At 39.3% G+C, this 288,358-nt stretch overlaps 4 protein-coding genes across 17 annotated transcripts; 1 reads left to right on the forward strand and 3 right to left on the reverse strand.

Annotated features, from left to right (window-relative positions):
* Positions 1 to 8,071: 8,071 nt before the first annotated feature.
* GJD4 (gap junction protein delta 4) lies at positions 8,072 to 14,975 on the reverse strand. Of its 2 annotated transcripts, XM_030971809.1 has the most exons (3): positions 14,959 to 14,975; positions 14,600 to 14,735; positions 8,072 to 11,889 (listed from the first exon to the last, which is right to left on the reverse strand). In XM_030971809.1, the coding sequence occupies exons 2-3, from the start codon at positions 14,661 to 14,663 to the stop codon at positions 10,709 to 10,711; spliced, it is 1,245 nt and encodes a 414-aa protein (XP_030827669.1). In that variant the 5' UTR covers positions 14,664 to 14,735; positions 14,959 to 14,975; the 3' UTR covers positions 8,072 to 10,708. The 2 variants fall into 2 exon arrangements, with proteins under 2 accessions (XP_030827669.1, XP_030827668.1); XM_030971808.1 differs by lacking the exon at positions 14,959 to 14,975 and having other exon boundaries at positions 14,600 to 14,905.
* Positions 14,976 to 29,101: 14,126 nt separating this feature from the next.
* CCNY (cyclin Y) lies at positions 29,102 to 149,482 on the reverse strand. 3 transcript variants are annotated; one of them, XM_030943738.1, is made up of 10 exons: positions 149,069 to 149,482; positions 75,555 to 75,629; positions 69,881 to 69,915; positions 59,300 to 59,400; positions 56,223 to 56,258; positions 52,371 to 52,428; positions 52,150 to 52,269; positions 41,056 to 41,222; positions 37,615 to 37,777; positions 29,102 to 31,855 (listed from the first exon to the last, which is right to left on the reverse strand). In XM_030943738.1, exons 1-10 carry the CDS (start codon positions 149,220 to 149,222, stop codon positions 31,739 to 31,741), a joined length of 1,026 nt encoding a protein of 341 aa, XP_030799598.1. In that variant the 5' UTR covers positions 149,223 to 149,482; the 3' UTR covers positions 29,102 to 31,738. The 3 variants fall into 3 exon arrangements, with proteins under 3 accessions (XP_030799598.1, XP_030799600.1, XP_030799599.1); XM_030943740.1 differs by lacking the exon at positions 69,881 to 69,915 and having other exon boundaries at positions 149,069 to 149,098; XM_030943739.1 differs by lacking the exons at positions 75,555 to 75,629; positions 149,069 to 149,482 and adding an exon at positions 71,074 to 75,539.
* Positions 149,483 to 174,335: 24,853 nt separating this feature from the next.
* Positions 174,336 to 210,175, reverse strand: CREM (cAMP responsive element modulator). 8 transcript variants are annotated; one of them, XM_030971468.1, is made up of 8 exons: positions 210,031 to 210,175; positions 204,419 to 204,536; positions 196,670 to 196,816; positions 191,746 to 191,837; positions 191,458 to 191,603; positions 185,166 to 185,309; positions 177,137 to 177,293; positions 174,336 to 175,046 (listed from the first exon to the last, which is right to left on the reverse strand). In XM_030971468.1, the coding sequence occupies exons 2-8, from the start codon at positions 204,530 to 204,532 to the stop codon at positions 174,902 to 174,904; spliced, it is 945 nt and encodes a 314-aa protein (XP_030827328.1). In that variant the 5' UTR covers positions 204,533 to 204,536; positions 210,031 to 210,175; the 3' UTR covers positions 174,336 to 174,901. The 8 variants fall into 8 exon arrangements, with proteins under 8 accessions (XP_030827328.1, XP_030827332.1, XP_030827334.1 ...); XM_030971469.1 differs by having other exon boundaries at positions 174,652 to 175,446; positions 191,515 to 191,603; XM_030971467.1 differs by having other exon boundaries at positions 174,652 to 175,446.
* Positions 210,176 to 220,910: 10,735 nt separating this feature from the next.
* On the forward strand, positions 220,911 to 262,212 carry CUL2 (cullin 2). Of its 4 annotated transcripts, none has more exons than XM_030971003.1 (21): positions 220,911 to 221,159; positions 224,322 to 224,460; positions 230,383 to 230,485; positions 232,334 to 232,428; positions 235,025 to 235,130; positions 237,792 to 237,874; positions 243,421 to 243,517; positions 243,604 to 243,714; positions 244,937 to 245,099; positions 246,348 to 246,472; positions 248,040 to 248,147; positions 250,177 to 250,236; positions 250,602 to 250,730; positions 250,835 to 250,921; positions 251,422 to 251,574; positions 251,956 to 252,033; positions 253,788 to 253,854; positions 254,940 to 255,142; positions 257,596 to 257,697; positions 258,399 to 258,515; positions 261,612 to 262,212. In XM_030971003.1, the coding sequence occupies exons 2-21, from the start codon at positions 224,342 to 224,344 to the stop codon at positions 261,741 to 261,743; spliced, it is 2,238 nt and encodes a 745-aa protein (XP_030826863.1). In that variant the 5' UTR covers positions 220,911 to 221,159; positions 224,322 to 224,341; the 3' UTR covers positions 261,744 to 262,212. The 4 variants fall into 4 exon arrangements, with proteins under 4 accessions (XP_030826863.1, XP_030826862.1, XP_030826864.1 ...); XM_030971002.1 differs by lacking the exon at positions 220,911 to 221,159 and adding an exon at positions 221,350 to 221,495; XM_030971004.1 differs by lacking the exon at positions 220,911 to 221,159 and adding an exon at positions 221,580 to 221,601.
* The last annotated feature ends 26,146 nt before the right edge of the window (positions 262,213 to 288,358 follow it).

A 288,358-nucleotide genomic window follows, 5' to 3' on the forward strand; every position in this document is an offset into this window, starting at 1 on the left:
TTGGTCTTTGAGAAAAGTAAGAGCATTGCTTTTAAGAAACACCTGCCATTTTTTGTTTCCAGTCAGCGGTCACTAACATTGGGCAGAACAAAGTTTTTATGTAATGTCTCCTAAAATAAAATGTGTCTACCTCTAAATGTCTTGTCTTTTGAAATAATGGCTGAAGTGGCAGATTCTGATGCAGCTGTGTTTTCCTGATACTAAGAGATCATCTGTCTCTGTGAACACTGGACAATTTTTTTTTTTCTATAGAAGCATTTCTCCAGCTGTGTATTTTCATTTCCTACCATATTCCTCTGGAAATACAACACTTCTTTTATGCACTTCTCTCAACTAAGTCTTTAGCAACAGAACACATGAGAATTGAAAGAGCTCAGTGTAGGTCCATGTGGTCATATTGACTGTAATTGTGGAAGTCAGATTCGAGTGTCAATTTTTCTTTTTGCATTTTAGAAGATTTTGGAGTGTTGTGGTGGTGGCCTGCAAGATGTCTTTTTGAAATATATGAATGGTATGACCAGTGTGATTTTTGCCTTTTGTGCTCTCTTTCTAAATAATTCTACTGTGAAAATGTTTGGCATCATATGCTATTGCAGGTCAGCAGCAATGCTGTTCTCCCAAATTAGCTTTCTGTGTCTCTTTTGTTGACTAGAAAACAGTATACTCTATCCTCTCTAGAAGTGCTTCTCTAGCTGTTTTCACTGCCTAACTATTTCTCAACATTTTCCTATGCTTTTTCCCCCTCCTCCCTCCACCCCCCTCCGTCCCAGTGCCATGGTTATGCGAAGGGTGAGGTTCAGCTCAAGACTAGGATGTGTAAATGCAAGTAGGTGTCTCAGTATAGGGGCTTTTTTAGGTAAGGCATTGTATGAACTCTTACTGTAGTCAACAGGTGATAGAAATGCTGTCAGTAGGTCATGGAAGCAGAATCTGGACTCTAAGTTACTTGTGGGCCTCAGCTCAGCTGCTCAGACAGGTGATCCTGGAGATCCCTATCCAGTCTCTCCCTGCCTGTCCAAACAGGAGACATGGGTCTCCTGTAATTTTCTGTCATGTCTGAAAGACACAGGTGAATATCTCAGTTACCCTCTGGCAACTCTAATAGCATGGGATACTTTTTGTGGGCAACTTATTGCAGCCCAGATCTGGATTTGACCAGATCTCCTCAAAGTGTGGTGGGACTATTGACCCCGACCTCACAGCTCTGTGACAAATGTAGGTGTCTTAACCTTGAGCTGAACCCTCCCAAGAGAGGCTGCTGATTATTTCTATCATCTCTGTTGCAAGATTTCAGTATTTTCTTGCTGATGGCTTCTTTAATTGCTGTTTGCTCGAGTTTTACATTATTTGCTGGGCTCTCTCATATCTTTGTACAAGCTGGCACAATGTATAGTTTCGATTGTTGTGTAGAGAGGTTTCTTCTTAGCCACTGCTCTGACCTCTTTGACCCCTTAAAAGCACTCTGCACCTTGTCTGCTAAGGATTTGGAGAGGGAGTGTTATTCTTGACAAGGCCTTTGATTGGTATAATAATAATTTGTTCAGTATAATCATAATTTATTGAAAAGGTGTTATTTTGGTAAACCTCTTTTGGCAGTCCCCTCACATGCTTTCTTCTACCTCTTTGTCATATATTAACTTCTCTGTTCTTTAAGTTCTATTTTGCTGTTGCTTCATTTCCTGACAAAATTTTACAGAGCCTATTTTTTACTTCGGTTTTCCTCCTTTTTGAAATTTTCTTCATTTATCCAAATTTTAGGACCACTTAAAGTACATAACCACATATCCTTAAATCATGCAAGTTCCATGAGCTCCTCTAGAGAGCAGCAAATATGTTCAAATAAAACAGTAGCATGCTTCAACCTAATGTTTCCTGAAACAAAATCTTTTGTAACTCAGCTTGCTAAGTACTGCTAAAGAACAAAAACCTATGGGGAAAGAAGGTCTCACACCTGAGCCTGGCATTTTCAGGCATTGTCTGAGAACTGTCCTAGCCCTGGTATTTAGTGTGGAAGCCTCCTACGCTCTCCAAAAGCCAACGCTGCTCTCCAATATCTTATGGCAGAGGGGAGAAGGAAGGCAGCAGGGGTTCAGCCTGGGCCAGGGACCAGACTTGGATGTGCACCAGATCTGTGGGCTGTAAATCTTCCATCTTTACACAGCACTGGCAGCCAAGAGGAAGCACTCACTCTCAGAAAAACACCCACAAGCTCTCCATGCTCATGTCCATCAGTGGGCGTTTGACAGATGGGACTCTGGCTCCTGGTGTGCACTGACTGGGGCTTTGGGGAACTGACAGGGAGCCACAATTCTTTTGTTAAGAAAAACAGCCAAGGTAATGTGAAGCCTTCCCAGCTATAGACCTCTTCAGACTAATGCCACCAGGAGTTTGGACCTAAATGCTACATAAATCTTCAAGAGAAGGACAAAGGTCCCTCTGTTTTGTGAGAGCAGTCTCCAAGCACAATTGACAGCTGCCTGCCCCAGAGCTTGCACAGCTGGCACAGTCCTAACAATGCAAACCCATTCTAATGGGAAAACCAATATAACAGAGCTTCCAAAAACATGCTCATGTTCACAGACCTCTCTCTGGTAAGGTTTTCTGCCAGTAAAGCTACTTGGTCTGTGCGACTGTGTTCACAGGGGTCTTAGGATGAGGGAAGAGACGAGGACCTGACTCCATGTTTCAGAAGGCTTGATTTATTATTTTATTATATATATTATATTAAAACTATACTAAAAGAATAGAAGAAAGGATTTCATCAGAAGGCTAGCTAAGAATAGAAAAGGAATGAATAACAAAGGCTTGTGTCTTGGACAGAGAGTCCAAGCCAGCTGACTGTGATTGGCCATTAATTAGAAACAACCACATGAGACCAATCACAGATCCACCTGTTGCATTCCATAGCAGCAGATAACCATTGTTTACATTTTGTTCCTGAGGTCTCTCAGCTTCTCAGGAGAAAAAATCCTGAGGAAAGGATTTTCCAGAAAATATCATGGCTACAGGTCTGTACTGACTGTCTAAAGCAGCTTTTGCAAAGGTTTTTCTCTCAGTTAAAAACCTGGTCAATTAAGCCAATCCCAGAGCTGCAAAAGGCCCATGGCTGCAAGCAGAGCAGCTTTTCCTCAGTTCCTGTGACCTGCATTGCATGTCACCACCACTACCACCTGTGCTGGTGGCATTCCCTTCAAACTGCCAGGCACCCAGGTACAAATGGAAACCATCTTCCCCAAAGTCACCATCTGACCTCTGTTAGACACAAAGAATGCTGAGACACAATTCTGGACAGACAGAAACCATCACCAGTGTAGGACTGACTGCCAAGGCCATGATGAAGCAAGAGAATCCCTTCTGGAAAGTGGATTTGCCATCAGTTGGCATCTTCCATTGCATCAAGGATGTTCAGCTCATCCCAGCATACCAGCATAACATGGAGGAGGAGATGGATCCTGTCAGGCAAAGAGGGGAAAAACAGCAAGGAATGCTTTGTATGCAGCTGAAGATGATGTTTATCCCATTTTCCCCTTTCCTGTGTCACCCTTCATACCAGGATCCTGCCTCTTCAGTAGCTGCACGGCTGCTGCTGGTGGGCTGGATCAGTCAGACACAGCAATGCAGACAAGCTGCCAACCAAGTCCCGCCTCATTTTTTGGAAACACACTGCCAAAGATCCTGGAAACTATGGAAGAGGTGCTCCTAGGTGGATGGTGGAGACTGCACCTTGCTGCTTTTTGAGGTGTGTGCTGGCAGCTGGGGCAGCCTCACACAGGGCGCAGCTGTGCCCTGGACAAACACAGCCTTCTGCACCACGAGAGCCCATCTGGCATCAAGGCAGAGAGAATATAAAGGCTCTGGCAAAATGGGAGCTAGCTGGCACTTACCAGCACCTCCTCTTTACAAACTGATTCCTGCCAACACTAACATGGACACTAACATGGAAACTCCAGGGAACACTCCACCAGGAGAGCTCAGTGCTCCCCGAGATGGTGGGTGAGCTCTTGTTAGGTGCTGACTGAGGCACCCACACCCTCATGATATGCTTTGTGTAGTCCATTTTTGAGGAAGATCCTGATGATTCTCCAATCCAAATAAATTTATCTGTAGTTAACATTGCAGCCACAGACTTGTGCTCACAATTGTAATAAACAGCTGCCCTGTCTGGCCTTAGCTTTGCACAGTTTCTCAGTGCAGCCCTATAGCACGAGGTCAGCTTCGAGTGATCTACTAAATTCTCATTCATCAGCAGAAGTCCTCAGAGTTCAGAGTGTATTGGCAGGGCCTGCAGGCTGCCTGAGGGATGCAGAGAGCAGCTCTGTAGGGACTGGAGAGACGTGAAAGTTGTATTTTGGTGCCCCAGCTGGACTATCCTTATGATATCTGCACACACTCCAAAATCAGGGCAGAATTTGTACAAAATTTGGTGTCAGAAGCAGTGTGGGACTATGTTTCAGCTGACCTGGTGTCCAGGGTCTAGTGGGCTGAATCCCAGGTTCTACACAACAAGAATATTACTGATGGATACCAGTGAGCGTGTCAACAGAAATAAACAACCTAAATGTTTTGCTAAAGCCTTTGCTTTCAATTTGTAGCAAAACTTCTCAGGAGATAAAGTGTGCTGAGCCAAGTTGTTTCTGGAAATGAGCCTTGTAGGAATATTTCAGGAACTTCAAGTATAAATAAAGCAACTGTTTGGATGTTTTAATCAACCCCTGACTCCTTCCCTCCTGCCCCCTCACCATGGTGTTTTTAGGATTTTTGCTGAAGTACAAAGGGCTGAGTAAATAGGGAATGTAAGACTGTTGTTCTAAGGGGTTGTCGATATTTCTGTGTAAAAATCATGGAATATATTTCTCAGATACAGGTAATTTGAAAAAAAAAAATTCCTATTTATCTGCACATTCTAAAATCTATTGCTATAAGCTCTGAGAATTATGATTGATTTATTCTAAATTGAAGTATCTCTGTGTTCCATGTAACTCCAACCCATGAGGCAGATTTGTTATCACATCTGTCTATCTATATTACAAAAACAAAAGGTCTATGTTTGTAAGATTCCTTAAAATCAGGTCACCTTGTGAATTTCATAGAGGTTCTTAGTCCATGGGATCAGTTCTGAGTGGCTGCTGGGAGACCCAAGTGGGGCTGCAATGCAAATCCTGTGCTTTTCTCCAGTCACTCCAAGATCAGGTCCCATCAAGTCACCAAGTTGTACATGAAAGCCTCTGGTGAACCTGGACAAACAGGTGTCTGTCAATGCATCACAACTGGTAAACTGTGTTACAGATATTCCCAATTTATGTTTCAGAGAAATGCTTCAGAAAGAGGCTTGCTGAAGAAGAAAAAAGCTTGGATTTGTTAGCCAGCACACACAAGTTGTTCATCTGCCTACCTTTGAATATCTCCACTAGACCTCCAAAGATAGCACAGAGCTTTAAAGTTTGTGCCAGAAAGAAGGAGCTCATTGCACTGTATATTGTCTGTCAGAAGCAAGAATCACTCACACTGACTCAGAGAAATGAGCAGAAGGAGTGGGTGTCTAAGTGGGTGTTTAATTTGTCAGGACAAGTGGGGCTCTGAAAGCATCTTATCCTGGCTTCTCTTAATAAAAAAAATTGCCTATCTTCAGTGTAAGGAAAAGGCAAGTCATCACAGGGTAAAATGCAAAATTTTATTCTGCTAGGTCAAAATCTCCTGTTTATTTCCATTATTGTTATTTCTTTTCTAAAAGTAACATTTTCAGTGCCAGAAAATGCTGTGGTGCCTAAAGTCTCACTGGCAAAATAGATGTTACTCACATAGGAAAGCCAGAAATGAAGGAAATTACTTCTGATTGCTGAGCTCAAATCCCCCATCGTTCTTGAGAGCACCATATATAAACCTCAGTTTCTAACAACAAGCTCAAAATGTCCCATCATCCTCACTCAGTAAATTGTCCATCAGTGAAAGCTTTTCAGAGCTAATCCAGTGCTCAGCATAAAGTGTTACCTGCAGACACTGAACTGGAGACAGCCCTCCACCTCCTGGCGTTCCCACAGCAGTGGGAACAGCTCAGGATTATAAAGCCGCTCTCAGAATTAGCACTGGGTGGGCACTCCCATGAATAAATTCCAGCTGTGGAGATGCCTGGGACCTCCTGCCTGCCAAACCAAATGGAAGGAAACAGACAGTAAAGTGGGAGAAATCAGAAGCTAGTGAAGCAGATTGTGATTGCAATCTATCTGCAGGGACACGGGATAATTTTAACCTAGAGATGCAGTTGATCCATTCTGATCAGATTTCTGCCTTGGTGAACTCATCTTTTAGAGCTGCCATTGCTGGGTATCACAGGCCAAGAGCTCATGCTAGGAGTGAGCAGAGACCATCTAATCTGCAGAACATTTCAGCAACTCAATTAAAATGTAAGACATTATGCTGTAAAATTACTTCTCTGTCAGTGGAGTACATCAGGCTATTAAAAGCAGATCAAAAGACAGAAATTAAAGAACAGCCTTTTGAACTACTCCACTGTCCTATTTTTTGAGATGTATTTCTTTATTGTCCTAAAATACTACAAGCAGTAACAATTTATCTGTTCTCCATTGTAATCAGGACATTACAATAATATAATGCCCAATTAATATGCTCTTTAAGGATTTATTTCAGAAAGCTAATTGAAATAATGATGTATCAAGTAAGGGCAGATAATAACTTGAAAGAATACATTGAGGATGTCTCTACACTGCTAACTTCAGATTTAATACTTATTCTGGGCTGAACTGAGATATTCATGGAGAACAACTGCTGCTGACACGAAATTATACATTCCCTAGACACCTGTCTACAACGTCTTTCACAAGAAAAGAGAGACAGTCACAGCTTTCTGTTATGCTGCTGAGAGTAAATCAAAGTGACCCAACATAAAAAGTGCAAGAAGAGGATAAAGTGATTATAACTGACTGAAACTTGGCTTCTAAACTAGTTTGGCTTTGACTTTGGTATTTCAAAATATATTACAAAACAAAACAAAAAAAATTGAAAAAATATTTGCTTAGAGAAAAATGTAAATATATTTTAGTTAGAGGCAACAAAATTGATGTTTTTTTCTTTCAATCATGTTCATACTGCAGAAACTTCCAGTGATACTTGATTTTGCTGCGTAGAAAACATGAAAATTCTGTGCCTCTAGCAGCCTACTAGATACTTGTTTAGCAAGAGAATCGCTCTTGAACTGCAATTGAAGATACTAAGAACAAAAACATTTGTAAGACATTTTATAATTTTCCAATAAAAATTTTAGTTCTCACATGAAAACTATTTAATCCTAGATTTTCTGATCAGTTCCAACTCTTATATCCAGGGAGCTCAATTCTTTCTGTATAATCTCATGGTCAGCACCACATGAGGCTGGATGAGAAGAAATATATATATCTTCTGTATTGTTCCATAAAGCCACCTCAGAGTGCAAGTGACACCTGCACTTTGAGCACAAGACAAAGCTCCCTGAGGACAGTTTGAGGAGAACTGTGCTTTCAACCCATATTTGAAATTATTTTCTGAAGTAGATAGGTTAAGAAATTATTTAAACATTGCTAAACATAATAAGAACATTTTGTAACGTTTTTCTGAGTATGCAATAATTTCTGGAAGGACTTACAAAACCAATACGTGAATTTAAAAGATTAATTTTTTGTTTTAAGAGCAGAAAGACTTACTGTTTCTTTGCTTCACATGTCTCAGTTCTTCTCCCACTCTAAGACATCTAGACATGTCTACAGCATCTCCACATTGAGTGATACTGAATACAAGGAGAAAGTAGAGCTGATCTTTGTTTTTTCAAGCAGATCTTTTCTGGCTATTTTCTCCTCCCCACAGTGGATGTCCCTCCCAACCATCACTTTTAATTTCATTGAGCTCTGCAAGTTCATAACAGTTCAAACTTCCTTTACACTTCTTCCCTTGCTGACAAATCAGCTGACCTTGCTGCATCTCTGTAATTAATAAATATGACTTGGAGAAATAGTAGTAAAAATCCTGAGTCACTGCCCTAGGAGCAGGTTGTTGATGCCAGAGGTTTCTATTCACTGCCCAGGGAAAATTCCATACCAAATTTTTCTTTTAATATGCAATTTTTATAAACACATTAAGAGCTTGTTACACTGACTCTGAATTATGTTTCAATGGAGCCACAAGTCCCAAAATCAGCCGGGTTTGCAGAGATGCAGCACAACCCAAAGGCCACAGTCTCTGCAGACAAATGAAGACATCCACTAATTTCACTTTCCATTTCAAACACAAAGAGGATCTTTCCAATTTCAAACGAGACTCTTCAGTCATTAAAAAATGTCTAACCAGAGAGAAAAAACCCAAACTGTGTCCAGCCACGAGGCATTTATTATTTATCCTACCCTATTTATATCTCATGCTGCGGGGTGTATGCAATAGGCTGAATCCACGTTTGCTCCTTGCATTCCTTCTCACATCTGAGAGGATGCAATGAATCATAAAAGGTTTCATTGTTGCAATGTTTTGTCATGGCATGTGTAATCAGCACAGACCCCATTAAAGAGGCTTTGAAGGACGAGAAGTTTAAATATTTAATGTTTTTCTGCCTATGATAAGTTTAATAATTAATGCTGCTTCTACCCTGGAAATGACAAATCACACAACAAGCATGCACAATAACAGGAACAAACAGAGGTAATGGAGAGGAAAACCTTACTTAGAAGATAGTAATTAAAAATGCCCATAGCCTACCTCAGGATCCCAAAGTACTCTGTTCCTGACCCAAAGAGGAGTTCTGTCTACCTATTAAGCCACCTAATTCTGGGGGAATGCAGAAGAGAAGGGATAATTGCTAGTCTTTACCTTATACATGTGAGAAATAATACACAGGTGAGACAAGCCTGTCTTGAAGACTTCTGCACCCATAAGAGAGAGAAGGTAGACTGTGAAAGGTGTTGTCTCTTCATGCCCTGCACATGGGAGCCAGCCCTTGAGTTATTACAGAAACTTGTTATTTGGCAGCCCAGGAGCAAGGCTGGATCTGTGCCTGCTCTAAACTGCACCAAAGCACCAAGCAGGATCTACAAACACCAGTTTTTGACACTTGACACCCTCAGAATAATTTGTTTTATAAGACACTACCACCAGCACATTTCTCTGGGTACATGCTCCTCCACATCCACTCCCACTGGTGATCTGCAGGTATATGCAACCTTCAAACCCCACTGACTTGTAGCTAAAAGAAAATTCATCTCACGCACTGCTGTGCTCTGGTGCTGGACCACGCTTATGCAAATGTGACAGAATTAACACTGAAGGAAGGCACAAAGTGTAATTGCAATAAAATCTTCTGTGATTCACTCAATTTAGACATGTTTTCAAATTATTAGCATTATGAGTCTGTCAGACAAAGAGGGTGAGCACTTTGATATAGACATTGCCACTATATCCTTCTTTCAGGGCAGAAACCATTTTCCCTAAACCCAGGTCTGAGATAATCATATTGTGGGAGAAATAGGTGTGTCTAGAAAGTGACTCATCTTACCAGAGACCCCTAAAGCAGGGCAGGTGACTCATTCCCACCTCCTGAAACTGAGAGCCCTGTGTGCCTATTTAAGGCTGAGAAGTAACACCCTGTAGAGGTGTCAGTGCAGCACGAGCATCGCTGCTCAGTCCCTGTCAAGCTGCTGGAGCACTCCCTGACACCCTTCTGGCTCACACCTCCTTGCTGTCTCCTGAGAAATTCCCAAGCACAGGACCATGCCCAGCAGCTGATGTGGATGCAGCCACTCTGTTTTGGAGGTTGTTGTAGTTCATAGAATGGTTTGGGTTGGAAGGGACATTAAAGATCATATGGTTCCACCACCCCTGCCATAGGCAATGACACTTTCCATGAAACCAGAGTGCTCAAAGCTGCATCCAGCCTGACCTTGAACACCTCCAGGTGTGGGACATCCGGGACATCCACAGCTTCTCTGGGCAAACTCTTCCACTGCTTTGCCACCACCAAGTAAAAAAATTTTTCTTTGTCTCTAATCTAAACCTACCCTACTTCAGTTTGAAGCAATTTCTCCTTGTCCTATCACTACATGCCCTTGTAGAAAGTCCCTCTCTGGCTTTCATTCAGGCCCCTCTAGGTACTGGAAGGTGCTATAGTTGAATATCTCAGGTGTGGTCAGGCTGCAGCTGGCATCAGTGTCAGAGAAAGGAACTGCCCTGGCACTGCTAGCTGGGAGAGGGTATTGCCTCGAAGCAATAGGATCCAGGGGTTTTAAACTAACACTTTGCTACAAAACAAGTGTTTTTATTTTATTCACTGTCTAGTCTTCTTCTTGAATATCCTGTCTTAGAGTGGTCTTTGAGAATTTAGTATGAGGAGATAAATTAGACTTCTGAGAGTAGACAGCCTATCTTTGCAATAAAACTAGGTTTCACACATGCTCCTGGAAAACCAGGTCAGTCACATCAGCAACAGTCCACAGCCTCTTTAAACCATCTACATGCAAAAAACCCATAAAGATGTCACACACATTTTCTAAAGAACATGTCCCTTAATTTAATACTCTTCAAACTCTTATCCAAAGTTTTCTCTTCTTCTCTATTGGAGTAGAATGTCTCTGCAGCATGACCACAGCCAAGGGATTCAGCTGAAACTCCCTGAAGCCTCTTCAGTGATGCAATGATTTGCCCTGCCAAGGTCACAGCACAGTGTTCCCTCTGGCTTCTATACCCATTCAGACTTTTTTGACCTCAGGCAGCTAGAGCTGCTATAATTTGATTGTTCATCAGGGCTTTTTAGCTCAGCTGAAGGGTAGAACCCTAAAAGCTTGCTCTGAACAAGAGAGGAAGAAACTCCAAGGGGAGACTCCATCTGAGGCCTCAAAGCCAGGGCAGTATCTTTAATGAAGTCTTGCTGAAGTCTGGGTCTCACTTGGCTGCAGGGAGTTCCTTGGGGGTCACTGGCACACAAGGGCTCTTCAGTGCTCTGCTGCTTAGCACCAAGGTCTCCTGGCACACAGAAATTATTGCTGCTGAGGTTAGTGCTGGCACTTTGCTGGGGGACACCTCCAGGATGAAGAACAGCCTCTTCTTCCTCCTCAGGGAGAGGTGAGCAGCAGCCATCACTGATCTGACAGCTGTTTGCTGCTGGGCCATCCTCATTTTGAGGTGGAGAGGAGCTACTGTGCTGGGCTGGGGGAAGATGTATCCTGCACTCCTTGTCTGTGCAGAGGTTTGCCAGCTGCTTGTTCTTTTGGTTCCTTGCTGTTGTTCTCCGGAGAGCGCAGACGAGATCAGCAAGGCTGAGCAGGAAGGACAGACTGCTCACCCCCCAGATGAAAATCATCATGATGGATTTCTCAGTGGGCCTGGAGATGTAGCAGTCAACAGCGCTCGTGCAAGGTGAGTGGTGGCACGAAAAGCGGTCAGGAACAAAAAATCCAAAAAGAAAATATTGCACAGCTGCAAAGGCAACCTCAAGTAGGGTCCTAACAAAAAGATGAATGGTATATGCCCCTGAAAAATTAAGGACACTTAGGTTGTCTGCACCACAATCTACTCTATTGACAACTGCACTTCTACAGAGCTCCTTCACATTTTTGGGGCTTGATAAACCCTTGTTCCTCTTGCACTCATGCACCAGACAGTGCATTCTGACAATGTGCACAGCCACCTTGTGCAAAACATAAATGCTGAACGCAGCATAGGGCAGCAGGATAGACACAGTCTGAATGAGCCAGAACCTAAAGTGAGACACGGGAGAGAACAAGTCATAGCAAACGTTGGAGCATCCTGGCTGCAGGGTGTTGCACACAAAGCGCTCCTGCTCATCCTGGTACAGGGGGTAGCCTCCTAACACCACCACTGCCATGCGCAGCAGGATCATCAACATCAGCCAGAGCTTCCCTGAAGAGAAGGAAAGGTAAGAAAGAGTCAGATCCTGAGAAGGAAGGCAGGTCTTGCAATGATGCTCTTTCTATACATGAGGCATTTGAAGAAATAATTTTCCCTTTTACTAGCTCCTTTTTTTTTTCTTGACTGGGACTGAAAATCCAGTGAAAATGTGTGTTTTCTGACATATTACATAATCTTCATCTAGACTCAACAATGTAGGAGTCAAACATATAATAAGCCATGCCAACAGAAACCTAATGAAAACACTCTGATAAAAAGAGATCAAAACTGACTAAATAATCCATTTCACTCACAGTTTTTCCTTGTTGTTGAGGTCCTGCACCTGAATTTTGTCCTATTTCAACAATACAGTTCAGGTAACACAGTATGAGACTCATCTAGACAGAAAAGTTTGCTCCATGACATAGTATTTGTTCTTGGTCTTGGCCACGACCTTGTATGTAAAGTTTACTTTGGCCAACAAAATCTCAGCTGTGTTTAGAATGGTATTTACTAGCAAGCTATTAACTAGTTATTATTTTTATTATTAGCAAATTTATGCAAAGTGTTCTACAAACATAGATTTGTGCAAATGTACACCCCAGACATTTCTCTCTGTTGCTTCTTTGGTTGTCCCATCTTGGCCATGATTTCCAACATTTGTTCACCTCTGTAAGCAGCTTTTCTCCACTCAGACATAAAGTTCCCTTCTATCAGACCATTCTGTGATTCTGTGAAAATCTAAAACCTTTTCCCGGGCAGGATAGGAAGGCTTGAAGATATACCATTCTGTTGTCAAAAGTTAAAAATGCATTCTGTACAAACACATATTCAACATCTGAAGTTCAGTTTAGCATTTGAATTTCTCATGTTTCCTTTAGAATCCCATCACCAATTCCCTATATAGTTTTGAAAAAGTAATTTAATAATCCTCTACAAAAAAAAAGAGGAAAAAATGTTTGAAAACAAAAAGAGGGGAAAAAAACAACATTAAAGATTAATTCTGTTTTAAAGTATTGCTAAGACATTAATTGTAAACACAGGCAGAGAAAGAGCAAGACTCAGTGACTAAGGAAGTATATTATACAGAATTAATGGCTGAGAAATGTACTGAAAAGCTCAAGTTATTAATAGTGAATGCACATCTCACATGCACACAAGGTTTTGTGTGCAATCCGTGAAATAGCACCAACACACACTATAAAGGCTTTAAAAAATGTCACAAAGGATTTTTCTGTAAACTATAAAACTATTTATGGGTGTTGCCTTGGAGCATTTTCTTCTACATTTCCCATAAAGCTATTTCCCAGTAGTTGGTGTGAATTTAAAATATTCAAATATTTCCACAACATCGTGTGATACCTATTATTGTACTGAACATACAGTTCAAGTGCCCTCTAAAAAACCATTTGTGGCCAGTAGACTGATTATGAGCTAGAACAGTAAAACTGCACTCTGAAGGGAAAAAAGTGAAGAATATCTAAGGCTGATGAGAGATCATCAGAGAAACTGCTGCTCCTGGCAAAATAATAGATTATCCAACCCTAAATAAATTGAAGCTTTTCCATTTTATCTTTAATCACCTGGGTGGTAGTGGTGGTTTTGCTGTGTTTCCAGCTGCCTGTGTTTGCTGGCAGGCTGTGCTGTTACTCACTTTTTGACAGTGGGTCAATAGGAAACACCAGCTCTACAGAATCTGTCATATTTAGCAAACCATGTTTCATCCTTTGGTAGCATTTTTTTTCCCTGTGAAGACCTCAAAGTGTTTGAAGCTCATTAGTTAATTAGGCTCAAAATACTACATGCTATTTCACTATCAATTTTTAATTTGAACATGTACAATGGGGAGTACTGCTTAAGAAAAATCAATGGCTCCTTAGGAAGTAGTTTAGTGTGACATACATTTGAGAGATAACCCCTCCATGCATCCCTGTCCCTAAAGACCCAATCTTGATTTAACACACAAGAACAAACCTCTCCAGCAGCCCTGCTGGGGCTCAGCTGGATGCTCCCTGCAGTGCACAGCATAAACTACAGCAACTGCTGCAGGCAAAGGGTCTTTAAAGGGCCCTTGAAAGTTTTCCTCTGGCTCACACTTTGTTCAAAGTAGCACATGAAAGAGGAACAGAATCTTATTTAAATTACACAGGTGAAAAATAAAGAGCAAACAGCTAGCTAAGGAAAAGAAAATGGCATTTTGTTTGGGTTTGCTTTTTTTTTTAAATGATAAGCATATGATCCTTATTTGTTTACAAAAATAAAGAATGAAAAGCAATAATTAGCCACAATGGTAGTAACCACAAACTTCCTCCTGTAAAAGACAGTGGGTCTTCTGCCCTCTTCTTTAAGTTTTTTAATTTGTTACTAAAGCTATCACATGCATTCTACTTTAGGTGGTAGAAGTTCAGCATTACTTCTGTGTGTTTTAACCATGATCCCTTCTTCGAGCTGACAAGGAGCCCAGTCATCAAGACCCAAATGTGAAAACCTTGCCAGAACATTTTATGTAATGTTCAGGAAAAAACTATCAAGGAAAGAGAAGTAATCTGTTTAACAAGAAAATAAATACATTAACCTCTTCTATCAGGTATCAAGGAAACAACTTACTGTACAGATCACAGAACCACAGCCTGAAATTAAAGTTGACTGTCAGTAGGGTACTTGGGTGGCTTCAGGATTTGAAGCAGCAAAAGAAAGAAGTGAGCTCTTTTAAAGTACTTACCTACAATAGTCACATTATAGTTGAGTGTGACTATCAAAAATCCCAGTGAGTCCCAGTGCTCCATGTTTGAACAGGCTCAAAACACTTCCAGCTCCTGATGTCCTAACAGTTTTGTCATTTCCAAAGGAGATTAGACCTAGACAGGAAAGAGGCAAGAAAAAAGGCAAGAAAAAATAAAAAAGGAAGGAATTTTTGCTGAGGGTCAAGGACAGAAATCAGGAACTCAGCCAAAACAATGGGTTGATAAAGGATTATTTTGATTATTTGAACAGGACTGTTGGTTTTGAATGTTGATCATCTTCAGGCTTTAACACATTGCCTTACAAAAGCTCTAGCTTGTCAGATCCAATTGCTCCTACCTCTGTGTGGATCCTCTGTCCAGGCAACTGCAAGTGGACAAGCAACAACAGGAGTGATCTCTGCCATTGTAGACTATTCTTACCCTCCCGGGGCATACCAGCCTCCTGGCATTGCTGAGATACTTCAGTGCTGAAAGACAGGGAGAGAGGAAAAAATAGCATAGACCAGGAAATAACAGAGACCTCTCTGTCTCCCCACAAGAATTGCAGATGGATTAGAGAAGGAAAGGGGGTAGAAAAGGATGAGCATCCCTGTGCTTGAAAGGCAGCTTCAGTTCAGGTCACTGGAAGCTATTCCATTGAAATTTCCCAAAACCACTTGGTTTTTAAATCAAAACCTCCTTGACAGAACACCATGGCCCTGTCAATCACAGCCACACCAAACTCTCCTCTGTGTGCTGAGCCAGCCAGCAGGACGAGCCTCCCTGCAGGCAAAAGGAAAAACAGGGGAAGCTTTAAAATATAAAAATCCTAAGGCTGGGGCTGCTTTTCAAGGTGCCACAAGTCACTAATTTTTAATTTATATCAGTCCTTTCAGCTGAAACTGCTTGGTACTTCACTCAAACTACTTGGAGACCACTCAAAAGATCTTAAGGGTGGTTGACCATCATTCTCACACCCAGCAGCCCCTCAGCAGTGGCGAAGGGAGTTCCCTCTTGGAGCAGAATGCCCATGGGCTCAGCAAGATGCAACTGCACAGCATGTCCTGGACATTGTGCTGCACCCCAGGAAAAAGCAGGGTGGAAATAAGACTCTCAGCTTTTTGTTCCTTGCCTCACTTTTCACCCAGGTTACCTTGGGGAAAATAATCTACCCCCATCTTCCAGACACTGTTCCACCAGATTTGGGATGTTGCTCTGTCCTTTTTAACCTGGGCTGTGGCAAGGATGAACATACTGTGAAAACTTAGTCAGGAAACAGTAACAAACCCTACAAAGGCAGCTGAAAGAGGAGTCTGTGTGTGACCTAGCAAGGGAGAAAAGTGATTTCCTGACACCTGTGAGGTGCCAACTGCCCAGGCACAGGCTGGGCACTGCAGCCCTGCTTGTGTGCTTCAACCCATGACTGCTCTGGGGAGCTCAGAGGGAGCTGTATGGAGATACTCCATGACCTGGGGGCACTGCAGCTGGGCTGAGCTTTGTGACTGAGCACATCTTACCTGGGTAAAAGGTAAAACTAATAGTTTCATCAAGTAAAATATACCTGCCCAAAGACTTTGTCCCCAGCTCTCTGCTCACAGGCTTTGCAATGCCTTGGCAGAACACACTGATCATCCTCTCTGTAGTAAGCACCATCCTAACGAAACCCTATAAGTGGGATTAGAAAAGATGGCCCTTCAAAACCCTTTGTCTGTTATCTGTGTAAAAAGATTTTTAATCCAGAACTTTTATTGGTTCCAGAATTTATTTAGGTAAAATATTTTCCAAACTGCCATTTCTTCCAATTTTTGTTCATGGTTTGTGATGATGGTTTTAGCTTCATTTACTTACATGCATATTTTCTTTCTAACCAGAGATATGTGTGTGTGTGAGAAGTAAGGGAAGGAAGGAAAGCTGGAGAAAGCCAATAGAGAAAAGATGCAGACAGCCAAGATATGGATTATGCTGAGGTCTGAAGGTATTCCTGGTTAAACACCCTTTGTCAAAAATAAAGTCAGGAATGCCAAGACGGTGGCAGGATATGAATGCTCAGCAGCTGCATCCACACAATAGGCTATAAATTGTCTCTGTCAATATTGTTGGTTAAAATATCCTTGCTTGTGGTTGCTGTGAGACCTCTACCATTTGTGGAAGAGGGATAACAGCTAGGAATTTAAGCCCCCAGATTGTTGCCTGAGGAACTATACCAGGCAACAACATCTGATCCCACAGCATGGATGCACTGAGATAGGATGGCCTTTTTTTTCTAAAAGAAAGCAGGCACCCTCCTGTCACAGTGCAGCTTAGCTTAGGTCAGAAAGCTTGAATTACATTTTAGCTTTTTTCAGACAACTTTAGCTTTTTTTTTTTTAGCTTTTCTAGGCAGCTCATATCTCACTTGAATCCAGCGCTTCTCCTTTCTGTGGTGTGTCCTCTTCCCAAGCCTCTGCCATCAGTGTTCCCAATTGTGCTCCAGTCTGTGGTGGTTGATATAAAATGTTTGGTGTCCACAGACGCACAGTGCTGAGCAAAGGGATGAGGAAACAAAAAACCCATCTTTCAGGGCAGGGTTCCCACCTGAAGATTTTCCACATCTTAGCTGAAGATTTTCCACATCTTAGCTGAAGATATTCACCACAAAACCCCCCTCATTTATTCTTTATCTTTAGCTGTTCCCTGTATTCCCTGTTGGCCTGTAAGGACTATAAAGAAGTAGGGAGAGCAGATGACAGACATGGGTGCAGCAGCACAGGGCCCCAGCTCTGCAGGGCCACCCGTGGGTTTGGCACCATTTCCCACACCAGAGGATGGGCACACTCCAGCACACTCCAGCTCTAGAATCCCACAAACAACTCTTCCCAACCTAAAAAACTCTCAAATCTGTGGACTTGCACTCTATTCTAGTCAAAAAGAAAGGCAGGTAGAAAAAACTGACATGGTATTGGGTAAAGTTAAACTTGGAAACCCAGCAGTACCTCATCACATCTCATTTTAGGAAGGGCCCTAAAAACCACTGGAAAGCTTTCAGAGACAAACAGTGAAACACAAGAAGACGCAATTTAATCTATTTTAAAATTTACAACTGCTGTCCACATTTATAACCCCTTATCATAGGTCTAGGCCTTGATCCTGCAAAAATACACAGATTCCATCACTGTGAGAGACCCCCTGAAACATTTTGAACAACTGGAACTGCATCTCCCTGCAGTTCCATATCTCCAGGCTTAGACCTGGGTTACTGCACAGAGCAAAGACATCTCAGCTAGTCCTTGGCTCAGAATGACATCCAGAGGTAAGACAGAGTTAGCTTGAAGCCACTTGAGGATCAAATCTGTCATGTGAACGGTGCCACAATCTACATCACACATCAAAAAAGCTCCCAGAAAATAAAGAAATTCCTCTGGCCTAGCAAATCCCAAACCCATCTGTCTTACCCAGTCAAGACCTACACTAATGACACTGAAGTGAGAGTTACTAATGGAGACTGCATCCTACACCACACTGGGCAATGAAGGAACATCCCTCTACCAATTTAATTAATGTTAAGGCAAAATAGGTCAGCATAGCAGCTTCCCTAACAGACAAAGTGATCTGGCATTTTAGTCTAAGGCCTTTGGCATATCATAATTTAAGAGAGAAAAAACACAGATAGATATTTTAAAGTCTAAGTTAAAAATTTAATTAGAATTTTTCTAGTTAGCAAAATTATATGTTAGTGAGGAATGTTGCAGTAAATCCAGCTCTTCTGAAGTGATTTGTGAATGGAGGGAGGGGGAATCTATTTGGAAGGGACAGTAAACATTAAAAGGCAATTCATCTTGATGGCCTCGTTTTAAAAATTGTGAAATGCAGCAGAAGGGGGAGAGAAAGAAACAAGCTAGCCATGAAGGACAATAGCAAATTAGTAGGAAAAGCTGTCCAGAACAAATGCTCTTTTTAAGACATATGTACACACACACACACACACATGTACATAAACCTTCAGAGCACTCACACAGGCAGGAGCCAGCACAGCAGGGACAGCCCTTTGCTTTACACAGGCACATCCAGCACTGCACACTTTGCATTCCCTGGGTGTTGCTGCTGCTCTTTGAAAGGAGCCTGTGCCCAGAACAGCCACCAGAGCTACTCAGACATAGAGAAGACAAGGCAACCACAGCTTCAGCTTTTGGGCTACAGAGCCTATACACACTGAGGTAGGGAGCAGTGAGTGTTTTCCATCACAAAATATTCCATGGGGAGCCTAAACAACGTGCTCCTGTTCCCCACTGCTCAGCCTCTAACTCATCAGTCCCCAGAAGCAGCAGAGTTGAGTGCAAGGAAAGGAAACTTCCAACAAATGCTTCTCCCTCTTCCCCATCTCTTCCATTCCCAGGGAGGAGCTGCATGCACACATGCTCAAATGTACATAAATGCCAATGCATGTGTGTCTAAAGTAGCCCAGAAGGACACCCAGAACTGTGAAATTCACCTTATATTGATTGGATTCGACTTTGCTGACTTCCACACCAGCTCTGTCCTCTTGAACACCTAAGCCTGGTGCCCCAGCTCCTTGCATGTGTTGTGCTGCCTCACTGTTCCTCTACTAATTTTGTAAACCTAAAAAAAGAGTGTGTTCTACTGCATGCTCTTAAGGATTTATTCCATTCTCCCACATTATCTCAAACAGAGTCCCTTATTCTAAATGTTTGAATATTCAGAACTCCTATTTCTAAAGGGAACCTGCTTCTAAGAGGACAACAAATGGAAAAAGCAGCTCTTCTTCAGACTTTGGTTCAGAAACTTCACAGCTACTCAGCCAAGAATTTTGAACACTTCAAGACAGAGATGAAGGAAAATTAAGTAATGGAAAAAATATTCCCACTCAGGAGCTCAGGGTCAATTTCTGCAAAAATATTTAACTTACTAAGTAGTAAAAGTACAAAATGAGTCCACTGGATTTTCAAAAGCACATTATTAGTACCTGCTTGACTCCCACTGAAATTGGTGGCTACATGAGCACATGACAGTATTCCTGAAATTTGCTCTGCTGTAACACACAAAAAAATCTTGTATAAGAGAGATTCTAGCTCCTGTTTAAGTTTTGCACTTGACATTTAACACTGAGTTTTACAGTTACCTTTCTTTACAGTGCCAAAGACAGAACGGAAGGTTTGGAATGTTTACGGATCCTGTATTTTATGATGAAGCAGGTGATTTCATGTTTTATTAGTGCCCAACATCCAGCACTAAGGAGTCCTTCCCTCAAGCAGGTCCACACCTAGCAATGGTCAGGCAGGCAAAAGCATGGTGAGCTGATACCATGGAAATTGTTTAAATAAGGAAAAGGCCTTAGGTAATTGGAAAACAGATTTCATAATAAACAGGAGACTGCAAGAAATCTTTGGGTCACTATGTTTTAAATTTAATACTTGGTTTCTAAGTGTGAATATTGCTAGAGCTATGGAGGGCAAATATCCCTGTTTGCACCATGCACAACAAAAGAGGTTACTGTGCTGGTTCTGGATTTCAATAAATAAATCTGTCATCTTAGATTTAACATACAGGCAGCCACTGTGCATTTAAAGTAAGAGTTCTTTACACCTTCTTGTATTTCATGGCTGATCATTTTAAGGAACAAACCCTTTACTGTTGTCTCTGTTATTGAACACTGACATTGCATTTTTTTCAGCATGGACAGATGCACTGTAACTCCGTGGTCATTAAACCAAGCACAGGGGAAAGGGCTAAATGAAAGAAGGAAGCTGAAAAGAGAAAAGGGATTTTCCTCCCTCTAATTCACACACAAACTTCAGGAACCACTGCAGGCAGTACCAACTGTGGATTTCTTCTAACAGATGAAGAAATGTCATTTTCAAGTCAAATTCATTCCTATGCAGAAGTCAAAAAGTACATTGTATTAAATCTCATCCTTGTCTTATAAATAAAAGCTATATCCTGTGCATAATAAAATCCTTATCCAGAAGAGTACTTCTGTCTAAAAAGAATGTGTACGCCTATCATACTGCTTCAGAATGAGAAATTTTGATATTCAGCTATGTTTAATGAACAATATAGGGAAAAATCTAATACTCTTCATAGTTGCTACTCACAGCTTACTAGACAAAAGAATTATTAGATTTCTTGCATCGATATCAGGATGTACAATTTATGTATGTACCTCTGGCCATTTTAAGGACAACATGAAAATCAGTTTTTGTGCCTCACCTTTATGAGATGCACATCACCTTATGGTTTTATGAGGTTTGTTTTGACCTTAAACTGTGACCTGTTAATAGTCTGTATGTTTAAGACTAGTGTGGCCTTGTAAAAAGTCATTTAAACAAAACTCAGATAGGTCAACCTCCACAACATTAGGAAAAATTACCCCAAATTTTTATTTCAGGATTTGAATTTGCTCTCTGCCCCAAACCTTTGCTTTACAATACAGTCCTATCATGCCTGCTGCCTTCAGTTTCCATGGTTTTTGCTTTGTTTTCTTCCAAAAGCCATTTTTAATAATCATTGCTAGTGTACTCAACACATACTGGGCAGTACACAAGGAATTCCCTTGTTAAACCACAACAGTATTTATATTCTATGTATTCTATCAACCAGGATTTTTTCTTTTGAAGAGAAAAGCATCATAAAATTCAGCTTGATGCCTCAGTCCTTAGTAAAATTGATAGAAGTTCAATACTCAACTGCCATTCATTCCTTTGAAAATTTTTACCACAACATCAAAAGGGTAACAAGGACCCTGAAGGATTTATTCCAACGTCTTAGAGAGCAAAGGAAAACAGACAGGAATGATCAAGAGTGGATTTCCCCACAGGACCCATGCCCAAGGCAGGCTGGGAACACACAGCATTGCTCCCTACCTTGGAGCAGCTCCCAGTGTTGTCCAGAAGGAAATCTCACACAATGGATAAATGGACTGGCAAACATCCCGCTGGGGCCAAAGCAGAGAGCAGCAAGATTTTGCTAGGAAGGTAAAACACAGCAGAAATGGGGAAGTGTCACAGCATAAACCACAGCACATGACCCAGTTGAGACTGCCACGATACACAGAGTGTCACCATACAACTTCAGAAAGCTCCAACCCATACACAGTAACACCCTTACCACTTCAGAGTGCTTCAGGCAACATCCTGTCCCTTCAGAAGGCTGCAAGCATCTGCTCTTGTTCTTTGGCCCAAACTTTTACACTCCCCGTGTTGATGCATTGCACCCGTGTGCCCTCTGTTCCTTTGGTGGTTGGTCAGTGCCCCTGGGCACTCCCTGGCTCATTGCTGTCAGTGCTGCTCACCTGCTGCTTCTCACAGCTGTGCCCATTGGGCACGAGGCTGAGCCAATCACCACAAACTGTGTGCCTAGAGGGAAGAACACCAATTTATGTCCTGTTTTTAAATGATAGTCTGACAGTCTATTTTCCATGAAGGATCAGGGATTACTGATTATGCCCCATTTACTTACCCATCCCTTGCACAGTAACTCAGGCTCTCAGTTTACTGTGCCCTGCACAAACACAGAATAAACCACCTCCCGTTTCTACATTTGCTCTCCCTAAGCTTTTTTCCAAAGGTGGTTCCCCTCCAGAACTGAGAAATATTGCCAGCCAACCCCCTCTGCCTCAGCAAAACCTTTCAGAGCACCTGGGCAAAGTGATTTTGTCACTCCAAGATATCTAATAGCTTCGACTGAAAATTCTTTCAGTACCAGTAACAGAAACGAAATTTTATTACTACAGCAAGGCACAAACACAACACAAAAAGACAAAACAGGGCCATTAGCTCAATCTTTCTGCCTCCTCTGCATTATGACTGATACTTCGCCATTTAAATCTAATCTACAAAATTGCTACCAATTACTGTGTTCCTGACACTATTAAAAATTGCATTAGTTCTTTGAACTGGTGTAGTGGGCTGAGCACTGGCAAACCCAGGACAACTGGCCACAGGTATTTATGGATATATTCCCTTGTGACCTGTATTGTGCCTTCTAACTGTGGTTACTATTTCAGTTTCTCCTCTTTTTTCCCCCACATTTTTTACATTTTGCTGCTTTCTCTTTTGACTGCCTTCACTTCCCTTCCTGGGTAAAAAAATATTTTGGCCATCAAAAAACTCTTACGAAACACCTCAAAGAGCAGTTTTTTAAGTACATTAACCCACACAATTTGCCAATGATGTTTTCATTTCTGGAGAATAAATCCAATAAATCACCGAACAGAATCATGGTATGTGATATATCTGCATTCCTGAATAACTTGTATTATTTTACGTACATGACAAAGGAAGTTATGTTGTATTTATGTCTATATAAGGTTATTGACCTTTCTCTCAATGGCCACATTCATTTATATGCAAAACTATAGACTTTACACTTTTCCTTTGAAATTTAGCATGAGTGCTTCAGGACATGCTTAAAATGCATTCCCCCACAGCAATAATGTGGTTTCTCACATAGAAAGAATCAGAAGGACAAAGTTTTTCACCTTAATGTTACAGCTACTCGTGTATGGACTAATTCTCCCTTTAGAGGTTTGTGTCAGAATCCCCCAAACCCCTGTTTCTAATCTGCAGGGATTCCTATCCCAGGTTGTGATGCTCAGATAGGCAAAAGCAATTTTCAGTTCAAGTAAAGTGGTCCCCTAGCATTCCTTCCTGCCTTCAGCAATTATATGATTCATCCCCTCAGGTTTAGAGGTTTCACTCTTCTAATGTTGATTAAGTAACCCAAAGTCCCTCAGGTGAGCTTGGTGTTTCAGCTGAGCTCTGCCTCGGCTCTCAGGGCAGGTGTTGTTACACAAGTGTAAATGATGAGGTTTCCATCTTGCCTGGCCACTGATTTAATGCACAAACCTCACTAAGGACACAGCTGAAGAATGTGCAGATAAACCAGGTCAGGCTGGAAGGGACCCTGAGCAACCCAGGCTGGTGGGAGGTGTCCCTGCCCATGGCATGGACATGGTGATCTTTGAGGTTCCCTTTGACCCAACCCATTCTAGGATGGCCACCAATCATCTGTGTAACCGAACACTAAGAGAGGCATTGCTGCTCACGCAAATATCGCATATTGGAGCAGGGAGGAGGCCCAGCCAGGTGAGTTTAGAACTGCCAGGAGCTCTGCCAGCAGGCAGGTCCCAGGCACTGGCACAGCCCACAGTGACAGGGACAGCACAGGGGGAGGCCAGGAAGATGCAGAGGCTGATGCATGAGATCCATGCAGGGAAAAACAGCTGCAAGTCTGTGTTAGGTGAGATGCACTGGGGCTGCCCAGTCATACAGACCCAATTTCTCTTACCTGTGTCCCAAACACATACAGCTGATAACACAAACCAGTGCAGACCCACAGATTTTGATCATTTCAATCCCCAAAGTGGCAGCTCAGGCTTGTGGCTGCAAGGATGAGGATAAGGAACTTGTGGGATGGGAAACCTGAGCTCCTCACCTACTTCCTCAGACTGGTGCTGACTCAGCTCAAGGGCACTTTTCCACTGCCCCAAGAGATCCTCTTCCCCCACGCTCCTGTGTCTCTCACCATTTTATATTGCATTTCGGTCTGATTTCCCCAGAAATGCACTTCAGGTTTAAAAGGGTTGATGAGGTTGTGACTTTCTGTTCAAATCCTGAGAAATTCAGGAGAACACAGGACATTTGGCAACAGATGCTGAAGCTGTTTCTGGGGACACTTTATTAAGAAATAAAGCTGAGGGAGAGAGATACTAGAGTTTGCTCTAATTTTTTTTCTCTAATTGTTAGAAATCAAAGCTACAGATTGCTTTTGTTCTCTGTACTCCTGATCCTCTGAAGCGCTCAGTTTATACTGAAAGTATTAAAATATGTAAAATTTCTTACAAATACTGAAAAATTGTTAAAAGTTCATTGTTCATGTAATAGGATGAAGCAGACAAGGCAAAAATCTGCAATCTTGTATCACTGGATTTACCTATTCTAAGTAAGTCAAAGATAAATGCATTCCTCAGGGGGCAAACAACAGGTTCAAATGACATTTTAAATAATTGCCTTTTCTATTAGCAACTGCCATAGAAATTCCTTATCTAATGCAATTAGAACCAAAAATAAATGTTCACATACATACATGTACTGAGTTGTCAAGGAAAAGCTCAAGTCTGAAATTATAAAGAAAAATCTGAAATAGAAAAATTAAGATGCTGATTTGCCATATATTTTGGAGAAAACTTATTGCTTGCCCTGGTTCCTTTTTCTAAGCGAAAATTATTTTAGAAAAGGTTGAGGGAAAATGTCACAGCTGGGAATCAGATGTCTGAGCACACAATTTCAGCTAACACATGGCCCACCTATGTGCACACTTTAAGGGGCACAACAACTTTGTTCTGCCACATGCCAGGAAAACGGAGCAGAACAAAAAAGCCTTTCTGATGTACTACAATGACAGGCCACCAAAGAAAAGCAACAATTTCATAGTCTAGATTTCTCCCAGGTCAGAAACACCAACAATGTCCTCCCTGAGATTCATGATTAAATGGGGAAGCAGAAGAATCAGGCCAGTCCTTCTATCACTGAAGATCAGTGTCAGGGTGACATGACCACAATTTCTCTAGATGAAGTCAGTACTGTCACTTTATGCTTTGAAACATTTATTTCTGTTCAGCTGAAGGAACCATTGATCCAAATCCTTGAATCAGGCAGATCTGGGAGATCACCTTATCTGACAGCATTAAAAATTATCAAGATACACCCAACTATTTTCCTGGGTTACAAAAACCATTCCTCCAGTTTCGCAGAGGACAAACTTACAATAGGTGCCCTACAAAGCACTGGCAGAGAACACATTCAGATTGTGGACTCATTCCCATGGCAGAGCGTAAGGTACATACCTGCTGGCAGTAATAAGTTAAATATTTAATATTACACATTTAAACCATTCTTACTTTTGTACAAAGCAATGGTGCAAGTTGGAAGATAATTTTCCATCTTTGTTCAAAACTTTGTTGCGCAAAACTGCTGTAACTACAAAGGACTTGGGGTTGGGTTGTTATTACCAGGGGACGGGGGTGGGAGGTTGTTCTCCACAATTCTTCTCACCTTCCCAACCTGTGACTTCAGAAGTGGGACTGTCGTGAACTGAGAGTTGTCACAAGCAGGAGACTCTCATTACTTAATGCTCATACTGATGAAGCCCCACAGCAGCACCAGGTTACCCCCAGCAGCTTTTGTTTTTAAGATGAACGCTCACTACGTTTTTAAACTTTTTTTTGTAATGTCTACCTTCAAATATTACTGATTATATTCTAAGAATGAACAATGTATACTAAGCTTTTGCTTACACAGGACCACCTTGTAGTGGAAGGCCACAAAAGGAAAAGGATGTTATTATGGAAATAAGGGGACCACCAATACTTTCCAAACACTGACATCATGTACCAACATCAAGCTGGTTCTGCCACTCCAATGCCTGATGTTCAAGATTATTTGGTGTATGTATTTTACATGCTCTTCTGTATCATTTTGCTCAGTACAGCCCGGTCTTCCCTCCTCCCCAGATCAATGAAAAACACTCTGTATATCCTGTCCCATTGAATAATCCCTTAAACTCTCTGCCCAAGAGCTTCAACATCATCACACTTCTCAAAGTATCACCAATGCCTTTTGCCATTGACAGCATAGAAAACACAAATGCCTTTCTCCATCTTTATTTCCTGGATTATTTTTAAAATATACACACTGAATTGTGCCTCATAGCCCTTTTAGCATACCAATCCCCATCTTGTTGGCCTCCCCTTTTTCTACAGCAGAATGCTTCACTTGCCTGAAATACATGAAAGAGAAAGATGTGGCCACAGGATGATCTGTATTGTTTAAATATAAGACAGCAAGGGTATCACAGTTGCCAGTTCCCAAGACACCGTTTCCATGGAGAATAATTTATATTAACATCTAAATTACAGGGGCATGAAAACCCAGAGCAGTGAAGCAAGGAAACCTACAGCTAAGAGAAGAATTAGCTCTATACTTAAGTGTGCTGTGGAATCTCTTACATGAAGGTGATGTCTTACTGTAATGCCTGTTTATAGAAGCCCTCATGTCACATGAGTAAATCTTCATCTGCTTTTTGGGGATTCACTTCACTGCCAGTGAATTCAAAGGGGTGGCAGTGCTAGTTCCAGAGATTTTCCAGCTTCAAAGTTTTACTGCATTAGTTGTCACAGCATCTCAGTCTATGTATCAGAGATGCAAGGAAAAAAGGTCTGAAACTAAATCAGGTACATTAGGTAAATGATCTAAGTACATTGGGAAATTGTATTTTACAAAATACAATTTCTGACATTTTATTATTTGCTGTTCTCCACCTGTAGTGACCACTGACATCTTGAGCTTTACAAACTCTTACTAGAGGTTCTGGACAACTCATAGGTACCCAGCCCCATTTCACCACACCAAGAAGCTTGCTTAGCATATGTTCACCAAACAATATCTCCAGGTGTAACAGCTGAAAGCCTCTGCTGATAATACTGAAACACATGACACATGGCGTAAAGGGAGAGAAACAACAACTCTTTTTTTCACACCAAATTGCATCAGGCCAACTATTCTAGAAGGAACACAAGAAGTACAGTCTATTTGTCCTGCTCTGTCACCTGCCTTTCTTCAATTTGCCATCCTGTTGCTTCTTTCTTCATTGGGAAGAGCACAGTGATCCAGGCCAGGCAAGAAATAAACTTAAGCCTGGCTTTCCTGGCTGTAATTACAGAAAAGCTTGATTAGGAAGGGACCTTAAAGATAATTTAGTTCAAATTCTCCTGCCTAGATTTAAACTAACTTCCAGGGATGGGGCTTCTCCAGTTTGTCTCAGCAACTGGTTCCAGTGCCTCAATGGCCTCAATGCATTCAGTCCTTTTCAAGTTGTGGTTCTGCAACTCAGCAGTTACTTTTTGTTGATTGTCATAAGATCCAGAAAAGCAGGTTCAGACACACTATGAAACAATCCTTTTCAACATCATAATCTACGTCTGCTATCACTATTGTTTTCCTTCCAAGCAGCAGCTTTTCTTCTGAAACTTGTTTCCCTTTTTAAAGCATTTTTACAGAGCAGTGGTCACTACACACCTGCCATCATTACCTTCAGTTCATGCAGCTCAGTCTCACCAGTTCTGTGGTTTCCTCAAGATGGAATTCAGTTGATGAGAAGAAAGACAAAAACTGCAGGAAGACACATACTGCACTTTGGGTATAGTACATTTCCACATACATCTAGGTGAACTCACACAGGTATGTTTGTGTTTATAGTTAAGCTGATTTCTCAGAACCCATTAGAGACACTAAATGGGAGCTTCACTGCAGAGTAGGCAAATGTTATCAACAACTGCCAATTCAAGTAAAAAAAAAGTTCCGATTACAGAAAAATGTGTTTTACACAGAAGTGAGGAAAGTGCTAAAAGCTAGGCTGAGTGAATTCCACACGAAGACCAAGAACAAGGAGAGAGCAACACGAGCCTGCAGTGGATGTGCAGCACTTCAGTTAGGAGTTTAAACACATCACTGGGAAATGAAATGCTCATTACCAACTAAGGACGACTGTAAATAATTTGTTGCTTCAGGTGTTGAGTTTTTGGGGTTTTTTTCCTGCTCTTTCAGTTCCTCTATCCCCTCCCACATACTGCTATTTTTATATATAGCCAACACTACCACATGTCATTTTGTCATCTGCCACCATTACACCACTGCCTTTTTCTGATAAGGTTTTTGTTACTTGTAATCTTCACATTATAGCTAAGGTTTCTGGCATTAGGGGAGCTGGAGAGAAAGGTGTTAAAACACCAAGTCTTAGTTCAGACTCCGTAAATGTAAACGGCAATTATGCAATATATGCTAATTCCTCTCTCTCTAAGAAAAATCCCAAAACCCCTAACAAAACAAATCCATTACCCTGCTATAGGATAGGATTTTGTATATTTTCAGCAATAGAAAACATGCATCATTTGAAGAGCTGAAGGTGGAAAAAGGTGATTTGACCATTTTGGTTTTGCACTTCATCCCATGACTCCAGTGCTCTCAGTCCCACATGACACTGTCAGAATGATATCTTTCACTGGCAAACACTGAAATACAAACAGCAAATCAAATATAAAGAGGTCTGCAGGTGGAAAGAGGAATTATGGCAACAACTCTGGGCTGCATACGGATGAATGATTAAAACCCTTAAAAGATGCCTTTTTCAACTATTGTTGACAATTATCAACACATAAATGACCAAACAAGTGGCCCACTGGCTCAACAAATAAAAATAATTCATTAAGACAATGATACTTGAAGGGACAGGTTTATTATATCTCCTACACCTTTTCAGTTCTGAGCCGGTGACCAAAGCAATAATGAAAACCTTAATCCAGAAAACATTTACAGCAAAACACAATGTCTTTGTGCTGTTAATGAAAATGTTATATGGTTCTCCTCCCTTCTTACATCTCCGGTGATTCTATAACTTTGCAATGGTATTTTCCATACAGTAATGCTGAAAAAACTACACTAAACACAACATAAGCCTAAATAATAATTAATTTTTAATTACCTGGTATAGAATACCTTGCAAACAAAAGACAATTTTCAGATTTACTGACAGGTACTGTATTTTTTGGCAACCCTGGAACAAACCAGAAGAAAAAGCAAAGAATTATTCTATAACCATGAGGGAAAGAAACTCCATCTAAACGTAGAGGATTCATATGGTAAAACTAAAGAAAAAATCCACACTTACAGCAGATTTTTTTTTAATTCTTAGTGCAAGAAACATAACCAAGTTAATCACAGAATCAGTACTAATTAAGAATATGGAAAATTCTCCTATACAGAGGTAGAGTCCAGTGCACAAGGCTAAAACGATATTCAATAGTCTAAACAAGACTGAGCCAGGTTTTACGGAATCCACTTTTTAAAGTATCAGACTGTATGTACATACATACAATAAATAGACTATACAATCTTTAAAGTAGTTTAATAAACTTCACAAAAATTATAGTAGATGCATTGATATCTTTACATAATCCAAAGTTCATATCTCTATCACCCAGAAATGGATAAAACCAATATTCCTGATATCAAGTTAAATGGAAAATAGTTTAGCAAAGTGTTGATAAATCAAAATATTTTACATATTTTAAAGCCTAAATTTATGCTTATAAAGGATGAATTTCAAATTCTCTGAAAATGTTCCTTTTGATACTATCTGTAAAGAGGTTTCAAATGCTGTAATTTGTTATAAACACTTGCCTTACATTCCATGTTCAAGGGAAAAATGGACTTGGATACTCACAGCTCTGATGCATTGGCACAACAAGAAGTGATGAGAATTAGATTATTTTAAAGGCCCAAAGAACATCAGGAGAATTTATGGACAAAGCCTTCATGTCTCAAACTAAACAAATCCCATTGGAAAGCTGGCAGGAAACTGTTTGGTTTCTCTGCTGTGATTCTGTGGGTGCCTCCTGGCCCAGAGGCCCCGGATCAGCATCGCTCTGGGAGCCAGGTGTGCATCTCTGGGCCCCCAGGTAGCTACAAGCCCATAGGGCTTAACAAAACAAACATGGAATCTTTGTGGTTACAACAGTAGCGCACAAATCAGGGACATCTGCTGCCATTCCCTTCAGTGACAGTCACAAGGACAGATTTCAGGGAACTGAGAGCTTTCAGCTGTATCTTTCTAAACTGTGCAAAAAAAACCAAAACAAGACCAAAAAAAAAAACAACTGGGGGAAAAAAAAAAATCACCCTGCGGTGTTATGAAGCAAATATGCTTAAACTGACAAGTGATTTTGTATAAAAGGTTCTTACAATTTCCAAGGGGGGAACAGCCACAGTAAGAGCAAAATAATAATAACAACAGAGGAGTTCAATAATCCGAGTTGGAAATAATATTCACAGTTCAGTTACTTTTAATTTCTGTAAGCACCTACACTGAAAAACATGAGGGTTTGTATTTAGTTTCCAAATCAAATCTCCTTGTGACAGATACCTTATTAAGATTTCCATTCTGCTCTTCTAGAGGCCTTCTCATTGGAACAATTTTTTTTATTATTTTATATTTTATACAAACAGACTCACTTTGATTTAAAGTAAACATATAAAAATTGAGAATATTGCTTGCAACAATGGACCTGGAGGTGAAGGAATGAACTTGTCAGGCCACAAAAAAAAAATCTCCTTCAAAATGGATGAACTCTGCTAAACTTCTAATGATATGAAAATCTGCAAAAAGGATCACAAGATCTGTTGCAAATTTCAGAGATTTGGCCCAAGTCTTATCATCATCATCTCAAGACTTTAACAACTGTATCTTTATATTAAGGAAAAATAAATGATTCCAAGAACTCAGGAAGGCACACGCACCCAAGTATACTATAAATAAAACACATCATGAAATTACGAAGATCTTCTGATCCCTGTACACACTTTTGGTTCAGCACTATGGTCAAGTTCTCTCTTTTGAAATACAATAAAAGGCATACAAGAAATGTAACATATGCATAATAATTAAGAAGAATAATGCTAATAAGACAGGTTACAGAGAAAAGTGCAGTGAAAAAACCCAACACTATTTATTCAGGGGCTTGTGCTACTGTAAATACAAACTTTGTATTTCCTGCTGTGCAAGGGGAAGAATTTATCCTGGGAAGCAGCAATGAGGAATGCAAAAAAACAACAACAACAAAAAGATATTAAGAGAAACATTTAAGATGGAACTCTCCCAATGTCATTCCTCTAGTGCACAGTCATTTGACTACATTTTTTTTTTCATGCTGCCATTTCCCTTCATGAGTACAATATAATAGAAAATGGCAGAGTTCTTAAATATTTTTCTGCCTCTACTTCATTTTTTTTTTGTTTCTTCTTCCAAGCACCTGATTTGCTGTTTCCTCATAAAAGTGTAAAGCTGTTAGTGGAAGTGAGAAAATAATTGTTGCCGATCTTCTCTCCCGAACACCGATTTCTGCATTTCTCCTTCCGTTAGGCATTTCACTCGTGTGCTACACAATGGGGAGGCACTGTAAAGGCAGCTTGACAGATTTAAAAATAAAAAAATCAAAAGTCTTTTTTTCTTTATCCCCCCACCCCCAGCCCACTCTGAAAAAAATGGATGGATGAAACAGTAGGTCCATAGGAATATTCCAGTCTCCTCTGTTAGGAGATAATTGCAGGGGACCATCTAACCACAGTCAGATTGTCAGCACTGACCGACCGCTTCTTTGCAGCTTTCCTGAAGTCCTTGTATTTATCTTCACACAGGCGAGAAATGGCCTGCAAGAGACAAGATGAAAAACCCTCAGTGGCATTGCCCACAGCTGTCCAGGCAAAGCAAGACTAAATGCAGATTTCTACAGGTGAAATTACAGAAGTCCCTTCATTAAGCAAAACACATGAAGACATTCTCCTCAAATCCTAGTTTTCCTTTCATTCATCTTGGAAGGAAGGCTTGCACTGCCCCACATGACAGCTTCAGAAGGACCCAGCATACCCCAAGCCTTGTCTTTGCAGGTGAACCATCACAAACCTCAGCGAGGCAGCTGACAATGCTTGTCCATTTCTACAAACTGATGTATCACCCTTCATAGGTGAAAAATCGTGGAAAACTTAATAAAACAACTATAGAAACTGTAAGTGTATTTGGAGAATGTAAAAACCGGGTGGCTCTTAAATTTTTTATTTCCTAAAAATCTTGTATTATATTTTTCTCTTTTGAGAAATGGTCTTGCAGAACACTCACCCTGGTTTGCCTCCCGAGCTGATGTTAACTCACCTTTCAGAAGCAGATGATCATTTTTATGTGACCAGGCTATCTTATATAATTCCATATATATAGGGAAATGAAATTCATATTCAGAATAACTTAATTCATGTTATAAATACATAGTCATTTTTAAACCTTTTGAAGAGAGAGACAAACATTATTCAAGTGTCAACTCCTTTTTATGCCATACTGGAGTTAATGTTTGATGTTTCTTCTACTGTTTTCAGCCAAGTTTAAAAATAGTATTTATTATGGACCTCACATGCATGAATTTACTGTTCCCTAAAATAGCCTGTCTATTAGAGTTCATATGGCTGGGACAGGCTGTGGTTGGCATCAGTAGAGATGTTAACTCTGGCAATCAAACTGCAGAGCTGCAGAGAAAGCTCACTGCAAGGAGTACTCAAGGTCAAATTCAAAAATACGACAAACTAAGGCAGCATTTTTTATTTACTCAGGAATGCTTTCAAGTTACGCCTTAAGATGTTTAATAAAGAGTACTGTACAAACAAACCCAGTAGAAGTGTTTGATTATAACACAAGGCATTACAAATAATTAAACATCCTGACTCCATGGATCATCATTTTCTCTCTTGACCTTTACTTCTATAGCACAGCAAGTTGTAGCAGTGAAGAGTCGTTTAATTTGAATAGTCCTGCAAAGGCCAGGGGCAGGTATGGCAGTAGTACACAACTCATACATCTGAGAGCATGTTCACCTAATGCTCTGGTCAAGCCAGCCACAAAACATTAAATTAGAAAACAAAACAAAACAAACCCAAACCCCAGAACAACATAAAACCTACCACCACCAAGAGAACAGTTGCTACTTTTCAGTTGAAAACTGTACATTTTTGTTAAGACTACGCTTGAATGCAGTTTTCCTTCATGGTGCACACAAAGAGAACAACAGAATAAAATAACAAAGGTATTCATATTGCTTCTCAGACCATAACTTCATTCACTTAAAACTGTTTAATAAAATCTTATTTAATTTAACCAGGAACTTGATGGACTAATAGAGTTTATGCAATTCAATCAGATTTAAAATTCAATGGGTTAAAAATGCTTATCCATGAAATAATGTGCCAAGGCATGGCATGACAAAGGGGTGTACTTAGGTGAGCTCAGCTTCTTTCAGCTGCCAAATCAGACTATTACCTTAGGCATCAAACAGTCAGAGAAGGTAATCACTTCAAAATTGCCTGTGTGACACAGGAAAATTTCTGTTCTGGCACTTGGTCAGACAAAATGAAATGTTACTTGGAAGTGGCACTTAATATTTGGCATCTCTAGGCTATGCTGATGAATCATATAGATAAGAAACACACTGCCATTTAAAGCAGCTCAGTAGCTAAAGATGCCTCTTCATCTGCAAGTAAGTTATAAAATCAACATTTGGAGCATACTTGGCAAGGTAGTTAGTCAACTTTAGTATAACATAAGGGGAAACAAGCAGAAAATGGTAAATATTTATTATTGTCCTTCAGTTAAAATAAATCAAAATAGCTATAATCACCTTTCTATCATCTGATAATTTTGTTGCTTTTATTACTAGAAAAAGAAACCAATTTTTGACAGTTGCAAGGAACCACTTTTCATCTCAAATCAGAACATTCTTAAAAACCAGCAACACTAATTCATCATGTGAAATTTTTTGGACTTGGCTGAAATGTATGTGTTCAGCTAGAATGCATACACATATCTATTCTTCCGCTATAGCCATGCATACAGAACTAAAGTCAGTTCCTCTGCTGAGTTATATGACTCTCCTAGAGATTCCATCATTGGAAGGGTCGACAAGTAAGGAGAAAGAAGGCTGGAGAATGGCTGTAGTAGCAGCAGTAGTAGTAGTAATAGTAGAAACAGCAGTACAAATTTTGGCTGCACGCACATTTGTGCAGGGCAGGAAAGCAGCACAGCTGGTTATGGGCTCACTCTCAGGAATGCACAAAGGCACAGACTGTGAGTGCTGCACACCCTCCAAAAACGGACAAACCAGAGGAAACTGAACAGGGACAAACAGCAGGTAGTTCTCCTTAATTTATAAAGCATGAGAAAAGCCCAACTGGTTACTCCTAAGACCCAAAAAGGTGAGATTTGCTCTTCCTTTTCTTCCTGGCTTTGAGGGTTCTGAACATACAAACACAGAACTGCCATCAAGTCACTGTGACAGTGGAAAGCTGAAGAGATATAAGGACTGTTTGTAACTTAGATATTTTTCTCCTGGTTTTGTCTGTTTGATCTATGGGACTGTATCTCTTCAGGGTCAAGAAAACAGCATATATTTCAAAGGGTTTGAACTATGTGCTCAAGTACCATCCTAACAATAAAGATCTCAGACAACATCAGTTAAACTGGGAGTGCACTAATGAATGCTCTTAGAAAATCTAACCTTGGAACAAGTACAGTGCTAAGATCACAAGCAGCAATAGGACAGACACATTTTGTCTACTTAACCCAAAGAGGAGAATCTGATTTATATTTAGCTCAGGACATGGGAGAAAAACCAGGTGCAAGAGTAGGAAATGACAAAATAGTGGATTAAGGCTGGACACCCAACAACCTTCTTGGCAGAAAAACTTCTCCCATATTAGAAAAGGGGTCTCTGGAAAAGCAAAGGAAGCCTTGACATTTGACATAATTAAAAGGAGGAACAAAACACACTATAACATATGCTGTTTGCAACAAACAGCATTGGCAGGTGGACAGAGTGGATGATCTAATGAAAGTTTATTTGCCATTTTTAACCTGCCTGATTCCATAGAACACGAGAAAAAAAAAGCAAGAGGGTTCATAAAAATGGTTTCTGGCTACTAGGTGGATTGGTATAACAAATCCAGGACATTTTAGTCCACAGATAATTAAAAGGTTAAAAAAAAAGACTTTCATTTTGTCATTTAAAAGACAAAGTTGCTTTTTAAGTGTCAATTCTGAGAACATTAAGTAAGATAAAACATCCACTGCAGATGTTCGAGAAAGTGATGTAATGTTTAGCAAGTACTGCAATCTCTTGTAACACCTCTAAGCTGATGGATCTTGTCCAGCATTACCCCTGTGATGAGGTACCTTTCTTACTAGCCTCATCCTTTTAGGTCATTTTAGGGTCTTATTTCATCATCATGGTTATGTCAACTTCAAGAGGTTTGCAGAAATCACAATGCAGATTCTGCCATGTCAGATCTAATGCTTCTGCTTTAGATATAAAAAATAGATTTAAAATGCAAAAATAGCAAAAATATTTTATAATATAGCTATTTCTCTACACAACACCTTTTGTGCTCCCAAATGCCATAAGTTGCTTTAATCTTAGGACTGAGCAAGGTCTCCTTAGTTTATCACACAAGGCAAACCCTTCCACTGCGTGAATACATTTGCTGTGAGGCTGTTGTCTTTCATCACAGACTGCAGCTCTTCTCTCAGTATCAAAAATATCACAGCCTGTGTGGTACTACATCTACTCCACTTGACAATCCAGCCAACTGTTTTAAAACAGAGAACTCTGGTCTGAACAGCACACGAGAGACTACAGAAGTGCTGCAAATGCATTTTGATGACTCTTGGCAAGCGAAATGCTTCACTGTGCTCAGGGAGCTGGGCTATAAATTATGCTGTCAAGTAGTTTCAAGGGCACACTAATGACAGCCATGTACTGCCAGGGAACAAGGCAGTTCCCTTCCTTCTGGCCACGGAATAGAGAGGCAAGGAGGTGGCAGACTAAGCTGGTTCACAGCAGATACTCCTCCTCTACCCTGAAGACATCCCGTGACTAGCAGGGTTATTTACAGCCAACTTCTGTTGGCAGCTCAAAGCATGCCCAATGGGGAAGTTTTTAATAATACAGATTTATTGAAAAAATATTCCATTAGTTCTTTTTAAATATGCCCTTTCTTTAGCTAATACAGAAGAATTACCAGTATTCTCTATTTACCATCATTTCCCATTTTTCTTTTCTTCTAAGGTTTTAGGAGCTATCACTCTTGCATTCATTTGTAACATGCTGTTATACATTGTGTGTGATATAGATGGACCATTTTAAGAAACTGTGGGCTAAATCAAAAAGCAATTTAATTTTGATATATGTAATAGCACTTACTATCAAGACTCCCATAACTCAGTAAAACACCTCTTTTCAAGTAAGATTACAATCCAAATGAATTTTTTTAGTATTCTCTTTAATAGAAACAAAATCTGATGCAAATTTAGATCACACTCCATACAGAGAATGACATTCTTATTGGAGCTACGTGTGCAATTTAGGAAGAACATTTAGAAAGAATGGGAAATAAAACTTAAGTGAAATTTTCTTTGATTCTTTCTCCACCACTTTTAGCTCCCACTAGAGTCACAAACAAGTCAATTAACCGTCCCACGCACCATTTCCCCCCACAAAAACGTGCATAGAACTGCCTGCCTGTTCCACAGGAGCATTAGGAATTTCAGAACATGCAAAGCTCAGTCTAACCCACAGGCAAACAACCTCCAGTGCAGAGATGTTATGTAATTAAAGATGTGTACTGTTAAATGCAGCCAGCATCTAATGAAAATTTTCAAAATTAGTAACAAAACACACACCCAGTGCAATAATGCCCTTATTTGAAAAACATATCCAAAAAATGAGGAAAAATATGTTGCAGTCTTGCAAAGGGCCCACAATTAGCTGATAATTTAAATTCCTCCTGTGTCTGCAGTATTCACAGCGCCCAGCATTTCACAGGTCCAGACTACCCAACAGTGCTTCTGGCATATTGTATATCCACATCTCATAAGCATTCATGACTTATTCACTGAAGGCACGTGCTCATTTCTGATCTCCCTTGACTGAGAAAAACATCATGGGAGATAAACTTGGATCCACATGAAACTGAGCACTTGCAAAAGAAGAACATGGAATAGCTATTATCAGCAATGTTTGTTAATATTCTGTCATTTAAGGTCGATAATCAGTTTTAAGAAATCAAATTAACAAATAACACTAGACTGTGAATACCATAACTATAGAACTTGTGGGTACTTTCATAAGGCCAATACAGACAACTGCAACTGAAAAGAAATGGAAAGCAATGTAAGGTATGAAGCAAACTGGGTCTAAAAGCTGTCCCCACAGCTTTGAATACTCAAAGCATAAACAAAACCATTATGAAAATCAGACTCATGATATTCTAGTATCTCATGGGAGTATCTGGGAAGAGATGGGAGAAGGGAGAAACAGGACAGAAATTCCCAATTCCCCTATACATTTAACACTGAGCAATCTAAAAAGTCTTACCTCAAGTTTATATGCCCTGTCCCTGCTGAGGGGCTCCAAGGGAAAACTCAGGTTATTCGCTTCTGCCAGGGAACGCAAATCAAAATAATACTTGGCATAAACACTGGAGGGAACATTAATATTGAACTGTAACAGCTCAAGAAACTGGCGTTCCAGCTCATTCCTGTGGAAAGAAGATAAACATGGAAACATATTTCAGACTGTGTATTCTGAATGTAATATTACTTTAAATTGCAAATGGTATAAACCAAGCTCATTTTTATTCTTGCCATATGCAATTATCCCAGCCTAAGGTTTGGCCTTCTCTACCAAGTTCTATCAGTGTACTCACACCAGTGTGGAATATGAGAGATGCTGCACCTTGCAGCTGCTACTGCAATGCCAATCAAATCCAGACACCAAGTTTTGCTAGTGAAAGGGCACCTTTATCAGTTTAGCTAACACAGTTTTGGAAAGAAAACCTAGCAGGAAAAAAAATTTCTCGTAGTTTCTGCTTTACCTCCACTAGGTGGGTCTGCACACACAGCTATGCCACAACAACACACACAAATTTGTCCTAAATTTGTCAGGCTCCTCTCATAAACGCTGCAAATTACTCTAACACAAATTACTGAAGAACATATTTACTCCCTGCAGCTCTTCATATCAATCATTTAGAATTAGTCATGGGAAACCTGAATTTTTCATCATACTCTCTTTATGAGCAGAAAAAAGCAATTTTTCCCTTAGACATGCAACCAAAAATCACAATGCTGATCACATGTTTTCCAGCATCTAAACAAAACATGTTTGTCAAAATACCTGATAGGATCAGAGCTCCTGTTTGGGCTCCCACCCTGTAAAACTTTGGTGTACAAATACATTATTACCTACACCAATACATTAAAAAGTACATGGACAAATAAGCCAACTAACAGAGACTGGATATTTTCATAAATTGTTCAGATATCCTACTTAATACTTATGCAGGGATACATTCAAAACAATGATTTCAAGATATGAGAAATAAAAAAATAAATGGGTGGTGAAAGCTACCAATGTTTGCTAAAAAGCCCAGAGACTGCACTGCTGGGCTACCAGTGGGCATTGACTGATGATTATATTGTCTTTAAGTTACATTTTGACTGCTGTGCAAATGTGCAACAAATATGAAATAGAAGTTGCACAGTTGGCAGTAGAAGAGGAAGCATCTGAAGATAAAAAGTACTGCTGCAGTAGTTTTTTAACACTGAATTATTTTTCTCCTTCTCACTCTTTACCCTTATATAATTCTTACATCATAAGCATTGTCCTTCCTTATCCCCACTCTCTGTGCCAAAATTCTATGTTTATATAATGATAAATACTAATTAATATTACAAGACTAACTGAAAGCTGGATATGGAGTCTTTGGCTTAAATTCACATTGTTGAAGATTGCAACTTAAAAACCCAAGTAAAAAATGTCTATAAATAGAAACAAACTGTTACCCTTACATGTCCTTTTATACTGCCAAGATTGTGCATTCTGCAAGCTAAGCCTAAAGTTCTATGTTAATTGATAATATAAAGCCTATTTTACTGGCAGAAGACATTGATTGCACTCCATTTGAAGAGTACCCCAAAAATCTCAAATACACAGCCTCAGTTTCTTATTATCCCCTATCTCCAGGATCTCAAAGTTGGATCAGCAGACCAGCTACAAATCAGAAAGGACAAAAACACACAAGTATTTTTTACTGAACTTATGTAATTTAACTAACCACCATACTCTTCTTTCCCCATACACCTCCCTCAGACTGCTTTAGCATGTGCTTTCCTGGGCCACCCCTCAGAAATTCAATGTAATGCCATATACAAGACTACAGGTACCCACTGCACTGCAGTACTCCCAAGTTCTCCACTCACTTTTGGGCACAGTTCACTGCACTGATGCTGACTTATAAAACATCAAGCAGACCTTTCAGGGTTTTATAAGAGCCACTTATGCTGAATGATCCACACAAATAGAAGATTTTAACCTAGATCTTCTGCCTTACTAATACAATGAAAGGCCCTGTCTTGCTTCGAGCCAGAGATTTGAAAATCATCATACTGTACTGTCCCAGCTAACTAAAAGCTAAGAAAGAAGAGAAATCCACCAAAAAAAAACCCATTGCAGATAGGAGGAAAACAAAATTCAGAAAAACTGACAGCAGGAATAAAAGCACCAGGATCTTTGCTGAGGGATTCACACAGAGCCCTAAACACAAAGCCCATGGAGATCACCAAGTACCTATAGAGAACTTGGGCTGCCCAGAGGCTTCAGGGTTTCCAGTTTGTGAGAACCCTAAAATCTTTCAAGGAAAGGGTAAGAAGCTAAAAATCCTTGAGGACAAGGACTCACCACAGTTTGGCTTAGGGAATGTGCAGTGCAGAAAAGGGCTGATGTGAGCACAGGTCTGCCATGTGAGTATTGGTGTTACACAGCTCAAGTGCAGCTTCTAACAGTAGCACCATCACATGTGTTTGTCAGAAACAATAATTTCTTTTTTTGTTTCCTTTCACACCGCCTTCAAGAAAAGCGCTGAGAATTATCCATTTCAAATCTCACATTTATAACCATTCCTGATTAATACTGTCATATGAAACAGTCAAACCTGTGACTCTGCTTCAAGCTGTTCAGCACTTCAGCTCATGTCTCAGCTTCAGGAACACTTTAAAAGCACCCAGATTTGCCTTGGAGGAGAAGTGAGTGGAAGGAGACCCCCACTGCTACTGAATACTCAAAAAGCATGAGAAAAGGATCAAGGGGAAAAGCAACTTTGTAAAGTCACTCAGATTCCACTCAATCAGTTAAGGAACCATTAGCAAATTCTTCTGCATGGAATATTGCACACAGAAATGTGAAGGGCCTGATTTTGGTTCTTGTCCATCTTATCTCCCTCTTTTATTTTGGATTTGGAAACCTTATTCTGTCTGGAGTTTTAACATCTTGAAAACTAATACAGCAGGATACTGGGGGAAAAAACATCAAAACCCAAAAGCATCCATTTAAAATAATGGCAATAAATAACTGGGTGATCATCTAAAGGTCATTAAGATAACTTCCCTTCCTGCCTTATATGTCCATTCTCCGCATGGAGAATTATCAACGACAGTAAATGATGCTGAAGTGAATACATGCAGGCTCACTGAATGTGGGGAATTTTATCAAACTATACATTTAAATATTCTGTAGATCTGTTTTCATTATTGTGCCTGAGTATCCAGTGGCAAAATACACTTCAACCAGAAAACAAAAATAATTCATGTCTTCCATGTAAGCAGCTGTCAAGCTGACCTCACACCATCTATCAGCATTCACCATGTTTCAATACAACACAAATACACAAACTTCATACAATTTATGAAAGAACTTCCCATCCCCCTCACAGACACAGATGTTGGCATTCATTGACAAAGATAAACAACCTTCACTCACATGTCTTCCACCGTGATATCCTTCAGGATCTGGCAGTAATCCACGTTCCACACTGCCTGGTCGTCCCACACTTTAGATGCCAGTAGAATTGCCCCCAGTACTATTCGCTTCCAGTTTGCTGGACAAATATCTATCTCTGCATAAGTTAAGAGTCTTTCAAGATATACCTGTGGAAACACATCAAAATCAAGACTTGATCTATTTTGCTACTAAGTAGAAATTAAAAATAAAACTATTCCCATTCCAGCAGTTCTGAAACAGCATGCTGTTAAAAATGCTTTCAAGAAGAATATTTTATAATATTTTATTATAAAAGTTGTAGTTTCAAATACATGGCATGTTAATGTCAGGCTCAAAACTGGATGTGATAAATCCACTTTAGTTGGTCTTTGCCTTCTGATCCTATTACCCATTTCAAGAGGTTAGAGACCAGATTCCTAAATACACCATTTCTTCTGTAGCTGTGATTTCCCCCTGCCTGCCATCCTAAAGCTGAAGAAAACCTTAACGTTATCTTATAATACTGTAAAACAAAAGATCACTAATTGTTAAAAAATTTCTTTTCCTCCTTAAGGAAAGCAAACTTATTTAAGAACAAAATTCCAAATTATGTGTCAAGCCCATTAGTGAAGATGGAAGTTTGACTTTTTACTTAGCAGATCATTCTGAAACGACTTCGATATACAAAATCTGTTATGGTGAGACTGCAGAAACACAAAACTTAGTAAGAAGGTGGCACATGGATCTCCCTGATGTCTGCACTAGCTGGGGGTTCTGTGCAAAACACTGTCTTTTCCAGACAGCCTGTGTAAACAAACACCTTACAGTCTTATATCGCACAAGGCAATTTGTCAACTTTGCAAGCAAAACTGCTCCTCAAATAATGAAAATACAGCATTCCCTGGAGTCACCCCTGGGAAGCAGAAAACTTCTTTAAAGCAATACACTAACACTGGGAGCTTCATAAGCAGAGAGCACATGGAAGCTGTAATATTATGTCACTCAAATGAGCAGATAACTTGCTTCACATCAATGCAGAATTTGACTCTCTACTGTTAATGCAAACCTTTTAAATCCCAACTTTTCACATCCAGTTTTAGCAGATTTAGAATGAATACTCCACATTTATAGTATATAGATAGAGCATACAAAAATCAGAAAACATATCCTTTTAATGTACAGCTCTAGCTTAGAAAGAGAGGGAAGTTTCTAGCTTAGAAAGAGAGAGAAAAACAACTAAGTAAGGATTTTGTGGGGGCTGAAATTCAAAGGCACTTACAGAAGAAAATCAACAGGTAAGAATTATATTACAAGGAAAGACATAGAATAGTTTGGCTTGGAAGGATCTTAAAAAGCCATGTAGTTTCAACCCTCCTGTCATGGGCAGGAACAGCTTTCACTAGACAGGTGGCTCAGAGTCCCATTCAGCCTGGCCTTGAACACTTCCAGGGATGGGGCATCTATTTCTCTGGGCAACCTGTTTCAGTGTCCTTCACAGTAAAGAATTTCTTCCTAATATGTAATCTAACTTCTTTCAGGTTAAAGCCATTTATAGCCCTTGTTCTATTACTAAAAACCCTCATAAAATGTTCCTCTCCAACTTTCCTGTAAGCCTTCTTCAAATACTGGAAGGCTGCTGCAAGGCATCCCCAGAGCCTTCTCCAAGCTGAACAGCCCCAACTCTTTCAGCCTGTCATGGGAGAGGTGCTCCAGCCCTCTGATCAGCTTCATCACTCTCCTCTGGACCTGCTCCAGCTGATCTATGCCCTTCTAATGTCAGAGACCCCAAAGCTGGATGCAGCACTGAGATGCAGCACAGACTGCCTCCACCTGCTGCCCACAGTGCTTTGGATGCAGCCCAGGACACGTTTGGCTCTCTGGGCTGCGAGAGCACACTGCACACATCCAGCTCCTCCCCAGCCAACACATCCAAGTTCTTCTTGGCAGGGCTGCTCTCAAGCCATCCTCTGTTTAGCCTGCATTTTGTGCTTGGGATTGACCTGACCCACATGCAGGACCTTTCAGCTGGCCTTGCTGAACTTCATGAGTATTGCACAGGCCAGCCTCTCAAGGTCCATCCGCACAGCAGATGAAATTACACCTCAGTAAAAAGTCAGCATAGACTTGCCACTATTCTCCCACCAGCACATACTTGAGAAATCAGAATTAAAATTTAAATAGGAGTTTGATGAGACTCTATTCCTACACCTACTTCATTACCATATTGATGCATCTTCCAATAGTATGTTGAGGGCTGTGAAAAATCACTCTTGCTCCCCTGGTGATAACTTGGGCTTGACTCCAGATACACTGCTTGCTGGAACAAGGCTCTCTATCACACTTAGTAAAACTGAGGATAATAAACAGCTCTCCATTAGAAAAGCACTTAGTGTAGCTTTCAACTCCTTTCTTGAACATGCTTTAAATGAGCATTTATTTTGTTCACTTGCTGTGGCCTCCTTTACTCAGTCTTGGGTTTTAAGTAAATATTCAGGTAAGAGAAGACAAAAAAAACCAAGACTACTTGCAGCAAACACTTGTTCAAGTTTATAAGGTCCTCAGTCAGTGTGAGAACTCACTGTAATCCAGGATTTGACATCATCAGTGTACCTTCAGGAGCCATTAGTGTAGGTGTTCAGCTTTTAATCAAGCTCACCCAGGCACACACACGGTCTTTGCTCTAGCTCTCCCTGTGTCTCTCTCCCAGAGAGAACCCACTGACTGCAGATTGGGAAATTCAGGCTGGTACATACTTGAGCTCTTGCCCTGCTGATGTAGAGCAGCCTCTTAACAGCAGCACACACAGAGCCAAGTGAGCAGTTTCCAATGTAAATGTGCCCAAAGTTAATGATTTCTGATAAATGGAGCTGGTTTCATTTCAGAGCATTTCAATATACAATGCCCTAGTGGGACACAGTAGCAGACCACAATGTCCCATGATGGGACATCAGAGTAGGACAGGCAGAGTCTGCCATGCTCTCACTACTGCAGGGGGTGCTTCTGGCTGCTGCAAAGATGTGCTGAATCAGGAGAGACTTCTGGAGAATGGCCAGGGGGCTCTCAGCCTGTTTGAAGAGGATGGCTGGTGGGGTGGTTAATCACTACACTACTCATCTCAAACAAACTCATTGCTGGTGGGAGAACAGCACCTGCTTCTGCTGGCAAAAGCCAGTGAGTCTTCCCACACACACAGGGAGGCATGCTCCACCTCATTAAAAAAAAAATCACTGGAAATGTTGGCCCTGTAACGGTAAACGTGAGATATGGAAATACCATTTGTATCCAATTATGTCTAAACATTAAACAGTGTCTTAAACACAAGGGTCATTTTCCTAAATATGGGTTTTGTATCAAACAGACTGGGATTTTGAGTGTACTATGTGGTTCAGTGCATTTTTCTCTTGTAATGAATTTCACTGGCCTAATTTTCAAAAGCAAAACACTTTCAACATCTACTTTAGAACTAGCTGCTATGAAGTAATATAATAAAATTGAATTTTAAAAAGTCACAATAGAAAAAAAATTACAACTTCCATCTCAGAATGCTGGAATAAATTGGTTTATATGCAAAAAATGCAAAAGAAACAATGTAAGAAATGCTATTTTTCTTTCTTTTCTTTTAAACATAAGTCTAAGAACTATCTGTCTTTTTGATTATTTTGACAGGTGTTCCTCTATGGAACTAGAACTAAAGAGCTTTTAGTGTCTAGAGGTTAAAATATTATTTGCCTCCACCAACTTTTAACAGCTGTATCCATGCTCAAGAATGGAACTAAAGCTTAAAACAAATTGAAGCTGTTGCACCATTGTTACTTTTTTCCAATTGCTTCATCCTTTGCAGTGCTTGAATGTAAGCTTTTGAGGCAGAACTTGGCACTACTTCTCTACTGAAGATTCAAAAGCTGAATTCTCAAGACTCAAGTTTAATCTGCTTTAATTTAACAACTAGTTCTGTTCAAGCATTTTCATAACATCCAAGAGCCATCTTCATCACATTTGTCATTGCCCACTTAGTTCTATGACTGTACGTATAGATATTTTTTACAGAATGATAACAAGACTACTTATACAGATTAAAGTTACTGATGTGACATGAGCAAAACTTTCAGTGGTTTCAATCAAACAACACACACTTCTGAATTCTTTCCAGCTTGCAAAGAACAAATACAACTCATTGTTAGTAACAACAACACTACAATATTCAAAACTCATTTGTACCATAATTCACATCCTAGCTGAAATGAAAATAAAATTCTGATTGGGAAATTGCCAGTGGCCATTGGTCTGTCCATACATTTTTATTTACAGACTCAATCCCTCAGAGTCTGGTACCTTCATTATTAGTCTACATTCTGCATTTGGGAATGAATCACATGATTTCACATGTGTCACGCTAACAAGCTTTGATGGACAACAGCTGCACCTCATTGGGGATGTTTTATCAACTAAGCACACATCAGAATGCACACTGCACAGAGTTAAGATTTCAAAGGAGCAATATTGCATTATTTTCCATCTCTTCCCACAGACTAACACCAGGCTTTCACAATGACTGACCTTTATACTTGGAGTATTAGCAAATTATTATTTAATCATAAGTGAAACCAATTTGGTGATTTGCCTCTCTTAAAAATTCATTTATCTGAAAGAGACTTTATTTATACTAATTAAATAAAATTACCACTCCATGTGTATAGATAATCCCAAATTGGCTGGAAGTTCAATGAACTCTGGAGAGGTTCATTAGCTTAGATGTAGCACCACAGGAATGCAGTTAAATGGCTTGCAAAGCCATTTCAGGTCTAGCAGAAGTACAGAACTGATTTGTTTCAGCACATATCTTCAGCTCTGAAATCTGCCAGACCTGAAACAACTCCATATTGACCTAGTTTGGATGCCTCTGATCTTAACTCCCAGGACCTGGACTTGCAGTGGCATGCTAAACAGCATTAGGCCATCCACTATAACCGCTGGTCCTGGGGGGCTTTTTTTATCCAAACACAGAACTGTAACATGGCACAAACTATCAGGATCAGCATCAGCATCCAAGGCCCAGCAGAGCTGCTCCAGCAGGGCCACTGCTGTGCTTGAACTAATCCCCAGGGTGGTTAACTGCAGGTGGGTGAATCCATCCTGCTCTCCCCAAGCGTTTAATAGTAACTATCCACAGTATCCTGTGTTGTCCCAGTTATCTAAGATGTCAGGCTCCCCATGATCCTGGATAGCAGAGTGTTGGTTACACAACATCCCATTCAACAGAACATCAATCATTTGAAGAAACTGAAAACTAAAGATGGCATTGAAGAGTTCATTTTTAATTAGTGTGAAACAGCATCTCATGCTTCCCATCTCAGCGGATATTTTAGCAGGCTTTGGACATTATATAATAGATTCAAGTAGAAAGAAAAGTTAAAATACCGGAGAATATGTCTTTCCCTTTTTTCTCCTCTTCAGGAGGATATATACCAAATATTAAAATGACAAATAATTTCATTTCAGTATTTCACAATCACAAAAACCACTCATTTTTTAAAATACAATGGGGCTCTTATAGAAGTTTTGCTTCTTTTTGTAACTTCATCTTGAAGCTGTTTAACATTAACTTCCAATACTCCACTGATACCTCTTATCACATTGGAGCTGCAGTCTAAACACTAAAAATACAGTCGTTCTTTTTTTAGGCTTCCCTAAAGCAATGGAGAAGGTTTTCTGTGGAAGTTATGAAATTTTCATCTTCAGAGAAACTCAGAACTCAACTGGTCAGGCCCTGATCAGCCTGGTTGTGCTTTGAGAAAAGGCCAAACCAGACATGACCCCTAGAAGTCCCTCCCAACTGAAATTATTATGCAATTATATTTGTATGCAGTACTAGAATTTCCTGTGGTGCCACACTAAGAGGTCAGGAATTGTGTGTTGCCCCCAAGGAAGTTGACTGGGAGTCTCGGCACACTCAAGCAATGGGCAATCACTGAGGAATGTCACTGTCATGACTAGAATAATTCTGAATTTTGAGGCAGCAGCAAGAGCAAAACACTGTCTTCTCCCATGTGGTTTTTATACAGCTTTATATAAAATTCTACCTCCATTTTGCCAATAAAACTCTAGCGGCTTACGTTATTTCTCACTTGATTAACATTGACAAAAATGAGACAATGCCTTTACTATTTTAATTACTATAATTGAGAATCTACATATTAACCTTTATTTGCAAACACCTCATTCCCTCCCTCATCAGGTAACCCACACTGTAAATTGCAGGAGCACAGAGTAACTAACAAAGACATTTCCATCCCAACATATTATGGAAAAATACAGACTCATCCCTCTCTAATGAGAAAACTTGAGTGTGTCACAATGCCTTGAAACTGAAATGATATCTTTATGGAAAAAATTATAATTGGTAGCAGGTCTCACACAGCCAAATCAGGCTCTAATCCAATCACTAAACTGCCATATGCTCGGTTCTAAGCCATCAGCCAGTTCCCTACCACGACTCTCCAGAAATAACCATGGTTTGCAGTTGCCCAGCTGGGCATTTAAAATATTCTACAAAGGTTTGGTGCCACCCATTTGGGGGAAAAGGACATCATATCATTGTGGTCCTTGCAAATTCATCCCATTTTTATTTCTGAGACCAAATGGTGAAAAGAAGCAACAAAAGTAGTCACAGAACTATGCAAAAAGGTGAACAGCTGCAAAGTACCATTACAGATATTTACAGAAAGCATGAATGGAACTGAGAGAAGTCACACATCCCCAGGTCTGCCCCCAAAATTACTCTTTTTAAGACAAATACCTATAATCCATGTCAAATGCACTCCAACTGTTAGGCAACATTGACTTCCCAGTCTAAAACTGGGATCAGCATTCATTCTTTGCCCACACAAAAGCCCAAGAGGCATCAGCACATAGACATCCCTCGAATGTTCTCTTCCCTTTCAATTTAAAAAGAATTCCCCCTCAATGCCCACCTCAATTGTTCTCTTTCCATTAAGTGAATATCCCAGCAACTCTAAGGCAAGAATTGACTAAGTAGATGTGTAAGTATTAAATAATCACTTGTGTGTTGTACCTCAGACCACAATGAAAAGGTAAGAATGGCCCCAAAACCAGGGCCAGAATCTCTTATCCCAGCAGTACCCAGAGCACAGGTTCCTCCTGGCCTCCTCCAGAGGTACCCTGAGCCATGTCCAGCTGCCAGGGAGCTCAGGATCGACAGCACAGGTCAAGGAACCTTCTCTCTACACCTTGGAGACCTTCTTCTGATGTGACCAAGTGCTGGGCTTTGGCACCTCCCCAGGAATGCCTGAAGATCACCAACACCAGCAGATACACACAACTCTCCTCACGGGTTCCTACCTCAAGACAGAGCCCAGGTTCACTGCCTGGCCTGGCTCACAACCAGCCACACTCAGGCTACCTCACAGCAGCACAAGCACTGCTTTGGATGGCACTCCAAGGTCTTCAGGGAAACCTGCACCTACCATTAGCTGCAGAAAGGTTGGAGGTTACACTCCAGCAGAAAAGGACCTCTGCAGATTAGGTGCCTCTATGGACTCTGGACACCCTTTTGTGTTTTCATTTCCTGTCAAAGTATCAGATTTTTTTGTACATCAATTGAAATATACTTTTTAAATAAAGTATTTTATCAGCATTCAAAAGTAAAAACATCCTAGTGAAAGGAAACCAATAAACTTTAACATTCCTCCAAATACACAGAAAACAAAACAAAATTCCCTGCAAACACAATTACTTTCACAATCCAGCTCAGCAGTATTCTCTCTTTACCTAAGTGCTGAAAATGTGACCGAAGAATACTGTAAGAACTCAGGAACATCTGGCTGGATTAATCAAATCCATATTCTTCATAAGGAGAATTTATTCCTACATACTTCAAATTTCAAATTTGCTAATATCAAATCCCCTCAGTCACTGTATGATCTCTTTAACGTATTCCAAAAGCACGCTCCTCTGAACTTCTCAGAATAATTCAGCTCATGTACTGTATATATTTACATATCACTGTATCTGATCTGTCTACAGCATGCTGACCCAACACACTTGCAAATGCAAAATGAAACCACTACGGGCACAGATGTACATTAAAAGTGCCTTAAATTTGGCCTATTTGCAAAAAACTCAGAAAGTCGTGCCAAGGCAAAGCAGAAAACTTGGATCATTCTGCTCTTCAGGTCTAGTTCATAGGATTGTTTTCACAGAACAAAAGAACAAAGCATAAATATTTAATTCTCCTGATATGCAAACATTGTATTGTTTTCCTGTTCGTATGAGCAACACTCCTGTTCACATTTTTATTTGCCATCCAATTAGTAGATTAACACAAGTACAACTTCTCAGCTCTGCACTGAGGGAGATGTTGAAGAGGAGACAGGCATTCCTCAGTTTTAGCAAAGGTGGGAATGCTCTGGGGTGAGAGACTCTTTTCAATAAGTCAGGTCATAGAACACAGTTATGCTGATTACTGTGGTTAGAACCACTGGTCACAAACTTTAAATTAGCAAACAATTCTTAAAATTAATTTTATCCTTATGGTATTATTTTATAAATAAATCATGTGAATTAGTATTTAATTGTTTCAACCTGAGGTTTTAATTTTCCACCTATCAGTATGGGAAATCTCTTGGCAGGTCTGGAGGCTATGTGAAAATTAAATTTTTAGTTTAATTATAAATTGGTTTTGCTGTAATAGTGGAGGCTTTAATTGAAATATTTTAATTAAGTGCTTGAAGCCACACAATGCTGGTTTTTTGCTGCAGAAAAGCTTATCTCAAAGTCTGGAGTTTCACATTTACTCAGCTCCTGCATGCACACAGCCTGCTGTAGAACTAATTGTCACTGCTGCTTTTACCTGGTTAATGCATGGACCAAGACAAACAGTGGGTGCATTCAACCACGCACGTCGGACCATTTTAATAATGTGGGCAGCAAAAAAGGGTCCTTAGAATTGTTTAAAAATAATTACAGTGAGTGAAAGAAAAATAAAACTGTAGCATCTTGTTCAAAATGTCCCTGATCCCCACACTTCTTGCCTTCTGGCAGCCCTCCCAGGAGGAACAAGCGGCAGGCAGGGCTATCAGATTGCTCTCTGACGGACAGCCAGACTATGGCAAAACACGAGCTCCAGCAGGGAATGCCCATCTCCCCTTCTCCAGACAGGATATCAAAACTGAAAGCACTTGCAAAGTTCATAAACAGCAGGATCAACATTATTAAGATTTCAGGAGTGTGGGAAGGGGAAAGGGCTGCTTGCTTTTTCACAGATTAGTTTCCACACATGAGTATTTCTAAAACAACACAATCTGTGTCTGGGGCCCCTCCTGATGACACAAACGAATAAAGAAATGCGATCTAGAAGTACAGAAGAAACGGAGAACAGCAGCAGTAGAATTTCACACTTGTAAAACACTATGTATAACCTCTGAAGGTTTCTGGAAAGGGGGGTCACAGAGGTGCTATTATCCTGACAACACTGGCAAGAATAGCAGAATGGTAAACACTGATCACCAACACCAAATCTATCCATAAACATCTGCATGGCTGCTCTGAGAACTAGGCTATGATACATTTTCCTGCTACCATTGCACTGGGAAAAAAAACAAACCCAAGTCACCTAAGTTTTCAAGCACTAACAACTACAGAAACTGCTTCTGCAATATAACAAATTAACTAAAAACATTTATACTTCAGAAGAGTTACTTGCAAGGAAACCACACCAAGAACCAGAAGAGGCAAGGAAGTAGTTATATAACACTTGTGGGAAAGAAGTTCCCATGCACTGCAGTAACAGAAAGGTAATGTTATTAAAAAGGGGGGGGAAACCTGTCTTTCCACTAAACAGTGCCCTCACTGATCAAATAACCTAAGACTGAATAACAGATAAATACAACAAGGTATTTGACAGTGGGTTAATTAAATTACAGAAGAACATACTGATTCACACAACATATCTTGTCTCCAGCAGAAAGCACTTACGAAGAAAAGGAAGAAGGACAAGCACTTAGTACAATTATATAAAATAGACAGGGCAAAATGTAATTTCAGAAAACAAATATTGGCAAGCAACTAGGTAGAGTAAAACTACAAAATGGAAGGGTGGAGCACTGGGGGGTGTTGTTTTGCCCTATTTCTCTCATATTCCTGCTCTTTATTGGCTAGTACAACTCATTCTGACTCTCTGAAGGAGAAAAGCCTGCCAACTAATCTTAGAAGCCAAGGAAAATAGATTAACAGAGGAAATGAGTAGGCCTGGGCTTCAAAATTCACCTTCTCCAATTTCTCCTTCCTCCATCTAAAATGCATAACTAAGCTGTCATGAAACCACATGTTGTAGTAGTAAAAACCATTTTGTTATTTTAAAATCTCTGAGAGAAGAACATGGCCAAAATTGTGACTGAAAGCTGAAGAGACTTGTCAGATTTGGCAGGATATAAATTTCAAGAAAATTAAGAAATTCCCAGCTGGTAGAGATCACTTCATCTCTTTTAATCCACACTGCTATGCTGACCCACACCAGCTGAAAATTTGAACCTTCTTTTGTGTTGTGCTATTTTTAAGCAGCTAAACTTCAGACTCGAGTACAATTGCTCAATCCCACGAGAAGCATAGTGGAAGCAGAAGAGAGCCAACATGTCCCAGTCACTCACTGAATCCTTCATGTGCCAGTCAATTCTTATTAGTGCTACCAAATCACCCACAGTTGTTCCCAAGTCTCTCCTGGGAGCTACAATGAGACACAGCAAAGCTCCCAAAAGTTGAAGACTTTCTGCTTTTAACATTCCCTCATGTTGGACCACCTATCCACCTACATTTTCTATGAGTCACCTTGGTGGCCTGCAACACTCACTCTGTGAAGGCAGGACCCCAGGTTTTGTGTCACATTACCCAATCTCTTCTTCCTCACTTACTCCACCCATGAAATGAACTGTGGCATCTCCTCCCATCAAGAAATCTCCTTGGTCTCCATAATGAGAAAAAATTCCCTGGCAGCACCTAGATCTATGAAATCACACAAACACAACTTTTGAGAAAAAACTGGGTCTGTCAGATGGCTGATGTCATCCTTCAGACACTCACCAGGGTGACAATGGCACATTCAGCAGTCAGTTGAGCAGCACTGAACAACGTCCGGACAAAGCGGTAAATCTGTTTCTGCTCCGGGTCATGTTTGTCGTAGTCTGGTGGCACTTCGGATTTCTAAGGAAGAAATACTTCCAAATAGGTGACTGAAACAAAACGAAGCAGACAGAAAAAAAAGACAGTTCACATGAAAAGGAAGGAGAGGCAGATGAACTTACCGAAAGGGGATGAAGGTTTTCATCAAAAATATCTAAGAGCATTCTTCCGTCTGTGTCCCTAAAAGTATTAAAACCAAAGCACTGTCATTATCTGAACACAGCAGCACACAACCCTCACAGACACAAGTGCACCATTCAAACTCCAACACTCCCCATGCTGTGGGGTGCTTAGAACCACTGATGAAATGTGATTTTCAAATAGAGGTTGGACCTACTCTGCCATAAGACCCTCATGTAACACGAAATTCATATTACAAAACACACTAAAACATTCAGCTTTCTGTGGCCAAGATATAAAACTGTTGTGCTCTTTACTATGAGGCTTAAGTAGTACTACTACAAACTTGATAAAGCCAGCCCAGCTTACTCTCCTTTTCTCTTTTTTTAACTTACTCATGTCCACCCCTGCAATCTCTCAACTCCTCTTCCTCCCTTATTACCAACATTGTAAATGCTTACTAATATGCAATGCTATTTTTACAGTAATCTTTTAGTTAATACATACATACTTCACTTTTAATTCATCTGAAAAATCCTATTATACTAATGAATTTTGAAAGCCAAAAGAAGCACATACAAACAAAAATTCAGACAAAATAATATTCCTATTCATTGGTTTTATAAGATGTTTCTCTGAAATCCCTGCAGCTCGATATCAGCATGCACATTGATGCAACTTCACAAGCCTAACATCCAGGAAGCAATATAAGATTTTTGCTGTATGTAACTTTGGCAAGGACACTAACAAACACAAAACCAAGTATAACTGTACCAGAACTGGCACTTTCTGGACAGATACATCCCTTGACCTACTTATTACAGTCCCATCTTTATTTTTAGCATCCCTGGTACTGTGATCATACAGTTCTTAACAAATAAACCACTGAATATATTTTCTATCTTTACTTCGCAGCACGTGTCTCTAAGAGCATGCAAACCACAAGTTTTACAGTGGACTGATGTCTGCAAAATATATTTATTAACTCAACATCTGAAGGTGACTTCTTTCCTACTAAAATGGAGGCTAACACTGGAAAGAAACACATTTTAAATCTAAAAAAGAACATTAAATTAAAACAAACAACCAACAAAGCAACAAACAAAATAAAAAATTAAATAAAACCAAAACCTGGACTGGGGTGACTGGGGTAGTTACTAGAAAATTCCTATCAGCAAGGATTCTAGGCCAGACTTTTAATCCTACCTAAAAAACCAGTATCTTAATGCAGAAGTAGTCTCTCTGAAATAATTGGTGTGCTGCAGTAAATTATGGTACTTCACAATGCAAACAATTTCCTATTTTATTTCTTCAGGTTGTAGCTGCTGTATGCTATGAAGTCACACCTGACTGCCCTCAAAAATCTATTCTAAAAAAACTTGAGGGGTTTTTGTCTTCACTACAACTCACATTGTACTCTTTCAAAAACGGACCATCTACTGATTACTCAAGCATTCTTTATGGTCAGTTTGCTGGGATTTATTTCTTTAGCAAATTGACCAATGCTTGTTCATTCCTTCAAAAACAAGATGGGTGTAGTTTTTTAATTACTTGTTGAGTAGCTAAGACAAAAAAACATGAAGAAAACTGATCAGTAAAACCATGATAGGAGACACTGGGAAAGGGAGGAATGATAACTAGAATGCTACAATCCAATTAAATGTGAGAAACGTGTGAAGAAATATATTCATGCATAGCTTCTCAAAAAAATTAGATTGGTGAGGGTTTGAAACATTAGGAAGTAATTTTGGTTTAAGTCTCCTACGCAGGAGAACAGGACCAACTAAATACTGTCTAAAATGAATTATTCTCTGGAAAAGGAGATGCTTGACTAGTTTTCTGTCAAAATGAAGCCTGAGTCAAAGAGTCACAGTGGTTTCATACTCCCCATCCCCCTTAATGAACCAAAATCTCCCACATACATCAACAACTTCCTTTTCTCCTATAACAGCAGGAAACAGAACATATGTTTTGCTCTTGCTGTTTCAGCAGCAAGCACAACTGAGTACTGTTATCACATTGTCCCTCCATTTCCAAATCAGAGAGAGCCCAAGACTGAGCAGTTGTTCAACATCCCTCATTCCAGAGTTTCTCACTGACACACGTGAGCCTGGCTCCAGCATCACTGCTGGGACTCTGTCTGTCCCAAGTGCAGGCACAGCACTTCCCCACCCCAGGCACATTCCAGGGAAAGCAGCAGCAATCAGTTTCCTGAATCAATCACCTCTCCATCCTAAAAGTGAAAGGACAGATAGCAACTTTCCCAAGAAAGTAACAGTCAGAATGCATTTGTTTGCAAGATGCTGACACAGTACTCTTTATTTTATAAAGGTCTGGTCTCTCTGTCTACCAGTTGTAGGTCACATTTGCATCAGGCTCTGCAAGCCAACAAATGGGCATAATTTACTGCAGACAGGGATCAGCTCCATGGCAATCAGCATAGATGGCCATCTCTGGCACACTGTGGCTCTGGATGCCCCCGGCTCTCGATTCTTCCTGGGAATTCTTAGTCTCTGATGTGCCTGATTCTCTCAAGCCTTTTACTCATCTGCCATGGTACTTAGGAGAACACTTAAGAATTGATTTCCACAAAACTTTGGAGTCTGATTATCTTTGAGATCTCTATTATTTAGTCAAGCATAGCAAAAACTGACTAGCTAATCAAACTAATCCAGGGACTGTGGAAAAAAGGGAGGAAAGGAACCACAGATGGATAAACAAGTAATCCAAGCATGACCACTCATGCCTTATTTCCTGGTAAATGAGATTAAAAGTTTGAGAGAAGATTTCATTCCAACTTTTCCTTAATATACTGCCATGATTCAGTCCAAGGCCCACTGATGTCTTAGAAAGTCTTCTAAGAGCTTTCAGGGGGAATCAAGCCCTAAGCCCTTCTGCCCTTGTGCACATGTAAAGGTTTCTCTTGAGATGCCAGCCTTGTTTCAAGAAGTGTGATGGGTTCCAGTGACCTGAACCATGGTCCTGAATGACGTACCAGCTGAACTTTAAACTCATGAGTAATTCCTTTTGTTCTCGTTGGACTTCTGATAGTCCAGAAGAAAAAACATCTAAGTGGCTTGATAAATCAAGATCTAAGCCAAGTTCTCTGAAAAGGCCAATTGAAAAACCATGGACACAAAAGTAACTTGAATTATTTATACAACCTCTCCTTAGAAATGTCAGGAAATATTATTTTAGGATACTGTGACGTATCATGAGGACAGGGAATTTAAGATACAAAAGCACAATTCAACATGAAGAAAACTCATGTATGTGCCAAGTCACTTTTTAGAGAACCTTTTTTCTATTCAATTTCAATCAACTTGACTGAGCAGAGATCTAAAACCTACTACACCAGGAGAGATAAGACAGGACCTGCTCTGTTTCTGAGGCATCTTGAATGACATCTATTCACAATGCCACTCTTACTGTATAATTCATGGGTTTTATTTCAAAATCCTAACTGATCACTGATATACACAGTTAACTTTACAAAGGTGCAGCTAAAAATACAAAAATGAAAGATACTATTCAGATTTTTCTACATGTAAGTGCAACATATGCAACAATGCAGAAGTGCCCAATGCATATAAAATCAAACACTGAATCATCACAACTTTTCAATGTTCAGCTGTAGCTCCATTTTTTATGGTACTTGATCATCCAATTTTAATTTTTCTATGTAAAATAATACATATAGAAAATGTGTGTGTTTCTTATTGCTAGCCTGTAAGTTAAGAACATGAGTACTCAAAAACATTTTGAAAGAAATAAAGCATGGATTTTTAGGGTTTGAGCAGTTCACTTGTTTCAATAAAAGATATTTTCAGTACAAGATTCCACTATTCACATACCTGTTTTTGATGTGGTAATATATTGCAAGAGCTACACTGTAAAGAAAAATGCAGAGTTAATATCTCAGGACTGCCATATTATATTTTTTGTCATATTGCATGCAAATTTAAAGCCTAGCACAAAGCATGACAAACAGTATATGGTCAACAGCCCACTTGCTTTTGTTTGTTCTTTGATATCAGGAAAACTATTAAAAACAGACAATTTTATAATATTTGTTTTGTACACTCCAGCTACATCCTTTTTACTAGTAATTAAGTAATTTACTTCATATTATCATCATATTAACATTATCTTATTTCATGTATCAAGTTGCACATACTTCCCATTTAATGCCCTACCCCACTAAACCCATTGATTAAACCCCTACTGACTTTCAAGGCTGAAGACAAAGCACCACAGGCATTGGACATTCTCTTTAGTTTTGCTGCCAGGTTAACACAAAATGTTTTAACCACCATTGACTTATGATTGTATATTTAAATCCATTGCTTGCGCCTGTCTTTATATAGCTGCTCAAACAGCAGACTCAAATACCACTCTCCTACAGTTTTATAGCATCAAGTTACTTATTTTAACTCAGGAAAGACAACTCCCTGAATAACTAACTGCATTATGCATTTCCCCTACTCTCAGCCACACACCAAAGCACCCCTGCTTATATTCTGCAAACAGACAAAAAGTGTCCTTAAATTCACAGTAAGTTAAGATTTTGATTACATACACAACTAACTGATCTCATTTTGTTCTCATGAGATGGAACAAAATTAAAGCATGGATCCTTATGATTATCCTACAGTTTCCAACTCCCAGCTCATGCTTTACTCACAAAATATTTTTATTGAAGAACGAAGCCAAGCCAGCACTCTCCCTACTTACTGCAGCAGCATAAAACCAATCTATGCTAAAGGGGAAAGAGTATGGAGGAGGGAATTCACTGATTCTCTTTGTAGACACTTTGTTTCATCAGTGATTCACTGTAAGATACTTATGTCTCATACTGATGCAAAATTCCCCCCTTTTACTTAAAACAACTTTTAAGGGTCAAGTGGTTGCTCTCTGATTTTATTTCAGAATTTTTATATAAAAACTGAGATACTGCATGTTAGGAAAAGAAAATGTTTGCGCTAAAACTGTAGCAGAATTTTATACTACTTCAGGTTTGATTGGAGGTTTTTTTGAACAGCCATACAGTAGAAAACATTTTTCTCCATTAAAAGAAAATATATTTTACTAAATATTTATGAGCTTTTACCTACCTGTATTAGAAGTTTTTAGATCATACATGCTTTTTAAATTTGGCTTTTTTCTACAAACACATATTTAAGGACTGAAGAGATAGGGTGTACCACAGATATTTAAAGACCACAGCTGTTACTGAACACAAGAAAAACCCACATTTATGAATGAATTTGATTTGACAGAAAGATAGTCACAAAATGAATTAATCCTAAAATTTAATTTTAAATTATGCCCCTAGGAACACACTTGCAGCTCCAGTTCACTTAATGAAAGCAGATGCAAGAGTCTATGTGCACAGCTCTGCTTGGTTCCCATATCGTTGCCTTTGTAACAAAATGTCAAATTAAGTTTAGAAAATATTTACTATTTAGAAATAGGTATCTCAATCTGAAAGTCTCTCAGGGCTGCAAAAAGAGTAACTCACCCACGTTTCATTCTACCCTTCATACACTGGTTCAGCTGGCACTAAGAGTCCTGAAATGATGATCATGGAGCTTTCCATCACCCTACCCCAACCACCCTGACTGCTGCAGATGCTGCAGTGGATACAGTAATATTTTAAACACAGCAGTGCATAAGATGACCTAGAAGAGATGAGCAAAATGCCTCTCTCTTAGATTTATCTATGTGCAATCGTTCTTTTCCTGCAGAGACTGCAAGGTGTGGGGAAAAAAATGAAGTTGTCCTACAAAAGCAATAATCCTGTTGCCTCCTCACCCTTCAACCTGCCACATGTGCAGCTGGACAGAAGATGCAGAGACTTTGTGTGCCAGAGTTCAGTTTCTCACCCTCTGTAGGTCCTTGTCAAGCCCTCTGATCCCTTGCAGCTTCCAACCCTTCCCATGCTGGCACAGCCTGCTGAGCCCTGCACGACCCCTGCCCCATCCCAGCACGGTCTCTTCCAGCCCTTCTGCTCCCCACAGCTCTGCCCCCACCATGCACCTGAATCTCGCCCAAACACACCACCCTTTTCCCCACTATCAGCTCATCCTTCTGTGTCCTGAAAGTGCTTCTTGGCTGCTGCACCTGAACCCATTTCTTCTTCCCACAAGCCATGGCAGGTCTAATGCAAAAAGACCCAAAACCCACCCAAAAGCTTGCACTTATTCTGCATACAAAGGATTTTAGAGCAGAAGAGTATGAGATTCAAGGAGGAAAAAAGCCCAACCATCTCAGAAATGGAAAACCTTTTTCAAGTGTTAATCAGAACTATTTTCAAGTTACTAGTGACAGAAACCTGAAGAAAAGCAAGACTATATTCTAGGCAGAAAAAGCTGATGAGGAATCATGCATTAGTTTAACTACAAAACCGTTCTCCTCTCCCCTCCTTTTCCTTTAACAGAAAAATTAAGGACTATCTTAGTAACCAAGCTTACAAACTCCTTTGGATGTGTTAGTCTAAATAGATTTGTCTCTCATGTAACAACAACTCTGCAGCAGAGATGCCGTCTTAATGCATTTTTGCAATTGTGTACAGTGAGGTAACCAACCTACAGCCAACTCAAGAGAGGCTACCAGCAACCACTAACAAAGAGCACAAAATGCCTGAGCATTTGGTCTCTATTTATTTTCCCCTTACTGTACAAAATGTAAAGAACAATACTCTACAAATATCAACTTTATTTCTCTCCAACAGTAAAAAGGCACCAGTGAAACTTAAAACGCTCATCTGAGACATCATCCAGTAACTCTGGAGCACGACTGATTAAATAAATTTATTACTTCAAAAACTAAAACCTTTGAAGCTTGCTTAGGAGTGGTTCAGAAATAGGTATACATAAACACACACATAAAATGTAAGTGCTGGCAAAAATAAACAAATTGTAAAACCCACCATTTGATGGTATACTTGAGGTTTGGTTGACTGACCGTGCTGTCATCCAGGAAAATAGTGGAGCAGGAACTGTACTTCCTTCTCAACTGCCCAGGAGGATGCTATGAAACACATGCAAAAGAACAATGGCAATTATGTAATATCAAAGCTTTTTTTGAGAAAATGTAAGAATTTTAAAAAGACAAATTTCTGTCTCTCACAATGATGCACACAGTAATGTGATCACGTTTGGAAGCAGTTCAGAAAGTTGAGAAACAATTAATAGTGCAAAAGTCACAAAAATCCCTGCCTGAGACTTGCTAATGCCTGCAAGTCCCAAATCCCCTGTGTCCCTCCTTCCCCAAAACCATGCAAAAATTTTTCTGCAGGCTTACTCAAATACATACATACACTTGGAAAGCAAAGATGAATAAGACCTATATTTCTGTCCTCATTGCAAAAGAAGAAATGGAAGAGTGAAAAAGAAATTGTGTTAGCAATGAAGACTAGTTTAGCAACAGATATAAAACCATGCTTGCAGAAAAAAAAAATTAAAACCCTAAAAAAAAGTTCCTAACAGAATCGAGTAAGGGAAAGAGGTATTTACAGTAGAACTACAAAATTAATAAGGAGAATTCATTAAAAATAATTTATCAATAATAGATTGTTATCAGAAAGGAAGAAAGCTGATCAAAGAACAGAAGAGTATAAGCAAATAAAAAAACTCCGTATGTTAACAGAAAAGGTTTTCAATATATTTTAATCCTTTTCCTGCACTACCATAGAAAAACACCGTAAAATTCAGCCAAAAACTTGGCATTTGAGAACTCTATTTCTAAACGTTTTTTGCTGAGGGAGCTTCTCCATCAGCTGTTTAGAGTAGCCACCAGGCTAAAGAGAACAGTTTCAATCACATCAGCTAATAGCTCTCACATTTCTTAATCCTCTTTGATTCTATCTTTGCTTATTCCATCTACACTGGCAAATAACTTGACCAAGAACCCATGTCAGGAAAGTGAAGATCAGTCAAATTACACATTTGACTCACAACAAAATAGGTTTAAAATTCAGCTGGCATATCAACATGGAAATTTTAATTCATCTTACAATTAATGTAGTTTCCAGTGTTTCAGTGGAGGGACAAATGTCAATCCCATCAGCAGAATTCAGAGGTATTTACCAGCTCAGAGCAACTGAGTATCCAGGATACAGTCCTGTGACTCCTACCTCACTACATCTTCCCCTGCCCACTTTCCAAAACAGTTATTATTCCAAGTGCCAGGATCCATCAGCTCACCAATGCTCCACTTTCCATAGGCAGCTGACTTCTTAACAGCATTCACTACATAGACAGACTCCTGGTAAAACCTACACACATCTAAGTCATATTTCACAGCTGTGAGTGAAAAACCACACAGTCTCCTGTTAATTGAAAAAAATCCCAATACTTTCTGAAGCTGCCACAATTGTAGAAACATTATGTTCAAATTATCTGAAAGCTTATCAACAAATTCTATCAAGATCCTTCACTTGACCAATAAAATTATTGGATGAACTGCTTTTCTTGGAAATGAAAAAGTTTACCAAGAAAATGAAAAACACCCCTTTTCAAAAATCCTTCAGGACTTTGGAAAGGTACTTTGTAATACTTTGAAAGCTGACAATCTATCTACCTTCCAAGCTATTGTATGTTAGGCAAGAAAGAGAAAAACTAGAAGTACTATGAATATTAATATAATAAAATTTATTATCTAGCATTGATGCACACAGAGAGAATTGCTAGGGGACTGGTGATTCATAGCTCTTGTTCTACCACAGTTGAGTTTAAATATCTGCATTAGTCTGTTGAGTACCTTGCACAGGCATGATAAAGGCAAAGCTACTTAAAAACAACAAAAATGAGACTCTAGTGGCTGGGGGAAAAAAGGGGAGATGTACACACATAGCATTTTTATTAAAAAAAAACACATGGAAAGTTTTCTTTCTGCATAATAACAGTAAACATGCTTTAAAGGCTTAGATAAAATTTAAGACAAATATACCAGATTCATTCAAGGCAAACACAATTAAAAAACAGAAAATAACTCTATAGCAACACCACTATCAGATTTAAATTTTCCTATGTAAACAGCACTCTAACATTTGACACACATCAATAATTAGAGCAATGCACCTTATTTCTGAAACTACCACATCACAGAATTCTTCTTGGATTTTCAGCCCATATCACACTTTGTTAGGCCTGGAACTTTTCACACCTCAGGAAAATATGCGGTGTCTCATGCCTCACTTTCTGTTCACAATAACTGGGCAGGAAGAAGCCCCTCTCCTAGTCAGAAGAATGGTGCCAATTATAAAACCAATTATAAATTATACACCCTTGGGTAAATATACACACACCTGTGTCCTTTGAATAACTGACCTGTCAGGGGATCAACATTCCCAGCTTCTACTCTGATGTCCAACTGCAGCCATATGATGCAGCAGGTAAGAGATTTTCTGCCTTTTTCAACTGCTGGAAAACACCCTCAGTTTCATATTTCATCTTGACTAAGCTGGGAGATATCCTAAGTCCCACAGTTCAGTCAGACTTTTCTGAGCCCCCATAATATGCTGCACAGGAACCTTCTCCATCCTTGCACAGGACAAAAGAGGTTCCTGAGCATCAGCTCAGCATTCAGCACTGTCCTACAGACAAACTCCCTTCTGTGGCCATTTCAATGGGATAGGTCCATGACCAAAAATTGTACAGAAGCTTAACACCTTTGTATTTCAAATCCATCATAGCTGACAACAAAAATGCTCCCATTTAGACAAGTCTGAGAGGCCCTAATTAAGGAAAAAAACAACAAAAGAGCTGAGAATGACTATAGAGCTTTTGGAGAAATAAGCCAAATCATCTAATGAGACCCTTCTATGGTTCTATCCCACCACAAAGCTGGCACAAGGAAAAGGACAGACTGGTACACCTCCTTTTGTAAATCTTCACATGCAAAAATGAGCATAGGACACACGTGAAGCCTTGACAACCTCAGCTATTACAAATATTTACTAATGCAAAGCACCTCACTGATACGAAGTGGGACTCACTTGACATGTGTTTTCAGTAGCTACTGTACTATTTCTGTAGCCAAGACATTCCCTAGATGTTATGCCTCTCAGCTTCAGCAGGACTACCAACTTCATCTCACATAAAATTCCCAAAGGGCAAATCAATGAAAACATGGCAGGTAAAAACTACTTGGAAAATTATATTCTGGTCAGCCAGAGATCACTTTCAAATTGGAAGGCTGAAGTAAGGGACATGCCACACAGGTACTAGTCAACTCCTCATAAAATACTGACCAAAAACTTGGATCACAGTATCAAAGTATTTTTTATCAAATTTGGAGCTGACATTAACCTGCAGAGGACATTTTTCTTTAAAAAATGCAATATATCAATAGAATTTATAGAGTTACTATGTATACAACAGAGTAGAGAACCCATCCACTCTGCTCCTGGAATTTTATGTCCAGTTTTTGACACTGTATTTCAAGAATAATAAGTTTATTTCAGAGAGTCTGGAGGACAGAGAAACAACATCAGTCAGAGATTTGAAAAACCTGATTTACAAGGGACAGCTAGCAGACTGGAAAGGTTTTCTCCAGGAACAAAGCAAAGATAATGGCCTTAAAGTCATGTTGAAGGAAGTTACAAAGAAGAGGACGTTGTTCTCCATGACCCTTGATGATGGGATAAGAAAGAGCAGGCTTATATTAAACTATGGAAAATTAAGACTGTACATGAAAGTGTGAGAAGTGTTTTTTCCATCACCTCTTAAGCCTCCACCTTTTTCTAATAGCAGGGATACCTTAAATTACTTGAGCAGTGATAGAATCTCCATCACTGAAAGATGTAAAGAAGAGAGAAAACAAACATAGGCCAGGAATAGCTTAGACCCAGGCTTCTGCTTCTGGACATCAAACTAGACTGAACAGGCTCTTGAGATGAATTCCGGACCAATCTTCTAACATTTGGTGGAGAGGATTTGTAGGTCTACTCCAGAAACAGTTGCTATTTTTCTCATTTGAACCAAAGATGTCCACTAAGAAATGCTGACTTTCATTATTCACAATGAATATGAAATAAGTATTTGTGAAATTTCTTTCTTAACGGGAAAAGATACAGAACAGAAAACTCTGCTTTATAACTTGATAAGTCTTTGAATGTGTTACAGAAAAAGCCCTAACAGATCAGGATTCAGTTTCCAATAATGCAGGTGTTCCTAGCTCTTGAGACTAGCAGTTTTTCCCCTTGCACAGCAAGTACTAAGCAAATATCACTGCTTTATTTTCTTCCAGCTTCATCCTGACACTTTCCAATTTTCCAAGTCCTGTGTGTTTTAAGATGTTTGAACTACAGGTTTTTACTTGAAGTTTACATAAAAACATTTTATCAGAAATCTGATGGCTTGGTTTGCCATCAAAATCATACAAACGCTGCAGAATTGCTTCTATGTACCTGCTTTGAAAGGGATCACAATGAATTCCTAACTCTTTCACTGTGAGAATGTACAAAAGAGTTAATATCCCTCAGGAAGCATCACTTAAAAATTAAATCTAAATTTGTGGGCAAAGAAGAAACGTTACTATTTCTTTTGTTGAAGTAGGCACCTCAGAGGGGTTTTGTGTACAAACATCTAATGGATGGTGCACATTGCCCAAAACCCACACTCAGAATTGACCTGAAGGGTCAGCTCTGGCCTCCTCAGCAGCACTAGGGTGGCTCTCTGCCCTGATGCTCAGCAGGATTCACTTGCTGGGGCACAACACTGCCCTAATGAAGCTATACAGCTTTTGTACCAGCGCTGGCCCTCAGCCAGGCAGCTTCCAGTTTGGCAAAGCAGCTTCAGCCTTTTCCAGTGTTCTTCTGCACTTGTCCATCAAAAAATAATTTGGAGCTTCTGTACTACATAATGACAGTAGCTTCTCTGCTTCCTGCAAACCAGGTGTAAGTTAGTGCATGATTTTAAAAGGTCCTATTAAAAAATACTTTCCCCCCTGGAAAAACTGAGGCTTGCTTGCACCCGTCTGTGCAGACATGCCCATTAGCTTCCAGGCAGTAGAGGCTGGCCAAGCTGCTAAAAGGCAAAACTGGCACATAAAAGTGCACATAAAGCCAAATTACAGCAGTAAGCAAAAATACCAGGACTGCTTCTGACTTGGAAAAGGGAGGTTCCTATCTTGAGGATCCTCTGTTGTTTCAGGACATGATTTCATTTTGACAACATTTTTGACAGAAGAAACATGATTTTACAGGTCTACAAATTGCTTCCCGAATCAAGCAAACCATGCAACACAATTCTCTGCATGGCTCTGCAAAGCTCTGCACTAATTTTCATCTTGCATAATGCCAATACAGCAAAATTGTCTACCTTTGGGGGATTCACCAGAACAAAAGTAATAGGAAACTGCACCATTGTATGTACATCTTCCTCTGCCAACAACTACAATTTAAAAAAAAAATCCAGTCCAACTACTCTTAAGTAATACCCCTTGTTCCTCATGATTCAACTTTGTCCTCAGCTGATGTTTTAGCCATGTTTGATAATGCCCAAAACTAGCCTAGCTTAGACTAGATCTGTACTTGCAAGTTTTTGGCTCTCAAAGCTTGTCCTTACTCGTGTCAACTATAGAAAATGATGTCAGACAACGGAGCTCCTGAGGGGCTCAGCCACCACCAGTAAACTCATCTGGAGCACATGAAGGCCCTATCTAACCACTGATAAAGACCCTGCTTTACAAACCTGAAAGATTAAATATTTCTTTGACTGTTAAAATCAGCTCAAAGGCTTATATTTACAAAGCGTGTAATTGCTACTGTTGTGCAATTTCACCAGAGGGACTTTATTACATTCCCAGCAAAGCAAGTATTACATAGCCCCTTGTAAAAGAGTTGTCCTGCATGTTCTCATTCTAACTCCAAAGTTAGCTTTTGTTTCTCCCCATTAAAAAGTTTATCACTTCATATAACCTAGTGCCTTGAGGCTGACAGGAGAGGTAAAATTCTTCACCCTAGAAGAAAGGAAAAGAAGCTAACTAGAAGACTTTAGAAAAACACATTTCAAACAGTAAATTTAGGTAAGCCATTAAAGAAAACCAGTTAATTTTAATTTACTAGATGCCTTGAAAGAATACTAAGCTGCATCTTAGGAATGGCATCAGTGTAGGGAATCTGCTAAATGGACCAGGTGGCCTATAAAGGCCCCCTCTAGACCTGCTTTTTGTGCGATTGTGCAATGGAGAGGAACAAAGGCCATGTTAAGCAATCTCCAGGAGAACTTCAAGAGCACCTGAGAAGCCTCTAATCTATCTTTCACTTTATTTTGTTCTTCTCTTCAAGTAAGGAACGTCAATTAAAATATCTTTAAGAATTTGGACAGCAATTATAAGCCTTTACAACAGCCAGCCTCAGGCAGTCCACTTGAAAACATTTCATGTTTTATGTTGTGTTTTGCTTTCACAGATTAAACTACTTTCCAGACTATGCTCCCATTTCAGCATGAATCTTATTTACTCATTAATCACTAGTTGAGAGTGTTTGATTATCAGTCACATGTCCAGTAGTTGTACAACAGGGAAGTAGAACAGCCTCTTTATTTAATCTGACAAGAGCATTTGGGAGCTACATAGGAAGCATGCAGAAAGGCTCACAGAAATTGTTCTTGCCTCAACATGTACAGCAAAAGGCCCAACTGTTCTCTGCAAGTCCCCAGTACTGCGGAGAAGCTTCCCCTGATGTGAATCACCACAGGGTCACTTAGAAAGACAAAGGTTGTGACATGAGTGTTGCCCATAACTTTTCCCCAGGATGATGAAAAAAAAACTTTTCTACATAGATGTTAACTTTTCTACTTGGAATGATAAAAATAGTATTAGTTTGCTGGAATTTAACATCCAGTTGCCAGGTAGCAGACAGTGGAAGCCATGTTCAGATCCCTAAAAAAGACAAGGATGAAAGGATGTTGCTACAAGGCTGGCAAAGTGTCTGCAGAATAAAAAATATGCAAAGGTGAGACATTATTTCCTTTTATTTTCCTTCCCTTTTCCTACCCTTTATCTTCCTTCAAAAACACAGAAATATATATGAAAAATATCCCTTATTTTTAAGGGGTATTACTGCTCATGAACATAGATTCATTTTATGAGTGTATCTCACCTAGAAGAGAAGTAATTACTTGGGCTAACAGAGCATTTTCTCCTTGTCTGAATGAAAACATTTCTAGAAAAACTTGAAAGAGAAAACAACCTTTTTTGTCCACTCGCTCCTTTCCTCTACAAAAAATACAGTAAAAAGAACTACCTACTGCAACAACAATAAAAGATTCACTCTTTCTCCACCACCTCCTCTAAAAACACAAAACATGTCTGTTTTCCTGTTTGCTTTCCTTGTACAGGCAGAGACACTGATGCAATCTCTCTTCTCTGAGAAAGGAAACACCCCTATCTCAGTCTGCATCTTTATCCCTCTCAGCAGCTTGACTAAGCAGATTAAAAGACATGTGCACACCAAGGCAGCATAAAAAACCCATAAAATAACAAAAACAGTGACTGCGAGTGCAATGGAAAGAAGCAGAGTCTGCTGCAACTGCTTAGGAATTAAAACAGGCTGGAAGGAAGCAAACAGGTCAGGTGCATGGGAGGTTGGGAACTTCCAGCATCATTCCCAGCCTGTCATGTGTCTCCTTGGCTCTGTGGGAAGACAGAGATGGCAGCTCCTCCATAGCACTCTGTCACTCCCTGCTTTCATTCTTTCTCCACCCCAAAAAAAGAAGAGCAGCTGGCTGGCTTCTTCCATCACACCTACTGACAAGGTGAATCTGAAACATGGCAACTGTCAGCTCTTGACAAAGTGTAACAAATCAAAGCAGGAGCCCACCACTTGTGTTTGGGGATCACAGGAAACTATTCAGGCAAATAAAATATTCTACAAACAAAAGCAAGCAAGAAAGGAAAAGTGGTGTGATCATGCTAAGAAAGTGCATTTTTAAATGATGGAGAGTCAATACTAATTTTTTTTCATAAGTAATATATTTCAAAACTACATTTGTATAAATTACTATTCTCATCTGTTACTACACAGAATTTGGCAAGCAGTTAAAAAAAGAAAAACACCCAGCTTTGCTTGACACTTCTTTTTCTAACCAGCCCCCCATATCACTTGGGAGAAATTCAACTCTGCCTGCAAAATAACCAGTTATGCAGATATTGCACAAAAAGATAAAAATATTTTGTTGCTCATCTTGGTTATTTATCACAAAAGCAGAATAAGCATGAAAAACAACAACAAAAAAGATCACATCATTGAAAAACCACGAAAGAAAAAAGTGCTGCACTATGGTGAGGAGTTCTTTTTAAAAAATACAAAATAATAACAGTACAGAAATTATGTCCTCTGGAACGTTTCCTCCAGAGAAGATGTGGGGACCCAGCACTTCACATCAACAGGGAAACAGATGAGTAGCAATAGCTCCTGTTAGCACACACTGAGAAACAGTGGAAAAGAACGGATCAATCTATAGAGTATATCATAAACCACTGTACCATGTAAATAAAACCCATCATTTGTCACATACAACTGTTAAATCTAACTAATTCCTTCAATTTCTTCCAATAAGGTGGTCTAGATAAACGGTGATGGTTCCCCACAGTCTGAAAATGTAAAGACAGTTTCCAGTTACAAGTCACAGCTACCCCTTCAAAAATGATCACCCAGTTTGTACATGAGGTTTAGCACACTGAAGATTTAGGAGGTGCTGAATGAATATTCACAGGTGTGCTGAAGGAACAACCTAAAATATTACAGGATATGTCTGAAAATACAGCTTTTATCTATGAGTATTGCCTAAAAAGCTTAACTGACCTGTAAAGACAGAGACATGGTAAGGACTTGAGCCTCATAAAGTTTATTTTTAGCTTTGTAATTCAGAAGTACTTTATAAGTACAAAGACTTAAGGTAGCAGTAATCCACTGAGGGAAGTTTACACTACTGCAACCTCAGCCAATATTTTGAATGGTACTTGGGGGGGAAACAAACAAAACAAATTAAAAAGAGGTACAGCGCTTAGCACATCAACTGCACATGCTGCTACACTGAGCTCCCAACAACACAACTCCTCAGTGATTTGATCAGCCTTCCCTTTTCTGCAGTATGTCCAGCCTAACCTAAAAACATTTTATACCAGAGGTTGCACTAGGGTGCTTCCAGCAGCATCTGCAACAGCCATCTTTGTTCATCTGCTGGAGGAATCAGAACTCACAATTTTTACATATTAAATGATTGGTACTGAGTACCCGTTATAAAGTTTACAGGACCCCAATACACTGGCTTTCCACGTAATTTTATAACAAGACAACTGCTCTGCAAACTACCCTCACAGGCACTATAAACAATGGGAATGTTTCATAGGGGAATAGAAGATGAGGACCAAGAACATCTAACCTAGTGAGGGCAACATTAAGGGTTTTGTAAGCCTCACAGTATCCCACAACTTCTCAGAATCTTAACTCTTGAGAAACTGAAAATCTCAGGTTGCTTTGAAAGCCATGCAGTAGTTTCAGAAATACTCAGCACCAACCAGTTCTATCAACAAGTGAAGCCCTCCCACCCTACACAGCAGTTCATCCCTGCCCTCCTGGCTCCCTCCCTTTCAGCAGGTGTGAGCCCTGGAGTGAATCACAATTAGGAGCCCCACTTTAGCATTCAGCTGAATCCACCTGCATTTGTGCCCCAACCCAGTTTATCCAGAGCTAGACCAGTGTCCACTTCAGCACAAAGAGATGAAGCAGGTATAAACCACATCTGTTTGTTTCAGCAGCTGCAGTGTCATAAAAATGAAATAGAGAAAAACTTGCGAGCTTCTCCCCATTCACCTTAAAGGCAAAGAGCATTTGGTAGAAAATTAGTTCTTTCCCTTCTCAATTTTACTGAGCCATGACTCCACATATTTCAGCACAAGGCTTCACACACTTGGAACCACACCGGTTCCAGGTGCTTCAGCAGTACAAACAATGCTAACTGAGGTGAAGAACCTGGTCCTGCACCCAAAGCAGGCTACAGGGTATCTCAGCTTCACTGAGGATTTGATTCAAACAGAAGAGAACTGAATTGAAAAATGACCAGGGTACACAAGCATATCAACCCCCTGTCTTCGTACTCAGCATGTAGCACGTCAATTCACATCTACCTTACATCAACATTTCAGAACAACTAGGTAAATATCCAATGCTGTAGTTCCCTGCCAATGCAAACTTGCATACAAATGTAATCTAAAGTTTCAAGAGCTTCTGTAGTAATTTTAAAAATCATACCAATGTGTGCAGCTCTTTTTGCCAGATACCAGTTACCTATGTACACTGGTTGTGAGCATAATACTGTCTTCAAACCAACAGATTTGTTCCACTAACTCAACAGTCAAGGCCCATACTTCAGGATCCTGATGCAGAACAAACATGTGAAGCATCAGCACCCTCTCAGCAATGTGGAAATCATGTGTGATAACTCTCATTTATAATATAGACAACAAGGAGAAAGCTGCATAGCAAGGCATTTTCACTTACGTGGTTTATATAGAGACTCTTGCGTTTTTCTCTCACTGCAAAAACACAAAATATGATAGAAATATTACATGACTATTCTTCCCGATTAGGCTTCTTATACACCATTTATAATAAAAAGAACAGGAGGCTATCTATGTGCAACATTATAATTGCTTTTGCACTAACCAAGTATATTTACATAGCAAACACAGAAGAAACACATCTGTATGCATAAAGGCATTTATGCTCACTAGTGTGGTGATGGGTTAAAATTCTCATCCATTGGGATACTTCACCAGGTGCTGGTCCACATGGGCAAGCTAATATGCAGTAAGCTGCAGTCCAAGGTAGCAGTGGCGCAGTGGCGTGGCCATTCTTCCCCAGTTCTCTGTGTGGGCACTCCTGAGCCACGAGTGCCTTCATCCAAGGTACCTTGCTGCAAAGTGGCCTACACTGCTTTGCAGGTATGAAAGCACCTAAACAGCTACACCACGGAGTTAGCAATTTCTCATCACAGCTTACTGTGCACTAACTCCCACAGAGAAGCCTTGAAACCATATGGATTACACCACTGCCCTCTATAATGATCAGGCACAAGCCTGAAACTATTACTCATGTTGGATGTAACAATGAAAATCTATTTCCTTGGTGAGTATGAACCAGTCACCACAAGCAATGGTTGCAACTCAAAGCCACGATTAGCCAAAACAGTCAAAGTAAATAGCAACAAAAAGGGAGATAGATGTATAAAGTCTTAATTGTCAGGAAAATGCTTATTACAACTGATTATACATACTCTATTTCATTTTTTTATAGCACTTCCCCAATTAACTCACCCCATAGAGAGCCTGCGGAGCTCTGTTCCAGTGAAAATACCACAGCATTTAGGATACAACTCTGGAGGCAACTACCACATAAATCAAGCTGCAGGATTAAAATAATAATGGTTTCATGCTGTAGGTGATTAAATGCACTTTGGTGCATCATGATTTGAAAGCTATGCAAACCAATGCACTTAGCAAAATAAGAGTGTTCACAATGGTGGGATAGCCTGTCCATTCCCTGTTGGATGAGAAGCCATTATCTGTGATTTATTATAAGCAAGCAATCTCACATAAACAAGGCTGTATGTGTGAATACTGTGAAATAATTGTGTTTAATGCAGACATAAAATGAAAATAAAAAAATAAGAAAAAACTTTGAAAAATCCTTACATAATTTTCCTCCCAGGGAGCAGAAAGGAGAATCACACATGACAGATGTTAGCCATGTCACTTAGAATATGCTCAAATCCACAATTACGGACATTGTACAAGAAATAGAATTAAACAGGAACAGCAGAAAAATTCTGATGATCTACTAAATTGTTAAACTGCTTGAAATCCTGCTAAAACACTGCACTACATTTAAGTTCCACACACTGCATTTATCACCAGCAAAACACAGAAGACATCTACAGGGGAACATAAAATGATGGTAGATACTTCTAAGAACAGCTAAAGTATCATATATTGCAATGTACAGGCAGTAAACAATTCTGCTAAGCTGTGTGCAAACCTAATATAGTGCTTAACTCAAAGTTAACACCTGTTAACAGTGAAATTTTGAAAACAGTTAAGTATTTAACAGTTTTAATCACAAATAATTATACTTCATTTGAAGTTCTTGAAATCTACAAAGACAGCTGGCACATATACTCCAAATTCCATTTTAATGACCTTTATTACCCTTAGATTTTTTCTTCTGTATTTGCATCCCTTATTCAATTCCCCATAAAGATACGATCCTCTACTATCCAAAGCAAGAATATTACTCTCAGCTCAATCCCATTTGCTATTTCCAGTCTCCAGAAGAATATGTTAACATATTTATACACACCCCTCCCTTTTGCCGGCTCAAGCACTTCTTGTGCACATCTTTGCAAGCACTATGCTGACCTCCTTTCCCTACCTTTCCATATAACAGAAATTCAGTTAGCCTGGCCTCTCAGGTGAGGCATTACAGGAAGGCAGCTGCTTCTTTCTGTGCTTCTGGCTCACTCTGCATAGCGTAAGGCTCAGCTCTCTCCAGAACACATGCCAGCGGGGAGTCAGGCAGACTAGAAACCCATTCTCTCACAACCATTCTTTTATAATCACAATCTCCATTTTAAACAAGGGGAAGCCAATTATTGCCCAAGGCAAAATGACTGTAAAGAGGTAACTCCATCACTTGCCTTCAGTCAGTTAAAAATGCTTAGCTGCTCACACAAATCAGTGTGGTCTGCAGCAGGCCAGACCATCATGTTAGAATTAACCAGCATTTTGCAGCATAAAATCCTAACTGCAACTCCAGGATTTTGGGTTTCAGGCATGGGGTTTGGATGACATGAAGCCAAACAGATTTGGAGTCAGTTTAAACAATTCAACTTCGACTTCTTTTTAAACAATATAAGACTTCAGTTATACTCTTCAAGTGGATCCTGAAATGGTGCCAGATTGTATCAGTTTTCCTCATTCTGCAGTTGATGACCCACTCCTGTTGCTGCAGAAGCTTTCAACTGTTATTGCTGAGCTTTTGCAACGAGAGGAAAGTATCCTGAAATTAAAAGGGAATGAGGAACTATACACAGAGGCATCTATGTGTACATGTACGTATAGATGTATTTTTCATTGTGCTGTACTAAAAAAAAAATCTCTCTGCCATTTCTATAGGCTTTTTTAAATGTTAATCATATCAGGATTGAAAACAAAATTCTTGAGGATTACAATTATAGGAACATCTTGTGTTTTGGAAGTTGGAATTCATTATTGGTAATTCATCTATTTTTGTTTAAATTGAGAAGACTGGTCCCAGCTAACATTAAAGACTAAAAGCAGCTTACTCTACTTATATCTGCCTACATAAATACAATTTGAAAATCTTCTTGTCTGAAGCCCATTGCTGCCCTGATACTGCAAAATTTAGCCAGTACATTGACTGTGTAAAGCCCAATCTAAGTTTGAAGGGTGCAGCAGGAACCCACTGACAGGAAACACCATTGCCAGCACCCTGGAGGAGCAAACATTGCCTTCTTGCATGAAGAAAAGGCAGTTCCATTGTTGAAGTGCTGTTTGGAAACCCTGGGTTAATCACACCCACACACTAAATAGTGCTAAATAATAAAACCCACTAAATAATGGGTTTCCAGTCACCCACAGCTCACCGGCCAAGCTCAGCAGATAAGGCAGAACTTGCATAAAGCACTCACAGAACTAAAAAACATAACAGACAATATTCTGTACCAGCTCCCTAAATAGGAAGAATTCCACATATGATTCAGTACCTAGAAAACCCCCAAAAGTGATGGAAACATCATCTAGCTAGGAATCAAATTAATACCTATTGTCACTAACTTTCCTACAGATTCATGGAATGCTCAGGTAATTAAGGATTCATTCAGACTGCTGACTAAGAGGGGCAGGACAACTTACACGCTTAGCGTGGCATCCAGGCTTCACAGAACAAAGACAATTAGAAACCACTTAATAAACCCAGATGCCACATCCTGTCTCATTCTACTTGTTGCTCTTTGCTCACAAGTTGATCACGAGCAGGTCAAGCACAGCTTTGCCAGGAGAATGCTATAAGACTATCAGTGAAGCTCAAAGAGCACGGGGCTACTAGAAAGCCAAACATGCAACTAAGGTAACACTGGCAAGTCACTCTAGCACCTAGTGATGGACTTGGCCATTTCCCATTGTGAAACCATGAGATGTACACTCACAGCCAGAGCCAGATCCTGGATGAAACCCTGAATCCTGATGCCACTTGATTCTCTGTATTTGTAAAATGTGCATTTTAAATGTCCACAGGTCTTATCTATAGAAATATTTTAGCTTACAGTCAACAGGAAGGTTTACTAGCCCAATACCATTCAAGTAATGGAGCAGTTATTTGCCCAAGTTAGGCGCTTTCAACATAGCTAGCTCAGCTCTCCTCTTGGGGGTCTTGGGGGTGCCCTAGATTCCACAACAACCTGTCAGATTACGACCCTACATGCCCTGAAAAATCCCTCTATTTTCTTCTTAACAAGCACTTTATTGCATTTGGTTAGGCAGCACCCTTGAACAGTGTGGTAACTCCTACAGCTCACTGGGTTGAACAAGGGGCCCAAAGCACAGCCAAGCAAAATCCTTAGTACGGGGAGCTGTCCCACCAGAACACAATGGTTCTTGGCAACACATCAACAGATAAATGTTTGCAGAATCCTTTTATTTTTATACAAACAAAACAGCCATTGTATTTTTTCCAATGTATCAAGGACAGCTGAACAGATCTCACACTCCCATTGATAACAGTTCTATAACGTTTCATTAAATTCATTGCTCTTACTCAAAAATATGTTCTTGACATTACTTAAACTAGAACAAAGCTTCATAGACCAACTCTAAAATGGATATAAAGATTTTTATAAAATGCTTAAAATTAACTCCATATTGCCATAAATTAACTGCTCCTATTACAAGTAAGAATAATCATCTGGTCAAAATTTTAGTTGTTGAACTTGGGTTTATTTTGTCCTTTCTTTCAACAAGCTGTAACAAAAAACAAGTATCATCCATACGGGATTAGACAGTTTCAAAACACAGCAAATTCACTATAAAACAGACATCAATCCTCATAATACAACTATGGAAATATTGCCATATTCATTTGCCAGACTACCAAACCAGATTAATATGGTAAATGGCATCCAAATCCAAATAATGAGGCATTGAAAGAACCAGAGCTGAATTCAGAAGAAGAGTCTCAAGGTCAAAGGAGGTACTCACATAATCAACTCTTCAATTAGGGTCTAAATGTATATCCTCTTTGTTCTAGTCATGCTCAAAAACTAGCAAAAAATATACAGTAAGTGAAAACTACGTTATTTTTCAAGTGATGTGTTTGACACTGCAATTTACTATGTAAATGAAAAGCAGCATTTATAGGCAGCAGAAAGGACGACAAAAAATTCATGCTGAACAGTCAGAATTAAAATGCAGGAACTGCTTTGAAAGTCCTGCTAGAAAATAATGTGTTTTGTATCCATTATTCATTTATTTCTAAACCAACATATCATACATGTCCAACAGGGAACAAAAGAGCCACAGTAAATGGCTTCTATTCTACTAACTCTGTCAGGAGGCTTGTTTAACCAATATTAATTTTAGAGATCATTTTGTCATGTATTAAAAAAACCAACTAAACTCCAGACAAACATGATTATATAAAATCCATAACAAGAGGAGAAGAAGACAGAATGATTGGGTAGGATGGGAGTTATTTTGTTAAGAAAATCTAGTACTGAACTTATTTACAGTATAATCTATATCAGAAAAACCCTGGAATGTCTTCTTAGCCAATATAAACTGGCATTTTCTAAAAAAATATTTCCCACACATTTTTCAGAAGCCTAATGTTCAGAGTTTAAAAAAAATTAAAAACCAGTTACACAAAAAATTTTTGTTTTAGAGAAAATATTTTAAAAATATCATTATATTGAGCTCCATCCATATTTGTACTACTGATCTGACAAGACAATTAGCTAAAGGTGTGACTACTTAAAACTCTAACATGATGCCTCTAAATGCCTCTTTTTGGGGGAGAGGGGGCCATTACATATGAAAGGACTATCACATGCATTCTAAGAGACAGTTTAGAGATAACTACTGTAATAAATTCAGTAACCTACCATCTGTTTGTGATTTACTGAGAAATATCGTACTGGCCCGTGGATGATCTGATGGGTTGAATTCCATGTTCAAATCTGGAAAAAAAGAACAGCACAGAAACCATTTATGATTATTCAATGGCAGATACAGATTCTCTCATTCTTTTTAGTAAGACCAAGTTTACATACTGAAGCAGCTACTGTAAAACAGAATCCATCTTGAGGCCCACTTTTTTATCCTTCTTTGCACAAGTGGTTCTTTTTGGCACACAAATCACTTGCATCAACACAGCTTTGGGATTAGACTTCAGTTCTAAGGGCTGCTTTTGCATTAAAACAGATAAAGCAGCTTGAGAAGCTGGTACACAAGAAGTCAGGAATTTCCCATTTACCATCCCTTTCTTCCCACCATGCCCCAGAGCCACGGCTTGGCACAGGAACACAGCTTGTTATACGCAATTATTGAAGAATTAAGAATTACAAACCAATGCACAACCCTCTACATATCGACAGGTTTCCAAGATTAGACGTGATTTAAAAAAAAAGTAGCTATTGATACTGAATGTTAACAAGTAAAACCGAGGCCAGAGTGTTTTATGTGGTCAAGATTAGAAAAACATAGCACTTCCACAGATTAACACTTTTTGCTGTAACTATTTTAAAAAAAGAAACAAAAAACCCTCACAACTACAAGAAAGAACTCAAAAACCCCCCCAAAAAACCAAACCAGTCCTAAAAGATATTTATCAGTTACAAATTCAAATCTATCATATATTATACAAATTTGTATGAATGATTTTCCTTATCAACTTTAAAATCCATTGAATTTATTTGTCCCCAAATTCCACTGTACTACCCATTTGCTAAAGCTTACAGGCCAGTATCCCCTAGAAAACATGCTACTAAAATAGTACATAATTTTTTAGCATTTCCTTGCTCTCCCATGGTGGCTTTCTCAACCTCAGCTCTCTTACATTGTCTCTATCTCCAAATGCACATTCTCTTGCATTTTAAGCAGGCATTTATGTGAGACTACACAGGAGCACTGATATTTTTATCTCCTGTGATTATCCCTGCATTTCTACAATTCTCTCATTCCCCTTTCATATTCCTTGTGAAAGCCCAGTAAAACTGGATATTAAGCCCCAGGTCTTAGGAAAAGAAAACAAAACCATTTTGCCCCAGGGTCAAGTTCTTCTGTCTACAGCTTTCCATTTCCCTGGTCTCCTTGCCCTTCTATTTAATAATTTACTAGGTCTTCCACTTCCCTGCATTTTTCTCCTCACCACACACCTCTTTACAAATGTACCTTCTATTTGTATTTTTCCATTTTATGCTCTCTTGGTTTCCTTTTCACCTCCCCACATTCTGTAGCCCATGAGATGAGCAGCCTGACATGCTGCTGGAAACCTGAGCACAACTTCTGGAAAACACTTGATCTTCTTTCTACAAGGAAGACCTGAGAAATGCAGAAGTGCAACTTCTCAGTTGCAAATGGTCTTCTCATTACTATTATCATTATCATCCATGCCACAAAAGAAAGAGAATCTAGGGATTTCAAGGGAAAGCTATTTTGCCTGTCCCAGAAATCACAAACAAGTTTGAAGAAGATCCTAAGAACATCATCTTAAGTTAGGAGTTCTGACTTCAAAAAACTATGAACTAGAATGTTTTCATGTTACTCTATGCATCTTATTTAGACATATAGAAGAAAAAAATAATCACCCATTGCCATAGACAATGCTGGTATAGACTGTTTTCAGTTTCAGGATGGTTTTTCTGTTTAGCTGAATTCAAGATGCTTTTCCTTACATCACGAGTAATCAGCACTTAAAAATGCAAAATATCAAAAATGCAATATTATCTTTTGTGAACCTCTTCATCTTTTATCAGCACAATACATCACCAGAAAAAGGAAAAAAAAAAAGAGCCCTTTCTTTTTTAAAACACTACAGATATTTTTTTCTGCAACCATTTCAAAGCACAGAAGTGCAAATTCAGTCAATAAAATAGGATCAGGAACACAAAACTGAATCCAGCTTGCGAAACACAGAAAAAGCACTTCTTTCCTTCAAGCCTAGAAAATCATCTGCTTGAGCAAAAATAACAACCTGGTACAGGCTCACAGTATGTTTGCAGGGCTGAAAAGAAAGGAAGACCAATTGCCACATCTTACAGTCAAAGTTGCATCTCCCAAAGATGCCTGTGTTACAAGGTGCTATTTTGCAGAAGCAGTAAACCAACAGAGGACTTAAAAGTCTGTCTGGAAAAAGCATGAACTACCAAAAAGCACTGTCTCTTAGATAAACTGTTATTCTTCTGACAGGAGCTGAAAGAAGGCCAGCAAAACCCCATCTCAGCAGCTGCAGAGAACAGTCCAGGGATTTTTAATTATCTTGGCAGAGCCAATGGTCCACAGCCAGGGAGCAACTGTGGCTCTTTCCCACCACTGAACCCTACAGAGCAGCACACATCCTCCTCTCTCCACATGCCTTCTCTCACATCCTCCCCAGCAACAGCAACGACCAAACACATCCATCTGTCCTTCTCAAACTGCCTGCACAAAACTCAGAGGAGAACATGGGTATGGGCAAAGGCAAAGCCTGATTTACCAGCACAATATGGCCAGAAGGGGACTGATGCTGCTGAGAGGGGCTGGCTCCCCACACCCCTCTGATGAACAGCACAGGTCTTGCAGGCAGAAGCAAGCACTGCTTGGTGTCCATCTGTAACTGGGCCAATCCCACTTCCTCCAGGAAAAAGGGTTAGGCAAATCCAAGCATCCCACTTGTGGCACCACATCACTCCAGAGCACGACTGCTGGCACCCTGGAGTATTAGAATGGATCCAAAATACGTAAGATTTGAGTCTCTGGTGGTTCTTAGACGACTTAATTCATTGTACAACTTTAAAACAAATGTCTTTTTGAATATGACAACAAATCCTGACAGATTTGTCACTACAAAACACATTACAGAAGAAAGATCAAATGGATACACAAATATCTAAAGCTAGTAACTCATCACAAAGGGCATTATCCATAAAAAGGTTAACTCCATCCTAAAGAAAATAGATTATTCATACTGCTTTTGTGTTATTACTAGTTCTTTCTTTAGTTATTTAGTTATTACTAGTTCTTTCTTCAGTATTTGAAAAGTACCATGAAAACCAGTCATAATAGGACAGGTTTACCCATTTTGTTATGAAACAGTCAAAGATAAAAAAGAGAATTAAACTCAGACAAGCAATAGTCTATTATTCAGAAGAGAGGAAAATGAGAGCCAGAATTTCAAGCCTCAAAACCTGCACAAAAATGTTCTTCATTACTATCAGTCTGCTCTGCAACTCATCGCAGCCTTCAAATGAAAGAATAACAGTGGGTACTTCTTCCAACAGTTATCCAGCATTGCAAAATAGAAAAAGCCATGGTCTCATAGATAGCCCAAATCCTTCACTGTAGCTTTCTTTTCTGTTGAACAGGATTATAATGTTTTTCTATCTTTTCCTATTTTGTTTCGGGTTTTCTTTTTTTCATTACTAAAGGACTGTTAAATTATGCAAAATACAATCCACATCCTGTAAACACCTCAACAGTCTGGTACCCCATGAAAATTTCAGGGCTTTTGTCTTCTAAAGATTAGCAACCAAATGTTTGTCTTTAAATACATGTACACATGCACATATCTATATCTATAGATTGGCTGATAGTTGCATATTTAAATGAAACCTAATTTTTGGTTAGCCAAAGCAAAGTCAGACTCACGCACACTTCAAATAAGAGATCACGTGTCTAACAGAATTCACACAATTTTGGAGGATTTGGACAAAAACAGTTACAAATGCAGGCAAATAACCTTAAGAGTGCATTCTTTTATTTGCTTAGCAGCAGCCATATTAACAGTTTTTATAATGGCCATTTTGATGCATCACATGAAAATAAAATCACGCTGAGAAAAAAAAGAATAGATTGTACATATAACTTAATTTGGTACATAACTGTGCTGAAGTTAAAGACAACCACCAGAAGACCCCAACAAGATTCACCCTGTACACTGTGAGGAACTTAAAGCTACAGCAGCTGCATTCAAATATGGCCATAAAAAGAAGAGAACTGTAAAACAGTTTAGCTTCAGACTTGGGCTAAAGCCCAAACAAGATTTTAAATCTCAAAACAAGATCTTAAAATGCATTACTGAGACAAAAAAAAAAACACAAAAAAAAACAACCACTGAACACTGCCTCAGCTTGCACTTGTAAAGAGCAAAGAGCAAGAATAAAAGTTAGATGAGTGTAGAGGTGAGCTACAAGAGTGACAGACTGCTGAAAATGCCTTCAATTGAGAGACTTGATACTGTAGCTGAAGAAAAAGGAAAACTATGAAGTGTCTGCTTTTCACATAAAACTTGATAACTACTGAAAGCTCTCTCCAATCTAGCACACAATATAACAAAAATAGTGGAAAATGAAAGCAGAAAGAAAGCTCTTTATGACTCTGGATGATAAAAAAGGAGGACAATTAGGCAGTGAAGCTCCACACCCAAGGAACATGGGCTCAATTTATCTTGATGTTTTCCTTTATGAGAAAGTTGCTTCAGCCAAACATCTTTGGGCTTTAGTCCAGCATGAGTATTGGGCTCAATTTAGGAATAACTTATGCAAGTTACTTGCTTATGATTCATATGCAGGTCAGATCAGATGATCCCAGGGGCCTAAAGCCTAAGGTCTATAAAATCTTCAGAAATAGCAATATTTAAATTATTAAGCACAAACGCTCAGCAAATCCCAGTGGCACATCTGTAAACGTTCTAAAACTGCACCAAGCTCTGCTGCAATTCTTCAGAAAGAGGTACATTTTCAAACTTGTGGTTAGAATATATCATACAAAATAAAAAAAAACAGTAAAGGATGAGACTAAATCTTTTGTGGCAAAACTTGAACAAAAAACCCAACTGCTTCTTCGCCTCATGAGTCTTACCGTGATAGGAGAGGGCATGACAAGAGAATGAAGGATGGGTGCTGTAGCAACTAACTTCTGAGCAACACACATCAAAGCTTCTGCATGACACAAACAGGAAAAACCAACACAGTCACTGCTTTTCTAACAGTGCACGTGGGCTGCAGCACAGGGAGCAGGTCTGAAAATGTGTTTATTCTGTTAGAAAAATAAGATGTTATTTCCTTCCTTTTGAACAATGAAAGTCAGGTAAGTTTGCACCACCAAAGCTCTGATGCTGATTTGATAACAGATTCAAGTCTAAGCTAAGTAAACCACTGGTTTTAGTCTTACTCAATTCTGAAATAACCTGAAATCCTCTCCTTCCTTCCCTTTGCCCCTGGGACCAGAGGCTATCACTGCCACTGCACAGCCACCATTACCATTTAGGAAAGAGATAGTGTCCCATATTAATGGCTTATCATATGCTTCATTTTTTAAAATTATTTAAAGCCACTTAAGGTAAGAACAGGTCCAGGGCATGCTGCAGGGGAAATTGAGCTGACCAGACACTACACAGATTACTTTACTTCTTTGCCATCTTTTCTCCACCCACAGCCTGACACTAGAGTGACTGCTTGTAGTGGGTGGAAAACAACAAAAACACCACAAAGGTTCTTATTGAGCAATTACAAGAATGCAAGCCATGAGTAATATCTAAGCCCTACACTCCTCCCGGAAGGAAGTGTGTCAGAACAGAAGAGAGACAATCACCACACAGAGGCAAAGGGAAAGGGAAGCACAGGTGACCTGAGCTAAGGGGACAATGTTCACATGGATGTCCAAGGCAGAGCTTTCCATGTGCCCTGATGTGGGTGGGAACCAGCACAGCTCTGACTCCCCAGCCATGCCCCACCTCTGCACCAGCAGCACCTGAGGGGTAATTTGTCCAGCTGGCAGAAAGAGGGAGGTTGGTGCTCCTGCTCTCACTGTACCAGCCCACAGGAATGAGCTGATGCCATCTCTGGGAACAGAAACTGTATTCCCCCGGCACAGACAGGGAGCTAAGCTTCCCCAACACTGAACCTAGAAAAAAATGCTGAAATAAATTTAAAAAGTCTCATTACACCTCATGCCTTTCTGCTACTTTCTTACTCTGGTGGGCTGCTGTCCTCCATCAACAGCAATTATCCCTGAGTACAATAATGAAAATACTCCCTTAAACACTATTATGTTATTAGCATTCCCTGAGGAGTTGGTAAGAGTTAAAAGGACACCTCAGCTAAGACGATCTCCCTCATCTGTCTCAAGTCAAATGAAGCTAAAAACAAGGACTGAAATAGCAGCAAAGAAACAAGATTGAAAAAGGCTCTCTCTCACCATTATTATCCATATTCTTAGATTTTATTTTAAAGCACCGTAATTTATGCAAAAGAGGTATGATACAACTTTACATTTGGAAAGCCCTATGACTAAACCTAGCAGTAAAGTTTGCATTTGAGATTTCTGTACATCAATGTCTCCAAAATGTGGGATGCACCAAACACTGTCACTAAAATAATTGACTGGGATAGATAAATAAAGCACTGGGGTGCTTTCTGTTCAGAGGTTTTCAAAACTTTCAAGCCAAAACAAGACTAAATTGTATAGGCTGATTTCACTGGCTACTAACAGTAACTGCACCTGCTTTAACACTAAAATTTCCAAGATGTGAGATCCATTACTAGAAGTTTTGGCTCATGTCATTCAAACACCACACAGTCACAGCATAAAGATTCAGCAGTATGAGAGCACAAGATCCAGCAGTAACTTTTTACAATACTTCAATTTTAATCTAAGCAGCAACTAACCTACCACAAATGAAGATGCCTCTCAGCTGCATGCAGTACTCTTGCAAGAACAAATGTTTGTGATCATGTTCCAGCACACTTTAACACGGATTATTAAAAGAAAAGAAAGTTGGAATTTGGAAGGCTTTCAAGAGCCAATTGGCTGGAAGCATAAACTCCTTCAGGTTTGGCTAGACTGCTGGAAAAACTTGGATGTGATCTTTGCTACCCTGGAGCTATGGCATTCTCTGTCAACCATTCCAAGCAAACGAGGGGCATGACATTTCTCAGCAAGTTCCAATTACATGGTGACTCTGTTCCAGGCTCTGCTCTGATCTCCGCTTTTCGAGGGAGGCAGAGAGAGTTCATCAATAAAAGAAACCCTCTGTGGCAAATAATGCTCATTTCTGTACAGTTATGCCTAACCAGTCAGCCAAGTGACAGCCCAGAGCAGTTCTTTTGGGCACAGCTATATTTATTTTCTCTTCTAGAAGCAAATCACAGATATAACTTTCCACAGGGTAAAATACAAGGTTTGTAACCAGGATTTTTAGTTGTGTATGACTTATCAGGATAAGCTTTCCCTTACACAGCAGTCTCTCCCAACTAACTAGACACATTTCTAGAGCAAATGAAATGATCTGACATTACATGATACATAAGTCTCTTGTTTAATGTCTCTTTACATTTAGAACATGAACAATAGCAATAAAGACATCTTTTCCCTCTCAAGCTCATCTCATGGAAGTTTTTCAGACATTTCAGTACTGCACTTATTAGTTTTTGTTTTAACTGTAACCAAAATTAGTTTTAAAAGTTTTATTGATATGTAGGACAGAAGAAGACAAGAAAAAAAAATTACTACTGCAAACACTTCTCCATTGCCTTCCCCAAAGGAAAAGAGAGAGGAAAAGACTATTTCTCCCCATTACATGCAGAATTCAGCATGGACTGAAGAGAGCAACAATTCTGTGCTATTATTAAATCAGGAGCATTCCCCTTATTATACAATTGTCCACTGTAAAAAGTGCTTAACACAACACATGTGACTGTGCACACATGTATTTCCATCATACTCAAATACTGTTCCTCTGGCTTTTGAGTACAACACGAAATCACTGATTCAGAATTACTTATGTTGGAAAAAACTTGAAAGATTATCAACCCAGCACTGCCAAGTCCACCACTTGGATGGCCCAGCCATGTCCCCAAGTGCCACAAGCACAGTCTTTAAGATCCCTCCAGGGACAGTATTGTCACTAACAGGCTACACAGTTCAATGAAGCCTACAAAGACAGGGCTTCAAATACAGCTGCATGACCTTCAGGCAACCCAAGTTCCATAGCAAAGACCCAAGAGAATAAAAACACATCTTGAACGGCAATGTCTTAAGATGGAGACATTAAATACTATTTCTTGTTGAAGTTAAAATCATAAAGAAAATCTACGTAAAACGTATTCTGAGACTAATACTAATGTGAACAAAAATACCAGCTGGAAGAATATATGTTCCTGCTTTGTAAGATTTCTAAGTATGCTTTTAAAGATAATTTTTTAAGTCTTTCAGCCTGTACTAATACCCTAGCAGTAAATGTGGTCGAGATAAATTTAGACTGGGTAGCTGTAGAAATCTGATGAAAAAGCAAAAGAGAAATTTAAGTGCATTACTCGGTACTTTTTTTCTTCTTATTGGACCAAAGAAGAACTGACAGTCAAAACAGACTTACTTAAAGAACACTGAAATTTATTCAATTATTTTAAAAAGTAAGATATATGAATAACGGAACACAAATATTTAAGCAGCTCTAGAGAATCAAGGACTGAAAGGGAAAATAAAGTTGAAAAATTTCAAGTTTTTCCCCTTGGACTGTTCCAAGTCTTTGGAACATGTTTCAAGGTATGCACACAGCAGAAATTCAAGACCTATCTCAGTGAGGGTAATTTCCTTCTAGGACCTACACATGAAGATAACTGAGGACATAAAGCAGGCTGGAGTCAGGCTAACAGGTTGACCTTTTCTTCAAGTCTATAGCTCAAAGGAGCACCTAACTGTGACTTGCCAGGGAGGATGGGCATGCCCCAACCCTGGCAGTGTTGAAGGTCAGGCCAGGTCAGGACTTGAGCAAACTGCTCTAGCAGAATATGTCCCTGCTCATAGCAGAGGGTTGGTTTTGGATGATCTTTAGGGTCCTTTCCAACTCTCAACATTCTGTGATTCTACAGTGACACCACCACTTCCCTGGGCAGCACATGCCGATGCCTGACAACCTTCTAAGTAAAGAATTGTTTCTTAATACCCAATTTAAACCTCCACAGATGCAACTTCAGGCCATTTCTTCTTGTCCTGTCACTGGTTGCCTTGGAGAAGAGGCCAATTCCCACCTGGCTACAGGCTCCTTTCAGGCAATTGCCGGGAGCAATAAGGGTCTTCCCCTAAGCCTCCTTTCCCCCAGGACAAACACCTCCAACTCCCTCAGCCCCTTTCTCCCAACACTTATATTCTAGTCCTTTCAGAAGTTTCACTGTCCTTTGGACACACTCCAGCACCTCAGTGTCATGAAGCATGATTCATTTTACATTACCCTAAAACATCTGAAGTGTACAAAAAATAAAATAGAATACGGGAATGTAGAACAATGTCTATTCCAAAAGCCACTTCTTTAGATCAAAATATCTTGACATACAAAAATATCACCTTCCCTTTGCTTATCTGACTGAAAATCTAAGGCCAGCAAAGTGAAACAACTTCTCAAATACGGCACCTTAAAGATTTTCAGTTTCCTGTTAAAATCAGTAAGAATGGTGACAAGCACGTGTGTGAGCATGTCCACCTTCTTTCCTGACAGCAGGCCCAAGGCGTGCTACAGGATAAAGGGCACTGATAACCCTTCAGCTGAAAACTGTCCTCACAGAAAGCCTCCCACCAGTCTTGTAAAAATAATTAAATTTTGGGTTTGGTTTTTTTTTTTTTAAAGAAGAGTTCAACAGAACCTAGCCCAAGAATCATAGTTGGGCCCAAGACTTGTTTATATGCAGGATGTGCAGGGATATCAAGCAGGCATGCCTAAAAACACACAAAATGACTCCAGAGCTGAGGAAGAACATTCCCTAGGACATTACAGGTTTTCATGGACAAAAATTCACTCTGAAACACCACTCTCATCATTCTGTGATTTTGTAACATGACTTCTGGAATGAAAAGCTTACACTGGGACAGCAAGTGGAGTCCTGCAAGTCCATCAGACACAAGAGCTCCCATTGCTTCTGACTCCTTGGCACTGAGCACAGAGCAGGTTTCAGCCCAGCAGACAGGAGTGGCCTGAGCCAGACCCAGCAGGTGCAGCAGCCTCCCTCAAAGGTCTCAGAACCGCACACAGCCACCTGCCTCAGTTCATCTGGGTGAGCACATTGCCACGGACACACAGCTGAAGCCAAGCTAAACTGCTCTAAACACTTCTCACCAAAAGGCAAGGAACGTGTGTGGCATTTCAGTTCTGCTGTTAGAATACAAACATGGGGTAAGGCTTGCTCTCATTTTTTCAGAAGCATGGTCTACCCTAAATATTACAAGTAATATAGATAAGAACACCTCCACAAAACCTTCCCCCCCCCCCAGTAATCATATATGATATCTCTGCCTTCAAGTAATGTAGGCTGGGGAGAGAAACTCCAGTGCCCATTTTAACAGCATCTTGCTTTGCTGCACAATGCCCATCACTGCTCATTTTCTCACTGATAACCTTTCCATTTTGTTACTAGACCACACTTGTGGGCACTTGAGAACACAGGACTCAAGTTCCCAGTTCCACCTTCTCTCTTACTAACCTTCCTTGATTAAATGCCAACTAGAGCACACTGGAGGTGATCCTATCACTGTGCCCACCTTCAGGAATACAGGCTGGTGTCTCACTACTCCAAATGCATTTCTACATAAAGCAGCAGAACGTCACCACCTGAACTGCTCCATCACCTGTTTCCAGCAGGATTTATCAACACCTTAACTACTGCCTGCTTTGTCAACATCATTTGTGCTCCACTTAGGCAAATGTAGCAACAAAAGGAACTAAGCCACTGTCCTATTAACCCCAAACTGAAATTTATGCATTTCTTTTATGTCCCTGTTACACTGAGCACCATAAATGTTTTCTCCCTAACACACTTTTATAGTTAACTTATACACCACTTGAAAATTAATTTATTCTGCCCTGTTATGTTCCCTTCCTAACAGAAGGGAACATAAAGCACTGTGAAAGACTATATAAAAATTAATAATTAAAAAAAGACCAAGGTTTTTTTTCCACATAAATGTATCAGAAAAAAATTACATTATGATTCAGTTACCACTCATTATGATACCTACTTTACTTGACACAGTATCATTACAGACCTAAACAAATTACACCAGCTGATGCCACACCAAATTCATTCACTTGTTTCAAACAGTATTACCATGCTCTCCCACCAAGAGACATCAAGCCATCCATGCCCCAAGAGAGGCTGGCTGCAAACCCAGCTGCTCTGGCCACAAATTTAACCCAGAGGTTAGCAGCTGGTAGAGGATTCTTGTCACTGAGCCAAGCACACAATAGCAGTCAGCAGAAGTGTTGGGTTAACCTGCAGCAAAGTGAAGCAAGTTTACTTGAAGGCACACATCAATACAAAGCTAGCAGCATAACCATCATCATTTCACAGCTGACATTGTGAGTCTGAATCTTAGACTGAAGCATTACCTGCAGCTTTGCACCAAGGTCCATGCATTTCACCATTCCTCAAAACAGACATTACTGCCATACAAATCAGTAAGAAAATGGATGACTTAAAAGATGCATTATATCCTGCAAACCAGGGCACAGGAGTCTGAGCTGCAGCTCAACTCTACATCTGGAAAGAGGCATCTTATAATAGTGATTGAAGCTCTGAGGAGCTCTCACACCAGCCCAGCAGGGTAGGATGAGTTTACCCTTCCTCATTCCCTTACAGGAAAGATTTTTAAAAGTGCCAGTGAAAACAGCATCTTTCCAGGCTCTCTTTTCTTTTGCTTCCCTACTGAGCTGTGTGACCCAAAGTTAAAGTAAGTAAGTAATCCGTGAAATACAGAGAGAAAAATATCGACCCCAGTTTCTCAGAAAATTTAGTGCAAGTCTATTATACTACACTTGCAAAGGTACGTTTCTGACTTCAAGGACAGGACCTGCTTTTTTAATATGCAAAAATATAACTTGTAACCTTTTCTGAGGAGGATATTTGGCAAACTACAATAACAGGCTTTCAATTTTTCCCCTGCAATTTGTATTCACATGGCAACCAAATCACCAAGCTACCAAGATAGAGTGTCAAAATCATACATACAAATTAACTACCTAAAACTGAAAGTCAGCTGATGTTACAAACCTCTCTTATCAGTGAATCTCTACATCTGTCAATGTATGCAAAGGCCCATAAACATAGCCAGTTAAAGCCCATGCACATGTGCATTACTCAGCTGTCGTGCTGCCCTGTGTATGCCCAGAAGGCTCAGTCCCATTGAAGGCTGATGGCAGAACAGGTACCACCCTCATTCCTGAACCTGCATCCACTTCAGATGCCATTATTACCCAGACTCCAGACACTACAGCCTCCAAAACCTGAACCCTGCAACTTCCACACTCATGCATCCTGTACACCAGGCACACAAAAAAGAACAAGAAGGAAACTGATAAATGAAGAAAAGAGATACAGATCTTTAATTGACATTTATTTTAAGCCTTTCATTTCTTTAATAAACATCTGCTCTCAAAGAGTCAGCTCAGAGCCATTAAGAACTGAACTTGAGGAAGCACCTTAAAACAATTGAATATGTTATGAATTGTCACTATAGGAGCCACCATTTCCAGTGAGATAAAAGCATATATTGATATTTGGTTATTTGCGGGAAATGTATAGCAATCTCAAATTATGCCATCTATTTTCATCATGATTTAACATATTAATCTGAATAGCTCTGAACAATGACAGAAAAGTCTTGGATTTACTTTTAAGTCAAAATCCTACAGAAATGTTCTGTCCTTGTCCCAAACATGAAATTACTTCTGAGATTACACTGGCTCAATGTCCAGGACTAGTAACACCCAGTCCCAGTGCAGCAACTAGTTTCAGATTCAATATCTTACAGCTCTCCAGCTCTTGATAAAAACCCTGGACCACTGAGAAAAGGATAAAAGCAATTTCCTATTTGTTTTTTTTTTTTCTCCCCAAGTCAGGTACCATCACATGTAGTACTCAGGTCTTGAGGCTGACCTGATCAAGTAATGCAACCATTCTAAATCCAGGCAGATAAAACCTTTCAGATCAAACCCAGAAAAAAATTGGTAAAATGGGGGAGAGGCACTGTGAAACAGAACTCCAAGGAAAAGTCCCACAGCAAGGTTAAATTATGTGCAGCATGGGCAAAAAAAGTTGAAGAGGGTACTGCTACTTCCATTACAGATGAAGAACTGAGGTAAAGGAATAAAATCAATGCCCCATTAAAATCCCAGTGCCATTCTGCACTTAGCCCATAGCTCTGTAGAACTGACTCCAAGCATCAATCTAGGCAGCCAGAAAAAGAAGAGCACATAGGGCATCACAGGACTATCTTGTCCAAACTTCATAGTTATTTTTTAGATTTGAACTCAGAGCTAGTCATCCAGTTGCCCCTCAATAAACAAAGCATGCACTTCTAAACGTGCATTTGTTTAGCAGCTATTTCACAAAATCCTACAACAAATGTTTGGGATAGAACAGACACATGATACTCTGGACATACTGACCCCATTTTCTATACATGGAACCAGGGGTGACAAGCTCAGTCTAAACCAAGATGCAGTCAGCTACGGTTGACATAAATTACTCTTCTCTTGGTTATAAACCCAGAGATTTCTGATTTGACTGAATCAACCAGGACAGGCTGCTAACTGCTCACTATGCATTATGAACAAAGTTGGACTCTTTGGCCTCACATCCCACTCTCTCTTGATGTCCTCCATATACAATCTTTATTTCACCAACAAATCCCACTGGATTCCTACAGACAAGCTCTCCTCTACACTGACTGATGTATTACTTACAGTCCATTCTCAGTAGAGGATGAGGCAGGACAGGAATCCTGTTGAAAAACAACATATGGACATATAAGAAATCTGGGAAAGACAGAATAAATTTCTTTGATTCTGCTTAATCTTGAAAGTTTCAGAATCAGTTTTTCTTCATTCATCTTTTAAGCCTTTCCTCAAAACCATGAGTAAACATTAAGTTGGCTTGAACATTTGGATCCTATTTTTTAGAAAAACCTGTTGCCCCAAGAAGCCTTCCAGATTCAGGAGAGGCTCTACTAAAATATCAAGTAATATCATCAAACTATTTGATCTCTGTTCTCCCTCAGGTGCAGAGACAGACATAGTCAGACCTCCCTTATCTTTCCTGATATATTTATTGACAAACTTACCAAGAAATTAATTTTAAAAATATATAAAATAACACACTACACTAACCCAGCCATGCTTCTAACTATTCACCTCGACACTATGTGTTGTTGCTTACTTACTAGGCAGTATCTTACTTCCAGATTACAGGAACTGTTCCAGGTACCAAGGCTACTGGAAAGATACATCCAAATGTCAGGCCACATCCAATGTACCATTTTTGAACAAACACTTCCTATTACTGTCTACCAGGGAAATGCTAATTTAATTCACCAAGTTCAATTCTGAGTCATCTTTATTTTGCTTTAAGTAGCTCAATGTGCTCAAATGTTCATTGCCAAATTCAGACCTGTGCTCAGCCCATTAGACACACCAAAAGCAGCAACAGTGAATTGCTACCACAGAACAGCTCAAACTACATGAGCCTAGAACACTGCTTGAAGAGTTGCTATGAGAAAAGAGAATCAGACAACGTATTAAATCAGAAAAGAGAATACCTAATGCAGCATGCTAATCAGACTGATTTCATCAAGTCTCCTCCAAGACAATCTACTGAGGGAATCTACTGACAGGGAAGAATAACAACATCATTAGTGATTGGTACAGCTGCCAGAAATGCATCTAGTCACACCACAGATTAAATGCTTAAGCAATTGCTAAGCAGACATGAAATTTTTCCAATTCAAACATCTACGTCTAATCTGCCAATAAGAAAATTAAATACAGTGAGCCATTTTACTCAGCACAGCAGTTCCTCATCTCAAATATTATTCGAGATATTTTATTAAAACATGTCAGTCCACATCATAGAAGAGGTTTTACTGGCATGTGTTGTATGTACAGAAGCAGGTACCAAATTCAACTCTGACTGCCCTTTAAAAGTGAAAAAAAATACAATTTCATACATTCAGGAGTCACTTGAAAAATTAACATGTGATATTTACCTGGAGGTCTTACCCAACTGAAGAACCTGTTTTTAACAATTTTGTGCTGATACTGAAAGGATCCAGATACAGAGTGGGAAAATTGAACAGGCTTTTGTAATGGAAGGTTACATCTCTCAGACTTTAAGTCCTATCCTTAACAAGATAAAAAAACATTAGCATAAGGAAGATTTGGCAGATACACAGAATCACAGAACAAATTAGGTTGGAAAAGACCTCTGAGGTCATCAAGTCCAAGCCACGACTGACCACCACCATGTCCAGACCACAGCACTGAGTGCCATGTCCATTCTTTCCTTAAATACTCCACCTATCCCTGGGGAGCCCATTACAATGTCTCATCATCCTTTCTGCAAAAAAATTCCTTCTAATGTCCAACCTAAACCTCCTCTGGCACAGTTAAAGACTACCAAAAGGTTTTAACAAGGCCACTTGCTTCTAAAACCAAGCAAACACTGAGTGCTCAGAAAGGCCAGGCACAAATTACAAAAATGATGGGAAAGGAAGCACAGGATGAAATGGTCACTTTTCAACAACTGTTCTCTGTCATTTTTTAATACATTCAAAACCATGAAGTGATTTTAATAAGATGGCAAAGTCTGCAGATGACAGGATATAACATCACCAATAGCATCAACTGTGAAAAATATCTTAGTTACTGGTTGACAAAGTGGTAGATGTAGATAAATGCAAAAATTGGGGCAGACAGGAAAAAATGTTCAAAATTCCTTTTCAATTTTATGAGCTTTGAATATTACTTCTCGGGAAACGTGCTGTAGGAATTGGGAAAAAATGCAATCAGATATGGGCATACTCAAACCACACAAAAGGAGGAGGCTCCTTAGCAACACTAATGCTGAATAACAACTTTCCACACACCACTGAAGTTCTTACAGCACCAATGGGTTCAAAAGGGATTAGAGAGGTTCCTAGAAGATAAATTCACTAATATTTGGAAAGTGCATAGTAACAACTCAGGGAGTTCCCAGGGTGGAGCCTTAAGGCAAATATTGTTACGTCCCTGTTTTATTATTCTGCCACTGGCTCATGGAGGAGACAGGCAAGAAGGCCAGGCAGGACTTCAGGCACCAGTCACATAAAATTTCTGGTACATGGCAATCTGATAAACCAGTAAAATGAACATCTTAAACTAAACCAAATAGTTCCTTGATTGTTGAGAGCTACCAGAACAGCTAAATTACCTAAACCCAAAGCTGGGAATTTACTAGGCAAGCGTGTACTTTTTAAGTAAGAAGCAAAGCCATCACTGCCTTGCAGTTGAACATTAATTAACTTGTCTCCACTGAATTGGACTGCTTGTCCAGCCAGCATCAGATTTACGGCAGCATATGGACTTCCACCCTCAGAGAGCACCTTTGTGCTCTTCCTCCTCAGAAGCATTTGTCCTTCTGGTAGTTCTGGAAAGCAGCAGAAAAGGGAAGTACTGCATGTCTTGTACATCAGCTGCAGGAATCAAAACAGTAGTCAGAAGTGAAACAAGTCCAAACCAAATGTTCAGTAAGTGCTCAATTATTGATCTGCTACAGGCTATGTTACTGCCCCAGTTAACTCTTGAGGTCAGTGCACTGCCATGCTGCAGTTTTTCTGGTTGGAACAATGCTTACATACCACTTCTCACTAAATACATGTTCATCCACTGCAAATTGCCTAACGATGTGGACAAGCCAAAGAGGAATTCATGAACCTTCTTTTTCCTACTGGTACAGATCTACCCTAAAGCCATAAATTAAACATTTGTAAAACAATGACAAGATTTTCTAAGTTCTGCAGAAAAAAATTACTTTTCTGTGGAAAGGAAGGGAGGCTTTAAGTTTTGTGTTTTGAGTTGCCTTCTTTTTTCTTCTTGAAAATGGATTAAATGCACAGCATTTTGTAGGCACTTCCATGAAAGAACACAAGATTTCAGTTTCCATCTGGGTTACTATCATGTGAAAGCTCACCCAGCAATGGGCAGGGGAGGTGCCAAACCACAGGCTAACTCCAGTTAGTATCTAGAAGTTCTTGGTGAACACTTTTACTGATATTTATTTCACATGTTATTCAATGTACAGCTTATAATGCATCTATAGAACAAAGTGAAGTTTCAACAAAGCTTTGGCTGTATGGAGGGACTGGATCCTGACTTCACCAGGTGCCTGCACCAGGCTGCCTGACACACCTAAAGAACAGCACTGCTCAGTGAGACACAGATAAACTTTTAACACTCCACTAAACGCAGATCAAAACTGCTACTGTTTTTTAAACATCCCAATAATTTCTGTCAATGTTTTTCAAAATACCACAAGTTCGTGTTACTAAAAATTAGATACAGAAAAATGTTCAACGTAAGGTCTGCATTCTGACACACATTTTAAAAGAGAGATTTCCCACACTTTGTAAATCATGATCACTGCCAGCTAGAGAGGCAAATTAGAAATGGAACATAAAACAAATTAACAAAAAATCCTCAAAGCATGATGTTTAAATGTTCCCTCACTGCTTTACAGTGCTGTATTATGATTTGAATGACACAACTGGGCTCTGAGAACTTAGATAAGAAAACTCTCTTGTCTAGAAGGCAACAGAGTTGTCTTTCTCTGCCTGTCCCTCATTCACATCTGAGTTGTGAAGAAAAATGGCTTGACTGACTAGCTTTACTTACTGCCTGTGACTAGTCTGGATCCAATCTGTACTCCATCCTTGTCATCCCCTCAAAAACACACAATTTGATTATATAATCTCCAGATATGTGGGAGGGATTTGGAGGCTTGCCTGAAAATCTGCCACTTCTTACACATTCAAAAGCTCAATAGTTTCTCCAAAGTACACATCCATGTAGGTGAAATCACAACTGAGTTCTTTCACTCTATATCATCAAAAACCAAAGGCTAAAAAGGCAGGAGGGTAAAATTAAAAAAAAAATCACAACACGCATGACATCTATACAACAGTCTGAGCTTGGTCCTGCCATAAATAAGAACAAAGCAAAAAAAAAAGTTAATGGCTTTACACCAATTTATACTATCCAATAACTTCAGTGGTCTCAGTCAAAATACCAGCAGATCAGCCACTGTAAAATACAGTCACCAGAATTGACATTGACGTCACCGCTGCTGGCAGCTTTTTCTGAAATCTGTGGACCAGCTGAACCTTGGCCTTCTGTCAATAAACACTCAGGAACATACCACACCAGTAGTCCCAGTGACAAAAGTGTTAGACAGGTCTTCTGTTCCCTTTATCTCTCACTCTTCTGTGTGCCCTGGTCTTCAGGCAAATGACAGTTTTTCATTTCTGAATAAAGTCAGACTGTTTTCATTGACAGGCTAAGATTTTGAAAAATATCACAGAAGAAGTTATAACATTCAATTTGCAGTCTAAAGAAAAGCTCCAGTTATTCTGTTTGAAGACTCCCTGAACTGAAGAAAAGCATAGAAAAGAGACAAGGTTCAACTCAACATATTTTTACAGCAGAAGCACTAGCAAGCTGAATCCAGCTGAAATGTATCAGCCTTTGAAAAATCATTAGCATCATCTTTGTTTTCTCTCTCTCAGGCTTTAAAACCTGAGGCTGTCTCCAATCTGTATGACTTCAAAAACAGAAAATTATTTGTCCTCAATATGATCATATCTCATACTGAAAAACACTTTATTAATGTTTTCATTTTGCCCCTTTTTTACTTTACATTTCTTCTTTAATGTATGCAAATGAAACTTCCACAACTGGTCACCAATTTGCTCCCATATAAATAAGTGGAAAACAGCTGATATTTCTGAAATATTTTTGAGATCTTAGTCACTTGTCAACAATGACAAGAGATGCCATAAGTTATTCTGATCAACTGAATATGATAACATATTCTGAAAGTTCACAATACTTCATTTCTTCAAAATACCAGGATGACTGAAGCAACAGGAGCAATTTTTGAGACATCCATCTCAAAAGTCTGCCACGTGCCTCATGCTTTAGGCACATAGAGTGTTCCAGGCCCACAGGCCATCAGCTACCAGCATTTCCAGTGCTGTCTTTTCTTCAGCACAGCAACAGGAAGGTTGGCACTGCAGTGGAGACAAAAGGCTGGGTGTCCTGAGTTTCAGGGAAAGCATTCAACTCTGTCATGGATTCCTAATGGTTCAACCACTGACACTTTTCAAGCCTTTCAGAAGAACAGCTGTTTCTTGCTCTAAGAATGCTATTTAGCTTCTCAAGGCTCATGTAGCAGTCAGCAAGGGACTGTCTGCACTAAAGCAACACAAGATAATTTCAAATCAATAGCCACGCGCAGTGATTCAGAGGAAGAGTTTATGACAACTTTTAGATTTTCAGAAGTTGCTACTAACCTGGCATGCTCTGCTCCATCCTTTAAAAAAGAAAGGCTCTGCTCTCTTTAAAGAGCAGACTCTTTAGCATGTACCCACCAAACTAACAGGACTGACTAAAACATCCAAACTTGAACCAAATATCTGAAGAACCAATGAGAACTGTTGAAAAACTTTACTTTGCTAAGAAAACGAGTTTGGGGACTGGAGGATACCAAGTAAGCCAAGAGGACAGAGCTGGCATGGGGAAGGGGAGAATATCATTGTACTAACAAAAAAATTGTGGATCTTCCTCCTGAGCCAAAGCAGAATTCCAGAAGTGGAAACAGACCAGAGGGTAGAGATTTTTGCTTAATCTGTGTGTAATTTATACTAGAAACTAAAAAGCAATGAAGGCTTTAAACAGTTAAACAGTTGAGGGTGACACATAACATGCTCCCATACACGCACGGGGTGTCTCAGAAAATCGATATGGATGGAGATCTGGGACACTGTCATATTTAGGTTCCAAATATCCTGGAAGTTAGCACAGACCTGAGAGCTGAAGGCAGTTAGGGTGTTCCCCTGTCTATTTTGTGACAGGGTAACAACAGGCCTAAAACCAGGAAATCTTTCAGATGTGCCAAGAAAGAAACAATACTAACACTTCCTGAGACACAGAAGGCACAGCAGATGTCCCAGCACTGCCGAAATCTGAGACTGAGGAGTGTTCAAGTTGATTAGTGTAAGTTCCACCAATCTGACCAGTCAGATATACTCTGAAGAAGACAGCACACAGCAAATCAGAATTCCTGCATTTCTGCCATTGGGTGAATCCATCATTCCTGAGTAAGTTTCCACTTACTGACACTGCAAAAAGCAAGCACAAAAGAGCTACTCTTGAGCTTTAGGACACTATACAGGCAACCTGTGTTGGCCTACTCTCATTTTTTTAAACATGAAAAACCAGAAAACAGCAGAAAACTATTATGTATTTCCCAAAAAATTGGATAGGATTACACCTTTTTCTTCTGGTAAGCCATAAGTTTGTTTTCTCATCTTTTGTTCCAAGTTGGTCACACTGGTGTCAGAAGAAACATATTTTTACAGAGGGCAATCCTTTCGAAAACAGAGCTTTGTTCACTTCTGACTCCAAGATGACTGAAACAAAGAGAAGTTGGTCTCCAAATAGCCATAAGAAATGTCTGTTAAAATGCTTTTCCCACAAGAAAATTTCTTATTATTTTTAACTGTCATAAGAAAAACCTCTCTCTGCCCTCTCTCCCACTTCTTATCACTAGAAAAATTTCATAGCCATTCTATAATGAATTAGTATGTCTGCAACTGTCATAAAGTAACACACATACAATCAAGTGGAAAATTGTTCCCTTCAATCCTTCACTGAAGCCAATAAGCAATAAAAAATAAAATAAAATTACTAGAACAGAAGCTTTAAAAATATGTTTATTTGCCTCCCTTTCTTTTACCAACATCTTTTTTTCCTTATTGGATTTCTCAAAGAAAAAAGAAAATTAACAGCACCAAGAACATTCTTAAAGCCACCTTCATATTGCCTGAAATGAAAAAAAGCACATGAATGCAAGTTCTTACCAGCTGTGTATAACCTCTGCATTATCACAGATTTCACCATTTACAGGCAAGATGGTTGATTCAGCGTTAATTTTCCTTACAACATATGCTTTTCTGCTGAACAAAACTCTCAACAGAAGTTTTAAAAACTTACAAATTAACACATGAGTAAATGCATTGCAGAGGCCATAAGGCAGTTAGTACTGTCAATTTATGTATATGACATTGCACAGCAATCCAGGCTGCCCTAGTCTCTAATGTACTCACAGAATCTAACCCCTATTTCTCATTGGCTCACTCAATTTCTAACTTTCTCATTTCTACATTGGCAACTCGCAAGCTTCATTTATCTTCTATTCATAAAGGGAAAAGCAGTAAAGGCCTAGGAAACAACAGAGCAGCACACAGAGAATGGAATTCCACTATGGTCAGTTAGCTATCTCAAGCGTTTGTTATTTGTAAGCAGATGAAGATTCACACAGTTTATTGGTAAAGATCCTTGATGAAAGCTAAATAAAAAGAGGAACCTATTGTGCCATTATTATTTGATTTCAACTCAGACCTAAAGCAGAGGTTGAAGAAATATCTTGCTATGGAATACCTTGCTTCTAGTCACTCCAATATCTCCTGCAAATATTTACACTCTCAACACTACACACATACAATAAAGTGGAAAGTTTTCCCTTCATCACCTCCCTGGGTGCAGCATGGTGTCCACCCAGCTGTTACCTTCCATCTGAGGGTCTGCTCTTTTCTCTTGAGGAGATTATTAGTCTCTTGAGACATTTGTATATACACATTATTTTGGGAACTAAAAATATTATTACACTGTTGGAAAAATTAACTCTTCTGCTCTCAGAAGCACAGAAATGAACTTTGCATCATGTTTTGGATAAATTACCCTTCAAACTGGATTTCATTATTTCTTTAATCTTCAGTAAACCAAACAAAAAATTTAAATAGAATTATCTAACCCAGGTCATCAAAAGTAACCTCTTCTACAATAGACATGACAATTTCCCCATCTCCAAGTATAACTAAGTCTGTCTAATCAGTAGCAGGTGATGATCATCCACCACTTGGCTGTTACCCCTCTTATGCATGTTCCATTTCATCCAAGCATGTGCTCTAGTACATCCTTTCACATTCATTTCCAATGCTGCCACTCTTTCAATGTTCTTCTGATCACATCTTACTGGCTAATAAAACAATTGGATAATTTCTCTCTAAATACTCTCTTGACCACAATAGGCTACAAAATCTCAGCCAGAAGTTACCATTCTCAGAAAAGTGGAATATGTGCACTTGAAAAACACCCAAGTCTCAACTTCAGGCATCAATGTCTAGGGCAAAACCTTGAGAAAAATAAACCAGTTACCAAGTTGGTATAAAACACATTTTCAAGACAGCCAGAGGGTACCGAACAACAGTAGATGGCTGTATTAGGAACAAATTCAGTGTACTTTACACTAGCAGCTACATCCTAGCAAATAGAGCCTGACACACATCACATTTAAAGTGAGCTATGTGTTAGCACACTTTCAAGTGTATACTTTTATCAAGTACAACTATCATTACTGACACCTTTGAAAGGCAGCACAAAATGCCACTAGAAGCTACCCTTGTTATATCTCACAGCTTATCATTCTGAAACAGTTTGCATATTGTTAGGGGTGACATTCATTTAGGGACCCTCATCATCATGTAAATAAAAAAGGTATCATTCAGCATCTTCTAATGAAAATATAAAGCTTGGCCTGTATACAGTTTAATCTTTAATTGAATACAGTTGCCTATCTAACCCATAGATCTTTCTTCCTTGGTTAATAAAAAACATTCCTATACAAAACAGATTCAGCCTATTCTACAACTGCTGCTGGAATGGACACCTGGCTGCCAAACTGCTCCAAAATCAAGTTTCTACTAATAGTTGAAAATATAAAGTAAGGCCTTCCATTTAGGATCATATTTCTTGCACTGCACCTTTGAATCTATCATGCACTACAGCTGATACTACACAGTTAAATTCCCTGTTGTGCATCAAATGAATGGATGTTGTACCATCATCCTGCCATACTACAGCACTGGCTGGAGAAGAGCTGTTGGTTTTAAGCTACAATGACCAATGGCACAAATGACTATGTCAGCAGACTGGCTAACAGATCTAGTTTTAAACCACAAAAACATACGCTGCTTATTTCACAAGCAAATTGATGCTTATTACTTCAAAGGGAGATGTCACCAACCATTAGTGAAAGTGAATATGAATCTCATGCTCTCTCCATTTCCAGCTTTGATACCTTGATCTGTTTTCATGTTTTCCCTTGCCAGAATGTTTCAGACACTTGAGGTGCTTATGAAAGATATTACCTTTTTTTTTAAACAGGATTGTCCTTAGACCTTGGAGTTAATTCAGGAAGATTGTTAATTAAAAACAACATAGGCCTCCTGTAGGTGTTCTCTTTTTCATCTTGCTTGAATTCCCAGGAGTCTAGCTTTCCCCAAAGACAGCTCAAGAGGAAAATTGTGACAGATGCCTGCAATGTACAGAAACAGCAGGAAGAACAAAAGCAACAGGGAGCAGAGACTGACTGAAGCACATGAAGGAAAAGGAGAAAAGGAGGTAGAATTATGAGGTAACTCAGCAATTGAGGCAGCCAGCCACTCAGGAAAGGAATAAACTTGAAAGCCCAAAATAATTCCCTTCTCATCCTTCTTTATCTTCTTCCTTGATCTTTTTTTTACATGACATGGTGATAGATAGCTGTAACAGAGCTGATTTGACCTAATTATTTTTAATGTTAAAAGAAACAAAGTGTTGAAGATGCTAGTAAATAAAGTATGACAAAAGTAAGAGGAAAAAATACTAAAAAATAACACTCCAATGGACATTGCACAAAAAACCTGAAATATGATTTCACACTCTTACAGTGGGGTTTTCTTGTTTTTAAGAAAAAGAACAAAAAACTTTCAGCCATTAGGAAAAAATGTTACACTAAAGAATTTTATCACTCAGTCATTCTACATTTGTACAGATTTGGTTGATTAGCTGGAAGATCAAAAGCCAAAAAGAACATCAAGGAAAACAGTTACAAAACAGATTTCAGAAAAAAAACAAAACAAATCAGGCATTCAAAAATATGCCGGGTCTTTTTTACCACAATCATCCCTTCTGGAGCTTGAAAGCGTATAAATAGAAACCTTTCACCAAGAGGTTTATTACATTTCATCAGGAAGCCTGACACTTCAGACAATGAAGGACTTCACATGAACATATTAGTCATGAATTATTAATAAACAGTCAGCTGGTTCAGCTCCTTTAAAAGCAGCTTGGTTCTTCTGTTTCTTTTAGCTGCTACCCTCCTACTTTCAACTGTAAGGCAGACAGCAACACTTTTTCCTTCCTGCCAAACCAGGAAAATAGTTCTTAAATACACAGGCTGAAACAACTTTCTAGATGACACAGAGATACAGTACGTCACTATTGTCTAAATAATTCTGAACTCCATAAGAGACATAAAAGTTTAACAGCTTGACTTAAGAATATTTTTAATAACAATTCACAATTTTAAAATTGTTTTGTTTTCCTTATTCCTAAAATATTGTAAGGCAATGTAAATTGTTTATTAATAATAATTTTAATACCTTGTGATGCTTAGCATGAAGCAGGCAAACTGCATGTTTTTGTATTCCATAGTAAAACAAATAAATGTTACTGGTAGAGCACACCAGACTCAATCAAACCATCTGCATTTCTCCCAGATTACACCTGTTTTATTCTGTATTATAGCTGTAATAGAAAATAAAGTTCTGTTCTGAAATAAGAGATACAGTTGATAGGTTGAAGGAAATTAGTCCATTTTTTCCTACTTTTTTATAAAGAGAACCTGTATCCTTTTTGCCTTTAGAAGCAGAAATACCTACAGTATTATCTGAGAGTTCTCCAGATATATCCTGTGATCTTTGTATCTTAAACCAATTTCAATTTCCCTTGTAAAATCCAAAAAAGCAAGCTTGTCTGTCATTTTATACAGCCTATGAGGGTAATTTTACAATCACTTTTAATATTTGTTCCTGTAACAAAATTTCTAACACCATTTATCCTCCTAACATATGATAGTCACTACATGAACATATTTTCTACTTAAACTAAATTAATGCAGCACACAACTCAGGCAGATATAACACCTTGAAGGCCAGCAGTATTTATGGTTAGGAATGTTATGCTGGAAATGTCAGCACCTCAGTACAGGACACGAATCCAGGAGAGCGCTTCTCTTGACTTGTCAGATATTCTACCATGGAGACAATTTAGTTATTCTGCTCTGAACCCCAAAGTACCAAGTGGACACTGCAAAAGAAGCATTCCCAAGCTGGCAGAAAGATGATATGATGATGTACAACAAGTTTTGCTCACAAATGTGGCAATCAGGGTGCCAGTGATACACTTAATGAAGTCACAAGACAACCCCAAGAATCAAACTAAGTGTCTGAGACCTGTCCAAACACTTCTTGAACTCTGGCTGGCTCAGTGCTGTGATCACTTCCCTGGGCAGCCTGTTCCAGTGCCCAATCATCCTCTTCAAGAGGGGGAAGAGCCTTTTCCTAATAACAGTCATAAACCCCGCCTGGCACAGCTGCATGCCATTCCCTCGGGTCCTGTCACTGGTCACCAGAGAGAGGAGATCAGTGCCTGCCCCTTGCACATGAACTACCTCTTTGAGGCTGTCCTCATGTGGTTCTTCTGCGCTTGTGTATCAGAACACATGGACCAACAGCCTCCTCTCTCTGAAAGCAGCCAAGAAAACCTAAAGCAATGTCATTAGAAATAATTTGCATGTGAAAATACAATTTTCATGGAATTTACACTGAAAGGTGTAAAGCACACATCAAAGAATCACAGAATCAAACAGGCTAGGATAGAGCTCAGACTGAGTCCAACCTTTGCCTGAATACCACTATATCATCCAGACAGTATCACCGAGTGCCACATCCAGTCTTTCCCTAAACACCTCCATGGAAAATGACTCCACCACCTCTCCAGACAGTCAATCTATAGTCACCCCTCCTGCAAATAAATTCCTCCTAATTTCCAACTTAAACCTGCCCCAGTGCAGCTTAAGACTATCGTCTCATCATGTCACTGATTGCCTGGGAGAAGGCTGACCCACACCTGCAGGCTACAACCTCCTTTCAGGGAGTTATAGAGAGTGATAAGATCATCCATGACCCTTCTCTTCTCCAGGATAAACACTCTCAGCCCCCTCAGCTGTTTCTCATATCACTTATTCTACAGACCCTTCACCAGCTCTGTCGGCTTTCTCTGGACTTGCTTCAGTATGTCAATGTCCTTTCTAAACTGAGGGGCCCAGAACTGGACAGCGGACTCAAAGTGCAGCCAGTTTCTATTATTCTGAAATAACCTGCATCATTACCCTAATTGTTCCCATAAATATCCTGAGATATCCTGCTATCTCCTGTTTTTGACAAAAAGCAAACTCTTATTACTTCTCCAAGGTACCATTCCACAACTGAAACAAATACACAAGGTAATGCTAATGTATGAGTATCTCATTGCACTGTATTCCAAAAAAAAATTGTACTTGGGAAGGCTAATAGTCTTCAGCACTCTCAGCTGATAAGCTTGTTGCCAATATGCAGATTTCGCCCTATTACTTACAACTTTGGAAAACTTTGGGAAAAGTGACCAGAAACCTTTCGGCATAGTTCTGAGACTTTGGGAAGTTCAGCCAAAGTAGTTTGGTCTGAGTGCAGCCTTTGTCAGGCTTCCTTCACTTTGACAGCCTTCACTTACCCCAGGTGCACACTTCCCCTTCCCCCAGGGTTACAGAGGCACTAGGTTGTCATCTTATTGCAGGGGTTCCACACTGTTGTGTCCTAATCACAAAAGTTTCATATCTGCTTGGTGTTTCTCGTGGGCATCTCCACCAAGCACTGACTCTTTCTTCTTCACAAAGCAGCCAAGTGACTCCAGTTCCCTTCTCACCCAACCACCCCACACTTACATAGCACTCTTCTTCTCATTGGTTACAGCTGTGGCCTGTTAAACTCAGGCCTGTTCCTAATCTTTGCTAATTGGCCCAGCTGCAACTCCTTAGGGGTAAGATTTCTTTCTACACTATCTTTATTTTCTCGTATTCTATCCCCCACAGCACTACACACACACGAGGCAGCTGTAGGAACAAACCTGCAGCACCAAATGAAGGCAGCAGTTAATAGAAGCATCTCTTCCTCTCATCACAGAAAACAAGGCGTGCAGTGGACTGTGTAAAGAGAAACCAGTCTCTACTGATGACAGAAAAAAAGGTTCCTCTGCCTCCAGACAGAGCTTGTTTGCTGCCAGTCAAAACTCAAACTTCACAGAGGCAATCTACAGCTGCAAGTTTCTCAGGTGCTGCATGTCTGGACTTGGCAACATCAGGTTATCAGTTGGACTCAATGATCTTAGAGGCCTAGTGCAACCTAAAGGATTCCTAAGTTTCATTAGGAAAGAAAGGATTAAAAGGATTCCAACTCTTCCTAAGTAAAAACTCTCAACCAACAACGGCAGCTTTGCTAAGAGCATGAACTGCAACATAATGCACAGAACCTGTAAACCAAGTTCCTGGGCACTTACAAACAACACTGAAGTAGCAGGCCTTTCCAAAATTATTCTGTCTATCAGCTCTCCATCTGCAGTATAAGGATAAATCTGACAAAACTCCTGGAAGACAAGTAAAAATGCTTGTGTCCACAAGCATTACTGTGTAACTTACCTTGCAACAAGATTTGATTAGCAGGAGAGCTGGGTCTGTGACAAACAAATGAGAAAGATGCTGAAAAGCAGTCCATTAGGTGACCAATGGTACTGAATAAGGCAAGAAAGTGTACACACTTCCGGATTGTGCATAACAAGAGGGGAATAACAAGATGAATTAAACTTGAAAGGCAACTTTAACTTTTGATATTTCCTATTTTTCAAGTGTTCAATTATTGGCTCTTAGTATTTTTGAATGCATTATTTATAATACACTTCATACATAGGATGTCGACTGCCCATCAGCTTCATAACATGTTAAAGAAATGTTATATTGAACTTCCTTTACAGAAAAAACTTAAAGGAACAGGAACTGTGCCTCACAGCTGACCACTATATAATTTTAAAATTAGGTTCTTCTCTTTTGGTTTTCCAGTTTAGCAAGCTTCTTCTGTTGAAGTAGTCATCTGAAGTATAAGACTCTTAGCCAAAATGAAAACAAACAAACAAATAAATAAATCCCCACTGCACTATGGGGAAAAACGAAGCATGTACTATTAACAAATTAAATAGCTTTTTAAATAACTACTCTGAATTTGAAATTCTTCATTACAAGTGCAACCCTATAAGTAAGAACTTCTAAAACTTTATTTCTTTCTAGATAATATATTCATTGTGTCCAGAGGTCAAAAAACTAATAAATATACATTTTTACTGTCAGGGGCAGTAAGATGTTCAAGAGAATGAGTGGGTCCTGTTTTACAATTCAAGTGTAGAACATAAGACAGCAAAAGTTACTTGGTTGACAGCTTCCCAAAAGTAAAATAAAATAACACAGTCCTTTAAAACAGTTGCAAATTATTTGTAAATGGGAAAACATACTATGCTAGTACATAACTACACAGGCTCTTATTCTGAATAAATACTACTTAAGTCAAGTCTTAGCATCAACTGAGATTGGGAAGTGTTTGACCAGTGTCATTTGGTCTGCATGAAGAACAAAACATATGATGCTGCCAGAACAGCTTTTTATGCTGCCTCTTCAAATTCATTAATGTGTGCTCTTACACCATGGTGCGTTTACCAAGTAAATAAAGTAGCTTAGCTGTTAGTCAAGTTAATCTCCAGTTTTTCATGAAATAGAAATCAGCACTCATTTCCCTGTGAGGTTTTTGCACTAAAAACCATGCTTACCCACATAGAAAAAAAAGAAGAAAAAACAAGAAAATTGGGAAAACAAATGAAGGTAATATTCAGGGCATAAAAATAACCACCCAAATCAACCGTCTCTGACACAGTATTTCATTAGTGCTTATTCCACTAAGTGCTACATTTCACACAAACTGCCCTTGAAGAGAAATTTTTTTCAATTGTTTGTTAACTAGCAGGTATTTCATAGAAGATATTGGATAAAAAGTCTAATTATATGGAAATCTAAGCATTTGTATAAGGACTGTTGCTCAAAGAGCAACTGTCTTTATCCATCTTGGGAATAGAGTAGGTAAGTCACAAAGTGGCTCTAGATTTGGGCAAAGCAAACAGGGAGATGTGTCAACTATCTGCAGACAGTTTTCATTGTTATTATTATTGTTATACATTATTGTTATTGTTGTTATTATCATTCTAAAACTGGCTTCCAAAGAGACATTTTCATCAAAACTCAGTGAAACTCAGGTCACTTGGCAAAGTATTTCTTGGCACACAGAACACACTACCTTGCCCAAAGGCTCAAGAAGTCTACCAAAAAATGAAATAATGATTACAGGGTATTTATATATGCAACAATTTGCCTATGCATTTGACTGAATGAAAACAGCTGTCATGTATTGTAAAAAAAAAAAAATGAAAGGGGGAAAAAGAAGAGAAAAAAGGGAAAAAGTAAATCAAAAACCAAAGAACAAAAAAAGGAAAATATAGGATGCAGGTTGCTAAAATAATAAGTAGGAAAGTACTGAGAATTTTGCTACCTAGGTTAGGAAATTTCAGCTCTCTCTTTTCTAAAGCGACACCTAGAGAAGTGCCACACTTCTTTATTTCTGTTGCTCACAAACAGGGCTCGCAGACAATAGATGATGTCAGTGTTTTGGCTTGTAGATAAATATCCAAGCATAACACTATTTTTAGCTAACTTCCTAAGGAAATCAGGCATATCTAACTGCGCTAGCACTCGGCCCTTGGCCCTGAAATTTTCTGAGCACAAAACCTACTTTGACAAATTTTGTAAAAGGTTCAGTACCTCAAAGGAAGAACCCGCCTGCCTTTTGGGAAAGCTGGCAGGCTGGTGTAGGGAAGGCAGTGCATCAAAGACCTTGTTAAAAGGAAGGAGGTAGGGATGGTTCATCCCAAGATGTGGTGGTGGCTGGCCAGCAACTTCCCATTTCCAGCACTTGTGTGCATTCAAAGACAGGAAAATAGGGGGAAGTGGGGCAGAGCAGCACAGCATACAAGTTACAAGCAACTATTAAGAAAAAAAAGAAATTAAATTTAACAAAGAAACTTCACTGGACTTGCTGCTCATGAAACACTACATACATCTGCATATAGCATACTATGCTCTGTCCTGGCAGGAAGATTAGCTCAATTGTTTAATGGGACTCATCCATATCTGATTAAAATGATCTTAAGTGCTCTCCACAATCTTTAAAATATGTCCCCTGGCACTAATAATTTTATGATGAAAGCTAAATTATGTTCCGATCAAATTAGAAAAATTGAGGCAAATTGCATTAGGCTACTTAATACAAATGTTCCTTCTGAACAGCAATTTCATGGTTATTCTCATATCCTGTAGGAACAAGGACATAAAGGTGATCTGTGTTTAACAAAACCTCCAGATGCAATGAGAAGCAAAGACATGGGAGATTTTAACTAATGGCATCTGGTTTTCCTCTGTGTCAGTGCCCTATTGCTGGTACACAACATAAATCACTTTTGTATCACCAAACCAGGACATCACACCACCCCATATCCATTAACCTGTTCTTGGTGCTATGAATTTGGAAAGTGAAACTTTCCAGATGTTCTTTTTCAGAAACAATTGCAATGCCACAGTAACATACAGCATTATCTATTTGTACATCTCTTTTTCTAAACCTAGGTTTTCCACTCCATGGCCCCAGAGTTCAATTTTTTCCCCCCTAGGTACATCTTTTTCAAAGTTACATAATTTATCTTCTCCCTCTTTTGGATTTACTTCTCTTGCCCTGGGGCTTTGGTTTTTATGTTTACTGCATTTTCTTTTCTCTTCCTTAGCAGAAGAGAAATGAAGACAACTTCACTTCTCTCTCTACTCCCCTGACATCAACACTGAGCACTCAGCTATTTCTTCACTAGGTTCACTTACTTCCTATATTTTCTTTACCCACTTCCATCCATTCAGAAACACATGCAGCACCAAACAAAGTCAAAGCAGCTGCACCAGTGGCTGCCCACTCTACAGCAGCCGAGCTACCTGGAGCTCCAGTATCGAAGTCAGAGTCTGAAATAAACTGGCAGGGCTCATTCAAAGGTTCCAGCACTGTGGAGAACAGAGAATCAGTTACAGGATGAAGAGGTGAGGTGGCAATGACTGCTGAGGCACCCATGTGCTCACTCAGCCCACAGCCAATGCTCCAGTGCAGGGCCCACGTGGCTTCAGGCAGCCAAAAATGTTCAGTGTGAAGGAGAGGAGATGACCAAGGACACCATGAGTTACTGAAAACCAGCAGCATTTGGAACTTTGGAGAGCCACACAGATGCTGCAGCTGGGACAAGGGAAGTGTTATCAATTTTCCTACACAGAAAGCACACACTATGTTTATGTTTTCAATACAAGAAATTGAGTTACTAAAACAAAAACTGCTATGTAGGGTAAGTGTGCTATAGAGTAAAGCAGCTTAAAGGAGGGATATGGCCTAGGATTCAAGGGGTTTGCATGAGAACAGTTAAGAACTTACATGAGACCAGAGAACAGACTATAATACTAAATTGCATTTAAATATTACTAATTTTCTCCCCCCCAAAAAAAAAACCAAAATCCTTTTGCTAGGCTCACAGTCAACCCATCTTGCTAAATAAAACTTAAATTATGGGCCAGTCATGTCAGGCTCCCGTCACAATTGACAGAGATGAATTTATTGCCTATGTGTTATTCTGGGGATATTTCAACATGAAATAGGGAAATCTACTCAATTTGGAGAAGAATTACCTCAAAAAAACCAAACTAACACACAAAAAAATTCACTAACAGGGAATTAGCAACTACATTATTTTGGTGTGTTCATAAAACAAACAGCAAAAAGATGGTGAGTAAATTTGCAAAAGCACATTGAAAACTCTGATAGCATGTGGCTGTGCCCTGGGTTTGCCTTAACTGAATTTTTGGTGAGGAGAAAAAGAATTCCAGCTACAGGCTGGAAATGGGATTTGCTCTTCAATCTCTCTGTTCTCTCTCACACGTCATCTGCAGCTTCTGACCTCCCCATGCTCACTGCCCTTCACATGGCTGAATTCCCCCTGGACAGCTGGCAGCACTTCCATTTTTCTTCCCAGCAGATCTGACCGATCCTTGCCTCCTCCAGAAATCTCTTGATTTCTCTAGCAAGCTCCTAGTCTTCCCACACTGCCTGCACTCCTACCATGGATACCTGGCAACCTAGAACACACCCACCAAATGTGTGCATCTCCTTCACATGTTCTGCACAGCACCTCAAACAGAAGCACATATAAAAAGGAGACAGAAGGGTATTTCATTAGGATGGCACACTGCATATCTGATTCAGCAGTGCATCTGTTATGCACATATTCTTGATATAATTCATATATCTCACACAAATGGAGACAGGCATCAAAATTACTATAAACTGATGATAGCAATTTTATTATCTGTCTCCTGCCTTGGCAAGCACTTCACACAGATGATTTAGGAAACATTTCAGGTGCTTGTCTCCTCCCTACATATCTGAATCTAAGGATGGTAGCTGCTATGTACCATCAGATACACTCCCACTTACACCAACACTTGGACCTTGGAGACGCCAGCACTAAAAATTTCAGAGGCAGCTGAAAAGAGGCAGACAAAAGAGAAAAATAAAGACTAGGCTAATGTAGGTTCTCACCTCCACAGGCACCACTCAAGTTAAAAATTATGTCACACAGCAAAATACTAGATCATATTCCTGTCAAAGATTCTGTCCATTTTCAACTCCCTGCAACTTGGTCATCTTATTAGAACTATCTCCCCAATTTTCTTAGCACTAAGTTGAAGCAATAGTATTTCCCAGCATCCTATATTCAAGGCATGTGTGTAAATATCAGGCTAAATTAAGGGTGTTTATACACCACTGAATGAGCAGGACTAAATGGTTTTTTGAGTGATAGGCAGTTTTTCAGAATACCTATCAACATTTCTAAGGCATTTATCACTGTAGGATGTTCTGACAAAAAAGCTTCGTTCTATTTAAGTCCCCAAAGACTTCCCTTTTCAGTGCTGGAACAAACTGAACAGAAGGTGGAAAAAAATAAACTGCCACGTAAATGTAGGCATAGAAAAATCTTTCAAGTCCCACATTATGTTACTGATGTCTTCTTTGCTCTGGGCACAAACGACTGGTACAAGCAAGACAGAATCACATGCATACAGCCTGTGAACTCATGAGGGGCACATTCAAAAGGCTGTACTCAACAACTAATTGCCTTGGGAAAGAAAACAGCACAGAGGTTTACACCTACAGGGGTTCCAAACTAACTGTAGGGCAAGCAACACTCAGCCCTGATTTACAACAGGCCTAGGTTTACTACAAAGCTCCAGAAGCTCTCCTGTTCTATACCATGGAACACACACAGAATGAAAATTTAAGCTGGGGCGGGGTATTTGAGACCAAAATCTTTAATCAGAAGAACAAATTAAGAAACCCAAGTGCTGAGGATAAGCCTTTGCTATCACTTCTGCATGCTACACATGTATTATCCAGGCTCTACATGAGGGATTAAGCACTACATGTGCCACCAATGAACTTGCAACCACTCTGTAATGTGTTTGCTAGTGGGAAAAAACAATGAAGTTTAATAAGCATACAGGAGCTTATTAAACATCACTTTAAAACCAGGAGAACAAGCACCTTAGTGAGCTTTAAAGCTCTGCTGGGGACTGACCCTACTATCCCTGAGGAAATAACTAATGTAATACATAGAAATTGTAATGTAATACATAAGAAATATGTAGTTCAAATTTTAGTTTCTCTTTAAGACTACACCGACACTCCTCCAAATGACTGAAATGGGTCACACCACCTTTATCAGAAAAGGTACATATCTTCCTAAGGCAATATTCATTATTAAACCAGTAGTTAAATTTTTAAGAGGTGTGTGTAGAAGCTACATAATTGTTTGCTATTTATAAAAACAGCAAAGGTTCTGCAGACTGAAACAGCTGCTTGCCATAATGAAGAGAGGTAAGAAAGACTCTGAATAAGACAGATGTGCATTTAAAAATAAATAATGCTGTGGGTGATGGAGGCCCTTGTGCAACCTCATCAGGGGGGATGAATTCAGGACTTATCTCTGCAAGGATATTTTCCACAATTTATTTTAAGCAGACAGTAATGAATTTTTATCTCAGTGCAATATCATAAGAGCTTTCTTACAATGTTTAACTCTGTATTAAAAATGGTATGCTTAAGACCTGCAAAAGGAATTACTGTTTTATACCATTTTTAGCCTATGACAAAAGTTGCTGACCACAGAACAGAAATTATTCATATTATGCATGGTAGATAAAGGCAAAAAAGCTGAAGATTCACCTGCCATTCATCTCAAAATAATATGTTTTAAAAATATATTTACAGGCACATAAATGTCAACTGCATTTTTGCACTAAATAGGGCAGAACTTGAGCTACAAAGAAAACAAACCAACCACCAAAAACCAAAAAAATCCAGCCTTGACAGATCTTCTAAAATAAAACCTTTTTTTTATTTGGTCTGACTCAATTATGAGGGAAACAAAGACTTTTATGGCTTTTATTCCCATTCAATCCCAATTATCAACTGTTCAGCAGCTGGTCAGCAGTCCTGATGAAACTAAAGCATCCACAGCAGCAGGACCACTTCTATGTTATGCCATACATACTGCAAAGGAGGCTGTTTACTCAGCCAGTGGGTTAAAACGAAGCAGCACAAGGAATTTCAAGAATAAAGCACCCCTACTGAAAAAATCACCAACTGAAAATCTCCAAGTGGTTTCTCTGTTAGTATTTTACTGACAGAGGTGGCAAGTGAGAGACAGTGCTGTCCCACAGGTATTCTCCTACACTGAGAAGCAGAATCCACCATGGGTCAGTGAGAATAATGCAGAGCAAGCCTGAAGTGACCCTGAGGCTGTGACAAAGAGCTGACAGATCCCAAGTCCCTCTGCTTTTTTTTTGCTAGAGATATATTTAAGCAGTTTATAACATACTTCCAGAAGCCTAAGATCAGCCTTATTCTACATTCTTCCTCCTGGGCTGCAAAAGGCTGTGTCAGAAGTCATGCCTGCTTATTTAGGGTTTTATATAACTGCCCTTGACAGGCACAAGAACAGCGTGTCAGGACACATGATGCCTTCCCAAACCAGCCCTCACCTGGACAGCAGCACTGGTGGAAAACTGCAAAAAGAAAACACTAGCTGGAAGCCTCAGACCCAAAGGACCCACGGCAGTTCAAGACACAGTAAACCTGGAGCAAGTTTATCCATAACACATATTGCTCAAGAAATCAAGAAAATGGAAGTGTCACTGTGTAACAGCTTGCTGGCAGACAAATGAAATGCATTAACACACTATCATAAGGACAATGTCCCTGTCCTCCTTCTCATGCTTAACAATGTGGTTTTAATTGTTACCCTCAAGAGCACCAGGAGACCTTTCCATGAGACACTCTTAGTCTCTGCTTCTGGAGGGAGTCATAATCCAGCAAAAAGACTCAAGGAAATTTCAAATTTCATTTTCACTTAAACAGGGGTCAGTACACGTGCAGACTTGGCCTGCAGTAAATATTCCCTACAATAGTGAGGAAGTTTAGCAGAAGACTGAAGGCACACAGGTGAGTTCAGACACAGCTCTGCCACCCAGCCATGAGGGCTGGTCCTGGTGGCAGTGATGGCACCACAAGCAACTCCTGCCAGCTACAGGATGACACCCAGGGGTCTGTGCAGTGAAATCAAATCAGACATTTCACAGAATGGTTAGGTCAGAACATGCCTGTTCAGTAAGGTCTATAAACCAGAAACTGGCACCCCTACAAACACATAAAAACAGCCCACAGACAAACCAAGGGCTCTTCACCACCCCACACACTGCCGATGGGCAAGTAGGGGTGCCTATCCATAGCTGGGAATTCGCACAAAAAAAGAAATGAAAGGGTGAAAAAAGCAAGGAAAACCTTCCACAGGGCAAATGAAGGTCATAATATAAGAGGAAATGCTAGATAAAGGCAGCAGTGTACCTTAAGAAAATGAAAATGCAGTGCTGTAAACCAGTTTCACTACTGTAATAAGCTCGGTTATTGTTGTAGTTTGCCTTGAACAGCAGCCAATGACATGTTAATAAATTGATCAATTGTTACCTGGTTGTGCAAGGATTTCCACCTGACATAGAATACTACCTTGTAGCATCAAATACATTTTTCAACAATTTCAATGCAACTTTTTACCTTTCAGAGCAGCAATTCAACCTACTAAGATTAAAGAATGTTACCTCTTTGCTGGGGGTGGCAGAAGACTTCAGTGACAGCTGTGTCCCATAAACTGAGCTAAAAACTTCATCTCACAAAACACTTCAAGAAGACAGTTAAAATAAACACAGAAAAACAGAAGCCTTGAAAGCAGGCATTTTGCAGACCACATTTTGAAAAAAAAAAGTTTCTACTAATACCTTGTTTTAACTGTTCTAATTCTTTCCATCATCTGTTACTACTTTGCATGTCACCGATCTAAGTTTTAGTTTTCCTTACAAAAGCCAGGCTGCCTGCTCTCAGGGTTGACCAAGTGGTGAAATGCATGGACAGAGGACAAATTTACTGCTTCAGAGAGTTATCTTTAGAGAATCAAGCTTTTCAGTGCACTGAAGTTCAGCCAAACCCTTTCTGAAGCATTTTTTAAAAATCACTTTTATTGCCTCATTGAACAAAAGAAAACAACCTGGTTTTTCTCTTTTAATCTACTCCTTTAACTTTGTCCTTATACTAAGCTTCACTTATCTTAGAAATGGCAAATTTGCCAGTCTGTGGAGATGAACTACTGAACCACAAAACATTATATTCTAGAGGGTAAGAACCAATGTTACTCTAAATGCCCACTCTGTACACTGGCTGCTTAAAACAAAGCAAGACAACAAAACTAACCATTTATGTGAAACCCCTGAAAAATATCCCTGATGAGCTAAAGAGTGCCTCTAAAGTTGAATAGAAACAAATTTAATTAGCTCAGTTATTTCATGATGCCCAAAAGGACTTGGAAAGTTTTTCAGATGAAAATGGAATATATTTATACAGAAATTAAATACTAAACTTAAAAGACAGGAAGGAAACGTTTGAGACCAGATACAAAAAAGTAGATGACAAATTCTAAATACCTAAAATCAACCCAGCTTGTCCCTCTGCAGTACTTCAGAAGGATGCCACAACTTTAATGAGATCTAGACTGACCAAAGAAAAGGCAAAAATCAAATCAAGACCTAAGGTGCACATTCCATGCACTTTATACAGCAGACACAAACTCCAGGGAGTAGCCCTTGTTTAAATAAAGCAGGATAATGAAAAAGGATCTATTATCCCCACAAGCAATCCCTCCTGTTCTAGTTCTATAATTTCCTTTCTAGGAGCAGAAGCATTTATTTTTCAAAATATTTAATATACTTTAATATTTTTTTAATATATTCCATCTTCAGAACCACTAGCCTCTGTGTCTCCACCACCAAACAAGCACCATGGCCCATTCCATAGACACCACACTTGGCATAAACTAAACAGATCTTGGTCACAAATACACAAGTAAGGTAATTTTTCTCTAGCTAGAAGACTGAGAAAAAGAAGCATCCTGGAATATAAATATAAGACAGAAAAAGTACACAATGTTTGTCGGATAGGTTTTTGAAGTAAAATATTGAGCCTTGCACAACTGAAATTACAAAAAAAGAGAACAACACTAAAACATAAAAGATGCCTTATTTTATTCAAGTAGAATTAACTGCCAAAAGCAAGAAATCAAACAAATCTATCCAAAGAAATCTGGTGGTTTATACAGATAACCTTCACACAAGAAGCAAGGCTCCTTCCCCAAAACAACAAATGTAGTTTAAAATATCTGGGGCTATGGGCAGGAGAGATCACTTTCCAGCTAAAATGGAGGTACATTACCAAAACAAAGGAATGAACGGTACCAAGGGAAATCTAAAGAAAATCAGAGAAAGGCAGCACAAAAAATTTTGTTAAGCAGCACAATATAAGAGACTTTAAACATTTAATTACTAAACCCTGAAGAAGGAAAGACATGAATAGCTGCTTCAAGATACACCAACTTCACCAGGAGAGGACAGAAACTATTTTCCACTACCATTCTAATAATGGAAAAATGCCTAAGGGAATCAAACCCAGAATGCAGAGGAAAGCAAACACTTCAAAAAGTGTTTGTGGCAATAAGCTGCAGAAAGCCAACACACACACTGTTCTCTCCAGCAGGCTCTGCTGAGCCCTCCCCTCCACAGAACAGGGAGCACCCATGGAAAAACAGAGAATGGGAGACAAAAAGAACTGCCCAATATATATATATATGTATCTGCCATAGAGATATAAGGAAAAGGCAGTCAGTAAAAATAAAAATAAAGACTGGAACATGGAAATGGAAGCCCCTTCTGAAGCTGCTGGGAGGCGCCTGCACAGATGGTCAACTAGAGACTGATGTTCCAGAGGCTTTTTGCTGCCCTGAAGGAACACTTCCATCTGTGGTCTTCTGCTGCTGGAAATGACCATGAATGCACTCAAAGAGTTCAAAACAATGGCAAAAACACAGTGGGTGGTTTAGGTGGTCTGGGGTTTGTTTGTAAATTTTCAAATAACCGGCCACAATAAGGAACCTGAGTGCTTTGTGCTCAGTCCTGCAGCATGGTCAGTTACCAAATTGTACATTGGTAATATATTGGTATATATTCACCTCTCCCAGAAGGTGAGAGCCTCCTGCAGCAGTGCCCAAACACAGCCCCTCTGAGGGAACAACTCCCCAGAAACACTTCTGCAAGGAATCCACGCCAAAGAAAAACATAAATACCATCTCTAGCACCCCAAATTCATAGCCCCGAGGCATAGCCTACCCAATTCTATCAACATCACTTAATTTTTCAAGATGATTCAGAAGATATGGGGACAAATAACAAACCAAAGGCAAAACAGATAAGCAGGTTTTTGCCACAGACAAAGAAAGTAGGGTAGCTATAAAAAGGGTACTGTTTGCACACAACATTTTATAAGTATTTATAGGAAACAATTACTAGAAACGTACAACAGGCACACCTCTGTCCAGGAAGGAGCTGGAGACTATAAAAAAAACCAAAACCCCACACCCAAAACCCCAAAGTGCATTACTGGAGACTGAACACTGCTCCTTCCTCACTGCTGCCAAGGCAGATGCAGAAAGCAGTTTGTGCCAGCCCACTCTGGCTCTGACACAGCCATGCTCATGGGATCACAGGGACACATTTGCTGCAGCTCACTTCTTTGCTCAAAAGTTTTGCAGAGCTTTTTTGAAAACAGTGACAGAAGTAAAGATCTGGGAAGCCTGCTGAGCCCTCACACCTCTTTCTTCTCCTATACATTCTATGCAATATAAATACTTTTATTAAAGGATAGAAAACAACAATTCACAGGAAAACTTACACAAGGTCAGGTAACTTCAGGACCCCCCTCAGGTCCACTTTTGGCAGTAGTCCCTTGGCAGTGCACTGACACTACCCAGGCAGCACTACAGCCCAATTACCACTAATGCAAAAAAGCCAATAGGACTATCTACCTATTTAATATATAAAATATTTATTTATAGATGTCAGGAAAAAACATTTATCTTGGGGAAAGCAGTACTTCACGAACTGATCTAGTAAGGGAAAACTAAACTAAACATAAAACTAGAACATAGCTAGAAATAAATGAACAGCTTTGAACTTAAATGTTCAAAAAGATATGAGAGAAAAAAATTATTTTTATTGTTTTCACTGTAATCTATTATTTCTAAATATCAAGAATTTAATATCATTATCTTGCTATTAAGTCCATTTTCTTTAGAGTAGTAGATTCCATACCCAAATATGGTATATATTTCTCCAATCCTTGTTCTTTCTTTATAACAATAATAATCATCTGATGAGAAGAGTGACTTCAAGTAAGCCTCAGGATGCACAGGCAGCCTATTACACAGTCTGTTTCACCCAGCATTAAACTCATTTTTGAACACAGAGGAGGAAAGGAGGATGAGTTACCTGAATAACCCTTATGGAAGGGGAAAAAAATTGGATTGCAAAACACAGCATTAATGTTTGTCTTACAAGAACAAATATAATGTTTATATACATACTTGCACTTCATGCTGAAGCACATGAAGCCACGAAGTATCGTTCAAGGTATTTGGATATTCAAAGAAGAATGCTGAATGTTTTGAAGAATCCCCCTGGTCTACAAGATGGGATGCTGGCACGCTGGTTGCCTCATGTTCATTTTTCTTCACAATCCAGCATTTTAAAAGAAAACCATCCTACTCAGACTGAAGACTTAGTGAAAATTTTGCATAACTCAGCTAAAATAGATCTATCTCCACATCAGGAGCACTTAGGTGACTCAATATACTTGGAGGCCTAGGAGAAATACAATGGCAATATTCAGAGACAGAGACTTTGTCAGCAGACACTAAGGTCCAACACAAAGCTGCTGTACAAGGCTACAACTCTTCCACAGAGCAGGCAGGGCAAATAATTTCTTGAGACATAAGATAGAAAAGATGACACATGAATGGTGTGTACACCAGAAGCTCAAATAACTCATGCCTGAAGATGCAGGAAACATGAAGCTTCCTGGGGAAGCAAGTACAGATTTTAGTCCCAGGGCTAAAAAACAGCAATGAGCAAGTACTAGATGTTTACTTGGTCTCACTTGGTAGTGGAGAAGCTCAATTCATTAATTTCAAAATCAATCTTCCATCTACACATGCTCCTGCATAAAATCTAGCTCTAAGATGGTGGCCAAAGAAGACTATAATATAATTTGTTACTAGATATATAATTTTGTCACTGGACATGAAAGGAAGCATAGGTTTAGTGCTGGGCTAAAAATTCCAGTCACAACACCTTAGAAGCCCATGGTACATCCACCCAAATCTTTAAACTGCTTTGTTACTGGTGCTTGTGCCATGGCTAGTGCTTTTGAGCTGGGAAAAGGCTTGTAGTAGCTGGCAGTAATTGAGGTGAAGAGATCCATACTGACATAATGCGTAATTCCACAACAAACTCAATCATGAAACTGCATTACAGAAATGGATAAATTACAATAATAAAAGCAGGTGTGACAGTAGGAGAAGAACTGTAGGAAGTATCTTCCTCATATAAGAAAGAATAGATCTAACAGTGTATTTGATTTATTTTCAGCAAGTTTAACTACGTCGGAAAATATTTTACAGTGCAAGTATTTCTATCAAATAAACAGTAAAAGATAAATAAAAAAGTTACCCTTACTGAGAAAGTTAATTATTCAAGAAGAGTCAGAGTGGCAGATTTACCAACCTTGCAAAGTAAAAATGTATTACATACCTACACTGCTATATATTTTATACACACACAAAAAAAAAAAAAAAAACAACCAAAAAATCAAGATACAGTAAGTGCACTTCTGAGGACACGGCTTTGATGTGCACCTGTGTTATGGAAGCAAAGGATTCATCCCTGAACAAAAAGAAATGATCCTAAATGTTACCCAAGAACACATCACACAGACAGCAGCCCATAACGCCCCACTCCCAATGGCCTTGTCTGCATTTCATTGCACCAATCAGTCTAAAAGCAAAAAATACAATTAGTGTGGTGTCTTGTCAGACTTTGACATCACATCTCACAGTCCTTCCAGTACAATTAAGAGCATACAGAGACGCAGTAATTCACTGAAATCCATTTCCTCCTACACTGTACGAAAAAACATCTTGAAGGCAACAATCTCCTAACACTGTTTAAATTAGAGAAGATGTATGTAGAGGAAAAGCTGGAGAAAAGATGGGGGGAATCTTTAAAGAAACATAATACTGATGATGCTTCAAAATTACAACAAACCCCCAAGGAAAAGGGAGCATACCACTGCCTGAGAGATTTAAAAACCTGAACTGGAGGAGAAGACTGGGAGGAAACACCCAACACCAAAACCCCCTTTTTTGGCAGTTCTTGTCAAATCACCAGTAATTAGGCTGTATATCATGTAATACAAAAACATGCAAGGTAGACAATTAACAGGTAATAATATTTTCTACAAATGTCATTCTGATCTCTCATCCTTTTAGATAAACTTCAGCCCTTAGAGGCAGTCAAGCATTCCCTTATGCCAACTGTTCCCAATGTAAACCATCCCACCTTTTAAGGAAAAAATCCAAATTGCAGTCTCAGACCCTAATTTTTTCCTAAAATAAATCCACTGTTGATTAGGGAGGAGAAAGAAAAATAAAATTAAAAAACCACCAAATCAACTATTGCTTAGTCAGATGAAGAGTCCTGCTTCCAACCACAAAGCTGAGAAGGAAAGCTAGTTTGAATTCCTACAGTGAATCCCCTTAAAGCTAAAACCTGAAGTCCTAAAGAAGATAAAGGTCCAGGCTTCCCTCAGCCAACTATTAATGTGAACAAGCTTCTGAAGTGAGAGGTTATGCAATCATTACAATAAACCAGTCAAGACCTCCCAGCAAGATCTAAAGCAGTGCCATATGGTAAGTAACAGGGGACTTTCTTTTGCATTATTACTTCCAAGAACACTTACAAGCATTTGTTCAGATCTTAATGGAATTTATGATAGCTTTTGTCCTCCTCGGGAATCACTGCTTATTTTTATCTATCAGAAAGGCAACTGCTGAGAGAACATTATGTACTGGAGTCTTAATATTTTCAGAGGAGCAGACAAACCTTTTTCAAAATTTCAGTACTTGCTTAGTCTCAGGCATGCTGTCAACAAAGTAGGGCAGAAATTTGCTGTGCTAGAGAAGTAGCACTCCGCACTCTTCTCACCTGCAGTGCAACAGCAGTGACACTAAGAAATCACAAGGAAAAATTCCAATTCAGGAGACATTTCCAAGGCAAGTAAGAGAAACCACAATTACCAACCACCATTTGCAGTTAATGTACATCTTAAAAACATCAACATCACAGGCCCAAATTAGCACCATATCAAAGAAATGACATAATCACATAACAGTAAAGTATCATTTGTTTATATACGATGATCTTCCAAAATCAATACACAACTAAGGAAGACATTTTAAAAATATCAAAATTAAACAGAAAAATAAAAGCATGTTCAGAACGCAGAAGCTTGCTTAAAATTTTAAGAAAAACATAGCTTTTGCTTAAATTATTTTTTAAAAAACAATATAGCTAATACAGCCGATTCAACTTGCATATTGCATTGATCTACAGCTTAGCCCTATAAAAACTATTTACAGAAAACATAGCTAGGACAGACGTCACAGATGTTCTCCTCCTACACCTCAGTTACCTTATTAAAATGAAACCTCAGTGCAAAATTCAAACCTAGTGTAATAAGCATAGCTAATTTATTTTTTGAAGAAAAGTAATTAATCCCAAAGGTCTGTCAAGGCATGGTAGAAGCCCATACAGGGTTAGGAAAAGCAAGAAGCTTTGAGTTTGCCTATGCTGCATGCTCTTCATGTACCAAAGTTGATTAGGGAAAAAAAAAATGGAATGAAAGCCCAACAAGGAAAAAGCCTCACATCCAAGAAAATAGCAGTTACATTAGCACTGCATATCTTCTATTTTTTTCTTTTTAAAAAAGCTGTGTCACTCAATATTGCTGCATTTAATTGTACAATAATTCCCACCTGATCAGTAAAGCAGATAAAAATATAATCTCCCTCCAAATTAAGGCAGAAAAACCATTAAAGTACTAAACTTCCCTGCAGGGCAACTTGCCAGAAAAGCAGATCCAAGTGTTTGGATTTCCTCCTGACTTTGTGGATGCCTAATCCCAGAAGAAGAGCCACTGCCCGTGATTCCCCCACAGCACAGCTGTAGTGATGTTTGCAGGTCCCCAGGACAAAGGAAGAGATGAGAATCTTGACTCCATGTTTCAGAAGTCTGATCTATTATTTTACGATATATTATATTATAAGAAAATTCTATACTAAAACTATACTAAAGAAAGAGAAAGGAGACATCATGAAGCTAACAAAGAAAGGAATGAATAATAAAATCTTGCGACTGCTCACAGCCTGAAAACAGCTGGACTTGTGATCGGTCATTAATTAAAAACAACCACATGACACCAATCAAGGATGCAACCTTGATGGTTGGTAAACCACTTCCAGACCACATTCCACAGCCATCAGACAGTTATTGTTTACATTTCATTTCTGAGGCCTCTCAGCTTCTCAGAAAAAATCCTAGTGAAAGGATTTTCATGAAATAGTCAGTGACAGATGGCAGCATGCACACACGGCAGGTGGAACACGCTGGGCAGCACCCCTCCCCACCCACCTGCACAGCCTGAGTGCTGCTGGAAGGGGACAAAGGGACACACCGGGGACGGCTGCAGGCTCTTGAGGGGTGTAACCAGCCTGGCTTGTCTTTGGCAGCTCGCCCTGCCAAGTCATCTCAAATGTTGGTGTTTATGGCTCAAACGGAGCTGACGGCTCCCCAAGGGCAGAGGCACAACTCCTCCCTTCCCCACTGTGCCCCAGGCAGGGCCCTGCTGCTGAGGGCTCACCAGGTGTGCAGTGCCTGCCCATGACCAGGCATCTCCTGGGAGATCAGAGCTCTGCAGGTGACAAACAGGAGCCCAAAGCACAGTGCCAGCCCTCCCAGCCAGGCTGGCCAGGAGCCATGCCCAGTGGGCAGCCCACGGGCTGCTCACCCCAGCTGCCTGCCCACATCTGTGCCACACACACAACTTCCACAATCCCTCCAAACCCATTTACAAGCCACCTTCTAGAAAACTGTCTTCAGCTCCCTTTAGTTTACAAATTGGAAAGTAACAGAGTGGTTTCTTGGTGTTACAGCTCTCCCAGGTTCTGCTGGTTTATGGCACATCTGGCAGACACCATGCACCAACATGAAGGGCAGACTGCCACGAGCTATAGTACAGAGAAGCCCCACTACGGCTAAATTATGTCCCAGAGGCTGTATGATGGACAACTTCCCATTATTATCATCAGAGCAGCAACAAACAGGACAGAAAAAGAGCAGAACACAGACAGTTCCTCTGGAAGAATGGGGAAAAACAGTCGTTGAATAAAAGGGCTAGATGGAGAAGACTACTGATTGGGTTTCAAATTGATCATTGATTATTTAGTGGAATAAAAGACTATAAGCAAAAATATAATTTACCACTCTGGCAATCGTTAAGTTTACCAGTCAGTGGAGTACGTGAGAAAGCTCAGAGCCCAAGAGCCACTAACAGCAGTATTTTGATAAGCATTAAATTCTTAAGAAAATAAATTTAGGTGAAAATTGCACAGATACATTATTACATAGTAGATACAACAGAATGTATTATGAAAGCCATAATAAAACCTAATAGTCGCAAACACTGATAAATACATTTAGATAAAACTTACATTTACCTGTGAGGATCATTAATCTTCAACATTTTGTTTACTGTGGTGATTCCTCTATGCGTCTGTATTGGGTTTGAATGGCTGGGTTTTGGCAGCAGGAGCAGCTACAGTGGGGGATTCTGCAAGAAGCTGCTAGAAGCTTCTTCCACGTCCAAGAGAACAACAACATGGATGTGCTACTGGACAAGGTCACAGGGATGCAGAGATCTACCTGCAGCCCACAGAGGAGATCCATACCAGCGCAGGTGGACGCCTGAGAGGAGGCTCCTGGCAGGCACCTGTAGAACCATGGAGAGCACAGCCACATTGGAGCAGGTTTCCTGGTGGGACTGTGACCCCATGGGGGACTCATGCTGGAGCAGCCTGTCCCTGAAGGACTGCATCCTATGGAACACGGACCTGCATTGCAGCAGTTTGTGGAGAACTGCTGCCCATGGATGGACTCATACTGGAAAAGTTCATGGGGAGCTCTCTCCTCTGGGAGGGATCCCAGGCTGGAGCAGGGCAAGGGCTCCTCTCCCTGAGCAGCCTGAGAAACATGTGATGAGCTGACCACAGCCCCCATTCCCATCTCCCTGTGCCACTGGGGGAGACAGCAGAGCTGGGAAGGAGGGAGGGGAGGGGGGAAGGTGTTCTTAAGGTCTGTTTTTACTTCTCATTATGCTGCTATGATTTTGTTAATAGTAAATTCAATTAATAGCTCTAATTCTAGCCTGTTTTGCCCATGACAGTATTAGCGAGTGACCTCTCCCTGTTCTTATCTCAACCAATGAACCCTTTGTTATATTTTCTCTCCCCAGTCCAGCTGCAGAGGGAGTGACAGAGAGGCTTTGGTGGGTGTCTGGCATCCAGCCAGGGTCAACTCACTACAGTCTTCAAATTGAAGTTGAATGCCTTCGTACTTTAAGAGTAAACACTTGCATCAGTTTAGTGTTGGGTATACGAACGAACAAAACAAAAAACAAAGAATATATGAGAATACATGCTTGGATTTGCCCAGTACTGAAATAAATCATTTTATCTGACCAATATAAAATTCTCTGGATTCACCTGAAACAGAGTTTCCACAAAATCAACCTCCATCCAGTACTGTGAATTTGGAAGTACTTTCCTGAATTATAATTGTAACTGCAGATTGGAGAAGTGTACCTGAGGACAACATAGATTTTTTTGACTTCTCAACTGATGGGGAGACTTCCTACAATCTCAAAACATCTGAACCTGCTACTTACACAGCAAGGGATGCCTGAAGGAAAAGTGCCTCAAAATATTTGAACCATTTGCACAGCATTGGTGAATCACTGAAGCATCTCCATGTCAAACCCCTTGGAGGAAAGACTAAGCAGGGGTGGCTTCAAGATTTCAGAAATACAACAGCAAGACAGGAATGGGACATTTTTAATTTTCTTCCTATGTATTTGCCACTGACCTATTTCACTGTGCCACATGGGTTCAAAACCTTATATCTTAAGGCAGGAATTTAGAAACTAATTTTAAAAAAATCAAGTAATGGGTATAAACAATCCTTTATACTGTAAATTCAAACTGATATTTTATTTTATTTGTACAAACAGGGCACATGCCTCACTGCCAATACAGGGGCACGGCCACTGACATCCCTGACACAAGTAACAACCTGTTTAATCATCCAGTATTTATCTATAGGCTGTCTGAAAACTTTAGCAAACATACTAGTAGCACGGTTCTGTTTCAGTTAAAGGCCAAAAGAGCAAGTATGGGTGGTAAATTCTTCTCAGTAATTTTCTTTTCTTCCTGGTAAATTAACGTCAATCTAATCTCCATTGAACATAACACTCCTTAAGAGCCCTTGCCTGCTCAGACTGATACAAATAGCAAAAAAATATAAGCCATATAGGCTCAGAAAATCTTGCATCTTAATTTAAAAGAATGGAAAAAATTTAAGTATGAACAAAGTAATGGAAATGAAATTGCAATGGAATTGCCTTTAGCTAGAACATAATGAAACAACTGAGCAGCTGCAGGAATGCTCGATTTAGCTACACCTTCACTGTAACAACTCACTCATTCTGATACTGTTCAGAGAAACAAGACACTGAATATTGACAGTGAGGATAAAAATACCTTTCATTAACCTAGTCCATAACTGCCCCATATGTGTAGATATTCTATGAACCAAGGCACTAAACAAATTCAGGCTACTCACAACAGAACACTCCTTATGAATACTTTCTAAGCCTGTTTTTATTTCACAATCTTTATATGGTGGTATCTTCCTCTTTCCCAAAACCTAAAAACATCAGCTTCAGAATAATATGTGAAGAATAGACTAGACTGCAGAAATTGTACGGAAAAAACATTCTCTAACAGTAAGAAAACTGGCACCATGCTTTACCTTTGCACATTTTCCAAACTGCAAACTCCCAGACTAACAAATCCCTCAAGATCCGAGCTCTACATCTTTGAGGGGAGGAATTACATGACAGCTTCTAATAAATGTCAAAAATGTAAGCTAATTAAGAACTAAGTTCTTTTTAAAGGTCTCCAAAACTTTTTTTAATTTCCAGAGCCAAGGAGAATGGAAAGCTGCAGAACTGCAGGCAGCATTTTGATTTCCTACACACTACCATGCACCTCAGCAATTTTAAGGCACAAAACTCCCTATCACACTGCAGCTACACACCCAAACCAATTCTCTCCTCCTCTTCTAACAGACAGATTTCTGAATGTACCAAAAATATTCTGAAGCCAACACTTAAACATCCACCACAAGCAAAAGGAATTGCTATATTGATGTGGCTCCTTTCATCCTGGTTTGAAACCATGCTGAGATCCAACGATAACAAGAAACACAGAGGGCAGAGTTTGTCACTGCTCTCTGCTGCAATTTTGACATCTGTTTCACAGCTCTTGGAAAGCCCATTTCCATTAATCTATGAGAAAGGACAGGAGATAAAATTCCCAGGCTGCAGAGGGTATTAGGAGACTTTCCTAGCTGACTGTACATTAAGAGAGAACTGTAACAGCCAAATTATGTTACTGTGAATAGACGGAAGATGCTGTAATTCTATTCCTCCTTTTGTCCTAATGGAGTTATTTATGTTGCAATCTTGAGGGCAGACCACTTACCAAAGACATTGCCAGCCACCTGCCTGATACACAAAAAGAGCAGACTAAGAACAGAAGGTGACATCCTGGTCCCATTCAGCAGAAGCTGGTCTGTGCTTTTCTGACTTAGCCTGCAAATACTCATTTTTAACAGTTTACACATATTGCGCCTGCTGCATGCTAACACTTAAGCAAATTCTACCAAACAACCCAGAGATTAGTTATCAAATCTACGTAAAGTGAGGGAAGTCACTGAAAACCTCATCACAGAGAGTGAAAAAGCTTAGCTTTTGTCATATTTATGCCTTTTAAAAATAAGAACAAAAATGTGTTTTCCATTCAATATTATTTAAAACATAAGCATAACAAGTTGTTTCAAGGTTGAACACTTCCCTGAGATTAGTATCCTAAATCAAAGGGGGATAGAATAGCAGTCATGTACAATTTTCACAGAAATTATATACACTCAATACACATTAAGAATTGGGCTCCTTTAATTTAAGTGATTAATTTCAAGCACCTGGCCTTGAAAGCATCAATCTCTGTTTCTATTAAAAAACACCAAACTGGCTTCCCTCATACACAAGCAAAAGCAATACTAAAAGCAAATACAAAGGATCTGAGAACAACAGAAGCTGCAGAAAAGGAATGAAACTAGGAGGAAGAGATGGAAGACTGTTGGAAAAAAACAAAATCAAACCATTCATCATATATATGCAACATGTTTTCTGCTTTCTTCTAGGATACTAACACTCTGTACTCACCATATTTGCCACTGTGGAATAAAAAGACAGATGTTACTAAGGAGCATCTACCCCCTGATATAACCTCAAGTTGTTAACCCCACATACTACGTTTACTGAAGTAAATGTTAGAAAAGTACCTTCAAGCCTGAAGGTACTTTTGTGATGTTAAAGTATGTTAGTACTCAGTTTGCAACCCTAAATACAGAAATACAGTGGCTGAGTCACTTGAAAGAGAAAAATTACTGGAAGTAGCTCCTCTGAATTAACCTAATAATCAAAAAACACAATGTTATTGATCCATATGGTGGGAGCTGTGTGGGTTGGAAGAGAAAGTTGACTTTGAAGTCTAAATAAAATGAGCATGGTCTTGGGGCAAGTCAAAATCCCAAGTCGACACACGACCAAAACTCATCTCATTTAATCTGGACCAGCTGACTTCCCAGTAGGACATGTGAGAAGAAACTGTGTTTCTCTGAACAAGACTGGCAGTAGGAAAATCAAAGCATTGACAACTTGACAGCACAGCTAAAAGCTGGAGAAGTCTCCATTTGTGCTAGTTTAAGGAACAGAGAACAACCACCCAATTGCCTGCAGGATGTTCATTATCCAGCATCATAATTAACACCACTTCAGTTAAACTGCATATGGGAAAGCAGCAGGAATTAAGAGTAAATACCAAAACTCCTGTCAAATGGAAAATCATTTTCAACTAGCTATGAAAACTTGTAATTATCTCTGTGACTGTATTCACTGGGCTGTGACTCCCTCTTAACAGTCCTTCATTCGATTTCAGACAGATGATAAACACAAAGACTTGAAATTTGTTCTGTTTTCCCACTCAAGATAGGGCAGGAGACATTGACATTTGCATGGCTTAATAGAAATCTTTACTTTTCAGACAGGATTTAAACATAACCCTACAAAATACTTCCCATTTGAGGGGAACAGGAAAGGTTTGGGGAATCACACACCTCCTAATGTGCAATCTCCTTTTTACATGTAAAATCCTCATAGTACATTTCCATAAGTATGAAGGAAACCAAGATAAATAGCTCCATTTACCACACACTTTGTGGTTTAACCACAAAAACTAAAATACAGTTGGCTCACGGGAGAATGTCTGCATGCAGTGGAGCCAGGCTTGAACCAAAACTATACCTAAGACTGGTTTAGCTATGACCAAGAAGAAACAGAAGTCTCTGCTTAATGTATTACACAGTGCATTCAGCATTCTACATCTGATACTGTCTGACAGAGGTTTGCACTAGTTGGAATCCACTGAAATATGTATGTATGTTGAATTATATTATATACAGCCCTCGAGCTACAGGCATACCTCATTGCTTATCAGTAAAATACACCCTTAGAGATGATGTAAGGTTAAGTGCTTCACTTCCACCTCCTAGTACAAATGTATTCCTCCTTTGTTTTCAACTTTACCATACTAGAAAATGGTAAATCTTAGTTCATTCATTTCTATTCCTCTGTTTTGTCAAGTTACTCTGACAAAGAAAAGAAAGAAAAAGTTCTTGATCCATCATCAACAGCAAGTTCAATCAGAGAACTAAACAACAAGAGACAAAAAAATGCAAGCAATGTTATATTTTTGTCTTTTTCTTCCAACATCATACTATTGCTGAAATTTTATACAGAAAACAGAGGAGAGAGTAAACTCAAAAAAAATTGTAATGAAAAGACAACCAGAGCCAAATCAACATTGATTTATTTCAACCGAAAAGAAAAACCAACTTCTACACATGGAAGAGCAAACACTGGGAAGGGTGACCATTTGCAAAAGTGGTCAGACATCTGGACAAATCAGCAGGAGCAAGGGAGCTCTCCAGACAAACACTTCTCCAGCAAACATCTTCTCTCTTACATGACACTTTCCCCTACAAACACACAACTAATTGACAACCTCCCACGTGTCTGTAACAGGCCACTGGCCACCCATACATCCTTACGATGTTACCAAATGTAAGCCCACAATAAAAGCCTCCAAGGTTTGCATCAGCACTGAGCACATCTCTAAAAAGGAGAATATTGGTTTGCTCGGGCCATTGGATGAGCCAGGCACAGACGGTTTTCTTTCCCATCACAAAGTGTTCAGCCAAGGGGAAGCATGACCAGTAAGTTAAAATATAACAGTACTGTCCCTTTAGCACTGAAATTAATAATATTATTAATTATTATTTGCTGATAGCAAAAATGAAGCTGAAATGCACCAAACTTGAAAGAAGGGTTATTTGAGGACAGGAGGAAAAGGAGGAAGCCTAGTCAAAGTCACCTAGTAAAATGCTAAGCTAATTTACAGAAAGAAGATAAGCATTTCTACAAAGAGAAAGTAAGTTAAAATAATTCTTCCCCAGTCATAAAAACATGCAGAAAACAAATTCAACAGAAAGTCTGAATTTGGATCCATTTCCTCCCATCCTATGGGAAACAGCTCCTATCTGCAAATTGCTCATTCCTAAAAATTACAACAACCTTGTCAAATTTAAAGAATAAGCTATACAGAGTCCTCCACCAGGTGACTCCTGAAATCCAGTTACAGAGCACTCATGTTTTCAGAAGACAGAATGAGAGAAAATACTTAATTACTATCATTAATACCTAATACTTCAGCCCTCTCAGCATGTGACATACCATAATATATGAATGGTCAATCAAACCATGGAAAATTTTATTCATGTTGAAACTAAAACACTAATGGGGATCTGTTCCTGAAATATCTCAGAACTGAACAAGTACGTATGAAACAAGCTAGCCCCACAAATCAGATGGGAAATTACAGGAACCACAAACTTAGCTGGCTGCTCATGCTTAACAATGTATTGATTGTTCTGGGTAAAAAAATTGCAGGTGTTACATGGCTTTGGGAAAGGCCTCCGAAAATATTTCTAACACACTGAAGACAAAAATATATAAAGAAATGCAAACCAAATCTCCTCTTTAGAAAAGGCATATGCTGCTGCTGATTCAGGGACCAGGTACATACTGAAGTTTTGGAATCCTTCCGTTTTCACAACTCCCACAACAGAAAAAAAACACAAATAAAAGAAGTTTAAGAGACTCAAACCCAATATAATGTTTTAAGAGTTTTTAATACATACCTTATTATATCTTCTGTATATTTTAATGGTTAATATCTACTTTTGCCTCTAGACAGAATATTGCAATTCCTTGCTATCTGAAAGCTATATGTCTGTTTCAAACAACTTATTCACCCTCTGGCTGTCAAGACTGTCGTTATACAAAATTAAATACAGCCTCTAGTAGTTACCCATTCACCCTTCTGAAGAGACCTAACTGGGTTAGGATTTGTTCTTGCTTTACAGGAACTTTAGAACCCACCCAATTCTCTTATGATAAAGACTCAGATATGGAAGCCCTAAAGTTGGAGCTTTATAGTACCTCCATTTCAAGCTCATCCCCAACTGATTCCCAGAGGGAAGAAGCAATAACTCAATTTGTAGTGGTAAAAAACCCAGCCTAATTGCCCTTTTCCTGCAATAGTGACACAGTGACTTCACAGACAAAACATAAAGGAGCTTTCAACTGCAAAGTAAGGAAAGACTATCAAATTTCTCTCTTAAAGCATGCTGGAATCCCCGTGTAATTATGCCAAGATCTCAAAGCCAGCTCTGATAATTAGTATTTCTAGGGACTGAAAGGCCCTTAAATTAAATCTCCAAGAAGCAGGACTAACACAGAGGATGCAAATTTGCTGCATTTCTGCTTTGGGACACAGAATTCTTCATGGAGCTGCAGACTTCAAGCCCACTGTCTCATTCATATCATAAAACTCTGGAAACAAATATACAATTTGCAAGCACTTCCCTAAGATAAAACCAAAGCACCCTGTACATTTTATATCCCACAGTACCACTGCTTGATAAACAGCACAGTCATTTCTCAAATTTCCAAATGTTCTAAAACTTGAAGTCCTTCATACATTTCTGAAGTCCAGTATTGACATGGCAGCTTTGTACCAACTGCTCAAGAAATGTTTTAAAATTATAGTTTTGTATTGGTTACCTGTTGGTTAACTGGGTTATAGAAATAAACCAACTGACACAGTCTTTTCAGAAAGCAAACAAAATATGATCATATGAGAAATTTTGCCTACTATAGGCACATTATGGCAGATAGAGATAAAACCCATGGGGCTCCAGCCTGCCACAGCCCCAGATGATATCAGTGTTCAACTTCAGAGCACACATGAGAGGCTTTGAAAGGAGACACTGTGATCTGAGCTGGCAGATTAGAAAGGAAAATTCAAGCCCTTAAAAAGGATTGCATGGTTGAGATAAATGAGCACAGGTGTCACAGGTTTACCTGGAATTAGCATCAGAATTTGGGACTGTCTAGAATTTAGAATGTTTTAAATCTGTAAATAAATTAATCCAGTGAAGGAAAACAATCTGTCAAAAAATAATTACCTGGCAGTTATATTTCTCCACTGAAGAAGCAAAAATTCAAACTAGACAAAGCACACACACACACTCCCTTCCAAGGGATCAATGTGCCCACAGAGACCAGGGTTAACCCTGAAGCTGTTTTGCTCTCAGCATAGTGCAATTCTGTTCTGACTTCAGTATAGCTAGAAAAGGAACAACCTCTGCCTTACAGCATCCAGCAACAGGCTAAAGCAACCTTAAACAGAGAAGCACCACTCCTTTGTGATAAAAAAGCAGTTTCCAGTAATTTTGTTAACCAATACAAAACTGGTATTTTAAACATTTAAATGCTAAGGCATACAGATGTGATTTGGTGTTTCCCTAAAAATAACAAATAAATCTCAAATTCCCTGGGGAAAAAAAGGCCATTCAATCATATGCTTGAAGCCTACTGAATCATTTGCTTTCTTCAAAGGGGACAAGAAAATATCCCAGTCTAATCTTTCACACATTTAAACACTATAACAGAGGTTTTAAAGATTGGGTTCCTGTATCTTGATTTCACAGTGCTGTCCCAGCAAGTTACTTAAACAGAATAATAAGCACAGCAGGTCCTCTGTACACAACTGTGGCTGTCATTGCTCTTGCTGTATCTGAGTTGCACTCCTTCCAGGGAGATTTTGGGAATATAATTAAGTTATCTGAAACTAAAACATCTATAAATAATTTATCACATCACATTTATGGTAAAGAAAACCAGCAGATGCATATTTGTGAAGAAAGTTAATTTGCATGATTAGGCATCAATTGAGTAAGTATCAATGCCTAAATCCAAATTACAATAAAATATCTATTTCTTAGTTTTGATCAGTTTAAGAAACATTAAAACATTAATTAAACATTGTTGGTCTCACTTCCTAGCACATTTACATTTCAAGGTGATGCATCTATTTTCTAAATATTCGTCCATGTTAACTTCCTATATCAACCATTTATCAAGCAATGGTAATACAGAAACACAGAGGGAGGGACAGAGACACTGTATCTGCTTAGAATCCCCACAAGAATAGTTTTGGCCTCTTGCTGTATTTACATGTATCCTTTAGTTCTCAATATCCTGCAGTGTATAAATGACCAAAACTCCCAAACCATTCTCCATTATTTTAAGAATACTCACATTTATACACAAGCAGGAATATGTAGGGATTGTCATTGTTACTAGAAGGATTATGCAATTTTTAAAAAAAAGGTAGGAACGAGCACAGCATCGCATAGTGAAATTATCCTATGCAAAAGGGCATTTTTCTCACAACAATAGAGAAAAGACAAACTGAAAATACATAATCAAGAGGACTGTAAAAGATGACTGTAAAAGATGACTTGACTGTAAAAGATGACTTGACATGGAAAACACTGGAAGTAAATTAACAGGATTTCAATTGCAACAAGAAGCTTCTGAAAATATATTCATTTCAAAACCAGAATATTTTAACTATTCAGAACAAGGTAGAAACCAGAACAGTTATCCAGAAAGCTGACAATTCTTTATTAGTCTATAAGGCTTTCTATACAGCAGTCAGAACAAGGTAAGGAAGTCCAGCTAAAATAGAAAACAAGCAGTGTTCATGAGTAACAGAATTTTTTCTTTTAAACGCGAACATCTATGATGAATACATCAATAATATTTCAAGGGCAATTAAAACTGGCATTACATACTAATAGTCAAAGAGATAACTTAATCTCTTCAAAATGACAGAAGAGCAGCCCCACAGAGAAAATGCTTATATAGCTTTGTTAGCAGATACAGCTGAAAGGATCAACACAAACCAGAATTAACAATACTAGCACCTGCCTGCACGTTATTTCTTTAACTAGAGCAACCTTCTCCCCCTCCCTAATGACAAACTTAAAACAGAAAGAAGAACTGAGAGTCTTGCCAAAGCAAAGACTTCGATTTTGTTAAATCTAAAAGCCTTCTGCTGCCTTTCCATCTGCCTCATTGGAATTTCAGTGCCCATCACTGAACAATTTCTAGCTAAAAAAACAATAACAGGACTACTGCCAATAGTGGACTCTGGCTGTTCATCCATCAATTAAATACAGCCACTTCCAGGCAGAAACACAACATGTGCTGCTGCACCTTGTCCCTGACACAGCTGCCACTGCTGCACACATCTAATGAAAGCAAGATAGAAAATCCACCCCAGAGAACAGCCCTGGGCAGGGACACTGCTAAAATGCCCATTTTCCAAATAATACCCCATGTCACACTGTACACCTGCACTGGAGGTACTGATCAGCTGGTTCTCTTATCTTCAGATATAAGAAATGGCAAAAAGCCAAATGGTTGGTTATTACATGTTTAAAAACATTTACATTTAGGAAACGAACAGAAGCGAGCATCTGAGACATCAGTGAAATCAAAGGCAGTGACCACAAATAGATAACAGCAAGCAATAACAGAGAGACCACAGAATAATATCACCTTCTGTCTATTTACTTTTATAGCCAGACTCTTCAAGCATCAGACAATGTAGAGACTTCCCTGGAATTTCAGTAATGACGGGAAACAGTTTTTAAATGATGACAGACCAGATTAAAAATGGACAAGACCTCAAACCTCAGAAAATGAACCGGTATGGGGCAGTTTGAAAACAACGATACCTATATTTTACAGGTTTTATCTGATTAGTTCCTCACTGGGCTTCAAATCAAGCTATGCAAACAGACATGTACAAAAATTAAATCTTTTCTATTTAACCAAACCAAAATTGCCAAGGTAAAAGTATTTTCTTAATCAGTGTTCTGGATAAGCTTTAGATAAAATCCATAAAAATTATGGCATTGAATGTCATCCGTTGACTATTGCAAAGTGAATATTCTGAACACTAATCTTCTGTGAAATACAATCTTTTGGGAGTTGTTCCTATTCATTGGAAATGAAGGGGAACTGAAACAGTAACACCACAAATGCATGAGCACTTGACTGTGGTTTCAAATTGCAATATTGCTTCCTCCTTGAATATCTGTCCTGTGAAAAAGTGCAGTATGGAATTTGGAGGAGGAGGGAATAGAACTTTTTTCCCCTTAATGTGTTGTTTAAGGCATCATCAGATTTGATATACACAACTTGGTGGCTAGTCCTCAACTTTAGTTTAACCTCTGACTTTTACTTTACCTTTCAAGTATGTAATTCTTGCAATTACTAAAGATGCCCATATAATCAAGTGCAGTACATTCTGGAAAACACCTTTTCTAGAAGAAAACACTTCCTTTTATCCACTAGCAATGTATTTCCCAAGATAAATCCAGTTTTCTTTTCAGTGCATGCTAACAGTGCTCCCCAATACACAGAGAAGCAAAACTGTAACTGTTAACAGGAGTTTCATGTTTCCAGTTTCTTTTCCCCTCCACACACTGCTTAGACAAGGAAAACCCAGACCATGAAGCACAGCTGATGACCCCACAGCATTCCCACCAAAGTGTAATTATAGGACATGCAAAACTCAAATCACTCCCAGCATTCTATGCAAAAAAAAGAGACCTAAAGAAATCATAAGACTGTGTACAGCTCCTTCAGAAATCACAAGGCCAAGGCTAAAATATACTAACTACTGAGTTTTAGAAAGCCTATCCTATTTCCATAGCTGACTGAGAAAAAGGGAGGAGCAAGGGGGCATCTAAGACCAAATCAAACATCAGCCCTTATGGGCATGCAACTGTGCAGTACAAGCACTAAAATCATATTTCACACTGAAAATTCAATTTGATTCAGATGTCCTTAGAAAACATATAATCTTTTTAAGAACAAAATTAAGTAAACAAAAAATACTTAGTACATTTTAGCATTCTAGTCAACTCTGAAAACTTGTCACTGTGTGCTCCTAGACCATCAATGTAGCCTAGGCCTTATAAAATTAAAGTAGCAAATATGTAAGGATGTCTGCAGCTCACACACCAGCACAGCTCCATAGGACTCCTGCACATGCCCTTCTGCCTGGGAAATACAGGCATTTCAAAACAATCCCACAGACAAATTTACTTTCCTGTACCAGAAGGAATCTAAATCTAATACAGAGGTTCATAAACAATTCATGTTTGGGGTTTTTTTTAAGGCTATTGCTATCTTCCCTTTAAAAAAGAGTCACATCTAAAGACAGTTCTAATTCTTGCCTCTGTCTTAAATGTTTACAGGTATTCTCCAGTTCTGTAAAGCTCTTCTAACACAGCAGTGCAGATGGTCCTGTGCACTTTCTGTGAGCAGCTGCTGCTGTCAGAGACATTGTCTGGGCCAACTGGGATTTCTCAAATTCTCTGCTATGTGCAAACACAACACTTGAAGACAAGTATGTAAGGCACTTCATGGAAGGAAATAAAATTTAGTGACAGCTTATTCTGCATTTGTTTTTTAACTTTACTGAGTAATCAAGAGGTTCGGCTTTCTAAAAGTCAGTCTCATTTAGTGAGTTTCTTAGCATAATATACACATAGCAAATACTCATCAGAAAAGGACAGAGGCAGGAATGGACCCTTAGTCTGAAGGCAGGGAGGGAGACAGGAGACCAGTTGGTCAGCTACCTTTCAAATACGCTTTCACAGAGAACAATATTTGAGACAGCAAAAAAAACCAAAATCTATCCTTTGCAAAAACCCAGGTGGTTGAAAAGGTAGAAAGGATTTTTTTCCAAGCTCAAGGTTGTAGCTATTACCAAAACAGCTATAAATTAAACTCCAAGTAGAGCCACTGCTGAACTTCACTCTAACAGAAGTCAAATGTATAATTCAATGCCAACTTCATCTTCAAAGGAAGACCAAAGTTGCTGACCTTGTCTTGGATACACCCCAGCCAAGTGAGCCCACCACATGCTGCTCACCTTGCAGGTCCCATAAGGCACCTCCCAGTGTGTGTCCTTCCCAGCTCAACAGTCAGCACAGAAGAAGGCATTTTCAGCCCGGACTGGTGAGAATAAAGAACTCCTATATGAGCCAGGAACCAAGGACCAAACCCCAAAAGGATAACCTTCTTGTTTGCAGTCAAAACCAAGGTATTTCTCATCTTTTTTTCCTTTTTTCTTTTTTGAGAACTAACAATAGAAGTCAAGAAGAGCAATTGTACAGTGTATGGAGTCATAAAGGAATTAGCAAAGTGAGGCTTTGGCTGTTATCAGTCCTATTTAATTTACATGTTCCTGGCAGGAATCCATGTCCCAAGAATTTCTACAGTCACACAGCCCTGAATTTTCTTTACCAAAATGTTGTATCTGTGAGGGGTTTTAAATTAATTTACATAAATATATATATACATGTACACAAAAAAAAAACCCAAACAACCCCATAACTAAAACAAAATCTATTCCAAATCTTACAGCATTATTTTATTTTCAAGGAAGCAATTTTACTATAAGAACTAGATTAACTTTTTCTTTGGTCTAAACTGGCAGAAAACCTCTCCATTTCTTTTCTTTCAGGCTTCTGAAAAATTACACACCCTGAAGGAACTGCCAAACCTCAGATCAAACTTCAAGATACATCACCTTGGAAAACAAAGAGACAAATTTTCCGAAATGTGATTCTACTAAATTCCCTGAGAAGGGCATTGGAACAAGCAAATTAGGGATGCTGCAACTTCTATTACAGTCTGCAGTTCCAGTGAATAAAACAATTATTTCCCCACCCACTGTAAGTCTTCTAGCATGCTCTAAGGGCTTTTCATTCTCTCACAAATATTACTCGTTGACATGGAGATTGCTTTGCTTGAAAGATGCCAACTGATATTTTTAATTCTAGCTCACAGCATCAAGACATTGTCTCTAAAAATATTTAATATCAGGAAAATAAAAGAACTTCCATTAAGGGGAAGAGGACATATTAACTTAAAAATAAATTCTGTTCCCAAGAGTCAGGCACAATATTTGCAAACTATTTAATATTCAAGTAGCTTTCAGCTTTCTTTGTTCATATCACCAATCCTTTTGGGGTTTTTTTAATTTCATATTTCTGATAAATAGAGAGCCAAGGACATTTCTTACTGTTGTCTCCGCTTGAAAACACATAAGTTACCCATTAGTAATATATTATACTAATTATAAGCACAAACACAAAGTGTTGTTCGCCACAAGAACCTTCATTGGCAAGTAATTTCTGATTCTCCATTGTTTACTAGGTCAGTGTACCACCACGGAGATGACAATGACCCCTTATAATCAAAGGAATGAAGCTAATGGAAATAATTAATGTTAACCACCAATAGATAGCTATTTATTTAAAACACAAAGGCATGTGCCTGGGCATAGCTGCTATATATTATGAGAAGGAAACTCAGACTTTTTCCTCCCATCTATTTTAAATTCCAGTAAGAAAATACACCCCAAGTTTAGTTATGGCACCAAAAAATGCTATCATGACCGAGTCCTGGATAATAACTTCAGATTGCTATGATAAGAAAGCTTACTTGTGGCAAAACAATAAACCCTGCCAAAAAGGGATAAACAGAAGACAAAAGAAAAGGACACAAGAAAAATTAAGAGCATGAAAAAAGACCACCAGACCCAAACAGCAAGACAGGCAAGTAATGTCACTTAGCAGTGGCATAAAACTGGTTTTTTGAACCAAGTCTTGGGTTTCTCTCCAAACAATAAGCAAATATTGTGAACTCTTACTTGAAATACGCCACAGAGATCTTTCCAGAGATCAATCAGGCTCCTGGGTAAAATTTGTTTTCCAGGTTGCAAGTAGACATTACCAACTCTCTAAAAGACATCGATAATAAAGTTTTCTCAGTGCATACTTGCCCTATTATTTTCTATCAGATATGAAGAAAAAAGTACCTTAGTTACTTAAGGAACGAGACCTGCAGCAAGCAATAGGAAGCTAAAAACACTATTTAGAAATCAGATGCAATATCCTCTTTCAACAAGTGCCTTGCTGAATACTAAGAGTCTTGCAAGAGCAAGTTCCATGCTCTGAATTACTTCAACAAGACTTATTCACACATGGACCCTGGTTAGAAAATTTATCATAGGAGTTAACTGTTTGATAACAACAAGCTTAGATGCTTTGGTATCATTGCAAATGTGTTTTACATCCAGCAATGCACTTGAGTATACAGTTTACATGCGCTGCTGAACTGACACTTCACATTTAATTATAAACTTCTGTACTCCTGCCAAAGCATTTTCATCATGAATTATACCACCCTCCATTTCACAGCTACCTGTAACAGCTTATTTCTGCTATACCTGCATCAAAGCTATGTTACCTCAATGAAAACCAGGATTAAAACCTCCATGTAAGAACAGACAATGGCTCAAGCAAGTCAGTACACTCTCATAAATCTACTTGCAACAAAATATAATTTTTATGGCATAAATAAAATCAGTTATACAGCTACAGCCACATTTGACAGTGTGCTGACTCAGCATGTGACATTCCTCCCAGCTTTGATTAGCACAGCATCACCAGGGTGAAAGAACTGCTGGTGCAGATGATGGCACAGCCAGGAAGGGGAGCACAGCAAGCACACATGACCATTCCAGCAGCCTTCTGCAAAACACCTTCTAGAAGTAGACAGCAGAGATGGAGAGCTCTTCTGACCTACAAACAAAAACCTTCATATGGCCAAGAGCCCAAACTAACAAAACCAAGAGAAGGAAGAGCACCAGACATGGTCCCACCACTACCTGGGAGGACAGGACTGGGCTGGACTCCAGGAAGCCACAGTGACAGCACAACTGCCCTTCCTGCCCTGCCAGCCCCTCAGGGTGGCACCTGGTCTGCTAAATAACCCTGGGCAGAAGAGGCCAGCCATCAATCCCTCTGGGCAAACCTCAGCTCGAGCACATTCCCATTCCCATTCCTTCAATAAAAAGAAAACCTCTTCCAGCAAGAGACCCTGTCTTTCACTTAGGACATGCCAAATCAGTCAGATTTGAGTCCCCTAATAGAAACCAAGAAGCTTCTTCATTTGCATGAGGAAAGAAATGCAAAAACACATGGTTAGAGAAGATTTACATACAGCTGGACACATTGAATAATGGGCAGAGTATCAATTACAAAGATGGTAATTACCAGGAAATTTCTTCCATGAAATGCAGATCTTAAGACTCCTACCGGCTAATTCTCTTTTCAGCTTTTTATTCAGAAGAAAGCAGTGTATGTGCATTCCATACTCCTTAAAAAGAAAAAACCTTCACAGCCTGTTTTAAGAATTGCAACTCATGCACCATGGTCTATTTGTTATCCCAAACTGTAATTCAGGACATATATTCATTATAAAACACACATCTCCAAAAGATATTAAGAAAACTGTAGAGATTAAAATGCACTTGGAAGTCCAAAGAGACAAGGCAGAAACACAGAAATCTTACCAATTTGTGGATAACCATCACACAGATCCAAGAGAACAAGGGCTATTTGCTTGTCTGTAAAACATGTAGGAGAGGGAGGACAGCAGGAATGTGCAGCAAATGTTGAAATGAAAATATGACGTAAGATAATACAGGGCTTTGAATTCAGTGTTCACAGTTATGCTGCCACCCTGGAATCTTCACTGACCCCGCTCTAGAACAAACTGTAATTGTTGTGCACGTCTCATCACTCAAAAAGAACTGCAAAACAGAAGGGGTCAAGTAGGAGGAGATGAGACCAGGGACAGGATGTCTGTGTGGTTCGAGTAGAAGGTTGGGCTGAGCACAGGCAGGAGGTAAGTAAAGTAGATTACGACAGAGTGACACAAACTAAAGGGGAAGAGGGAAAGGGAGATAAAAATCAGACAGTCTTGGTAAAGCAACAAGGATGAAGGGATCATCAAAAATCATTGGAAGAATGATCAAAAAGGAATATATTGATCTTTCAGCTCAAAGCTGCTTTTACCATTGTACTAGCAACACATCAAAAAACCATAAACCAACTTCTTACTTTCAAAACATTATATTCCAATACATTTGTTAAACATAAGACCTTAAGACCAAAGTCTCCATTCAAGACCACATACACACAGATAAAATAACTAGGGGCAGAATCTGCTACTTAACTGTAGCCTGCTCTTCTGGCAAGCCCAGAGCTTCCTGCAGCTCACATATACCCCAAGGACAAATGGCACGCTGGGTTTGCATCAGTTACCCAGCACCAGAGCAGGCCCTGAGCTGACCCCGGCCACCGGGGCAGGAGGACACTGGGGCACAGGGACAGGAGAACTCTGGGACCACGGCCAGGCCATGCTGCACAAACCCTTCCTTGGTGCAGGGATCCCACTGCCAGCTCCTGCTCCGCAGCACCAAGGCCTGGCAGCAGCCACAGCGCCAGCACCATTCCTCACTCAAATAACCACCCTGTACAGCCAGTATGAGTACACTTGTTTTTTCCCTACACTAACAAAGACATTGGTACATCCATGGGAACCCATTTTGAGATAATCAACACAAAATTAGAGACAAACAAACTACAGAAGTGGTTCCTTCAGTTCTCTTCTCCTTTTCTACCCACAATCATACCTAACATCACTGTTGTTGACCTGCAAATTCACATTCAAAAATTAAAACATGCAGTAAGGCGAAAAACAAAAGCAACAAAAAAACCCCCACAACTGCTACCATCTTATTGCCAAAGTCCCCATACCTTCTTGGTGATTTCTCATGGGCAGCTCCTCACAGCACTGACTCCTTCTTCACAATACAGCCAACAAGCTCCATCTCTCTCCACAGCACAACCAGCTAACTCCAACTCTCCTCACCCAGCCAACCCACTCTTCTATAGCACTGATCATCATTGGACACAGCTGTGGCCTGTTAAGGGCAGGCTTGTTCCTAATCTCTGGTAATTAGTACAACTGCTACTCCTCAGGAGTGAGATTACCTTCTGCACTATCTTTATTTTCTTACATTCTATCCCCCCACACACAACCAAATATGTGAAAGTATGAGAGCAGTTGTATAATATAAGTTCAGGTTCTCATGTAGTAATATAAAACCTTATCGTTTGGATTGCATGTACTGTGACTCAAATACTTGTTACAAAAATAATTCTTTACCATAATATTTTTTAAAGAAATGTGATTTAATGTCGAGAGCCTACTTTTCACAAAACATTCATTTCCAGTCCAATTTAACTTGGCACTGTCCCCTTCACTTAAATATCCATTTTTGCCCAGGGGAAACTACTTTCTAGATTTAGAATTTGCATCACTGCTTATATGTCGAATTTTGAATTGTTTTTTGTTTCCTTTAGCTTTCAAAGGTGGTATTGTTTTCTTTTTCTCTATGAAACAAACAGTTAAACCTCTCCTACTTCTTATTATTTTTATCACAGACTTGATCTCTAAAACCATCTCAGTTACAGGAATCCTTCCTGTCCCTAATCCCATGAAAAAGTACAGAAAATCCTCCATACAATTACAATTCAAATATCTGTTTCTGATACAGAGGGAGAAACTGAATATTATGAATGCAGCATTCTAGACACTTACCCCAAGTGAATTATCCTAGAAGAAAGGAGGACATTTAGCTGCAGAAGTGTGATTTGAAAGCTTAAAACACAATTGCACTTCCAAACTCCTCACACACTTTCAGCCTCCACTGACTGACTAAATGCATGTGGATTTCTGCCAGCCAGGAACAGTCACAACAACCAGCTCCAAGGAGGTGCCACTGAGAGCTGAGCATTCACAGGGAGCATCAGGTGGGACTGACACAGCTCACAGAACAGGCACATGCAAAGGATCTTGCTGTTCACTTGTGAAACTGGATTTTACCTTGATGTTTATTATACTATCTGAACCTTGAAATCTTCTGCATGTGATTTTAACAAGAAATATCATGATTCTAACCAGAAAAAAGCTCATGTATCGTAATTCTGAAATTAAGATACAGGAACTGTTCACTCCAAATGCAAATAAATCAATCACTGATTACTATTTAAAAATGGAAATACTAGGATTTCAAACCACATCTGTGAACAACTGTGTCAAGTGGTTAATTACAAACTTTATTTTAAAAGTGATAGTGAATACAGCAGAGAATTTCACATTAAAGGTCATCCTCAACAGATTTTACTGAGTTTGGAGATCTAATAGATTTAAGATTCTGTCTATAGCAGCAGTTGAAACTTTGCCAGCAACTAGAAATAAAATTCCTTCTAATAAAATCTGAAACTGTTTTTTCCCTAATTACTAACAAAGCAGAATAATGCTATGAATTGCTAGGCAAAATATTTTGCCACTGGACTTACTAATTTTAACTCTGTTGATTTCAGTTCTATGTTTCATAAACTTAATTAATAAAAACAAAATGAGTCTTTCAAAATTCTCCAAAATAAAGAGAAAACAAACAGGAATAAAAAGAGAATTTAAAGATCCCAATTCCTAATAGCTGTGGTTCTACCTCCCAAACACACAGGAAACTGCAGTTCTGTAATAAGCAAACCAACCATCTGGAAATCAAAATTTCTTTTAGGATTAATTGCAACATCTTCTTTTTCCAACCTGTATTTCACACTGGTTATTCTAACAGCATTCTTTGAAGAGGAGGAAGTGGGGGGAGACCCACACCAAATTAGTAGAGACTACAGTTTACTGAATTAAAACTGCATGTATAAAACTTCATGTATAGCACAGAGACTTTTTTTTTCAAGCTAGATAAACAGATGAGATCTAAAACTCCTAATATGAGCCTAGGAATGAAGAGATCCAATTAATCTAAAATGCTGAAAGACCTTCTTCAAGGTCTTTAGATCACTTGCATTACTTTACAGCACAACACAGCTCACCAAATACTTCACACATGTAATTACTGCTTGTAAAGCTCACTGACCACAGCCTGAAAGTTTCTTTTAGTCAAAGCAGGGAAGCATGGTCTGCTGTGCTCAGGATGAGCGGCAATTCCCAAACTTTGGATCTTTAATCTAATGCAACGTCCTTCCATAGGAAGGTCAGGAAGGAGGATAAAGAAACCATCATGTACTTAGCTTTAAAATGGAATGATTGATAAATAGCACAAAAGCAGAATTACTGCCAGTCATTTCACATACATAGCCTCATCTACTGACAATTCCTAAATTATCCCCTCCACAGAGAGCTTGCACAGTGGTGAAAAAGTGTAGGATAGCAATGCAAAATATCTTTGCTGACCAAGCATGGTTTCTTTCCCATACAGTACTACTTTCAATATCTGAAATGAATGTATTTTTTTCCAGGAAAAAAGATGGTAATAAGTATCTTTTTCAGTTGGAAGTGTCCCTTAAGATGTCATAAAACAAATAACAACATGGCAACAAAAAGGTACCGCTTCCCAGAATACTGATGTGCAGGAATAAAATGCAGAACAGAAACAGTTTTAAGCATGGCAGTAATTTTTCATTCTGGATCTAGAAAAGAATCTCCGTAACATTAAGTGTTGCATCTTCATTTAGTAACACTGCATCTTTATCACATCACTTTGTGTAGCCTGACTTTACAAAGCCCTGGAGTACTCTGTATCTTCTGAAAGTTTTGTCTCCTTACAATTCAACTTTCAGATGAAGGAACAATTCATCAATTCCCACTCTTAATGAAATACCAACACAGCAAAGAAAACAATCTTTTAAAATTTCAACACGTTCTCATATTGGTTTCAATACTGTTGAAAATAAATACTTTCACTTCCCATCTGATATCTTCTGGATCTCAGCCACAGCTAAGAATCATTTTGCAGACAAAAAAAGATAAGCAAGCCAAAAGTTTGAGATACAACTTTTTTAACTAAGGCTGTGTGGATTTTTATTTAAAAGAAAATTAGGAGTCAGTAGTTGAAGGCTGACTCTTCTGATTGCAGAGAGAAGGATATTACAGTGCAGATTCTCCCTCTAAGAATCACAGTAGAAAAGAGCATGGGAAATGTCACACAAGGTGGATGAAAATTCACTTTTAATCTTGGGATTAGCTCTATTCCATAACCTTGTCTGAGCATTCAAAGATTGCAGTTTTCTGTGACATTTTCATGCAAACAAAAACAGTAATAAAGTGCCACTCGCAGCACCAAAAACGTGGACTTTATTGATACACTTTGTTCAAACCACCATAAACTACAGGAGGAGGACACAGTTTTGCAGTGCAAACTGCACCTATTGATGGCATACCAAAGGTATTTCAGCAACATGGTCACAGCATTACCCTGACTTAAAAGAAACAGCATTCATTTCCAGAGAAATAAAGAGAGAAGTAAATAAGTAGGAGTCAGACTTCAACAATCCTTGTGGGTCCCTTCCAACTCAGAATGTTCCATGATTTTAACACCAGTTCGTGGAAAATGTGAATCTTGATGATCTGAGAATCTTGTCTTAGCTGAATGATCTAAAAAATCCTTTCCAATTTGCAGGCCCAAAATGTTATAAGCATGAAGAGAAAGGAAACAAACAAATTAAAACAAAAGAGAGAGAAACCAGGATTTTGTGCAAATTCTCCAACCCATTTTCATTAGTAATGTTCCATTAATTCCAACCACGGCTTTTTAGCCAGCTTCTATACTAGTTAAGGATTAGAAGCAGGAGCTTTGGTCTGAAGACTAAGTTCTTTCTCAACCCAGTTCAGGCTACTGAGCCCTCCAAATTTAAAACCAGTCCTCCCAGAAGCTGCACAAGATTTGGTGCTGCTCCTACTGGGGCCTACAAAATCAGCAACAAAAGCTAGCTTAACTTGAGCTCAGTAAAACCATCTCTGAACTTCGGTCAATTTTGCAAAAAGTTTCAGCTAAGGAAATTAACATCCCAACAGTCCATTTCAGCAGCTCTGGAATATTTGCTCTTAAAGTTGGTTTGTAAGGAGATACAAATCCTTACAAACTGCTTGTTCTTCTTACAGAAGATACAGGAAGTAGTAACTTCTCCAGTGAAGGCACCACCTATGCACACTGCTTGGAATAGTCCATCTAGTCCATCCATAGTTCTAGATTTAAAAGATTTATTAATGCTTACTGCCTCTTCACATACATTTCAGAGAAGTATGGCACATATATTAAATATTCTGCAGGATGAAGTGAAAAAGATCACTCCATATGTCAGAATGCACATAGAAAATTAATAAATTTTAAAAGTTCTATTTATCCAAGTCCAAAGGAATGGAAAAGAAGCAAAAGTAATGTTGATTCATTTCTACATGGAAAGCTCAGAGAAAGGCTATATATATGCTTTCAGTTTGCAAAGTGTATTTCATATTCCTGCAGAGATGTCAAGCAAGGAAGATATTTAGACTGTGTCTGATGTGCAGCTGGCTGGCAGGACAAGGACAAGGACAGCCATCAGGTAGTGCCAGACATTGCTCACTTATTCCCCTTCCAGCCTCAGGATATGAGAGCAGCTAGAAAAAGGCATTCATTTTGTCAGTAAGCTGCTGTATGGTGTCCCACCAGGACTGGTTTCTGTATCATCTGACCTGAGCAAGGCCTGAAGATGCAGTAAACATACTCTGGAAGTATGAAAAATCTTCAGTAAGCACATAAAATTAGGCAAACCAGCTATGACCACACAGTGAAAAGGTTTTCTTTCCTTTTAAATACATTATTCTTATTACAAAACCCAAGGAAAAAAAAAATCTAAATACAAATTTGAAAACATCCAAAACAACTCAAAATACAGTAGTCCTTCCATTTTCTGACACCTATAATTTTAAGTTTTTCCCTTCTGTTTCAAGTATCAATTCACTCAGCCAAGACTGTACAACGCACTTTCAAAGAAAATACTAATCAGATGGCAGTGCACTAATAAAATTTCTTAGAAGTAAGTTCAGATATGACTAGCCTTAGTATGTGTACCTCTGAAAGCTTCTGCAGCTAAATATGAAAATACAGGGTGTAAATTTATTGTTTTGATGAGAATAATGTAAAAATGAGGTTTTAGGAAGGCTCTGTACAACACAATGGTGTCTCTGAGGAGAAGCAGGGCATAACAGAATAACCAGATGAGGCTGGTAAAAATAAAAAAAAGAAAGCTGGGCAGGAGGCATCATTAGCAAGGTACTATTTAGGCCTAGATTCACCAATATAGGCCACAGCAGGCTGCATTTTTAATTGTTTCATGCATCAGAATACAGGGGTACCTTGATACATGACCTCTGACAAATGCTTAGGTAGATAACACCAAACACCAAACAGTAGTACTGAAAAACACACAGATCACCTCTGTGCTGGAGTTCTGGCTAAACAAGAACATTTTTTGGAAGAGAATTTTCTGTAAACCAAATAGGCTTTGTTTTTAAAGAAGGGCTATCCTTTTACAATCTGTGTTTTAGCAGGAATGTCTGTGTGCAGCACACTGGATGTTTAATTTGCTTCTGAAATGCTTATGTCTTGACTTTTGTGAAGTAGGTCAGTTCCTTCACAATGTGCAACCCATCATGCCCTAGCTCTTGAAAACGCCAGTATTCCATTTCAGCAAAATTCCATTAGGTATATGGGGCAGACATTTTAAAACTTCCTTCTATTTTGCTAAAATCTTGTAACTTTTATAAAACCCAGCAGACAAGAAATACACAAGTAGTAACTAATCCCATGTCAGAGACCCCCTTATGCCAGTTCCAAGAAGCTGGAGGAAAAAAAAAATAAATGAACAAATAAATAGCTCTTTAAAAAGCAGTCCATTTTTAGGAGCCTGTGCATTATGCAGCAAAGAAATTAACATGATTGACCCATCATGAAAAGGGCTGAAAAGGTTTATAGTGATGCACAGTTGCACAAGGCATTATGTGAACTAGCAATGCATGACCCAGTGACAGTAGCAGACATTTACCAAGAAGGGAAAAAAATAAATCTGATTTTTGTGGGATGAAGGGGGAAAAAGGGGAGAAGCTGAACATTAAGAACCGTCTTTTCTTGAAATAGTCTATGAATTCTCCATCTAGTCTCTGTTTCAAGAACAGCCTTTGGGCCAGTTTCATTGTATGGTATCAGCTTTGCTTCACACCATTATATTTGTGGTAAGACATTCCCTTTCACTCCCTCACTACAGATCCATACTTGAAAAGCTGACTGTAGAAATCATGCTCCAAACAGAGGAATCACACCTGAGCACATGCTGCCTTTTCCCAAGTGAAAGCACCACTGGCTCTGACTGTGCCTTGCGGATGCACAGAGCAAGGGGAGTCTGGGCTCTGGCCAGCCCAGGCAGCGAGGACTGACACGATGCACACACCAAGCTGCTTACACAGGCCAGAGTTTGCATCCTAAGAGATCCAGAATCTGGCACACAAAGGTCTCAACCATTTTTACTTATGGCTGCCATTAACTGCTGTAAGAAAAGGTCTTGATGGCAAACAGATGTAGGAATCTACAAGCATTGAATCCACTGTCACAATTTTTTTTAAAGTTAACTTCTGAAAGTGAAGCACTGAAAAATGTGGAAGCTTACCCTAAGCAATAAATCATCAAAAACAGAAGGTAACCTCGGTATGTTACAGTTACCTTCTTGCCCTTCCTCAAAAGAGAAAAACACTAAAATTCTGTTTAGTGTTCTTCATTATCATGGGCCTGTAGAAACAAAAAAATAAACAAAAAAGCATTCAGAAACAAACAAAACCAAAGCATTCTGGTGACTGCACAATATTCAGAGAGGCATTTGGCATGTGTGGATGTTTGTAGAAGTCCACTACCTTCTTAGAAATTTGAGGGGAAGAAAAAAGAGGAAAAGAGGTAAATTCAACTTTACTGTTCTCCAGAATAAGTCTCTTGATAAATTCCTCCTCATCAAAACTCTTTCCAAATTCCCCTTCTCCTTCAGATACCAATTTACAAACAGTTGTAAAATATTACAGAAATTGAGATTTTTCTAGCAAAGTACCACTGATGTAGAAGTATTTCGTTATAAAACCAATTCCTACTGGAAAATAATTTCTCCACCTGTTCTTGGAAAAACTACTAGTGTACTGGGTATGGAACTTGAATTAGAGAATTCAAAAGCATGATTTTTGAAGGCAGATTTGATGAGTATTTCCTTATGAAGTACATAAGACAGGCAGACATTAAACAGTTCCACTAGTACTAAAATTTCTAGTTAAATTACTCTTTAAGATTTGACATCCCTCCCTCTTTTTTTTTCTCCCTCCCATACTGCCAGAACAGGGCCTGGGACAGTGAAAACCACACATCTCTTAAAAGCTTAAAATAGCCACAGCTGACTTAAAGGTTCTAAAAGTTCTTGATTTATTCAAGTAGCTTTACCCACTTCAAAAAATAAAATGTTTCCTGAATTTCCATCAGTATGACCATGAAAACAACTTCCACACAAAACACAGTAACTAAGACACTGCATGATATGATTTTTACAGTTCCTAAAAGTACCAGTGACAAAGTAAATGCTTATTAGAGACATGAATTTGCACTTTGAGACCTGTCACTGACACATATACCCAAGCAGGATGGAAGGGCTCTCACTTGAAGAACAGTGAGAAATAAATCTGAAGTGTCAAAAAGTTTCCTTTCAGTGCATTAGTCTTTGTCATCATTCATTTAATAAAAAAAGCACAATTGGCAACACTACCAATTTGAGAACCCTTATGACTTGCAGGAACACTAAGGAATCCAGAACATCCAGCATTCTCTCTTCACAACACAGATAACCAGACTATTGTTCTTTCATTCTAAAATGGCAAAAATATCATCAGAGGTCTCTACTGTGAAGGGTTTTTCCACCCCAATGTCTCATCCATAAATGTCTATATGCCATACAACTTCAAACAATCTAACAACAAAAACATAATAGGTAGTCTAACACAAAATAAAATTTCAGAAACAAAGAATCACTCTATTACATTTAATACTCAGTCATCATCTTTAACCAAGAGACCATCAGGGAGCGTGACTCCAGTGTAACAGACCTGCAACAAAGCATGCATCAGAAAGTTGTTTTGTTCCAGTCTGTCCAGTTGTTTTGAATGTAGACACATCTATTACCCATCAGCCTCCCCAGTGAAAACTTACTTCTCAGACTCTATTCATAAAAAGGGCCAAGAGTAGAGTAAAGCATAAAAAGGAAATCCATAACTGTTTGCTCACAAATTTGAAGACAGCTTGCCCATCTGAAACTGCTGCATTGCACTGACAATGGCCCCAGATGAAAACCAACAAAATGTAAATATAAATAATGCATGAGGTGTTTTCTGTGTTCTAACAACAGGTTACAACTCTACACTTGACACATGCCACAGTTTAAAGGAGAAGAGAAAGAGAACACACATGCACCTTGATGCAACAAATGAAACCACCAACCAATAAAGATCTCCTGGGGTTTTTTGCAAATATCTGCTAAGATGCAGGAACTTATCTGCATTGTATGCACATTTTAACAAGTACACATGCACTTACTATTTCCATCAAAGCCTTTCTTCCCATCCATTAAAAAAAAAGCACACTGAGAACAAGGCACAAAACCCACACATCTCTGACCAAAAAGTTGACTGCAGCCTGTGTTGTTGTAGATGGAGAAATCCGTACCATCAGAGAGAGCTGCATCCTGCTACACTGCACACCACTGATGCTGGAAGAATTAATCATTCACAGATCAACAATTGGTTCTTTCATCTCCCTGGCTTTCTCAGATCAGACCATTATGTATTTTTTTCCACCTACTGATCCTGTTACACTCCATTTTTCAGCTGCATGTAGCAAAGACATCTGAAAAACATTCCTATTTCTAGAATGCACCTCACTGAAAGAAACCAGTGAGGATACCTATATGCTTCCATGGGATTCACAACTTTACCAGTGTCAAGAAGTGACAGAACATTGAATTCTGCACTAAAATCACAATGTAATAAGCTGTGAAAAAAATGTGGCTGGCAAACTGAAGGGCACCAAAGTCCTTCTTTCTGGCTTTCTACCAAAAGCCTCATGGGTTTGTTCACTGAACAAACCCATGAGATAGCTGACCTTTTAGCAAGTAAAGTTTTAGGACTAAATACTTCAGCTAATCAAAAACTAAATTACACGTATACATTAACTCAGCCCACATCTTTAAAATAAAGCTCTATTCTGGCCAGCACGAATGGCACCACATTGAGTCACGACTAAACCAACAGGAACATGGCTTTTTTAATATCTCTGCAGAGAAAGAGAGGGCAAGGCAGTATTCTGATGAGCACTGCGCCTCATCATGATAGCAACGGAAGAAAAAGTCACTGGAAGAGAAGGTTGTCATGGGAAACATTTCTCCCACTTTTATCTCTGGCAGGGTTTGTCCTTTAAACGCTCACCCCTGCAGAGGCCTGGCAGGTGACATCCCGGCAGGTGACGCGAGCTCGGCACAGCCAGCCCTGCCAAGGGCGAGGGACGCTCCCCTGGGCCACAGCCGAGCCCGGGTGTCCGAGCCCGCCGGGACCGCCCGTAATGTCACCTCACGATCCTCTGAAGGGCGAAGGGTCTCGGCAGCGCAGACCCGGGGCTGCAGAACTGCACCCAGCCAGAGGATGCGGCGCGGTGCGAGGATGCTCCCAGCCCCCGCTGGAAGGGTCCCGCACAGCTCTCCCCGGGGACAGGAGCAGCTCTGGAGGCGGAATGTACCGCGGCATCTCCGTGAGCCCCGAGGGCACGGGGACCAGCACCGGAGGGACACGGTGCCGGGGCAGCGGGACCGGCCGGCCCGGCCCCACCCGCGGGGGAGCGGCCGGGGCAGAGCCGGGCCCGCCGCAGGGAGCGGAGGGAAGGGGAAGGGCTGCGGGGACTCCCCGGGCGCCCGCCCGCGCTCACCGTCGATGTTCTCCCGGTCGCTGATGTGCTGCAGATTGCAGCCCGTGTCCTCCCGGCTCAGCTCGGCCTCGGGGCGGTAGGACTCCAGCCGAGAGTGGGCATTCCGGCGCAGCTTGGGGCTGGAGGAGACGCAGCAGGACGTGGTGTTCCCCATCTTCTCTACCCGGCCCCGGCCCGGCCCAGCTCGGGAGGAGGCGAGGGGCGGCCGGTCAGCGGGGGTGGCGGGAAGCCATGGGCGGCAGCGGCGACAAGAGGGAGCGGCGGCGGGGGAGGAGGCGGCGACTGCGGCGCCCTGCGGCTGCACTCGCCGGCGGTTCCCCCCGGCGGCTCATCCGCGGAGGCGGCCCCGCAGCGCGGCCCGCCGGCGTGGGCTGCGGCAGCTAAGCCGCCCTCCTCCGCGGGCGGGCAGCGCGGGGCCCGCCGGGGGCACAGCCCCATCCTCCCCCGCCCCCGCGCAGCCGCCGGGCCCGCTCCGCGCACGCACCCACGCGGCAGCGTCGCAGCCTCCGCGGCAGCGACACCGCAGCAGCAGCGGCGGCGGCAGCAGCAGCAGCCGCCCCGGGCGGCCCCCGCGAACCGGTTCCGGTTCAAGCGGCCGGTGACGCCTCCCGCCGGGCGGGCTGCGGGAGCGGTGGCGGAGCCCGGCTCGGCCGAGGGGCTGCCCCGGCAGCCACCGACGGAGCTCCCCTGAGCCGCGGCCGCGGGGCTCCCGGCGCACTGGCGCCTGGGTCCTCGGCCTCCTCACTCGAGCGTCCCGCACACGGGCACGGACCCTCTCCCACAGCCCGGGGCTCAGCGCGCTGCTGCCGGAGGGAGCGGGCACGGACCCTCTCCCACAGCCCGGGGCTCAGCCCGGGCTGCCAGGGGGAGCGGGCGCGGCAGGCGCTCCTCTCTCCTCAGGGCCTCGGCCAGGCCGGGGCCGCCCCGCTGGCCCGAGGGAACCCCCCGAGCTCGTGTCCACGGCGGGGAGCCCGCGGCCGCCCGGATCCAGGCCGGAGCCCGAGGCTGGCTGGCCCCGCGCCTGCCCCGCCGTGGGGACCCGCATCCATCCGGAGAGAGTCACTGGTGTCCCAGAGATTTGTAGGAACTGCACGAATTCTTTGAGAACTTGTTAAACTCTCCTGTGGACTGACCGTTCCAAAGATAACAGGCCACAGAGAATCAGAGGGTGTTAAGTGCGCGTTTGTACCACCTTCCCTGTGTTTAGGGCTTTCCCAGTCAAAAATCCACTTTTGCCCTATTCAAAGTAATGTAAAAGATGGGGATGGTACATGGCTTTCATTAGTCTTTTTTGTTGTGTTTTGGTTTTTTTTTTCTTTAAATCTTTGTAATCTAAGCAAATCTCTTGACTGCTGGAGGTCTGAGTCATGGTAGTTGAATGGATACACTGATAATTTGACAAGAGAAAAGCGCTTTTCTGTGTTTATAAAAGATGCTTTGACTTACAGCCCTGTGTCCGGGGAGCCATGACTTAATCTCCCAGGCATCTCATGATATCTAATGTTTTCACAAGATCTGCTCAAGTCAGATGATTACATGAAAGACTTGTAAGGTTTTATCCTACTTTTATTTTTCAGATCACACATTGCAAAGAAAATAAATTTTTTAATTTTCAACTGCCCTTTGAATGTGTATTGATGCAAATGTACTCTAGTGGAATACAAAGAATCAAGAAGAAAGAAAAAGAATGTGATTTTTTTCAAAATCAAACTGTTTTGGGGATATCTTCTGTAACTAGTTTTGGGACACTCCCCTCCCCAAACATGGATGGGCAGATTTGGAGTTACATCAGTAGATTTTGAGTTGCATTGTCCCTATGTGTTTGAGTAAGTCAAGATAAATTAAGGATAGATTTTGCATCTTTTTTGTATCAGTGTGTTCAGTAGTTTGCATCCAGACAAAAGGAAAGTCCTTGCTGAGCTCTGGTTGCTCTCAGAAATGCTGTCTGGGAGGACGTCATGCTAACTAGTGCCTGCCACCACCATGTCATTACTTGCTGAGGGCACCTCAGCCCCTCCACTGGAGCTCACCTGCTCTCCAGCTGAGCCTGAGCCTGCTCATACCAGGCCTGACCTAAACCTGGCAGCAGGGGAGGTTAGATCTGAAGCGGGCATAAGCAACAATCAGAAAATCTCAACACAATTGTTAAAGAATCCAGTCATCTCAGTGTATACACAACAGAACAGTAAGATGTTACTGGAACACCTGGATTACCACATCTTAGAAGAGGAACTCAAGCTAGAGATCTCTGAGAAGAGATCTCTGCAGAAGACTTGTCTGAGCTGCCCTGTTAAATTCCACGTTCCTACAGGAATCAGGGACATGTGCTCATTTGTGGCCTTTTCAACCTGTGTGACTGCTCCTAGGCCACCAGTGCCATTGTCTTTTAAGTATTTTTTGGATAGTGCTAACTGGGCAGCTGTTGCCTTTCACTATCAATCCCACCACATTTTTTCATAAACACTTCATAACCCCTAATTATTTAGAAACTTGTAACAATTGTAAATCTATTGTAGTAAATCTATTGTAGTAAAATCTTAGACAAAACCTGCAGTTTATACTTATTCTTCAGTTTTCACAAGCTTTGAAACAAAACAGGCCACATAATGATGGAGATAGGTTATGAAGCTTGCTTCTCTAAAAGTGTAAGTAGAGCTTAAAAAGACATGTTTTCTTTATTAGAAAGGATTGATTTAAACTTTGTGTTTTATTTAAAACTAATATTATAAAATTAAACATTGTCATTTTATGTATTTAAAATTTGTGATCACTGGCTGTGACCATGTAATCACTGGATGTAATCACTAGATGTGACTATGTGATCACTGGATGGATGCCCTTTAAGGTCTCTTCCAACCCAAACCATTCTGTATTCTCTCCATAGTTCTATTATTCTGCATGGCTACCTATTTTCTTACTCACAGTCTTTCATTCTAAATTTTTACCTTTATTCCTCCTCTTTTCACTCTAGGAGCTTGCTGAAGTACATTATAATGACAAAGGTGCTATAATACATATTTCAAATCAAAGACAAGGGATGCTGCTCTAGGGTAATGGTCTCCTGCTGGTATGTAAGAGCTGAGAAGAGGTGAAATACATACCATGAAAACATATTTGGGATTTGATTACAATTATTTTATTTCAGCTATCTGAAGTGCATGATGCAAATGTAACTGCATTATTTGATAAATATTCATACAGTAAAGCAGGAACAGCTCACTGTACCTTACTGACATGCTTAGAAATCAATGTATGTCCTTCTTTGATTAGAGATTATTCTGTTCTTGAGATTTATGATTTATGTATTTTAATGAGTTTGCCCTCTGGAGCAATTGCATCAGCTGAGGAACACGATAAAGCTCCCTAAACTAAGGCCAAGGCTTTCACAATTGGTCAGTGCTGACATACCTTTGTTTAAAAAGTGCCTATTCCTGCACAAAAAAAATATTTTAAATCTGTAGCATCTCCACTGCGCAGAAGACACTCCACTATAGAAAAGACAATGGATTTTAATAGGCTAAAATTAATGATGTGACCCATTAAATTTTGTGCTCGAAATCTTCCTGGAATGTTGTCAAAAATGTGTTTCAAACCAGCAGATATAGGTCAGTGTTTTGCTTATATAAGTTTTTATCTATTTTAAGCAGATAAAAATTAGAAGTATTATTTAATCCAGAAGTATTTCCTGCTCACAAGCCAAATAATTTGTGAAGCACAGTTAAAAAAAAAAAAAAAAACAACAAACAAACCCAAAACCTTAAGATAGATGAGTGGTGATAAGCAGATCTTTTGGTTCTGCTCATCTTTCAAATACAGCCTGAGAAATTCGTGTCACACAATGCCTTCCCCACACCGCCATCTGATGTTTAGTTGGAGCTGTACTTGCAGTTTGGGTGTACAGCCTCTCCCAAATGCCATGTGTCGGTTTTCTCACAGAGCTAATCATTGTCTGGAGTTTAGGCAAAAGCTTAAAATTAACATTCCCATGTACAAAGTGTTCAGCTGGTCAACTGAATCATACCCTAGACTTTGTTGATTGCAATAGCTAAATTTTTTTGACGATAGTAATAAATTCCAAATCAGTTAAAACCAGTCATGAGCACACCTGAGGAATGTTATTATCCCTCTGACAATTCTTATTGTTAATATTTGCATTTATTGTTACAAGTCTGAATTCAGTAGTATCAGCAGACTTCCTTCCTGAAGGCAAGTTCAGAATGCAGGATACTTGATTCTGACCCAGGCTGTGTGGCAAAGCCTTTTACTGTGCTGCTCCTCAAGGGAATGCATTCATGGATCATTTCTTAGATTCCCTCCCACAAGTATTTGCATAGACTGCTCCTATGGCAGATTTCCCTTTTGCTGAAGGTGTAGATTCTTCCAGGGCTAAGCCAGTATTCTCTTTTTTGGAGGTAGAAATCCAGTGCCTGCCAGAAGACATCCTTTCAGCCTGACACAAGTTATCTGCCAGCCCCAACCCCTGAGCCGTCACCAGAGAGAGGTGGAGGGTTCTGTACATGGCAGATAGCTGCAGCTACTGTCCACAGGAAAGACACCCAGACCTTAGAAGGAGTATGTAAGGGATGGGATCTGGATTAAAAATGCACAAATTGTATCAGTGGAGTTATTCCTCTGGTGAATGGCACATTTGTTTCTCAGGAATCAAGTGCCTTACTAGAATCAGTGAGAAATGGGGAAAGAGTAAATAAAGATTTCTTTTGAAGATCAAGGCAGAAATTGGGGCTATTTGATTCATATAATCAACTTTAGTGCATAAATTGGGATATTAGTCTCATGCTAGCCCATGAAGGGATACTGTTCTAGGCAACAATGCAAAGCCCTAAGTCATACTTCTACTCTGAAGTGTGGCAACCAGAGGACTCTGCCTATTGCCACTTACTGTACAGGAAGAAACAATTGCTTCAAGAAGGAAGGTGATACACCAGAGAGCGAGAGTTGGAGTACTGCCCGAAACATACATAGCCCAGATTAGTGCATATTATCTTATATTACAATCTTCTTTTGTCACCAGCTTGAAATCACTGCAGAAAGAGGCAGTTTCCCCACAAGTAGGGGAAGATTGTTCGTTGTTTTAGGGGAAATATTTGAAAAGCAACTGTGCTAAAATATTATATATGTAGATATATATATATATACACAGACACACACATATATATATATGTAACTGTTCTTTTTTATTTTATTGTTTCTCCAGGGATTGAACGAGATAAGATCTGCACTCAAGCAGCCAGAAACCCACACATTACGCTTATAGGGGAAGATCACCCACAGTGCACAGACGTGCAGTGAACTTTGGGAGGGAGGAGGCAGCTCAGCACAGTGTACCATGGATGCCCTTGCATTGTGGAGGAAGGCACAGGCAATTGGATTTAACCAGCTGGGTGGAATTTGATTTGATTAGCTTTGGCAGAGTTTCACATACTCTCAATTCATCAGTGAATGGAGTAACTATATTGGAAAGCTACTGGGGAAAAACAACATTGCCCCTGATGCTACTGTCACAGGCAGATAGAGCACAATCCCATACAGGCTCACTCTGTTTTCCTCTCTTCATTGTCTCCCTAGTTAGTTTTTTTGTGTCAGTGTGTGTCTTCCTGTATCAGGATTGGCTGCCTTTTCTTGGTCTGAGATCTTGGCATGTAAAGAGCAGTAATTACTCCATGACTTGACTATGAGCAAGGGTGGGAGTGCCCCCTCTTGAACAATAAAACCCCTTGTAGAGAAAAGCCTAACTAAACAAAACAAAATGTGTAAAACCAGGCAGTGCTGCCACAAATCACTTTGCTAGCAAGAGAGTCTATATGGAGTATGAATAAGAGCCTACTGTGTTTTAGTCTGTCCTGCCTGTGAAAGATCCCATTCTATAAAGGAGTATGTGTTACTCTCTTCTCATTTCATACAAGTCTAGGCAAATACAACTTTTTAGTTTCAATGAAGCTGTGCCTAATCTCCACCAAGAATGAGAACTGAACCAGGCCCAGCAATTTGGGACAGCATGTTCATACAAAGCCATCTTCTCTCAGATTCATCTTGAGAAAATAACATCCCCTACTTTTACCAACTGTCAATACCTCGTAATTTTGAGTATCAGTTGTGGCAGCTCACAGTAAAAAACATTTTTGTGTAGTATGAGCTTACAAGTCCTGTAATGTGAACTAATAAAGGGTAATATGCAAGTGATAGAAGTCTTTTGAAACATGGCTCACCAGAAGATCATGCGTCTATCACGTGTCAGGCTGAGCTCTCTGTATGAAGAATATGAGGGAAATGTATTGCTTTAACTTACAGCTCCCCAGAAGATCATCCTTTTAAAGTAGAATTAAAAAAGTGTTTTGTTTGAAGGATAGATCTGAAGAAAAGTTATAGGTTTCAGAGACAGGGAATCAAGCTAAATATGGTTAGCTGTACAGATGAATCTCAAGAATTATTCCTGTGTGTGAAACACATTCTCAAGCTAAGTTCCCCAAGTATTAACATCTGTCTTGAGTGAAAATAGACTTTCATCAGTTAATTTTCAAATCAAGAGGTGAAATTAAAAAGTGAGAAAATTCTCAGTATGAAAATTAAATTGAACCATTCAAGTTTTCAATAGAAAAGTGTCCAGCCATGAGCCTTTTTCATTTTTAGCAGGGTACTACAATTGTGAATACCTGTAGGAACTCAATTGGAACTGTAGAGAGGCCAAAACCCCCCATGTATATGTCTAGAAAATACAGAAAATGGAAATATGGATCTTAAAGGTAAAGGACCAAAAATTAATTAATGTACTGAGCAAATGATCAACGGATACGTAATTTTGAGTGTGTACTTTTTACAGATTTTGTTCCACTTCCTCAGGTCCTGTGTGGGATTAGGCAGGACATTTTCCTTTGAAAAACAATGTAAGAAAACAATACATGAAAAAAGGCCAAAAGCTTTTCTTGTGAATTCTGTCCACCATTAGTGGTCGTTGATATCAATGTTCTTTGAGTAGAAAGGCTACAAAATCAATAAAAGTAATAAAAACATTACTTCTTTGTATTCCAGAGTTCTTTCTCTCTCAATGAAAAAGTATCTAGGACATAAGCAAGCCTGCAGAAATGAAATTGAGGCTTCCATGTCAACATTTAAGAATTTCCCCTCAAATACAGCAAAACCTAGCATGATCCTTAGATTAAGTTTCTGTTGGGCAAAGGGGGAGAAGGAAGAAAGTTTACTCCTTCAATCAGGTGAAACTCATGGGTTTTTGTTATCACATTTTAAACTGCAAAACCACAGAGATAGGACTAATGATTGTTTTATTTTTGAGAATAACCACCCAGTGATTTGCCCACAGTCAAGGAACCCAAATTCATTTTTCTGCTCTATTCCAGACTCTGCAGGAATTTTGAAAACCACTTAACCCCCATATGTCATATCCCTTTCAGAGAATGGGAATCATAGAACCTCACTATATGAAAGGGGCTTTTGAAGACTAAAATCTTTAAAACAGCAAGTTGTTCATGTGTTACAGGAAAGGGGACCAAGTAAATAAAATGGAGAGATTACTCTGTAATCACAGATGTGCTGTCCTCCCATGGTGCTTCTGACATGCACACCAACACTACAGGATGCAGGCAGTGCCTAGACCATCATTAAATTATTAAACGCTTGTCTGTTGTAATACATTTTTCCACTTGTGTAGCTTATTAACTTTGCTGTCACCATCACTCAACAAGCAGATACATCAGCTGATAGAAAAAATGCCAACATAAGGATAGCAAGTTCATAGGTTAAAAAAAGTCTTTCCTCTATAAATAGAGTTGGTATAAATCACAAGAGTCTGCAAAATGGGCCTGGGAAAATTAGCTGCTGACCTAAAAACACTTCCTGTTGGCTGTCTGGGAATCCATTTCACACAGTTAAAAGTGACAAAAATTAAAGTAGCTAAAGAAGCAGGCCTTTATGGTGAAATAAAGAATAAAGTGTCGTAGCAAACATGAAAACAAAACCGAGTGCAACTAATAAAAATACAGTTATACTATTGTGCAAGTATTCTAAATAATCAAAAGGCAAAATGAGCCATACTTTTTAAACTCTTAATGAGAAAATAATTATTATATCCTGCAGTCCTTATGGCAGCTCTGGAATTTCAGCAACTGACCAGCCAGCAGGCCCCATGACCTGCAGTTGCATCTGGCAATGTGTGGTTAAACAGGGAACTCAGCACAGCCATTTCTGTAGGAAACTGCTGAGTAACACTGGGAAGAATCTAGTCAATTTGAATTACTCTTCAAATTAAAGAGAATATAATTAATGAAGACATTTTTATCTCAAGTAAGGAACTAGCTTGCTGTTTTTCATTCAAAGTTAATACTACCCTTCACTGCTGGAACACTTCAGCTAACACTTCACCCAAGCGTCCTCTGCTGTCACTCAAAAAATGCCCCTTAGGGAGTGCTAAGGAAATTTATTCAGGAGATAAAATGAGTGCATTGAAACAGAGATTTTCTTAGGTCCAGCTCAGTGCATCACCAGGTTTATTGCAGCACACTTCTGTTGTGCTCATGCATGTGACACTTCTGTAACACCAATTAATTCAGTGATGACTGCCTCTTTACTTTAAAGCTACTTAACTGGAAATGATTTAGAGACACCAGATTTTTACATTCCAAGAACTTTGAACTGCCACATAATTTGACAATTAAGGTCTAAAGAATACATAAAAGCATATAACAAGATATGACTATAAATTGTAGCCCTCTAGATAAGCTTAGCTCCAAACAGAAAAGAAAGGCCTCCTCAAATTCGTTTTGAAAACCAGAAAAATATCTTGTGTAACACAGGACAGAGTATCTGTGTACAAGCATATGCCCATTTTCTTCAAATTTTGTAGTAAAATTCCTAAAATTGCAGAATGACCTTTCCAATAAATGGCAAAAACACATAAAAAATACTTTTTTGTTTCTGTAATCTCTCAGTTAAAATCATTTCTAATATTGGATGAGTTACATGAATTACAAAATTCATGTACAAGATGAATTTGGTACAAGATTGCAGAGAAAACTTCCTTCTTTGGAGTGCTTAGGCAATTCAGGTCAGATATTTACAGCTGCCCCTTAAACTCTGAAGACCAGTGAAATGCAATCTTTGGACTCTAATTATGTATTAAAGCTTACAAAGTCTCTAACCTCAACCTTAATTGTCTTTGTCCAGAATAAAGTTGCCAAAGATACATCTCACTGTTTAATATGATGGATTATCCATAAGCATAATACAGTATTTTGTCTGAGTCTGTTAATTGGTTTCATGATTTTCCCAGTTGTTCAGACTGAGTTATTTTAAGAATTCACAGCTGGTATGGGATTGCCTACAAAGCTAAAATATGTGTCTTGGTAATGGCTAACATTTCTAATCAAATATGTGTTGGCAAAGTATTTAGGTTCAGGATAAATCATGCTGCTGGCCACAGTGCAGCAAACAAAAGGAGAAAAAATTATACATTATGTCATGCAAAATAAATTTTCTATCATTCATCTAGAGCATTAGGGCTCACAGACTCTTTGAGTTAGATCTATACCCTTAATCATGCATAATCCCATTGATAAGAGTTTAAAAAAGTTCCAAAAACAAAACAAAAAACCTAAACCAGCTTTGTAGAGCAAAACTTCCCAGAACATTGACTGGGAGAAGCAGAAATACAACCACTGAGTTAACTGTCTCACTGCAAGTGCTCACTCTCCGAGATACCCTGCTTTTAGATGTGCTTAAACTTAATGTACAATTTTGCAGGTGCCATCAAAGCAGTAAATGTGTCAGGGACCCCTGTAGAAGAGTGCATCACTAAAACCTGCATAGTAGAGTCTGTCCCAAGGAGAGTCAAATCACTCTGGGCCAATGGCTGCAACACTTGAACAAATGTATGAGGATCATTTTAGAAGGGATTCTTGCAACCATGAGCTTTGGAGGTAAAGGCCTCCTCTCCAGTGAAAGTAAACAAGATCCAACAGCCTAATTTTCACTTGCACCACTGAAAATCTCAGTTTACTACAGATCCATCCACTATGCAGAATGTCTTCCAGATCCTACTAATGGTACACAAAGTATTTCAAAATGGCCAACACTGAAAGACACAAAACCCTTTTCCTGTCCATGGGACCAGCACATAACCAGAGGAAGGAAAATCCTTGTCTGCAATTCCTTCTCTATGCACGAGTGCATAACTTTTGCTGCCCCTGGTGATAGTTTCCCAATTTTTATATTCATCTCCTCAAAGAACAAGATATACTGACACTCACTCTGAATCATGTGTTCACTCTTATAAAACCAGCTGATCTCTCACATGCAGGATCATGTCTGTTCCCCCCTGCCCACATTATTATTTGTGTGGCCATACAGGAAGCTCAAACAGCCTGTTCTGCTTGAAGCTAAATCAGGCAAAGTTTTCAGCTAGTCTCTAACCCAGCTTACCATGGAATTGTGCTAACATTACTACTGGCTCAGGAGAAGCAGTGGAAATACATGAGTGGGGAAAGACAGGGCTGTTTTTCTGGGTCACAGTCTCACTCAAGGGGCTTAAGTGACTGAGACAGCAGCCTCAATTTGGGAATCAGCTCCAAGAGCAAATGTATTCTCATGAATCCTCCTTATCACTACTCCTATATTGCCAGTTGCTTTTGCAGGACATTTCAATGTTTTTTCTAAGATGTTGAAATAAAAGCAGGAGAGGATTTTTAATCATGTGAATTTGACTAGTGCCAGACAACTGTAGCTTCAGCAGCTTATCTGAAATCTTCCACTGTGCTGCTCTCTTTGTTTTGGTTATATCATTTGCTTCCACTTCAAGGACCTAGAACATCAGACAGCATTGCTGAGCACAGACCAAGAACCAGAAATATGTAATACAGATGCTAAAACCAGCACTGGCTTTTTATTACTCTGTCACATTTATCTATCATGCTGGAAATAATTTTGAATTACCTCGTTTCACAAGCACAGTTGTTGGATCTCTGCTGGTGCAATACTTGAAATACATTTTTTAGAAACAGATGCAAAGTTTTCTGCTGTGCCAAAGGAAAATTAGAATTGTAATGTCCTGTCAATGAGGAGTTATATATTTTTTGACCAATTAACAATGTTCATGGAAATGAGACACTATATAGCCAAGTGAAACTTAATCTCTTTTCATGCTGCTTCTCAAAAAGAAAATATTAACAGCTATTGCACAAACACTCACCCACTCCAACTTACTATTAGTTAGACAACATGTGAAAACTTCAAGCTACTTTATTCTACCTCCAAAGTTGTAATGTCATGCTAATCTTAACTTCTAGCAATCTACTTGAACATAAGAGGAGCTAATAGAGAAGATTGAGAAGGATTCTATCTGGCTGTTACCTTCACAAAACAACAAAAGTATGTTACATCAGTATATAACAAATTATAATAAATTTGAGGTGATTTACCCTTTGAGGAGGGGCCTACAAATGCAAAGCTCTCTCAGTTCTTCCTAACACCTTTGTGATTATAGAGTATTATTTGTATGTGAAACATTGGCATGAGAGCTAATCTGGAGAACAAGCATAGCCTGGAAGAATTAAATCTTATCTTCCCTACAACTGTCTCAAAGTTCACTGAATTCTACCAGAAATAAGAGGAAAATTATTCCTTCATTTCTTGAAGTCTAGGTTAAGAATGGGCAGTTTTAGTTCTGAGCATTTTTGAGATAAAGGTACTTGTGTATTGTTCCATGTATCTCATTAATACTTTTATTTATAGAAATATTTCTTTTACCTTTTACTGTACACATCTGGGAATTCAGCTAGAAGTATTTTTATAGGCAGAGGCCAAAGTTTTTCAGATTGTGTCCATGATTTCTAGACCCAGATAAGTTCCCATTGGACTAATGCAGTGCCCATGTCATCTGGCTTTCATCTCTATGTACATTGATTTTTCACATTTCCTGAAAAGTTTACAGCATTGTATATTCACAGTTGTGTATACCAAGTATTCTTGATTTTCTTGCCCCTGAAATCTGAGAAATCCTACTTTCTTTTCTCTGTCAAGGCATTCCAGGGACTCTTTTCATTTTCAAAATGAGGGACACAGTTCCTTTTTAGTACCTCTATTTTATGCATTTGAGCATTATTTGCATCTTTGAAGCTTCTCTCACTTGCAATACATACAGTGATGAGTAGTGGCTGTCTTGGTTATTGTACCTGTGTACTCAAGAAAATAAATTGTCCATTTGCAAGTGTCATTTTGGAATGTCTATAAATGTAACTTAATAGAGAAACAATTCCTACCTCTACTGTCAAGCTTCTGGTGCAGAACTTGAAATCTGCATAAGACACAGGTTTGCCAACAGCCCTGGGGCATAAATCCCAAATCAGGCATATCCCAATCCTTTCCTGTGTGCATGGGAATCCACCATCTCCAGCTTTAATCCTGTTTTTAGGGCAGATCTCTGGGGAATACATACTTAAAGTGAACTTTGCCTCATTTCTGTACTTAGCTAACAAGTCTGTCATGGTTTCAGCCCAACCAGCAGCTCAGGTCCATGCAGCCTCACTCTCCTCATGTTGGGATACAGGACAAATTGGAAGAGTAAAAGTGAAAAACCTCATGAGTTGAGATGAATACAGTTTAACAGGTAAAGCCAAAGCTGTGCATGCAAGCAAAGCAGACAAGGAATTCATTCATCACTTCCCATGGGAGGCAGCTTTTCAGACATCCCCAGGACAGCAGGGCTCCATCACACATGATCGTGACTTGAGAAGACAAACACCATTGCTCTGAACCCCTTCCTTCTTCCCCCAGCTTTACATGCAGAGAATGGCACCCAGTGGAGTCATGGTATCAGCATGTGGAAATGCCTTCAGTCAGCTGGGGTCAGCTTCTTGTGTCACCCCAGCCTCCTCACAACAAGCAGAAAAGGCCTCAGTGCTGTATCAGCACTGCTCAGCAATAGCTGAAACATCTCTGTGTTATCAGCATTGCTCTCAGCACAAGGCTGAGGCACAGCCACATACCAGTTTCTGTGAAGAAAATTAACTCTACCCCAGCCAAAACCAGCACAAAGTCAAAGAAAGCAAGATTAAGTCACTCCTACAAAGTAAAAATGCATTTTTTACAAATAACTAATAGAATGCAAACCCGCAGACCCCAGTGGTACAAGACCTTATCTGACTGTAGAACAAGTGGATTAAAACACTAAGCCTGAATAAACACAAAACCCAGTTCTCTAATGAGGCTTGAAACAGAAATGTTGCACAACTGGGATTCCATTTTTTCAGATTGTATCGCTACACAAGATCTGGAACTAATGCAGTTTTCAGCTCAAACATGTGCACAATAAAGCTGTGCTATCTTCACTAACCACCCAACTCAGTAGAGTTCCAATGTGATTTACAAAATTTCCTTTGCAAGACTATCATCCCCAAGCACTGGACAAGAAGCTTAGGCTACAGACTGAAGTATCAAGATTTTACTACTGGTGTAGTAGTTAGACCTTCTTCCTTATCCTTATTCCTTGTTGGCTATAGTAGAAATAGGAATTAGGTCACAGGTTCAAAGATTTGAGATTCTGAAGTCACAGAAATAAACATCACAATGAGAGATGCATTATGCCATTAACTAGGCATTACCAAACACACATTAACTCTAAGCTTCAAGCATTTAATGTATGTTGCACAGAGAAGTGCACCTGAGATACTCTGTTCTGCTCATCCTCTTATTTTGAAATGCATTTTAATTGGTAAGTCCTGTTCCTTCATCACATATCTATGGGGAGTATAGCAATTACCATACAGGAGCACCTTCTCTTCTTGTGTGATGGGCATCATGGATATAAGTTAAATGGCATTTGTGGTATCAGAACAGCTTCCAACAAAAGGGTATCATGCTCACCTCATTTCATACTTTTCAGAGCTCATTTTATGAAAAGCCATAAACAGATGGCATTTTCATCACACCCACTGGTCTGTTCAGATCAGAAGAGACCAGTGGAACATATCACAGGGAACTTCAATGTTTTTCTCTCCTTCTGGGGCTTCACACTCATGGGCTGTCAAGAAAGAAGCCTTCACTGACATTTTATGTTTGATTTGAGTTTAGGGTTTTGGTTTTTTTACTATAACAAAAGATATGAAACATTACTCCAGTGCAAACCAAGTCTTTTTAGCCAGCCATAGCAGGAGGCAAGTGCCTTCATCACTAATCAATTTCCTTTATATAATAAAGGGAAAAACACTGCTAAAGAAAGTATTGAGGTCCTGACGGGTTGCCAGAAGAGACTAACTCAGTATCTGTGAGATTTTCTGAGAAAGGAATATACATCTCCATCTCTTTTTTGGCAAATAAGGATCTCAGTTTTGCAAGTCTTTATGCCACTGTTATTGTTACCATTGATCTGAGTATCCTGAAGTCTATAGTTACTGCACATATGTGTTGGAACCCTATTATATATGCAATTTAACTATATGGACCAAAAAACCCACACATTTTTAGGGATAACTATTTTAACAGTCCTATTTCAACAAACGGATTTGTTGAATTAAAATAAAAAGCCTTTGCTATCCTACCTCATAATGCAAATCAAATTACATAAAGAGAATGGTTAGGTGCACAGAAACTGCAAGAGCTTAAGGCAACCACTGGTTTCCAGATGGGATTGAATGGGTCAGGTAGAGAGAACTAGAGAAGCAAGATCCATAACAACTCTGTAAATCAGGATTTTTTGGTGAAGTGCTGGTAAGACTGAAAGCATAAATACAGGACAAAAAATAGGTTTCTGTCCTCAGAGAGAACTAATCACACATGTCCTAAAGCTGTCAGCATCAGTGGCACATGGTACTGCAAATGAAGACAAAAATATCTTCAAACATTTTCAGATATGCACTGATTATTAATTTATGTTGTTCATCTGAATAACATAAGTTTTGAAGTTGACATCGGGAACCCACATAAACTAAATAACTATCTAGGTTAGACTAGAAATTTGGGTCGGGTCAGGGAACTTTATTGCAACATACAATTTTTACAATGTTCAAATTTAAACCTCCCTAACAAAGAAAAAGGAAAAACAAATCTTGTGAAGAATTTTGAGTTTTTAATCTGAGACTGTTTCACAGGTAACAGTGAATTCTCATTTACATAACAATGCTGAAAATTAGCTATTGACAAAAATCCAACAAATTTTAACAAAATAGCTCCACAACATTTTATAATATCCTCCTGGGATTGTGTATTTTCAATTCCAAATGAATAGTTGACTCATTCCCAAGAGTTGCAGAGGCACATATTAGCTTAAGCCCTTCTTGTATTCTTATGCAATTGTTCAGCTCTGTAAATATCCATAAAATATTTCTACAATACATTCAAAAGGTTAGGAACTATTCAGAAATAATTTTTTACTTAATGCTAAATAAGTTAAAATATACTAGCTGATAAGGAAGAGTAAAGAGAAACTAAATAATCCTTATCTAGTATTTAATGGTCATGGATATCTCTGTACTTCAAGCTTAATTATATCCAAATTCACCAAAATAGAAATATTAAGGAGAACATGACATTTGCCTAAGCATACTGCAACAAGGCCAGATTTTGCCAAAGTTAAGGTTTTGCTGTTTAAAATGGGATGTGAATGAAATTGGATATCTTGGTCTTAAGAACTCCTGACATGGCCACAGTTTTGCTCCTGTTAACAGCTACAATTTTTTCAGTGCTCACAGAGTTGCTGCATACACTCAACCTAACGTGAATGCCTAACACAACCTGATACCGTTAGGGTTTTCAGTTAGCTTCAAAGTTGCAAAACCTAATTCATACTTTCAGATCAAGCTTGACATATGAAGCCAACAAAACTATTACTACCCTTTAAAATTACATAAGCCAAGCCTGGGATGTTCATGGCACATCTTCTATGGCACAGAATCAGGATCACTGTCCCAGATGTGTAGGATGTGTCCAATTCCTCCTTTGCCAAAGAATTTCAATCTCATCTCTCCTGGGAAGTTTTTAACTACCATGCTGGTCAGGGTCTGCTGCCTGTACACCACTATTCTGATAATACCATCCCCCCTTCCTTACCACCGCTGCTTCTCTGAGGACTTTTTCCTCAAGATAAAAGTTAATCTTTCTTGGGAAGGATCAGGAATTTGTAATATTGGGGTTGGGTGTATCTTGCTTAACTGCAATCAAAAAAACCCAGCTGTCTGTTCTAGCTCCCCTCTGAACTGTCTGTTTGTTTAGTAGAAGGAAAGGGACTTCAGCAAGAGCAAATAACTCCACCCTCAGAGTTATGGACTGCACTATGGAAACACTGCCTGCCATCTCACTGAAATACAGAACTAGTCTACAGAGAAATAGCTACAGTTTAGATTATCATTGTTAGGTAAGACAAGTATCACTTCAAGCAATTAAGAGTTAACTTATCCAGGAATCAGGAGAAAGGAGATGGACTTTCTACTCCTATGAACTTCTCTGAATTTTAATGTAAGCAGTCATGTATTGTGTAGAGAGCTTGTACACATTGAGGGATCAAATTACCAGTTTTGGGACCAGATATCTAAAGTTTAGAGATGTAACAATTTACTGGACCATTTAGTATCTGGACCTTAAGATAGGGCTATTTCCCATAGCAGGTTCACAAATGCCATTGCAGTTTTCCTGGGTACCATCAATGTGGGATGCTCTTCAAGGTTTTCACCTTCTAGCACTTCTGCAGTGATAAGGCACAGGTAAATCTGCAGGCCAAGTTCTGGCTGTGCACCAGCTCTGCCCTTCAGGCAGGTCTGCTTCTCTCATCACTGGACATACTCAGCTTCACAAACGTTGAATGAGAATCAGCTGTAGCACTCCAGACTCATTTTGTACCACTGCTACTGAGTACTGAGCTAAGACAGTAGGCACAACTATTTTTTCCAGCCCCTTTGTTGCAGTATATTCCTTAATTTTGCCTGTTTTCTGCTGGGTTGGTTTGTTGGGGTTTTTATGCAGCTTATATGCAACAAAGTCTAGCTATGTTTTCTGCTACAATTATTGACTGACTTGAGCAAACAAAACCTGCTGATCTGGCCTAAAGTTCATTCCTGATGGCATATCAGCTACATTCCCTGTGTTTTTTACTATCTTTCATCCTACTTTATGTTGCTAAAGAATCAAAGCAGATGAATTCATTAGGAATAAAATATTTAATCACATTTAACATCTATAAGCCAGTGTCCTTATGATTCTATTCATTTGACAGGCTTATTTCCTTATCAAGTCTGTATTTTAAAACAAAGCTGCTGTCCTGACACCACTTCTCTACATTATTGCAAAGTTAATGTTGTATTTCAATAGGATTATTTTATATCAGGAATTCCATTTAGTGTGTTTCATTTTGCTGGGCATCTGTCCAAGATCCCAGATAACTAATCTCTAAAAAGTGACCTACATTCTTAACCATTGTCCCATCCTTAAGTGACCCTAATTGACTCATATTTTCTGTTTGATCTATACACAATTTCTCTCATGCTATTGCATGAATCCTTGTACTTTAGCATTTTTTTATTTATGATTTTTCCAAGAGTAATTCAGACAGACAAGACTACCCCACATCCTAATCAAAATTTAAGTTTATGTGGACATTGCTAATCATGCTTTCCTTTGTCCTAAATATAATCTTTCTGCAGTGCATAATGAAGCCATGAAAGCACTAGGAGCATTAGGTTTATTTACTCACAATTTCAGCAGAGGCAGGCATTAGAATCAGATTTGTTACATAATCTGCTGTAAACTGATTCTTCAGATTCTTTAGACTGGCTGGACAGCTATATTTTGTATTTTCTAAACCTTTGGAGGGGGCAGAGTGGTAAGTGAGGAAATGCCTAAAATTTGTTATGAAACTTCAGAGTAGAGCTTTGATAATTTTATTATGGGAGTGCCCTCGTCTTGCTTGAAGGAAGCTTTTCCTTCCTTCAAATTTGAGCATATGCCTTTGTTTTTCCTTGGTATACTTGAAAAAGCTCTTGGACATTTCTATAGCTGTTCCTTTAGTGTTAAGTGTGTTATTAAAAAGAATAACAAGTTCCCTTGCCACAGTGGAAGCTGACCATCTTGCTAGAGAAAAATTCAAGCTTGAATTTTGTTACCCAGAGGCAGCTAGGCTCTGCTAGAAGAGTCATCGCTCTGAGAAAAAAACTTTGAAAAACAAATTAAAAGGAGCCAATAAAAGGTGATACTTCCAGAAATACTAATAACTTGAGCAAGTTCTCTTATATGTGGTTTTGGGCAATTGAGCAGCAGAAAGCAGAGGTTCTGTTGTCAGTCATTTACAAAGGAGATCTGGTAGAAATGTATCTCTAGAGATGCCTCCTGACCTGAGGCCTGCAGGTGTGCACATCTGCATGAGTGCATGTTTGCTGCTGTGCACACTTGCACGAGTTGTTTCTGTTCTCCTCTCACACCTCTCCAATGCACAATGAGACCTCTGCTGTTCATACAAGTGTGCAGCTGGGTTATGAGAGCAAATCCATTTCTGATCCTTAGGGAGCTAATGGCAAAGTGGGAGACCAAACAGAAAACCTGAGGATTCCAGGGCTAAAATACTGGCTAAAGAAATGCAACATTTCTTTCATTCTTGAACGTGGGATGGTGTGAGGGTGTGTATAAATTGGAAGCACAAGGACTTTGAAACCAACTGATCTACTCCAACAGCATGAGCTAATATTAGATGTTGTTTGAGCATAATGTTTGTCACCCCAGGAATGCTCTAGTCCGGGGAAGAGACACACAACCAGATCTAACACTGGCCAAAACAGCTACACTGAACCAGCTGGGACAGCAAATCAGCTTTATAAGCTTTGCAGCCATACACTACAGTGAAAGAGGATACTGACCCTCTTCAGACTGCCTCTCTTACAACACAAACTTAACTGTGACCAGGTTAATATTTTGGACTGGTAAAAACAAATTGCATGGCAATTGTAACTGATTTAATTGTCAAATTATATAAATACTTAATTTAATCTCTTAATAACAACAGTTCCCAAACCACATGTATTTTCATTTTTCATAGAATAGGCCTATAAACTTACCACATCCAAATGCATTTGTTGCTCTAGATCTTGACATCACATCTCATGCATTTGGCTAATTCTCTTGACAGAGTCAAAAAAATCCTGTTTAGGTGCTCAGTTGACCCACTTCACAGGTGCTGTGGAAAAACACATATATGAACTATCCATATGGTCACTTGCAGAGGCATCTGTGGGGGACAGAATGCTATATAGTCATGGCTGTAATGCAGAACTGTGCAATTTATTAGAAAAGTGGAATCTACCTATCCTGAAGAATGATTTTCTTGATGATTTTGTCTTTACCTTTTCCTGTGTTCTACATTCCCCCTTTTTACCTCCCCCTTTCATTTCCAGAATGATATTTCCATTTGCCAGGATTAAAGCCACATTATTTCATTTTCCCTTCACATCCTGAGATCTCAGAAGATACTTAGGTTTTTTATTGTATTTAATTTCTGTGAGCTAGAACTAATAATGACTGTCCTTCAATAGCAGTATTTGCAATAGCATTTAGATAAATCTTATTATTATTATAAATCAAAATTAAATAACTCCCTTTTTGTCTTTCATTAAATGGGACTATTGGTCAGAAAGACTAGAAATTGAAAAACTGTCAATATAATTTTTTTTCCTCTTGAAAGGCTATCAAATTTAAAATAATTTATTTCTAAATACATATTAACACAAGGACAGCACAAAAAATTAGTTTCTGTCTTCAATGCCCACAGAACACCCCACTCCCCAAATCTCCCCCACAGGATACAAGAAATTCCCTACTTTTGGAACATCCTTTGGCTGCTTTACCAGTTTGAAAATAAAGTGCAGACATTTATACTCCACAAGGTGTCACTCTAAAACAGCTGGAAAAAAATCGTGTCTTTTGCTTTGAACTTTACCCAGAAGTTCAGAAATTACCAGCATTCAAATTTAAGACAATTATGAGATTCCACTCAGAGCTACTACAATGTAACAGTATAGGCAGTGGGTATTTTTCTTGTAAATAGTGTATTTCAAAACCAGTCTATTTTTAACATATTTGCCTAGCTGAAGTGTGGGGAAAAGAAAAGAAAAAAAGAAAGCGTGTCAGTAAGTGTTTCAATTTGGGGGAGCATCCAGCAAGTATTTTATCAGGATACATTGCATTGTCCTTTATTCAACTATCACTGGCTTGTTGAAAACACAGAAAACAACATCAGACCCACAGCTTAGGTCTGCAAGGTATTCAAGCTTTTTAATAAAATACATTTTGTCTATAAACAAATTATCCTTTTAAACAAATATATTATAATCTATAGACATTCAAATATCCTCCAAAAAATACAAATACTTGTCAGCAACAAAATCTCACTTTCTATGGTCCGTGGGCAAACAGTGAATGAATTCTCTGGAATCTAATAGAGAGAATTCCCAGAAAGTTTTCTTGAATCTAAAAAAACTTACATTCCAACTTCTCCTGTAGTAAGTCCATTCCTTCATTGCTAACTACCTATTTTCATGAACTTTTGAGAGATCTTTGACACATCCATGAACTTTAATTGCTGTTGACCACCAGGTTCAAAACATACTAGGAAGAAATGTGATACAAACATGAGCAACTGTCATTTCACAGGAAACAATATTAGTATTTCAGGAAAATGAAAATCATCAATGAAAAAGAACAAAGAATGTATGGAACAGGTCTGATAATGTGAGGGAAGGAGCTGTAGGTAAAAATTCACACAAGATACAACAAAAGAAAGTGGAGCAGATTTTGAAATGTTGACACTTTTCATGCTGTGCTCAATACTGCAGAATTCTGATCCCTACATAGACCAGTGGGGCTTTTGCACAAAAAAAATAGAGAAATTAAAAAATAAACACTCCCACATCCAAACTTACCATACCTGCTTGTGTTATGCTCTGTAACAGCACTGTTTTCAAACACTTTGTTCAATCTATCCTAACTTTTCCTGTTTTTCTGTGGCTGTATTTCATTTAGGACCATTTCCAATAGACACACTTCAGAAAAGCTAATTAGATCAGGCCTCAAATGAGAGAAAAAGAACAATGCCTGCTTTGAAGATTTCAACAGATTTGGGCCGCTCACTTGTCATGAAAGCTGCAGCTCCAGGCCCATGTTTGGATCTTTGAAGTAACTGACAACTTCACTGGTAAAAATGCAGGGGTGTCAAGGATTTCAGCATTTTTTTCATTGTATGCCAACTGACAAACTTCAGAAAGCTTTTAGTTCACACAACCAGGATCTTGGAGAATCTAGTTCTTCAGAATCAACTTCATCAAGCAAAACACCTCAGTATGCATTAAACTTAAAAATGTGTTTGCAGTTCTCTCACTTCTGTAAGAATTAATGAAAGCTAGAAATGTGATAAATACTTTGCTTAGGGGGGAAAAAATCCTTAAGAGGACTATTTTAGAAAAAACAACCTCCTTGGTTCACACCGAGCTTGTTAAACAACTCTGCAGCAGCTTTTACCTGGTGTGAGTCGAACCACATTGGGAAGGGCTGGAGGGGAGAATCATGAAAGTGAGAATATTAAGAGCCTCATTCAAGGTTGTTTGGAAATCGTATTTTTGAAGCCACAAAACAAAAACAATGACTTGGCTAGATAACCAGATTTCTGAATTGTGACATTTTTATAGCCATAATTCCATTCACAAGATGTATTAATCACACCTGATTTCACTGACAGAGGCTATTAAAAGAGAGGAAAAAGCTCAGCAGTTACCATAACAAAGACACTTCCTTCACTGTTTTTTCCATTCAAGTCACACAGAATACAATGAAGTTTCTTTTCCTTAGTCTACATGCAGCACTCAACTCACACCCTACTCACTCTCAGGCTTTGTGCATATACACAGCTTTTGCTTCATACTGAACAATCAGCAAGTTCTAACTCAGAATTAAGAAAAAATAGAAACCTGGGAAAATAGACTAAAAATTCATTAGACAAAGAAGAATAAATTGATTCTTGCTACCCACCATTTCCAGCTGGCATGACAGACTATCAAATTGCTCTAGAATTTACCTAAATTATTTTCCTCAGTTATTAAATCAAGTAAATACTAGAACACTTTTGCTGAAATAATGAGATCACTCTTATTCTCATCCACAAGGGCCTCAGAGCGCCTTAAAAAAAATCTCCAAAAAAACTAGACCCCCTCTTCACATGACAATATTTTCTACAGAAAGGCTGACAAGCAAAAGGCAGTTACTTCTGTCAGCTGCTTAACAGCTCAGCACTCGATAGTCTTGCCTTGTACACACCCACACACTAAATACCAAGGGATGAAACAGGAGAAGACTGTGGGCAAAATGAGTCAATCCAAACCAGAAGCTGAGCAGACCCCTTAGTTTTCTTTGAAGTGATATTTAATTCAGAAAAAGATCACACTGAATTTAGCTATTACACTGATGTCTGCAGGGTACCAGTACAGATCAGCAATTATGTGTGACAAGAACAGAAGGAAAACCAAGCAGGAGACAACTTGCACTCCTCGGGACTGTATCAGTGCAGCCAAAAAAAAAAAAAATCTGCAATTATTCTTGCAAACAGCAAAATCTATGGGAATAACAATCAAAAAGTCCTCACAAAGAAACTAAATCCACACCTACTCACTCAATATATTTATTTTAATCCCTTTCTTCACTGGCCAAAACAGCTGAGGCTGTTTTAGAGAGTCAAGAGAGATCTGTCTAGATAGTCTATAGAGTTTTGTCTTTGCACATCTGCTTAAAGAGGGAAACAGCTATGACTCAAAGCTGTACCTTAAGAGGAAGCTGACTATTACATTCCTCATCACCCACAAGTCTAGGAAGCTGAAGACATTTTACAAGAGACTATTTTACCTGAGCTACATGAAAATCTATTTTGAAAAAGAAAATTTAAATCCATGCAGGCCTGTGTACACAAACTTTCCCTCAAAGGCCAATCCTCTAGCTGTCTCAAAGAAATTTGCAGTTGTGTGGTTTCAGCAAGAAAGGAGTTTCATACCATAGAAATGCAGTTTTCCAACTGGAAGGAAAAAACCACAATTTGCTTGGCCTTTTTTCCTGATAATGAAAAAACAAAATTCTTGGCTCTGCCAAATCAAAGTTTGGGCAGTGCTCAAATTCTCTAATAATAAACCAGCTCAGATTCACTTGATGTTTCTATATAAAGAATACTATTGTATTGAAAAGGCCTTTTTCCTGCACCACAGCCATCAGTGCTCCAGCGTGTGCCTGCTGCCCCAAGGCTGAGTCCATCCTGGCTGCATCCAAAGCAGGGTGGGCCGCAGGTGAGGGAGAGGATTCTGCCCCTTCACTCTGCTCCAGCTCTGGGGCCCCAGCACAGGAAAGCCATGGACCTGTTAGAGCAGGTTTGGGGGAGCACCACAAACACAATCACAGGGTAGGAGCACCTTTCCAATGAAAACTGCCTGAGATGGCTGGGCTATTTCATCCTGGAGAAAAGAAAGCTCCAGGGAGACCTCACTGAGCCTTTCAGTACTTAGAGGAGGCTTACAGGAGAGAACAAGAGAATTTTTTACACAGGTAGACAATGACAGGACAAGAGGCAGTGGTTATAAAGAAAAGAGGAGAGATTCACATTAGATATTAGGAATGAATTCTTTACTCAGAGATTAGCACTCAACAAGAGTCTCAGTGAAGATGTGGTTGCCCCATCTCTGAAAGCGTTCAAGGCCAAGCTGGATGGAGCTCTAAGCAACATGACTTAGCAGTGAGTGGCATCCCTGCCCATGGCATGGGGGTTTAGAACTAGATGATCTTTAAGGTTCCTTCCAACCCAAACCATTCTATGATTCTACTAGTAAAGAAGTGAGTATCAACTACACAGATGTGGAATAGACAAGGATTCCTCCCATCAAATTTCTAACTGTAGTTAGGACCAGACACTATTGTGTAGATAAAGGGGACTTTTTTACTGGAGACATATCTACCACACACACACAAGTTTCTCTCTATTTAAGTTTCCAAATCCCTTGTGAGTCAGGAGCAATGCCTACCTGTAACAGAAAACAGACAGAGCCACAACAAACAACTCACTTGTTGCACTACAGAGGCTGCAAAATGGACCTGCAGATTGCATTCATCCTGTCCAGCCTGAACAGAACCTTTGACTTCTGCTGACCTTAGCACTTCAGATGTATTTTCACAGTAAAGAAGATATTTCAAAGTTTACTTTACTTTTGTTCCAAACCTGCATCAGAGCCTTAGAGGTCAGAGGTATCTTGTTACCTCCTTAAATCAACTGATGTGGCTGCAGGAAGTGAGAGAGAATACCTCTTCTTACAAATGGTGTCACTTAGGTACCTAGTGGGATTTTCAAAATAGTCAAGAAAATTATCCTGTGTATTTCAAGTAATTTAGGAAAGAATAAAAGAATCATATACATAAACCAACCCACCCCAACAGGGTCGGAGTGAAGAGGGTTAAATGCAAATTGAGTTTAAATTAAATTAGGAAGTCTCAATGACTTCAGTATGATTCCATCCCTCCTCCCCTTCCATACACTCACACTCTCTCACATACACACACCCTCAGTAAAGCCAATTAAGCAGGAAACAGGCCTCTCCTCCTACCACATCAGTAAGGCCATTAGTTCCAGCAAAGTTCCCAAATACTCTGCTCACAGACTGTACTGGCCAAACAATTAGATCACTCCTGAATTTAAAAAGTACCCAGAAGCAACTTTGCATATACACTAGTTTTGTCAAAGCACAATGGAAAGTTGGCACATACTGCATTTACAAGAGCTGTCATCTGGTTTAAACATGGGCTTATTTTAAAAATCTTCAGCTCTCATCTGTAGGCTACTCCAGAACTCAGTGAATCAGCAAATAGTTACTTATTGGAAAGCTCCCTTCCTTAGGACATCTTGACCACCATTCAGTAGTTTGCTGAAAATGTGAAAAGAACTGCACCATCAATCTTCACTACAGGCAACTATCTACAGGTGTACAGGATCTAGAATGTGAAGTATTCAGGATGAACACTTAAATTTTGATATATAGACCTCCAGTGAATCAAATATTCTGCAGATTACAGAAAAATTAAGTAAATAGCAGCCATATAACAGAGAGCATCTTACAGGTATTTACAATATATTTAGCATCATGTCATGAGCTTAGGTGTGCTTTTTTCCCTTTTGTCTTCTTTCAGATACTCATGGATTTTAAAGCATCTCAACCAGGTTTTTAAAGGAAATCAGACACTACACAGGTTAAACAACATGGTTCTATTAAAAACTATCTTTAACCATGGCACTCAGTGACAGCAATACAATACTTTTTTCCACAAAGCAACTAATATAAAAATATGCCATAAAATCATCTGTAGACTAGTATGCTAGTACATACATATAATCATAACATTCTTTTATAAACTCTTTCCTGAGATACCTTGGGTTGTTTGATTTTCTTGTATTACTGAATGCATTATCTTTATGATTCATCTAAAACAATTGCAAAATATTTTGAATGTGCAGGACACTCAGTAACATGTAAAAAGTAATTTGTAAATACATGGCAAAGAAACAGCTCTTAGAAATTATGCACTTTTTTACTTTGTTATATTTTTTAACATTTGGCTCCTTGGGAGACAGAAGGATGGTGCATGAAAAACCTGAAATTAGAGCTATGAATTGACAAAAAGCAGGAAAGCATTCAGGAATGTTAGGAGTTGGAATATATTATAAATGACACAAAGAGAAAGCCATAATTCATGTTGGCTATGTATTGTCTTACAAAGCAACTGGACATATCTTAGTTCACAGTATAATAAATATTTTTACTAATCTGTTTTGGAAGAGCAAATGTCTTTTAGGGTTTCAAGCTCCTGTATAAGTTTCTTGTTCTGAACTTCTAGCACTGCAACACGACTCTCCAGACATTTTATGTATTCTTTCTTCCGACGTCGACATTCTTTAGCAGCTTCCCTGCAAAAAGCAGAAGTAAAAAGTGCAAACAAAAAGCCATTTGCATGCCATTAGAAAGCTCAGCAGGGTATGGAGACTATGACAGAATTCCAAATTTTGGAATATCTCCCAAATCAGTCTGAAAACACTAAGCAAAACTGGGTTCCACAAGGGCCTCAAGTGTCTCTTTCTCAAGTTCATATGGCAATCTGTAGAATTGCTTCCTCTCATGCCTTGATTAAAGTTCATAATAAAGGAGGTCCAAATGAAAGACAGTTATTCTGCTTTATGACAATAAAGATCTTTGAGGGCCTTGAGTTCCTCAATGAGAGTCTTGTTTTGGTTTTCAAGCACAGCCACACGATTTTCAAGACATTTGACATATTCTTTCTTCTTTCTGCGACATTCTCTGGCAGCTTCCCTGGAACCAATACAAGGCAAATGACTACAGGAACAGCCACAATATGGCAAAGACTGGATAAATGCAATTACCTGCAATCCCTGTGGTTCCACAATAACAACAACCACCACCACCAACTGCTGGATTGCACAAACAGAACATCGGATAACAGCCAAAAGCAGTAACATAGTTAAAATATAATCCAAAACATCTAGAACTTGAAATGCATCCAGCATCACCAAATACAAAGATGGAACCAATACACAGAAGAATCAAGAAAAAGAGGGAGTAATTGATGATGTATTGACTTGAGTTGTACTAAACATTAGGATGAAAAGCAGCATTTCTTCTTCCAGTCACATTCTATTTTGTGTGTTTATCAGGAGCATTGTCTTCTGCCATCAAAATCTTAAAACCAAACCCAGAGAATATACTTTCAGAAAAACACAAACATAACACTACTCTCTTCAGATAAAAACTAGATGCCAAGCTTACATGAAGATAAAAACTTACAGCATGTTGTAACAATGTACAGTACAATTTAATCCAAACAAATACAATTTATTAGCATTTCAGAACTGGCTACCTGAGCACATTTCAGCCACATGAGTCTGTAGTTTTTGTTGCTGGCAAATGTCAGCCTGAAGCCATTTTTGTAGTTCTCCTCAAAAATCTCTAACATTTGAGCTAAACACTTTGGCTATTGTGTTCAGAAGCATGTGACTAAACAAGTATTCAATTCCAGAAGAAATATTAGAAGTACTGGGAGTCCTCCTTTACTACCTTGGAACATGATAAACTACCAAATGAGTGAGAGGCTAACATTCCAGCAAGTTATGAGCTATAGCATAGGCACTAGTTTTAAAACTGAAGGAAGAAGAAACAAAAAGGAGGCACAACAATGCAGTGATCCTTGTAAGTAATTTAAAATAAAGGACAGGCATGAGAGCAAAGCAATACCATTAATTCAATTATAAGACAAGTGGCTAAGCAGTGTATTAGAGATCTGCAGAGCAGACTAATTCTACTATTAATCTGCCAATGACAGAGGTGGCTACACATTTTAAAAAGACAGACTCCCCAAGGAATAGCAGAAGACTGCACAGAGGAAGACTGACATTTACAACACTCAGTCAAGTCCATGACAACTAATTAAAAAATATACAGCAACTTCACACAATGGGCCTCACAAAATGACAGGGGCACTGCAAAGTATCTCATCCCAGCAGCCAAGTATTTGGCAAAGTCTATAATTATCATTCCATCTTTGAATAAGTCTTCTTCACAGCATCATTAATGGACAGCTGCTAATGAGATCCTCAGCTATTTTCCTAAACAATTCTTCGTGGGGATGCTTTAAAATGAAAGAGGCCCTACTGGCCATTTTACTGTCAGTAGTGGGAGAGGACAGGAAGTAAAATTCAACAAAAAGTGTAACTCTGGATCATCACAAAAATTATCTGATACTGATTTCTGAATCACCTAATATTTTCAAACTAAAAATCCATGGCTATAAGGTCAACTCTAATCTTCCAGAGTTAACAACCAATCCTCTATGCTAGAAGGACATGGGATGACTGAAAAGAATTTTTCTGCCTTCATAAATTACAGGCAGTGCTCATGACCTTAAGAAGAAAACTTTGTTATAATGTTTGTAGGGGAGGGGGGGTGGTTTGCAACACTGACTATGAATTACTATATGTAGTCTTACCTATTTTTCAAAAGTCTCAGCTCTCTCTTGCGTGTGGCCTCCTCTGCCATTTGCTGAGGGCTGTGCAGAGTCCCTGGCGAGGCTGCCATCACCACTCCCTGAGGTAAGGTAGTAGTGGGAGTTCGGATCTGGTAAGCTGGCATGTCTCCAGTGGCAGCTGTATAAAAGAAACATATTTTAAAATGTATGGCATAAAAAGAAGTATATCTGAAAATAACAGATTTCTGACAATGATTTATCCAGGATCCCAGATATATAAATTATTTCACAGGTCTGTAATGACACCAGTATATTTTTTATCTTAATAGCATTTATTTCCACACTGTCAAGTGTCTGAATTGCTCTAGCATGTGGCCCCCGTAGCCAGCCGGACTGAAAGCTTCCACATGGCTCTCTTCAGACAACATGGGGAAAGCAGTTTGAGAAACAGTTCAAGCAGTAACACTTCCTGTTTGCACAATCCCACAAAAAGAGGGTCCTGCTGTTGCAGCCTCTGAGGTTTATATGCTACCCTGTTCTCCCTGTACAGGACTCAGTTTGCTTCAGAAGACAACCTTCTCCTCCTTCCTAGTGATAGCAGCAGTACCAGCTTTACAGCCTCTCCTCCTCTTACAACAGCAGTTTGGCAACCCTTGGATAAGGAGTGAGAGCGGCTGCTGCTACAGTGAAAAGGAACAGACAAGTGCTCAGGATGTTCAGGCATTTGTTCCCTGGGCAAGAGGACCACACATGGGATGCTGCAGCATTAGCAGCAACAGGAGGCAGTGGCAGTTGCACAGGAAGGAGTGTAGCTGCACAATAAATCAGAGGGCAGAAGTTCAGATTCAGCTCCTGAGCTTAGCAGTTTTGTGCCCTCCACAAGCCAAATGCTGATCTGATATGACTGGAAACCAACACCTTTCTTACAGTCTCACGTCATTTCTTTGTTTCAGATGTACTTGTCCCTGCATGATGTACCTCAACTTAAAAACACTGGGGAAGTCCTAAGTACTTGTGTCTTGTCTGACAGAAAACAAAACCAAACAAAAAACATACTCCTCTTTACATTCTGAGCAAGTATTTACCTATTTCCTTCCATAAATATTTAATATTATGATAGAACAAAAATTCAAATTTTGTCATTAAAGCAGCTGTATATAGTTGATGTTTCAGAGGCTATTGTTACACTTAGTTTATACTTTAATTCTCCAAAGCATTATTCAAATAATGGAAAAACATGTCTCACAGTTTAACCCCAGCCTGCAACTAAGCACCACACAGTCACTTGCTCACTCCACCCACACAGCTCCCCAGCTGGATGAGGTAGAGCAAACTCATAGGTTGAGATGGGAACAGTTTGATGGAAATAAAATAAAATAATAAATGTAACGAAAAGGAAAACAACAAAAAGAAAGAGAAATAAACCCAAGAAAAATAATTAATGCAAATTAGAAGCAATTGCTCACCACTCACCAAGTGATGGCCAGCCTGTTGCTGAGCAGCAGGCCCCAGGCCAGCTTTCCCTCCAGTTTATATGCCGAGCATGATGCCTTAGGTATGGAATATCCCTTTGGCTATCTGGGGTCAGCTGCTCTGGATGTGATCCCCCACAGCTCTGAGTGCACCCCCAGCCTACTCACTGGCAGACTATGAGAGGCTGGAAAGTCCTTGACTTAGCGCAACTACTGCTGAGCAACAACCAAACCACGAGTGAGCTATCAACACCTCTCTCATCCTAAAAGCAAAAAACAGCACTGTACCAGCTAATAGGAAGAAAATTAACTCTATCCCAGCTGACACCAGGTCAACTTGGAAAAATAAAAGGTACACAAAAAGATCTTGGGGAGGCTGATAGATTGAGCAGTTAACTATACGGGGGGAAAAATAAATCTAATAAAAATATACTATTATTCTTACTATATTAATGTAAGTGCTTCACTAGTTCAAAAAAAAAAAAATCAAGTTGTTTAGACTACAATTCCACAGCCATGTCCTGAAATCATTATCAGCTTAAACCCCATGCACCTCCCCCCCTCCTCAGTCCTGTGGGTAAAAGTGTTTGTGGAATTACAAGATGAACTGGACCAGTGAACTGACCTGGATAATCCCCCGGGGATGTGGGAGGGAGGGAGGGAGGGGGGAAAAATCAGCTCAGAACAGCCCGGTGAGCAATGACAGGCAGCTGCCCTGAGCACAGGGCTTGGTCATCCTGTACATCTACAGGGGAATTGCTTAACCCTTTAAATCCTCCACATTTCTTAGCAGTCCCAGTCACGTCAATGGAATGGTACCTCATAGAATGGTACCTATAAAAATGGAATTTTAGCAACTCTTCAGGTTCACCTTTATGCTGGCCACATTATATATATCTTACAGACTCTATGGTAAGAACTACCTTTTCCTATCTCATCACTAGGTATTAAAGAGTTGTTACCTTAATTTGCCTTAGCTACAATGAATTAGAAATCCAAGCAAACCATTTTGTAGATGAAGTCATGGGGGAAAGCTCCACAACCCAGATCACCTCAGCCTGGCAAGACCAACTAATTTGTTGCCTGTGTCTGACTTAAGCTCAGATGGCAGCAAACAGGACTTACTGCAGCTTTTGTGCAGAGGACTCAGTGTGATCATGTACCTCCAGCAAGACTTAACAAAAGCAAGTCCCTATCTCAGCTGGGATCAGCAAACACCACTGGTAAATCTTCTAGTCTGAGCAGATCACAGTAGTGGCAGTCTCTGCCTGACAGTTGTCTCACTTAGAAACCTGCCAGCACAGGAACACAGATAAATAACTATTCCGGTGGTTCTGACCTTGCCAATCCAGGCGCCACTGTTCAGAAACAAGAAAAAAGCACAGCATAGCATTGACAGAGTATCTTTTAGCTGTGCAGTAATATATATTTTACAACATATCATTGCAAAAATATATTTTGAAGATTGAAAAATTATTTGTGTATTAGCTCAAGAAACTACAATGTAACTGACTTGCCCAGAAAAAGACCTTTGGAAAGATGAAACAGGCTCTAAGCCCAGTGGGATAAATCTAATTTTTTTCAAAGTTATTTTAAACCTAATTATGTATCTATATTACAGTGAAGAATACCTTCCATTTCAGCATCTGAGACAAATGTCCCACACACTTCATCCAGACTGCCAAACTTCTGTGGCCGTTTCTAACGACACTTCACCAAGGCTTAATGTAATTCCTAAGGTACCAGAAATAGAACTGAGAGTGTTAACAAAGCAACAAACCTGGAGTTGGTGCAATTCCCTATCGCATTGCCTCAGGTAATTTTAATTTTTTTTTACCCCTTAAAATGCAAGGGAGTAAAAAGTCACTGAGAACCTGAAGCTTTTAGTTGAGACTTACAAAAAGAAAATTAAGAAAGCCAAAAGACAACTAGTGAAAAAAAACCAAACATGCATATAAAAAAAAAAAATAAAAAAGCAACCACCTCTTGGAAAAAGTAACTTGCTGAACACTAGAGAGCATCCCTGCACTTAGTTCTTTCAGTGACTATCCAGGAGAAAAAACGCCCGATGTATTTGGATGCCTATTCTCCCCCTCTGTGAGTCATAATGGTGGGACTTGATTATCAAGGGGTTTTTAACTTCACCACTGAACTGGCTACACAAGGCATGAATGGCATGAATCATTATCCCTTTGAGCATTAAATACATCGACCTGGAGAAGATATTTATCTTTGGATTAATGAAACAACGTGCGGCAGCAGTGAGCAGCAGCACGTAGGAGCCGGCAGGGAAGCAGTTAATGTTACCGAGCCGCCGGAGGCAATTGACGAGGCAGAAAGGAACTGACTAAATCGCAGCATGACTTGGAGCTGACGTCAATGTGTATCTTGTTTGGAGTTTAACTTTTCCAGTTCCCTACTGCAACACGATTCCAGGAAATCTAATGACGTCAGCCTTTTGAACTCAATTAGCTGAGGAACAGACCATTTTAACAGTGGAGGAGAAAACAAGCAGGCGTTACAATACTCCAATTATTGCCCTTAAATCTGTTTCCATTCAGTGTTTTTTTAATACTGGGAGCAAGGGTTGATTTACACGCTAGGTTGAAGCCCATGGCTATCAAATTTGTAGCGTCTATGGCTTAATAAAAAAGGCAGTTGTCATTTTTACAAAAGAAAAAGCAATTATAAACACAGCAACATATATGACTATCACCACAATAAAGAAAAATGCAAAAGTAGAGTGGTGGATTGTTTTCAGAAAAATCCTGCATCAAATAGTTAAGAACAGTTACTGAATCAATCTGTGCAAAAATTCATGCACTAACAGTGATTTTTAGTTTTTCCCCCCAAACAAAACTGTTAAAATTGCCCCAGAATCCTACACTAAGTAGAGAGAATTAGAAGCTATTTGCATGACTTTAGAGAGATGAAAGAATTACAGCAACAGGTTCAAAAGAAAATGCCACAAATATTAACTAAACACTGCACAGACATACAAAAATACCATGTCAAAGGCTAACAAAATTTTTACCTGTTTCATCTCCTGTTACAGCCATGATCAACTTCTGCACACACGATTCTGCTGCTCCTCTACTAGAGCTCAGCATGAACTGCTCCAAACTACCAAGCATGTGCAGGATTACAAGCAAGAGCACTGACATCACAATGACCTCACTTGCTTACCGCTGTCATTAACATGCTCCATCACTGGAACAGCTCACTGAAAGTGCAGCCCAAAGAATTCCTTTTCCAGTAAACCTGTTTTTTTTTTCCTCTTCCATATTGCTATAATCCTAGCTTTGTTCTTTTCCCCTGAATTATTCATAAAGCTACAGAAAGCACTCACCACAAAGCAGGCTGTTAAGAAAGACCTGAAAATTCACAGCACTGACTGATAGAAATGAAAACGTGGCTCTAGCATTCACGAATGAATCCAAACGATAAAGTCATGACTGGATAGAAAATAAGGAAATTTAAAACAGACATGCAATTGTTTTCATTGGAACAGTTCCACTAAAAGGCAGAGAACTCTGTTGGACAGACACGCACGACAGGAAAGCTTAATAAGCTGTAACAAATAAGTAAATGAAAGGCTAGAGCTCTGTGCTTTGCAGGAAAACCCACAACCCACTCATTTAATTTCAGTTAAAAGCTTCAGAAATTATTAAGGAACACTCCAATGAAGTAAGTCAACCTAAAGCCAGTGGTTTCAGATGCTGTAACAAGGAGAACAGTAACACGGGGTAAAGGCTACCTCTTCCCCCTTCCCTCCTTTTTCAAAATATGTCCAAGAGATCTGTTTGACTCTGCTTTAAAATATAAATTAAAAAAACAACAACTCAGCTCTAAGAGAGTTACTCCTTATTTACATCAATGCAAATGAAATAGTTTCAGACCAAGAGTCCAAGCACTGGTTTGTATGTAGGGCACAGCAAACTTCTAAGGTCTTTGTACAAAACAAATTCAGACTGGTAATTTAACAACTGTGAAACTGTGCTGGATGGCAGCACTGGAAGCATCAATGTTTGCATTGCTGTTCTGTGTTTTACATCCTGTGTTTACAGGAGTGTTCTGTGATTACAGGAGCACTTCAGGATCATATGTACAGAAGATCAGAACTAAAGCACAAGAAGTTCAAGCCACAGATTTCAAATATCACTAACAATGTAACAAAAATACACATGGATCTCAACAGAATTATTTTTATATAACTTTTCTACACTCATTTTCACTAATAATCAAAACACTTCCTTCTTCAGCTAGCAAAAAAATCCTTAATCCTTAATGTGGTAGGAAACTGCCCAGACACTAGAATTGCCTCTTATTTTGCCTACAAATGTAAACTTGTAGCAAATACAATGTCACTCAATTGGATCAATATATTTGGCACTTTTATCCTAGTGTTTTTCCACACCACAGGTTATAAGAAAATACCAAACAAAGGGTTTATGTGATCTTATCCATTATTAATGAGATTCATAAACAAATACTTTAGAAAAACAATCAATACATATGCTATCTGAAAGGTTTTGAAACAGAATCTGAAACAGAATTTTTCTGTTTCCAGGTATTTGTTATATTCTTTCTTCTTCTATGATAAAGAAAATAAATTATATGCTGCCTACCCAAAATTATTATAAAAATTACATATGTAAGTGGTAGGATTACTAAGCAGAATAATTTTTCTATTATAATCTATGTTATGACAATATTAGGTGAACAGTCAACTACAAAGTGTACATAAATGACAAATATTCATAACCTTCCAACAGACTTTCTAGCACAGGCAAGATGAGCTGTAATAAGGACATTTCAGACACTTGTATATTCAACTTATTCCATTGTCCCACTCCATTGTAATTAACTCAGGTTTGCTGCCTTCATACAATTGTATTACTGTAAACATTTTCACAATGTTTGTATACATATTTTTTTTTACTGTAGATGTTTTGTTTTTTCCTAAAGATTTTCTAATATCAGTAGCATGTAGAATAAGTTGAAGCCTTTTATCTTCGCATCATCTCCAAGGTCATGCTCATTTACTGTTTGCTTTGTACTTTTCCCTGTATGTGCTGTCACATTTTTTGTCCATGTTAACAGCTATGAGGCTCACTAAAGCACTGGACTTTGAACCAAACGTATAGAGAATTCCAGGAAATAAACTTCTCTGAGCATGGACAGAGAACAAATCAATTTAGTTAAAAGTATCAAGATGTTTCCAGAAACATGATGTAGAAGGTATTCAGTTACTGTGTCTGAATCCATTTTGAAAGTTTCCATCATAGGCAAAACACTTAAAGGGCAATTCCATCTTGTGAAGCCCATTGCTGAGACTGAGCAGCCCTGTCAGAAAATAGCTCTGTAATGGAGAGTCTGTAAAGGAAAAATCAGTCAAATGGAATTCCTAAGGATTGAAATGCTGCCAGACAAAATCCTCAAATGCTGTGCTTCTTCACAGATGGGAAGTTTTCTAAGAAGCAGCTGACGAGTTATTCTTTCTGCCCCTGACACCAAAGTTCTGAAGAATCAAAGCAGTACCTATAAAATACTACAGTGAACCTGGAGAGATGGAGGCAGCCTCTGATTTAAGGGATGTGTAGGCACACACTGAGAAAACATATTAGACACATACTCAGAAAAACATGCAGTACTAAAGTGGGAAATTGGTTTGGGGGACAGCCAAATTTGGGACGTAAGGCTTTGTTAAGTATGTATTCATAATAACATTTTGGGAAGTTGTAACAATACTCTGTGAACAATAACAACTTAACATTTGGCTAAGGTGTTTTCATTTTATAGTCTTAAAGCATTTGAAATGCTTCTGGAAGAGTCTTGGGACAACAATCTATTTCAACATTTATTTGATGATCCGCATCCACTCCATGAATACATATCTAAATCCTTCCTAGCTCTTCTCATGGTTTATTTCAGATAGCTGTTTTGGCTTAAGAAAGTATTCATACAGCCCTCCCCCCTATTTCTCTCTGTCAATAATTTTTTTAAAAATTCTGTATATTCTCCATAACTATTAATTTAATGTCTCCACAGAGAAATCTATCTCCCATTTTCAAAGGTTTTCATCACGTCATATGAGCACTTTATAGGACCTTCAAAGCATTCCTCTGTGTGAAAACTAGTTTCATTAAAGGATCTGCTTTCTAGTAACTGCAAGAGCCATAAGTTGAAAGGAAATTCTGCCCTAAACATATCCCAGAATCTTCAGAATTTGCATTTTATTAACATTAACTGCTGAAAAAAACAAATTCGTTTCATATATTAAATAATGTGGTGCACTTCAATCTGTAGGAGTACCTTTATTCCAATTAAACATGTCTCAAAATCTGCAAAGGACAATCCAAAGCAGAAAGTGATGTTATACTGCTATTTCACCCTTTTTAACCAAACACAGGAGCTGCCTTACTAAGCAGAGAACCCGAATCCCTTCCTAAGACTCTTTTATCTTGCTACGAGTATTTTACATAATGGTACAATAATGTCAACACAAAATAAGAAACGTTTTAAGAAAAATTGTTTAATATGAAAAAATGAAAACAAAGTAGACTATTAAAATATACCTTGAACAACAACTTGGCTTCCAGGAACAAAAAACTGTTGTGTGCCATCAGATGACTGTGCTGCATATTGCACAATGGTAGCGCCTGGCTGAGGAGCTCCTGAGTTTGTCACAGTCTGAATTGTACCACCTTGAGATATGGTAACTAAACAGGAAAAAAAAAAAAGAGAAGTTAGGCAACAGAAAGACATAACACATGCTAAAAAACATGCAATAAACATTGTCTTACACGACTCCTGGTCCTCTCCTTGATTTAGGATCAATTGTATGGTAAAACCTGGGTAATATTAATATTGATTTGCACAAATATAGTCTCTTGTGTAGTATACACCATACATATAACAGATAAAAAGCCGTTTATCTCTAGAGATAAAAGCATTTTATCTCTATGTTTCCAGAAATATTAACTCCACTAAAATAGTTTAAATACATGGGGAAAAATCATAGCTCCTAGCCTTTTAAAAGTGATGTTTTAAATACTAACATAGGAGTTATTTAAAAAAAAAAATTCTTAAAAAAGCTGTTTATTGACTCTCAGAAAACAAAGTCCAGGACAGCAAGACAAAGGAAAAGAAAGATGCCTAACACTAACAATCTTTTCTTTAGTGTAAGAAAAAGTTTAGCACAAAATTTAACCAGGTTGTACACAGGTGTACGGAGCCCAATACTCATGTAAAAAGAGAAACAGAACAAAGTGGGGTTCTTCCCTCAATGTAATAGCAATATGAAAAAAACAAATATACTTTCCCCATTAATAAAAATCATACTGCCTTCTTGCCATAATCAAGTATTTATAAAAATGCAATTCCCTAGAGACATCATTAATTGTATATTCCTTTTGAAATTAGTATTGCCTTTGTTAAACACAGAAATATCACTGAATCATAGAATGGCTTGAGTTGGAAAGGACCTTCAAGATCATCTAGCTCTAACTCCCCTGCCATGGGCAGAGGCACCTTCCACCAGATCAGATTGCTCAGAGCCTCCTCATCCAACCTGGCCTTGAACACTTCCTGGGATGGGGCATCCACAACTTCTCTGGGAACCTGCTCCAGTGCCTTGCCACCCTCAAAATGAAGATTTCATTCTATGATCTAAACTAAGTCTATCCTCTCTGTTTAAAGCCATTGCCCCTCATGCTATCACTCCACACCCCCGATACAGAGTCCCTCCCTAATTTTTCTGTAGGCTCCCTTTAAATACTGGAAGGCTGCTGCAAGATCTCCCTAGAGCCTTCTTTTCTCCAGGCTAATCAACACCAGACCTGTCAACCTGTCTTTATAGGGAAGGCCTCCAGCCCCTGATAATCTCCATGGCCCTCCTCTGGATCTGTTCAAGCATGAACAAGTCCATGTCTGTCTCATGCTGGAAACTCAGAGCTGGATGTAGCACTTCAGGTGGGGTCTCACCAGAGTGGAGGGGCAGAATTACATCCCTTTATCTGCTGCCCACCCTGCTTTGGACGCAGCCTAAGATCTGGCTGGCTTTCTAGGCTGCAAGCACACATTGCCAGCTCATAGTCAGTGTTTCAGCCACCAGCACATCCAGGTCCTCTCAATCCACTCATTGCCCAGCCTATATTCACATTTAGGATTGCCACAACCCATACACAGGATGCTGTGTATTGATGATTAGCATTGGCCTTATCATGAAGTTTGCAAGGGTCCACCTCTCCACTTTGTCACCGTCCTTTGGATCCCTTCTCTCTACTGAGCTTTGAGTATCAACTGCATCATTTAGCCTGGTGTCACCTGCAAACTTTCTGAAGGTGCATTCAACCCCACCTTCCACATCTCCAACCAAAGATACAAAATAATACTGGTCCCAGATCTCTGAAAGACACCATTCATCACTGGTCCCTACCTGAACATCAAGCTATTGACTGGAACTCTTTGAGCCAATTCCTTATCTCTACCAAGTGATTCACCAGCCAAATCCACATCTCCTGTGTTAATTAAAGAAATCCTGAAACTTTCAGCTGAGAACCCAATGCCCAAGGAGTAAAAAATCCTTTCTGCCCCAAAAGATACTTAAACTATGTTATAAAAGGCAGACATAAAAAAATATTCAGGCTTGCCAACTCCTCTGAATTCATCGTCAGATTACAGTATTTGATGCCATTCTTGAAGGTTCAGCTCTGCTTATCTCAATATAGGATTTGTTAGATACCTATGTGAATTTTAGAGATTGCTGATTTCAAATGTTCTCTTTTGGCAACAGTAGCTTATCTCAAAAGCTCAACTTCAGATATAAACACTTGAAAGAGACTGAGATTGCCAAATCCCAACACTTGAATTAGCTTCTTTTGGGGAAAACATGGAATTCCTCCTATGATGAATTAAGTTCAGAGCCTTATCTGCAATACTGAAACAGCGTTCAGCACGGACCTCCAGTCCTGCCCTTGGAATGAGGAGTACGTAACACAGGAATTAGTTGGATGCTGCACACAGGCTACAGAAGGCATTGAGGAGAAGGGGAAGAGTGTGGCAGGGCATAGAGTGCAAGACGTTTCAGTCTGGCCTCCAAAGCAGAAAGTGCCCCATTTTAGGGCAAGACAAAAGAAAGAGAAGCAACAAAAGTAAAGCATTGTATCCCCTACTCTTCACAAAGTCCAGGACAAGAGCAACAAGATTATTGTCAACTCTACCTCCCAGACAAGTTAAGAGCCAAATCCTGCCTCTCAGAGTTAGCACCAGGAATGGTGGTACATCTACAGCATCACAGAACCCTACCACATAAAACCCAGTCAGTTTGGCTTCCTAAACAGCAAAACATCAGCACAGATTGATACAAAGCTTCTGGCTCCACAGCGAACCTGGGGAAACAATTATGTCACAGCTGTCCGGCAATTACTCATTTAGATCCCAACCCAGTACTTTATACACAAACGTGAATTAACTCCAGTACCTGCCTCCCTTACAGGACTGATTCCTGCCATATTTCCAGAACAACACACTGCCTGTCCCCCATTCACTGTCCTGATCTCAACCACTGCACACACTTTGCTGTGCTGGAGCTCTACTGAAAACGGAGCCTTTTATGATGAGTGCAGGACTTTCCTGAACAGTCCCTGTAGCTGAATGTCATGCAGGTGGATGGATGCAACTGGCATCTTCTTTTCCAACTACGAGTGAGGACAGTACTAATACCACTCTCTGAGTACGATCATCAGCGCTAATCCAGAAAAACAAAACCAGATCTTTTTCCCTTCAAAGACTGGAAATGGAACTAAAGTTAGTCTTTCCCAAAAGATCTCTTAATTCTTCAATTGTTAAAAGTCTATTCTAAGACAGCAAGTAACCCAAACAGATAGCTAGAGATTTAATAATTTTCATTCCCCCTGCATTTTTTCATGCAGATCATCATGAAATGCACAAGGAGGCAGGGGGATGGGGAGACAGATACACACACTCCAACCAAATGAACAGCTCTTACACATTAGACCACTACCACAGGTGAGGGAAGTAGTTTTTTTCAGTATTAAATAACCAACATGACAGAACTACAGCCAACAGAGTAGGTGTGTAGTCAGATAAGAATACAAGGCTCCTACACAAGAGAGCACCTTGTGCAAAACTACCCATTTGCCTGGCAGAAGGAGCACACGTATGCTTGATGGAGGTAGCTGGCAAAGACTACATTTTATCTCGTCGTGTCAGACTGTCTGCTTCCATAAGCCAAAGCCAAGAAGCTCCAAGGAAAAAGGTATTGGGAAACCATGGCAACATACCATTTTGCCTGGTGAAAATTAAGTAGAGAACAGCCATCAATGCTGTTAATAGACAAAAATACATTTGTTTTCCAGAGCTATTTACTTATCAAGTTCTTCCAAAAAGAGTAATCCCAGACATCCAGACATAAACACACAGTCAAAATGATCTTTTAAAATTGCCCTTCCTTTGCAGGAATAGAGAGAACAGTAGAGAAAAAAAGGAACCAGCAAATGTAATAACCAAACACCTCTTTTAAACCAGGGCACAGTACAGATAGTGACATGACAAGGCCAGCTCATGGTCACTGCACAAGCTTAATGCACAAACTACAGGGTGCCTGCACAGCAGAACCTGGGCAGCCCATGCTGGCCAGGGACAGAGGAGTCCTCAGGCACAGGAACAACAGGCAGAAGAAGGACAGAGCTACTGACAGGAGGCATAAAGATGAAGGAGGTACATGGACTGACCCACTGCACCATATCCAGTCTAAAATCAACACTGGATTTGCTACATTCCCACCCAATATTCCTGGTTTTAGCTAACAGCACTTCCTGAGGATTACAGGGAACCAACAGGATGGCTCAGAGATGCTTCAGATCTGTGCTTCATATACATAAAGACTAGGGGTCAACAGTCAAGCTCTCTTCAGTAAGTTCCAAATTAAGACCCCTTTTATTACAAGGAAATTACCATCTTTGCTACCACCTGGCCTAATTAAAATACACAGACTTTGCTGAGGCAAAAGGTATTTTAACTTACAAAAGTGAACTTAAAAAAAAATCTAATTAATGAACTCATAAATTCAGCAAGAAAAACTATTTCCAAAAAGAAAAAGCTCTCAAAACAAAGTTTTTGAGCCAAAATCAAGAGAGTCCATGAAGGCTGACATTGCATTTTGAAGCAATGCCCCATTATGATGAGAACCTTAATTATATAGCACATGTTTTATGCTACAACTAGAACTTACTCAAAGAAAAAGCAGCAAAGAACAGAAATCTTCCAAGCCTGGCTTATAGCCAAGTTTAAATTAAGACACATGAGATTTAATTAAATTTTTGTGGATTCTGTTCTCACATTGTCAGTGATGCTCTCTGTTGCTTAATTTTCAGAAGTAAATGTCTGATTGAACAAGAAACCAAAACCTTTGAATTTTGTTATTCAGTGAAACATTTCCCTATCACTATTGTTTATAGGTGTGTTCAAATGAAAATATATTCCCCTAAGAATCACCTCCTGCAAGACATTATGGTCAAAGTACAACTTTGGCTTCCCAGAGGAAGCCACAATTAAACCTAAGCTCTAAAATTTCTTAGAAATCCTACAGGTTTACAGGCTCACTAGGTAATACACAGACATTATAACACATTTTTTTAAGCCTCGAAATGGCAAATATATATATTATTAATCAAATCTAAGCAAAATCAAAAATACAATTCAAAAATGGAAGAAAAATATTTAGTTTTTCTTAGAATACAAGAATACATTAATACACGTTGGATTCTGTACTGAATAGTTGTAATTTAGGATGATGGTATTCTTTTCCACAGAAAAAAACACTTCAGATGCTGGACATCACACAGCAAACATTTATTTATGTCTAGAGCTTACAGAAAGGGTAAGAAAAGCAGCCTAGGGGCAGAAGCGAAATTACTTTCTATGCTGAAAAGATAGATTGTATACTCAAATTCTGTCTTTGCATCATTAATAATTAGTTTAGTTGCATAAATTAAAAATAACTGAAGAATTCTAAGGGTGAGTAGAAAACTACAAGAGCCATTCAATCCTCTTTTATATGCCACTGCAGTGTTTTAATAGACTTCCTCTGTTTTCTCATTTCAGGAAAAAAACTCCACAACATTTCTTTTGCAATATTCCTGTTATTATATCAAAGGAAAAACACCTGCACTTTAGTGAGTCTACTTATGAAAAGACATGAAAATCCCCTACAAACTGTAGGAGTGTAGCTTTATAAAATACATGATTTTAAAAAGAGTTATTACAAAGTTATCCAAACTGATAACTGATTATGTCCAAAGAAGCCAAAGAGTGCAAGTTATGCAACACTTCCACTATAAATACAGGAATAAAAATATCCAAAAGCAAATCCATAGAACAGAACTGTGAACGTAACTTTTAATTTGCATTTGGATGATGTATCAAATGTTGGAAACCATGATTTAGGTTAGTTCTGTGGTGAAAGTGTGGATATTTAAAAACTGGTGACAAAAAGACGTAATTCTTTTAAGAAAGAAAATTGGAACTTAACAAGTAATTTCATACTCCAGCCTTACATTTCAAAAAACTGTACTTGCAATTTCATATAATAAATAGCACTAATACATAGCAAATCACAAGAATTTGAAACTTCATAGAAGCTCTAGAACAACTAAATTTAGCAGCCAACAAATACTACAGGATTAAAAGTCTATAATCCCCATGTTAGAAAAAATTAGTAATAATTACGTAAAAATACAGAATCTCTTATTCTTCTTCATCAAAATCAAACACCCCTACTGCATTAGGTAACTCCAAGAAACAAAGCTATGTTCTGCATCATCACATAGTACATTGCACACATACGGTATTGCCCTGTGTTAGTATGATACAGGCTCGTTGGCATGGCCACTGCAGAAATACCAGAAGGCGTTCCTTCATCTTCTGACTTCTCTTCTTCTTCAATCTTCGCTACTGCAGGTGCATCTGAGGAGAGCTCATTCAAAATTTTTCTAAAAAGAGAATGTAAGTAATTTTATGTACTTGAAGATCCATACCCATAAGAAAATCAAAGAACTGACTTTTATCAGACAGTTTTGCTGTAATAAATAAGCTGCCTTTAAAACCAGCAAAACCAAAATTAAAAGTCCTTACCGGTATGAAGGCCTTCTTGAAAGTATTTCCCTACGTTTTTGAGAATCAATTATCACTTCTGCTTGTGCAGCTTCATCTGCAATCGATGCTACCTGTAATAGCAAAGTTCCTGAAATTCATAACTTCATTAAAAAAACAGCAGCAGAGTAAATTTTTTTTTTATTCCTTCCATGTTTACATATGGGAAGTTTGTTGACTTATTTATCACTAATCATGTGGTTTTGGACTACTTTTTCCAATGCAAATTGCAAATTCTGAAGTTACCCAGACACAGCCACTCAGATAACATCTTCCATTTGAAAAAGTCAATAAAATCCAGGTTAATTTTCTGTGAATGGCACTTAGAAAAAGTACTGGAAACAGATTTTTTAAAATATAAAAATATTATACAATTTAATTAGCTCTTAAAGTGAAGTCAAACATGTAAAATACAGAATGCTGCACTAATGTGTGTTAAATGATAGTATACAATATAAAAGTTTCTTCATACCACATCAAAGCTATTTAAAAAAATAACTTTATTTGAATATACACTAACACATTCATAAATGCAAAGGCATTGTTTAGCAATGCTGTATGAGTTTTGGAAGTGCCTGAGAAATCCACAGTATCTCATTTTCTCAGACCTTTAGTATTTTCATATACTCTTAAGGCCTAGGGCTGAATCACACTCTTGACCAGCACCTAACTTACTACACAGAACTGAAAGTCATTACTGAACAAGGAAAAGGCTTTATTTTCTTGGATTCTGTTAACTACTCAGAACTACTGCTGTGCTGAGATTTCCAAATTGAAAAACTGTGAAAATCTTCTCACATGAAGACAGACCAGACTGCAGTTTCAGATTAAGCACTTTGTTAAACTAACACTGAACAAATGATGATGTAAGAGACTAGAAGACTTCAAGTGTTTGAACCAGCTGCAGTGGAAGCTCAGGGAATACAAGGAAGAGCTCTGGAATTAATGCATCTGCCAGTCCTCAGTGTTTGGTACTAGAAACAAGCCTGACCTCAATAGAAAATGACTGCCTGGAACGTTCTGGAAATTTATTTGTCTGGGTCAGCTCAACTCAAACCTTTAGAACTCAACCTTGAAGGAACTGTGGCTTATTGCAGAACAAAATTATCTCTTCACTTGTTAATTTTATTACATTACACTTTTGTGTAAAAATGTTTAATGCAGCCTCATTTGGCTGGGTAATATGCAGCAAACATCATGACAACTCTACATCTGCCACCAAGGCAGAGTTACTTCTGCATGTGTACAGATACACAGCTCCAAACCAGACATCAGAGCTGACTGCAGAGATCCAGGTGCTTCAAGAAATCTGCATCCCTCCATTTGCAGGAGAGACCAATGCTGAGCAGCAGAGAGAGATCCAGAAAGATATTTCCCTCCCAATGTGCCTTCAGCAATCTCCTCATGGATCAACCTTCAAGCATCTGGCATAATCCTTCAGAAGTAAGATCGTATTGCACAGCCAAGAAAGAGCCTGGGCATTGTAACTCAAAACAGAATTTTCATTCTGCTGGGGCCTGGGGGTTAATAAATTATCTATTTGTCTCGGGACAAATAGCTCAAAAACAAGACCTCAATTGTCTTTAAATTGTCACATTACCCTAACAGCTACCAACAGGTCCCCTAGTTTGTGAAGATGGCTGAAGAAGTTGGGAGCGGTCAAACTTTAGGAAGAAGGTAAGGATAATTACAAGATGATTTAAGCATTTTAATGTGTGTATTGGTTTTGCAGAGCATAGTTTTTGGTAGCAGAGGGGATGCAGAGGTGGCTTCTGTGAGAAGCTGCTAGAAGCTTCCATGATGTCCAGTAGAGCCAATCCCTGATGGCTCTGCAGATGCATGTACCACCGGCCAAGCCTGGGCCAATTAGAGATGGCGGTAATGCCTCTGTATTAACATATTTAGGAAGAAATCAAAACATAGGTTGGGGGCACAGTTTCAATTCTAGCCAGAAAAGAGGAGGAGGTGAGAACATGTGAGGGAAACAACATGGAGACACCAAGGTTAGTAGAGGAGGAGGTGGTCTAGATGCTGGAGCCGGGATTCCTCTGCACGCCACGGTGATACCATGGTGAAGCAGCTGTGCCCCCACAGCCCATGGGGATCCATGGGGGATGCAGAGATGTCCCTGCAGCCCATGGGGGAGGCACCCATGCCAGAGTGGGTGGATGCCTGGAGGAGGTCGTGGTCCAGCAGTAAACCTATGGAGAAACAGGTCTTGCTCCCAAGTTGGAACAGCCTGTCCCTGGAGGACCGCACCCCGTGGAAGAGCGACCCATGCTATCCCAAAACAGCAGTTCTGGGAGCATGGTTTGCCCATGGGAGGGACTCACATTGCAGCAGTTTTGGGACGACTGCTGCTCAAGAGATTGGAGCCATGCTGGAGAAATGAATGGAGAACTGTCGCCCGTGGGAGGTACTCCACAGTCTCACTGGGGAACAACTTCTCTCCCTGTGCAGCAGAGGAAAACCTTGGGTGACGAACTGACCGAAACTCCCACACTCTGTCTCCCTGCACTGTCAGTGGGAAGGAGGGAGGGGCTGGAGGAAAAAAGGTGTCTTCAAGGGCTTATTTTACTTCTCATTATCCTGCTCTGATTTTGTTAGTTATAAATTCACTTTATATCTTTAAGTTGAGCTTGTTTTACCATCGGAGTGTTCTCTCCTGGTCCTTATCTCAATTCATAAAGCCCTTTGTTAAATTTTCTCTCCTCCGCCCAGCTGTAGTAGGGGAGGGTGAGTGAACAACTTGAATGGGGGCCTGGAATTTGGCCAGTGTCAAACCACCACAATGTCGAAGAGGACATTTTCTACAAGAAATTTCAAAAGCTTTAATTTTCATCATGACAAAGAGAAAAATGAACACTTCAGATCACTCCAATGGCAAACAACCATGTCCATACTGTTAACAAACAAACCATTGTAATTTTTTTCTGGACATCATTCAGGTTTCCACTTTACCTATTTCAGCTTCATCTGCATTTGAACAAATTTAATTTCAAACTCATGTAAAGTCTTTCCAAGACCTGATACACTACAGGGGGGAGCAAGCAATAAGTCAAACAACAATTTAAATCTTCCTATAAATAAAACATTTAACAAAACAATAAGGAATGCTATAAACGTATTTTTTCATCTAAAAAACAACAGCATTATGAGAAAAACTTCTGAGCACTTTCCAGTTGAAAATGGCAGATGTTTGAGGGAGAGGTCATGCAAGCTTCAACACCAACCTTCAGCATACTTCTTTTTTCCTTTTTTAAACTGACAAAATTTCCCAAGTTCCCCACTGTCTGGCAGAGACAAGGTAGAAGTTAAAGCCAAATGATGTGGAGGAAATTCCAGGTGGCAGGGTAGTGTACTGAAAAGGATCACAGAAGGGCTGAACACCCTCTGTAATGGATTCTTCCACAGCACCTTCAAGGTCTTTCTTATCCAGATGAAACCAAAGCAAAATCCTGGAACTAACTAGTCAGTATTAATTGGGACAAAACTTTCCTGTTTCTACTCCTTTGGGTAAGGGTGGACAGCCAGAGTTCACTCAATACAACGAATAGTTGACTTCCACTCCCCTAAGATGACACAGCAGCAGGTGGCAAGAGATTCCTGAGAAATTTCTCCTTCTGAGCTTCAAAGTCCTCTATCTTTGCATGTACGTCCTGACTACACTGACTAAAGGAACAGAAACTGGGAATTACTGATGTGCTTACTGAATAAAGGTTACTCAGGAAAATTACAGTTGAAAAGAATTCCAACAAAAAAAAGTATTTACCTTGAATACTCTGTTCTGACTTCAAGTTTGATCAAATATTGGCACCTACCACACCTCTTTCCATAGTGATCTAGGTTTTCAAAACCTTGAGGTCCCATCATCTACACCTATAACAATAGGTGCTCAACAATAAAATATTAATTATCTGATCACAGTTTTATTATTTTTCTCAAATGTAAATCCTACTTATACATATATTTTTGTTTATTATACTGGAAATTTATTAAGAAGCCTCTAACATTAAAGATGGCTTCTCAAGACCAACAACACATGGCTTTTCCTTAACATGTTGCAATGACCACAGGCAAAACACTTTTCTCCTAACAGGGAGAGGTGTGTCACCTTTCTTACCAGAAATAGCAATTGTATCTGCAAAAAGCAATTCAGCTGACATTTCTCAAACAGATTTTAATAAAACTAGAGCAGAAGCCTTCCCAGCTACAAAAAAAACCACCAATGGGAGGCCAAGAAATTTACAAAACACTGCAAATTCATTCTCTCTTGCCTTTTCTACTTTTTAAAAACTCTGGAAAGTCTTGTATGTTTTGCACCAATCCCTGTTTTCTAGTTCCAGTAACTTTAAACACATAAACATTCACCACATAAATGTGTGTTTTGAGGCTGCCTGTATTTTTGGTATCCACATCCACAAAAAGCAATATGAGATGCTCTAACAGGATCTGACAGGGGCTCCAAACAAGGAACCACTTGATACAATACGCTTACTTCTACTATGCCCAGACCCTTTCCAATAATAAAATAGGAGATACTTCAATATTTATGAGTTCATAGTCTCATTAGAAACACTATGTTCATAGAATTTAACAGAAATTAAAAACTGCAGGATACACTGAAGTAAGGCCGTGTTATGACACAAAATTGCTATTGCGTAAGTTCAGACCCGAGTTCCAAGACAATTTCTTATAAGATAAACAGGAAGCATTAAGGAATTGCTACACAATGCTTGTAGAGCTGCTCCTGGTTGGATGTTTGCCACCTTTCCCCCTGCTGTTTCCTGCGCCATCTGAGTAAATCTTGCAGCACTGGTTGGAATGAAGAGAAACTGAAGATGGGCTGGGAAAAGAATTATGAAGTACCAAATATTCATGAAAATGTAACAATAAAAAAGCTAACCTGAACAGCTTGCATGTGTGGTGACTGAATGACTGAGGGCTGTGTGGCTTGAATGACACCCTGGACATGAACAGTTTGACCAGAAGGCAACTGCACTAGAGTTACAGCTGGAGATCCTCTTCCAGCACTGGAAGCAGCTACAGAAACCTGCAAAAATTACAATCATCATGTTTAAGTAAGATGCCTTAAGACTTCAGCAAATGCTTTTAGCAGTGATAGCTAAAACAGACTGATTTTGTTGCCACATCTAAAAAAGCTCAGATGTATATAATTATCACACACAAAAATAAATTATTTTACTAGTAAAAGTACCAAAGGCATGTATCTTTCCAAATGGTCTGGAAAGCTTAAAACTGTATTCTAACAAACTGCAATTATTTGGGTTTTTTCTCCAGAGACTTTGTATTTTCCTTTCAATCAAAAAAACCCAACCCTCAGCCATCGCACACCAGATCTGCTGTTGCCAACATGAAGGTTAGGAAGAAACTCCACAAAGGTAATAAAACCCACGTATATTCGCTGGAGTGGAATGTCATTGCAACAACATAAAGGGCAGAATGTTCTTAGGAAGAAAAAAATTTAGAACTGCTTTAGTTTTGCTTTGCTTATTAGGTAAGAAGTTATATTTTTTGCATGGATGTCTCAAGAGACATGAGAATTCTTCAAATAGTGAAAAACCACCCTGTTAAATAAAGTCATACAAGGATTTGTAAACTCATTTAGTTTAACAGATTCCTGTTATATATATAATTTTATGTTTCAAGAAAAAGAGAGCTGGAGTGTATCAGTGCTTCAAACAACAACAAAAATAAAGAACAGCTGAATCTTCTCTAGGCCTAGCATAGCCATAAAACAGCTTTCTCCAGCCTGTGACTCTCAACCCTCAGTGCTGAGGACTAATGGGTTGAGAAACAGCTTAACACCTATGGGCTAAGAAATATTTCAGTATTTCTGCTGTTACTGTTAAATCTATTAAAGAAACAAGCAGTGATGCAAAGGGAAAATACTATGATTGATCTCAATTTATGTGAGGAAACATCTCTAAACTCGGAAAAGGAAAACAATGGCAAACGAACTATATAATAAAAAGAAATGTTGTGTTTTTCAATTAAACTGCACTGAAAAGTCTTATTTCTATATTCTGCACATTCAACAATAAAATCAGACTCAAATACAAAATTCTGTTATTATTCCCTTCCTAGCTTTGTTCGCAGCTCCAAAGGTATCTGGTATGAGCAGTAAACATAAAATGAGATGAGAGTAAGAAGAAAAACATGAAGAATGCTGAATATTTAAAAAAAACAGTTAAAGAAACTTTTGTAAGTTTTACATATTTACTGAGGTGTTTTTTTAATCCAAATATAAAAGCAGTTTTCATTCCTGATCCCTAAGATACTGCTTGTCTACGAAATAATCACCTTCTTGAAGGAAGTAAAAAATTTTAACTACTATTAAGATGCACTGCTATCAAAAAGTCCTGATGTGGGTTCAAATCATCTTGAAGAAATAATGTTTCCAGGAAACAAAGACAGGATCTTGTCAACATGCACTATGAAATTGTTCAATGTTGTAGGACAGGAACCACTTTTCAGAAAACAGAATAATTGAGGGCATTTTTAACCCTGAAATGGGTTCCTTAAATCATTCCTTAAATGGCATGAAATAGTAACAGCAAAACAGGACGTACAAACCGTATTCCCAACCTATTCCACAAATACTAATACTATGAGAAATTTATCAGAAATAGGTATTTGAGATTAAGCTGCAGAAAGTCTGAAAGATCTGAAAAGTATGATCTATTTTGTAGCAAAGCTTATATCCTAAACCTAAGTTTCAAGCAGCAATCACAGAGCAGTCTGAATGTTTACAAAGCATGCTAACTTTTCAAAACAATTTCACCAAACCTTTCCATTTACTGTTCTCTTTGTGAGGATTGCCATTTGATACAATACTCAGGGGGTCAGAAAGAACTTTCTGAGTACAGCCATAAAACAGCAAAAGGTGAACAGTTTACAAGTTTCTTTTTGGTATACAATGGGTCCATCACACATAATCAGGAAATAATCCAGTACTTGAGATTAAGAAACTACATTCATTTTAAAGCTCCTTATTCAGTATAACCCCACAGAAAAAAAAAAAAAAGACAACTTCATTCAGCTAATACACTTTTGGACTAAAGTTTAAAGGAGAAATTGTTTTGTTTCCATTAATTCAGATAAGAGATTAAATGAAGGGGTTTAAGTGCTAAGGGAAGAGGAGATGGTAATATAATAAAATTTTCAAGGTTCATATTCTGCATCTCTTTTATAGATATTGGAAATTATTATTAGAATTTTGATTCAGATTTCCCTTTACAGTTTTCTAGCTGAATATTCCTGTGTCAACTGACATACTAGAACATTTTCATGCTATCATGCGTAAATCATGACTGAAACAGACTTGGCAAAGAAATTTCTTTCTGACATCAGTGATGAGCAATGCTACCTTTAACATCATTACTTCAAGGACTGTCTGGCACAGCAACTGAAAACAATCCACAAAGGCAAGTCAGGGACACAGAGGCTGAGGGGAAGCTTAACACATTCTATGGGTTCTGTGCTCCCAGGCATGAAATACTCACGTCCAATAGCTTCAATAAACATCAACCATGCAACCCATAATAGCAATATGGTCCCATATTTCAGGTATTTGGAAATGTAAGTGCTCCCTCTTCTGCGTGGGGAGAGAAAGTAGCCAGCAAGAATGACCAGGTACTACCTTCCTACTGAGGCACACACTCCTGCAGAGAAAGAGGCTGCCCATCATTCATCTCACTTCAAGATACATGGTCCATCTGAACAGTTACCCTGGATATCCTGTGAATGTCAGATATCCTTTCCCTGCTAAGTACTAGAGAGGTTACCTTCACATTCAACCCCTCATATCTTCAGCACTGCCAAATGTAGAACTCAGGACACAGGCCCATCTGATTTCTGCCCCTGCTGCAGACTCCAAGTACTACAAGGACTGTAGAAGTAAAGTGAAAAGCAATTCTGGAAAAGGAAAAGCTAAGGCAAATCCACACTGGATTTAACAAAAGAACAAAGGACCTGCCACATTTGGGCACCAAGTAACGTCTATGAGGAAAAGCTGGAGACAGATGTTTTGATCAATTCCAAAACTACTGCCAAAATAGCAGCATCTACTTTTAAGGAAAATAAGGTTAGGCTGACTCCAGACATTTGGTCACCATATGCTTCAAGGAAGCACAAAATGGTGAAATAGCTGCATGTTTATAATCCTCTAACATCAACTTTGCTAAATGGCCAGCATTTGCATTTGGTAGGCTGGTTTAGAGCCTTACTTACAAAAGCCTAGCAAACTCCCATAGGTCTCTATCTCTAGGGAGTAAGACTTAACACTGTTTGATATCAAGAGCCCACAAGGACAACCCCCCAAAGTGCTAAACTTGAACGGTCCCAGCTTGCAATAGCTACTCACTCCAGGCTCTGAAAACCTCCCTGAAACTCTCCCTATGCTCACTGACAGCAGTTCTCACATTGTAAATCCTGACATATGTCTAATTCAGGGCCAGCGCCAAGAGGTCAACAGATGGTATCTCAGACAAGGTCAGCAGACAGCCCTACTGATAGACAACATGACAAGTTTAACAAAAAGTGAATCAAAGAGGAACCCATCAAGATGTAGGATTAAAGAAAAAAGAAAACACAACTGAAAGTGTTTTTATCAAACCTGAGAAGGGCTAAAGTACATTTATCTTACATTGTTACAGTTACATTTAGTGTAGCTGAGCACACAGCAACACAGAATGGCTTCTAGAAATCCTGCAAAAGGAACATCTAATTTCTCTTTTAATACCTTTGCAGATTTAAATCTTCCAAGATGTAAGTTTGACTACCATCAACACTATCAGAATATTCCAATACAAGTCTACTTTCTTGTAAGTACAGATCTATATATAGCAACAGATGATCTGTGCAGATGAGACACCCATGGAGCTCATCTCAAAACAGGTTGAAATATTTTCCATCTCACACCTCTGCTCTTCCCTCAAAGACATCAAGCTTTGTACAGGTGGTCGGCACATCTTCAACAGCTTCTAAAGACAGCCACTAATAATTTTACTTTCTTACCTATTTATTCTGGTAGCTGGATCAGAAAAATATTACCATGTCAATTAATCAACTGGCTAAAAGTGACAGATGCAAGAAATGCAGCTATAAACTGATTCAACAGTACAACATTTTATTTTAAAAACAACCATTTAATGGACCAAAAGTGCATCTCATCTTTCCTAGTTTCAAATTTACTCATTTTTTGCTTTAGTAGAAAAAGTAACTTTACTTTCAGCAGCAAAAAATTGCAGGAGAATACAGCAGTATCTATGACACAAGCTAAAAAAAATGCAAACACTATTTTTTCCTCTACAAATAATGTATAATAGGTCCTTCGTAGCATTGGAGGTCATCCCATCACACCACTGTGCTCCAGCCACACATTCTTAATGTTTCCTCTCTCTCCCAACAGGGGAGACATTAAAAATGCTTCAGCACAAAACAACCTCTGGCCTCTAAAGATTATCATCTTCTGAAGTACCTGGTCTATCCTTTTAAAACTAAATGGCAGGTATTTCTTTAAAAAGCCTATAGAGGAGGAGAAAATAAGTCAGCCGCCCCCCAAGAAGAAGAAAAAAAGGGTGTCCACCTCCTATGTAGTTTTATCCCTCAGCATTTTACTAGTCACTCCCTGGCCAAAGCCATAATTCAATTAAATATCAAGCACATTAAAAACCATTACATTCCATCTGAACATAAAAACTCCACCTGTTTTACTGGAAGGGCAGTCACTTGCTGAGACAGATGCCCAGAGAGGTTCTAGAGACTCCCATCCTTGGAGACGTTTACATCCCAGGCAGACACAGTTCTGGCCGACACTGCTTGCACAGGCAGGTCAGACTAGATAATCTTAAAAGGTTTCTCCCAAGCTTGACCCTTCTACAATTAATTCTCTGATAATATACAGAAAACCACAAATTAAAAGACAGTGTACTAGAATGTTTTACTTCTGACTAACCAAAAGCAAGGTTGAACAAATATTTTGTTAGTAAAAAACACAAACAAAGCTGCCATCTCCCCACTGCCTTGGAGATATCTGAAAAGGAGCCCTCAGTTTCAGTGACCAGGCATTTTTGCTCTCAGTAAGAATCAAGTCATTCTTTTCTACTATTGCTGCATATTTGCAACAAAATTAGTAGGAGGGACGACTGGAAGTTGGCAGAAGATGCTTCAGTCATCTGCAGCAGCTGACATCTCTTAACTGCACTCCTACACAGGCCAAAGAGGGAGAAGAGGTCTGTGCTCCTCTGTAATAGTCAAAATACACAGGCACAGCCATGAATTCCTCAGAAACACACAAACTTCCCATCTGGACCACCACAAAACCAGTCACATGTCCCATACAGGGGCCTCCAGTGGGCTTTTACCCCTCAACACCGAGGCCCAGCTCTCCATGACAAAGTGCCTCACCTTCCAAGCCAGCCAGGTAAGAACACAGGCTAAGAAAATCCTACTCATCTTAAGCCAAAGCAGCGTCTCAAAAGGCCTGGCAGCAGTAAGTGCTCTGTCTGGGCAGCTCCACCACAACAAATGCCGGGGCACAGCAGCCTGTAGGCACTGAAAGCGTATGAGGGCTGCAGGCCCCAGGAGCCAGCGGCTGAGGAGATGAGCACAGGCCCGGAGCCCTCCGGAGAGGGAGCCTGAGAGGGACAGCAGCACCAACCCCACTTGTCTGGGAGCCTGAGAGGGACAGCAGCACCAACCCCACTTGTCTGGGAGCCTGAGAGGGACAGCAGCACCAACCCCGCTTGTCTGGCAGCTCAGGAGAGGGACAGCAGCACCAACCCAGCTTGTCTGGCAGCTCAGGAGAGGGACAGCAGCACCAACCCCGCTTGTCTGGGAGCCTGAGAGGGACAGCAGCACCAACCCCACTTGTCTGGGAGCCTGAGAGGGACAGCAGCACCAACCCCGCTTGTCTGGGAGCTCAGGAGAGGGACAGCAGCACCACCCCACTTTCTGGCCTAGGAGATTGTCTGGGAGCCTGAGAGGGACAGCAGCACCAACCCCGCTTGTCTGGGGCTCAGGAGGGGACAGCAGCCCCATCCCGGTGTCTGGGAGCCTGAGGGACAGCAGCACCAACCCTGCTTGGCGCCTGGGAGGGACAGCAGCACCAACCCTGCTTGTCTGGAGCCCAGCAGAGGGACAGCAGCTCCAGCCACCTGCGCGAAGCAGCTCCGCCAGCTCCAGGACAGCTCTCCGAGCCATCTGACCAAATCCAGGGACTCCACTCCAGACTGTTACACCCAAACTGAGGTAGACTGTTACCTTCAAACTGAGGTACAAGTTTTCATTCAGTGTTAATTGAAGGAGATTCATCAATATTTCAGAGTTACTAATTTTAACTGGAAGGTATGAGACACATACCCCATACAGCTCAACCTCCACACACAGCACTCAAGCATTAAATGCAGACAAACATAAAAAGTGTTATACATTGCACAATATAGGAGTGCAAAAACTCTCCTACAGCATTAGGGACACCTTTGGATCAACACTAACAATCGCAAGTGACAGAATTCACAGCTGTCTTCTCCAGAGACTATTGCACAAGCCAATAAATTTTACATATCAACCATCCTATGAAAATTTGAACAGAACTGCTAAAGAAGAAATGAGGGGATGACATCAACAGAGCAAACCAAATAAAATTCTTAAAATAAAAAAAGAAAAAACTGAACAAGCAATATTCCCAATGCTGCCAAAACCAACAAAAAAAGGTTGATAAATATTTTGCGGTCTACTTTGTGCCTGAAGATCTGACAAAAAAATCAGCTGCTTTCAGTTTTTAAAATGTATCTATAATGTAAATCAAGTATCTAACATAACAAATACATGGCATCAAATCTTAGCAAATAACTTCAAACTTCCAATGATGAAAAAATTTGGTAAGACATTTGTTAAAATCAGTTCTTTTATTTAACCAAGGGCTTTTGAAAATCCTTTTAAGTGGTCCATACACTTTTCTGAAGCTATAAATCTTAGTACTGTCAGGAACACTATTTCTTTCAAGTGTTGAATATTACAGTACATATTTTTAATGTTTGAGAATTGTTACTATATAATCTTCTATCCATTAACAACCAAACAATAATCCATAGAAAACATGTAATGTATGGTTTTAGAAGTCGAGACACTGTCATTGGATACACAGGGATGAAACAAAACAAGCACACATTAAAAATGTACTTGCAATTAGATTAAATATATTCTGTACAAAAACTGGAACTAGGAGAGAACCATGACTATTTTTATTCATGTTTCCATTTTTGTTATACAACACATCTTCAAGATATACAAACAGTTTTGATCTTGTAGCCACCTCAATTCCTTAAGACTGTATCCCATCTCTATGACAATCACCTTGTGAAAGTGAAAGAAAAAAACCTCTTTGTCTACTGATCACTCTTGTCTGAAAGGGCTCCTAAAAATTCTACCTTTTAACAGACCTGATATTGTATTAGTCCTTTGTTAACTACTAAAGGCATATTTTCCAGTATACCTTTGCTATATTTTTCCTATTTAATACTAAGACACATAAAACATGAGAGTACCATAAAAATTGATTGTTTAAAAATCGTAGCAGCTCTGAATATCACTTAATTGATTCTTCTCATCTTTCTACATTTCAACTTACCTCAGATCCTGAGGAAATCTGATTCTGGCCTGGCTGATTCTGAAGGTGACCAGCACTTCTCTCTGTCAGAGAATCCACTGCATTGTCATCCTGTTCAACCATTTCCATGGTCATCAGTCTAAAAGTAAGTACATACATATTTAAATAACTCAGTACAGGGAGGTATATCAGGCCGCTAGGGAGAATAATTCCAAACTATTTTATATTTGGAGCAGACAGAAAATAAATATGTTTCTGTCAAAATGAAGTCCTTTCTTCATTCCCCTGTATTAAAACATTCACTCATATAGCCAGGAGCTCTTAAACAAGTATTTCGGAAAGCTGCAGGGAAAGGCAGTTCTGGAGATGGTCCTCAGGGAGGGACAAGTAGAGTGCCAGGGTCCCATGCAGTGCTGCCCACAGAGGGTCCCTTCAGCCTCATGGGCTGCTACAGCCCTCTTGAACCTATTCCCTGCTGGCATCTACACTCAGAATTGTCTGTAAACTACTCATGGCTCAGGAGCCACAACACTTCTTCTCACTTTACAGGTTTAAAAGTAGGATAGATTTTATTGAAAACTAAGAACTTGCTGACCCTCAATTTAAACTAAGAGTTTAAACTTCGTAGAGAAAACTTCCAAATCTGCTACATATCTGCTATATAAAAATGCAATTACCTGACAGCTCCTTTTCGATATTTCTTGGCACACTTAGTTATAACGGAAGGTGTGAATTTTAAAACAAGAGCTTGGATCTCTTCGGCTCCCTTTCTCTCCTACCAAACCCTGCACTTAAGGTGCAACATTGAACAGGTGATGTCAAACATTGCCATGGCAACAGGTCAGTTTACAAACAGAACAGAGACAGGATAGGGTCAGGCAGAGGCAGGCAGGGCGCCCTGCAGGCACGCTCCCACCTACACCCTACTTACACAACACTGACAGCCTCAAAAGGAAGACATGATATTAGTTGAGAGATTTAAGAGGCAGCAAATCTTGGTTCCCCAGGTTCAGTTTCTGTAACTAGGGGATGGCAAGCCTGAGGCCAAAGTTCAATTATTTCTGATAGTTACTTTGGTTTCTTCTCAGATCTTAGACTGAGAGATGCAAGAGACAGGAACGGACTGCTACCCACCTGACTCTGAGGCTCTGGAATTTAGTCTCTGTTACATTAAATCAAATTAAATGTAAACCAAACTGCTTTTGTGGCACTATTTTATAGAACATTCCACAGTCTTTGGAGAGAATAATTTTTATTAGTTTTTTAAAAATCAAAATTTTGCCCAAAATAAAGGCATGAAAACATGAAAAGATACCCAGGCAAATGATGCAGAGAAGCATATTTCTAGCTCATATGCCTCAAATGGTACTCTACTGACCAGATTTAACAGTACTATAGCTAATGGTAGTGAAACTGCAAAACAATTTAACATTTTATGGGTTAACATGAGTATTTCTGCTCAGAGAAGTTACATATCCTATGCCACTATCAATTCAGATTAGAATCATAGGGAGCTATTTTACAACTAAAATCTTTCTACATTTTTCTCTTGCTAGTTACCACTAGTTACCTTTTTGTTTATATACAATCTAATTAAATATCTACTGAAATTTACCAAAGTCTAACAGCTCTGTGGGAAATGTTTTCACCAAACTTTTCACCATAATTTTCTATAAGATGTTACCCAATTATAATATTCTGGTTTTATACATGTGCAATATAATAACAAAAATAAAGCAGGGCAAAAATGTTCTTCCTTTGTAAAGTGGGGCCACCCATAAAGTCTCAAATATGAAAGGTTTATGTGGTTCATGTAAGAATAAGCTTCAGAATAGCTCACACACCAAGGAAGAATAAATAATGCCTAGGTACTGGCAACATATTCATTGTAATCTCTTCCTAAAGATGGGAATATAGTCAGAATTAATTCACTTTATGAAGGCCCTGAAGTATTTTCGTATCCAGAGCCATCTGTCACAGAAAACCTATTGTTGAAAAAAACCACAAAAAACCAAAAACAAACAACAAAAAACCCGAGTACTTTTATTCCCACTGAATGCATTTCATAGATATTTTACCCAGAAAGTGTAATTTTTCATCTTGGAAAAAATTTAGTTCCTGGTTTATAGCTTAATTTCTCACTGATTGCAGAACAGTATAAAAATGTATTTACTTCTACTACTTTATCAGGATTTTTCTCCCCAAGACCTTTCATTTGCAGTGCTGCACTATGTTACCAAAAAGCTACAAAAAGAGCATCAGTGCAGCAGGAAATCTAACAAAGTTATTCCTCGTATTTTGCAAAAAGCAGTTCAGAGAAAGGGGTGTATTTTTTGATTATTTATCTTTAATTAGAAAAACAACAGCAAGAATGATACATGTCAGTGGAGTGACAAACATATTAAGATTTATGATATACTTGGAAAACTCCAGAATTTACATTGATTTTCCACCTATAATTGTGTATATTCTGACTCTCAATACAAATGATTGCTTAATTCAAATATTTAGTAGGGTGGAGTAAAGTCTGAGAATTTGATGGCCATAAAATGCAATCACTACTCTGAAACACAGTAAAATACTTCTCCTAGATAAGCTCAAACCTGCTTCTTTTTGACAACCTCTGTGACCAAATAGTGACTTGACTTAAAACAACATCCAAATATAAATATCGAGTCACAGCCTAAAAAAAAAAAAAAAAAAAACAAAACAAAACAAAAATAATGAAGTATATGAGTAATTTTAAAAGATACCTGAGCTATCTCGGCACAAAACTTCAGTGAGAACGATGACTTAAGACAAACTAGCACATTAGTATCACAACAATTCAGACATGTTACAAGATTAGGAGTGATAGACACAACCATGGGGTCACTGAGCTGGCAGGAGCAGGTCAGCTGCAGTCATTTGAGCCCACAGGGTCAGCGGTGGCACAGTCACACTGAGCTCTGCCACTTCACGTGGGCTTGTACACAGCTCAAGGCCAAGCACGCCAAGGAACTCCTGAATTTCAGAGCAGGTTGTCACTGTCTTCAGAGCACTTTTATAACCTGAATTGTACGGGGTTTTTATTTCCTGTACTACATATCGCGTCAACATGAATACATCAAACTTTTTAACACATACAAAGAAAAAATACTGAGCAATATTATAACTATGCTTTTTCTAAAACATCAGCAATACAGACTGTGGCATGAAACTGTTACTAATCCAATTCAGAAAACAGTTTCCACACATATCACACTCAATCAGTCTGCATTGCAAGCAAATTTCAACATATTCATTGTTATTAAGTTTCCAAGAAAGAAAAACAGAATTTTCTGCCAAGCCCTTAAAATCCTTTATAAAAGTCTATCAGTAGGAGTACATATCACACTTAAAAGTTTACATGACCTTCCTTCTGTTTTTAAAGAAGTAAGCAAATAGTTCAATGTAAGTGGTCTTGGGCCCTGTTTAAAATTACATTATGTTTTTCTTCATTGTATGACTAATTATATATAAGTTTTAGTCTTATACTCATTATTAATACACCTTTTTCTTATATTTTTAATCTTAGTTACTTACAAAGACTGAACAATAATTTTAAATACTAGTCTGGATTTTTAAATTAATAAACAAGTTACACCTCTGCACACACATAAAAACGGGACAAAAATGGTTTTCCATAATGAAGTAAAGATACCTGCTTCTTCCTACAACATTGCAAAGAGATCTTCTGGATCTGGCAGGAAGTTCAACTCTTACAAAACTTGCAACATTTCAATATATGTAAGTACATGTTTACTGTAGTCACTGAGACTAATGGACAGCAGGTAAGTGGTCAGTAGCACTGATAAATACTGATTAAGAATACTGATTACTAATCAGATAAATACTGATTAAGATGATGCATACAGTGCACATCAAAAGCTTCTTCAACTGTGACCAGATGAACCACCCCTGACAGGAGAAATCTGACAGATGGAATCAGCTAGAGGAAAACAGAAAATTTTTCCTAGAAAATTCCAAGCAATTTACAGCTAAAGGTGTGAATTCTTTGTATTTTTGCCCATAGGTAAGAGATGAAGGATAGTGTCCCTAGCAAGACACGTTCTTTTGCAATAAAGAACACAAGAAATCCTTTAACTCCTCCCAGTACTGCCGTTTGTCTGCATATCAACATAATATTTAATGTCTATTGGTGAAATTATACTGCAAAAGCAGATTCCTACAGTATTTTGTGTAACTAGAAGTGCGTGACTGTCTAAATAAATACCCAGAGGCATTTTTAAAAACAACTTTTTTATTTCAACCATCCTTTATACATCAGGGACTGCTTACAAATGTGGTTTGATACAAAGGAAATCAATCAGAAGGGGCTAAAAAATATGTTTCAGCCCTTGCTCCAAATCTCTTTGAAGCCTTTATTCACAGTGGAGTTACTAGAAAGCAAGAATGTGAATTCACAAACACCCGTTTCGCATTTATTGACGACCCCACAGTGAGTGTGGAAACGCTCAGACAGAATACACTTGTTTCAGACACTGGGTTTTGTATCAGCTCTGTAATAACTGTTTTACCACCCTGGTGGCGTGAAGGACACCAGCTGATAAGATGACCATAGAAGTCAGTCAAGTAAAATGTGCAACAGTAAACAGACCCAATTTTGAAGTGCAAACTTTCAGTTTTCACTATCACCAGAAGCTTCATCACTGAGGTTCTTGCGTCTCCTACACTCTTATTTCCCTATTTTCTTCCCCGAACACCTCAGCTAAACCCTAAACCCCAAACTCTTAAAACCCCAACGTGCCATTAGTCTGAGCCATGCTGACAGTGCAGCGCAGAGCCGGCTGTCAGCGGACACACGGCCCCCTCCAGAGGGGCCCGACCAGCCCCGGGCAGGCCAGAGGATCAGCCAAGCATCAGTCCCCGTGGAATCACCTACACGCGGCTGCACTCAGCACCAGAAATGATGCTATCACACCAGTGGGGGATGCGGACAAAACTTTCAAGCAAGACTTCGGACTCGCGAAGCCCACTGTGATCCATCACCACTTGCTCTGACCCAGCTCCGAAAGCTCTGTGGGCAAGGTTATAACCGGGAGTAACGGACTGAGGGGCAAACGCCACCGGGCACCCCCGCTCCCCTCGGCCGGGGCAGCCCCGCGGAGACCCCAGCACGGGCCGTCCGGGGCGCTCTGCCCGCAGCGGGCAGGCGCTGCCGCCGCTCCGAGCCGCATCGCCGGGAGAGCCGAGCCGGCGTCCCGAGCAAGCGCTGGAGCCACCGCCTGCCAGAGCTCGGCGAGCGCCGTGGCTCCCGGGGGCAGCGGAGCCGGCGCTCCGCGCAGCCCCTCCGGAATTCCCGGGATGCGCAGCCGCCTCGGAGCCGCCCTACAGCGCCGTGCGGGCTCCGCGCGGCCGTCCCTGAGCGCAGCGCGCTCCCGGCTGCCGACGGGGACGCGCCCCCGCCGCCTCCCGCGCGCTCCCGCGGCGGGGCTGAGCCAAGCGCGGCACAGCGCCCCCCGCCTGCCCTGCCCGTGCCGCCCGTGCCTGCCCTGCCCGCCGCGCCGGCCGCTGCCCTCCGCGCTGCCCCGCTCCCGGCCCGCGGGGGGTCGGGCTGCGCGCACACGTGTCCCCGCCCCTCCCGCACTCACCCGCCGCCCTGTACGTGCTGCCCCCGTCACAGGGGGTGGGGGGACCGGGCCGGGCGGAGCCGCACGTCGTCCTCACGTCAGTGCTGATGCAGCCGCGCCGCCGCGGGGGCGCCGAGGAAATGGCGTCTGTGGGGCCTCCCAGCGCCAGCGGCCGCGGCGGGAGGCGGAGCCGCGCGCGGGCGGCGGTGCCGGGCGGCCGCGGGGCGCAACGGCCGCGGCGCTGACCAACCGCCGCCGCGGGGCCCCCGCCGGCGCCGCCCATTGGCCGGGGCGGGACGCGCCGCGGTGCGGTGCGGGCGGGGCGGCCCCGCGCTGCCGGGGGGCGGGGGCGGCCGGTAACAGCCGGGGCGGCCGCGGGCCTGCCGTGCTCCGGGCGTGCGATAGCGGGGCGGTGCCGGCCGCTCGGCGCGCCGGCCGGGCTCCGCCGATAAGGGCCGTTGGCTGGGCTCCCCCGTAGGGTTCAGCCCCGGCTGTCGCCGCACTGACCTAGGGAAGGGACGCGGCACAACCCCCGGTTGTCCCCTGGGCGGTGCCGGAGCCCTGAGGGACGCGGAAACCTGCCCAGAGGCCGCCCTGCCGAGGTGCTGCCCGCAGGTTGTTTTTTGTAATTCTGCTTAGTAAAAGCACGTTCCTTAAATCAGTCACTCATGGTATGACATAGTATTTTACATTTATTTGGCTAAGTAAATCAGAAATTGCCAAGAGGCAACGAGCGGGAGGGACGTGCTTGTTTCCCCGCTCGCTTGCACGGGATTACGTGCAGATACCCTGAGTCATGCTGGGTTTGTGCTCTAGGTGTGAGCACGTTCTTTGCCGTAAGCGCAGGGCCCGTCGGCTCAGGGTTAATAATGTTAAAATGCAATAAACGCGTAAGCCATAAACTTTGTTACTATGGGTGTTTGAACATCGTATTATTGTTTTATCGCATTATAAATTATACTTATTGCTGCTCAGTATTTTACAAAGTAGTGTTACGAGGGATTATACTGCAGTAAATTTTAAATTGGATGTGTATATACCACTACACATTTATTCTGAAGTTACGTAATGTATTTACCCATTTTTATGGTTTAGGATTTTTTTTTCCTTCTTATGAGAATCTACTCAGTGTGCTAAATAAACATGAAAAACCTAAGTTAATTTCACATAACTCATTGTGATTGAAGAATTGGAGGATGTGTGTGTCAGGATTGGTGATAGGTCCACACAGGTCAAACACTCAGTCTTATTCATGGCATGGAGAAAACCTGCGTATTGATTTCCTGTGTTTTTTAAAAAAACAAATAACTCTTATCTCTGACTTTATAAGAGATGACTCATATTTATTTGCAAAGGTTTTGCCTTTAAGCATTTAGTTCTTTAATTTGCTTCACAGGACTTACTTAACACAGCTATCTAAATTGCAATCTAGTGGAAAAAACACAGAATCTTCTATTATCACTATTGCTTGTGCAAGTTTTCAGTTTTCATTCTACATTTCCTTTGTTAAAATATCAAACACCCCCTTCCTGTTTTGAGTTCTGTTTCCCTGCCTTTGTTTGTTGCATATATATTATATGTCTGTTCTGGGTTTTTAAATAGGAGTTTCTCTTCCCGTAATTAATTCTGCTTTAAGATCTCACCCATTACGTACACTATTGTTATGCTCATTCATTAAAAGACATGTTTTCTCTTGTCAATTAAAAATATTTGTTAGAATAGTAGGATAATCAAATGAACAGGCAAGTGTTAAAGTACTGAGAATTACTCTGCTGAAACCTTTGGAAGAAATTCCAGTTTTGCCTTGTATACTCAAAAAGCCAGAAATGGCCCTTAGGATATTAGCAGCGCCTCAAAAATATTTTTGAAGGTAGAAGTGTTAGTACAAACAGGAAGAAATTTCAAATGAGAGTGTTAAATAATGGAAACCACTGGAGTGAGTTACCTGTAAACAAACTGAGAATTTCCATGAACTCTTAGGGCCTGGATTTGGACAAACAGTTATTTTTTATTTGTTTTCAAGTAAACCATAAATGCTTTGAAATGTTTAACTAAGAATTTATTACTATTTATACCGCTTCTCTCATAATGAAGTATATCAGAGGCGTAAGTGAACTGCCAGAGGGCCTTAGACCTTGGTGATACAAAGATGACTAACCAGATTTGGCTCTTGATGCAGCTCTCTGAAGCTGGGAGGCTGGAAGAAGAAGGGAATGATAAGGGCCTTGTGTTGTGTTCTTACTGCAGTAGGGCTGGGGTACCGTGTTTGTTACCTGAGGCCAGACCAACCCGTGCCACAAAAGTGCTCACTTTGACTAAAAACAGTTCTCTTTAAATTGGGATCAATGCCTGATTTAATTTCGAATGCTGAGACCAAAAGCAATCCATAAGAAGGCCACACAAGTCAGAATTTGTTATGATTTTCATCATTTATGGAAAAACATAAACTTGAAATCTAGGCTCTTTGCTGCTGTCATCATGACTGCCTGGGTCATCTTTTCTCTCTACCTCAGAATGTCCATTGTTTTTTGTTGTTATTTTTTTTAACTTTTGTGGGCAGAGCCATTAAATTTCTTTCAACCTGGATCAATTCTTAAGTCTGATCCACTGCACCATCACACAGAGAGAAGGAGAGAAGTAGGACCTTAACCAGGGAGGGTAATAGATGAACAGGGAGTTGGAGCAACTTGTTTGGCACCAAAAAGAAACATGGTGCTCTTTGCAGAGAACTTAAATATTTCACCAATGCACATTACATCAGTAGGAGTGCTATCTGTGTAATTTTCAGACAACTGATTCTACATATGGATCTCACAGCTATCTTTTAAATCAATTTTTTTAAGGGGATTGAAAGAATTTTGTGCAATTCAGTTCTAGTCTTACGAAACACCTGTTTAGTTTTCTCTTAAAAAAATTCTTGGTTTGTCTTGGCATAAACAATGACAGCAAAATAGATGTGCTACCTAGCTTGGTTGTCAATTTCTCTTTAATTAGAAGCAAGACATGTGAAGATAATACAGGTAAAACTGACAGAAAAATGTTATTTCCAATACGGTATCCTATTGGAAATAATAGTGATACTTACTGATTAATAATTTCACCACAGGTCTCCTCATGGACCACTCCAACTTCAGCTGATTGTTGAATAACCCTACCTCTACTCTTTCATTGCCTGCAAGGAAATAGAGGGACAAGTGGAGAACTTACAGTGTGGTCACAGGAAAGTGCAGTCAACACACAGCCACCGTTTTCACAATTTATTTTGTGAATGTGATGGAAGTCAGAAGTAGCCAATATCTGCATACTGCAACAGAATCCTGATCAGTCTGAAACAGAACAGATTAGGCAAGAAGCTCACTTTAGTGAGTGTAAAATATAAGACTAATAATTTATTTTACCTATTCTTTTCTAAATTCCTAGCAATGCAAGAAAAATATGAATTTCCATTGGCTCACAAATAGAACCAGAAATGGCACACCCTTAGAAAGGCAAACATTGAAGAATATTGTAAAAGGTAAAAAGCTTTGTAAAATTTTTTAATGTATATATCTTTCTTTATTAGTTACACATCTGTGGAATTATAAATATTTTGTAATCTCTTCTTCTCTAAACTGTGTCAAGTTGGAAATAAAACTAAATAGTACGAGTGGTACAGGAGCAAATTCACAGGAGCAAATAAAAGGATCCTTTTATTCTTATTATTTGCTACTGCCGTCACTGGAACCTCTGAAAATCAATACTGACTAAATTAGTGCTGTGCTAAGACACCACCTTGACTTTTGTGGGTAGCATAAGCCAGAAGCACAGGAAGGAATAGCCTTGAGGAGTCTCAGGTCTGGTTTAGTGAGAAGCCTGGCCTAACAGCTGTGAGGCTTTGCAGTACCTCAGCTAGCTCTACTTGGCCTTGTGTTGTGTAAACAATAGGCTTTCTTTATTTGGAAAGGTTGGACGTTATTATTGGTGAAGGGGGTATCAAGTACTACTCTAGGTCCATTTTTAAAATTATCATTACTTTGATTTTCTTGGGTTTGTAATGATTTGATTTTGGATAACAAGTTGCAGTAATGTTACAATATTTTACACTCCAAAGATGAAATACAACATTTTAATGTGGTTTATATGTGTTTGTGTTGTTTGTATTTTTTTTAACTTTCTCAGGATTTGTAACAAGAAATTGAAATTTATAAATACAAAACAGGTATCCCAAGTCATATGCTACTGTCTGGTATGTCCTGCAGTTTTAAAGGAGGTACTTACTGATGCATCAAAACATAGCAGAGCAAATCAGAGTACACTAGCAGCTAAACTGTGATCACTTCATTAATCACTGCTTGAACAGCCACCCAAATGGCTAAAATGATTTGTGAATGTGTAGTTAGATACCTGGCATGGTGTTTGTAAGTCATGGGGAGAATTGACAGGATTCAGACTGTTTCCTAATCTACCAGTCCTAGGTCAAGTCTCCAGCACTGTTGTCTCCCCACACGCTGGAGCCAGAACAAACAAAACAATGGAGCAGCCTATAGGCTGACAAATAACTTGATGTTGTATAAATTTCTGCATACTCATTTGTTGTATATTCATTTCGTGAGAGAAATTATTATAATGGGAAAATAATATTCTGACTAGGGAACAATATAAGGCATCTGAAATGCTAAAAGAATTGACTGGTAACTTCAAGACATATACATAATGGTATTTCTGTTGCAGCAGGAAAAAAAAGGTAACTTAGATCTACCACATGAAATTTTCATTTCCTGTGCTGAACAATGAACTTTACTTATATAAAACTTTCTTCATAACATGGATATCACATGTACTTCACAGTATTCATACCCATTTACAATTTATTGCTGTTTATAGAGATCTTTGACTTTTCAGGTGAAAAGTACCAGAGTTGTATAAAGCATTATTTTTTACCTATAGCATGGATTAAAATAAATTAAATTAAATTAAATTAAAATAAAATAAATTTCCAAGTAACTGCTTGAGTTGTATTTAAAATTTAAATATATAAAACTTTACTATTAAAAGTTTTCTGAATGGGCTGTGTTAAAAGAAGCACACAGAAAACAGTTTGCAGTTGAATGTGAATACACTGTGCCACAGGGATATGGATATCCCAAACAGTTGGCATACACTTGTGCTTTGAAAAAGATGTATCCTGTAAGGCACACTAAGGCAGTGCAGGAATGTGGCCAGCACTAATAGGACATTGAGGAACTACCTCACACAATGGTGAATGACATCAAACATTCAGACAATGCAGTAAAATCTAAACACATACAAAGGATTCATATTTATTAAAAATATTAAATGAAAATATATATAAAAAAGAATTTGTATTTAGTTAACACAATGGCTGTAGACTAGATTTTCTTGCAGCTGTAGGTTGTTTTTGATGGGGGAACAGATTGTTTTGGTGATGGTAAATGGTTGTAAATGACAGTGAGGAGCAAGAATGAAGAATATAAAATAAAAAACAAAAGCTGCTGAGTAAATGGAGCAAGGTAAAGGTGTCTGGGAGCTATGAAGAAAGAGGTACAAGTGAAAAATAACTAAATGGAAGAGTATTCTGTATAACAGAAGATTGTCAGGCTATTTGCAATGTGTTTATGTGAGAGAGTTTTTGTATTTCTTTCATGTCAAGAATTGTTAGTTCTTAATCTACCAGTGATACAGATAAATGGCTAAAGAAACATATTTTTCTGAAAAGGATATATCTTTCATCAGATGCTAGCTCAACTAATTTATCTCTTTGATGATGCTATCTTGCCAGCTGGTTTATTTATGAGTTGTTTTTTGTCATTCTATTTTCTAGTACTTTTGCACATTACAGGAGGTTTCCATCTCCATTAAGTATGAAGTATGCTTTTTGCTGGATCATTTGAAAGACAAATAGATAAACTTTTATAAAATAATTTCTCAAGAAAACCCAAGGAAATGGAATGATGCCAAGTTTAATTTGGAAAATGACATGTTAGAAATCGACATTAGACATGTCCCATTTATCACATTTTAGTAGAGACAGATACTATTTGCTCTTTTTCCTTTTTTTTTTTCCCCTGGAAACAACAGCTCTGCAAATTCAACCTTGTCTCAACATTAAGTTATGTTGCCTAAGAGTCATCATCACTAGGGGTTCTGCAGTCACCAAGTTCAGGTATTTTTCTTCCTTTTGTGTGTATATTTATACATACTGCACACTGATGCCATAGAGCTGTATGCCACCATTTTTAGTATGGTGGTAGAACCACTCAAGATTTACATGACTGTTTTCTCCAAAACATTGTGCCTAGCAAACAAAAAGCAGCAGCTGCCTTCCTCTCACAATATCTGCTCATTAAGTCATAGGATTATAAAATCATTGAGGTTGGAAAAGACCTCCAAGGTGATGGAGTCCAACCTGTGGCTGAACACCACCTTGTCAAATAAACTGTAGCACTAAGGGCCACATCCAGTTGTTTCTTGAGCACCTCCCAGGATGGTGACTGCACCACCTCCCTGGGCAGCCCATTCCCATGGCTGACAACCCTTTCAGTGAAGAAATTCTTCCAGATGTCCAGCCTGAACATCTCCAATCACAGCTTGAGGCCACTTCCTCTCCTCCTGTCTGGTTGCCTGGGAGAAGAGGTTGACCCCCACCTGGCTACAATCTCCTTGCAAGGAGTTGTAGAGAGAAATAAGGTCTCCCCTGAGACTCCTCAAGGCTAAACACCCCAGCTGCCCCAGCTGCATCCTCATATGACTTATTTTCTGTACTCTTCACCAGCTTCCTTCCCCTTCTCCAGACATGCTCCAGCACCTCAATGTCTTTCTTGAAGTGGCAGGCCCAGAATTGGACACAGGACTCGAGGTACTGAGCAATGTCTTTGCACTGTGTTGTGGCATCTCCATGAAAGGATTATTTCACTGTGATTTTTAAAAATTATTTTAAGTGGCGCACATGATCCATGAGCCTTTTGTGAAAAGGCACTGCTAAAAAAGGACTTGAACCACTTTATGAAGACAATCGCATAATTTCTGAATCAAAAGGGAAGGAGAGACATTTAGAATAAGATTGTTCACTGTTGGTGCTATAAAGAAATATATTCCTGGCTCATGACCTGGTAGATGTAACAGAACTTCCTTGGAACTGCAGCTTCCCTTCCCTTGTGTGCAGCATCCTCTCATGGCTCTCTCCCTCTCTCTCTCTCATTTCCACCAGCAGGGGTAAGTGATGATATCTGAACAGTTCCATGTCCTCAGCTGTGTCACCACACTTCCTTAACTCGTACTAGCTTTGGGATTTTGTGCATATAAGCTAAAGCATGAAAACTACAAAACAGCTTATTTACTAGAGTAAATTTCAGGGGTAGTTTCATATTTTAATTAAACCTGAAAGCAAAATCCCAGTAATGAACTCAAACCCGGTCAGATGGTGTCTCAGCCAGGACTCCTTCATTTTTAACAATTCAGAAAATAAAGCCACCTATATAGCTTCTTTAGAAGCTTTTTGCATTCTTTCCCCAAATGCTTAGATAAACAATGAACACTGAAACCTCTTATATGCCAGGTTGCTTGTTTGTTGGGAAATTGTTATATCTGGTTCACCCAGCCCATAGCAAGTACCTGAGCCATTGCTATCTGATGCACTTACTGAACAGAAAGAATTTACAACCTTGTAACTGAATACACAAAAGCTCCAAAATCTTTTAGTCTTTTGATACCTCATATATGAAGTAGTTTAATGTTTGAAAATTCCTGTAAGTAGAATCATTTAGGGTCAGTTACTGCATCATAAAGTCTTGGCAGCTCATTGATCTCTAAATACAAGTTCTAAATGCACAATTTGTCTTGCCAATAATGTTGCAGAATATTTTTTCAGCAATTTTTTTTTAAAAAGGAAAGAAATACTAACTAGATTTGCTCAGACAGATAATTTAATTTCTTAGCTACAATGACGTGAAAATAAATTGGGGGCCCTTTTTAATAATAGAGGGAAAAAATTACATTTGCAAATTTTTTCCCAAGCAATCCTGGAGAAGGATAGAATAAATCTGGGAGTTTAACTCAACATTTGATGGCTAACTAATAAATTTTATTTGGGAGAGTTCAACTTTTGTTAATTTTCCTATTTCATGGACAAAAAGGTGTGGGTTTTGTTAGCTTTGTTGTAGGTTGAGCAAGTTGAAACGCTTGAACTGCTATTTTGTATCTATTCCGTGCTGCCATCTTGTGGCCCGGAGTGCAGTGAGCTTCTGCTTCTTTATGAAAATTACAGGGGTTAAAGCAGATTAAATAATCATATATTTTAAATTCTTCATAAACTTTAAAAAATATACAAGAATAATACTTAATTACTGCGTATTTTTATAATCACAAAAGATTTGTTCAGTTTATACATATATTTTGTACATTACCACATGAAAGACAAATACCCACAATAAAAGTCTAGATTAAAAATAGCTATAATGGAATAAAGGTACATTCCTGCTTTCATTTATCTTGTTTTCAGAAGCAAAATATTATTTTAAAAAATTTGTATTATTATCTGCATCAATAATGCAGACTAACTCATCTAGTAAAAATTGAATATAACATGAATATAACATAAATAATCCAGTCAATATTCTCATTTTCTACATGAAAAAGGCTAATGAATATGTTACTCTAAAAATAGGATTTTAAATCAAAGACAAGAAGAGCAGATAGTAACGTGAAAGGCATTTGCAAATGACATGGTGGTGGTGGGGAATGTGGATACTCAGTATCAGTTCAGACTGCAGTCTAAACCAGTTTTTAAATAAAGCAGTAGGTGGTATAGTGGCACATTTAATACAGTGTTTGTATTAGCATAGGGCTGTGGGATTCCTAGTTCTGTACCAGAATAATACAGTGTTAGATGTAGCATCAACATAAACAAAATAGACAGCTCCTTCCAAAAGAATTAATTACATAAGAGAAACGAAAACAAGTTAATGCAAACAGACAGAGACACAGAAGTATCAGATAAGAGAAAACAAATGCATATAAACAACAGGGGAACTCAGGAAATACTGCAATACTGGTTAGGACAGTGAGCAGACTTGATAGCAGATGTAACCAAAGAAACATAAATTTGTATATTTGGTGCAAAGATGTAAGATGGCATATGCATGTAGTAGAAAATAACCTATGTCACTCACTACTGTAATCAACAATATATAAAGAACTGGTAATAATTTACTGGGAAGAAGTTGATTTCTCCATAGGACTATCCTGCAAAAACTTCCAGAATTTCCATCTGTCCCCTATCTGTGTCTTCTCTACCTACAACTGCTGAAAGACAACACTAAGCCTTGGTCAAACAGGATTTAAAGTAGTCTGCACATCTGCTGTCATCAAGAAATGCATCAAGACATGACTGAGGTAGCTGAGGATGCCATTGTTAATTGGTCACACTTTGCCAAATGGCAGCTTTCATTTCTGGCTCTTTTGGGCACATCTGCACAGCAGGTTAATTCAGGTGATCAACATCTGGGCTTCAGCAGGGAGGAGCAGCCCCACCACAGAGCTAACACTGAACTGAACTCACTGATTCATAAATCACGTATCCACTCACATAAAGCATTGGTGCATACACACAAGTTTTAGTCTTGCTCTTGGCAGATACATTATCATTATTTCTTAATAGACTGTATGAGAACCTTTGTTCTTTTGGAAGCACAGGCAGCACTGTGGGAGTGGTGAGATGACCTTAGCAACACACACAGTAATGCTCTCAGCTTGCTCATCTGACTCCTGCAATACCCCATTCTGTGTTTTCAGGCAGTAATTCTCTGGAATTCCTAAATAATTCTCTGTTATTTCCTAAATACATTTAAATCCAAGAACAGTTTTTAAATACTTTACATAAAAGCAGTAATGAATGTTCATGTTCTTCCTTTGAATTGTGACTCCCTAATTGTGCTTCCTCAATTGCAGCCTTGTAGAACAGAGTGTGCAGAATAGTTGCAGATTTGGTACCTAATTAAAGTCTGTGCTTTTTGTGAATATTCATAATTTCAGAAAATTGCTACGATTCTTCCATGCTGACCAACCCAAATGATTAGTTTTGAAAAATACCTCCTTTCCTGCATCCATGTTTCCAGTTTATAACAGTTAACTCACAACTAAACTTCTTCATATAACAGAAATTTAGAAAATATGTACTGGGTAATGTTTGGGTAGTGTATAGATAAGGATGTTTTTCATTAACGGCCATCTAACTTGTGATATCTGATCTTGTACAATTAATACATTCACACAGCATGGTTAAATAGCATTATTAAATTGTGCCAGCATATATTTGAACTTCTAAGAGTTTAACTCACAAACTTGTGGCTAATGCTACCACTAAAAAGGAGAAAGTGCCACAGATACAATCCAACACTTGCAGAAAATAACAAGCACCCAAAAGCTTAAAGTTACAACCTACCTCCCCCCAGCAAATAGAAGAGCTTTAAACTCTGCTAGTTTCTGTTAAACTAGCAGAATAGAAAAATAAAGGGGTTTAGGGTGAAAACAGAGGAAGTTGAAGTGCTGTTTAAAATGTCTAGAAGGAGATAATAATAAATTTAAAAGAGAACACAAAGGAAAGCATTAAGGCTTAATGATAAAGCTGCAAGTACTGGAAATGAAATGGGCAAGGGCTTGATTTGAAAACAGGGAAAGCAATTATTTTTGACGTGAGTTTTGAACAACAGAGAATTTTCAGAAATAAATATCTGTTTTCCAGAAGACTGTTGTCTCCCACGGAGCGCTGCACTATGTCCTCTAAATGAATCCCTTTTTATTGTTTGTTTTTTAAAGCAGAGCTGCTGGGCTCAGTTGCGATCTCCCGGGCCCGGCGCGGCGTCCGCCGGGCGAGGCGATGCCCGCGGCTCCCACAGCGCGCACGTGCGCCCGGGGCACGTGAGCACGCCCGGCTACTTGGTCTCCACAGCGACTCTACTTTGTTACTCCCAGCCGATAACTTTGTGTTGCCCCTTTCTTTCCGCCGGGGCCCCCCCGGGGACGGCGGGCGCTCTGCCGAGGCAGCCGGGCCCGGGGCGCTGCCCGGAGCGTCCCGCACCGGAGCAGGGTGCTGGGAGCTGGGGAAATTCCCTGCTGGGGCCGGCGGTGGGACGGGGACGCTTCCACCTTCTGAGGTAACGGCGACCTGCTGACACGAAGCCCAGGAACGCCGCGCCCGCGGGAGAGGCCCGTTCCAGTCCCCGTGCCCCGCGACTCCATGTCGGGAAGGCGCGGGACGAGAACGGTCCCGCCATGGAGGCGGAGTGACGCGTGCGCGGCGACCGCCCCGCCGCTGGGAAGTGCGGCCGCCCGCGCTCGCCGTACAGTGCGGGCTGTACCAAACCCCGCTGCTGCGGCGGGGGAGGGTGCGATCGGAAAGTGACGGAGCGCCGGGACCCGTCGGCCCCAGCTCATCCTGCGGCCGGCGGGGAAAGCCCGGCGGGGAGAACCCGGGGACGGCGGCGCCGCGGGTGAGGCCGCGGCGCGGCGGCGACAGCCCCGAGCGGAGCCGCGGGGCCGAGCCCCGACCCCGGCAGTGGCGGCGCCGGCGGAGGGGCGGGGCGCGAGCGGCTTTGGGTAATGGCAGCGCTGTGAGGACGGAACGGGGCAGCGACCGCGGCCGAGGGCAGGAGCGAGGGAGGCCGGGCGGGGGTCGCTGACTCGGGCCCCGGGCCGCCAGGTAACGCCCTCGCCCGGCTCGGCCCGCCCGCAGCGCTGAGGGGAGGGAGCGTGGCGCTCGCGGGGAGGTGGCGGTCCCGACCCCGCCGGGTGTGCGCGGGGGCGATCGGGCCCTGCCCTCGTCCGTCCCCGGAGCCGCCGCTGGCCCCCGCCCCTGGCCCACATCCCCCGGCCGTGCCTGTGCGGCAGCGCCCGCCCGCCATGTCCTGCCCCGGGTCCTGCCCTTGCCCCGCGGCGAGGGCGCGGTGCGGCCTCTCCCGCTCGTTATCCGCTGGCTGTGCCCTCCGCCAGTTTCGCTTTTGTTTTGGTGGAGGGAGAAGGTGGGAGCGGGGCACCGGGCGGGGGCGGGCAGCCCTGGTCACCTGTTTGACGCCCGTGCTCTTGCCTGTGGCTGCGCACTCGCCACGGGCTTGTGATGCTGCTTATCGAGGTGGTAAAAATAGCTTGAAAATTTGGGGCGTTCTTTGATGCTGGACAGAATAGTATATTTATTTGTGTGAACAAATATGTGCAGTATGACAGTGGTGTGTTTTAAAGAATGAGGCGATGGAAGCAGCATCCTTTCATTATCACGCCGACTAAATATGTTTCAATAACATCTGTTTAACTTAGGGCTTATCAAACAGGTATGGCTTCCCACGCTCTAATAGTCTAAACCCTAGGGTAGATATTCTGCCCTCCTATAGTTCTTACCGTGATCAGTACAGGATATTTAATAATCGAAGTTGGTGGGCTTGTTCATTGCTGACAGTGGAGCACAGCATACCCCAAAAAACCCAGTGTCTTACAGTAAAAGTTACACCATGCTTGTTAAAATGTCTGTAAAACACATTTAAATTTATATTTCCATGAAAGTTGTAAGAGAATGCCAAGTAACAGTTATCTTAAACTATTTAACTCCAGAATACTTGGATGACCATGTGGATGCTTTACACAGTATTCGGTTTTAATCATCCTGAACACAGTGATACTGATTAATGACATTGGGTTATACTGTGAGGCTGACTTTTTCTTCACTCTTCCTTCTTTCCCTCAGTTTTGCTTGTTTTTGAAGAAAGGGCTCTTTTACCTTTGGTGTACCACGTGTGTTTCCAAGACAGAGACTTCTAATATAGCACAAGCACACCTTCGTTACCACAAGCACTTATTATGATTCTTAATGTCTTTTGTGGACCTTGATTATTTTTTCTTGGGGCCAGCTGGAAATGCTCTCGTGTTTTCCGTAAGAGGGGTATTAGGGCTTTTTGAAGATTACCTCTTCCCCCTCTCCTGTCCTGGAAGTGAGCTGTTTTCTGCCTCTCCTAAGGTTCATGTTTCTGTGAACCAGTGTGTTTTTCAGCTTACTTTCTTTGGTGGATCTTTGTTTTGTCACTTCTCACTGATTTTTCTGTGTAAGCTCCTGCCGACATATCTGGATTGAATTAGTAACCATGTTACAAATAGCACAACATTTACAGCAGTTGAGGAGTTTAGTTAGTTAGAGGGGTGGATTGTATGCATGCATGGTAAAAGTTGCATCTGATTTTACTGCTTTTTTCTTAAACTGAGAAGTGATATATCCTGTGAGAGCTGGTAGTGGTTAAGGTAGTAAGCTGGTTGCTAAATAGTTTTTTAGCATGACATTTGATTCTTTCCCTTAGTGAGGTCTGCCTCTTGGGCTCAAAGTGTGTCACTAGCTTTCTACTTTCCCTTCTGACCTTCAAATTTTGGAAAGACAAGAGTCACTTGTCCATCTGTTTGGAATGGAAATAGAAGTATTATTTGCACTTTTTATTGTAGTCTTACAGTGTCATGTTTCTGAGCAGGAGCTAGACTTGCTTTGTGCATGGAATGTCACACATCAGTTCCTTTCTAGATTAGTGGAAATGAGGCCTTCACAGTTGTCTCTTTTTAAAATCACCTTACTTTTCCCCTAGTTTTATGTAGATAATTTAATGTTGAGTGGGGATTTTTTTGCAATAAATCTCTTCTGCTGTTTTTGATAGGCTATTACTAGCACAGCATCTTCAAGGCATGTCTTACTTGAAAGATGTCACTGTCCTATTGCACAGTGCAGTAAGCTGTGCACAAGCTCTGCATATTGTCCTGTGTTTTTCTTTTTCTCATCCCAATCAAAGCTTTCAGGTTTTGTGGCTTTTCAAATGTAACACCAAAAATGTCTCATGAAAGCCTGAGGTGAACATAGGCTACAAACTGACAGTAGGAATTTCAGATACGCTGTTAGTAGTTTAGTTTGTTCTTACCCCAAATTTTTTTAGATACAGTTGAAACAGTCTTTGAGTAAAAGTGAACAAATCAAAATTTACAGGAAAGTTGTTTTCTTCATGTGACACTCTTAAATGAATAGTTTGGTGAGATAATGAACTTCACAAAGCATGATGCTGTTAGATTAGTTGGTGTTATGTTATAAACTACTCTTGCCTATGGAACATTAATGTTCCATTCCAAAGCATTAAAATGAGGGATTGTAGCTTCATTTTGGAGGGGGTGGGTGTTCTTTGTGTCACTCTATCATAGTGGTGCAACGGTGTACAAAGTTTAAATTGAAAAATTCAAAGGAAGTGTATCTTTTTTTAATGATTGTGCAATGTTTTCTGACATGTTTAATTCTTCTACAGATTAACACTAAAGCCCCACAATGTCCTTGAAACCACGAGTAGTTGACTTTGATGAAACATGGAACAAACTTCTAACAACGATTAAAGCTGTTGTGATGTTGGATTATGTTGAAAGAGCAACGTGGAACGATCGCTTCTCGTATCCTTTAAGTGAAAAATCTGACTTAATATGTTTGTGTGATTTGTTTAGCACAGAGTAAACCTGTGTTATATAACAGTGATCTTGAGCAGCTTGTTGTTAGGCTGCACCTGTTATTAGGACTGTGAATAAGTTGAAAGGGATGGGAAATTCTGCATATTTGGGAAGTAATCTATGTGAAAATCACCATGCAGATAAAAAGTAAACTGGTCTCAGTTTTAGTCACTTTTGGTAGCTCTAATACTTTGCTTATGCTAAAGCTGTCTTACAGGTATTGTGTCCCCTATTCTGACAATGAGGTTTTCTTGTTTGTTTAAGTGTTTGTGTGTAGTCGGGGAAATACCCAAGACAGAGAGCACATCTTTAAATTTGGGATGTGGAGGATGGTGAGGTTGTTCTGTGTAAAGATTTCTCCCTCTTCTTTGCATTTCTAACTGTACTGATAACTACCATACTAGACATTTCCACAGCAAGGATTTATTAAAAAGCCTTCTTCCTTTCCCTCCACTGTTACTGCCTTATTACTCGTGACAGTTACGCTATATTTAAGAATAACTACTCTTTCTGCATTTGTATGATGTTGCTGTTCAAGTCACAGCTGTACATACATTGTTGTAGTGGAAAGGTTTGTGTTTTACATGTAAAATGGACCTGTAATATTTTGCAAGATTTAAGTTTCAGTGAACTTCTTTTAAAAGAAGTGTAATGTTTCTAACCAGTTATACTGTGCCTTGTGCCTATATATTCATTAGCCATTACATCATGGTGAATAACTGGAGAATTTTAGGAAGCTTTGCACCTCTTCTGCAGGGATTGGTCACAGTTTGGTTTAATTGCAAGGAGGAAGAATAGTTTAGACTCATTTATTGATTTGTTAATTCTTGTGGCTGAAAAAAGAAGCACCTGAGAAGATCCTTAGACTTAAGTTTTTACAAGATAAGCTTATTCTGTGGGTGGGGGCTTGACTCCACAGTCTCATCTCATTCTGAACATGTTAACTATTTCTCAGAATTGCTTTCCCATGTGCCTGTGTTTTGAACATGTGTATGTGTATATGTACATAGCTCCTAGTTCTTGTGGAGACGTTTTGTGGTGTAATAATCTTAAAGAACTCTTTCATTTAAAAATTTTGTCATTAATTTCTGGGACCATGACCTGCCACCTTGTACTGAAGTCGAGTTCAAGTGACTCCAGAATTTTAAAAAAAATTGGACTAATTAGGTGGGTACTTACATGCTGAGAAGTTGTTCTGCAGTCATTCTTTCCAAGCAGTTTTTGAGGATTACATAATTCAGTCTTTATCAAGTGGTTAAATTCTGCAGCTTAAAACTTTAGACATTTAAACAGGGGTATCTAAAATAGATTTGAATATAAAATAAGAATTGTCGCAGGAGATGTATTGATTCCTCGTCACACTGTTTTGCTTACAACTTCTTATGTGGAGACCTTGCACACGAGTTTGCTGTTGATCTTCTTTTGGGATTTAGTCCAGTTGATTGAACATCAGAAAAGGATTGCTTATGAATAGCAGACTCAGGGAGCAGTCTTGGAATAATCATTTGGCATGTAACTCTTAAGACCTTACTTAGTATCATCTCTTAATTACTCTCCTTGGAAAGTGGCACTATTAGTGCCTGATTTGGCACAGGCAGGAGCCTTTTGGCTTGTTGTCTCTGGCTGAATGGCCCAAGGAGTTTGTGCAACTTCCAGCTTGAGTGTTGGTTGTTTAGTATTTCTGCTTCCTGTCACCAAAGTTTGTGTTTTAACACAAGCTGCTCAGTGAGTGCTCAGCAACTTGGTGGAACTGGTAGTTCTACACAGCTGGAATAAAAGCTTTTTCCAGGTTTTTTACATAAAGAAGACTTTAAGGATATTTTTTTTTTAATTGGCATTTAGAAAATACTTCATCTTGTTCCTTGTTAACTTTTTATTCTCTCTTAAATTAAATTTAAGTGGAGTGGTGTTTCTAAACATCTACAGCAATTCTAAAGGAAATGTTCTATTAACTCTTTTTCTTATTGCTTAATCAGCACAATAGAAAGATGGCAAATTATTTCAATAAAACCCATTAATTTTTTCAATAAAACCCATACAGATTATTTCATTGATTATAGTATCAGTTGATCTTTGTACTGTATAGTCAACACAGTGATGTGGAAACAAAGGATAAGATATAGCAAGCAATCACTGTTTCAATCTGCATCAGTGTATTCTGAGAAGTGTTAGCTTTCACTTGTGCTGTTTGGGGCAGCTGAGATCCAGTGGAGTATGGAAGCTGACAGTATTTTAGGGGTGACAGGCTTGTACTGCACATATTCCACTTCTAGAACTAATTTTTGCCCCACTAGTTCCCCAGAACTTGTTTGTCTTGAACATAGTGTTTCCTTTGTAACTTATGGTAATTTTATTGTTAAACATGGTTTATCTTTAAATAAACATTTTACCTCATACTTGAAATGCTAGAATGGCAATGAGCTGGGAACCACAATGGTGTAAGAGTTAAAATGTTCTGGAAAAGATCAGCTGAAAGACCATATGTCACTTTATTTAAAATGTGAGTCATCCTGATCCACCTTTGACCTTCAGATTTCCTTTTAAGATTCTCTGCAGAAAGAAATGTGTATGAACTTGTTTCATTGTCTGGTAAATGAGTGACAGTTATGTCTGTGTTTGAGGTGTTATTGGGAATACATTGTATCACTTTCGAGACTGTTCAGTAGGCATAGGAGTGCTTTTTAAGTTAAGGCTCGGTTGGAGTGGTAGATAGTTCCTCTGTACTTTGGTAACTGCCTTTTCACTAGAACTTTTTTAACAGGTACAACATCAAGCTCTTCCTATTGTTGTCTTGGGATTTTTACCCAATAAGTTAAAATAAGATCAACAGTACCCAGAGACAGCTGTACTTCAAACAGAATTATTTTAAAAGTATGCAGCACAGCCATCTTCTTTTTTTTGCAAATTTTTCTCCAAGTTTGTTCTGACTCCTCTAACGAATTGTTTTGCAAGCACCCTATGATGAACCAGAAACTTAAACATGTATCTTTACAAACAACTGGCTGGGAAGGAAGAGTAAATAAAGCTCATATGGTCATGATTCTTTCTGACTGACTCCTGAAATTCTCTACAAATTTTGGTTCTGTTACAGAAGATTGATGAATAGAAATTTCCCCAAAGCTCTACTCTGGTTGCCTAGAGAAGTCTTAACTAGGTGCTTTTTTAACCCTGAGGACAATATTTGTGAGTTTTTGTAGCCTTGGCTATAGTATTTTCTTGTTGATAGTAATTTTGTTGTTCCTTCTTAGTTTGGAAGTGCTTCACTTTCAGGGTAATGCCCCTCAAATAGCAACTACCAAAGCACTTAAGGGTCACAGAAAGGTTTTGATGTTCTTGTTCTCAATACAGAGTGAAGGCCCCTAGGCAGCAGTTTGGTTGCAGCTTCCTCTGGCCTTTCTCACACTGCAAAACTGCATGCTGAACTGCAAGAACAGATGGCTTTCACCATTACAGATAAATTATTGAACAGTAAAGTCTTCTTCCTGTTGTTCTATTGGACAGCAGCACAGGAAAAATGTGCTTTAAGTTTATGGAGTAAAATACCAGTGATGATTAGTGAGATTTTTTTCAGAGACTTTTTTTTTCTTTGTTTGTTTGTTTTTTGTTAAGAGAGTCACAACACTTTGAATATGACACTTAAATTTGGGTTCTGGACTCAGAGATAAAATGCATAAAGAAACAAGTACAAATTGAGCAAGAAAGAACAGTTTTGCTTCAGTCAGATATATTCCAGTCTCATGATAGCTTTTCTTTTGTATAATTCCAGAGAAACTTGGTATCCACCAAGTAAGTATTTGGTTTGTACAGGAGGATTAGGTGCCTGCTCAAGTGCTTCTGTGATTAAGCTCTTAGTTTGTATATCTGCTGATATTAAGCACAGTGGCAAATGTCAAGAAAGAGTACTAGATTCAGGTTTCTTCATTTGTAAGGAAATTTGTTCTCTAGAATAAGGAAAGGCATGTTTGGATGATGTGCATTTTCATGAAGGAGTAGAGATACCATTTTCATTCTTAATTAGGATTATTAAAACTGAGAAACTTGTTCACAAGATAAAATGAGAGATATTTGTTTGGTGCTTTCGTCAAATAAACTGCCATGGCTGTGTTCTTGTGCTGCTGTGGTGAAGACTGCCTCTTTCCTCTAAATTTGTAAGTTGTTCTTGTTGTAGAGATCTGTAGGTTGTGGTGATTCAGGTACTGTAGTTGTGAATCAAAAGAGAAAAAAGTCATATCCCCTTTGCTTGTGAGCAAATGATGAAGATTTCTAATTCTGAGTTTAATTTCTCAAAAATACCTTTGCATAATGAAGAGGCTTGTGGCTTGAATTATATTGAGGATGCATTTGACTACTCACCATCCTTAGACTAAGAAAATTTGATGGGGAGGGGAAAGTGTGAAAATAAATTATTCTTTACAATCTTTTTAATAGAATATTTCATTCTTCACAATTTAAGTTTTTGATATTTTATTGGTCATTACTTTGCAAGCTGGTGTAGTGCAATGGTAGCTCCTGTTACAAAGCAGCGGTGTTGCCCATTATGTTTCACAGTGTTTCCATTTAACACTTTTTGCTGTTCTGAGGAGAATTCTAGCAATGATGATCTATATGAGTGAAATAATGTACTCAAGTTTAGATTCTGGTTGGGGTCTCAGATTCCAGTAGCCAGATAAAGGGTTTTCCTGATTAGTTCTCCTGCATCAGAATGTTCTTTGTTTTGAGTAGTAATTCTACATAAAAAATTAAACGTGCATTTGGACAAACTGTGTGATAAGAGCTTGACACTGTTCTGTAGATTAAGCAGGTGACTCTTCAACTGTCTGTCTTCTACCTCCTTTCATCCAGGCATGTACTTTTTTAGGGTAGACTAGAGGAAAGCAGATCTTATATCTTCTCTTGATTGAAGTGATATACTAAATATTGATTTCTACCATTGCTGGCTTTATAAAGTGCCTAGGCTTAGTGCTTAAGCCATGTTTTAAAGTAATTTTTACAGGATTTCTTTATTTCCCACAGCTGTTCATGTGAAACTTGACCTAATCCTTGCTTGACTTTTCTGAAAGCAATGTTCTCAGTCATAACTTCTCTTCCTTAAATTACTCTTAAAACTTGATACAAACCAAAGGTGTAGCTCTGCAAGATAGTTTAGGGACAAAACCACCTTAAGAGTGGCTTAACAGGTTGCTGCTGCCTGTTTAAATTATCAAGTACAACTGTTTTTTGTGGCTGTGATCTAAAGAGGATTACTGAAATTATAATAATGGTTAAAAAGAATACAGACTTTGTTTTATCCACACCACCATTGTGATTATTTAATTTTCAGTGTCCCCTGAAATTGTTTTACCTGTGGAGGTGAGGGCAAAATGCAGGAACAGTAAGTTATTTTGGACTCCAGGAAGGAAAATTTGAAGTCAGCTTCACCATGTGTTTGCTCTGCTCTGTATTTGACTAATCATGTTCTTAATCTAATTAGTGCTTCTTTCCATTATATGAGAAGAGTTTCATGTTGGGTGCAAATGCAGAAGAATGGTGCATGAAAGCTGCTTTTCACCTTGAGATTATTGTATATTATATGTGACAAATAAAGGGTAGAAGCCACATCAGTATGGGGCTATCAGAAGTTTCTAGATCTTAGCTCTAACATTGCCTCAGCATTCACTATTTAAAATTTAATATTGATGCTGTAAACTTGGATTTTGCACAAGCCAATACTTAGAATAATTTCAGAAAGTGATTAATTTTATCTTTTTTGTTTGATGTTAAAAAACTCCAAAACCTAAACTGCATGTGTGGAGAAGACAGGGTTCTGTAAATCATAAACTTTGTTGATATGTTTTCACACTTTACTACAAACCTTGACTTTGAGCCCAGAGACATTTATGCTTTGTGTGTGGCCTATCCTGAACCTCTTGGAGAGAGACTTTATACTGAGACTAAAATTTTTTTGGAGAATCATGTACGCCATTTGCACAAGGTAACCTGTACAGTTCCCAATGTCCATGTAGGTGTTCTTCATCCTTTCTTTGACTTTTTGTAGGCCTTTATGAGACTAAATCACAGATGACAGAGTTGCAGAGACACACTACTTGTATATATGAAGTATGTAGCACATGTCACAACATGTACACAAATGTAGGCAGGTATTATAGATACCTATTGATATGCCACACAAAAGAAATAATTTTCTTTCTAAGCCAACAGTTATGGCTTATGCAATATATTCATTGGCTTGAAAAGCAAGTTCTTTCTTTTACATTGAATGCTTATAATCAAACAAGTTAGAGAAACAACTTCATTTTGCAAATGTTCTGTAGTTTGTCATTAGCCTTCTGTTTCAACAGAAATGTATCTGCTCTAGTGTCTTGGAAACTGATTGTATATGCTCTTAAAAATAAACAAAAACCTTCTGAAATATGTGAGAGATAACACAAACACTTGGGAGGAGAGGAAATAATGGCAAATTATTTATTATGACAACAATATTTGTATGTCTGTATAGCTGTGAGTTAACTTCTGTTTCATCAGCTGAGACAGCAAATTTCATTAGAATTATGATTCATCATGTTTAGTAGATAGGACAGATGAATGGTGCCTCCATCTATATCAGTAAAAAGAGAAGTAGATTTAAATAAGATGCTTATCAGTGGTCTTTAGTGTCTATAGGGGGCAAAGCATTGCAAATTCTGCATAGTGCTGCTAAATGGCCTCATGCTTAGGTACTGAGTATTTGACAAGATAGACTGGGTGTCTTAATGGGCAGTTCCACTGGTTACAGGGAGGATAATTCTGGCACTCTTATAGACTAAATCAATTCACTAAACTAGCAGAGAACTGTGCCAAATAATTTCTTCCTCTTTTATGTAGTGAGCTGAATGAGCTCACTTAGGATAATCAGGCAGGTGCCAGCATAGTGGAAGCTTTGGGAAGTAGCAGAAAGCATACATCAGGTTTTTAAATTGGCTATCCACTACTTGTCTCTGAGATAACGTTGGAAAAATGTTGCAAAATGCATACAGGAGAGTAAAGCATTCTCAATTATGTTTTATCTACCAGTTTTCCTCTTTCATAATTTTTTTTACCCTTTTTTGCATTTTTTGCATGGGCTTCTTTGCTGCTTGAGCAAGATTTTAAAATTACAAACTCTAGAGAGAATTAAAGTTGAATTCATAGGATCTTGTCCCCCCTCACAAATTATACTAATTAGTTTAAATTGTTGAACCTCTCTGAAGTATGAATCTATTTTGAGAAGTTCAGTAACTTTTTAGATGAAGATTTGCTTAAATTTCAAAAGATTTGGGCCTAGATTTGAAAACCTTTAATGCTTTCTTTTTCATTTATATGTATCTGTGCTTTGTTAAACTTGTTTTATTCTGTGATTCTTGGTAAGTATGAGGACTTGTCTATCCAGTGAGGCATAGTGGTTTTAAATGGTTACAGTTGGTCAGTTCTTCCAGTGTGCAGTACATGTGGCTGGGTGAATATAAAACTGTTCTGTGTCAGTGAGAGAATGGTTCTGTGAGTTATCCCACCAGTTTGGTGTGAGAATATGAACCAGGCTTATTCAAGCAGGAAATTCTGAAAAGATCCATAGAAAATAATTCAGTAGAGAGATTGCTGTTTTTAAATGCAAAATAAAGCAAGTCCAGGTGTTCTAGCTGGCTTACCAAAACTTGGTAGTATTAAGGTGTGTTAGCTTTTTGGTCATTGCCACAATTCTGAATATGCAAATACTATTCCAAAATTATAACCCTGTGATAACTTCCTAAGTACGTGTGCTGTTTTCATACTAATTCTGGCGTGTGGGGTGTGTGTGCCTTCACAGAGAGTTCTGGAAGCTGAAGAGCAAGTACTGGTTATGTATCACAGATACTGGGAAGAGTATAGCAAAGGGGCAGACTATATGGACTGTTTATACAGGTAAGCTTTGCAAAAGAGTTGTTAAACCTTTATGAAGTTTAACATGATCTGCAGGTTAAGTTGAAGAGTGTTGAGAGAGCAATAGATGAATATGCCTCAGGTTAATTTTGGAAAGAATATAGTTATGGTAGCAGAACATGAGCAAAAAGGAATAATGCCTCAACAGGTAAGTATCCAAGACAGTTCCTAAAGTTCTTTCATTACTAATATATTCTGCTTGATGTTGCAGTGCCAAATGTGTTGGTGCTAATCAACCCTGCAGTGTATAAGCTCATAATCCTAGGAGTTCCACAAGGATGGCACTGTACTGCAGTTTGCAGTTGAACCAACATGGTTTGAGTCAAAGCTTTAGGATATTCTACTTTTTATGAATTAGTTGGAGTTCTTTTCTTATTGCATGCCTGCTCTGAAAAAAGTACCATAATTTAGTTGACTATTGTATCCCAGTTCTAGTTTGTATAATTCTTCCAGCAATGAAAGCTGATTAATGTCTACAGGTGGTAATCTGAAAATTATTTTCAAATAGATTCCCTTAAAATTTAATTAGGCTTACATCTCTGCTTCTAACCTGATAGGCAATATTTGAAACACTGCTCAAATGTGAGACGCTTTTGAGCAAAATTCCTTAAATGTGAGATCGATCATGTAATTGGAAAATGAGTTAAATCTTTTCTTTCTTCAGTGTTGATTTTGGTTTGGTTTTTTTTGCCTATCCTCCTTGGTGCATTTTGCTAGGAAAACAAATCTGGATGCAGTTTGAAAATTAAAATCCCACATGTGCTTGACTAAACCAAGGTGATAAAACTGATGGAATAAGGAACACTGAAAGAAACGTCTTTGGTTGTTTTTAGTTAGTTCTGATGGTAAAAATTATAGATAAAACCAGTGCTGGACATTAGGCCTTACCAGTGTCTTGGTGCTGTAACTGGTTTCGCAGGTACTTTTAAAAAATTCAGTCTGTGTACTTTAATTTCAAGTGATTGGGAGAGTTTCCTTATCCAGTAAATTGAAATTAAGTCATTTAAAGGAAAAAAAAGAAAGAAGTATTACAATTTTTCATAATAAAATCCTGTAAACTAAACACACATGGTGCCACTTTTGCCTTGTTCCATTTTGTTTTTAAAATATTTGTAATAATACCAGCATATCATGGTATAACAATTTTTAGTTTTACATGCTACTCTTAGTTCTCCTTCTGTGTGTGCTAATGGAAGAGAGAGTAAGTGAGGGGAGTGTAGGACTTCCCTTCTTAGCAAGTTTAACGAGAAAAAGCAGATTGGCAGCTGTTGGCTTTGTTCACATGGGGGAAAATGGGAGAATGCCACCAAGGAGCCTGCTTAAGGCTGGTGTTTGAGGTGTTCCTAATGTCCTCACAGGTTTTATATGACATGGAGGCCTGTAGCCTTCTAGAGAGACCTGCATTCACAGTTCATGGTTGGGATCCATGGTAGCACAGGTTACAGTACTCCCTAAGAGTCTGAAAGTAGCTCTGAAAGTGGCTGCTGTACTCCAGTTTGTCATCAATGCACTATGACAAGTCTTCCTTCTTTGGACCCTGTGGTGTCCTAAATTCTTTCAAGTTCACAGGATTTCACAATGTGTTCCTCCTTTTCTCCTTTGCTTGGCTTTTGCCTTCATGTCAAGAGTGTTCAGACATCTCTGGTCTGGGGCAGCCTCTGAAGCCTGAATCTCTCAAAATGCTTCAGTAATCTGGTTCTTTTCAATGCCTGAAACTGAGCATGTCAAAACTCCTTGTTCGATCAGAAATTTTAAAAACCTTCTCAGTTGCCTCATTTAAATATTTCTAATATAAGAAATATTGTAAGTGTAGTTGGGAAATATATTCTAATTTTTTTCCCAGTTATCTGGGAAAGGAAAGAATGGTTCCATTTAAAAATGTTACAATATCTGTTCTGTGGGAATACTGAGAGTCAAGAAGGATGTTTTAGCAGGTCTTGCACAGAATCCATTTTGTGTTCTCTGTAAAAACTGTGCATACAGTAGTAAATACTGAATTTTAAAATAGCATTTATAGCATTTCTTCTTTATAGCTGTTACTTAAAATAATTACTGAAAATTCTTCTCTTTAAAATTTGTAATCTGGCTGTTAGCTAGTTACCATGACCTGATCATAACAGACAAAAGTTTACCCTGTTAAAATGAGCAATACTTCTTCATTTCAGTCTGAGAGAAACACAGAAGAATAAACAGTACAGGTAGAAGGAAATAGTTTTAACTTAAAAGTTGTTATTTTGCACATATATGTATGTATGAGTAACACATACATGTGTGTATTTATGTATAAGTAGTGCATGTTGAAGGGTTGGATTCTTACACAAGTGTATTGCTCACCAAGAAAATGCTGACAGTGATATTTCAGGTTCCTGTTTGATCTCTGTTACCAACACTACTGTTTTAATGTGACGGAAATTCTTTCAATGTCATTTGTGTTGTAACATTTTTCTACAAATAGCAATGGCATTGCTTTAAGGAGGTTATATTTTTGTAATGTGAAAGACAATTCCACACTTCTGAACTTAATTTAAAAAGCCTTTTATTTTTGCCTGTTTTGATGAGGGTATCCTTATTTCTGTAGGTACCTCAACACACAGTTTATTAAGAAGAACAAATTGACTGAAGCTGATCTTCAGTATGGTTATGGAGGGGTGGATATGAATGAACCTTTGATGGAAATTGGAGAGGTAGGTATCTCTGAAAATGGGGTTGGCTATAAACAGTATTCAGAATGCTATGAGTTCAGCTTTGTCCTTGAAAAAATTCACTTTTTTATGTCACAGAAATATTGTAGATGTAAGCACTGTTCCCCTTGTAAAATGAGATTACCTTTTTGGTGTAGAAAAATAAGAATGACCTGTCAGGGAAAAGAAACAAATATGAAAACTGTTGGAAAACTTGGGTTTAAAATGTGATAATAGAAACACTTTGCAAACAAACTTGAGATTCTTAAGTGACACCGCTATCTAGAAAACACGTTGAAGAATCAGTATACTTTTGTTTTTGGAAACCCTTGAAATATTAGTTTTTGGGCTTCTATTTCTTGATGTGACAAAGTATAAAAAGTTTTCTTGAGAATCTCAAGGCAGTAAAGTTAATATCTCTTCACAACTGGTGTAGGATTAGGTTTATAGCAGTCACTCCTTTGTCCTGAAAGGTAATGGAGACTTGAGTCCTACATTCATGTATTAAATTGCAGCACTATTTTGGTGGATTCATTGCTCCATTTCTTGACCTACAAGGCACTTGGCAAGTTTCTCAAGTCTTTGTTTTGAAAGCATTTACTCTTTCATTATGGTTCCTGTAGGATTCTGTCTTTTATTCTTTGGATTGTAAAAGAGCTCTAGCAGAAGTCAAATTATTTGTTGTTTATCACTTTAGAATGAAAAGAATTACTGTTTATGTCATTTTAGATGACTGAAATGATCTGGTCTTTATCTACCCAAGGGCAAACATGTTTATTTTATATATAGTTCTCTTCAGTCTCAGCATGAAGTTACTGAAATAATGCCCAGTATTTTTAGAAGCAGAACTGCACTCTCTGTTCTGAAGTTTCTGTCTCAACATCACTCTTGTGTGGTAACAAAACTTTGTGAACTTTTCAGTAATCTTAAACAAGTCCATTCTTGCTCAGTTCTTCTGAGGGGTGTAACAGTAGGTCTGTACAGGAGAGCAGAGCTGTGTGTGTGAGGTGTGGGCACAGCTTCAAACAGTTTTTCATCCCCACAAGTGTTCCAGACGTTCAGTAATTGTTGGACTAGGAAATATACAGGATGAGATAAGTTAATGAAAATAGTCTGCCAGTGCTTGCAAGTGCTTGCTTTTTTCTTCTCTGTATGTTATGAATGCATGGTGAAGGACACTGCTTTTCTGAGTTGAGCTCCTATCACTGATTTCAAACTCTTGAGTTTTCAATGGCTCTGTGGCAGCCCTGAGTTTAAATACCTTTATTTAAGATGTTCCTTACGGGTTTTTTCCCCCCAGAAATAGATTCTGGAAAATGGAGCAAACTGCCACATTCAGTGTTGCCAGTCTAGTTGGAGAAGTAAGATCAGTCCCTATCCTCAGCTGGGAGAAACTGTCTTGAGCTAATACATCCAAGTTGCGGGATTGATCTGTCTATAGTTTATGTGACAAGAAAATTCCAATAGGTGATTGACTTTGCTTCCCACTGTTAGCAAATATATGAGAAGGACCATGCCAGACACCTCATTGCAGAATTGATCTACTGAGGTTGTTTCTCTTCACCTCATAGTCAAAAAATGTCCCTTTTTTTTCCCCTCCTTTTCTTCTGTCTCTCCAGAGCTGGCTTCTTTCAGCTGACTTCTTTCATTCTGTACTGGATGAGTTCCTGTTGTCTTACAGAAACTTAACTGTCCTCTAGTTACTCTCCACAAGATGAGACAGTGAAAATCACTCCTAAGACACCTTTGGTTTCAGAACATGATCTGTGTTTGGATTTATAAGCAAACCTTTACCTCTCCTTTAGCCTGCTTATGGTGCAGTAGTGTCAGGTTTACTTTCTATATTACAGTGTGAGTGCTGAATGGCTGTGACCTCTGGAGCAAGTTAATTTGCAGGTGTTTTTGGAGGTCTCCTATGTGCAGTTACTCTCTGTATATAAGGGATCACATTATCCCTTTTGGGCTTTAAATCTGACTTTGATTCAAGTGTAAAAGCTCATTTGATCTATTGCAACTGTGTTTTTAAAAATGGTGCATCTTGGAAGAAATGGCTTCACCCATAAGAACTGATGAGTTCTGGAATTTATTTGAAATCCATTTGAAGCCAAATGTTAGCTTGCCAGTGACTTTGCTTAAGATGTAGGCATCTTAGTTTGGAGATGTTCTTTGTGTGTTGGATGAAAGGATTCTGTATCTTTGACTGTGATCTCTGACAAATTGGCCAAGACAAATTCCCTTTTGTCAGCTGAGGCTTATTTTGCAATCATTGTTAGGAATACTGGTGTTTGTACACATTCAGACACTTTGGTTAGAAAGATATGTTACTTACCTATTACTGTGCAGATGTTTTGTTTATGTGTAGTCTCAAAATCTGCCCTTGTAACCAACTTGCTTAGAGTCCTTATATGCATTTGAGAATACTTGGAGTAGAACCAAGGAATGAATCAGTTCTATGAGATATGTAGGAAGAATGCAGGCTGGGAAGCCAACATTCACATACTGCCTGACTAGGGAAAGAAGAGCTTACATAACAACTAAATTTTTAAAATCCTGAATGGGGAATTGTGTCATCTTTGGTACTGTTCTGAGTTTGGTGTGGTGGTTTTTAGTTTTTTTTTTTTAATATACTTTTTATTGATGTAAACTTGTGTTGTGTCCTGACAGCTAGCTCTTGATATGTGGAGAAAATTAATGATTGAGCCACTGCAGGCCATCCTTATTCGGATGCTCCTCCGAGAAATAAAAAAGTGAGTGATTGTTTCTTGCTTTAACATAATGTGGGGGTATTGCACTTTTTTTTAACTTTGAAATTCTGTGGACTTTGACAGAATTCTTTTATGTTTGTTTTTTTTTAAGGTAACTTCTTTTCTGATGGTGATGATCTATCAGCTTTTCTCGTTGTAGCTGTGTATTTGTGGCTTTCATGTGTAGAAAAAGGCAGTGATTCCCTCTAACCACAGAGCAGTGATTTTTTGGTTTCAGCAACCCTTCTTATCAATGGAATAGGGGAGGAGTTAGAATAAATCTCCAGGTCCCATCGGATGCCTTTTGCCTTTTTCTCTACCTGATGCTGTCTGCCTTTAGCTTTTGTGCTGTCAGTCAAGTCAAGGACTAGGCCTTGGGCAAAGATTTGCCAAAGCCAGAGAAGCTGTGTTTGCATGGAACCCAGAACAATTCTTGCAAATGACAAAGCTTCTGGGTTTCTGTTTTTCAGATCAGTACCTTCACTTAACATTTTTGGTGTTTGACTTGAATAAAATGAAGATAATTATTTTTCCTAGCTTGAGGGAAAGTTATTATTTTATTTCTGAATATTTTTTTTAATACTTCTAAACCAAGCCAAAGAGCTTGGGACTTTTAAAGCTTTGCTTTAAAAATTTTATTTCACTTCTAAAGAAGCTAATTTATGAATAAACAGAAATTCTGGATCTACTACAGATCTTGTGTATAGTTGTAAGTTTCATCAGTTTCTGCACTCCTACCACTGTTTAGGATACAACACTCTGGAGTTGCCTAATGACTGGGGCTTTTTAAGTGATTATTCAGGTGACCAGACTGGTGAAGTAAACTGAGGGAGAAAGGTATTTTGGCAGATTGAGGTTCCTTGAACATGCACTTCATCAGAAAAAAATCTATAAGGCATTGAAAACCTAACTTTAATAGTTCATTTGTATTTTTCATTCCTGAATTAAATATTTGACAACAAAGTAACAGATATGATGTCTCTTTTGGATGGCATTCCTCAAGCCAGGAAGTACTTATTTGCTTCCACTTGTTGAATCATGGTTCCTTTGTAGCCAGGACTTAATAGTGCTTTATCCATCTTTACTTAAACTATTTTTACTAAATGGAGATTCCCTAATTCATGGTAAAGAACTTTCTCCTTTGTTACATCAAGCACAGTGATGCTGATGACTTGTCTTACTTAATGTATATATTTCACTGGTAGGTGGGAGTGGAAATGTGTGTGAAAGCCTTTTTCGACAGACATCTGCTGCCCCGTAAAATAATGGTCTGTATTTAGCTTGAGGCTGATTGTAGAGCTCCCCAGGGTGTTTAGATCAAGGTGGTCAGTGGCTTTGGAGGTGTTAGATCTTGAGAGTGTAACAAGTTGAAACTACTTGTTACTAAACTATTTGGAAACTTTGAAACAAAACTTCAGTCATTGTCTCTAAAGGTTGGATTCGGACTTTTCCCATTCTTTATTGGGGAGTCTTTTGTGTGATCTCAGAGAAGTTAATTTAGTTCTGCTTCTCAAAATATACATCCAGCAATTCATATTAAGTTTCTTCTAGCCACTTTGTGATCTGTATATCATTTAATGAATTTCATAAGAGAAAACTACTTCTTGTAGCAGGTTTTTTCCTGCTGTCATGAAATGCAGTGCTTCCTGTGGGGATTCTGAGGATGCCCTTTGCATGTAACAATAGGCTTGTTGCTGTTCTTTGCTGTAATTTCTGTGGTCAATATGGATTTTAAGAGGCAATTTAAAGGATGCTGCTGCAAGTGATTTATATGTCTTTTACCATTGAGTTCAGTAATTCAGGGATTAAACAAGGTGGGTATCCATAAGTTATATTTGTCAGACATGCGAGATTATGCATGGGAATAATATAACTTTAAAATTTTAATAAAATTGATAATAGATGTAAATGGTTAAAATTTCCTCTGTACTACACCTTCCTCATAGTAGTTGTTTGTGCATGGTTCAGTTTATTACAATGCTTTAAAAAAATTAAATTAGTGTAGATGGGACAGCTGAACTACTTCTAGGCAGGAAGTTTGTGTAGCATACAACAGTATGTGGAATTGGTAACCAACACTGTAGTCAATTATTGCATATAAAAGTAGCTTTCTTAGTGTAGTGGAAAAGGTAGGGAAGCAGAGCCACAAATTCTTCTTTCAAATGTTACTTTATCAGTGTATTTAACTGGATTTTTAAGAAGACCTCTGACTACAGCCTTGAGCACTCCCACTTTTTAGAAGCTATAAGCTTGTGCAATACATTATACATTAAAACTGACAATAAACTTTTTTTGACACATGAAAATAAAGAAATACAAGTAGTGGCTTGTGGCTCAGCTGAACAAGATAGCTAAACTGATCTAAGATTTTACTGACACCAAAAAGGAGCAGGCTGTGCTCTACTGCCTTTCATGTGCTGAATTTGGTGCTCACCTAGTTCCTTAGTCACCCAGCTGAACCGCTAATGTGACAGAAAACCATCTTGGCTAATGTTTCACCAGGTTGGCACAAGTCAATTCAGCAAAGCATCAGATGAGTGCCAAAGCAAAGGAAGAGAGATGGAGGGCTGTGACTGAGCAAAAAGGAACAGGATTAGCCCCCTTGAACAGCAGAGAATTTTTAAATCACTTAAGCCTGTCTTGTCTGACTGCACTCCTAGCATAGAGTTCTGAGTATAACACTTTCATCCCCCTCCCTCTAGCCCAAGCATTCCTCCTACAAGGTGAGCTGAATATTAACTTAATCATTCTTGTTTCAACACAAGAGGAAGCTGACAAGATCTTGAATTATGAGAAAATTAATCTATGAAATTCTTAAACAGAAATAATTTGGAAATTACTCAGGTGTTATCTCAAATGACAGTGTGGTTAGTACAGACTAACTGAGAGACTAACTAACTTCTCTGCTAAAGATAACTAACTCTTTCTCACTAATTGGACCTATTCCTGTCTAAGCTGATACATTATCTGTACCATTTGTTTGAAATTAAAGCTATTGGAAGTTAACTTTTTAAAAAGTGTTTGGAACAGTCTCATCTAGTTGACAATGAATTCTGTAGGTAATTGGCCTTGAAAGACCCTTGGTCTGACACAGCAGAGCACTTTTGAGTGATGGAATTTTCTTTTAATGAATTTGATATCTAATTATTGTACCTGAAACTTTTAAAATGTTCTTCTTTGAGGCTGTAATAATACACTGTACAATACATGTTGAGCATCCACGGTTAGCTTGAGCCTCAAGACAGGAACAAGATGGAGTTCATATAAACCAGCACAACTTTCTTGTGTGTGTGTTTTGTAGCTTTCTCCATTTCTTTTGGAAAAAAATAACTTGTCACCACCTGAATTAGTGGAATTCGTGCTTCCAGCACTTAATCTTTTTATCCAGATTCCTTTCCTGTACCCAAGATATCCTATGACCTCCCTGCTTCAACCTGTGTTGCAGCTTCTCTGTAGCTTTATGTGTCTGTATTACTTGCTGAGCGCTGCCAAGAAGGAGAACAAATGTTTCATAGACCTCTACCTTTGCAGGGTCACCAATTGCATTTTAGTGTGGCAGTTGTTCTTACTACTACAGCTTTTGTGAAAGTCATCCTTAAAGCTTCTGTCAAATTTTTTTGACATTTGCTCTACACATTCCTGGGAGCAGAGTGCCATTGGTGTAAATAAAACCTGAAGTGGCTGCCAGAGCAGGCAAGGCGTGTTCTGTGCTGGGTTTGTTTTCATTTATTGCCTTTGAGCATCTGACCTCTGCTTCAAAACCTTGTTTCCTTCCTTCCAGCTCTTCCATGGAGCATGTTTCCTGTACTCTTACCGCACTTTGCTAATGTTCCTTTGAGTCCCCTGGGTCTGGGCATGGCTGCCCCCTCCCCTCCCACACATACATGGGCTGAGGTCTCAACTGGCCTGGGGACTGAGCAGAGGGAAGCTGGGGCTTGAGCTGTTCCTCCAGTGATGCTGCTTGTGTTTGTGCACCAGGGCCAGAGCCCTGCATGTGACAGCTGGGCTGGGCTGTCTCTTGCCAGAGCCCCATTATTTGTATATTTGTATAATATGCTCAGCTTTTAGTTCTGTGCCTTCCTGAGCTCCATGGCCCAGCCCTGTGTTCACAGGCTGCATCCACCCTGCAGCTCTCTGTGCTCCTGGGCCCCTCTGGGCTGGAGGTGCAGGCCCAGGGCAGGTGGGACTTCTCCCTTCTATGATTCTGTGCTGCTGCTTCTGCCCAGACCCTGCGGAGAGATGGTGGCAAGGATGCAGGGTGTCATTCCATGTACCAAAACCAGGTTTATTCCATTGTTCAGCTCCCACAACCAGAGGAAATCTTCCTGTTCCCTGTGTGAAAAAATCAGACCATCCCTGATGGAACCCATCAGTTCAGTTCATCTGTAATGGATAATAAAGCTGCAAAAACCATACAGTGACTGTTCATTATCTGTTAAGAGAGCTAATTCTTTATACCCGTCATAAGCTTAGGTTTTCAGATCAGAGAAAACAGTAGTGTTTGAAAGCAATATCAGTGATTAACAGTTGTGAATACATGAAGATGGTCTGGTGTGCATAATACAATGACTGCTGGTGTGGCTGTCCTGGTAAACCTCACAGCTCATGGGGGTCCTCTGGAATCTTTCCTGATTGCAAACCAAAATAAATGACATTAGCAAAATTACTTCTCTCCCATTTCACCCCAGCCTATATGGTAATGTTTGTCTTTCATGCTTAATCATAAATATACTTTTATAAATCATATTTTAGTCCTATTTAACACCTTAGGAGTTAGAGAATATTTTTTACTTAGTTGTAAAGTACATATGAAAAGTGGAATTTTTTAAGAGCTTCTTATGTCTTAAGAGGAAGCTTGTGCTGTTTTGAATGCTGGTTATTTCCCAGTCTTTGCAAAGGACTGAACACCAGTCTCTCTAGCATGCAAAACACTCATTTTAATTACTTCTATTTTCACCTGAATGGAACTAAAGACAACATTTTCTTCACTTCAGCTCCTTCATTTGAAACTAAGAACTTGACTGGAAGATGTAAGGTTTTCCTTTTGTGTGATGTATGATTAAATATTGTGACATAATAGGCCAGGTGTTTTATTTATTCCACTTGAAATCTACATGTTGAATAGTAGATATTCAGAAAAGAAAACAGCATACTTCTTGTGGTGCTGGTAAAAAGGATGGATTTTTTGGAAGGGGCAAGAGTGTGAAGGTACTCTATGTAATAAAGGCTACAAATACAAGATGGAAATTACTGTAGCTTTTAAACTACTTGCATAGAGTATATAATTTGGAATACTTAGATCCTTAACAAATACTTGGAAATTTCGTGACCTTTAAGTGCTTTTGAATGGTTTATGAGTAACTATCTCAAAAATTTAAATGTATATGAGAGGAAGAAGTGCATGTTTTAATATTAATCTTCTTCAATTTTGTCAGTTTGAGCAGGGGAGTTTTCTGGAAAATGTTTTCATCCAATTTTATTTCATTTGGCTATAAATGAGTTACACCAGATACCTGCATTCTCATAAATGTTTTCTTTGTCTATTTCAGTGATCGCTGTGGAGAAGACCCAAACCAGAAAGTAATCCATGGGGTTATTAACTCCTTTGTTCATGTTGAACAGTATAAGAAAAAATTCCCCCTAAAGGTAGATAGACATTTCTGATTATGTATTTTTAAATGTCAATCTAGTATATACATTATTTGTCCTTTAAAAAAAATTCTCTCTTCTAGTTTTATCAGGAAATTTTTGAGTGTCCTTTTCTGAATGAAACAGGGGAGTATTATAAACAAGAAGCTTCGAACTTATTGCAAGAGTCAAATTGCTCACAGTACATGGAGAAGGTAAGAGATTCTTCAATACACGTGCAATAATTAAAATCATTTTACTGATGATACATGTCCTCTACAGTTCTGATAGTTGTTCTTCATGTTATGCTTTCATGTAATTGAAATGGTACTTCTTAGTGACATGGATTATCTGAACACAAACTACAAACCTTGCTATGGATGAACAGTCAGTATCAAAATATTTAATAGTAAATGATGACTCAGTGGCATGAAAAGTGAAAAAAAAGTCAGAAAAATAAAATGTATCAGGTTGATTAGTATTACTTCCTCACTTCCTTGTTTTCTTTCCGTTTGGAGTAGGATAACATTAGAGTTTTAGCAATATGTGGTTAGAAAAGACTCTTGTTACAAAACATTATTAAAAATTACATACTCTGAGGCAGATTTTCTTGCATTTTGCTTTGTGCTGTATGAAGTTATGTTGTGGTTAAATTACTTGTAATTCTTATACCTAGTTTGAGAAAACAAAGATTAATATAACACCAGGAGTCAGTTCTTGGTCCTGTACTATCTGCACTACCAAGATAGAAGAGTTGAGAAGAGAGCTGTGAAATTGCTTTTAAGCTAATGGTTACACACCTCTGTTGAAATTCAGGGGCAGGCTAAGACTTCAACTAAACCAAAAGCAGTTTTGTCTATCATTAGCAGTCTGCAGCTGCACTACTCTCCCTACACCCCCCTCATATTCACAGGGTCTAAGTGCTTTTATGGCAGTATTCATATGACTTATCTTATGATTAAGCCTATTTCCTTCACTGAGTTATAAAAAGAGCTTTTATTAATAGCTCAGATGTACTCCTGTACCTATTGAGCAGATGTTTACATACAAGCAGATGGACTTGGAATAGTAAAGTGATTCTTGGAGTTCTCTTTTTGTTAAGTATTGCAGTAAAATTTTCTCAGAAGGAATAAGTATGGTAAGCGAAATTGGGGAAGACTAGTGACAAGGGAACAAGAAATTTCAAGATGAAAACTATGGAATGCTGGTAGACATCTAGTAGTGACCAAGCCTAGTTAGTACTCAGACTAGATTATATTCATTCAGTAATAGCCTGATTCAGAAGAACAAATTAAATTTTTCATCCTGCACAAGTTCTTTTGTACCTCTTCTTACTTACTTTTGTTTCTCATTCTACATAACTACACTGTTGTATATTCTGGTGCTATATAGGTTGTCAGTATTTCTTCAGCTTGCAGTTTAAACTCTTCTGTGTAGGTTTTAGGTAGATTAAAAGATGAAGAAATGCGATGTCGGAAGTACTTGAATCCCAGCTCATATGGCAAAGTGACTCATGAATGCCAGCAGAGGATGGTAGCTGATCACTTGCAGTTTCTACATGCAGAATGTCACAATATTATCAGACAAGAGAAAAGAAGTGGTAAGTCTCACTGGTCACTCACTGACATGGTTTTTTGTTTTATTCACTTAGCATTGCAATTTCCTATCTTTGTCCAATGACCTTCTGTGCATATAAGCATTTTCAACTAATGTTACTTATCTAGAAATCTCCATTAAACCCTGATGACATTTTTCTTTTAGCATGCAACTAATTATTATTTCTCCAAGTATATAATCAAAACCTTTTTTTTACTGTTAAAAATCCTTCTTTCAGCTAAGGCTCTTTCTCTTTCCTTGTCTTAGTCATCTTAAAAACACACTGAAGTCCTGTAGAAATGATCATATTTTATGCTTGTGTTTTCTTTTGTAAACCAATGGCTCTGTCTTAACAGATATCTTCATCATCACTTAACAGGTCAGGCTTATAAAAGATTTTGGCATCTTTTCATAGCCACTTCTTATTGTCCTGAATCTTTTGTGACCTCTCATCCCAAATCTTTTTTACAGAAGGAGATGCTCTTGTAGTTCTATTCCCTGCCTAACTAAAAAAAAAAAACATGCTTCCTGATGACTGCATGCCTCTTACCTTTGAAAGGATGCTTATTCTCGCATGAAAGATGATATCTCTTATGTGAAACAAATTATTTTTCACAGTCAAACTCAAATTGTATTTAATAATGACATGTTCAGTTTCCAGGGAATTTTTCAAGCTTGATCAGAGTTTGGATCTATTTTGTTTGGTTTCTTTTTTGGGGGTGTGAGGAGGCAAAATATAATAAAAATAGCAGTTGCTTGTTTAGAGCTTTTCTCACCTGAGAAAAATTTCAAGCTACCACTGGAGGCAAGTAAAAAGTCAAGAAGATATCTAAACTGATTTTAGTCAGCTGCTACTAAGGGAGATTAAAGAAGGCCAGGGTTTAAAATAAACTGGCACACTATTCCTCCTCACTAGCCCACCTCTCTTCTTAGAGTCTGTCCTAAAGAAGCTGTATTGGAAGAGTGAGGTAGTCACAATGGCAGGTCTCAGTAAACACTGATAATAGGCCTACGCTTTCCTTTTTTCTTTTGTCAGTGACCCAGTGTATGTATTTGTTTGTTGTTTTTGTTTTTGTTTTGTTTTGTTTTTGAGGGGTTTTTTTTGGTCAGTGATCCAGTATATGTTTTTTTTTATCCTTTCAAAACAGTTGGTCTTGTTTCTGTCTTTAAAAGTTTAAAATTATGGTACTATATTAAGTGTTAATTTTTAGTGTTTCTAAGTGTACTCTGTAAAAATGTATCTCTGTTACAGACATGGCAAATATGTATACTCTACTTCGTGCTGTGTCAAGTGGTTTACCTCATATGATTCAGGAACTACAAAACCATATCCATGATGAGGGCCTTAGAGCAACCAGCAATCTTTCTCAGGAAAATGTGAGTTTCCTCAGGCAACTGAAATGACTGTTTGATTAACATTCTTGATTGAGTGTTTGCCCTCCTCCTCTTAGTTGTTTTTTTTTTAATTTTGCCCGCATAAAATTGGTTTGGAATGTGATAGATAAGTTGTAACTTCTCATCAGCGTGGTTAGCTGTGCCACATTTATCTATCCTGAGAGCTGATTATTGTAATTGTTGTGATCTAACCAGAAACAACTGCAGCTAGATATTTCTCATTGTTGTTTGACTAATACTGCCAGGGCAAGTAGGTCCTTTTGTTCCATGTATGCATTTTTTTTTCTGAATTTCTCTTAAGTCAATGTTATTTGCTGTTCTGGTATGTTGGAAGCCAGTGATTCCATTTTGTAAAGGCTTGACATCCTGTCCTGATTTCAATCTGCTGGTTTTCGTAATAGCTTTGTAGTAATTTTGCTTTATATTGTCATGTAATTTCTGAAAATATTATTATCTTATTTATTTTACTAAAGTGTGTTAAACTTTTTTCCATTTATGTCTGTTTAAATTACTCAATTCCATTTTTCTTTCTCCAGCATTGCTGTTCAGAGACAAACTACAAGCTTTTGTTTGACATTGTATTTGTGCATGTGTACATCTTGCTGTATAGATCTGCGCACGCTTTAGGATGGTGACTTTAGCTATCCAGTGTTTCTGTCTGTAATAATACATAAACACAAGCTGTTGTACATTCACTCTGTTACTGACTGCATAGGAATGTTTGCTATTCTGTGACTCCACTGTAACTTCAGTGTGCATACTGCAGTCTTTAGTGGTATAGTTTGCTTTCCAGTTATTTTTAGGTTTATTGAACTTACTCTTTCAAACTAGTAGTGTCTACTCACAGAAATAAATACAGACCCATGAGGGTAGTGACAATACACAGCCTTATGTCGACAATTTCAGTGTGAACTACGTGTTCTATTGTATAAATTATGTACTTTGAAACATTTTTAATGTGTGACCTGAGAATGTACTTGGGGAGTTATGCTACAGAGCCAGTGCCTTTCACGCTGTTGCATTTGTGCCTGCCAGCTTGTCTGTGTAGGGACTCCTCCAGCTCATGGCAGTGATTTCTGTGCAGAGTATGATGTTGGAATGTGGTTCATGAAATTCAATTGGTAACTGCCCTGTATAGGAAAATGTGAGGGGATCATCCAGATTTTCTGTCTCTGAAGCCACTGTGTAGGAGAAGTAGCAGTTTATTATATCAGTTGCTTGATTGCTGTATTTATGTTAGCATTAATGATTTTTGAAAAGGCTAGTAATGGATTTTAGGGAAAAAATAGATTACATGAGAGCAGTATAGACTCAAATCTAGGTTGGATAGCAGGACAGTAAATGTAGCCTAGACTTTTTATTTCCAAAACATTCTCTAGCATCATAGTGCGAGAGTACAGCAGAATCCATCCTCTCAAAATTCACTATAGTATTAACTTTCTCAAAGAAGAGTAATTAGTAAAAAATCTACAACTAATGTAGGTATGTTTGTGTTAGATACTACTGCTTTCCCCACTAACTTGCTTTCTGTTTTATCTACCCTCTTTAGATGCCAACTCAGTTCGTGGAGTCAGTTTTGGAAGTACATAGTAAATTTGTTCAACTGATCAACACTGTTTTGAATGGTGATCAACACTTTATGAGTGCCCTTGACAAGGTAATTTTTACTTAAGTAAACAAAGCATTGGAAAACAAAATCCAGGACCCTGATTCAGGGTCCCTGGAACTCTTCATAGCATCAACACATGGTCAATGGTAGTTCATATGCAGTCCTTCTAGTTTAGAAATGCAATGGAGCAAAACACAATCCAGTGTAAGGGAAAAGATAAATTAAAGGAGACCATTTTAATACTTGTTCTCTGAAAGAAAGACCTTTCTTTTCATCATATTTCAAAACACAAAAATGGTGCTGATCCATTCAGTGCAAATGTAAGTGCAGATAATGAATAGGCAGCTGGTGAGGTTCGGGTGGTTTGGTAATTCTTGCATGCATTTGAACTTGAATTTGCTTGCTGAGATAATGTTTATCTCTGAATGCTCTTAGTATTACTTCCGCAGAATCTTTGCTTAGATTTTTTTCAAGTTGACTGCAAAGAATATCTGGAAACTTATATTACTTCAATCACTGCCACAATAGGTAACTTTTTCTAGGAGAGAGCTGCACTTGAATTTAAATAAAAAATATAGGGAAAGAGGCTTGCTGCTCTTTTATTTGAAATGCATAGCTATGCATGTATACAAGATAACAGTTCTAATTATCATGAATTTTAATATTAATCATTATTAATTATAAGTAATAAATATATTTTCTTTCTTTAATTTCCTATCACAGGATGCACACATACAGTTCATTGCTCTTTTGTGGTGTGTGCAGTAGTTGCAGTTTGTAGTTAATGACAGAGTCTAAGCTTTGACAATTGTCAGTAAAGGTAAACCTGAAGAGGCATAATGGAGAAGGTACCAGTGATGGTACCAATAGTGGTTACCCATCTGTATTTGTGACATTGATACAGTAATTATTTAGCATTTTAAAACAAACATTTCAATACCAGATACATTTCTCTCTCCATTGCAATTAGTGTCATGTACCAGAAGGTGGAGTAACACGAGACTGACAACTTCATTTGCTGGCACATAGACAATGTACTTTTTCTAAATACATCAGTTCTTCATTTAATTGATCTTTCTTACATTCTTAAATACTTAAAATATTGATTTGCTGTTAATTTTTGATGGTGACTATCAAAATCATTATTGCTGCCTCCAGTATTATTGCAAAAGATTGCTCCAAGCTTTAAAGAGTTTCCTCTTTCTTGTCAAGTCGTGCATTCTTTTCCCTGAGGAATTCTAGGAACCTATTAGCAAATTTTACAATCTTGAGGTATTGTACAGAAGAGTTCCTTGTCAGTTTGTCTTTATAATGATAACAACAATATTTTCCTTCTACAGAGGAACTATAATTCCTGGGAACTATGATCATGCAGTATTTTTAATTCACTGTTAGTTTACAACACTAATTTAAATGTGACATGCAGTTTAGAAACTCTGTTATTCTGATAATCTTCTTTTAATTTCTAAACTGCCATTATCTTTTTTCTTTTTAATCATATTCAGGTTTTCTTCAGCCACCATATTGTTTGTACTCTACTACTTCAAATTTCCACTTTCAACAATATATTTTTCTCCTTTTCAGTGTATGAAAAAATCCAACAACCAAAAGCACTTTAGTTTCTTACTGTTGTGAACACATCATATAAGTTTTTCAGCTCAACATACATGCTGTTGATGTGGTGCTGCTCAAATCTACTTTATCTGCACTTATTCCTAAGTTTCTTTTCATCCATTCTTTTGGACCATAATATTGCTGTATACCAAAATAATTATACTTTTGTGAAGTTTCTAATCAGAACTTAATTTGTTCTTCAGTTTTCTGTAATTATTTTTCTTCTTCTACTCTTTCTACTTTTACTTACTTTCCAACTTGAAAATGTTTAACAACCAAATTCTCATACAGCAGTAATTTAACCTTTTTACAAGTTGTTTTTTTAATCCCCTTTTGTATCATTCACTTTTATAGGATCTCAGATGGTCTTTGCCCTGAGGATTTTTTTGATTTCTTCAAATTTCATAAAAGAAAAAATTTTAAGTCATTGACAGTTTTTCTCTTTGTTCCATGTTTTATGTAGGCTTTGACATCAGTAGTTAACTATCGGGAGCCCAAGTCGATCTGCAAAGCACCTGAGTTGGTAAGTGATGCACACAGAGTAATAATTCTTGTATATAACCATCAAATGGATTGCCATAGGGTCCTCACATGCATACCCAGCTCTCACACTGGGTCACACTCAGGTGTGTATTTTAGTAGTAACAGCTTAAGCTGCACACACATTTTGTGAGTGTGCAAAATTGCTATGGTTCTAATTTCTGGTATAGACTGTGTTTTCTGTGGGTGTAGAATGTTTGCCCATGAATGCAGCCCTTGTATAGAATGTGAGACAGTAGACTTATTTCATGTTTGAACTATTGTAGAAATTTGGAAATACCTTGGCATACATTTGTTCTCAAGCTTGACAAGTAGTTTTGGGTTTGATTTTTCTTTTTTTAATTTGAGCTGGCCAAATACTGTGACAACTTGTTAAAGAAATCAGCAAAAGGAATGACAGAGAATGAAGTAGAAGACAAGCTTACGAGTTTCATTACTGTTTTCAAATACATTGATGACAAAGATGTATTCCAAAAGGTAACTTTTCATATTCAATAATGGTTTAAATGTCACATTTAAAGCCTGCTTGAAGAATGTGGTTATGCTTCTTCAAATCCTCATCTCTGTTTTTTTTAATGCAGTTCTATGCCAGAATGTTGGCAAAAAGATTAATTCATGGTTTGTCTATGTCTATGGATTCTGAAGAAGCGATGATAAACAAACTAAAGGTAAGGTAATATTCTTCTAACAGAATAAACAAATATAGGAGTATGTAGTGTTGAGAGGGAACAGCAGAGGGTGCCAGAAGTAACTCAGCAATTGGTAAATCTGTTTCCAATAGCTGACAGCAAAAGCTAGTGTTTAGGTAGTCTGTGAAAGATAAAAGGCTGAGTATCACCTAGGCATTTGAGATTTTTATGAGGTTTTGGATAATTTTATTAGCTGTGTTCAAGTCATTCATGTTAACATTAAAGAAGTACCAAGGACTTTCATAAACATGTCTATCTTTTGATTTTATAAAACAATATTTTTCAAATAGATTAGTGTATATAAGGTGAAACTAAGATAATTTTATTTAACAGTGTTTGTTTTTTATTATTACTAGTGTTTTCTGTAAATATAACAACACTTCTGATGACTAGATTTTCATATTGTATCAGTGAGGGAACATAATTTATATGATGAGTACTGTTTTCACTTTGAAACCTGTTACAATATTTCTTCACAGCAAGCCTGTGGTTATGAATTTACCAGCAAGCTCCATCGAATGTATACAGACATGAGTGTTAGTGCTGATCTCAACAACAAATTCAACAACTTTATCAAAAACCAGGACACAATCATTGATTTGGGAATTAGTTTTCAGATATATGTTCTACAGGTACTAATGTATGTTTATTGCTGCTGAGTAATTTGTATTTACCTTTTATGTTCTGATAACAAATACACAATTTTTCTAATTATGAATACTACTTTATATGGGAACTGGTGGCCTGTGATCATTGGGGAATTACTTTCCTTGTGTTTCTTTGTAAAATCAACCCAGTAGGTCCTAAACAATAGTGATATAAAATTTCAGTCTTAATTAATACTTCAGTGGGGTGTGCAGGTGTACTGAAAAATGATCAGTAAAACTTCCTGAGTTAATTGATTGTCTTATGACATAATGCACACTGTACATCCATTTAAGAGTGTTATTTTTTTTCTTAATATATGTGTTGTATGAAAATGTTAATGCTTCTATTTTTCCCAATACCTCTAGGCTGGTGCATGGCCTCTAACTCAGGCTCCTTCTTCTACATTTGCAATTCCTCAGGAACTGGAAAAAAGTGTACAGATGGTAGGTTAGTAGGAGGCTTCCTGTAAACATGTGGAAAATGTAAAATAACTCCAAATGAAAAATCATCATTCTAACAGAGAAAAACTTGAGCTGCTTTAGTTTGATTGTAAATTATGTCTATCAAGTTTCCAATCCATATGCAATGTTGAAGGGTCACCCAAATACGTTACTGAATTTATGTATATATTTGTGTAGCTTTTTCACATCTCTCTTCTACACTTTGTGATTGCCAAAAGATATGCTAATAAATGCAATCAAATTAACTATGTTGGTTCTTTGCTTCAAAACCAACTCTTAATATTTAGATAAAAGAAGATTCTGTTTCTAATATTAAATCTGAACAGTCTTAATAGCAGATTAAAATGCAAATACAGATTTCTTGTTCCCTGTTTCATAGAAACTGTTCAAAGTCAAGCTTCATGCAAACTTCTCTAAAGCTCATTTTATGATTTCTCAAAGCAGTTAAGGTTTTGCTTTAGCCAAATATTTGCTTCTTATGTGATTATTGCTGCTTTGTAGAGGTATTTTATTGCTTTTGATTATATTACTGTATTCTAAATGTTACCTGTACCATGTTTGTTGAAAAACAAAATATTTGTGTTGATCTTTGCTAAGGTGTATTTGATGGTGAAGTACAATTTAGGTGATACACATTTTGTGTTATTGGACATAACAGATTTTTATAGCCGTTTTTACACCTTACATTGCTATTTGATGTAAGTTATAATGGCAAATGTCTTTTTTCTGTGATGAAGGGTCTTGTATTACTGCTGAATATTAGGACTACTTATTAAGCTTTAATTTCCACTTACGTGGCACTTGGTTTTAGCAATATAATAGTTTCTGACCCAGACTACAGGATCACTAGCTGTGATGAGATTTTGCTGTCTTTGTGGGTTAAAATAGGAGTATTGTCAGTTGTGCCTCAGTTGGAAAGTTGGTACAGTATTGTGTGTCAGAAGCAGCTCAGAGTCTGGGTTACTTGCCTAATTTCACCATTTTGCCATTTTAAAGCAGCAAACTTATTCAGGTGTCACCTAGGTAGAGATCAGTGCTTTAAATGAGAATTCCCTAAAGAAACAGAACAAATGTCTGTCTTTTATTTAAAGACAATGTCTTTAAATAAAAGACAGACAATGTCTTTATTTACTGTCCAATTTGATGATTAGACCCATGGAGAGAGTTCTCTTAGGACTCTGGCAAGGATTTAGAAAGAAAAACAAAAGTATTGCAATTGCACTCCGAAGTATGTGAGTACCTGTGTAGCTGGGCAACCTTTTCAGCAGCTTTTTCTGAGACTGATGAAGCTTCCTGTGAATATATATTTATCTGAATGGTGTACAAATACTGTTTTTCGTACTGGCTTGTGGGTGGAGAAACACCTAATTCCTAAAGAGATCCAAATTCCCTGTTTTTATGTTCTCCTTCAATGTTAATCAGTTTCCAGACCCAATCAGAAAAAGCCAAATAGGTGTGTGTAGACAGTGTTGGCATTGTGGGGTTTAGGGAGTTTGATCTCATTTTAGGGAAAGGTTCTTTGAATCTGCTGGAGTTCTTCTCATTACCAGAGGCAGAATTAAGATTCAGTCATCACTCATCTTCTAAAGGAAAATGCTGTCACAAATGGATCTGCAATGTTTTCATCCAGTGTGATGGACATAAAACCAGTATTTCTTCATTAGGGTGGTAGGGTGATGATAAACTGTTGTGAGTAGTTATATGTGTGACTAACTGATGTTTATTTTGTTTTGCAGTTTGAATTATTTTACAGTCAGCATTTTAGTGGAAGGAAGCTTACTTGGTTACATTATCTTTGTACAGGTAAGAATAAGTGCTTTGCTAAACTTATGATCTAACAGTTACTTGCTAAAAGTTCTTTTCAAATGACAAAAACATGGGGAATTGGAAAAGTATTTTGCATATAAAGTCAATGGACATATTTTGTGTTACAAATTAATATTTAGTACTTAGAATTTCCAAAATCCATGTCTTTTAAACTTGTGGTTTACTAAATCCAAGTAAAACAAGAGTTCTATGTTCTTAACTGCAGAAAAGCACTGCAGAACTGCTGAGCTAATAACAATTGCCCTGGAATTGTTTCTCTAGTGTAGATGTTCCTTACATAAATACTAAATAATTTTAAGAATGCATATTATACTATTTTACTCAGGTATGTGAGTATCTACATAAATACATACTTTTAAGTATTTAGTATTTATTATTGTCAAGTGTTTATTTTAGTAAGTGTCACTTAATCATGTTTTATTTTAAGTGCTTTCAGTATCAGGCTTTAACAACTGAGCACTGCAACATACCACATGGAGATGAGAACCATAGCCCATGACAATGTAATAGAATGAAAATCTGGTTCTGGTAACAGAAGGTTTTGCTCTTAACTCACACTCACTTTCACACAGAAAATCTAAATCTGCTTTCAAGTAGATTTCTTCAGTGCTTTTTGTTTTTTATGGGAATTTGAAAAATGTAAGAATATGAAAAATTTTTGATGGACAAGTATTTTACTTTGTTTTTAAATCTTTCCTTTAATCAACTTCCTCATTAATCACTATTCTGAGATTCTGTGTTAGCTGTTAATTGAAGTTTATGCATTGCAATGTGTTGAGGCTACTTGGAATTAATTTTTTTATTATTATTATATATTTATTATTATTATATATTGTATCTATTTGTCTAGTATGCATAGTCAATCAGGATGGGACAGTTGTTGTAGGCCCCAACTCTATATGTGTAAATTCACAGCATCAGTTGTCATTGTTCCATTTCAAGTGTTCACTACAGACTTGAGTTGAATGTCTGGAAATGTATGAGGAGCTCTGGTAGTTTGGCTTCAGTTGACTTTTCAGCACCTTTCATCAGTTTATAAAATACTACTTTTATCATTACAGGTGAAGTAAAAATGAATTATTTGTGCAAACCTTACGTAGCCATGGTCACAACATACCAAATGGCAGTGTTGCTTGCCTTCAACAACAGCGAGACTGTCACTTACAAGGAGCTTCAGGACAGTACACAAATGAATGAGAAGGAGCTGACAAAAACCATCAAATCTTTGCTTGATGTCAAAATGATCAACCATGACTCAGACAAGGTATACCATAATGATATTAAAAAGTTTAATGTTTTCAGTCTTGTCATTCTGTTATTTGTTGATGACTTTTTAAAAATATCCATTGTTTACTTTTATTTTTCTAAGCTTTATTTTTGACCCTTGTGAAAAATTGTAAATCTCTACTTATAAGGAAAGAGACAGGAGGAGGTAGAGTGCCTGTCATACAGGCTTTCTATGCCTATAGCAGCATGAAAAGGTAATAATGCAGGGACTCTTCATTGTTTCTGTTGCCTTGCTTTCAAAGTTGTACTGAATCACTGGAAGGAGTCTGACTAGTAAACCAGAGTTTACGATGATATTAAAACAATATTTGTGGGATTAAGAGACTGAAAGAGAGCAACCATGTTCTTCCTTGTGGACAGATTACAGGAGCCACAAAGAGAGCAAGGAGGACTTCTGTGAGAGGATTTTTGCTGCAATTTGCCAGACTTGTCATTCCATGAGTTTCTTGGAATTCCATTAGTATCTGAGCTTTGTTTGTGATTTAGGCAATGGTTGACCCTTCTTTTTCTGACCCTCTCATCCTTCTGTGTAGCCTTTGTGAAATCTTTTTTCCAGTACAGCAAGGGGCACAGACTTTACTCTGTTAAGTAAGAATTACTGCAGAAGAGCCTGTGCATCCCATACAGACAAAGCATGTGCTTCCAGCTCACCCAGAAAGCCCACTATGCAGACAGTATCAGACAGAAGGAACTGACATAAGCTGTTCAATTCACTTAGAGGAAGAAATCCAAAACTGCTCTGGCAGCTGCTTTTGTTTCTAACCGGGAAAATTTTAGAAAATGGAAAGTGAGATCACAAGGAAGATCTGGTGCTTGGCTGAAGCATAGGACATGCTTCCAATATCTAGAAATGAGCTCAGGTTGGAACAATTGCTGGGAAGATGTCTGTTAAACCATGGGTCAAATAAAACACTGGGAGCTATTACAGGAAACAGTGAGACCTTTAATAATCTTTGAATGTTGCCTGTTATTTAAAGGATTTACATTTATTTATGTCCATTGTATAAGGTTCACCCAGTTTCTTAAAGCTTATGTCATAGAAGAAGGAATAATAGAGCTTTCCAACCCTTTTGCTTTTTAATGTTTACCACTGCATTTTCCACTTCTTTGCCTTCCAGACTACTGTATTCAAGTGTCTTTACTATTTCTGTTTTCTTTGCACTCCATCCAGCAATGTGATAGCAGATCTGTAGACAGTCTATCAGCTTACTTATTAAATAAACAAGTGAGCTTTAGTGATTTAAGCAGTGGAAATTCAATACACAAACTTCTCTTTACCTGTATCTGAGCCAAACAGAAAAGTACAGTGCAGTAAATGTTCTAGTTTGCTTTTGCTTGTTTGTTCATTTTGTGAACGGGTGTGGGGGAAAGGACATGAGAAGCTTCATCTCAAAATCTTCATTGGTTCATTCGAATCATGCTTTTTGAGTTCCTGCTCAATACACAATTTATTTTGGTTTATATTCAACCATGTCAGCAGAATAATGCTAGAAGTTAATGCTAGCCTATTTTTTTGTTAGCTTATTACTTTTAAAGCTCTTGGTCTTCCCCCTTTCGCGTTGTATTTTATATATTATGCCTGTTATCCTGGTTTTTATATATATTGTAACAAAGATTATTTCTTGCAAGATACAAAATTAGAATTAATATTGGTTTGAGTGTATATTTAGATAAATATTTTCTGTGTTTACTAAAATATTTGTGCTTTAGACAGTTTGGCAAGATTCCAAGGTCTCAGACTCCCAGTAACTTTATTCTACTGGAAATTGGTAATACTTGTACAGACTCTTGCCTGGAAACTGCAGAGATCTGTCCACTCATGCTGTGTTGAATGTAAAGCTGTTTTATTGTAGGAAAAAATTTTGAAATAATATTATTAATAAATGCACATATATATGTGGAAAATAATCGAGATTCTGACAGGAAAAAATTTGAAATCTGCAGATAGATGTGTACTGTAGAAGTTGCAGTCTGTCAGCTGTTTCTGTTATAACATATCAAAATGTTTAGATGCTTTTCCTTAAATTCTGGAGGAAAACTTTTATAAAAATTATGAAAGCAGCAGCTCCCATTTGAGGTCCTGTCATAGATAAATGCAAATCCTACTTTCTTTGCAGGGGAAAAAAGGACTTTACCTGGAGAGTGTTTACAACTAAGATAAGCTATCAAAGTATTGAAAGAGAAATTCCTTGCTAACTAAATTCTTGTATGGCAGAGTTCTTCAATAGTGTTTTCTGAAATGGATTTGATTTCTGGGTCAGTTAAACTAGCTTTAAAAATTGACCTGGTTCAAGCGTCATTTTAGAATTTCCAGCTACAAATCTGATTTTTTTTTCTGTATATGTAAGACTCTAACTGGGAGTTTTCAAAGTAAATTGTTACTATTTTCTGGTTTCATTCCTGGTTTTCAAAAATGATTCTCTATTGCAGGAAGATATAGAGACAGAGTCTACGTTTTCATTAAATATGAACTTCAGCAGTAAACGAACAAAGTTTAAAATTACTACATCAATGCAGAAAGACACACCACAGGCAAGTATTCCTTGCTGTTTCTAGCTTGAATAGCTTAGAAAACTTACTTTTCTAAAATGGAATTTACTGTGTTAGTTTGGTGTAAGCAGATATCAGATTCCATAAGATTTGCAAAGGAAATTTTGTAGGTTTAAAACTTAAGCAATGCAATTTTTTGTACTAGAAATGTAGGCAAGAGAAGGTGAAATAGGGAACAAGAAGAAGAAAAAGATGAACAAAATAGTAATACCAAATGGTTGATGTTTAGTCTATGTTGTGAGACTTTTTTGTTGCTGGTGTTTATAAAGGAACTTACTGCAAGAACAGCAGAATCAACTATTTTCCTATAGTTTTCTGTCCTTTGGCAACTAAAATCAACTCCTGTGTTGTTAATCCATGTTCTCAGTGTATCTCCTAAGACACAGGATTTTGTACAAGATAGGTATGTGCTGCCAAACCCAATACATTATAGTCAGTTCTGATTGCTTTTCTCCCTAGCAAAAATATTGGTTTAGATGCCTCTCTCCTACCTTCCTACTGACTTTCATGAAACCAGATATCCTTAATTTATGGACATACTTTTACTGGAACAGAAATACACCTGCATTTTTTTGTATTAGTTCACCACTTTTAGTAAAGTAAAAAGAGATTCAAGATACTTTTTATGCAGTCTTTATTGTTCTTACTGTGTTTTGAGCATTACTGTTGTTCCTGTGTGGCAGGAGATGGAGCAGACCCGAAGTGCTGTGGATGAAGACAGGAAAATGTATCTTCAAGCTGCTATAGTCCGTATCATGAAGGCACGTAAAGTGCTGCGACATAATGCTCTTATTCAGGAGGTAAGGGAAAGTCCTTGAGCCTGATTTCATGAAAATTTTCAGGATAGTAGGGTACAACATCAGACTACAAAACTCAACCATGTGGAAACCAGTACTCCAGCGAAATTAGTGAGAATTTCCCTGGAGTCTATTTTGAACTGCGGTACTGGAGCGCTAGCTGGGATCCCTCAATCTCATAAATGTGTCTTAGCACCAAAGCATTAAGTTCTTGCTTTTTCCTGTTAGATGGTTCTATGCCAAGAGATGTTGTATCCTATAAAAATCATTGCCAGAGCTATGAGTTCAGTTGAAAACCTGAATAGGGATATTCTAATATGGAATTTCCACAGAAGCACTTAGCCAATTCTGTGCTGTAATCATTATTTTATTATAACTCATGGTTTAAATTTTAAAAGGTGTCTGAGTATGGAGACATGCACTTTTTAATCTCCCTTTTCCACAAAGCGGTACAGTTCTCTAGATTTTTTAGATTCCAGATTAATGACCTGTGAACTGTCACAGCCTGGCTTGGAAGGAAGTGCTATTTCATTAGTTTTTCTCCCACTTTCCCATCTGGTGGTTGCCTGCCTAATTGTATTTCTCATTCCAGCCTAACATTTGCTTCTTCCAACCAGTTGCCAGTTTTACTTTTCTCAGCCTTCCAAAGCTCTTTCTTCAGTTTAATTCATTCTTGCATCTCTGTGCCTTGCTCAGAGAAGACTGGTGGGAGGGGGAATTGAGATTCCTGTTTTATTCAACCATTTTGAGCATAGAGGTGGAGAGACATGGAGTAATTTGTGGTGACAGAGGAAACAGTTTACCATACCCACTCCTTAATTTTTATTTCTTAAAAAAAACCTAGCAGCAACGGGGAGTTTGTAAGCCCAGATGATGCAGTGTGAGACCTGTTAAAAATTTTGGATATTGAAGAAGTGTTTTTACACAAATAGTCTGAAAGTAAGCTTAATTTGAGAAATCTGATTTTGAATATCTAAAAGATGAGGCAGCATAGGTCCTGATATTTCTAAGAATCTTTGTTTTTTTGGTTTCCCATTATTTAAACCATCCATGCAATTATGATGCAATTGTGTAAGGATTTGCAATTAAAACTAGAAAATTATAGGCAAGCCCTTTCATCTTTGAGAATACTTTTTTCTGCCCACTGTCAAATTATTAGAAAAATTTCTTGAAATGTACTTTGCCTGACACCAGTTTATAAGGGTGAAATAGATTACAGATTTCTTTGTTTTGGAAACAAATTCTTTCTGGTTGCTTCTTCCTTTGTGTAATGGAAGGGCCACTTACATGCCCCTGCTGTGTTTTGCTCTTGCAGGGCTCTTGCAGAATAGTAGCATTAGAACATTTTTCTTCAGCTTTGCAAAAAAGGTGGATATTTTCATGGTTATTCAGTTAAAAACTAGGTAGAGAGTATAGTTGTGATATTGTTACTAATTCTGGTGCCATTGTTATTTTTATCATGCTGTTTATATTCTTATATATAATGTATCAGTTAAAATGTGCTGTTTGACTTCTTGAGTAAGAACGAATATTTCTGAAAGAAGTCTGTTTACTATGAATAGTTAATATTTTCTCACCTCATTAGTATTTTTTCTCAGCTACAAGGGCAAGATTTTACTATTAGAGAGATACTTGAGAGACTCCTAAGCCTAATTTAGTTAGCTCTGATTCTAACACTACAGCGCCACACACTTCATTTAGGTTGAGGTGTCCAAGAAAATACTCCAGGCCCTTGGTATAGACCTGTATGTGTCAGCATGTGGTCTTTGTGGAATTGTTAATTTTGTTAGATGCACCCTGATAATTTAAATTCTAGCTCAGTGTTGCAGTCCCCTGCAGGGCGAGGTAGCTTTTTCTATAAAATGAGTAAGACTGGAAGAGTAGTGGAGGGGAGACATCAGAACAGTCATTCCCAGAAAATTTTTATTCTGACCATCAGGTATTTCTGTCTATCCTTCTTACTTGTAATATCTTTGATTAAAAAAAGCAACAACAATGAGAAAACCCGTAGCAATACAAAATTCCCTCTTTCGTTTTCTCTGTCTGAAGTAAACACATGAAGTGTGGTGATGACAATCAGCTCCAGTGGAGGGCTCAGTTTGGTGAAATCTGAGCAGATCTATCAGCTTGTTAGCACCCAGTTTCTCCTCACTTGTGCTGCTGTGGAGCATACCAGACCCTTGGCTGTTGGCCCAACAAAACTCACTCTTTTGAGGCTTTTGTTTGCTTTGCTGGGTGAGTTCCACCTGGTGAGTTCTGTTGGCTCACAGAGAGCCCCAGCAAACTCTACAGCTGGGACAAAGCCAGCCATGAGAAGTTGTAAAGAAGGCTGAAAATTCAGCTGGAATAAAAATAATTTTCTTTACAGAAGAAATAAGAAACTACAGGCAAAATATATTGTGATACTTAAGTAGTAAGATATTCTGTTTGATTTTCTGTTTGAAAAATTTTACGTAGTGATTTGCACATTCTGTTGGTGCAGATAATTTCTTCCCCTTCTCTACAAGAGAATGGGCAAAACTGAGAACTTCTAAAAGACATCTAAAGTTTTGCCTGGAGTGGCAATTTCTTCCACAATGCAAATATAAATTTGTTTTTACAATAAAGAACTTCTTACTGCATGTATTAAAAAGTTCCAGCATAGCCAGATGGAACTCACTAAATTGTAGGTCTGTCTTCAGTGACTAAAGAAAGAAAAGTTCATCCTGATTTTCTCCAATTGTATAGGAAAGGAGGTTAGTGGTAGGGGAACTCTACTGTGATAGTAGTGAAGGAATGTGTTAATATTAGATTAATTTTTAACATGGATTTTTGTCTTCATTTGTACTGTGACAAATGAAGCAAGTGAGAGGAATGAGGAGATCTGGGGAACATTTGGCCAAAGTAACCAGTGAGCTGACCAGTCAGTTTCAGTGTCCTGACACTTATACACAGAGATACTTTCTTGTTTGTTATAAATTAACTATTCCAGGGTTATTTAATCCTGTCTTTAAAAGAAAAATGTACTGAATTTGCCTTAAAGCCTTTAGCAAATATTTATGTGACATTTATAACTGTGAAAAATAAAAATAACACAAAAACTGTGTCTTTCTTTTGCAGGTAATTAGCCAATCAAGAGCTAGGTTTAACCCAAGTATCAGCATGATTAAGAAGTGTATTGAAGTCCTGATAGACAAACAGTACATAGAGCGAAGCCAGGCCTCTGCAGACGAGTACAGTTATGTAGCATGATGTGCTATCCTGCAGGTATGATTGTAAGGAGATCATTGCTGTCACTGTTTGGTGTGTTCCTGTGGGAAGAGGCAGGCCTGTGCCTCCATAATTGGTCACTTGGCAGCCCCTGTTTTTCTGCTGTTTACAACATCACCAGTGCCATGTCATGAGCGTCAATGAAAATGCCTATAGATATTTCAAGCTCATGTCATTATGACATTTCTTAAAACTTTACTAAAAGAATGAGTGAAGTATTGCTGAAATGTGGAGAATTGGTTGGGTACCATGCTTTTTTTTTCCCCCTTCCCCTTTCACGTTTGCAGTTGATGTTTTTTAATGTATCTTAAGACAAAGTAAAAAAAAAAAAATCACACAAAAAACCTAAATATTGTAATATGACAGATAACCTAATAATTGTATCTACATTAAAATGTAAAAAAAATGACGAACATGATACTGCTGCTTGTCAAATAAAAAAATAAAGTTATATAATGTGTCTCGAATGATTGTAGAGCTGGATATAGCATTAATGTCTGTAAATATTATTCAGGCCTGAAGAGTAGAAATAATGTTACGTGTTTGGGTTTTGGAAAACCTCAGAAGTAGGTCTGACATAACAACTAATTTATATAAAACTGCATACCAGGTATGTCATGTTTGATGTGATTATAAAAAATATTTATGGTTAAGTGCGCATCTTGTTTTCTTGAGATTAGGCTCATTTACATTCTCGGTGCCTGAAGGCCTCTGCTGTGTCTGTTAATCCCACACTGTAGGAATATCTTACAAGAGAAAATAAACTGATGTTTGAGGGGATTTAAATGGTGTAGTTCACAAACACTTAGAAATAGTTATCATGAACATCAAAGATAGAGTGCAGTGGCTTGGGAAAGCATATAGCAGGCTGGTAACTGAAAAATGTTTTTTCTCTAATGTGAGTAGAAACACTACGTGGATGGGTGTCCATGTTTGTTTCCACATAAACTCATACTGCTTGTTTCTTGTTTTCCCTCCTGACTCCAATGGTTGTTTTTATCATGTTTTGTTTTCCTCTGCCCCAATTAGATTTCCAGCTCTTAGGGTGAGACAAATCCACAGGTTATTTCATGTCCTGTGTTGTTCATCAGGGTTGGCATGGTGACTGTTCGCTCTTAAACAAGCAAACTATAATTTTAAAAGGTACCAACTCTACCACTGGAAGTGAATGGAATTTAAGAGCACTGAGAGTTTGAGCACACTGAATGCCTGCTGCAGAAGAGTTTCCTCATGGCTATGCCTGCAATTATGATTGACAGGATAAATATTAAGTTTAAATGTTCTATTTTTGCCAGATTTATTTGCGTGCATATAGAAATACATATGTAGATATATACTATTTGCAGTATTTTTTTAGATTGTGTAGTATCACCTACTAAAAATCCACACATCAAGAACTAATTTTAAAGAAAAGCAAACCTTTGGAGGGAGCTTTTTACTCTTTTTTTTCTTTTTCTAGTTCTTCATTGTATAAAAGGCTTCTCTCCAACTCTTAGATTGTTGCTATCTCTTATTTCTTAAATGGTATTGCATTCACATACTATCTAGAGGGTATAGGAAACATTCTATGGTTAACCAGGAAATGCATCAAGAAGTGGTGCTATGTTTTTCTGATGTGGATTTTGCTAAGGATGAATAAAGGGCAATAAACAATAAAGTGCAATAAACATTCCTTCCATATTGATGGTGTTTTATCCCATTATGCTAAGATCTAAATTTTTTATGTGGATTTATGTCTTCAAGAAGTGAGGGTTTTCAACTAACTGTAATATGGTGCTGTAGATCATTGTCTAAAGTGTTAGTTTGGAGTTGTCTCTGTGTGTTGGGAGACAGCACAGGTGCTTATACTGTCACCAGCTGTAGTAAACAGGAGATACAAAATCAGCATAGATTTTGACTGGAATGACTTCTAATCTATTTCAGTGTGGAAAATTTCTGTGCTTTATAAAAGAAATTATTCATTACATCTAAAGACAAAAAATAGGGGCAATATGCTATTACATAACACACAAAAAAAAGGAAAAATTATTTCCTGAATGCTGAATTAGCACATCCTTTTTCCAGAAAACAAACTAACACTGACAACAAAGTTTCTGGAAACAAATGTGGTTTATCTTGTAATTTCTATTTGAGTCAACACATTATAAGCTTGTTCATAAAAGAGTTAATAAAAGCTTTATTTAAATATAGATTCCAATAGCAAAATTTTAAGGCTGAGTTTGAAGAAGGCTTGACCAATTTATTTTCAGAATAATTTCATAGGCAACACAAGAACTTCACTGCTCTAGCCCAAACGTGCAAGATTTTAACATTACCTTATCTCTCAATTTTTGCATACCTAAACCATCATTTTGGGGTTTAGGTAAGCATGCTGCTGAGTTGAGACATGTTTAGTGAGTTAAAAACATTCATCTATTTCAGTGCAGTTGGCATCCCCAGATGATGTCTTTCATAATTGCACACAAACTCAGTCTTTTCAGTGGCTCTTAGGAAATGTTGTCATAGCTGGGAAACATTTTGAATTCTACTTTATAACTCACACCTTCCCCCTCAGGAAAAAAGTAGTGCAAATTCAGACCCCTGTAGCTGGGTTATGTCACTGAAATCATTGCTGGCACACAGGGATGCAGTTTATAGTTGGAGCTTCAGCCTGGCAACCAGTACCTTTGGCAAGTGTAGGTTCAAAATATAAAGTGCTAATGGGTATTAACAGGAGGGGCAAATTATAAGAAATAGAAGATAGCCAAAAATGCCATACAGTTTTAATTATTTACTAGAAGAAACTGGTATAGCTATACTGCTTTTTTTGTGTTGTTTGTTGTATGCCTATTGACATGTGTGACCTGCTAGTGGACAGGAAGCCATACAGCTGAGTAGAAACACAAAGGTTTCATACATCTCATACATCCCTAGTATCAAAGTGCATTTTACCTCTGGTATTGAGTACTACTGATCATTCTCGCACTAACTGAAAAGGTGTTTCCATGATGTTCTAATTTGTCTTGAGACTGATTGTCTAGCTCTAGGAAAGAAAAGTGTACCTGCATTTTAGTGTGTTCATGCACACAAGGCAACCAGAGCTATCAAAGATATTTAATCACCATAACATAAAATATTTGCAAAGTAGTGAGTATCATTACTTTCCATGAGTACATCACCTTTCCAAATAAACAGTACAGAAATTGGTCAGTGGAGAAATAAATTTTATGAGCTGATATCTTTCTAGTTATGCTTAGAAAGACATTTCTTATCCTTAAAAAAGTTAATTTTAAAAAAACGACTGCAACGTAGTATTGATATTGAGCAAATTCTAATAATAAATATAAATTCTTTGTACCCTAGGACAGATATTTTAGGACTGTCCATGTTTTACAGATATGGTAAGTACTTAGAGTTAATTAATCTAAGATATCATGACGTATGAAAACATATTCTCAAGAAACAACTGTCATTACACTGATTATTTGCTCTTATTACAAATCTCAATTTGTCTTTATTTGTTTATGGTAAGTTGTACTGTGCTTCTGAGCTGACAAGAAAATGGCATTTTTCAATTTTGTCAGGAAAAAGAAGAGGAAGGGTCAAAAAAGTGTTTGAGTATAATAAGTTTAAAACAGTACAAGACTTTTTTTTGTGGTTTTAAAGAGGAGTGTGAGAAATGGATTTGTAAAGGATTCTTAGAACCTGACTGAAAACTCACACAGTCTTGTACATCTGTATGTAAGCTCTGAGATAAGATGTGCTGACTTGGAAAGGCTATGGAATAGAAATTACATTGTTGAGAGAGGGATTGAACTAGAAACAAGTTTCAAATGATGGCTTTGCAAAAGGACCAGATATTTTGGAGAATTAGAACTGTGAAAGATCCATTGTAGCAAGACTACATGAGGTAAAATAATAGGTGATTGGTATTAGAAGTACTAGCAGCATTGTGTGGCAAAAGCTAATAGGCTAGAAAACATTTATAAGGTATTGTAACCAGGAAATAAGTTGTCTTCTAATGAAATGGCATCAAGTTTTACATCTCTTATGTCTCACCCTTCTATGAGACTGATAACAGAATAAAATCTTTTAAAATGCCTCTCAGTTGCCCCATCTCTGTAGAACTGGGATTTTCCAACAGGGAGATGAATAAATATGATGGTAAAAGTAGCCAAACTTATCCATATACATATAGATGCTTGGATGTGCATTTGTTCTTATCTCCATTCACAATTGCATCAATAAGGAGGAACATAACAGCAAAAGCAGAGAGGGAGATAAGAGGCTGGCTGGTTGGCATCTGGCAGTCGTGTTGGTGCTGCTCCCACCAGCTGTCCCAGGAGTACAGCGCAGCCATGAAAGCTCCCTTGGTCTCCCCAGTAAGCCCAGCCTTACATTTGCATCTGGGAAGTGAAGGACTAAGCCTCAGTAGTACAGAGCAAGCGTAAAGCTATTGTTAGTCACTTCTAAAACAGTCCTAGTAATTTAGGGAATTACTTCCACCATTCGTGTCTACGCTGTTTAGGATCTCTGTGACTGAAAGCTGAGTGGTGATTTAAGCAAAACTGAAATATTCACTTGTTTGGTTGTTTTGGCTGGAGTAACAAGCAGCTGACATTAACACCATCCTAAGTTCCTCCTCAGCTGGGCTGCAGTGCTAGGTTACAGTATCAGCTACAAAGTACACTTGAACACTGGCAAACTTGGTGTATATAAACCCTTTTCTAGAGCTTCTGTACTAGCTGGAAATCTCTGATATTCTTCAGAGAAAGGCTATACTAGCTTTGTGTCTCCTTCCTTCCACTCTTCCACTGAGATAAATAAAATCACACGCTGGTGTTCTGTAAAATTTGCTCTCCAAATCTTTGATGCAGTTGTATACCATGAACAGAAAATTGTGTATTTCAGGACTACAGAAAGTAATGTAGGACAAAATACTTGCCAATGTCTGTGTAGCCAAGGCATCAGTTCTTTCAGTCTGACTCTTACCAACCAAACATTCGCTATATTGGTGTTTACAGGAGCAATGGATACATAAGGAGATTGTTTGGCATGTTCTCATCTGAAATAGGCCTTGTTCTTACCATAATCACTGAATGGCAAACACTGTAATTATCACCTTTTGGTGGAAGCTGGTGGTTCTGATGTATGTCAAACTGGCTTTTTCCAGCAGCTGAGAACAGTAGCACTGTTGCTGTCAACAGTCAGTAAAGAGGAGTGATTTGAGGGCAGTCTTGAAACTTGGCAGATTGCTGTTGCCTGTCTTTTAGTGTTGGTTATATAATCTATAACCTACTTGGTATATATGATTAAAAGTGCAGTACTTCTCTGGTAGTATTTCACATTATATTGAACAGTTGCTGTTGAGTTTCATAAGAGGTACTTGGTCTTTTTTAAAAAACTCTACTCATGAGTCCATTTTCATTTCTTCTTTCTAGTCACCAGCTTAATAGAATTTGTGATCTTCAAAACCTGAGTTTGAGAGAATAAAAAAAACAAAACCTGAAACTCATGATACTGTGTACTCATCTGAATATTTGAAGCCAGTTCAGGATGTTTTGTGAGATTTGTTTGAAGAAATGCTAGACATTTGGCTCCTTCAGAGTAGTGAGATCCGTGGAGTGAGGTGCTGCCTGGAGCTGATCAAGAGGAGCCTGTCAGTGGGAGGATATAAATGATCCTCTGATCCTTGTGCTTTGGAAGCTGATGTAGTGCACAGAATCCAGCACATCACATGCTCTCCTTAGGGTTTGGTCTCTTAAATAGAGGCACAAGTGGTGGTGCTTTCGGCATTTAAGAAACATGACACTTGGCCTTTTTGAGTCTGTTTTCATTCTTTCCTTGACCAGAAGAGTGCCCCAGTCTTTATAAGGCAAGCAAGGCCTGTCACCTCTCCTGGATGTGTACAAACTTAAACTGGCTTGAAATTCAAAAGGGTGAGCTCTTACCTCTTTCCCATGGCTTTTTGTGTATTTTTCATTGCAATATTCAAGGGACTAGAAAACAATAATTTAGACAAGGGACTTGTAATTTAGTCATTAATATCTTCCTGTGGGAGCTGGGGCTGGGGGTGTGAGTTTCCATCAGTGGGTTGGTAACTGAAGAGCCATCTGCTTCTCAGTGCAGTAGGAAAGTGGCAGTGGCCAGAATTCTGTATGCAGTCTGCATCCTCTGTGCTGGTTGATGTTCTTAATAGATTTAAGTGATAGCTAGTAATCTAGATATCACTAGATATATTACTGCTAGATAGCAGTAATGAATATTTGAGCATTTACGTTTAGGGGTCATCTCACCATCTGGCAACTCAAAAAGACTTGGAAACTGGGCTTTCAAAACGATGCTTACGGGTTTGCCCGTATGTTCTGCCTGACTGCCATCTGAAGCCATGAAAAGGAGTCATGTGAACCTCATCTGTAGCCTTGTCTCAGTGATTCCAAGTGAAATTCTCCCTTCCCCCAAGTGGGTGTCTGCTGGCACATGTTTTAGTGTTCTGGTAATGGTGTATCTAAGCCTTACTGCAGCCACAAATTGAGGAGAATAGATGTACACCCACAAAACATCCCCTGCTTAAAATCTGAGTCGTGGCTGTGAATCAGAGATGTGCCCGTTGCAGCTGGTGAAAGAGATTTCGGAAGATGTAACATTCCTCTTGGGAACAGCAGTATTCCCTCTTGGGAACAACAGATTTTGGGCTAAGGAAACCATCCATCTGCATGAAAATAGGCTCTAGCATTAAAAAACCTCTATCCATGGAGAAAACCCCACAAATGAATACCCGTCATCCATCCTGGAAGAGTACAAGGATGGACTGGATGGGGCTCTGAGCTGCCTGGTGTAGTGGAAGGTGTCCCTGCCCATGGCAAGGATTGGCAGTAAGGTGGTCTTTAAGGTCTTCTCCAACCAAAACCATTCTATTATTTTTGAGTGACATAATTGAGAAACTCCACTAGCTGCTCCTTAACCCTCTTTCCTCAAGGCAGTAGCCTTGCCTGTTTTGGATGCTCTCTCTCTTTCAGAGCACTGGGCATTCAGCTTTTTACAATGTGTATTTTAAAGGACGTGTGTAGTTTGGCAGATAAGATGGGAAAGAAGCAGAGCTTGTGCCCCTGAGCACGCCTGGTATTACTACAGTGGGGAGGGATGGGTGGGGACGTGCTCCGGCCCTGAGCGACAGCCTGGCAGCTGGGGCAGCAGAGCACAGAGTTTTGCATGTGGACTGGCAGACCCTCTTTATTCTTTCCCACACCCAGGAACAACCTTTGAAATGCAGACTTGACAGGCAGAGCTGGAATATCTGCTCCTTGCCTTCCTGGTAGGGTTCCCGTGCGCTAAGGGCCGCATGTCGGGACAAGCCTGGCTTTGGCAGCAGAGCCCAGGGAGAGCGGGAGCACCATCACCCTTTGGGCTGGGCTAAGGTGCAAGGACAAGCCTGGCTTTGGCAGCAGAGCCCAGGGAGAGCGGGAGCACCATCACCCTTTGGGCTGGGCTAAGGTGCAAGGACAAGCCTGGCTTTGGCAGCAGAGCCCAGGGAGAGCGGGAGCACCGTCACCCTTTGGGCTGGGGGAAGGTGCAGGGACACGGCCCTGGGGATTCACAGGTGGCAAAGGAGGCTGTGATCTGCGTGAACGTAATTTTAATATAGGGACAAAGATCAGAAACTCTGTGCATAAAAACACCAGGAAGCATGGGATAAACTCTTAATCGTGTATTGACTGAGGTGGCTCAGGAAACTGTAGGTTATGTGGGTCATCCACAATGACAAAGATGAAAATATGACAGGTAAAATAGCTGGTTTATGCTTGGATTTGCCTTTGACTTTTTTACTTTTTTTTGGTTGTTGTTGGTTTATAAATCCTTTTGTAAAATAAATACAGGCTTTTGAAAAGATCTTCAAGAAGTTTGTTTTGAAAGCAGTTTTGTGGAATATTTAATCCACATTTCTTGTCAATGTGCACTCTCGGCTTCGCATCCTTCAGAATTCCCTTCCACACTGTCTGAAATGGCCATTCTGCTGTTGCACCTCTGCAGCAGTGCTTGGCTGCCTGAGCTCCAGACAAGGGAAAGTTGTTTCTCTTTGCAGGGGCTGTTCTTGCTGCATCCACCTCCTCACTGTGACCTGCTCCTTTCATGCCATACCTGCTAGGCTCTAGTGCCTACATAGCACATTTTGTACATGACAATTGTACATACTACATTTTGTATATGACACTTGTACGTAGCCCCTTAACACTTCTTTAAAATCTGTGCCTGTAAAGGTATGTCACAAGTTTCTACTCCTCTGTCTGCTTCTGTAGCAAGTGGTTTGGCCTAGCCTTCCTTAGAATGTGGTTTTATTACTGTTGTGCTTAAGTGAGCCCTTGGATACTTAAACCAGGTTTTCTTGCTATGGTTGTGTCTGCTTTTTTAATTATGAAACTAAAAATCCCATTAAATCCTGTCCATACAGACTAAAGTTTTGATACCTCTCCTACAGAGTGCTGAAAACAAGCATTTAGTGCTTCATGTGCTAGAGAGTAGTATTTTGGATTAACTTTTTGTTGTCCTTAGAAACCCTTTGTGGGATATATTTTTCATTTTTAAGTGTATAAAAAGCTTGTGAAAATTTCCACTTAGCTATGTGCTAGTTAAAGTATGGACAACAGCAATGCAAACTCCTTTTCAAGCTATCACCTGTGGTAATGGAGGAAACAGCTGTGACAGAACATCTCTTTATTCAGACTCTCCTGGAGGCTACAAAGGCTTTCAGAAATTTTAGAGCAGTTACATTTGGTGACAACTCCTCTAAAATCAATATTTTTCGCTTATGTTGCAACATGGAGGGGAAATATCCTTCCAGTGCTCTGCTTTTGCACAATGAGATTGTTCTTTACTCAACAGGGACATTGGCTGATTGCGAAAATTTGGGGAAGGTGGCAAAAAGCTATCAAACCTGCTTTTAGCAGTGCTCATTTTCCCTGGAGCCACTACTGCAGTGTGATTCCCCTGCTGGCTCCGAGCAGCAGAATTCATTGTGGCTGTGGGAAATTGGGTGCTTTCCTCGAAGAGTTACAGCAGCATCTCTGCTGGTTTAAGGACTTCCCACCCCTAGTGACAGGGTGGGGGACCAATGTGGCCATACATTCTGCTGGAAAGGTCGAATACTGGGAAGCCAAATATGCAGAAATGGAATTGTATTGCTTCTCCCTGGTCAGGTTGAGGCCAGGTTCGAGATGCTTGAGGCTGTCGGCGGAGCAGGGGCCCCGCTGCAGCCTCCTGCCAGCAGAGGTTGCTGCGGCTGCTGAGCTGGGTCCCAGCGGCATCAGCCGCCTCTTCCCGGCTGTGTTCCAGGAGAGGAAACCCTCTCCATTATGGAGCCCGGATTTGGCAGCTGCTGAAGCAAGGTGAGCTGCCCGGGACCCAGCAAGGAGATCTTGGAGGGTTCAGGGCACAAACAGAGTGAAACTTGTGCACACACGCTTGGAAGCTGGAAAGACAAACTCCTGCTGCTGCAATGCTATTAAGATTTTGGGTAATGGGGTTGGTGTTCATGGACTGTCCTGTGCAGGGCCAGGAACTGGACTTCAGTAATCCTTGTGGGGCCCTTCCAGCTCAGGATATTCTGGGATTTCAATGTTCCTAATGAGTATTAGGACCTGCTGTGATGCATTTCTGCTGAGACAGCTGCAACCTTTTAGCAAATTTGGGTAAGAGGGGTAAAGGGGGAAGGAGCTTTGCATCTCAATTAAATGCCTTCGCCATGCAAGGATAGAACATCTCACAGAAAAATGTACTTTGCTTTTCCACTGGACTCCTGGCTAGAGGTAACTGTTTGTTGTTGTGGGAAGAGGAGGCTGGGGCAGTACAGCAGCTTTTGAAAGGTGTTGATCATCCTCTTGCCAAGACCACAGAGAGAGAGAAGGGCTAAGAAACAAGATAGGTGTGAAGTTGTTCACAGACAAATCAGAGTAGAAGGGCCCTAGAAAGGTGGGGAAATATATAGTTTTGGGGTTTAAGGGTGCATGGGATGGAGGAATAGGTAGATGCAGAGAGAACAGTGCAGGCATATGTTGTATGTTTTGATGTGTGATGCATAATTTTGTCTCAGGCAGGAAAAATCCCTAACATACACCAGCTGGGTAGTTTTTAAGCACACATAACAAATTAGAAGCTCCATGTCTGATTCCCCATAATTTACTCCTCTCTTAATACCCTCATTCCTTGTGTTCCTGTTAGCTGCTTCCTCAATCCCAAACCTTCTTTCTTTGAGTTTTGTGTGGGTTATCTGATAGTGTGAGTTTCTGAACCCTTATTGAAAATAAAGGGCTCCTCATCTGAGGATGTTACATGTCAGTTAAATGAGGGATCTAAACTTGGCTTAAGGAAGAAGCTGGAAATCGTGAAAGCGATGAGAGTTACAGGTGCAGATACCAAACTTTCTTTCCCAACCTTTTGAAATGGCTTAGCAATGCTGTTATGTGAGTTCCAAGTGAGCAGAAGAGAATGGGAGAAGCCCTGAAGCAGAGTAATGGGTTGGGAACGGAGCCAGAAATCTATACTTGGCTTAGCTTTTGAAACAGGCTGCAGCTAACTGGGGAAGGGGGAGGTGTGACAGTAGAAAACGGGTATAATAAATCCTGTTACTTGAAGGCTGGGCCTGCACCACTTAATGCCTTCTTACATGTTTTGAGATTTTCTGTCTGAAAGCTGTTTGCTTATTTTTTTCCTCCAAAGTCTTTATAGGTTTGTGGTTTTTTTCCCATTTTTTGTGGCAGAAACAAGTATTAAGAAAGGATTTTAGATGTTGGGTATAGTGATCTAGTTGGAATAGACAGGGCAAGCCCATAGTAAGAAGATTTAGATATTTTAACCTTTTATATTACAGAATACTTGTATTCATAGATTCATCATCATGGTGGGTGGTGCTATAGATCTGAAGAAATGTGAGGACTCATCTGGGAGCAGAAGCCAAAATTTGCTCCAGGCATCCAGGACATGGGAGTGTGCTTTCAGTCTGGCCTGGTGGGGTCCTGAATTCCCTTGTGTTTGGCAGCTCCAGTAGCAGGGTTGGAGAGGGCTTGCTGCCAGGTGAACCTTAGCAAGGTGCCTCTAAGAGGCTGCTTTGGATTATCTTGGGCTCAGTGTAGGGAACTGAGCCTGGGTCTTCTTCCTGGGTGTGTGCTCTCCCCCCAGGCTATTAAATAGAAGGGATAGGTGAGAAGGTTGCTGGCTTCCCTTGGCTCTATTTTAAAAGGAAGTATCTGCCATCAGTGCACTTCATGGGGTGCCTAATCTTGTTTGTGTTCTGAAAACACCCTTCAGACAGAGCCCCTTAGGGGACATTGGGCTCTGGAGCCTGCTCAGGCTGCAGTGCTGAGCTGTTGGGCCCCGCTGAGGCTGGGGCAGTTCTGGGCATGCACAGAGTGAGACATCACCTATCCGGAACGTCTGGAAATCGAAAGTGAGGTGCGTCTCTGGGTGAGATTTCAGGATCACAGTTTTTGTCACTATTGGGTTTAGCTTGATAATATGGTTCAGTATTTTAATTTTGAATAAACCTTGACCTAATAAAGTCAATCTCCATCTCTGTGAGAAGCAGGGATTTTTTTTTTTTTATAACTTGAAGCAAAGGTTGAACAAATTTTCATGGGCAACCCCATTGTTGGATTAGTGCCCTCATTCAATCAGAGCGTGCAAAATACAAACCCTAGGCAGAGCTAAACTACAAAGCAGAGGAGATTTTCACAATGCTAAATGGAGTGAAAGCACCAGGGGAAAAATATCTGAAATCCTCTTATATGATTATTAAAACAAAAACACACACGAAACTAGCAAAGTCTTAGGCTGGGGTGCCACAGGGAACTGGCAAGAGAACGGCCTGTTCTAGCTGGATGCTTTGTTTGATATTGGATGGAAGCTGTAACAAAGCAAATATCCCAGGGCTGCTTGTAGGTCTCTGTGGAGGAGCTGACCATGAGTCTCTTGGCCCCTTTCTCCTTCCATGGTTGATCCCAGCTACCTTCCAGCTCTCAGCACTACCCCTCTCTAGTCACACCTTCCCTCTTCTTTCCCTTCAGGTTCCCAACCCTCATGAGGTGAATTTATTGACCTTTCCGCACAAATATCCTTTGTCATCTCCAACTGCACCCATGTCTGTGGATTCACAGGATCAGCATTCTCTCTGGGGCATCTTGCTGGCTTGCACTGGCCTTCTGTGCACACACCCTTTTAGCACAATCGAGAGACATCAGCATGTGCATCTTCACCAGAGTCCAGCTGGCCTTACTGCAGACTTTTAGAAATAGATTACAAAGTCTTTAGGAGTACAACCTTATTTTCTGGCTTCTCTCTTTAGCAGCTGTTCAAAGGGACCTGCATCCCTTTCCAACAAGAATGGTGGCATTAATAACTGTAGGTTCCGCAGTGGGAGACTGGGTTGCTGAAGTAGTGTGAAGCTGTCGGAGAACACACGGTGGGATGGGACTGCACAGTTTACATTTTGGGCTGTTCCCATTAATGCTGCTCTCCACTGTGCTGTATGGAACCTTACAGGTGATGAATTACTTTAATTTTGTGGAAATTGCGTCTAGTTTATGGGTCTGAGGCCAGTGATTATATCCAGAAGATGAAATACAGTGTAATGAAATAAGCATGCATAAAATTGCATGAGAATATGAAATCCTAGGTGAGAGGAGCTAAAAGGAAAATAGAGAGGATGAAGCTGAATGGCAGAATGAATACCATTAGATTTGCCAGGCTGGGTTCATATGCATTCTCTTTCCCAAAAGGAAATGGATAGGTAGAGGAGAGAATTTGGCCTCCGGGCTTTAATCAGAAACTTGTTAGGCAAATCATGAAGATTTGATAAGAAACATCCATCAGGTGCTGCAATAATGAATGGCCTTGCTCTGCCACATACCTGCTGGTGGCTTGGAGCATGGTGGCAATCCCCAAGTGTCTTTGCTCCTCTGGATGATTCCAGGAGCAGAAGGAAGCCATGGTGGCTGCCCAGCTGGAGAAGGTGGCAATGACTCAGGCTTGGCATCTGGGATCTGCTGCCAGCATGAAGAAACCCCAGGCACTGAGTCTGTTAATTCTTACTGGGGATGAAGAGTCCTTGGTGATCCCTGAGCCCATCCTGGCTTTGGAACCACTGGTAAAATGGCATTAATGTGAGCCAAAGCTCTCTCCCTGGCTCAGGAAGAAATCCCTGGGTGTTGGATTTCTCCTTTGGTGCGGCCTTGGCAGGAGGAGCTCCTCATGGCTCTGCTGCTGTGATGTCAGCTACAAGAACAGGAGAGGCTGGTCCTGAGCTCTGACCTGCTTGGGAGAAGAGCTGTAGGACTGTGGAGAGTCTTCATGAGCACCTCAGGGTCTTGAGGGATATACTTTAAAAATATTTGAAGGATGAATATGAACAAGGAGGAGGGGTGGAACATAAACAATTTGGGGACATAAAAAAGCTACAATAAGGGATGGTTGGGTGAACCAAAAGAAAATTTCAAACTGAATATGAGGAGAAGCTTCCATACCATGATTTCTAGCATTTTGGATGCTTAGACCTAGAATGTAGCAAACAGTAAGAATGCAACTCAAGAGAGGCATTTGGCAGAGTTCAGTGAACTAGATCTCTACCATTTCTAATATTTTTAGTATATTTTGACTGAGATGCTGCAGGAGAACATTGACAGAGCTCTGAGGAGGTTTTTCTTTGTCCTTTGCAGATATTACATGCAAGATCAAAAAGAAATTAGATTCATTGTCTTAAATAAAATTACCCTTGTTTGTGTCTCTCTAAATGGGCTTCAGAATAGTTGCAGCTATTTAGAGAATTCAATTATTTTCTAAATCTCTATTGAAAGCAAAAGCCTCTCCTTTAATTATTTAGGTTTTGTTTTATTGAGTAGACAGTTTATAATCATAAGCAGTTTTGCATTTAATAACAAACTTTGAAACTTAAGGTGTAGGAATTGTTAAAATTTGTGTTTGTTGAATTAATGTAACCTTTTATCTAGAAAAAAAAATCCATTATTTTAGCAGCATGTATAATCCTTTTTTGATGTCAAGAGATGTCTAACTTCAGAAGTCTAGAGTGTAAAGGTTTGCACCTGAGTTACTCATCTTCTATTCTTGTATAGTCAATAGGAAAAAGTAGGTACTTTGTGGTTTCCCCTGAGCTGTTCTGGCTCCTTTCAGAGCAGAAATGCTCCAGAGATGCTCCTGAGTGGATCTCTGCCATGGTGAGAGGAGTGCTGTATGAATGGGTTACTCATAGACACCTGCCTTTATGTAGATGAGTGCTGTGCTGGAAGCTTGGCCATGGGCAATGCTGTGAGGGCAAAAACCAGGCTGGGCCCAAAACCTGGAAAAGACCTTGAGTGTTTCTCTGAGCATTTGGGAATGTTTAGGGTTGGAACAAGACCCAGGAGCAGCTGTGGGAAATCAATTATCAGGATGCTGTTAGAAGAGGGGGCTTATTGTGATTGGCTTTGGTTGTGGGGGTTGGACATGGGGAAGAGGACTGAGCTGGCAGACTGAGCCTGCTCCTCCCAGGGCTCAAGGCAGTAATCCCTCAGGAAGCTCAGGCTGCTGCCTCGATTGCTGGGAGCTAAAGCTCTGCTCTTTGAGCTAATGGAATAATGCAATTAGGACAAGGCACTGCTCATAAACTCTTATCCTTTAAAGGGCTGGTTGGTAATGAAGAAGAAGCCCCAAAGGAGCCCCTGCCATGGCAGGTACAGAACCTGCCTGACCAAGCCTTGCTGTGCTGGAGGGACACCATGGTGCACCTGGGCTGGCAGGGACAGATCCATGAACAGGAATTAGGGAAGAGGTGGGAGCAGAGGAGAGCTCCACAAAGGTCATGGCTGTGAATGGTGTGGAAATGATGAGCAGGGATTAAGTTCTTTCCAACAAAAGCTATGGGACACCAAATGAAGCTAGCAGGAGCCAGGCTAAAAGCAATAAATGGTAAAGTGGATTTTCATAGGATGGGTAATTGAGTGGTTAGACACTTTGCCTAAAGGATGTTGTGACTGCTGAAAGTTCTTGTGGCTCAGGAGGAGACTAGACAAGTTTATGGAACTCTGTGAAGGGCTACTAATACCAAAGAAGCCACATCTAGCCAAGAAATCCCTGAAAAGGCCTGGAGACAGGGGCAATATTGGCAGAAGTAAATATTCTCACACTCCTATCTGGGCTGGTGCTTAAGGAGTGAAGGTACTGGGTTATAGAGGGACCTTAGTGCTGGCTTGTGCAACCACTCTTAAGTGTTCCCTCACCTTCAGAAAATCATTTAATCTTCCTTAAGTTGGCAACTTTTTTCCAGAGCAACTTTGCATGTTCTTCATACCATAGAACCATGTTTTCTTTTCCTGTCATGTTATAATAATTATTTGTTTTGCTGGCTTTACTTATATTTATTTTTAAAATGAGATATTCATCTCAGGGGAAAAAAACTCATTAAAAAAAAACCTTATTCATGCCAAAGCACTTCTGGGAGATCTGTTTTTGTACTTTAGAAGATGCAAAAGTAAATTTAACTCGCTGAGGTCAGACTTTCATCTTGTTTTCCAAAATAAGCTACAAAGAGCTGTTTACATTATTGTTACAAAGCAATGTGTGCATTGACAGCCTTCAGCTTTCTGTCCTGCCTGCTGGGGCTCCTACTGCCATCTCCATGGGGAAAACAGGGTGGGAGAGTGCAGAGATGGACATAAATTCATGGGAAGTGAGGGCTGATAGCATGGCCACAGCACACTGCCCAGGATGAAGGAAGAATCTGTAAAATCTGCATCATTAATCTGTTTTCACTATGGGAAGAACTGAGTTGGAGGATCTGTTTTTAATATTTTGACTATGGTGTGTAATTGTTGTTATGCAACTACAATTGTAAAATCCCAGGCAATTGTCTCAAAATGAAGCTGTTTGTGAATGTTCAGATTTGAGCCCTTGTAAAAGAGATGCTGGGTACTCACACAAAGCAGTGCAGTCCCTGGGATGTCTGTTTTGAATGGGCAAATCCTCTACAAAGTGCAAAATTCACTGGCAGTGAGCTGCTTGAATTTCTGATTGGGAATCCAAAAATCAGCATATTCTCAGCAGTTTTGGCTTTTATCATCCTCTGCTTCACAGACTCACTGAGAAATGGGAAATGTTATCTGCCCAGCTCAGGGTTATTGAGAAGAAAAGCCAATATTCACAAAGTTTTTATAAATGATTGGCTAATATCATGCCTGGTGCAAAGACGCCTAGAGCAGTCTAAGGAGGGTTTGGGGCTCTGCAGTGAATGTCTCTTTAGTGAGATAAACCAGCATTTGGTGCCTCAGGAGTCCTGTGACAAGATCACCATGTGGTTGTCAGTCTCAGTTCTACTTGCATTTGTCCTTTTTTATTCCCTCTGCCGCCTTTCAGAAATGAACATTGTACGGGCATTTGAAAATGGCACCTTGAGAAAAGCACTGTCCTTCCCATGGGCATGGACACACAGAGGGCTTTTCTCAGCGAAGCCTTCAGGGATTTAAAATGCCTCTTTTATGGGAGTGATGGTGCTCATGCTGCTGAAATGGAGAGGAATTGATTTTAGCTGTAAGGGGAGCTGGATAAATGCACAGGCAGTGTGAGTACACCCAAGTCAGAAGGAAATAAACCACAAGAAGCCAAACCAAACCTATACTTGTCATGAGTTAAAAGCTATCCTCCAAGAGTGCAGTGAGCTTTTGTCCTTGGTGGCAGCAGGGAATAACACATCAGTGGTGACTGACACCTGGAAAAATTACCCTTTGTGAGGAAGGTTCCAGCAGAGTGTGTGCTCCGAGCTGTGTCCCAGCCTGCTGGCACTCCTCAGCACTCCCTCCCACGGGCAGTGTTACATTCCTCACTCTGGAAATCAGGCAAGGAGAAGGAAAGACCAACCACTGTCCTGGAAAGCAAATGTTCACTTCTCCTTTTCCTGGTGGAGAACACTTTCTGCCTGGTCAGTGGGTGCCAAAATTAGCAGGGAATGTGTAGGGTGAGCTGACTAATCTCCAGAGGGAAATGCCTTTGGTGTGACAGCAGAAAGCCAGGATGAAAACTGAGGCTGGTCCCTGCAGTGCTGTGCTGGTGTGGGATGCAGGAGCTGCTCCCAGCACTGCTGCTCCTCCTGTGTCCTCCCTGCAGGAATGCAAACCCCCAGGTGCTGCAGGGTGAGACATTCTTGCAGATTGAACTTCAGATCTCTGTGTTTAAGGTTCCCATTTGTGTTATTTGCTCTTGCACTTTATTTAGTTTGTGAGTACTGGGCCAATTAACTACAAATTCCTGAAAATAACTTTTGAAAAGATCTGGCTTGTCTTTTTGGCTGTCAAAAATAGACATGATGCACAGTTTTCAAGTCAGCTGAATGTATTACTGAAAGGATTAGAATGATTCCAAATTTTTGAAGATGAGTAAGAAAATTACCCTTTTTTCCCAAATTGATTCTCTAGCAACAGCAGTTTGAATCAATATGGTAAGAAGTTTCTATTCATCTTCATATTTTTTGGACTGCTGTTTTTCCTGGTTTTGAAGTAGCAATCAGTGAGACTGTTGTGGATGCCATGTATAGTACAGACTCCACTCCATCCTCTTTTCCTCTGAGGCTCATGGAAAGCACATGGACTTGCTGCCCAGAGATTGAACAGATGCCATGATCAATCACCTTGTGAGACTGTTGTGTACCCTGCAGAGCTCTTACTTTCTCACAGACTTTGTTATTCTTCATACAATTATATCAGACAAGTTGACATAACAAAAACAGATTTAAGGCCAAGAAATGAGATTGCTCAGTCCACTGAACCATTGCTTTAATTCCTCCTCACCACCCACCCGCTACTCTTTGCCTTATTTTCTTGTTTTGCTGCACAGCCACAGGCTGAGGCTCATGCTTAGCCCAAATAATTAAGAAGAAAAAACAAAAACCCAAAAAATATGGGTTGGACATTGCTAAAAATGCTCACAAACCTGCTTAAGCAGGCACCTACAATCTCAGTAGGATTGTCACTGAGCTATGGGGTTTTACTTTAGGCTGAAGTGATGCAATCTGGTGGAGAACATTGGCTCTCAGATCCATATCTTGCTGTCAGAAGTATTTCTATCTGGAGGGCATCCTGCTCACTGACACGAGGTTGGCACCAGGAGCACCTGGGACTGACCCTTCAGAGGGAATCTGGATTAGCAATGTGTGATATTCCATTCTTTGGGAAGGGTGAGTGTTGTCTGGTAGTGTGCAAAGGAATATGAACTGTATTCAAAGGCAAATCAAGATGTTCTCTGTGTTTGAAAAACAAAAGAACATTAAAACAACCCCTGAAAGCACTACAGTAAGCAAACAAGAAAAACTTAGAGCAGATAAAGTGTAGTAGGGCAACCCTCCTGTAGGAGATGAGACATTTTGGATAGAGTCACACAACAAATAAGCCATAAAACCTGTCTGCAGTTAGGCAGTACAGGTTCAGGGATTACTCAAAAATATTTGGGTTTTGAGTTCTCTCTGCTGGTGTCATTTTGCTTATGCAACACTGAAGTCTCAGTGTTCAGAAGTCGTAAAAAGATCTTATACCAAATACAAATGGAAAGCAGAGAGTGCTGTAATTCACCTGCTGCCCGTGCAGTCATGCTCCATGAGATAATCTGGAATTCCTCAGCAGAGACCCTGAAGCTGCCATTCAGCTCATCTGATGATCCTGATATGCTGAAAACATTCATTCAAAATATTCAAATGTAGATATGTGATCAGTTTGAAGGTAAACATGTTGTCAGCCAGATCATTTATTTTCGTGTAATTTGTATCATTCTGTCTCTAGACTGTCATTTTTTCCAAGTCTGCCTGTGTGAGGGTACCTGAGACTTGTGGTTCCCCAGTTGCTGTGTGCAGGGTATAGTTCAAGGGAAGGTTTTTGGAGCTGGACTTTTCTAGGGGAGACTCTTGGAGCTACACTTGGTAGCTGAAGTTTTCTGTTTAAATCCAGGGGTCACACAGCACTGGGTGCTTGGTGCTGCCTGGCAGAACAGGAGCAAATAGCAGCAAGGTGTTTCTGCAGCTGGCTGTGGGCTGGAGTTCATCACAGCCTGCTCTGATTGATCAAGGGTAACACAGCTAATAACTCTGGTAATAATGCACTGGGGCACTCACACTTCAGAACCAGTAGTAAACAAATATTCATGTGCACACCTCCTTTGCTCCAAATTATCTACAGTTATAGGAATACCTTCAACTGATATATACAAGGTTCATATTTTTAAAACCCACCCACTTCTATGTGGTGCTGCAACCCATGGAAGTAGGAATCTTGTCCATAGTGGTTTCAGCCCCCCTCTGGTTTCCAGCTGAGGTGTTGAAATCACAGACAATGTAAAAGCAGTCAGAAAAACCAGTCTCTAATTGTCTCATTATCATCCTTCTTTCCCCTATGCTAATCAGACTTTCACTAATCATCCTTTTATCAGTCACCCCAAGATCTCCCTCGAGCTTCTTTTCATAATCTCTTACTATTACTGAAATTTGAGAGTCAAAACTAAGCTGCTGCTGTTGGCATCTCAGCTGTCACCTTTGCTTCAGGAGTCTAAAACTGGATGTGATCTTTGTCTTCTTGCTGCTCTTGAAGGTATACATCAATCATGTACCAATTATTTCGGTGGATATGTACAAATTTCCTTCTGTTCTTTGTGTCCAAACTACCAAAAATCTTTATCTGAGCATCTTGTCTAAAGTCCTGAAACCTTCCTCCCCCCAGGATGGAGTTTATGTCTGACTGCTAAGTTAGTCTTGCATCTCTCCAGCGCCAAAATGGGGAAGTTTTTCTCCTGCCTGCTCCCACCCTTGTCCCATTCTGCCCCCTGCCAGAGCCTGGGTTCAGCCTGACAGAAAGCTCCGTCCTGCTTGTTGCTGGATTGGCTTTCTGCCTCTTTAGAGAGTTGGATATTCTGACCAGGGGTCCAGCAAGCCCTGGAGCCAAGGCAAAGCAGGGACAGCAGCAAGGAATGAGAATGTGCAAAGTGGGAGAATGATTTCAGACTGAGCATTATGAGCCCTGCCATAACTCTGCTTTGGACTTTACCTTCAGCCTCCACTGCCTGGTGGAGGCCCTGCACAGTCCTCATGGTGTGTGGTTTCCAAGCTTGTCTCCTTGCCTGTCACTTTGGGCACATTCCTTCTCAATGTTTCTTTCACATTTCAGCATACAAAGTTTAAGCTTCTTGTCTTCTCCTCAAATACCTTCAGAGTTCTGCTCCTCTCTGTTATCTTCTCCTCTCCTAACCCATAACTTCATTGTACCAATGGTACTTCATTCTCCACCCACTTGCCTTTTTTTTTATATAGAGACATGTGTATGTGTACATATGCACACATATTTGTTTCATATTTGCCTGTATGTGCAAAGATCCCTTCCCCAGCTCATCAGCAAGATGAAAACCCTCTCCCCAAAATATGCATCTTTGTATGAAAATAATAACCATAATGTAGGATAAATGAAAGAAGCTGCTTTTTATGGTTTAGATGGGTAAGGAGAGTAATGATTATTGAGTTTAAATACTCAGTCATTCTCCTCAAGTATCTTTTATCTTAGAGAGTCAATTTTGTGCAACAGGGATTCTGTATTGCATGTATTTTTTGGGCCCATTACACAATAGGGACCTGACTCTAGTGCTTGTACCCAAGCAGAAATATTTCATAATAACAAATATAAATCAAGGAAGTCAAATAAATTGACACCTGTCTTCAGTGCTCGAAAACAGAAAATAATCAAAAGTGTTTTTTAATGTTTGGCTTTTCTAAAAAATTATTTTGCATTTTATTGGTTTTTGGGTTTTTTTTTTGCCTAACCTAAGCAGCAGCATTAGCCTGTGCTGGCAGCAGCGGAGGTGTTCCCATCACACAAGTTTTCAAAATAGAACTGCCACAGGAATTTCAGCTGTCACCCTCCTCACAATATGGCCTTTGTTGGCAATGCTCTGGAGAGTATCTTCAGCTTCTCATTTAGGAGAGGTGGTGGTTGTCAAAGAAACCCCTCATTGATTCCTTGTTCCATTACTTGTTATATAAAATACATTTTTCAGTGTGTGTCACAGATCAAAGCACGGGTGGTTGTCAAAAATTTTGAAAATAATTTTGTCAAGAGTTTTGAAAAAATGTACAGATACAAAAGGAAAGATGGGCATCATTCAGGTAAATTCAGATTTGCTCTGGCCTTCCTGAGGGGCACAGCAGCAGAAGTATGGGCAGAAGGTGAAATATGGAAGCTTCCATTCATAGTGCTCATCTCTGAGGCTGTCAGGGCTTCTGAGCAGGGACTGGGTCACCTCAATGGGCTGGGTAAATTCCATGGCTGTCTTTTGTATATCCCATGTGCTGTAGTGTTCCTCTATCTAGCAGCAGGAGTCTTTTGTATGACTTTCACCGGGTAATTGAGTGTGTGGGATCAAATATTTGAGAATATCCATCAGCTTCTCTCCCTGAACAAGGCAGGGATAGAGTTCCAGCAGGCAGCTGCCCAAATGGGGCTCTCTGCTCCCTTCTCCCTGACACCCCACCAATGGAGCCCACTATTTATTGTCTGGGGCCTGTGCAATGTACTTTTTATTTTTCACTATTTTATACCACTTGTGTGGTAACTCTGATAGTTAGGCTTGTAAAAGAAGGAAGGTTTGTCAGTGCAAGGAATATATGTGACTAGATCAGCTGATACAAAATGTGGTCAAGCTTTCCAGTTTGCATGCATTTCAGCAAGTCTGATGCAGATAACACTGGAAAACCATTATTCCCAGGCTGCTGATATATCTGTTGGAGCAGCAAAATAGATCTAGGAGTCTTTCACCCTTTTAGAGCTTCTCACTCCTCTCCCATCCCTGCATTAACTGTTCCCTCAGAATGGGACTATACTGTAAAGCCAGTGAAGTCCTGCAGGTCATTTTGAAGTAACCAAACAAAAGAAAAAGTAATCTGTAATTATGTTAATGAATTAGCCTGTTTGTTGGAGAAGTGATTTTACCAGTGAGTTTCAGGACCAGGAGAGCTGACAGATTGAAATGAAGAAAAAGCATTTGCAGCACAGGAACAAGTAAACAGAGATGAGATGCTGAGCGAATTGCAATGAACATAAACTTTATGTCCCTATTTATTATCTACTATTCAATTCTGCATCATATTGTAGTCATGTTTAAACCTAAATATTTTGTAAATCTCCCTTCAGAGTCAGATGTGAGGAGTTACTGTTTTGTGACATGTCTTGGGGAGGGGTAAATGATAACTCTGCTTTTTATTTATAATTCTGATGAGTTTGTTTTGGCATGTAGAGGTTGCCAGGTTTCACCCCTGCATGCTCTCCAAGGAGCTCTGGCACACTGCACAATGTGCATCCATCACATGCTGCTGTAAAATCTGATGGCTGAGGAATCAGGAGTATTTCTTGTAGACCTTCTGGGGGCAGGCTGGCAGCTTTTGCATTTCTGATTCTGGCAAGATATGGTTGCATTCAGTCCTCTGATCCTTTTTTCTTTTTTTTTAAGTCTGAAAGATTGAGTGTTTGCTTGAAAGCTCTGAGATGGGATTGTGGAGAATGGTCTGTCAAGGATGCCTTTCATCCCTAATAGGCTGTATTTCTCCTCCATGTGGCTGCCAGTTTGAGGCAATATGTGACAAACAGAAGTGTCTTGCTAATGGGAGTTTTCTTACTGTATGTGGTGTTTGCTAGATAATGAGCCTAATTACTTCTTATATTTCTCATGCTCTGACATGAAGGTTGCATTTATGCCTATCAGCATTACTGGTATTTAAGCCAAAGTACTGGTGTAAGAAGATGTGAAAAGTAGAAGCTGAAGTTTATCATAATTTATTTTCTTCAAAATTCTTTGCTTCCTCTATTTCTGCCCCCTCAGAGTGGATAGTTATCTTAAATGTGTCTAAAATTGTGACCTTCACAGCTGTGCAAATTGTGCAGCAACCAGAAGTTTCAGGTGTCCAGAAAGGAAAGCTCCTTCAAGAGCAGGGGCTTTTTTCAGAGTTAAAAAAAAGACATATTTAAAATTCTTTTGACCCTGCATCATAGCACGAGCAGCTGTCACCACATCTGACTGGGAGCCTGAAGGATTAGAAGGAAAAAGCTTTGTCCATTGCAGAAAGAAAAGTTCTTGTAGTGGTTTTATGCTGTGGTGCCTAGTGGTGGGAGCCCTTCCTAACTCCTCTTCACCCCCTTGAGCTTTATGTCATCCCCAGCCCTCACCTTGTCTATAAAACTTTCTGCCTTCATGGTTTCCTTAATTTTAGGAAGATAATTTTGTTTTTCTAAAATGCTGTCTCCCAGCACTTATGTACAGAGTTCCAACCCTGTCTGCATTAAGAGCTCCATTAAAAATTCCAGCCCTGCCCTGGCTGCCCATCCCTGTCCCCCATGGCCACATCTCTGTGCTGGGTCTGCTTTGGGACAAGGACCTCCTCATCTCAACCTGAGCAAAACCAAGCCAAAGAGAAACAATTTGAAATAATAATCATAGTGCACACAAGGTCACTGTGTTAAATGTGGCATGGGTATCCTTTCAAAGGGGTTTTTAAACTCCATTAAGTGGAATCTATTAATATGGGGTGCATATTGCAAGTAAAAGTGTCTTCAGCATGAAAGAAAGCCCTAGCAGCTCAAGGAAGTGGTTAAAGAATGGTAGAGCAGGAAGAAACACATGTATTGTTATGAAAAACATATTAAAGTAAGCTGCCTAACTAGATTCAACCCTTATGCCTTCTTAGAGCATGTAGCAAAAATAACTATGATTCTCTCTCTCTAGTTTTCAAATTTCAGGAAATAGCAAGTTAGAAGGGGGGAATATCAAGTACATACAAGATGAGGAATTACAGGCTTGAGAGGGAGAAAGTCTGATTCAGCACTGTTGTGTGTGGTGCTCTTTTCTTAGTTTGCTTCTTGTAAGCTAGCACTGACAGTCTGTGTTTCCCTCCATATATTTTGCTAATAATGCTGGTGGATTTATGCTGGGGGAGAATTTCATTGACTGCACAGTAAGAAAGTTTCTTTGACATTTTTTGGTGAAGCTTTAGCAAAAGAATTTTAAATTTGAACTTTCATCTCAGCCACTACTGTTTCTGCTGCTGAATTCAGAGAATGACACTGGCTTGATAAGAGCAGACCAAATTCAAAAGTGAGTCAGTTTTAATTGCTAAGTAAAATAAAATGCAAAACCTAAAGAATTTAGACATATACTGGAAGTATCTCAAGATTAAAAATTGTCTTTTAGTACTGTAGTTACAAGATATTAGCATTAATGACGATTATAGTTAGTAGTCCCATTTATAGTAGCACAAGATGTTACTCTTAATCATTGAAAGTATTTATTAAGTTTTTTAATAGTAATCTAGTGTTTTCGGCAGGGTCCCTAGTTTGTATTTAATAATATATGTATTTAAAATCAGTACTTCCATATTTTGCTACATTGTTGACATTTTCTTCTCTCTGACTTGTTGGTTACTAAAGATGTGGACATGTAGCGCTCACACAGTCAAACCTTACAGAGATTGAGGCAGAATTCCTGCCAATGCCACGTGGTATTTTGGGCTGAGTGAAGCCTTTCAGGAGAGAATCACTAAATAATTGATCTGCTTCTCTGTCTCAGTGAACTGTCATGCTCCACTTCCCCTGTTTGTGCTTGAATTCTCTGTAAAGGGATGGCTGGAGCAGCACCTGTCTCACATGGACAGGTGGTGCAGCTGTCCTGGCTCCACCAGGTTCCTTGGACACAGCCCTTGGAACACAGTTGCTAGAGGCAGGAAAGCTCTTTTGATAGATCAACATCTATTTTATTTTAATTTAATATATTTTATTTTTATTTTTATTTATTTTTAATTTTTATTTTATTTTTATTTTTTATTTTATTTTAATTTTTTATTTTATTTTAATTTTATTTTATTTTTATTTTATTTTATTGGCAAAGCAGAACAACTCTTGTTTAATCGAGACATGAGGATCATGTAACAAACTACCCAGCAGTTTGCTTTAGCATCTCACCAAAGTCTACACAGGCATTTAGAAGTTATTTCTTGTGTTTTTAAACTCGGAGGGGGTTCTTGTGCTGCCCTCCAAGCAGCAGCTGGCCTGTCAAAGCAGCAGAGCTCAGCCTGGTGAGGCATTGCAAGCACTTTTCCTGCTGTTGCTGTGCTCCCCAGGGTCATTCCATGGGCTCTGTTTCTGGAATGCAGGATGAGGTGCTCATTCACCACTGGAGAGTATATTTGTGACATAGTTGAAGGGAGCAGCTGGTTCTTGCTGAGGTCCCTGTAAAATTTATTGGCAAGGGAGTAGCAGTGGAAAGTAAATTTCATGCAGAAGTTTTGTTTCAAAGACGCCATAGGTGACTGTGATGTTTCCTGTAGAAAGAAATATTTAGGAAAACGTTTGTGTCCATATCAAAAAATATCTTCATGCCAAATTACTGTAGGTTGTCCTCTGAGATTAATTAAAAGGATTATATCTGAGATACATGAGGATCAATTATGAGTATCCTGCCATGAAAGGGTGACATGGAGTTCACTTGGCAGCAGCACCAGATCAGCCTCTGTCTTTCCTTCAGCTGTGTCCTTCAGACCAGGTGTTCTTCATAGTGAGATATCAGAGTTGGGGTAGAAGCCACTAGAGAGGCTCAGTGTGGCTGGGGCACCTGGAAGTGCTCACTGGAACATTGGATCACTTTGGGTCTGCATTAGTGCTTTATAACAGCAGGGGCAGCCACAATAATTCTTGACATTGAATTACTTTATTTTTTTAAAAAGTGGGTTCTGGACACATCTATGCAGGCTTTTTTTTTTTAAACCATAGTGATCTGCCCATCACATTTGAAGGCCTGTCCTCCAGAGGGAGTTTGTCAGAGCCAATGCTTCCAAGAGCTGGGCAGCTCAGCGCAAAACTGTGAGGTTTCACAGATGCACCAAAAAAACCCCAAAAATCCAAACCAACAGACAAAATGAGCTCTTACTGTATCTGTGATTGATTTGATTCCAGTATCAAATCCCACAAGATTGCCCTGAGAGCAGACTCCTGTGAGTCTTACAGTGGGTAATTCATGCTGCCTCAGTGAACACTTCCATCCCAATCTGCAAGTGCTGGTGAAGTCACCTTGAGGGAAAACCCAAGGCAGTGCATATAAACCATGTAATTTGTAATTCTGTATTCTAGGACTTTTCAAGCAGATTTGTTAGTTGGGAAGGACAAAATAAATTTCCTACTTGTGAAGTTCTTGGACTTGCTATTTACAAATTTATCACTCTGTAGCTACCAGTTATACCTAATCTAGTATAGGCATTCAATGGGCTGACCCCAGACACTGTGAAATGACTTAATGCTTCTTCATCAGAAAATAGATATTAGAGAAGGAAATATAGACACTTTGGTCTGGAGTTGAAATGAGTTCAAGTTAATGGAAACAAATCAAAGATTAAACCCTAAGACTACAAATTATTGCTCAACTGAGCTAAGTGAAAGCATGAAATCTTAGAAGCAGAAATGTTTGTCTGTGCCACTGTTTTTTACATAATACATGTAAATGTGTCATCTGGTGGTGGTGTACAGAGGGAGTGGATGGGGAGAAGGTTTCACCAGCAGCCAGGGATGGGCAGGGTCAGG

The sequence above is a fragment of the Camarhynchus parvulus genome, chromosome 2, assembly GCF_901933205.1.
Source record: "Camarhynchus parvulus chromosome 2, STF_HiC, whole genome shotgun sequence".
Taxonomy (NCBI): Eukaryota; Metazoa; Chordata; class Aves; order Passeriformes; family Thraupidae; genus Camarhynchus; species Camarhynchus parvulus.

Bases quoted from the DNA above. Each gene is read 5' to 3' on its own strand.
- CREM (XM_030971468.1), bottom strand. From the start codon at position 204,532: ATGACCATGGAAATGGTTGAACAGGATGACAATGCAGTGGATTCTCTG. The intron at 191,604-191,745 runs GTAAGGACTTTT...TTCTCTTTTTAG, and splicing joins TCAAGAAGGCCTTCATACCG to AAAAATTTTGAATGAGCTCT. The intron at 175,047-177,136 runs GTAAGACTACAT...TGCTTTTTGCAG, and splicing joins CTGAGACTTTTGAAAAATAG to GGAAGCTGCTAAAGAATGTC.
- CUL2 (XM_030971003.1), top strand. From the start codon at position 224,342: ATGTCCTTGAAACCACGAGTAGTTGACTTTGATGAAACATGGAACAAA. The intron at 230,486-232,333 runs GTAACCTGTACA...GTGCCTTCACAG, and splicing joins ATGTACGCCATTTGCACAAG to AGAGTTCTGGAAGCTGAAGA. The intron at 253,855-254,939 runs GTAAGAATAAGT...TTATCATTACAG, and splicing joins GTTACATTATCTTTGTACAG to GTGAAGTAAAAATGAATTAT.
- GJD4 (XM_030971809.1), bottom strand. From the start codon at position 14,663: ATGGAGCACTGGGACTCACTGGGATTTTTGATAGTCACACTCAACTAT. The intron at 11,890-14,599 runs GTAAGTACTTTA...CCTTCTCTTCAG, and splicing joins CTATAATGTGACTATTGTAG to GGAAGCTCTGGCTGATGTTG.
- CCNY (XM_030943738.1), bottom strand. From the start codon at position 149,222: ATGGGGAACACCACGTCCTGCTGCGTCTCCTCCAGCCCCAAGCTGCGC. The intron at 52,270-52,370 runs GTAAGTTCATCT...TTTCTTCCTTAG, and splicing joins AAAACCTTCATCCCCTTTCG to AAATCCGAAGTGCCACCAGA. The intron at 31,856-37,614 runs GTAAGACTTTTT...TGTCTCTTGCAG, and splicing joins ACAGGGCATATAAACTTGAG to GCCATTTCTCGCCTGTGTGA.